Raw genomic sequence first — 258,004 nt, 5'->3', positions numbered from 1 at the left:
CTTCTACACTGCTGATTCTTCGAGTTAGTCCGGTAGCGATGAGACCTCCAGGCAAAGCAGGGCCGCAGGGCTGGCTCCCTTATACAAGAGGCGAGTCGTTTTCTCCCTTCTGCCCCATCCCGAGTCTCCCTCAGAATATGCTTCCAGAAGCCCTGGCCCTGCTCCCACACACTCTCGCGGCCAAGAGCCTGCAGTCTCAGGAAAGGCTACTTGAAGAGGGAGAAAGTGTTCCCTCCAGGGTTGTCTGTTCGAGGGGAGTGGCTGCCTTTATGCCTGCACGCACACACGGGGCCAGGCGAGTGGCCTCATGATACAAGAGGAGGGTAAGAGCTGCGTGCTGCACGCTCCTGTTTCTCACTCGGTGTGACGGGGCAGAACCGTGCCTGGGTCTCTCCTCTTCGAACCCTGTCAAATCCCTCCAGCTTCAAGACGAGCAATGCAAGCTAAGTTTCGGTAACTCTATCGCTTGGGTTCCTCGTGGTTAGTGGCTGGGTCCTTAAGGATTCCAGACACACAGGGTTCAGCTGTGCTCCGCTCCCCAAACAAGAGGATGTTCCAGAGCAGCCATCTTTACAGGCTTGCGCGCGAAATAAGAGTGGAGTCGAGACGTGCCTTGGGCCCAGTGCCTCTTTGTCCCTGGAAGTTCTGCCGGGGTCCATTCCCCAGATTGGCACCCCAGCACAGTTGAAAAGGAAGCCGCCCTGAGGAGAGGCTCCGTGAGGGGAATCTAGGCTTCCTTATGAGCTTGTTTCTTCCAAGGCAGGGATCAGCACTGAGAGTTCCAACCACACATCGAGCGGGGGTGTGAGCTTCAGGTAGCAAGAGACGAGCCGAGGGTGCCTGTCTTGGGCAACGGCCTGCTTCTCCCTCGCTTTTACGAACGGGAGCCGTGCGCGAGGCTCTCACACACGGTACACTGTACCCGCCTTCCTCCCTCAGAGAGGTCGGCGCTAGCTAAGCACGGTTTCTCCACACGGGTCCTGCTTCTAGTTTCTTCGCTAGCAATTAGACCTGCCGACAGAAGTGCAGGCGTGCTTTACTGAAACAAGCGGGGAGTCGAGTCCTGCGTTCTGCCACAGCCAGAGTCTCACTCAGGAAACGGTTTGGGACTCACTTGCAGGGCTCTCAAGCACGCACCCCGGGAAGATGGGATCATTGCCCTTCCTTTCACGCACACCCACTGAAGAGCTTCCACAGCCAGAAAGACTGACGCTACTCTACCTACCACACGGCCCTCTACACTGCTGCTTCTTCGAGTAAGTCAGCTAGCCATCAGACCTACAGGCAAAGCAGGGCCGCAGGGCTGGTCCCTGAGATAAGGGGCGAGTCGTGTTCTGCCTTCTGCCCCATCCCAAGTCTCCCTCAGAATATGCTTCCAGAAGCCCTGGCCGAGCTCCCACACACTCTCGCGGCCAAGGGCCTGCAGTCTCAGGAAAGGCTACTTGAAGAGGGAGAACGGGTTCCCTCCAGGGTTGTCTGTTCGAGGGGAGTGGCTGCCTTTATAGCTGCACGCACACACGGTGCCAGGCGAGTGGCTTCATGAAACAAGAGGAGGGTGAGAGCTGCCTGCTGCACGCTCCCGTTTCTCACTCGCTGTGACAGACGGGAACTGTTCCCGAGTCTCTCCTCGTCGTACCCTGTCAAATCCCTCCAGCTTCAAGACGAGCAATGCAAGATAAGTTTCGGTAACTCTATCGCTTGGATTCCTCGTGGTAAATGGCTGGGTCCCTAAGGATTCCAGACACACAGGGTTCAGCTGTTCTCTCCTCCCCAAACAAGAGGGTGTTCCAGAGCAGCCTTCCTTCGCAGGCCTCCTCGCGAAATAGGAGTAGAGCCGAGAGGTGCCTTGGGCCCAGTGCCTCTTTCTCCCTGGAAGTTCTGCCGGGATCCACTCCCCAGGTTGGCACACCAGCACAGGTGGAAAGGAGGCCGCACTAAGGAGAGGCTCCGTGAGGGGAAACTAGGCTTCCTTATGAGCTTGTTTCTTCCAAGGCAGGGTTGAGCACTGAGAGTGCCAACCACACCTCGAGTGGTGGTCTGAGCTCCAGGTAGCAAGAGCCGAGCCGAAGGGTCACTGTCTTCTGTACCGGCCTGCTTCTCCCTCGCTTTTACGAACGGGAGCCCTGCGTGAGGCTCTCACCCACGGTACACTGTACCCGCCTTCCTCCCCCAGAGAGCTCGGCGCTAGCTAAAGCACGGTTTCTCCACACGGGTCCTGCTTCGAGTTTCTCCTCTAGCAATTAGTCTTGCATGCAGAAGTGCAGGCCTGCTTTCCTAAGACAAGCGGGGAGTCGAGTGCTGCGTTCTGCCGCAGCCAGTCTCATTCAGGAAACGGTTTGGGACTCAGTTGCAGGGCTCTCACGCACGCACCCTGGGAAGATGGGATCATTGCCCTGCCTCTCACGCACACCCACTGGAAGAGCTTCCACCGCCAGCAAGAGTGACACGAGTCTAACTACCACCCATTCCCCCTACACTGCTGCTTCTTCGAGTAAGTCCGATAGCCATCAGACCTCCAGGCACAGCGGGGCCGCAGGCCTGGCTCCCTGAGACAAGGGGTGAGTCGTGTTTTGTTTCTGACCCATCCCAAGTCTCCCTCAGAATATGCTTTCAGAAGCCCTGGACGTGCTCCCAAACACCCTCGCGGCCAAGGGCCTGCAGTCTCAGGAAAGAGTACTTGAGAGGGAGAACGGGTTCCCTCCAGGGTTGTCTGTTCGAGGGGAGTGGCTGCCTTTATGCCTGCACGCACACACGGGGCCAGGCGAGTGGCTTCAGGAAAAAAGAGGAGGGTGAGAGCTGCCTGCTGCACGCTCCTGTTTCTCACTCGGTGTGATGGTCATGAACTGTTCCCGAGTCTCTCGTCCTCGAACCGTGTCAAATCCCTCCAGTTTCAAGACGAGCAATGCAAACTAAGTTTCTGAAACTCTATCGCTTGGATTGCTCGTGTTCGGTGGCTGGGTCCCTAAGGATTCCAGACACACATGGTTCAGCTGTGCTCTCCTCCCCAAACAAAAGTGTGTTCCAGAGCAGCCTTCCTTCACAGGCCTGCTCGTGAAATAGGAGTTGAGTCGGGAGGTGCCTTGGGCCCACTGCCTCTTTCTCCCTGGAAGTCCTGCCGGTATCAATTCCCCAGGTTGGCATACCAGCACAGTTGAAAAAGAGGCCGCCCTGAGGAGAGGCTCCCTGAGGGGAAACGAGGCTTCCTTATGGGCTTGTTTCTTCCAAGGCAGGGTTCAGCACTGAGAGTTCGGACCACAAATCGAGCGGTGGTGTAAGCTTCAGGTAGCAAGAGCCGAGCCGAGGGTGACTGTCTTCCGCAACGGCCTGCTTCTCCCTCTCTTTTACGAACGGGAGCCGTGCGCGAGGCTCTCACACAAGGTACACTGTATCCGCTTTCCACCCTAGAGAGGTCGGCGCTAGCTAAAGCACGGTTTCTCCACACGGGTCCTGCTTCCAGTTTCTTCGCTAGCAATTAGACCTGCCGGCAGAAGGGCAGGCCTGCTTTCCTGAAACAAGCAGGGAGTCGAGTCCTGTGTTCTGCCACAGCCAGAGTTTCAGGAAACGATTTGGGACTCACTTGCAGGGCTCTCACGCACGCACCCCGGGAAGATGAGATCATTGCCCTGCCTTTCACGCACACCCACTGGAAGAGCTTCCACCGCCAGAAAGAGTGACGCTAGTCTAGCTACCAGCCGGTCCCCCTACACTGCTGCTTCTTCCTGGAAGTCCTCTAGACATCAGACCTCCAGGCAAAGCGGGGCCGCAGGGCTGGCTCCCTGAGACAAGGGGCGAGTCGTGTTCTGCCTTCTGCCCCATCCCGAGTCTCCCTCAGAATATGCTTCCAGAGGCCCTGGCCGTGCTCCCACACACCCTCGCGGCCATGGGCCTGCAGTCTCAGGAAAGGCTCCTTGAAGAGGGAGAACGGGTTTCCTCCAGGATTGTCTGTTCGAGGGGAGTGGTTGCCTTTATGCCTGCACGCACACACGGGGCCAGGCGAGTGACTTCATGAAACAAGAGGAGGGTGAAAGCTGCCTGCTGCACGCTCCTGTTTCTCACAAGCTGTGACGGACGGAAACTGTTCCTGAGTCTCTCCTCGTCGAACACTGTCAAATCCCTCCAGCTTCAAGACGAGCAATGCAAGCTAAGTTTCGGTATCTCTATTGCTTAGATTCTTCGTGGTAAGTGGCTGGGTCCCTAAGGATTCCAGACACACAGGGTTCAGCTGTGCTCTCCTCCCCAAACAAGAGGGTGTTCCAGAGCAGCCTTCCTTCGCAGGCCTGCTCGCGAAATAGGAGTTGAGTCGAGAGGTGCCTTGGGCCCAGTGCCTCTTTCTCCCTGGAAGTTCTGCCGGGATCCACTCCCCAGGGTGGCACACCAGCATATTTGAAAGGAGGCCGCCCTGAGGAGAGGCTCCGTGAGGGGAATCTAGGCTTCCTTATGAGCTTGTTTCTTCCAAGGCAGGGTTCAGCACTGAGAGTTCCAACCAGACCCCGAGTGGCGGTGTGAGCTTCAGGTAGCAAGAGCCGAGACGAGGGTTGCCTGTCTTCCGCACCGGCCTGCTTCTCCCTTGCTTTTTCGAACGGGAGCCGTGGGCGAGGCTCTCACACACGGTACACTGTACCCGCCTTCCTCCCTCAGAGAGGTCGGCGCTAGCTAAAGCACGGTTTCTCCACACGGGTCCTGCTTCGAGGTTCTTCGCTAGCAATTAGACCTGCCGGCAGAAGTGCAGGCCTGCTTTCCTGAAACAAGCGGGGAGTCGGGTCCTAAGTTCTGCCGCAGCCAGAGCCTCACTCAGGAAACGTTTTGGGACTCACTTGCAGTGCTCTCACGCACGCACCCAGGAAGATGGGAACATTGCCCTGCCTTTCACGCACACCCACTGGAAGAGCTTCCACCGCCAGCAAGAGTGACGCTAGTCTAGCTACCACCCGTTCCCTCTGCACTCCTGCTTCTTCGAGTCAGTCCGCTAGCCATCAGACCTCCAGGCAAAGCAGGGCCGCAGGGCTGGCTCCCTGAGACAAGGGTCGAATCGTGTTCTGTCCCCCCCCCCTCCCGAGTCTCCCTCAGAATATGCTTCCAGAAACCCTGGCCATGCTCCCACACACCCTCGCGGCCAAAGGCCTGCAGTCTCAGGAAAGGCTACTTGAAGAGGGAGAACGGGTTCCCTGCAGGGTTTTGTATTCGAGGGGAGTGGTGTCCTTTATGCCTGCACGCACACACAGGGCCAGGCGAGTGGCTTCATGAAACAAGAGGAGGGTGAGAGCTGCCTGCTGCACGCTCCTGTTTCTCACTCGCTGTGACGGACGGGAACTGTTCCCGAGTCTCTCCTCGTCGAACCCTGTCAAATCCCTCCAGCTTCAAGACGAGCAATGCAATCTAAGTTTCGGTATCTCTATCGCTTAGATTCCTTGTGGTAAGTGGCTGGGTCCCTAAGGATTCCAGACACACAGGGTTCAGCTGTGCTCCACTCCCCAAACAAGAGGGTGTTCCACAGCAGCCTTCCTTCACAGGCCTGCTCGCCAAATAGGAGTAGAGTCGCGGCCAAGGGCCTAGGTGATGGGGATTAAAGGAGTGTACTTGCTGCAAAGAGCACCAGGTGATGTGTGGAAGTGTTGAATCACTAAATTGTATACCTGAAACTAATTTTACACTGTATGTTAACTGAATATAAATAAAAACTGAAAAAAAAAGGACTGTATTACTTCTTCCTTTCCAGTCTGATGCCTTCAACCTTTTTTCTCACTTCCAGTACTGTGTTGAAATGAAGTGTTGAAGATATCCTGGTCTTGTTCCAAATCATTCAGCCTTTTACCCTAAGCATGAAGTTTGCTGTAGTCTTTTGTACATGCACTTAATCAGCCTGAGGAATTTCCCTTCTACTTCTACTTTGTTGAGGGGGCTTTTCTTTTTCTTTAATGTAAGCTGCAAACCCCATATGGGGCTTGAGTGGGACCTGAGATGGAGACTGGGTCAGAGATGGAGACTGAGGCCAAGATGAAGATGGAAGCTGAGATTAAGAGCCTGACACTTAACAGATTTAGCCACCCAGGCACCCCCAGGGCTCTTCTTTCATAGGCGGAAGTAGACAGGACTAGATAGAACAGGAATGAGGTGGAGGATGGAGGGTGAGCACTAAGGAAGTGCTGGGTATGGAGGGTGGTGAGTTGACACAGTAGGACAGTTGGTCAGGGGATATTGGTTCTGGGGAAGAGCCATTTCAAAGTTTGCTCAAGGTTTGTCAAGGTCTGGGGGTGTGTGGGGAGGGGGAAAGTTGACTAAAGTTTAGTCAGCTCATGTTAACAGGCATTTTGTCCAGATTTGTCAGTTCAGCTAGTCTTTCTGAGTCTGAGTGGGCTTTGTTCACAGATACGTAAGAAGGTCATCTCAAGTCACATGGGGAAGGCTGGCTCCTTGTGATGAAGGATAATTGGAAGGCAGGCAAGCAGGGAAAAGCCCCCCGCACCAAGAGGAAACCACCCTTAAAAGGATTTTACACCATCCTGGAATGAGCCCTCCACCCTTTCCCAGCTGACAAAAACTTGATTGGATGACAGGCACAGGGAGGGTTAATCAGATTAAAACAGCCTGCCAACAAGCCCATAAAAACCCCTAGACTTAGAAATTCCCATGGCAAACTTCTCGGGTCCCCTCCCTCCTCGGGAAATTTGCTATTGTTCAATAAAACTTGCTTTGCTGCCCACCACTCTATTTCGTCATTCTTTGAAGCTGTGTGACCAAGAATAACAGGCACCGTCGGAGAAAAAAATCCTGTAACACTTGCAGCAAGCCACTTCCTAGAACACAGGAGGGTGGGAAACTGCTGTTTTCCAAGAACACTCCATCAGGTAAAGTTCAGGGTCAGAGATCCTGGAGATCCTCTCTTTTTAGGCTGCAGGCCTGCAGCACTAAGGAAGCCTCTCTGCAACCCAAAACATGATTCGAGGATGGTCTTTCCATCTCCCTGGGCCACCTGTCCTGCTTTCCTCTAATTTCTCTTCAGAAATGCTTACTACTGTGCGCCTGGGTGGCTCAGTCGTTAAGTGTCTGCCTTCAGCTCAGGTCATGGTCCCAGCGTTCTGCGATCGAGCCCCACATCGGGCTCCCTCCTTGGCAGGAAGCCTGCCTCCCCCTCTCCCACTCCCCCTGCTTGTGGTCCCTCTCTCGCTGTGTCTCTCTGTCAAATAAATAAAATCTTAAAAAAAGAAATGCTTCCTACTATCCAACCCTCTTTTGTCCGACCTTAGTTGATGGCTCAGTTCCTCTGGGAACTGAGATCACAAGCTTTTATCTCTTCCTTCCTTAGGACAAAGGATAAATACCAAGGGATTCAGAACCGTGCAGTGATGAGGTGCAAATCCAGCCTGCTCTGCAGGAAGGAGCCTCTTCACCTTCCCACCTCCTGCACTTGCTTCTCTCAGATGAAATGCACTTCCCCTAGTCCTGGCGGAACGCCGCTTCTTCCTGCCTGCTCCCAGAGGACAGTAACACAGAACAGCTCTCTCTCCCCCAGCAGTTCTGAGAGGCAAGGTCAAGGCCTGACTATCTGTGTGCTCAGCAGATACAATGGATTAGGTCCTTTGTCTTTTTTGTTTGTTGTTTGCAAACTTCTTTATTGAAGCCTAACACAAAGAAAAGCACACAAATCCGAAGTGTACCCCTCAATGAATTTTCACAAAGGGAACATATCATGTAACCCAAACCCCTATGGAGAAGTTACATATTCCCAACATCACAGAAGATCCTTCATGCCTGCCCAACCCCCTGGGGCTATACCCAAATGTAACCCCAGCCTGAGTTTTGCCTGTCTGAGCTCTAGGTGAACAGACTCATGTAGTATTGATGAGGGAGCAGAAGGCTTGCTAAGGACAGAGAAGAAGCAGGAACCCTAAACCCCGTTCCCCGCCCCCCATGTGGTTATGTGTGACAGTCCTCAGGCAGTCCTGGTTGCCCTAAAGGAAAAATAAATGGTTAACTGATATAGATCACAGTCTTGCAGGACAGGAGTTTCCCTCGGTTTACTTTAAAAAGCCTTAGCAATAGCTTCCGGAAGGAAATGTAAATAAAATTGAATATCTTCTAAACCTAAGGCCCATTGACAAGTTCGTGTGATAGGAGAAATGTAACATCCCTCCAGGAAACTCCCAACTGCCTTCATGTTAGTGCCTCATTAGAGGGGAAAACAGCCTTGGCTTGACAATAACCAGGCCTCTAAGTATCCTGAGAGTTTTTAGCATATGACAATCCTTCTGAACACCCCCTTTGTCCTCACCTCCCCAACTCCTGAGTGTATAATCAGCCACCCTTCACAACTCCGAGACAGCAGCTTTTTCTGCCCATGGGTCCGTCCCTGTGCTTTAATAAAATCACCTTTTTGCACCAGAGACCTCTTAAGAATTCTTTTTTTTTTTTAAGATTTTTATTTATTTATTTATTTGAGAGAAAGAGAATGAGAGATAGGAGCACAAGAGGGAAGAGGGTCAGGGGGAGAAGCAGACTCCCTGCTGAGCAGGGAGCCCGATGTGGGACTCGATCCTAGGACTCCAGGATTATGGAGGCAGTCGCTTAACCAACTGAGCCACCCAGGCGCCCCACCTCTTAAGAATTCTTTCTTCGTCGTGGGCTCCGGAACTCACTTATATTCTAAAACTTCTAAAACTTCATGCTGATGTAGCTTATACTTTTTAAGAATCAGTTTGCAATATAGAGGGGAGCCTGGGTGGCTCAGTGTCTGCCTTCAGCTCGGGTCATGATCCCGGGGTCCTCGGTTAGGGTAAGGGATCTCTGGGCTCCCCGCTTTCCCTCTGCCCCTCCCCCTCTGCTCATGCTCTGTCTCTCACTTTCTCACTCTCAAATAAATAAATAAAATCTTTTTTAAAAATTTGCAATAAAAATAAATGTGGTGGCTGGGTGGCTCAGTTGGTTGAGCCACTGCCTTTGGCTCAGGTCATGATCCCAGGATCCTGGGATTGAGTCCCACATTGGGCTCCTGGCTCAGCAGGGAGCCTGCTTCTCCCTCTGACCTCCCTTCACATGCTGTTTCTCTCTTGCTCGCTCTCTAATAAATAAATAAAATCTTTAAAAAAAAATAAAAAAAAATAAATGTGCTGCAGTGTGTGCCTAGGTGGCCCAGTCATTTGAGCATCCAACTCTTGGTTTGGCTTAGGTCCTGATCCCAGGGTCCTGGGATAGAGCCCCATGTCAGGCCCCATGCTCAGGACAGAGTCTGCTTCTCCGTCTCCCTTCTGCTCTGCTCCTCCTCTGGTGCATTCACGCGTGTGCGCTCTCTCTCTCTCAAATAAATAAACAAAATCTTTTTTTAAAAAAAGAAATGTGCTGCTTTATTGACAAAATAATAAGATATAGAAGCTTATCTAATAATTACTGTAATTTTCTAAATACTAAGGAAAATAAATGGTAAATCAAGGTATCTGCATCAACTACGGTGTAATATGAAAACTTCTGAGGTTTCTACTGGCAATGGAGTTACCAGTCCTGTCAATCTTACTGGGGTCTGTAGCCTGCATTCATAATAAAAGGAAAGACTCCATTTCAGTTAGTGATGAAGAAAAATATGAGTGCTGATGTGAGAAAAAAAGTCAGAGGAAAAATTATTAAATTTCCATACTACCTAGAGTCCACTGACAAGTCCTAGAAACAGGCAGAGTTACATTCCTCTAGGGACTCGATTGCCTAGATGCTACTACTTTGCTAAGAGCAAAATTCAATCCTAGCCTGAGCTGCACCAGGATCCTCTAAGTCTACTTTAACATATAAAAATTCCTTTGGAAACTTCCTTTATCTCTAAACGCTCCCCCCAATATACGTGTTGGCAATCATCCCCCCTGCATTCGACCCACAGATATACATCTGAAGGGTCTCATGTCTAAGGTTTAATTAGATGGTAATAAATGACCTTTTCCCAACAATAGCTAACCCCCTCAGGGTCCTGGAAATCTTGCTTCCAAATTTCCTTAGAGACTTATGCTATCCCTAACCCCCCGCCCCAACTTGAATGTATATAATGGGCCATCCCTCATGACCCCAGTGAAGCTCTTTCTGCCCACGGGTCCTGGCCCTTTTTAAAACCACCTGTCTGCACTGAAGCCTTCTCAAGAATTCTTTCTTGGCCCTCAGCTTCATCAACTGCTGCTAATTTTTCCCATCCAAGTTCACAGACACCTGCCTGTTATTTGACCACCCCCAGAGTAAGCGAACCTCTCTTCCTTATACTTGGTTGAGTTTCTCACTTCCAAAGTTGCAACTACAGCATGCCCACGGTAGAGGGCGCCAACAGCAAGGCACTTCCGCCCCATGTTGGAAATAGAATCTGGAAGAACTGCAAAATTAGAGCCTGCAAGCTGTGATTGAAGAGCTTGCATTATGAGTATAACAAAGAATGTTTTCTCTAGAAGAGTGGTCGTATTTTACGAAATATGTGCATTGAGATAGGAAATTATTCACAAGGTTGGGAGGAATTAGTTCTGTCCGCACACCTGCCCCCTGCTCTGTCCAGGCAAGAGGGTGAGCCAGGCCTGGTCTTTGCTTATTTATTACCTCTGGTTTCCCCTCGTTTCCTAGCACTCACCGCGAGTGTCTCTTCTGTTTTATTTCTCGCTGCAAATTCTGGACTTTGTTCACACATCCCTCTGAGCTTGGTTAATGCAGTGAGCACATAAGAAATGACCCCTTTCTGATGTTCCAGTGGTAAGGATCAATCCCAGAGGCACAGCTCCTGGGGCGTGAGAGTCCTGACTAGCCGGTGTGCCAATGATCCTGGAGAGAGATGTTGGCGGCAATGGAGTTGTCTAGAGCTGCCTGGAGGGCATGTGAGTTGAATAGCTGGCAGCATTTCCAGAGAGGGGGGTGTGCAGGAGGAGCTGATTGGACAATAGAGAGGGCATGCATTTGTTCTGGTGCGGATATGGAGCTTGTGGGTCTGGAGAGACTTGGAGTGGAAATGAAAGAGGAAGCCAGGGGACAGATCTGGGCTGGAGTTATAAATTAAGAGGCGTTGATCCTACTGGCCACCGTGGCATTGGGCATGAGAAGAGCAGAGGCCCAGGCCCATGTCCAGCAGAATCCCAACATTTAGGGCAGATGGAGGAGGAGAGTCAGACCCTCAAACTCAGGAGGTGGGATGAGACCAGATGTGGTATCCTATTACAAGTTCAGCGTGTTGATGTTTCAGATAACTGAAAATGATGGTGACTGTATAGTGCTCATGACTTTTACATGCTTGGAGGTCACTGGCCACCATTGTGAAAGCTGCGTTGGGTGATTTGCTCATCATCCAACAGGGATGCTGCTGCCTCCACCCTGCCTGAACTTGGGGTTAAAAGATGATCCAGAAATCCCACTTCTAGATATATATCCAAAGGAAATATAATCAGTATTTCGAGAGATATCTGCACGCCCAAGTTCATTGTAGCATTATTCACAATAGCTAATGTGTAAACAACCTAAATGTCCGTTGATGGATGAATGATTAAAGAAAATGTGATATATTGGGGCTCCTGGGTGGCTCAGTTGGTTAAGCATCTGCCTTCAGCTCAGGTCATGATCCCAGGGTCCTGGGATTGGGTCCCTCAGCAGGGAGTCTGCCTCTTCCTCTGCAGAACCCGCCCCCCCGTCCCCCGCTCATCCGCGCATTCTCTCTCTCCCAAAATAAATAAAATCTTTAAAAAGAAAGAAAATGTTATATATTTATAATGGAATATTATTCAGCCTTAAAATATAAGGAAATCCTGCCGTTTGTGACAACATGGATGAACCTGAAGGACATTGTGTTAAGGGAAATAAGACAGACACCAAAAAACAAGTATTGCATAAGCTCACATATATGTGGAATCTAAAAATGTCAAACTCAAAGAAACAGGCACAATTGTAATTACCAGGGACTGAGAGGTGGGGAAATGGGAAATGTTGTCAAAGGGTGCAAACTTTCAGTTACAAGATGAATAAGTTCTTGAGACCTAATATACAGCCTAATGACTGTAATTAATAATAATATTGTATACCTAAAATTTACTGAGAGTAGATCTTATGTGTTCTTACCATACACACACAAAATTAATTATGTGAGGTGTTATGATTTTGATGATTATTTCACAATGTATATATATATCAAACATCACATTGTACACCTTAAATATGTACAATTTTTAGTTGTCAATCCTACCTTGCTTGACAAAGCTGGGGAAAAAGCTAGATTATGGAATAGCATTCATTGCAGGGTCTAGGGATTCAGGAGTTCACACACGGGGGAGAGCCAGACAATAAAAAAGAAAACCAACAAGTGACCTAGATGATTTTAGCTATTGATCAAGGCCTGGGTCAACATTTGAAAAATCAATGAATGTAATTCACCATATTAACTAAGAAAAAACCCATCCAATTATTCCAGTAAATACAGAAGAAGCATTTGATAAAATCCAATCTCCTTTTTTTTAGGGGCATTTAATAACAGGCTTTACTTACTCTCCAGTAGAAACTTACAAAATGTTTATGGTGATACAGCAAGATATAAAGATTATGCAAAACATTTTTTTGGATTCATAACTTTTTTATTGAGGTATAATTGACATGTTATATTAGTTTTGGGTGCAAAACTTAATGATTTGGTATTTGTGTATTTGATATTGTAGTATATACTACATTAGTACAAGTTTTCACTAACCGAAAGAAATTCAAAGATTTTGCTTTTAAGGGAGAAGCCGTGACCATGCTATTGCAGGTCTTTTGTAAAAGCAAAGTCATGTGACTCAAACTTTCGGAAAATGGGTGATACCCTTCACTTTATGCCATTTTGGTTCACCGAAGTTTTCATAGGAACGTTCTACTTCTGGAAAGCAGGGAAACCTGTACTGCAAAACGATTACCACAAGTTTAGTTAATATCTGTCACCATACATGGTAACAAATTTTTTTTGCTTTTTTTCTTCTAATATCCATTTTGTATAAAACTCTCAGCAAGTTAGGAGTAGAGTTGACTCTCAACCCTAGAAAGGGCTAAGATCATATTCAATGTTGAAAGACTGAGAGCTTTCCCCCAAGATGAAGAACAAGGATTTCTGCATCTCACTACTTCTATTCAGTATTGTACTAGACATTCTAGCCAGTGCAACAAGGTGAGAAAAATAATTAAAGGTCTCTAGATTGGAAAGGAAGAAGTAAAATTTTCATTCGTCATAATGACATAATATCTGCGGGGAAAATCTAACAGATTCTCTTCACCCACCCCCCAAAATACTAGAACCAAATGTGTTTAGTGAGGTTACGAGACACAAGATCAACATGCTAAAATAAATTGTATTTCTATATACTAGCCAAGAACAATTGGAAATTGTTTTGTTTTTAAAAAATAAAAGAAACTGAATTCTGTTGTGTTGCTTTGATTTTAGACATGACTGAAAAACAAAAAGTTATGCCATAGTTTTTGAAGAATTAAAATGAGGAAAATGGTGCAGATAAAATCTGCATTTTGCAGGCATTTCAGAGTTACATTATGCCTCCCGGCTGAGTGCTCAAGGTTTTATTTGGTTTTGTTTTGTTTTTTGGAGAAACTGGAAATCAGTGAATCATTTCCCCAGGAGCTAAGCCAGCCCATTCAGGCCAGGTCCTCCACCTAGAACCCTACTTGGGATAGCCTCCAGCTAAGCACGTTACCTGTGAGAAAAAAACTCAAGACTAGTTGTGATATTTCTCTGCTTTCTCTTCTCTTCCTCTTATAAATGCTACATGAGCCTTTATTTGAGAAAATCAGCCAGTTGAATTGGTCTCTGCCATGCTCAAGTTGCAAGGGAATCTCAACAATCCCAAGTCAGCATTGGAGCTATTCTCTGACTCTTCACACAGCCACTTTTTCTGACAGGTTGTAGCAATTCCTTAAACTAGTCTCTGGGTAAAAGGGGAAATGTTCTTTGAAGGTGCTGTGGACAAGTACCAAAAACATGGTTTTTTTTTTTAAGTTTTTATTTAAATTCCAGTCAGTTGACATACAGTGTAACATTAGTTTCAGGTGTACAATATAGTGATGCAACACTTCCGTACGTCACTCAGTGCTCATCACAGTAAGTACACTCCCTCCTTCCCATCACCTATTTCCCCCAACCCCCCATCCCCTCATCCTCCTCCGGTAACCATCAGTGTGTTCTCTATAGTTAAGTGTCTGTTTTTTGGTTTGCCTATCTCTCTCTTTTTTCCCCCTTTGCTTATGTTTTGTTTCTTAAATTCCACATATGAGTGAAATCATATGGTATTTGTCTCTCTGACTGATTTACCAAAAAACATGTTTAAATGAAATGAACTTCTTTTGTTTACTTCTTTTTTTAAAGATTTTATTTATTTATTTGAGGGAGAGAGGGAAAGTGCATACAGTAGGGAAGGGGCAGAGGGAGAGGGAAAGAGAGTCTCAAGCAGACTCAGTGCTGAGTGTGGAGCCCAATGGTGGGGGGGTGCTCAATACCATCACCCCGAGATCAGGACCTGAGCTGAAACCAAGAGTCCAATGCTTAACCAACTGCACCACCCAGATGCCCCTGGTTTAGTTCTTTTTTTCCCCAAGATTTTATTTATTTATTTGACACAGAGAGAGAGAGAGAGCACAAGTAGGCAGAGTGGTAGACAGAGGGAGAGGGAGAAGCAGACTCCCCATGCTGAGCAGAGAGCCCGATGCGGGGATTGATCCCAAGACCCTGGGATCATGACCTGAGCTGAAGGCAGATGCTTAACCGACTGCACCACGCAGATGCCCATGGTTTAGTTCTTAAGGGCTAATCTTCCCCAACCCCTTGGCCTATTGCTCTTTGTTTAAAATCTCATAAAAGTAGGGGGAAAGACCTCAATGTGAGACAGGAATCCATCAAAATCCTAGAGGAGAACACGGGTAGCAATCTCTATGACCTTGGCCGCAGCAACTTCTTGCAAGACACGTCTCTAAAGGCAATGGAAACAAAAGCAAAAATGAACTATCGGTATTTCATCAAGATAAAAGCTTTTGCACACCAAAGGAAACAGTCAACAAAACTAAACAGCAACCCACGGAATGGGAGACAATATTTACAAATGACATTACAGATAAAGGGCTGGTATCTCAAATAAAGAACTTCTCAAACTCAACACCCCAAAAATAAGTAATCAAGAACTTCTCAAACTCAACACCCCAAAAATAAGTAATCAAGTCAAAAAATGGGCAGAAGACATGAACAGACACTTCTCCAAAGAAGACACCCAAACGGCCAATAGACACATGAAAAAATGTGCCACATTACTTGCCATCAGGGAAATACAAATCAAAACCACAATGAGATAACCACCTTACAGCAGTTAGAATGGATAAAGTTAACAAGACAGGAAACAACAAATGTTGGTGAGGATGCAGAGAAAGGGGAACCCTCTTACACTGTTGGTGGGAATGCAAGCTGGTACAGCCACTCCGGAGAACAGGATGGAGTTTCTTAAAGAAGTTAAATATAGAGCTATACTATGAACCAATGGGTATTTACCCCAAAGACACAGATGTAGTGAAAAGAAGGGGCACGTGCACCCCAATGTTCATAGCAGCAATGTCCACAACAGCAAAACTGTGGAAGGAGGTGAGATGTCCTTCAAAAGATGAATGGATAAAGAAGAGGTGGTTCATATATTCAATGGAATATTACTCAGCCATCAGAAAGGATGACTACCTACCATTACGTCAACAGGGATGGAACTGGAGGGGAGTATGCTAAGTGAAATAAGCAGTCAGAGAAAGACAATTATCATATGGTTTCACTCATATGTAGAACATAAGAAATAGTGCAGAAGACCACAGGGGAAGGGAGGGAAAATTGAATAGGAAGAAATTGGAGAGGGAGACGAACCATGAGAGACTCTGGGCTTGGGGAAACAAACTGAGGGTTGCAGAAAGGGAGGCAGGTGGGAGGATGGGGTAACTGGGTGATGGGCATTAAGGATGGAACTTGATGTGATGAGCACTAGGTGTTACAGGCAACTGATGAATCAGTGAACACTACATCTGAAATTAACGATGTACTACTATATGTCGGCTATTTGAATTTAAAGTTAAAAAACCCACTAAAATAAATTTGTGTTGTTTTAGCCACTAAATTTGTGGTGATACACACTTTGGCTTAAAAACACACAGCTGTATACAGTTATAAGAATCACGGGACAATCTTTACATTAAGAAATTAAGAGGGAGAGGGGCGCCTGGGTGGCTCAGTTGGTTAAGCGAGCCTTCAGCTCGGGTCCTGGAGTCCTAGGATCGTGGCAGAGGAGTCCTAGAATTGAGACCCCCATCAGGCTCCCCAGGGAGCGGAGAGTCTGCTTCTCCCTCTGACCTTCCCCTATCTTGTGCTCTCTCTCACTCACTCTCTCTCTCTCTCAAATAAATAAATAAAATATTAAAAAAGAAAAAAAGAAAGAAACTAAGCAGGAGAAAATAAATCTACTAGGATGGTGCAGTAATCCCAGTATCCTCTACTCTAGCACTGGCTACCCACCCGTCTTCAGATCTCCCATTAAAAGTCAAGGCCCCAGGGACGAATCCAAGCTACTTTCATGAATTTAGACCCAGCCATTTAAATGAGGTTTGGGACGATTTAATGACATACAATCTAAGTTTAAAAAGCATGTTTCAAATCTGTATCTACAGCAGGTAGACATACTGGTGCAGGGGGAAATTAACGGAAAAAAAACTGGAGGTTAATTCACCAAATATTGATAGTTATCTCTGAGTTGTGGGTTTTCCGTTGAATATTTTTCTATTTTTTCCCTGGATATGCTGTTTTTTTTTTTCTCTCTCTTTAATGGGTTTTTATAATAGGGAGGGAAGGGAAGATTCCCTGTATGGTATTCAATCAAGAGTGTTTTTTGTCGAGATCCGATATCTCCAGCTGGAACACTTGTTTAAAAGGATGGAAACCTCAGGCAGCAGAATTGCACGGGTGGAGGCCTCTGAGATCACGATTGCCAGAATAATTAATTAATTAATTAATTAATTTTTAAAATGAACGTTATAGATTTTTTTTGAAAAATTGAGAGGGGGTGCATGCAAGGTTTCCCTCTCCTTTATTTAATTTCTAGAAATAATACACACAGTTTAATTTAAAAAACAAAAAAACAAAAAACGCGTGAGATTATAGAAGACCTCCTCTACGTTCACGCCCATTCCCCAAAGTGAAAGGTGGGAATTGCTTGTTGAGAGTTTCCCAAAACCAAGGCATAGGGTGTGCGCTTCGCGAATCCTTCTCTGTCAGCGCGCTGGTGGAGCCCAGTGGCTCTGGTCAAACTAATCTTGCTGGTCGGGATATAGTTCTGCTATAACCTATAGATTCTTCCCAACGCTTTCTTTTCCTGAAGACCCTTGGAAAGTTATTAGCAGTGAAAGAAGACACCCCAAGCCTACTTGCAGTTGGGTAGTGTGCCTGAATGGTCTAAGGCGCTGGATTAAGGCTCTAGTTTCGCCGGGGACATGGGTTCAAATCCCACCGCTGCTAGCCTCTTAGCGCTTTTGTGCGTTATTTTGCTATGGATCACAAATAGCGGAACGAAGCGGGATTGGACACTCTGTTTCCAGCGTCTGGAACTCCGTTTTACCAGAGGGCGGCTGCTGAATGGTTGGGCTCTGTGCCTTCTGTGCGCTCGTGTCTAGAGAGCAAGTGGGTTGGGATTTAGAGGCGTCCGTGGCAGAGGTGGAAAACCGGCGGTGTACGTACCCTTTCCTAAATCCCTGGAAGAGCGCCCACGTTTGTAACCAGGCAGGGGATGGCGGATGTCCTGAACTGAGGCCCGGTTTGTCCCACAGTGTCTCCAAATGTACACCAGTGTTAATTAATTTCAAATAGTACTTGATGGTGGATGGCTCATAGTCTCCAAATGTTAAACCATAGGAAAGAAAAAACGTAGAGCTGTATCTTGTTTCCGCCCGGTTTCGAACCGGGGACCTTTCGCGTGTTAGGCGAACGTGATAACCACTACACTACGGAAACCCGCTAGCAGTAGCTTCCCTGTAATACTCTTAATTGTTAAGAAAGCCTTCCGTTGGTACAGCGGATCCGAAGTTCTAGGGCTGAGAAAAGATGACACCATGTCCTAGATTGGCAGAAAACCGCAAGCGGCTCTGCACCCAGTCTTTCATCGGTGACCCTCGGTTCCGGGGCGACTTCCTCCTCTACCTACTCTTCTTCCCCAGCCCCAGGCCACTCGGAACTCTTGGGTATGCCATCTGCCCGTTCAAGATCCAAACTGTCCCAGAAAAAACGTAGCTAAAAAGTATGTAAAAATGAAAAAAAGTGGGCTCGTCCGGGATTTGAACCCGGGACCTCTCGCACCCAAAGCGAGAATCATACCCCTAGACCAACGAGCCGCCTCACAATACAGCCTTTGGTTCGGTCCGTAATTTAAGGCGATTTGGAGTAGTTTTACCACCACAGGAACTTTTATTTTTGACATATTGGAATTATTCCCTGGACTTCAGTGTCCCGCGCCCAACCTTATCCCTGCTCCGCAGTCTCCGCATCCGCCGTTAACCTCATCCGTAGGCAGCTCGCCCAGCGAAAACGCTCCGTATCCCTTGGTCCCTCTGTGATCTGGGAGAGCCTCACTGCTAGCGCGCCTCGGACAGCAAGCAGGGCCACCCTTCCGCTTTGGGGACTGGGAGTCCCTGCCCAAGAGAGCTCAATTAAGGCCCAAGTCTGGAGGCCCGGGGTCTGGGCGCAGAGTCCAGGAGGAGCCGGAGGGCTCCTGGAAAGAAAAGAGAGCGGGGTTTGGAGGGGTCGCGGGACCGACTGTGTCTTGAGCCGCGACAGGCGAAATGAAACCGGAGTGGTGCCTTCGGGTGGGGCGCCTGGTAAAAGGACGAGGGTTTTTCTTTATTTTTTTAATGAAAATATGAAAAGCAACACATAACTGTTTGCAACGCTATTTGCAAAAGCTTCAGAAAATGTGGGGAAGTGTAAGGCAGAAACGAGATGACTGGCTGCGGTGGCTGGGGGCACAGCTCGGGAGGCTCGCACCAGAGCGCGCGCACACTCGCCGCGCAGGCTGGGTGCCCCCGCTCTCCGCCCTCGAAGCGTTCTCCTGGGATTGCCGGGAGCAACCACGACTCCCGCCGAACCAGGCGGGGCTGTGTGGGCGCTCTCCTCCCTCGTCTTGGGCCTGCTTTCCCCCAAAGGGCTTTAATTGCACTGGGATATTCTGTAGTAAAAACCAAAAACCAAACAAAAAACAGTGATTCTGATTCCCTGCTGTAAAATTCACGAAAATCCACTCAGAGCTGGCCCAAAAACTCCCAGAAAAATTCCCTACACAGTTGACTGTTACAAAACAGAGGGGGAGACGAATGGTGGCTAACCCACTTCAAGGAAAAAAAGTGCTATTTTTTCCACTGCCACTCCACAATCTTGCTCAGCCCTCTGCGTTGACCGCTCCACTCGCTGCTCCTCTCGACCTTTGGAAAACAAGATGCTAACCGGTCTCTTCCTCAACCGGCATTGTCCTCGCCTCCTTTCGCACGCACAAAGTGTTGGATGGACTCTGACCTAGGCCACCGTGTGTCCTCGCGCTCCTGATTACTACCGCCTCCGTGTTGTAAGCATTTGCTTCTCTTCTTTATGGAATTATATAAGAAAAGTGAGAACAGACGTCCACAGTTAGTAACACCTGCCCCTAAAGCTTATAACTGCCACATTTGCTTCCGATTTTTTTAACCATTTCGTTTTTCTGTTAAACAATAAAAGCACACAATTAATATATGCTAACCTTCTGACTTTGATTTATTATTTATGCTGTTCAAGGAAGTCAAGTATACAAAATGAAATTAAATCCCCAGAGAACAATGGGGGCCCTGCCTGATAGGCAGAGGCAGGCTCGCGGGGGGGGGGGGGGGTTGGGGGCACCCTCCAGCCACCGCCTTTGCCGGCACGGCCCGACCCGACCAGGAGGCCTTGACTCAGGCAGAGGCGCGACCCTGCCCCGCCGCGCCATCCCAGCCCCCTGGAGCCCTCTCTCCAGTCAAAGGGGACCTTCAGAAAGGTCCCCGCGCTGACTCCTGGCAGCGCTCTAGCGCCGTTTGGATTTCGAAAACAACCCGGGCTCGGTGCACCAAACTGGAGAAAACCACTCGCGAAACCCTGGGGAGACGCCGGAGAAGAGATGAATGGAGTAGTTGGGGAGAGTGTTGAATGGGGGCCACAGGCCTTCGCACCCGCCCGCTCCCATCCAAACAGCCAAGACCGCATTAAGACCCGAACGGACACGCCCCGGATAGGCCAGGAGCGCACCTGCACCTTCCGGCACCTGCGCGTCCCGGACTCCCAGGATTCATCGACCCCTATGTGCCTGCCCTACTGGAAGACCACCTCACTACAGAACCTAGATTGTGGGGACCAACGACGAGCTAAGCGGGGGCTTAAACCTAGTCCCCCTCCCGACTAAAACAGATTCCCAGGATGCGTTGTGGGGAGGTGGGCGTAGACAGGTGGTCCCCACTAAACGAAGAAGACAGAGGAGATGAGGACTCGGCCCTGGCCTGAGTGGGGTGAGAGGAGGGGAACGTTAAGATCTGCCACAGACTTGCTAAGAGCACGCTAAGAATGCGAGGGACCGCTCTGGAGAAGTTGCGCGGAGCCAGCGGAGCCTGTGATCGCAAGGCCACAGACGCAGAGGGTTTTGCAGTTGGCGGGCATCTAAGGAACCAAGAACAGTCAGTTGCACCTAGGACCTGGCCTTCCAGAAGGGCGGAAATTCGGGTTGGCTCACGCATCTTCCGCTTTTCCACCTTTCAGGAAGGTGTGAAAAAAACTGAGGAAGGCCCCAGCGAGATTTGAACTCGCGACCCCTGGTTTACAAGACCAGTGCTCTAACCCCTGAGCTATGGAGCCAACCATACCTACTCCTTCTGCGCAAGAACAGTTGACACCGCCACCGTCCGCCGCGCAGCCGCAAAGAATCACAGGGAGGAGCTAAGCAATGAGAGGCGGGCCGGAGCCTTTCGGCCGAAGAGGACATAATCTCGCCGCCGCTGTCTCACCAGCGACGTTAGTAAGTGTCAGTGCCGGCAGGCCAGGCCGCAAATCCTGAGAGAAAGCCCCGCAGAGAGACGGCAGACTGTGCGATCCGCCGGGCTGTGAGGGATAGGGCGAGGGCGTGACGCTACGCAGGCAGGGGCGGGGCCTTCGGTGGGCGGAGCTTAGGAGGGCCCGGGTCTTCCGGGGGCTTAGGGGTCAGGGGCAAAGACCCGTTCGTTGGCTAGAGATGTCGAAGGCTTTTTGTGTCTGAGAATGAGGATCCGAGGTCAGGGCTGCGAGGGAGGAGTTAGGGGAAGGGTGTCAATAGACCTGTCCTGAAGGAATCCAGGTACAGGCTGGTAAGGTGGGCTGTCAGTGGGCAGTAAGAGATCTGGGGGGAGGGGCGGAGAGAAGGTGTTGGAGAAATCAGAAGGTCGAGGCGTGAGGAGGTGCTGGGCAGAGAAGGACTGGGTCAGGGCTGGGGGTCCCTAGCCCCTGCTGCACCTTTAGGCAGGTTAGGAAAAGGCAAACCTTGGGGCTCACCTTAACTCTTGTGGAACTGGTTCCCTAAGAGCCCCTAAAAGCCCAGGGGATACGGGGCATGGAGAGGGTGGGAGCCCAGGTGAGGGACAGGAGCCCTACCCTGCAACGATGAGAAACTGGCGGGCTGTCCAAGATATGGAAGTTGCCCAGTGCCCATCATTGACGAATGGATAAAGAAGTGGTATATATACACAATGGAATGCTATTCAGCCATAAAAAAGAATGAACTCTTGCCATTTGCAAGGACCAGATGGAGCTAGAGAGTATAATGCTAAAGGACATAAGTGAGAAAGATAAATACCATATGATTTCACTCATGCGGAATTTAAGAAACAAAACAAATGAGCAAAGGGGAAAAAATGAAAGAGAGAGAGACAAATCAAGAAACAGACTCTGAACTATAGAGAACAAACTGATGGTTATCAGAGGCGAGGGGGTGGGAAGAGGAGTTAAATAGGGGATGGGGATTAAGGAGTATACCTGTCATGATGAGCACAGGGTGATGTACAGAAATGTTGAATTACTATATTGTACACCTGAAACTAATAAAACACTGTATGCTAACTAACTGGACTTAAAATAAAGCCTTAGATAAAACTTAAAAAAAGAAAGTGGTGGACCTTGACCTGGTGACCCAACCTGCCCCATGGTCCCTGCAAGACCAGGTGACTTGGGCTGGTGGGTACCCTCCAGTCTGCATGCTGAGGGGCCATGTGAGGGTCTGTTGTCAGGGAAATGGCTCATGCAACTCAAGGATCTGGGACTCATGGGTGGGATCAGAAGGAACCAAGTTAAGCCAGTCATTGCTTTCAGAGACCCAAACATCTCACAGATCTTAGGATGCCCAAAGTATGGGAGAGAAAAATGCACACAGTCACACATACTCTCACACCAGCATTGTGACATCCAAAGTCACTATACTGTCCTAGTGACCAAAAGAGAACATTTCTTACCCTCAGTGTGTGATTGTTACTATAACTGTTGTGATATTTCTTCAGATACACAGATGTCTATGTAGTTAATCTGCAAACACACATACTCTGGTAGTCACACAATCACATTCACAACATAAAAGCTGAAAATATACACACAGACAGCCACCCCTGCAGTCCCCAGACCTGGCCCTATGGGCACCTCCACCAGACACCCCCCTTCTGTGACCTGTAATATGTGTTGCAGTCCTTCAGCACAGTTGTTACGTGACTTTAACTGTGATACTCAGTCCAAAACCCATACAAGCCCAGATACCATTAGGGCTTGATGATAACATTAGCCAATTTAATTAGCAAGTGAATGTTAAAAATGGGTTTTCCTTGTGGAAATTAGTGGTATTCAAATACATGCATTGGCTACAATGTTCTAAAGCTACTCTCTGTGTGTGAACACCACATAGGATTCACCCTCTGGAATGATACAATGATACTGTATGCTGGACTCCTTTTTTTTAAAGATTTATTTATTTATTGGAGGGAGAGAGAGAACATGAGCTGGTGGCGGGGGGCGGGGGGAGTTGTGCAGATGGAGAGGGAGAGAAAGAATCTTAAACAGGCTCCCTGCCCACCACAGAGCCCCACAAGGGGCTCGATCTCACCACTGGAGATCATGACCTGAGCTGAAATCAAGAGCCAGAGGCTTAACTGACTAAGCCACCTCTGTGGCTGGACTCTTATATGATCCTAGCCCCAGCCCATAAGCCACTGGATTCTGATTACCTGGTGCTATGTCCACTGGGTCTGCCTCTAGAACAGTATCATGCCTGCCCTGTAAGACCCTTGTATGCAAAGTGTGCTTGAAGCATCTCAGGGATAGAGCACAGAAACTCCATGACACTTGCAGACCAGACTATTCAATTGTCACTGCCCCTACATGCCAACATACCTGTCTAAACCTATGCAGGACAGAAGACGTCTGAGACTGGCTTTCATCTAGCCAGGTAGCCAGGTAGTGGGGGAGGAAACCTATGGCCCTGACCTAAATATGGGGTAGCTAATATTTAGCAACAAATAAAAAATAAGGTATTACCAAATTGACCTAGGTCGATTTGCAATACCTAAGCCCTATGCACATGCTGATAAATGCCCTCTCCAAAACCCACACACACCCCTACCCCCCTCAATCTGAGATATAAACACATGTGCACACATTCCTCACACACTTAAACACAATTGCTCATCCAGTCTAGCAGAAACCTTTGCTCCTACTGTGCTCTTGCACTCAGTCTGGGGGAGTCAAGAATGAGCTAAGCCACCCTAGAAATGAGGTCAGTCTATTTCCTTCTCCTCATCTCCTTTCCCTGGGGAGCATTAAGCATGGAACAGCCCAACACCCCCTCCCAGAAACCCACCCAAACAGAAGCTGGGGAACAATTAGCCAAGGGATAACACCCCACCAGGGCAAAGGCTGAGCAGACCTTGGCACCAGGCTGCTGTTGGCGTACACTTGGCAAGTTCCAGAAAGGGTATGTCAGAGGCATCCCATGTGCTGTCCCATGCTGATATTAGTTACATCCATAAAATTGTAAGTGCTGTTTTGTGTTTGAAAATTCCATAACCTTTGGTCTCCTTACTCAAGGGAGACTATGCTTTGGCATTTGGAAGGGGTTTAGGCATCTGTGAGCACACATGGCTCTCACTGTGGCCGAGAAAGTACATATCACTCTGTATCATCAGGTTGAGGGGTACTGGAAAGTAGCCATGCCCTTGGGCTTTCTGCTCATGTACAGGTCAAGAATCTCCTTCCAGTTCTGGTCCAGGCTGTTCTCTGAGCTGGGAGTACAGCGCTCCTTCCTGAGTAGAGACCTCAGGCCAGCTGGATCCAGGTGTCTGAAGGCAGAGCTGACAGCTGACAAGAAGGGAAAGCAGAAGTGATCATGAACCTGGATGTTTGGGCCTGAACCTGCTCCACGCACCGAGGACAGCACTGGGTTTGGTGTTGCTCCACAGAACCAGAGGCCCTGCTAAGCCCAGGCAGTAAACCCCAGGGATGGGAAGTACCTCTGTGGGTAGCTTGGCTGGCGTCCTCACCTACCTGCACTTCCTTACAGCTCAGGCCAGATCCACCTGCCCACAACAGGCAGAGGACTGGCCCCAGGGGTCCAAGGCATCTCCCCCTGCTCAGTTGACCGCAGAACCCTTTTCCACAATCGCCCATTCCGCTGGCTCTAATGTTGTGGCCTGCAGGAGCCCCTCTAAGGCAACCCAGGCCGAGTCGCGGGGGGGGGGGGGGGGGGGAGCAAAGTAATCAGGAGGCTCCGACAGAGGGCACCACTGCTTCCCGCGGGCAGCTCCCGGACAAGGAGGAATGCCCCCTTGACTGACTCACCCTCTCTGAGAGGCCGCGGAGGGCTTTCAAGGCCAGATTCGTAAGTAGGTGCCGGTGGAGCAGACGGAGAAAAGCGGGAACACGCGCTCGTGGAAATTGACGCGGAAGGTGTAGAGGTGGCGCATGTCCTCCACGGCGTAGAAGGACACGGCGCCCACCTCCAGATCCAGGGCCACCCGCACGCGGGACAGGTGGCCACAGCTGAGGGGCGTCCGTTCGGGGCTAGTCACCGCCCAGTACTTGCCGCTGTTGAGCTGCAGCGCCCAGACGCCCTCCTCAGGGGTGAAGGGCGTGAGGCCCTTGCGGCGCACGCTCTCGCGCGCCACGCCAAAGGCCCAGCCGTCCTTGGAGCCCACTTCCACCTCCCAGTGGTGCCGCCCCGAGGAGAAGCCGCTGGACGCCAGGACCCGCGTGTTGGTATCAAAGCGGCGTGGGTTGCAGGGCAAGTCCTGGGCCCGCTGTCCAAGGCGCACGCTCTTCAGATCCAGGGAGAGGATGAGGCGGGGGTTGGCGGTGTCCGGGTCCAGGGTCAGCTCCACTGAAGGCAGACACAGGGACAGACGTCCCATGCAAGCCCCTTGCTCACCTTTCACCGGTTACTTCTCCATCACCATCCCCCCACAAAGTACGTGGGAAAGTCAGATGGAATGTAAGAACCTAATTTGGATCAGATCCACAAATCCAATTTAAAAGACATGGGGGAATTTTGAACACTAGATATGAGAAGGAACCGTTACTTTTTCTAATTGTGACTATGGTTTTGTGGTTATGTGGGGTTTTTTTTAAGTCTATCTTTAGAGATAACATACTAATATTTATGGAAAGGACTTGTGATTTGCTTCCAGTGGGAAAAAGGGGGTAAGGGTGTTCAAGAAAAGTATTAGCTGAAGGTGTGTGATGAGAACATAATATGCCTTATGATCGTCTTTTTACTTTTGTGTATGTTCACAATTTTCATAATAAAAACTTAAAATATGCACACTTGTCCTAAGTACTATCTTCCAGGACTGTTGTGGGCCCCGGGAATCCCACAGTTCAGTATCCCTGTCCTCCTGCAGCTTCCTTTCTCGGGGGAAGGGAGGGAGAAACGAGAAAAGATAAACACGGATGGTAAGAGGAATCAGGAGAGAAGGCTATAATCTCAACCAGACTGGCCAGGGAAGGTGAAAAGGCCTCACTGTGCAATTCAGCAAAGCCATAGAGGAAGTGAGGAAGCCAGATATGCAGCTGTCTGGAGGATGCATATACCAGGCTGAGGCCCAGCTAATGAAGTGCAGATGTCCTGAGGTACATGTGTGCTTGGTGCATCCCAAGAGCGGCAAGGAGGGCTTGTTGTGTCTGCACAGAGTAAGCCAGGGGGAGAGTGTGCAGTGAGGCCAGATCCCTAAGCCTGGAGGACCACAGTGAGGACTATGTGGAGTGAGAGAGGCTGTCCCAGGGTTCTGAGCAGAGGAAGAGCATGATCTGACTCAGCTGGTGTAGATTGTTCCAAGGTAAATTCTGACTTAGCTTTTTCAGTCACCAGCATCAGCAATATGTGCCCTCCCCTCCCCTGCCCTCCTGTGGGGTTGGATCCCATTCACCCCAGAGCTCTGCAGTAATAAGAACTACCTCCCTTTCTCTCTTTAATCTCCTCCTGCTTTCCCTGACCCCTGCACATAACCCCTGTCCCCAGCAGAGGTGTCTGTCTGGGAGTGGGGAGAGGGGAGAGAGACTCGTCCAGGTGAGTGACCCACAATTTATAGGCCTACAGGTCCCACTGAAGCCTGAGGGAGCCAGAACTGGGAGGCAAGGATGAGGAAGCAGACAGCAGAAGGCAGAGGTAGGCAGGATTCTTTACATGGCCAAATAATGGGAACTCACTATCACAACAACCATCATACCTTTCTCCTCTTTCTCGAGCTCTCCCCGAAGATCCTCTGAGGAGGAGAAACAAAGGAGTGTATGTGTAAATAACTCAGAAGATTGTCTATCTGACAATTACAGTGATACCAAAAGATACCACCTCCTCTGACATTTATAGCCCCACTGGCTCACTCACTCCCCAGATACCCCAGAGGCTGAGAGTTGATGTACAGACTCTGGGTCAAGTGTGGGGGGTGGGGAAGGGGCAGTACTCTAGTTCTACTTCTCCAGCTTCCCCCTCTTTTGCCTGAGCTGGTCTGAGCTGAGCTCTTTTTCCTCATCCCTCTTTTTGCTAATACCCCTCTACCCTGACTGTTCCTGGGGGAATCTTTGTGCTGGGGACGTGGTGGTGGAGGGGGGAACTGTTGCTGAATGGATTTGCTACTACCATCTCCCTGCACCAATCTGGCCTTGACACACCCTAGCTCCTACTTTCTCACATAGCTTTTAGAAAGGCACATCCTTGGGACCCCAAACTACCAGAAACACACCATGCCCACCAGCACTGCATGGCCCAACCCCAAGCACAGGCCCCCTACCTTTGAACTTCTTGAGCAGCCCCTTTAAGACAAAGGTCTTGAGAGAAACATTCCAGACTTTATTCTTCATCTCAGAAGAGACTGTGGTTGGCTTGGGGCCAGGCACATTGCTGCATCTGCAAGACAAAGACCCTGAGGAAGGCCCACAAACACTGTCCTATTCCCAGTGGGCTGAGGCATTTAGGATGGCAAGGTCCTCTTGGTGGGGAGAGGTGAAGAAAGGAGAGGCTGATCTTGCACCAGAATATCTACAGCCAGGCAGGTGGACATTTGCCTTAGAAGGTACAGAGGTAAGGCAGTGTGCGAATTGGGAGATGAGAGGTCAGGGGTAAGGGGATGAAGAGAGAGAGCTCAGTGGAAAAGGAGAAGAGCCAGCTTGGAGAGGCCTAAGGAACTCTTAGGTCCACTCACCTGCTTAGGGTGTTTTTGAATTCCTGGAAAGCAAGATGAAAGAAAACCAACTCAGCATCAGGTAACCTCCAGTCATCTTTGACAAAATAAAACTGGCAATAAGGTGTACCACGCCCTACCACCTGCGTGGGCCCAGATGGCAATGGCTTTCTGCTGTGCCTGATTACTGGGTGTCTCATCACCTCCCTTCCCACAGCTTTGCAAATGTTCCCTTTATTACAGAATCACCACTGGAGCCATGTGCGGGGATCCAGAGCTGTCTCTGCTCTCGACACCATCCCAGATAAGTCACAGCCCTGAGGCAATGACTGGTCACTCAGACCAGCCTCTTTTAAATGACTATGCTTGACCCATTTGTGACTTGTGAAGTTTATTTGTGGATTGTGACTATTTCCAAAGGAAACAGAGTAGAAAATGTCAAAATGCATCACATGTACTAAAGATAAGTATTATTTTCCAAGACTTTTGTCACAAGGCTTAGATACACCTTGTATATAGCTCTTTGGAACTCCTTTCTGTCTGCTAGATTGGATACTGCCCAATTCATGAATCCTTGAGTAAAGCCAATAAGATCTTTATTGTGGCTCGAGGTCAAGAAAGTTTTACATCTTTTTATGCCTTTAACCCCAGGAGAATCCGTGCAGTTTTCTCCATTCGCCTCCTGCTCAAGTATGCAATTCTAACTAAACTCACAGAATCTGACTCTGTTCTCACTTGCCATTTGTAATGCCTTAGGATAAATGATTCATACCTCTGGCCAATCCAGACTCACCTGGAGAAAGTCAAGGTCAGGCTTTCGAGTTGTCTCCTGGATCTGCCTGCTAAGCTTGGAGAGCTGGGTGATCTCACCCCCAAGCTGAGCTATGTTCTCATTCTGCTTCTGTGTCACCTCCCGGGACAGCTCCTCCAGACGGCCCAAGAGCCGGCCCTCCTGCTCCACCAGGAAGGCCCGCAGTGCCTGGAACTCTGCACCCACCTTCTCTCGCTCAGCTGCCATCTGCTTCTGTCTCAGGAGAGGAGAATTTGGAGAGGCAATGGGACATCAAGATGTAGCATTTGGGTAGTAGCCTCTGAGCCATCCCATGGGACAGAATTCCATCTACCTCACTGTTTAGGGGTCAGAGGCTCACCTACACATACCCACCACATACATCCTTTAGTTTAAATATCCCAACTCTGAGCACACAGCAGCTTCAACACATGCTGTCAAGTCCCCTGTCACAAATGTGCTCTCCCACCAACCTAGGGCAACTTCAAACTTGCCCCAGAACCACCCTGGGCTATAGCTGCCTCATTTGCAAAGTAGGAAGAATAAATTAGTGCCTCCCAGAGCCACTGTAAGGATTAAACTGAGGTCACATCCTCCCCACCCCAAACACATTTATTTCGAGTTAAAAACAAGACAACAGACCCAAAATGGAGTCACCCATGCTAAGTCTCACCTCAGGAAACAGAGACTTAATTACAGTTTCAGTTTTCCCAGAAATAGAATTTTAAACCAATCAGGAATCACCTGAGCAGTACTAGTTAAGTAACTGCCTGATAAACCCCTACACTCCCCAAGAGGGAAAGTAACTTTGTAATAACTAATCTGCTTTTTGGCCTAGTATAAATTCCTGGTTCCTGCTCCCTTCTGCTTATGAAATCTTTTGCCTTGTATAGCTTTTCAGAGGTTTTTCTTTTTGGTCAGAGAGAGAGAGAGGGCATGCACAAGCAGGGGGAGCGGCAGGCAAAGAAGCAGGCTGCCCAACATGGGCTCAATCCCAGGACCCTGGGATCATGACCTGAGCTGAAGGCAGGCACTTAGCCGACTGAGCCACCCAGGCATCCCTTCAGAGTTGTTTTCTACCTGCTAGATGGGATGCTGCCCAATTCATGAATCCCTGAATAAAGCCAGTAATATCTGCAAATTTTACTCAGCTAAATGTTCTCCTTCAACATTTGTCATCCCTCCAGTTTTCACTCTTCACTTTACTTCTTTTTAAAGAATGCACACACAGGGCCAGGATGGTGGGTGGTCCTCTGTTGTCACTCAAAGAGGGCCCACCTGGAGGGTGCCCCGCTCACCAGGAGCTCCTTGCTCTCCTTCTCTTCAGTGGAACGAAACACCTCATAGTCCTCCAGATCCTTCTTCAGGACCTTCAGCCTGGACTCCAGGAGCTCCTGCAGGAGGGTGAGAAGGAAGACATTATGGGAAGAGGACTCTGGAAACCCCAACTTGTGCCTTCCTGGAGCCATCCAGGACAAAGAGAAGACCCTCTTCATTGATGAGGAGGAGGCAGGGTTGAAGCCATATCTGGACATGGGGATGGCTACAACCTGCACAGACGCACATAGCAGAGTAGGGGAACTGACCCGTGACTCCTAAGGCCCCAAGGTCTCATTTCCCCAAGACCATCTGTACACAATCCAAGCTGAAATGCAGGCCATGTAGGAGCCCAACCTAACCTACCTTGTCTTCCCCTCTGCTTTTCTCCTCACCATCCGAAAGCCGCCTGGGTGGGAGGGCTGGAGTGGTATAAGGAGTAAAGAAAGACGGGGGACTGTGTGCCTGAAGCCTCTGAGGACACCCCAGAAAGGAGGCAGGGAAGAGACTGCCCCAGATCCATATCTTTGACACAGCCCAAGACAGCTTTTGGTGCTCTGCTCAACCCAGGAGTCACCCACTGCCTTACCCCAACCTCTTGGGAAGGTCGTCCCACTGGGCTCCAGGACGCAAGGACGTAGCAGAGCGCCACGCCCGGGGAAAGTGCTGAGAGTGCGGGCAGAGGAAGTGTGGGTGCGACGGAGACACTGCTAGAAGCCAGGGACAGACAGAAAATCGCCAAGTCCGTGGAGGTATCGCGAAGTCGGTCCAGTAGGGAGCCCAGAGGGCAACTCGAGGTGGGTGGGAGGGTGTTATTAGTGGTGTGGCAGTGACACAGCGAGAGCCGCACTCAGTCCCAGAGCCAGTGCTGGGTAGCATGGCAAAGGAAAAAAGAGGCAGGGTCTCACCTGGGCCTCCTGCCTGCCTGCCAGCCGCCTGCACTGCGTGCGCGGGAAGACAGAACCCGAGCTGGGTCCTGGGGTTCTGCACTGGGGTGGCGGGGGGAGCTCACCTTAGCTTCCTGCACAGCCTCGTCAAGCGGCAACACTGCGTGCGCGCGATGTTCGCGGGCGCGGTCGCACACCACGCAAATGGCGCGTCCGTCGTCTTGGCAGTAGAGCTTGAGCGGTTCGCCATGCTGGACGCACCCAGCCAGCGCCACCTCCATGGGCTGGCGCTCCCCTGGCGCGGCCGCAGGTAGACCGAAGCGCCGCAGCAGCGTGGCCACCGAGGCCAGCTGCCGGTTGGGCCGCAACTGGCCGGGACGCACGGGCTCTCGGCACTGTGGGCAGGGCAGCGGGCCGGGCAGCGCGCGGCACGGCGCTGGGCCTCCCACGCCGGGGCGCTCCCAGCAGCGCGCGATACAGGAGCGGCAGAAACTGTGACCGCACTCGACGGACACTGGCTCGCGGAAGAGCTCCAGGCATATAGAGCATGTGGTCTCGCCCTGCAGCTCTGCGGCCAGTGCCAGCGCCTCGGCCCCGGCGCGGGGGTCTGCCCGCGGCCCCACCGCCGCCATGCGCTCCCTCAGCGCACCTAAGTCGGGCGGTGCTGGGGAAGTCGAGGGGCTCGACAGTGCGGCTCGGAGCGGTGAGGCCGGATTCGGCCTCCGAGGACCCACGGGGAGAGGAAGGGCGGGGCTGAAGCCGGGCTGGCAGAGACTGGAGCTGAGAGCTTGCCGGGCCGGGAAACGAGAAGGGAGTGAGCGCGTTGTGGGCGGGCCAGACCTCACTACTCGATCGGATCCAAGTGGGGGCCAGCGCCATGCGCCCCCGGCTCTGGGCCGCTCAAACACTGGTTTGGTCTGCGGCCTCCTTGGTCCCCTGGCACCCCCTCTCCGTCACGCCCCCCCCCCCACCTCGCCCAGCCCCTCCGCAAGCTTCTCTAGGCCACCCCCAGCCTGACCCAGTCAGCCGTGGGAAACGGGCCTGGATAAGTGGGCGCACACACCCAGCTGGGTGCCACTCCACTCCTTGGCCGGGCCAAGGGCCTAGCGCCGAGGCCACAGTGTCAGGTTCCCGGAGTGCAGGTTGGTCCTGGCCCGGTGCTGAGCTAAATTTAGTGTCTGTAACATGGCTCTTGCCCCCACCCCCAAGCGTGGCTTGTATCCACTTCGGCGGCTACTTTTCCCACGGTTGTTCTGCCCCTTGTTTATTCTTTCTTTAATTTTTGGCTTTGAACAAATAATACATTTACAATACATTTTCCCACTTTAATCTCCACCAAAATAACCCAACCCTCTAATGTCCCCCCAGAACTTCCAGGAATATTTGCTTCCACCGCCATGCCTCATTCCCAAAGGGCACTCAGGACACCATCCTCCTCAGAAACCACTCTTATCAAGGTCACCAGTGACCTCAGCGATTCTAACCCAAAGGCAAAGTCTCCTTCTCAGGCTTCACCTCACTTGCCCTTTCCTCTGATGCTTCCTCCTTGCTGGTACTCTTGCCCAGCGCGTTCCAGGATGCTGTAGTCCCTGGCTCTCCTACTTTTTTCTTGGCCTCCCTTGTGCTTTCCTCCTCCTCTTCCTGCACTTGCTCAGTTCTTGGACCTCTGTCTATACTCACTCCTGATCTTTTCCACTTTCTTGGCTTGAAAGACCCTCTTGTTGCTGGTGCCACAGTACACATCCCCACCCAGTATCCCCAGCTATGCCTGGCTCCCACATCCAACTCCCAGTAGCATGTTCTACGGGATCTCACACACTCACCATATCCACAACTGTACTTCTAATCTGCCCCTCCACCTGTTCCTTCCAGAGCCTTCCCCACCCCACCCCATTTAACAGCAACCCCATCCCTCCAGGTGCTCCGGCCAAACTGGGGAGTCCTCTGTGACTCCCAAGAGGAAAGCATTTCACACACTCCACCATCAGTCCCCTGTGTGTCTTCACTCTCTCACGCCCTCCACTGCACCACCTCCAGTGATCTCAGGATCACAACAGTTCTCTCCCCTTCTGTCACACTGCCCTACCCTGGCTTCTCCACCCAGGTGTGAGAACAGTCCTGTTGACATGTTGAATCAGATCAATTTTAAGTTCTCCTCTGCTCAAACCCTCCATTGGCTCCCGCTGCTCAAAGTAAAAGTTGAAGTCTTTATAATCCTCCGAAGGCCCTACCTACCTATCCTTTGACCTCATCCCCTGCGCCCAGCCTCTCTACCCGCATCTCCTATCCCTCTTCCCTGTTGACTCCTGTCTTGCCACAGGGACCTCCATATTCCTGCAACATGCCAGCAAGAGCCTTTTTCAGGGCCTTTGAACCGGCTTTTACCTTTACTTGGACCTCTCTTTTCCCATACTTGCATGGCTTACTTCCCACCTCCTTCAAGTCTTGTTCCAAATGTCACCGTCTCAGTGAAACTTGCCAGGACAGCACAGTTTAAAATCACCTCTTACCACACTCTGTCCTTCAAGCTGTCTCTATTTTCTCTCTAACACTTTACCTCCTCTGGAATTTGAGCTGTTAGAGGAGATGACTGTGTCAGTTTTGTTCGTGGCGGGACCCCCAGATTTCTAGAGCAGTTCTTGTTGCACAGGAAGCGATGGGAAACTTTTCTTGGATTGAACTGATTTAAACGTGGTTCAAAATTCGGATATGCAGAGTGGTTCGCACCGAAAAATGTGCCTCTCGTCTACGCTCTAATCTCCTCCCCATCCCAAGCGATCAACTTAGCAATTCAGAATTATTTTATACAAATATTATACAGTTAGCTACACTCCCCTTTTTCTTGTTTAACAAACGTAGCAGCCTGCGCACAGTCTTCCTTACTTTCCTTTTTCGGCTCACAGTTCATTTGGGGGCATCGTGCCTGATGATTTCTCCTACGTTTTCCACTGCTGCCTTCAGGGGTTTATTCCGGCCCTGTTCTCCCCGCCAGTGTCCCTCAGTGGAGATCCGCTCGCCTGGGAGTCAGTAGAGGACTCAACCACTAGTGGCTCTGGCACTGCCGGACCGGCTTTACCAGCATCTGGCTGTTTGCACCTCACTCCACCCCCCCTTACTAATAAGTAGCCAAGAGAATGTTCAGAGAAGACCTTGGCTGGAGCGGGGATGTAGCTCAGTGGTAGAGCGCATGCTTTGCATGTATGAGGCCCCGGGTTCGATCCCCGGCATCTCCAAGGCGCGCTTGCTTCTTTCTTTTTTTCCTTACTAAGTTTTCCAAACGCGCAGAGCCCTGGGGGAAAATCCCGTATTTTGGAGTTGCCCAGATCGGAAAGGGCAGTGGCGGGACTCACCCACTCCAATGCCTAGACCGTACCTCTAAACTCCTGATTAAAATATCACAAGGTGAGCGTGCCAGTGGCATTAGGATGCTCATGTTTTCCCTCCTTTGAGCCCTGCACTTTTCGGGAATGGAAAAAGGTTAGGTAGCTGGCAAAGCAGAGCAAGCAGAAAACAGACCTAGGTGGGAGGGGCGGTCAGGCATGATCTGCGGAGTTTGAGTTTCTGGGTCTGCCAGGCGGCTGGATGTTGCAAAGAAACCCATTTCTGAATTTGGAGCGGCATATAGTCTGAATGCTACCTTGAAGTAAGAAATGTTGAAACTTCCTCAGCGGGCGCCCGGCTAGCTCAGTCGGTAGAGCATGAGACTCTTAATCTCAGGGTCGTGGGTTCGAGCCCCACGTTGGGCGTAGGGTTCGCTTTTTTTTTTTTTTTTTTTTGTTCTTCGTCCTCAATTAAGGACAATTGGTTCATTCTATGACTCCCTCTGGGACAAAAATTCTACTTTGGAAATTTCTTGTGTGTGGTATTCAGGTGGGCTTTTTTGTGGCTATGCCTTTGTTCGTTGATTAATTTATGATTTACTGCTAACGAAATGAATCATATAAATATATGTAAATTATTAGTTTTTAAAAAATTTTGTTAAAATATGCATAATAAAATTTACTGTTTCAATAATTTTTACATGTACAGTTCTGTAGCTTTTCACACATTCACACAGTTGTGCAACCATCACCACCATGCATTTCCACAACTTTTTCATCTTCCCCAACTGCAAATCCACCCAGGAAATACTAACTCCCCATTCTGTCCTTCCTCCAGCCCCTGGCAAACCACCATTCTACTATCTCTATGACTACTCTCCATTATATATATATAGACACGCTACATTTTTTTTAACCCTTCATCTGTCTATAAACACTTGGTTGGGTTCCTTCCACCTTTTTGGCTTTTGTGAATAATGCGGCTATTAGCATGGGTGTGCAAATATCTGTTCGAGTTCCTGTTTTCACCTCTGTTGAGGCTATACCTAGAAGTGGAATTGCAGAACATATGGTATTTCTTTTTTTTCTTATGTTTCTTTCTAATTTTAATTCCAGTGTAACATATGGTATTTCTATGTTTAATTTTTTGAAGAATCACCATAGCATTTTCCAGAGTTCCACAAAATGAGTTTTTAAAACATCTTTTGAGTAGGTTATATACCGTACTGTTCAAAAATTGAATCATACATAAAAATATCCAGTGAAAACCGTCATCTTCCCTCCTTAGGTAACAACTTTTGTACCTGTGTATATATTCTTGCAGTTATATATCTTTTGATGCAAATATATTTCTATTTTCCTCTATTTTATACAAAAAGATAATTACAATTCTTATATTTGAAGATCTTTCCATCTCAAGATGCAGGAAATTTTCTAAATCTTTTTCTTTTTTTGCAGCTGCATAATATTCACCTGTAGATGAATCATGGTTTATTTAACAGATCACCTACTGATGGACCTTTCTATTGTTTCCAGTCTCTTGTTATTATAATCAATTCTGCAGTTAATAAGTATGTAGTGTTGTTACTTTGCACTCATATCTGTGGGGCAAATTTCTAGAAGTGAGATTGCTGCGTCAAAGTTTATATGTGATTGAAACTTTATGGAAATAGACAAATCACTCCCTGGACTGTAGATCTTACAGGCTGATTGATATTCCTTCCTACCACCATGGATCAGATTGCCTTTTTCTCCACTGCTTTGGTGGCAATGGGCTGCTTTAACAAACCTGACATGATTCCACCCCCCCCCCCCTTAAAATTCCCTAACTGCCTGTCCTACAAGATAAGATGATATCCATTGCAGGGCCTACAACGCACTGCCTGACAGGAAGAGGGACCTTCCTTCTACCCTTCACAGGAACATGAGCAAAAGATTCTGAAGATCACAGTGTCACTCTTATTTATGGCTTCTAATCCAATTCTATAGGACAACATTATTTTTTCTTTTTCAGGCTTATTTCTGTGAAGGCTATCATGTTTTCTTCATTTGCAAAGCCATGACATCATTGGAAAGGCCTACTCAGTTATTTCTTATTCTGTGAATTTTTTCCCTTTGACAGAAAGAATCCAACCAAATACAAGAAATTAAATTTGTATGTGATTTTCTACTTGGTCTCGATGTCATATGGGGCATATTTAAATTATTAGATCATGCATGTGGCTTGTGGTTTATGATAATTATATATAATTTACATATAAATTATTAACCATCCACTTGAATATTTTCATTTAAAACCTCATTTGAAACAGAAAATTATCTCCAGGTTTAAGATATTTTTGGCTATTTTCTAACTAGTCTAAAAATACTCCTATATCAGCTCTTTCTTTAATGATCAGTGGTTTCCCTTTGTTAGAGTTGGCAAAGTCATTCTCCTAGGGTCTGTGTAGCATCAGGAGAAATGGTTCAACCATCATCATATGCTACCCTGTTATTTCATTGCTGTTCATATTATATCACATTTGTTTAAGGGCACAAAGTCCCCTAAATAAAAGGCCAGTCTCAGTCACATGCTGATGTCCTGGGGAATATAAATTTGGGGCAAATAGGAAGACAAAATGTTGACCAGAGCAACCTAATTTGGGAGGACTGCATGCTAAAGGAAGAGTGGCCAAATAGATGACCCAGAATGACCTGCTTTTCCATTCTGTGTCAGGACCAACTGGATTAAAATCACTGGATATTTTGGGAAACTCTCTCTGTTGTCATTTGAGATGTTTAATGTCTAAGGACTAGGGAAGGTTTTTTAACATGGAAAAGAATACAAACTTGTGTGATTAATATTCAATTTATCTAGTTGTAAATATTAAAGCCTAGTTTTTCTCAAGGTTTGAAATTCAACTTACAGATATTGTTGTTTTTCTTATCAAACTAGCAATTTCTGGAACAGGAACAATCACTAGTTCCTTTAACTAGTTCCTTCACTAGTTCCTCCATGAATTATGGTTATCAAAAGGCATCATTCTGAACATCTGAGCCACTGGTGATATTTTCTCTTAGACATTCCAGATGACAATTATGGACTTATCTCTCTGAACCCTCACTGAGTGTGGAGGAGAGGGGGGTACTGATTAGGTCACAGCTGGAGTACAGAGCCGGTACCTGAAACTCGGTTGCTGCTGTGGTCTCCCTGCTTTAACCACCAACTCATAGCAGTTAGAAACACCAGGTGTATTGTCTGTTTGCAATCTTCTGAATGAGCCTATGTGTTCATTCAGCTGTCCTTAAAAACTCCACCTTGAGGTCCTACTGTAGTTCTCATTAGCCCGGGAGTCCTCTAAGACTACAGATCTGGTGCCCTCCATACATTTTTCTATCCACTTTTAAACAAGAACAGCAACTGGTGTAGATGGAGTCATCAGAATGCAAAGCCAAGGAGATATGGCTGTGGCTCCTTATCCTCCAAGTTCCCAGTCTTCCTTTCCTCCTTGAACCCATCAAGCACACTCTTACTTCAAAGCCTTCAAACCCTCTGCTCCCTCTCCCAAAGTCCTCTTCCCTAGATCTTTGAAAGGCTGGCTTCTTTTTATTTTCCTATGCTCATTGTCACCTCTTCTGATACATCTTTCTAAGCCCTTCTCTGTTTGCTTGCCACTCTATCAGATCTCCCTCATTAATTTTCTCACAGTCCTTAACACCCTCTGAGATAGAGGCAGTGGGGTGGGAGGTGATGGGGTTAGAGATAAAATTGGGATTGTGGAAGAGAGAAAATTGAAGCTGGATGATGGGTACTTGGCAAATCTCTACTTCAAATTTCCTCATAAAAAGTTTTTTTTAATAAAGCAAAAGGGAATGAGTGAGAGATTAAAAAATTAGGTAGATAATTTTGTGCAGTAACAATGTTGAGGACTTCTTGAAAAAAATGTAAAGATCTAGCAAGAACTACAATTAAATAGAACCCTCAGTCTTAACTCATGTCCTTAAAACTATTTTCCTAGGGTTTTCGGAAGAGGGGGAGCCAGAGACCTTGGGCTCCATGTACTGTCCTGGCACTTAGATTTGGCTTTTTCTTTTACTCTTCACTGAAAAAAAAAAAAAAAATGAAGCTCCCCGTACATTCTCCTGCATCCTTAGGCAGGAAAAATTACAGATGGGTCCAAAGCGTGAATTGCTGCCAGGAAACAAGGATGCTTTCAAATTGTTGGGGCGATGCTGAAGATAAAGGAGCCAATGTGAAGGGGCTCCCACTCACAAGCAGCTACAATTTAAGCATCAGTAAGAGAATAATAGTTAGCATTAATTGAAACAAGATGAATCTAGGAAAGCTTTAAACCCAGAATGACAAGTTAGCATTAAGTGTAACCCAAAAGAAATATGACTCAAACCAGACAGCTTCATGTGGAGCTTTTTGCCCAACCCAGCTGGTTTTTTGGTGTTCATTGTGCTGCTTTGGATTTGTTTACTGTGTCCACAGGAGCAGGGATGAAAACTCTTCAGTTAGCTGAGACACAAACCAAAATCCTTCTGGCAAGAGTGACTGAGTGATGGTGTTGACCTCCCAGAGTTCTGGGGCCACCAAGGAAGTCAGTTTGGAGGGTGTACGGGAGACACTCTGGCAGTACAGAGCCTGGGGTGAGGGGCATGTACTGACTGACTCACCTCAACTCAGTAAAACATGAAAAACAAATCAAACCAAAATAACAAAACAAAACAAACAAACAAAAAACACAAAAGAAACTGGGGCAGCAGCAGCAGCAGCAGAATTCTCCAGGTGAGGTCCAGAATCCCACTCTTCAGTCCTCTGGGTCTCTAAGTTCCATGATTAGTCCCTAGCCTTCCTGGTTGGGTGTTACATCTGTAAATTCTGGGAAAGTATACAAATAAGTATGAAAGAGCAATGATAAAGAAATGGGCATGAAGCTGATTTTTTTTTTTTAGTACCTTATGCTGTTTTTGGTTATGCTTTGTCTGCATTTAAGATGTGTGAAACTATAAAGGCAATGTGATTTACAGCCTTCATGTTTTATTTGGCTTCCCAGTTTGATAGAAGTGCTGGGAAAGAAGTTGCTTGTCAAATGTGTAAGTGTGTCCCGTCAGGTGTGAAAGCATGAGCCCTATTTTCCAGGCATGAAAGCAAGCTGCACTACAGAAGTCCACAGGTATGCGTCTCTACCGACATCTCTCAAGCCAGGAGCACTGGGCTGGGGGCCCCCGAGCGCCGCTGGGCTGCTTCTCTGAAGGCTTCACTGCCTTTTCCCCTTGAACTCTGGAGCCTGCTTCCCAACACACGTGCAGCATCCCACAGGCTCGAGGCCAACGAGCCGCATGTGAGGATCGGTGGAGAGGCTGGCCGAGAAACCTCTGGAGAGACTGATGGTCCTTTTGACTGCTCTCCGCCACTGAGGACAGACTGGACAGTGGGAGGAAGGCGGGGTAGACACCAGGTGGGTGTCTTAGGGGGCACGCGGGGAGCGAACAGTAGGGCGCCACTTGGAGAAGCAGAGGTGGCCCGCCTGAGGACAGGTGGATGGGAGGCCCCGAGCTGGAAGTGACACCAGTCAGGGGAGAAGAATTTAAACTCGCTCGTAGTAGTGTCCGCGGTGTGGAGTTGCCGCCATCGCCGTTGGCTCCACCCAGCCAATCACTGACAGTCCCGGGCAGAACCAAAGCTGTTTCCTCGCTGTGCTTGCTTGAATTTCTCTCGGTGCCCCGCTTCTTTCCCTCTTCTCCATCCTTGAGCTCCCACTTCTGTACCGCAAGTTTCCTCACCTTCTGTGACGTGTCTGTGCGTCAGCGGCGTCACCTGTAAACAATATTGCGTACCTCCCAGGACTGTTAGGTTCCTTTGAGGCAGACACCTAAACCAGGACCGGACACCCTCAACACAGTGCGTTGTACATGGCGCGGTCATCACCACGGCTACGATCTTCCTTGTGAATACTTTTCCCTGGCCTGACTTCCACCATATATTTCCAGCTCATTCCTGCTTGCACTTTTTAATATTTCATGGGTGGTTGCGTGGCATTCCTGCCTTTTGTTGCCTTTTAACCGGCCAGGATTCTAAGTTCTTTGAAGGAATGCTCTAAAGAGACAGACCACCATCTTATACCACAGACCTAGAGACCTGGACTGTATTGGTTGAAGTGAACAGGTCACGAATTAGAAAAGACAAGAGTACGTGTAAAACTATAAAGAGTATTCATATATATATATATGCACATACATTCCAAAGACAGATGACTGAAGTAAACAAATTCAATTAAACTGTTTGAGGTAGAAGAAAAAGAAACAAACACCAACAGTACTTTAATCGTTTCCCCTCGGTTTCAAACTTACCTCTCGCGTATTAGATTAATGTGATAACCACTACACTACAGAAATGGGGAGTGGAAATAGCTTTCCAGGATCCTTGTAAGACTTGTAGTCATGGGCACTGCCTGGGTCTCTTCACCCTACCTGGGAGGCAGAGCCCTTGGAAATATTCTACGTGGGCCCTCGGAAATATTGTCGTCTAACTGCCAGGCGCAACCCATTAGTAGGTCGGGAAACCAGTCACATTCAGCAATTAAAAACAAAACAGTGAATGAAAGCATCAGGCCTCGCAGCAAGAAAGGTAAATGTGGCCTTGGAGGTTTGAGACTAGGTAATTCTCTCCATTTTGTCTTTTTTAGCGAGACAGCTGGAAGGTTTAAATTTTCACCCATTTTGTGCTGGATTGACATTAAAGATCTAAAGGATTAAGGAAATGATAAATACATTCAAAGAATACGAGATTTGAATATATTTCATCAAAATGTACATATAAATAAGCCAAAAATAAAATGAGTTTTACATATGCTTTCAAAATGATTGTTTCTTGTAAATTATGTGGAATTATCTATTAAAAATAAAAGGGAAATTGAAATATCAAATTCTAAGTCAATGTTATTTAAATAAAGCTGAAAATTTAAATTTTAAAATGTAATTAAATCTTTAAAATATTTTCTAAAAATAAAACCAATCAACACTAGCATTGAATGTCCAGAATTGGGATGAGGCTTAACACATGATATATGTAGATCTCTGTATATGCAAATATAAGATTAGTATTGATGATTTAATATTGCCAAATGTTCTTTCATTTGTCTACACTGCTTCTGGAAGACCTGCAGAGCCAGGAATTGGAATGGAGGCTGAGTCCTGCTGAGGTGGGATCTTTGAGAGTCTTCAACTTGTAAGCCCCTCTCCACCAGACCACTCGGTGGGAGGTCCTCTTGTACGAGTCTAGTTCTCTGATCAAGGTCACCAGGTACCTGTAAGTGGCCCAATCCATAGAGACCTTGCCGCCTTCCTTTACTAGACCGTGTATGGAATTTGACTCTACCGATCTGTTCCTTTTTTTTTTTTTTTGCACATCTTAACTCTCTTGACCTCAGTGGAAGCTTCACTGCTAGCTCTACTCCTATTCCAACTCCTTCTCCATCTGTCTACCCAAGGCTATCTCCCTGGAGAGTCACACTGCGATTGACAGCTTGACCCAACCTCTACCCTGCCCGTCTGTGGCTCCAGCAATGACAGTGCTCCCCAAGCTTCAGATCCACATATCTTGGACATGTCCTTTTAGACATCTCCCAACCTGTTCAAGAGTGAACTCATTACTTCTCTCTCAGCCCCCCACCCCACTCCTCAATGTTGGAAGGTGGAGGAGAGTCAGTGAAGTATCTTCTGGACTGAGAAGGCACGTTAAGAGGGAAAAAATGAAGCAAGCCATTCCATATCATACACAGAGTTTTATTCAGGGTAACTTACTGACAGGGGGTATGGGTGGGGACAAACCATCCAGGCGGTGCCGAGTCATTCTCCACAGCTATTCTCTGCCCAGTCCAGCTTTAATCCCTAGATTTTATGGAATGAGGAGTATGGTGGTGAGGTCATAGGGTAGTTACCTAAAGTGGGGCCTTCTGTGTGCCACTTTAGGGAAGATCAGAACAAGCCTTCCCCCATTCCATGTCACGGCACACATTAACCTCCAAGGGCCTGGAACATGTAGTGGGAGGGAGGTCACTGCTCCGGTTTGAAGAGGATGGAGGGCCAAAGGTGGGGTCAATGTTGCCCCTACTCCTACACTCAGTCTTTGATTTCTGTTACTAAACTATCTAAAGTAGAAACTGGGGAGCTCCCTCTCCTGCCCAGGTATAAACCGTGCACCTAGCTCCTTCACCCCCTTCTCCCATCTGGCTGCTGCCTCCCCAATGCTGTGCTAGTTGCTTCCAGTCTAGACCATGGCTGTGTACCTCCAGTTCCTCTCTCTGACTCAGTCTCACTCCCATCACACATTCTGCTCATCGTTCCTGAAGGAATCCTGAAATGTAAATCAGAAAGAGTCCTTCTGCCTCCATCGCCAAGGAGGAGAAAGGCCAAAAATCCTACTTTCCTTGTGTTTGCTGAATGTCTGAACTGATCAATGCTTGACTCTTTTGTGTTAAGAGCAGCAGATCACTTACCAAAGGGGATTCCAAATTGGGCCTGGCTAGAGAGGCAACTGTGGAAGTGGTGGAGAGGAAAGAGAAGCAGGAATTGTAGCAAAAAGCTCTGGTGGGATGCTCCTAGCTTGTTGGGAGATGGCAACGAGAAGCCTGTCCACTTTGGCTTCCCCTTAATGAAAACTAGGATCTTTTAGGATGTTTTCCATTTCCAGTGAAGGAGGTTTAAAAAAAAGCCCTGAAACTACAATTTGCAAACGAATCCACAAATATTTGTGCAAGAGAAAATGTCAAAGTTGAAACTCCTGGGACACAAGCCTATTTAGACCCATTAATTCCAAGATAAGACCATATTAAGACCATAGTAACCGTAAGTTTCACATGATCGAGGTAGGACTATACCAGCAAATCCTTCTATTTTACCAACTTTGACCAATTCCTGTCTAGACTGCCCTTATACGGTGTCATGCTAAACTTCCCCTAATTCCTGTCTTCGACACACTTCTCAGACTGAAGGCGATTCAATCCTTTGCTAAGCAAGTTCAATAAACGAGCTTTACATGACCAATAGACTTCTCTTGCGGTCCGTCGTGTATTAAGGGAGACTTCTACATACGGAAAACAGAAAAAGGGTTGAATTTGCAGGACTAAAAAAATCAGTTCAATTGAAGTTAAGGAAGCATTTCCTGACAAGACCAGTAAACTGAGGGTGCTCATGTTAGGGTGTTCCAAAATAAAGGATATTTTTACATTCCTCTTTGTGTGGGGCAACATTTCACAAAAGATGGACTCTTAAAAAGAGGAATATACTGAAGATGAGGGTCTCAGATTACGAAGAGCACTCTTTTCTCACCGGAAAAAAAACCCGGCCGCGGCGGCCAGAGCGCGAGAAGGCTTAGCCTCTAAGTCACCCAGTAAAGTGGTCGCGAATCCGGCGGCCGTTGGGTCCCCCCCACGCAGCTTCCGGAAGCCACGCCGCACTCTCCCCTCCCGCGCAGCGCGCCGCGGACACCGGACTGGCAGTCTGGTCGACAGAAGGCGCCCAATACGTGTTGACCGTGGGCAGTCGGATTTCAGCGAGCGGAACGGTGGCCCAAGGAGCAGGCCCTCCGGGGAACTTGTCCGCTGGCACCCACCCCTCCCTCACTGCCTTTCAGCCAAGCGAGGGCCTTACAGTCTTTAGCTGGGCTACTGGCAGCCACCAGCCCAGTTTCCGCGAACCCCGCCAGGAATGCCGAGTTCCACTAGCTGTGGGTTTGGAGAGAACCTTGTTGCCTGACTTTGCATCAAAAGTTCTTTTTTTACTTTTCCAAAAGGACTTGCGCCCAACGTGGGGCTCGAACCCACGACCCTGAGATTAAGAGTCTCATGCTCTACCGACTGAGCTAGCCGGGCACGTGGGCATAATTTCTATTCTATCCCAGAAGACTAAAATGCACATGCAGGGATGAGAGCACACTTTGAAAAAGCAACTGTGCAAATACGGAGTACCTACTGTGTGTCTGACTGTCCTAGTGACTAGGGTTGGAGGATCCGAAGCCTACGCTCCCTCAACCCGGGAGAGGTGGCTCTGCGGGCTCTTGCAGGGAAGAGCAAGAGATTAGCTGAGGAAAACTGAATTTACACCGGAGCATTTACGGAGGGCGTGCTCTGAGCTGTGTGCTCTTGCTGTCCCGTTTATACTGCCTGTCTCCAAGAAAAAGATATAGACACACACATGTCCTTCCCTCTTTGTGACCACAGGCCCCCTAATCTCCCTGGGGCGCAATAGAGGCGTGGATGAAGTGACCGTAGAAACGAAATGCAGACCAAAAGTTGTTTCCGCCCGGTTTCGAACCGGGGACCTTTCGCGTGTGAGGCGAATGTGATAACCACTACACTACGGAAACCGACGCCCACACCTCTTGACCAACACCACCTTGAAGCTACGCAGGGCAGGGAATGACGGAGTTGAGCGAAGCCAGAGTTCCAAGCGGCTAACGTTCCCTGCGCTGCGCCTGAGCTGTGTTCGGGTCTGGTGGCCACACTTCTCTTGGCATGGCCTCGTATGGTTGTTCACCCACGAGGATTACTGGTTTTGGCGTGTGCGGCCACCCTTCTGAGGACGCAGGCGTCCACTGGGAGTTTCCCCACTGGCGGGAAAGCGCCTCCTGAACAGGGTGAGTTCTGCGTACGTAGCCCTGGCATCCCGCAGCGGCGGCACTCACGGGCAATTCTGCACATGAATTACGTTCCTGTAACTGCCCCTGCAGGTTTTCCCTTCTTTTTTAATTAAAGGAGAAATTTTTCAAAAGCCTCAGGTATTATTTCTATCGCCAAAATAATCTATTTGACAGAGATGCTCTGCGTACCAAAGCGGCATCTTTAGTTCTACAGCCTGGATGGGATTCTCTCAAATAAAATGAATACCACAAACCCAGTTTGAGCCCCTGCCCTTAGACTGGGACTCGTGCATACAGACCTCGAGGTAGTATTTTGGGCACGGAGCGTGCGTGGTGCCCAGCTCAGAAAGTGTTCAATGAACCGACGGCACTGAACTCAGTTACTATGTGCTAAGCAACATACTAATCGCTTTGAAATTATATTAACTCTAATTTCACAAAACCCTCTGATAGGGACTACTACCCTTATTTTATATGAGTAAATACAGGACGATAAAGTTATCAAATACATCTAACACCCCTTTTTACAGATGGTAGTACAGTCTACATTTTTCAGCACCTTGCTTTTCTCACCTCACAATACATCTTGTAAAGGATTCCCTTTTTACAGCTAAAGAGCATTCCACTGTGTGAATGTTCATGTAATGATTTCACTATTCCTTTACTGATGGGCCGTTAGAAAAGTTCATCTAAACGATACGACAGTGACCAGACGGCAGTTTCTCAAATGCGTGTGCAACTGCCAACTATAGTGGGGAGGACTGGCAAGGTCTCCGAGAAACTCTTGAGTTCCCAAACAACAAAGTCCTCGGCCTAGAAGGGCCGGAAGTACTTGAGGACGCTCACCGGGACCCGCCTCCGCTTCCGGCATCGGCCTTGGGGAGTCCTGGTGCAGTCCTCAGTGCTCGGTTAGTAGGATGGCGCCGGGCCGACGCGGTCACAGCACCGAGAGCGGACGGCCGCTAAGCGCTTCCACCGTCCCCCGAAGTTTATCCCCAGTGGCGGGGGATGGGGGAGGCCGGTTCTTCCGGGTCGTCCGCGTTCCCTCTTTCGTATTACAGAGACGTGGGCCTCCTTCGTTCTAGCCCTCCCGCCCTGTTCCCATGTGCCTGCTAGAGCGTCTCCTCGCCGTTTCCTGTCGCCCAGGGGCCCGGGAGGAAAGAAGGGGGCGTAGCGCTACGGCGGAGGGACCTCGCGAGCTTAGCTGATTCGCAGACACCGGAAGTGTTGGGAGGAAGGCCGGAAGTGAGGGGGCGGAGCCAGGAAGTGAGGAGGGGCGGGGGTTTATGAGGAGGCCAAGGGAGCGTTGGGACAGATTTGCACTCAGGGCCACCTGAGGGACTTGGCTGTAGCGCCCAGCTTTGTCCCCTCCCCTCGAAGAGATACGGTTGTCGTCTAGGAGTAGGGAACTCTTTGGAGGGGTGGGTTGTCGGGAGGACCTTCCTCTGTGCGCTTGAGGCAAGGTGTGGAGAGGCGGGGTGGGGGTGGGGCCGGGTCGTCAGGGCGACTGAGAGGGAAGACCCCCGCCCCCCGCCCCCCCACCGCCCATCTACACTGGCTGACTGGACACTAAGATGGCTGCCGTTGCCATGGCACCCAACCCTGTGCAGACCCTTCAGGAGGAGGCGGTGTGCGCCATCTGCCTCGATTACTTCACGGATCCCGTGTCCATCGGCTGCGGACACAACTTCTGCCGAGTGTGTGTAACCCAGTTGTGGGGAGGGGAGGATGAGGAGGACAGAGACGAGTTGGACCGGGAGGAGGAAGAGGAGGACGGAGAGGAGGAGGAAGTGGAGGCTGTGGGAGCCGGTGGGGGGTGGGACACCCCCATGCGGGATGAAGACTATGAGGGCGACATGGAGGAGGAGGTCGAGGAGGAAGAGGAGGGTGTGTTCTGGACCAGTGGCATGGGAGGGTCCAACTGGGACAACATGGACTACGTGTGGGAGGAGGAGGACGAGGAGGAAGATTTGAACTACTACTTGGGGGACATGGAGGAGGACCTGAGAGGGGAGGATGAGGAGGACGAGGAGGAAGTGCTGGAGGAGGACGAGGAAGAGGAGCTAGACCCCGTCACCCCACTGCCCCCGCCTCCAGCCCCTCGGAGGTGCTTCACCTGCCCTCAGTGCCGAAAGAGCTTTCCCAGGCGGAGCTTTCGCCCCAACCTGCAGCTGGCCAACATGGTCCAGGTGATTCGGCAGATGCACCCAACTCCTGGTCGAGGGAGCCGTGGGAGCGAGCAGGGCATTTGTCCCAAACACCAGGAAGCCCTGAAGCTCTTCTGCGAGGTGGATGAAGAGGCCATCTGTGTGGTGTGCCGAGAATCCAGGAGCCACAAACAGCACAGCGTGGTGCCATTGGAGGAGGTGGTGCAGGAGTATAAGGTGAGAGAAGCAGAAGAGGGGAGTTTAGTGGGGGTGGAGAGGAAGTAAGAGGAGCTGGGAAAAGGAAACATGTCCCCTCCCAACCCCAGAACTTCATGCACTGGTGAACTGATTTTCCTTTACTTAGCACTTACTGGCATCAAGGTGGGTTAGACTGAGAAGGATCCTGTACAGACAAAGCAGACCAGTGAAGAAGACCAGGAAGATTGGCTTCCTCAAAAGAAATTGGGCAAAGCCCATATGATACTATATCATTGGGTTGCATCTCTTAGGGAAAGTACTGCTGTTTCACACTTCCACTGTCTCTGAGTGTAGGAGTGCAGGTGACAATCCCCTCAGGCTTTACCACCAGTCTCATTTTCCTCTGGGTGAGTCTTCAGTCTATCCTTGACTTACACCCCTAGAGTTGGGAAGGACTTGGGGCCTCAAAGAACAAGAAAGTGCCTTAAGGAGCAGGAATAATAGAAATGACTACTAGTGTCAGACCCAGATACTCTGCACTTGCCTTTTAATGGGTTTCTCACCTACCCCATGATATGGGTTGTTTCTCCTCACGGACTTTTGTTAGATCTGCATCGGTCTAATGTACTGACTAGAACTTACCTTTCCTGAGAATGCAGAAAAAAGGGAGAGGCTTCTAAATCAGAAGACCGGGCTCTGCACTTGTGAATATTCACTCAGGCATCTCTAAAAGTCTTGGAACTTTAATTTCTCCAGGATTAAAAGTTAATATTTACTGAACACTTTACTTACTATGTACACCAGGCACTGTACTAAGCACTTTTCATGGACTCATTTAAAACTCAAAACAATCTTGTAAGTTTGATATGGTTTCTATCCCTGTTTTACAGATTAGGAAACAGATTTAAGTAATATAAACAGGGCCACACAGCTACTAGTAAGTGATGGACTTGGTTATGACCCCCCTCCCCTGCCACCCCTGCACACTGTTAACAGTGTCACCACCATTTAGATATCTTGTTAATTTGACTTTCCTGACATGTGACTTCTTGGAGTCTGATACTAGTTTGGATAATACTTTTGCACCCTACTTCTGGCCTCACTCTTTTGGGATATAAGTAACATTTGTCTGTGAGACAGCCAGCACAAATAGCATTCCTGGGATGGGTTTGAAATAGTGGGACCAGGAGGAAGAGAGGGTAGCTCCTATGTGGTCTGTGCGGAACTTCTTTGTGTTATGACCTGTGTTTTCATACATTGTCACACAGTAACCTCATTTAGGTAATCTTATCATTACCCTAATTTTAGAGTAACGAGTCTAGAGCTTCTCAGCTATGAGCAGTACAGCTAGGACAAACTTACACCCTCTCATGACAAGTAACTGTTTCTTCCACACAGTGATTGTCCCAATTACTAGGGGAGTTTTCAAAAGTACAGTGGGCCCTACCACTTGAGATTTCTGAGTCAGAGACAGGGAGAATATAAAAATATCTTTAGGAAAGCCCAGCGTAGCGTGGGGATCACTGCATTGGTAACATCACCTGTTTTTTAGGCCCTGCGTTGTTAGGGGAGGCTGTGATCTCATTTTATCCTTTTTTTACCTCCTTTTGGCTCCTAGTTAACTGTACCCACCAATGGGCAGTCAGTTTGTTAACTGAATCTTGGGGTGGACTGTTCATGGGCATTCCATCCCTTCTCCACCCTCCTCCTACAGGACTCTTCTGAAGAGCTTCTGAAACTGGATTTTAATTTGTGTTAGCCACATCTGTTGTAATGCAGCCCAGTAGGGCTCTGAAGTTTGAGGAGGTCACATAGATGCAAATAATCTGGCATTAATTGATCAGCAAATGTAAATACATAAGTTTTATTATATAAAACTAATTTGAGTGATTCCTTTTCTAACTTACAGGCTATTTTATGGGCAGGTAGTTTATCCCTTTCAAATGTGTACACTAAGTAGCACTAGCTTGGAACAGTGTTTTTTAGAAATATTTCTTTATTGAATAGGTAATAATACAAATGATGTAGAAATAAAACTCCTAAAAAGTTGGAAGTCCTTGATAATTTCTCTTAAATAGTACTCTGTTTGGATTTGCGCTCATGAATTTTATGTCGGTTATTTAGGAAAAATATTAAATGGGAAATTTAAGCATCATAAATTCTGAGTGGAGTTGGAGAAAAGAAGAAGGTAATATCAAAAGACAAAATTTTTTTGTAGTTTATGCTACTTTCATGTAAGGGATTGCCTGTAATATTTTTAATGTAATTTTTTCAACAACCACTTATCCTGTGCAACAACTGCCTTTTGTACTCTGGGTCAGTAACCTCTTTAGTTCAAGGGTCATTATCAGGTTGTCATTGGCAGCTTAGACATAGGTAGAGAATACTAGATAACATTTATTGATCTTTGGTACATGCCAGACACTGTGTGAAGCATACTGTCCATAAGGTAGATTCTGTTATTCCCAATTCCTGTGTAAGGTGAGGAAACTGGAAATGTGGCTCGCATCAGGTCATCTGGTTCCATTCAGGTTTAGATTGGAGTCTAGGCTTGAGCTCTTCTGCCCTGTACTATCTCTCAAGGAAAAGGAAGGAGAAAGGCAGAAGTAGTAGGAGACATTAAAAAGGAAAAAAAACAAGTTGGGACCATCTTTGGTCTCTAACAGCCTTTTAAAGAAAAAGACTCTGTTACAAGTGATTGGAACATAGAGCTCAAATGCATATTGGCTGTGAAGGTTAAAACCTTAGGAGGAGAGGGTTTTTGTTTTCCATTTAGTAAGTGAGTGGGAGAGAAATGGACAGAGAGGCATAGAAATTAAGGGGGGGCCCCTGCCCCCAGGAGCCCCTGTGTCATGGGGGAGGCATACTTAAAAATCAGTGCCTCAGAAGTATTGTAAAGGTTGTATTCATGTTTCTTGGGGTGACAGAGGAAGTTGGAGGCAGGGAGGATCTGGACCATGGTCAGATAGCTGGGTTTTAAAGGAAGCATGCCTTGGGCCAAATGGAGAAAGGCAATCCCAGGCAGAGGGAACAGCATGGATAAAGATGTGGAATTACATTCAGGAAAAGACAGGTAGTTTTATGTCGCTAAAACTAAGTCTATATTAGAAGGGTAAGTGTAGGAGAGGAGGCTAGAAATGTAGAAGCAATGAGAGCCTCATATTTTGCAGGTGGTGGAGAACCACTGAAGGATCTTTAGCTTAGGCACAAAGTTGTCAGAGAAGTGTTTAGAGATGAAAGTTACAAGGAAGATTGCTTATGAGGGGGAAGGGACCATAGGCAGGAACATTCATATGGAAGGACTTTGTGTGGTGAGGGCTTCGGGCCAGGTCCACTCCAACTCCGAGTATGGGGCTCTGTAGTCCTCAGGATCCTACTTTTAGAGAACACACCCAGGGCTTCTGTACATGAGTGCAGGCAGAATGTTGGAGGCCTTTGTCATCATCTGAAGAGAAGAAAGGGGAGGAAGGGAGTATGATGCTTATTTGGTACCTGTGGTGGGGATCAGGCTTTGGGCCCCAGTGCACTGCAGGGAAGTTGGGGGAGGTGGGCACTGAAAGCGGGTGCCTCTCCCATCCCAGGCCTCTAACCTTCCTTTCCCATTCCCTCAGGCCAAGCTGCAGGGTCATGTGGAACCACTGAGGAAGCACCTAGAGGCTGTGCAGAAGATGAAGGCCAAGGAGGAAAGGCGGGTGACGGAGCTGAAGGTGGGTGAATGTCTTTAATGGGGTTGACTGGCTCTGTGATCAGGCAGGGAAGATGGGCTGCCCACTCTCAAAAGTGGTGGCTAGATTCCCTGAAGAGGGGCAGCTGAGACCTGGGAGAGTAGACACATTCTCAGGATCCTGAAGAGAGTGGCTTTAGACGGTAGAGGGCGTGTTCATTCCTAGGTTCCAAAATGGAGTGGAAGCAGGCCTGGGGCAGAGAGTCCCTGGCCCAGGGCTGCAAAGCAGGCTTACCACCCAGACACCTCACTCCAGGCCCAGTGCCCACCATACCAGATAGCACAGAGGGCAGAAGTGGGCAAGGAAAATCCACATAACAGCCATCAGAGGAGCCCCAGTTCCCAGGACAGATGGCAGGGCAGCCCTGAGCAGGAGAGGGGGGCCAGAGTGTTTAACGGAGGCTAGGAATTTGTGAATGTTAGCATGGCAGAGACTTCATCTTTTCTAGTCCAGTGTTTCTCAGCTGTTTTTCATGATTGATCACCCCTCCCCAAGGAGTATTTTTAGATACTTTTTCCCATAATATCAACCCCCCACCCCCAACTCTGTACCTGTTTTTGTAAGGTCAGCAGGCACTGAGAATGGCCTGGCACTGAGCTTTGGAGAACAAGCCAGGACATCCTTCTTGTCTGACCTCTTCCCTCATCTCTCCCACTGGCCATTTGAGGGGTCTTGCCACTTCCCAGGGCTTGTGCTTATTCTTCGCCACCTACACATTAGGAACTCTGCTGCTGGCTACTGCCAGGCACTAAGTGGTGGAATCTGAGTCTGGGAGCCATGGAGTCCTCTTGCCTCTAGCCAGATGCTCTGGGGTCCTCGGTTACAGAGAGAGGATGTCAGATCTGAGTGTCTGTGGGACAGAGAATGAAACTGACTTCCTTCACTCACTTGGTCAGTCAGAACTTCCTTTCCCTCTCTGCTCTGTTATTCTTTGTCCCAAGAATGTCTCTAGTTGATGGGTGGAAAGCATGCCCACTATCTGGGATTCCCTAGCCCAGGCAAATGGGGTGAGAGTGGGCAGAAGTTTTCTGTCATTATATGTAGAAGTACCTACACAATGATGCCCATGATTTTGCCTCTTGGCTCTTAAAGTGTAAAATATTATTTGGCTGTTTACAGGAAAAGTTTGCTAGATTCCTGATCTAGAAGGATTGGGTGACTTTCTAAGGTCTTTAGTGGTATAGTCAAGACCCTAACTTCATATCCTGGTTCCTGAATTTTTAATTTATTCATTTCAAAAAATTCTAAGTACCTACTCTGTGGTTGGTGCTCTTCCAGGGTCTGAGGACCCTGTGGCAAACAGAGATTATGCAGTGGTGGAAAGGGATGTTAAAAGATACTTCAGTGTAAACATAACCTACGATTAATGCCATGATATACAGTGATATTTGTGGTCCTGATTTAGATCTGGAGGGAATATTTTTAAGCTTAGACCTGAAGAATGAATCAAGTTAGTTAGCCAGGGTGGAGATAAAGGTACAGGCAGAAGGTGTTGAGTTTGAGACCACTGTGCTGGGGGTGTGGGAGTGGGGCCTGGTAAGGCTGGGAGGTGGGGAAGGGGACAGGGGCCTCTTTCCATTTGGGATGTAGGGCTCCATTACCTTGGATTGAGGGGCAGCAGTTGCAAAATTGGAAGTTTATGTTTCTGTGTGTTGAGGTGGTATCCACCATCCCCTTTGCATCATCCCAGAGCCAGATGAAGTCAGAGCTGGCAGCTGTGGCCTCGGAGTTCGGGCGGCTGACACGGTTTCTGGCTGAAGAGCAGGCAGGGTTGGAGCGGCGCCTCCGAGAGATGCACGAAGCCCAGCTAGGGCGTGCAGCAGCAGCGGCTAGCCGCCTGGCGGAGCAGGCTGCCCAGCTGAGCCGCCTGCTGGCCGAGGCCCAGGAGCGGAGCCAGCAGGGGGGCCTGCGGCTGCTCCAGGTGAGCAGTGCCCCCTTCCTTATCTCCCTGTCTCCCAAAACCCTGTACTTGCTCTGTCAGGCAATGCTTACCAAACATCTGTTCAGAGCTGCCTCTCTTCTCATTGAGAGGAACCCACAAAGATTGAACCTAAGACCAAAAGGGTTTTTGAGGCTGGGGACAGAGTTAATGCCAAATGTGGTGTAACGTGTGATTATACCCATGAAAAGAAAGAAGATTCAGTTGTAGAATGAGGGTTTCAAAGGAGAGTTGAGGAAAGAATTTTTGACAGAGATATCCTGAAAAAGATGACCAAGTCGTGTGAAAATTCTTTTACTGGGGTTGAAAATTCTGTTACTGGTCTTGCAGCAGGATGAGATTAATTAGGTGTGCTGAGGCATAGGGATGATTGAGATAGATACACGCTTATTGAGGGCCTTGAGAGTGCTCTTTCTTACTCCCTGTTCAAGTTCAGTCCTTTCTCTGGCTGGAATCAGATTGGGAGAAAGGAGCTGTCTCTGTGCAGCTGACTCTCTCTTTGTCTCTTTTTCCCTCTCCCTCTTTTTGTTTCTGTTATTCCCAGGACATCAAGGAGACTTTCAATAGGTGTGTTGCCACCCTTTTCCTCTGTGACCCAGTGGCATCTGGTTCCCCATCCCTACCTCTCTTGGATATCCCGCTCCTTTCCTTCCTTCCCCAGGACCCGAGTTTCTGCCTCCTGGACCCTCCTCTCCTTCCCCTCAGCTTTTGCTCTTCCCTCTGGGAATATCATGGTCCCACCCCCTGCCCGGTCCCCTTCCTCCAGGTGTGAAGAGGTACAGCTGCAGCCCCCAGAGGTCTGGTCCCCTGACCCGTGTCAACCCCATAGCCATGACTTCTTGACAGATGCCATCGTGAGGAAAATGAGCCGGATGTTCTGTCAGGCTGCCCGAGGTAGGGAGGTCACCTGTACGACCTTCCTTTGCCTTTCCCTTTACAGACCTGAGATTGGGTTCTGAGGGGGAAGGTGGGTCCCAGGGGGGACGATTGGGGCTGAGGTGGAGCAGGATACAGGGTAGGCTGCTTGGGGCTTCAAGCCAAGAGTAGCCTTTGTCCTAGTCCAGGTAGGTGTTGGTGGTCGGGGAGGGAGGCGGGTAGCAAGAAGAGCCAGGGCCGGTGTTAGACCTGTCCAGTGTCCTGGAAACAAGAATGGGGAAAGAAGTGGAGCCCATAGGAACTCAAGTCTGGCCTCTAGGATGGGGTGGGGTGAGGACACCTGGAAGGCTGGGAGGGAGGGAGACAAAGGGGAGGGCAGCAGGAAAGGCCAAATCTTAGAGTTGGCTACTGATGGGGAACAAGTTGTTCCAGCCCTGGCATATTTGTCCTCCCCCCTCCCAAGTGGACCTGACGCTGGACCCTGACACGGCTCACCCGGCTCTGATGCTGTCCCCTGACCGCCGTGGGGTCCGCCTGGCAGAGCGGCGGCAGGAGGTTGCTGACCATTCCAAACGCTTCTCAGCCGACTGCTGCGTCTTGGGGGCCCAGGGCTTCCGCTCTGGCCGGCACTACTGGGAGGTAGAGGTGGGCGGGCGGCGGGGTTGGGCAGTGGGCGCTGCCCGTGAGTCGACCCATCATAAGGAGAAGGTGGGCTCTGGGGGGTCCTCTGTGGGCAGTGGGGATGCCAGCTCCTCGCGCCATCACCATCGCCGCCGCCGGCTCCACCTACCCCAACAGCCCCTGCTCCAGCGGGAAGTGTGGTGTGTGGGCACCAACGGCAAACGCTACCAGGCACAGAGCTCAACGGAGCAGACACTGCTGAGCCCAAGTGAGAAACCACGGCGCTTTGGCGTGTACCTGGACTATGAGGCTGGGCGCCTGGGCTTCTACAATGCGGAGACTCTAGCCCATGTGCATACCTTCTCAGCTGCTTTCCTGGGCGAGCGTGTCTTCCCTTTCTTCCGGGTGCTCTCCAAGGGCACCCGTATCAAGCTCTGCCCTTGATTAGCCTGCCACCCGCAGGGGCCCCTCTGTTTAGCACTTGGGGGGCGGGTGGTGGTGGAGGGTGGCCCGTAAGTTTGGGGGCTCAAAGGCTCCTCCCACTGTTTGTTGCTTCCTGCTCCCCTTTGACCCAGGCCCCCCTTCTCCCTCTAGGAGCCTAAAGAACCCTCCTGGCCTGCAGCTCGGCCTTCGCTCACCTGCAATGTCTGTCCAATAGGTCTGCATGGGTCCCTGATGAGAACAGCTGCCTGGTTTTCCTTCCCTCTGTCCACCCAGGGGTCTGAGTTTGAGTAGGGGATGAGGGGAGATTTAACTCCATTACTTAACTTCCCTTTCCCTGCCCCTGCTCTTCAACCCTGTCAGTTCTCAGGCTGGGGTACTTGGGCAAGACTCATGCCCCCATTCCAATTCCATTTTCTGATGCAAATTTTAGCTAAGGGATTTGGAAGCTTTTTTTGGGGAGGCAGGTTGGGCAAAAGCTGGGTAATAAGTGTCTACTCTCCAGGGGAAGTAGGAGGGATTCTAAACTCCTTCCATCCCCAATTTCTACCTCCATAGACTGGCCAGAATTTAGCTTGAGAGCTCTGGAATGGTTGCCATGATTTAAACTACATACCATTATATATCACCCAATAAATTATTTTCTCCCCCTTCCTTTTTTCCAGCACTCAAACTAGGAGTAAAGCTCACCCCACCCAACCCCTCCAGGTCTTTTCACTGCCAGGCTCCTTTCCCCTTTGTTCAATGGAGTTCCTTGTGTCAGTTTCCAGCCTCCTCATGTCTTTAGTTCTCCATTTGGTGAGCCCTGACCAGGAGCCTGGGGACAGGGGGTTTGGATCCCCAGAAGAGCCTTGGGTATAATCTATTTTTCTAGTAATCCCCTTGCCTTGTCACTTGTCAGCTTTTGTCCTCTACTTTGATGGCAGAGGTCAATTTATGTTCCTGGGGAAAAGGGAAGATGGGTTGTGTTGTGGAAATAAAAAGTTTATTTGCTTCTTTTGTGGAGTCCTTTCCTTTAGATGAACAAAAACAGGATAAGACAAAATTTTTTTCCATAGTAAGCCAGTTCTTCTAATGTGATACCAAAGAACAGAGGACTAATTGTACCTTCTTGTAATAACCTGCCTTTTGCACTGGTCACATTTGGTGAGCCCTCTTTCCCAAGTGTGACCTTATTCCTATATACTGTGATAGTCATTCCCTAGCCCCATCTGAATGACCTACAGTTTGTTTTTTTTTTTTTTACTGGCACTCTCTTCAGGATGCACTTGAAGATGTACGTTTGCTGCTTTGTGTAGATCACTGCTTTGAGACTTTAGGACTATGGTTTCCCCAAGAATCTTCACATTTCCAAAGTCTTTCTGTGTGATTTTATCTAGCTGAAATACCATAAAAGTTGAAGCTGAAGCCAGAGATCTCATTACCATTATGAGTTGATAGAAAAGGAAATGGAAGATCTGTACAGGCTACATCAACACGCTACATGTTACTTACCCACCACTTGAAGAAAAAAGCCAGCTGTGATTGTATTTACGAATACCTGCAGACCACTCTGTACAATTTTTAAATGTCCAACAATGGAAGGAATAAAAAGTAATTACTAAGCAACAATTCTTCTAGTGAAGAGGTGCTTCATCATAGATGGGATTCAAAAATCAACAAAAAGACCCAATTTGACAGACTACTCTAACCTGAGGAGTTTCAAAACATTTGTTTTGTAATAGGGCTTTGAGGAATGACAAAATGCCTATTTGTTCAGTTATTTCTTTATAAGCTAGGACGGAGGTTTTACTACTCCTGAAGAACATTTTCTTCAGGCTTAAGGGAGGCCTAGAGGATCTATACCTGAGACACAGAATATTGTGATGTAGCGTAACATTACAAAGTAGCTTTGTTTATCAGAAAAAGACACTTTCTAAAAGTCAGAAAACCAATGTTTTATTCCTAGAGCTCTGCCATATTTCTAGCGGGTGCCAATGGTCACCTGCCACACACGCACCAGGTTGTCTGTGTAGCCGGCAAACAGAGTCTGCAAGGGAGAAAGGACAATGATAGGTCATGTCAGAGCCACAGAACTCTGCATTTCTAGTAATAAAGATGGCCTTTCTTTTAAGATCCCCAATCTCCTAACCACCAGGTTGTAGGTGGTATATATTCCTAGAGAAGGCAACAGCTGGTATTAAGGATTCATACTTTTATAAAATGGTTATCTAAGGTGTTAACTGAAGGCAGGTAATCACTGCCTGCTAGATCAATTTTCCTTCCAATTCGGGAACATGTACTCTATTCACTGGCACAGCTAATCTGGTCCTCCCAAATCACCCTGGCTAATTTTGTCATTTTACTTTATGTCAAAGACACACCAAGAGCATAAAGGGAGAGAGAAAAGGTAGAAGCCAAATCACTTAAGGAGAGACCTACTTACCTGGCCATCAGCAGACCAGGCCAGAGAGGTACACTGGGGTGGCTCTGCCTTGCTGCTGGTACTGATAACTTCTTGCTTTAGTTCATCTACAATGATCTTGCCTTCCAAGTCCTGGGGAAGGAGCAAAATCAGGATAAGGAGGGACTCTACTACAGGCATGGGGGGGGGCAGGTAGAGGTTGAGGATATTGCTGAACAGCCTATAAAATGCACAGAATTGCCTCCTTTCCTCCCCCATGAGAACAATCTAGACCAACGTCAACTGTGCTGAATTTGAGTAAACTGTAATTGGCCATCCCCTTTAGTAGATAAGTATCTGCCACCACTGTAAATCCCAATCTTGGGAAGCTGTTAACTTGCTCTTCCTTGATCTCCACTGACAGCCCCATGGTTAGCTGTTCAGGAAGCTTGAATCCCATCAGTGACATATGAGGAAATCACAACATTGCCAGGGCTCAGAGTACAGCCAGGTGCTCGGCCTTACCTATAGCCCACACTCACCCAGATCTTGATGCTGGGGCCCGTGGCAGCACAGAGCCAGTATCGGTTAGGACTGAAGCAGAGGGCATTGATGATGTCCCCACCATCAAGTGTATAAAGGTGCTTGCCTTCGTTGAGATCCCACAGCATGGCTTGGCCATCCTGGGAAGATAAAGGAGTTAGGGCAATATGAAACCTATTCCAGATGTTAATCTCAACAGTCTCAAAATTCTGTCCCTCCCCCCACAAATGTCCCAAAAGCTAAGGGTTCAAATACCAATATTTATCTCTGAAAGCCTTTCCTTTCATGCAGGAAACCTCACCAACCCTACATCTCTGACAACTTCTAAATAACTACAATCAGTTCTAAGGACTGAAACCTACTCATCAATAGCTTCAAGAAACCAGCTTTACTGAAAACAATTTTTGTTTCAAACAGTATGCCTTATCTATGTTATTTCTAGAAAGCAATCTTAGATTGCTCTCTCGTTATCATAAGTATTCTTTTTAAAACACTGTCCCTCAGTAGTAAGGTAAACTCCCAGTTCCTCAATACCTTCCCTCCAGAAGCGCAGAGGGATCCATCTGGAGAGACAGTTACAGTGTTCAGGTAGCCCGTGTGGCCGATGTGATTGGTCTTCAGCTTGCAGTTTGCCAAATTCCATACCTAGGTTTGGGAGGTTGGGGGGTAACAGATGGAGAACCTGGCTCTGAATCCACTGGGGTCAGGAGGGCTCAGGACAAATGAAAAAGGCATGGCACCTTATTTAAAAGCATTCCAGGACAGGGTGGCCATTTTTCATTCTATCAGTAACAAAAAAGTTAAAAAGAATTTGTCTTGGTCACCCAAGGACAATTCAGATTGAAAAAGATAACAAATGTTCTGTGTGTTGCTTTATGGGGGACACTGGGCTTAATTAGCTACTTCAGAGCAAGTATTAAGAACTAATGGCCTGTACTTAGAAGACAGCCATAGTAAAAGCCAACTGAGGGACAGAGCCTTCAAAGTTAGAGCCTATGACCACCTGGGAGGCAGTGGGAGAATATTCTGGCTGGTAAAGGCCCTACACCCTGGTTCCAAGCTCACCTTGACCAGCTTGTCCCAGCCACAGGACACAATAATGGGATTGCTGCTATTGGGTGAAAATCGGACACAAGATACCCACTCCGAATGGCTCTCATCCTGCAGAAGACAGAAATCAGGAGACACGATCCTGGTTCCCATGAAACCCACCACCCCTTCCCTCAGTTACATGGGAAGTATTCATACCCCCAGAACCCAAATCTTAGTATTAACAAAACCCTTTAGAGTCCAGGCCAGGCTTGAAATCACCACGTACTGCCAAGGATAAGAAGAGTAGGAGAGAATCTTCAACATGTGCTTTCTACATGTGCCTTCACAGTTACCTGGACAGTATATTTGCATACACCCAGAGTATTCCACAACTTGATAGTTTTATCTCGGGAGCCAGAAACAATTTGCCGGTTGTCGGAGGAGAAGGCCACACTCAGCACATCCTTGGTATGTCCTACAAATCTGCGTGTGGTGGTACCCCTGAGGAGGAGGACTTGGTCAGTCTCTAAATGCCGCAAACATCTTTCACATCAGACTATTTCCCTGTCCTTTTCGTCTCACTGGAGCTGCCATTAATCATGAGTCTGGACATGGGTCTGATCACAACAGGCCCACGGCTGAGCATATGCCAGAGAATCCCTTCAGAATTGCAGGACATGTCCTCACTCCCACATGGGGATTGGCTGACAATGTCATCTGTCATCACTGGGATCCTCCATTATGCCTGACCATCCAAAGACTGAGCTCCCAAGCTTACCAGCTTCAAACACTTGCCTACTCCCCCTCCACAGTATATGGCAAAACTGCTCAACCAGCCCACTCCTAACAATTCTGCCTAACTAATTAAAAGCAGCAAGGATGGAAACCAAAGAAACCCAACTATCTTTTCTAGGTACTCTCTTGCCCTACAGTTCCCACAATGAACCTCACTGTCCCTTGGAAACCACCTCCCAACACATGTACATCATTTCTGCCCAGCTTTTTCCCAGTGCCCCAGAGTTAATTGACCAGCTACTTACGTTGTGAGATCCCAAAGACGAAGAGTTCCATCCCAGGAGCCCGAGAGGGCAAACTGGCCATCTGAGGAGATGACCACGTCACTAACAAAGTGGGAATGACCCCGAAGAGCACGCTGCGGGATGCCATAGTTAGTCTCATCCCTCGTCAGCTTCCACATGATGATGGTCTTATCTAGGGGAGGTAAGGGAAAAAACCCAGTGAGGAACCCCATAGCCACTTGCTGATCTACTGGATAATCCAGGATCCCTCAAGTTCATTGGTGGACATAAATCAAATTAAAGACACTCAAAGGCGGAGGAGAACCACAGGCTGGGAGCTGTTATTAGTCAAGGCCAAGTGACTGGCTATTCAAAAAAGAGTCAAGTAGAACTAAGTAATGCCATGAAAATTAAATTCAGGGGTACAGAACTTTAGCAGATTTTGGATGCTCTTTTCTAACATTTAGATCAATTCAACATCTTTTTTGAGTCTGATCTGACATCTAAAGCATAAACACTACTGCTTGGGTGTGGGAAGACTAGCTGTGAGATTCTTACAATTGCTGCTGAGGGCTGCCACAAGTGCTTAATTTGGAAAAGTTGCTTTACAAACTACCGGACTGGATGCTTTCAATGAAACATGTTAGACTCAACAAGCTTTCCAATTAAGCGCCAAATATTACCCCAGCCTCAGACTACTTTTAATAGTGTGGGGGCCAACAAAAGGAACAAGAAGCCTCCAAACGCTGCCAAGTTCAGAGAATGAAAAAACCGAGGGCAGGGAAAAAAAAAAGGCACAGGCCAGCAAGGTGATTGGAGTCACGACTTTCCCTTGGAGTCCATCCACCACCCACTAAGCACAGGGCCGGGCAGAAGCTCAGAAACAGCCTCTGGATCTCAGCACAGGCACTCAGATGGCATGTTGGGATCATCACCGCCCCGCCCGACCCCGCAGGCTTCTGTGCACACTCAGCCACACCTGCGAGAAGGTGGGTAAGAAATAAAAACTCCAACCCTGCAATCCTCCTGCCAGCCACGAGCTAATCTAGGTCTCCTTCTCTGCGGTGGGGATGCCTCAGGGGCTTATCCGGCCTGAGGCCTAGGCCCGGGTCCGCATGCCCCAACTCACACCGGGACGGAGTTTTCCAAGCCGCCAACTCGCGCGCCACTGGCAACGCCAGCGACGCGCGCAACCCACTCATCCTTCAATCCTTTGCCCCGCACCTTAGCCCGTACCTCGAGAGGCGGACAGTATCATGTCCGGGAACTGGGGAGTGGTTGCGATCTGAGTCACCCAGCCATTGTGGCCCTTGAGGGTGCCCCGAAGTGTCATCTGCTCAGTCATGGCAGCGGCGAGTGCGGGTGTCGCCGCGGCGACAAGGATGGAATTGGATAGTTCAGAGAGACCAGCAACGCAACTGCTACCGCCGCAGCCCTGCAGAGGAAAAGAGAGAAAAGGAACCCGCCGGAACCGGAAATACCCGCCTGTTCGAGCAAAAATGGCGGCCCCCATAATTCACTCTGTTTAAGATGGCGGCGCCACGTAGGGCAAAGGGCGAGGTGAAAAAACAAAACTTCATGGTTCCCTCGTTACGCAACATAGTTTGGCAGTGCTACACAAAAACATGCTGAAACCAACTCCAACAAGCGTTTAAAAAGGCCCCTCAAACGTCCACTGGGGCATGATGTGTAAGAAGCGGAAGACGGAAGGTACACGGCATATTCCCAGAAGGCTCGCCCTGAGCCTTCACCACTGCCCCCACGTGGCACAGCGCGAGCCCCGCCCTTTCCGCTCGGTGCCTCGGAGGGCGACACTGAGGGAGCTTAATTTCGAGGTGAGAACTGTGAGTAACGATAAGCAATATGAAAAATATGGTACTCAGCTTTTAAAGTACACTGCTCAGGTGAACTATTAACCCCTGAGAGATTTCCATCGCAGTGGGCAGCTGCTCCCTCAAGAGGTTTTTGCTCTGAGGGAATTGACTGAGGCACTCCCTGTCCGGAAGGACTTAGCCCAGGCAGAAGTTCAGACAGGAATGGGTTACGGAAAGAAAAACCCTGGAGGAACGAAAAATCGGCCTGTGGGCTGCTTGTCGGCCCCCCAGCTCTCGCCGTGGCAGGAGTGCGGAGAGGCGTCGCAGAAACTAGAAAGAGAGGAAAGGCCTCCGGGTTCTGACTTCTGCGGACTCGGGTCGAAAGCCGGCTCTGAGCCTCACCACCTCACAGAAAGGTCGGCGGGTCTGCGGGTCCGCGGGTCCAGGCGTGCCCCCAAGGAGGTGCCCTCAGACTGGGAAGCAGTGGAACATGGTTCCCGGGCTGCCTACCGGCCTCCCATTTAACCTTATGGTACGTGAATATGTGGTTCTTCCCACTACCGCACATCTTTGATATTAAGAGATGATGCTGGCAGATAGCGCCCTTGTCACATATTTTTTTAAAGGGGGAGAGGCACAGACCAGCGTGATAGCAGTCACTGTCATCTATGCAAAATAAGGGGGGATTATACATACGTATTTATTTTGTTTGTAACACGTATTAAGTTTCACATCTGTGAAACGAGGTTGGAAATAATAGTACCTACGAAAAATGGTGTTGAGAGTAAATGAGTTAAGATAGGTTAAAGCGCCCAGAGCAATTCCTGGCAGAGTAAATGCAGGCAAACTTAAGACGGTGAGGACTTGGTTTTCTTGGAATTTACATTTGATGGGGTGAGTGGAAAGGAGATTGAGAGGGAAACTGGAGCAACGAGAGGAAGGAAAAGTAGGAGACAGCCCTGCGGATATATGGGAGGATAAGGTTCCAGTAAGAGGGACCGAATATGACGGGGGCGGGGCGAGGTGGGGGGCGGGGAAGGAGTCAGTGCCAAAAGTTATGAGCTGGAGTTTTGGAGCTGCTGAAAACCAAACAGTGGGATGGAGGTGAGGGGCAGTTGACAGGGCCAGCAGGCGTGGGGAAGGACCATGGCTTCTCAGGGGGCGGTCCTATGTTTCAGGGGTCCCAGTTGTGTACATCACCTGTCTTTTCTCTTTAGCAACACTAAACTCGAACTGGACCCCGACTCACATGTTTTGTTTGTCCTGTGGTCATGAGAGACTCCTACCTTCACCCGCACCAATATCCAGCTCGCTGTTCATAGCTCGGGTCATTTCAAGTACTCTGGGCGGTTGGGACAAACGGAGAGGTGAGAGATTCCACACATCTTCAAGTGGAGATGCCAGCGCACTCCCCTGACTGTTGGCCTGTACATGCAGAGGATTTGCTCTCAATTCAAGAACACACTTCCTTTATCTCCTACCTATACTCTCTAAAGAGATCATTCCTTAGTCATATTTACCCCCTCGAGAAACCTCATTTGGCCCTCTGTTTTCTTGAATGTTGCCAGGGAGCCCCTGTGGAATCAACATCCCTGAGGTAGGGCCAGGGGTACAGGTTTATTTTGTTTGTTTGTTTATTTATCAGAGAGAGGGTACAAGCAGGGGGAGTGGCAGGCAGAGGGAGAAACAGGCTCCGTACTTAGCAAGGAGCCCCATGCGGGATCATGACCTGAGCCAAAGGCCGTCGCTTAACCGACTGAGCCACCCACGCATTCCCAGGAGTACAGGTTTAAAACGAGCCTCCCAGGTGTCTCAGGCCTGCTCTAGAACGCGATTTTTCGGCACCGCCCGGCCTTTCTCCAGAAAGGGGCGGTTCCCAAACTAGCCCCGCCCTCCCCAGGCCCCCTCTGTGCGGACCCCTTCCTCTAGTCCTCCGCTCCGGCTACCGAGACCAGACTGAGATTTCTGTAGCTGTCTTTGGCCTCCCGCAACCCGAGGGCCTCGCCCTACACGGGCCCCTTACTCTTTGAGACGGTTCTGGCAGCGCCCCGTCCTGTTGGGCCAAGGCAGGAACTCGCGTTTTGCATTGGAGCCCACCAGCACCGATCTGGCAATGCCAGTGGAGAGGGAGAAATGTGATGTAACGGACTTCCGGACGACCGGACCACAGGATTGGGCTTTCCACCTCGGGAGTTTTCCTCCAGCCTCCCTTCTCTTGGAGAGGATGCTGGCAAGCCACAAAACCACTGAGGGGCCTTCCTGAATCGAGGGAGGCCTGGTCCTGACCCTCCGGACACTTTGGGTGTAGTTGGGTGCAGGGACGGGGTGCAGCGGCAGCCTTACCCTCTTCAGCCCAAGCTGGAGTTGAGCCCCATACATGCCTGCTTCCCTCTGGGACCTCGCAGCTCCCTGCTAGGCATATGGGCCCACCTGGACTACTCACTCCTCAAGCCTGGCCCCTTCCAGTGGGATGACTTCTCTCCGCTGCGGGATTCATCTTAAGTAAACCACGTGCTTCCCATAACAGTCTGCTGCCATTGTAGGCATGGTAGGGCCTCTGGGCCTTTTCATTCCAGGTGTCTTTGATCTGGCCTCTGGGAGGTGGAAACCTGCTGGAGGGCCGCACCCGACCTTGGGAGAAATTGGGGAAAGTTACTCTGCAGAGTCTTCTTTCTGCTCCTAAGGCCACCCCTCTGGTAAGTTCCCCATCCACTTCTGGTCCCATCCCTTGGGCTGCCCGTCCTCTCCCATGTCCCCACTGGTACCACCTTCAGGCCCAGACAAGGTAAACAAAGGAGAGAAATTGGAAATGCTCTTCTAAGGAAGTCTGTCTCTGGGGTGCCTGGGTGGCTCAGTCGTTAAGCATCTGCCTTCAGCTCAGGTCATGATCCCAGCATCCTGGGATCGAGCCCCACATGGGCTTCTCTGCTCATCAGGGAGCTGCTTCTCCTGCTCTAGCTCCCCCTGCTTGTGTTCCCTCTCTTGCCAACTCTGTCAAATAAATTTATAAAATAAAAAAAAAGGGAAATCTTTCTCACCATTCCTTTTCTGCTGGGAATCCCGAAGATCGACATAGCTGGAAGAAGCCCCTCTGGTTTCCCTGCTAGAGGCCTGTGACCTCTTCTAAGAACAGAGGCCTCTATTCCCTCCTGCCAGCATTCAGGAGATGAGACAGGTCTTCCCTTCCATGAGGTGGTGAGGATTATTGTGGGTGATAGGTGAGGGGCTGAGGGAAAGGGGTGTGGCCAAGACCAGAGGGCCTCTGTCAGCTAAAGCAAGTGGCTTCCCTTCATTTTGCTGTTCCTCTGCAGATTCAGTTTGGTTGGCATTGGCATGCCCCATACTCCTTTTGTGGCTACACTGGCTCTCCCATGCTCTTCCAACTGTCAGTTCTCTCCTACACAGAACACACACATTATTCTGCCTGGAAGGCCCACCATATACCACCCTCACTTTTCTTAGTAAATCTAAGCTTCCTTCAGGTCTCAACTCAGGTTGCCACATCAGGGAAACCCTCTTGTGACCCTCAAGTTTAGGTTAGGTTCCTTGTTTCATGCCCTCATGGTGATGGTGTTCGGGGCCTTCACAGCACTTAGTTCAATTTGCCCTTATTTGAATCCCTCAGGGCTTTTCCTCAGTGCCCTGAAGTCAGGGACTGGTCTGTTTGGGCTGCATTTGCTGGTAGAGGGTTTGGTTGTGGAAGATTCTAATCTTGGTGACTAGCCTCATAGGCTAAGTACTTAAGGGCAAGTAGTTAAAGGGTGTTTCAGGCAGAGGGATCACCATGGGGAAGAGGTATTAAGAGTGGTTTGCATGCAGAGGTTTGGGAGATGGTTTCAAATGGGAAGTTAGGATAGAGTGAAACCCAAGGTGATCAGGGAGCCCCTATCGAGGAGTTGACTAGTAAGGAATTTTGTTCTAAAGCCTAGGACTGTCTCTTTAGGATTATCTAATCCCTCTCCTGCCTACACTTGATTTTGCTGACAGTCATTTGTTGTCAGAGTTGAGGGGAGCTTGGAAGAGTAAGACTAGAAAGAAGAGTTTAGAAGCTGGACCAGGAGGATCTGTAGGAGGGTCATGAGAGTCCTACAAAAGGAGGCACTGAGGACTTCCTACTGGCCTTATGAGTGAGTCAACATTTCATCTAATCCATATCTCTCCTCCTTACCCCACCTTCTTCACTCCAGTGTCTAGAATTGGGTTCTGATTATAGAAACTTTCAAGATGAGGCCTAAAGAATTAAGCTCAAAAAGGTTGGAAGGAAACATGGGAAGTTCTATTCTTATTGTAGGTTCTGTTCCATTATTCCTGGTGAGAGGTAGGGATGTGATATTAAATCAATGCCAGGAACAGATGTTAGCAAAAAATCACATATAATTTCTTTATGTCTCTTGATAAATATTTAGTGTCCATCTTAGGCAGAAATCTGAGGTCTAACAGTCCCTTAGAAAGCTGCTAAGGGATTCTGTTGTGTTTTCCCTGGGAGATGGACTGTGGGATTCCCCAGACCCTAGGTGCTTCAGCAGATATGCAGTCAGAGGTTGTGGAAGTGGGCATGACCCAGGCAGGTCTGGGCTGTAGTCCAGGCAGAATTATAAACATGCTAGGAAAAGGCAAGCCTCTAGCTTGTTAAAGGATTTAAAACACCATTAGGTGGTAGGGAGAAACAAAAGGTAACCCAAGGTGCCTTTTTTTTCCCAGCTTTTTACCTGGAAGAGAATTTGATAAGAACTAGGGTTGGGAGAATATGTTGAAATGGAACTTTGAGGCTGGCTACTTACCACGAGATAAGAAAGCTGAAGAGGAAACCGTCCTTCCGGCTCATACTGGGGTTAAATAACCAGAGTTTGCTGAGAAATTCCATCCTCTGCTGGAGGGGGAGAGAGAGGATTCTATGTGCTTAGGAAATGCAGACAAAAAGGGGGTGTGACCTCCCAGGATCCTCTTCCAGGTGACCTTTGTCCTTCATTTTTGTGGTGCCCTGCTTGGTACCAAGTAGAATTGTCAATCAGAAGTCTTTGACCAACCGCATCTGAGTCCTTTAGGATGGGGTAAAAGATTAGGAAGGCCTAAGCTATGGAAGAATAAGAATAAGCCCCTCCCTGTTTTTTAAGGCAATTTCTAGCTCATTTTCCTCCTTTGGGAGGGATAGAGGTGGGAAGAAGAGTAGTAACTTAGAGGGCCATTTCCTTCTTTGCTGGTCTACTGTCACATCTTCAACTTCTCACATGCCAAGATGAGCTATTTCCCCCTGCCCAGGGTTCTCACACTGTACCTCTGAGGACTGTGGTTTGTGGGCAAAGACTGTATCATTAAAAGTTAAATTTGTCACCACTTTTAGCTCTCAGTCTCCTCCTTTTCAGCCCTGTTATTCCTAAAACCTCTCACTTCCTCTTTTCTCATTATCACTGCCAGTACAGACTGCTTTCCCTTCTAGGACTCCATGATTTCTTTATCACCCTCTGTCAGGATTTAGGTGTGAGAGGAGAAAGGGAAGAACCCACTTACCTACTTTAATGCTAGGTTTTGCCCCACATCCCATTGTCAAAAAGTCAGGCACCAAATAAAACCTTATTTATTCTCACAATCCTCCTATTTTGAGGCCCCAGCCCTGGCTCTTTTTTGGGAAGAGGGTAAAACTGTTTTTTAGCTACTTCCTATTAGAGTTTTCCTCTATCAGATTTCTCACATGTGATCCACATGAATCACAAGTGGAACTGGTTCAAGACTGTTTTAGTCACATTTTTAAAAAATACAAGAAGGCCTTCTTTTAAATATTTTCTTCTATGCTCCAAAATACCACCTTTAAGCCTACCTCTCTTGATTGGGAAAAGAGAGTTCCCACTTCTTTTTCATCTTCCCTTTGGACTTGCTTCTACTCCTGAGAGTCCTAGAAAGGACCAGAATTCAACCTGCCTTATTTCTATGGCACTGTACAATTCATTGTGATTTGACAGCCACTAGCCATGTATGGCTATTTCAAATTAATTAAAATTAAATACAATTAAAAATTCAGTTCCTGAGTTGGACTAGACACATTTCAAGAGCTCAAGCTCAAGGTAGCTTGAGTGGTACTTACTATATCAAACAGCACAGATTGAGAACACTTCCACTGTTGTAAAGTTCTTTTAGACCTGGTATAGCAGGCTGTCTTATGTCCCCCTATTTGTTATCCTATTTTATCAGTCAGTAAATGTTTGTAATAACTTCACTATTACAGGGTAACTTTCAAGGGGGGGGGTCAGGGATTGGGGGTGGAGAATAGCATAGAACTACAGGTCCTATAAAGATTTCTGGAGGCATGGCATAGGGGCCAGAGGTTGATGGCCAGTGGCAGAAGAGACCTAGGTTTTAAGGAAGTGCTTTAGGAGCTGATATTATATGTGTGATTCCAGGGCCACGCACACCAACAGGAGCAGACAGGTTCTGGTTTTATAAGTTCTGCATAATACTTAAAAACCAAAGCAAAAAAAATGACTGTCAAAGTGATTGGCTCTGCTGAAACTGATGTTTGCTGAAGTGACTGCCTTACTCATCATTTCTAGATCTTCATTTCATACACTGCTTTATCTGTCATAGTCCTTGTTCTCCCAAATGGCAGTGACAGAGGCAGCTCTGGTTTAAAAAAAGGTCTGCTGACTCTGCCACCTGCCTGCCAAGAGCTGGGAGAAGTAGGAGTCATATCTATGAATCCACTAAGACTGCGTTTAATAAGGTTCTAGCTAGGTGGAGCTATTCTTCCATTGAACACTTTTTAAAACACGTAGGTCAGTCACTGGCTATAGGGCATAAGTAAAGCTGGTAATGGCACATCTGTGGATTTGACCACTTTCCTTGAGTAGAGACCAATGGTTCTCAACCACGGATGATTTTGTTCCTCTCACCCCTCTCCACAAGACATTTGGAAATGTTGGGAGACACTTGTGGTTTTCACAGCTGGTAGGGGGGTTGCTACTTAACATCTGGTGGGTAGAGTCCTGGGATGCGGCTAGGCATCCTACAGTGCACAGGGCAGCCTCCTTCCCCCGAAAATAATTATCTTACTCAAAATGTCAATGTGCTGAGGTTGAGAAACAGGTCTAGACTACAGTGTAGATCAGTTCTTAAAGTCCCGACTACTCATGAGGTCCAGGCTCAGTGGGATAATAATTAAGGCTAGCAAGTGTCTATTAAATTGGGAAGGAAAAAAATTAGGAGTCTGGAACTGTGGCCTCCATAAAACGGAAGGGCAGGTATAACGAGTGTATTTGACTGCACTAGAAGGCTAAGAGCTAATGCAACTGGAGATGAGGATTTCAGATGTTTAGCAAGTCTGTTTAAAGATGAGGTCCCACGTACAGCCACAGGAGTAGCGAGGAGCAAGTTTAAACAGTCTGACTTGTGATACAACAGTCAACAGCTGAACCTAGTAGGGAAAACATTCATTAAACAGATGAGTATCTGGTGAATATGGATATACCAGTTTTTCTCAATGTTTTTGTAACCCATAGCTCTACTTCTCATATTACCTAAAAATCTCACATTTTCCCACCTTCAGTGCTATTTAAAATTTCACAATTAAGTATCATGACTAAAAATCAAAGCAACGGTAATTTTGGAAGGCAAAATTTATTCAGATGATGTGATAACCCAGTCACCGTTAAGCCTTAACTTTTCTTTCCTGGGTGGTGTAGAAGATGTAACAAAACACAAGCTGCTTTAATAATACTCTGGTACTGCTTTCTCCCCAAAGCTGGATATACCCCCTCCCCCCAAAAAAGCTTTTGAGATGTAAAGAGAAAACAGAATAAATTCTTCTCATCTTTTTAAACATTTTATATCCCAATTTCTCTAGAGTCTTTATCTGGAAGTTTCTAGTCAAAACAATCAGACTTTTGAGTTTTACATACTCCTCTTGAAGTTCTTTCAGTGAGGACCAAATATCAGTGAAAACATTCTTTCCAAAAGCTACCACGGGTAGGTTTTAAGAACAATGTCAAGAAGAATCACCCAAAATAGTTCTGGATATTTCATGTTTTTTTTCTTGAAATAACTTTTATGAATCTAGTCCTTCAAAGATGGCCAAGCAAATTGGACATTTTTAGTATGAGCTTGCTCTGTGTAGCTGGATTTTTGGTAAGTTTTGCTTTTTTTTTTTTTTTGCTTAAAGTATTTCAAAACAAGCAGGGATGTTGGTGCTTGCCTTTTGACATTTCACGGTCTATGTGTTTTAAGCTTCAATGCATTAAATTCTGCTGAAAGTTTTAATTTATGAAATTTTAAAGTACAGATTCTCTTTAGGTGGTTTCCAAAATCAGAGGGTTGTTTTGTCATTGGTGTTCCAAAATCAGTTCTGTCCATAAATTCAGCTGAATACAGTTGACAACCAAGGAACCTCAGTATGTAACAGAAAATACTCTCCAACAGCATTCTGAACAGATCTTCAAAAATCAAGGCAAACTGGGATCGAATCTACCGTTTTTCACAAAGGCTAACTGACAGGTGAAGATTTCCAGTAGATTATGGGCCAGATGATGGAAGCTGATGCCTGGTGGTGATTGCTACAGTACATCTTAAACACAGTTTTCTTCAGTTTTTGCCAAAAACCCAGATCTAAAACACTACTGTAATGGATACCCTTATAATATTATAATTTTCCTCCAACTCAGTTCATTTGCTACAGCTTCAAAAATATTGTCTTTAGTGGTCAAGTATTAGGCTTATGAAACCAGTACACTCACAGTTTTTAAAGCCTCTTTTAAACATAAGCAAAGCACATTTTTATCAGTAGATTCTTCTCAACTAAGCAAAGAAGGATGAGCTGATATTTTTTAAAACCTGAAGTTTGATATACTCAGTCATCAATCCAGAGTTAAGACTGCAGAAGTAGATGAAGAAAGTCTGGAATTCCTCAATTTCCTCTCAAAGTTGTGGCAGCACTTGGAATGCAAGGCTTCACAAGTTTGTCCGTTTTTTTCTCCTTTGCAATTAAAAGGGCTATTTAATATTATGCTTTCATAGCCTTTGAAGATTGCTGTTAATATTCCAATACTGTCCAATCTTAAAGCTGCATAGAATTGTGCTTTGCAGAATACTCCACTGTTTTTATAGCATAAATTTAACAGTGTTTGGCATGGTGTCACTGCCCAACATTTTAAGGTAACTCAACTGAAGAAGTTCACCCTATCTTCTGCGTCATAACGTGAATATATACTTGATAAAAGCCTCAAAAAATTTTTCGGCTGCCATCTTTAGCTACCTTAAAGGAGAAAAGAGAAAAAGCAGTACTGATGGTGGAAGCATCTGGTCCCTCTTGGAGAACGATGAGTGATTTTATTGGCGGCAGCTGGGTGGCAGAGCAAATATAGGCATCCAGTTATGCCTGAGCCCCAAGAAGTGAAATCTTTGTTCATTTCCTTTTTATACACCCATCTGCCGCCTAAAACCTGACAGCATTTAATGGTGCCCTTGGTCAAATCTATAAATGACCTTACTTTCAGAATCCTCTCATTCTAGCTTGAAGACTCAAGATGAACTCTAACTCATGGGATGGACAAAATGGAAGATGCAAATAAGTAAGCTTTTCAGAGCTAAAAAGCCTCTTTTTATACAAAATTAAACTTTAAAGAACATTGACCTCCAAATAATGTAACTGTCTTGGATATGCTATAAAAATAGCAGTATAAATAGCACCATACCCACAGTGAACATCTGCAGTTACCCAACCTGTCATACCTCATTAATTATAGGCCTTACTCTGAATGCTGCTTGTTCTATCTTTGTACTCCCACCAGCCAAGGAGTTCTTTCCAACTTTATTTCTTAGGAAATGTTTTTTCTTTTTAACATTACAACACTAAATATAATTTTGTAAACTATAACTCTTCTCCATATCTGCAATGCTAATATAATGTATTTATAATATAATATAAAGGGAGAGAATGCCTTTCCCTCCTATTCCTAAAAATCACTGACTATTCCTTGAATCTGTGAGTGACAACACTCTACTCAGTCCCTAAAACTAAAAAGCTTGCTTACCTCCAAAGTAGATAAAAAATGTGTTGAATTGGTAGCTGACAAAAATTCACTGTAACCAGAACTGTGTGATGGATAATGCATAATATTAAATAAACCATTATACAAAAAGTTTATTATAATGATAACTATTACTATGAGAGTTTATTCAGTAAAATTCTAAATTATGCTACTGTAATGTTATATGTTGAGCAATGAAAGGCAGTAACAAAACTATGTCATCAATTACTAAAAGTTTATACATACATAAAAAATTTTTACCTCTTTAACGTAATTCCTATGTTTGGCAATACCATCTACCTAAATTCTGGTATATGTTTGAACATAAAAGTTGTATTTTCTTTTAAATATTCTATATTTTGAAAGGGTTTATCCCCAATTTGTTTTACTTGGTTTTGCTATTTATATTTACTGGTATGCTTTATAAGTAAGAGTGTTCTATGGCTTCCCTGGTTGAATAGACCATCTCTTTTCTCCTGTCTAAATTGGCTTTCAATTAAAATTTCAGTTTTGAAATCCTTTCAGAAAATTCTAACAGAGGATTGAAAGGTTACCTTCTTACATCACCTTCAGTATACTAAAACCCAGAAGTAAAGGACATAGTTTCTCGGGGCAGCAACCTTTGTTACCCTGGGGAAAGCATGGTGCTAGGGTTTGTGCTTAAAGTCAAGTTCGTTTGATAAAATTAGCAGTGATTTGTAGTGAAGATTTGTGTCCTATGTGTCCACTTACCAGTAACTATAAGTTGGAAGGGTATGATAATAGCTAATGTATGATGTCTTAGGACAGTGTTCTGTTTATGTTTTGACTGCAATCCAGAGTAAGCAATGTTTTACTCTCAGACCAAGTATACACACGTGTACATAAGACAGTGTTTACCTTAGTATGTTCCATGCACTCTGATGTATTGTCTAATATTAAAATAATGCTGAGCATGACCCATTTATTTTAAGACCCACTAATTGGTCAACCCCCACAATTTGAAAACCACTACTATAGGAGAACATGAGGAAATATTTTATAAACTGTAAAGTACACTGAAATGTGAGCAGCTGCTAATGAATATCCAGGATAAGACTTTTATGGGCCTGAGACATTCTCTCCTTCCTTGGGTACTGCTAGGAGTCACATTCACCTAGGCTTTTGGTAAGGAAGCTGTCATTGAGACAACTCTGTAATAACTCGGCAGTGTATTAACAAAATCAGAACCCAAAGAAAAGAAGACAACTTAGAGGAATATAAAAAAAAAGCAGACATTTGCTTAGTGCTTTATGGTTTATAAAATACTTTCACATACATGATCTCTTAATCTTAATTTAGGGGAAAATAAGCTAAGAGGTAGAGACCTGCCCAAGATTAGACAGTAAGTGGCAGAGCCAGGTCATCTGTTCCTAAATCCCTCACTCCTTTCACTGTGATAAAATACCAGGAAAGGAGAGTAATTAGGGCATGAGGCTTCTGATCCATCAAAAAGATGTTTATGTCCTCTGCCTCCCTCTGTAGGGAAAACGGACCCTACTGACGGTGAGGAAGCAACCTCAGACTTTGGGAAGGGCGTGTGTCCAGTTGCACTTAATTTGTCCAGGACTCAAACCTGGCATTTCAGCCTATCAATACCAGTCATGTTTTTTTGTATGTGTTTTTTCTCCAGTCATCTGTTTTGACACTGCTCTGAGTTCCCAAATGTCTATTATCTACAAGTATTATGGCTTTCCATTTCTAATGTGTTAAGGGTCCTGGGATCTTGGTCAGGTACAGACTCAGGACACAACAGAGGGAAATCAAATACTAGGGATATGTCACCTATACTCAGATTGAAAGGGAGTAACAGTAGTAAGCTTCTGGTGACTGTTGTGTCTTTGCTTAGCTTCCCCTGGGGAAGCCAGTCAGCCTCAACCAGTTTGTCTCCTTTCTCTACATATGCCCATCTCCATTATTGTGCCCTCATCTCTCACAAAAAGAGGTTCAACTAGCAAGTACCCATCTCTCCCAGCTCCCCTTGTTTTCTCTCCACTCCCTTCAACCCCCCACCCTCTTTACCCCTTGTGCCTCTCACCTTGTACTCCTGCACCACTTCCTCCAATGGCACTACGCTGTGCTGTTTGTGGCTCCTGGATTCTCGGTATACCACACAGATGGCGTCTTTGTCCACCTCACAGAAGAGCTTCAGGGCTTCCTGGTGTTTCGAGCAGATGCCCTGGTCATTCCCCCAGCTTCCTTGATAAGGAGTGGGGCACATTTGGCGAATTATCTGGACCATGTTGGCCAGCTGCAAGTTGGGACGAAAGCTGCGACGTGTAAAGCTCTTTCGGCACTGGGGACAGGTGAACTGAGGTGGAGGGGCTGGAGGAGGCAGGTGGGTGTCAGGATACAGCTCTTGGTCGTTCTCATCGTATTCTTCCAGTATCTCCTGGGTAGACGTCAATTCTCAGGTCATGTCTCAAGTCTCCCAGGTAATAGTCCTGGTCTTCCTCCTCCTCTTCCTCCTGGTCCCACACATAGTCCATGTTGTCCCAATTCCTGACGCCACCATCACCAACCCAGAGTTCATCATCTTCTTGGTCCTGGAACACCTCATCAGCATTGCCCGGGTACAAAACCTCTCGAATAGAGTTGTTCCATCCACCGATGGTCCCCTCCACATCGTCGTTCTCGTCCTCCTCCCATTCATCTTCCTCCTCTTCCCTGTCTTCCTCATCTTTGCCCCACAGCTGGGTCACACACCCTCGGCAGAAGTGCCCGCAGCCTATGGACACAGGATCCTTGAAGTAATCCAGGCAGATGGCACAAACAGCCTCCTCCTGAAGGGTCTGCATGGGGTTAGGAGTAGTGGCATAGCCAGCCATTTTAATGCGCAGCCTGTGGGGGCCTGCCTCCAACCTACGCTTGTGACCCAAGGCTATTTTCAACCCTGCTCTTCCTCCTCAGGCCCGCAGAGATGCCTTGCTTCCTTCCCTCAGGCTTTTTCCAGCTCAAAGGCGCGAAAGCCCTCGGTCCAGACTCAGTCGTCCTCTAAGGGCAGCGGGGGCTGAACCAGGCTGCAGCCTCCACTTTCCTTTGAGGCTCAGCTTGCAAACCCAGATCCTGACGTTTCTTGCTTCCCTCCGGGTTTGCCCGACCCAGGTGTCCTCAGGTGTCGACACTACTCACCCAGCCCGAGGCGACAGAAAATGACGTAGGCGCTCTAACCCACACTCGGGAAGGGGTAGACTGAGCCGACGGACGACCACATTCTCTATGATGCCCCAGGGGACGCCACAGCTGGGAGCCCGGCCGGCCATGCAGCCAGCCCGAAGAAAAGACTAAGAATAGGTAGAGGTGGAAAGAGAATCAATTTAAGCCATTGAGTGGCTTACCGCCGCTCCAGTTAGCCAGATACATAAGATCCGGCAGTCAGCTGAGCCAGTACCCAGGAACCGACCCAAAAGAGGGGTAGTGCGGCGGCCAAGCTCGAGCTCTGGTGCACTTCCGGTCCTTCTAGCCGGAGACCTTTGTGGTAAGTAAGAACGTCTTCTCAGAGGCCGCGCTCGGGGGAGGGGCGTGGGCTGCAAAAACGTAGCGGGGCGGGGCTTGCGGTGGTGTGTAGTTGCTGCGAGGGCAGAGGATCTCGCGTGGGGGCTCGCGTGCCTCCCAAATTTTTCTCCTCAAACCAGTTAACCCTTTTATTTTTATATTTTATTTATTTGAGAGACAGAGTGCAAGCCACAGAGTATAAGCAGAGGGAGAGGCAGAAGCAGGCTCCCTGCTCAGCAGGACCCTGGGATCACAACCCGAGCTGAAGGCAGCCACTTAACCGACTGAGCCACCCAGGCGCCCCCATTTAACTTCTTTAGTGCTGCCTGCAGAGCCTCTGCCTCCTAGCCCTGATCTCTCCCGCGACTTTTACTTCTGTGTCCATCAGCACTGTCCTGCGAACACTTAAGATACCTCAGACTCAGCATGCCCTACACTGACTTCTGTAGATCTTTTTGCCTTCATTGATAATGCTTCCAGTCACCGTCCACTCACCTATCCATGCACGCATGCGTGCATCCATTCATCCACCCAGCTACCCGTTCATTTTAATTCCATCCATCATATACATGCATAACTCATCCATTTATCCTTCCACTTTATAGGAACAAAAATGTAAGGCATGATCAATCCCTTCAAGGAGTTCAGAGTTCTAAGTGTGTGGTTTTCCATAACCCAAGGTTTTACAAGGTTTACTCCACCCTCACTAAGAAATGCACTGCACATGTTAATCCAATATAGACTTGCACATATATAACAAACAAAATTTCCCTTATGGCATTCAGGGCACCCTGATATGTTCTGTTCTATTTTGCTTAAGTAAAATGCTGTTCAAGATCCACTGGTATGATTGTAGCCCTCATTAATTGGTCACTGGTTTGAGGAACACCACCTGCCCTAATGGAATCTTCAAGCCACCCTGGAATCCCTCCTCTCCTTCTCTGGGCCCAAACTTGAATCGTAGGTTCTACAGAGCAAGGATGGTAAATGCTGTTAACATTGTACATGCAGCTCCTCTATCATAGTGCTGATGAACATACAGCAAGGACTTCTTACATATCTGCTGAGTAAATAATGAACAAACCCAACAAATTGCAACCACCAAGTCCTGCTGATTTTTATTTCCTCAAAATTAGGCCGCTTTCTCAATCTCTGTTCTTGTCATCCTAGATCTGACCTCATCAGCTTCCGGCTGGACAAAAAGTTTCCTAAAGGGTCATTTGCACTCATTTCAGTCCATCCTGCAGCCAGCAGAACCATCTGCCTGAAATGGAAGTCTGACACACACATGCCAGGCTGTTGCCTCTATGTGTTTGGGCATATTCTCCCACCTAAAAGGCTTTTGTCTCACTGCTTCACCCAGATATAACTCCCTAATTATCCAGGTCTCTGCCCAGGCATAATCTGAAGGAGATTCTTCCATGAGGCTGGTCCCAAGCTGTTTTAGCACCCCAAATCTGTCACTTTCTGTGTGACCTTGGATTAGTTTAACTGTGCTGCCATATCCCCATCTGCAAAATAAAGATGATAGTAGCACACACATTAGGCTTGTTGTGAAGTTGGTATTCCAATTCCAATTATTGACATCCATAATTAGAACGGTGCCCACTGGGGTTATCCCATTACCTACCATTATATTCCTTTCCTGTAGTAGATGAGCCATAGAAGAAACTCACCCCATCTCCTGTTCTCTTCCTCTTTGAATAGGATCAAGAGATTGGGACTCTGGTGAAAAGTAGCCCACCATCTGTCGTTTAGTGGTTCTGAGAGCTTTATGTTTGGAGCGGGAGTGAGCTGAAACCCAGCCTTGACCTGCCTACAGTGGGGCACCTATTGGGAGTGTTTGTTAGGAAACTAACAAATTCCCAGTATGCAATCTGGGAGACTTCCCAGAGGTCCTGACTGAGCCTGAGGAGCCATGAGGGAAAATCTGAGCAACAAGAAGTGGAACTGTGTTTCAGGGCCAGAATACTTATCCATCTCTGAATGCAGGTTTTACCTTACACAGAAGCAGCTGGGGAGCAGAACAAGGGAAGAGGAGGCTGCTCAAAAGCAAATTCTTGCCTGCCCTGGGGGAGGGGGGTGCACTGAACCCAGGCAGGAAGGAGGAGAGCTGAAGGAAAAGAGCAAGAGGGAACATGTACAGGGAGAAGATGATGAGAGAAGGCTAGAGGGAGCATCTTGAAGGAACTGGTAAGACTTTTTAAAAGGAGCATATAATGGATACCCATTCTGAAGAATACCTAGGTGTATAAGAATCTTTAATACATATTTCTTTTATCTTCTCTAAATTACCATTCTTCATATCCAAGTGCCAGCTGGAAGGGGCCTCCTTCATATTCCCTCAGGTTGTTGTAAAGCCTCTCTTTACAGATTAGAAGAGAGACTTGATTTTAAGCCCCCTTGCAACCCTGGCATCCCTGCAACAAGGCATGCTCCTATTTGCAGGAGGACTGCTAGCTGTCTCTTGAACCCAACTTGGAGCTGTGGGTTGTCAGAACAGGTGACCTGGCATACCCAGGGCATCAGGCCACTTTCTCAGGGCATTGGGAAAATGGCAGCAGTGGGGGATACTCACGGGCTGGAGCTTAGCAATGGTGGTAGCTGCTGGTGTATTTTTCACAGGACTTTCAGAAAATGTATCCATGAAAACTCACATCAGCTTTTTGTTTTTTTTCCCTAAGATTTTAAGTAATCTCTACACCCAAGGTGGGGCTTGAACTCACAACCCCAAGATCAAGAGTTGCATGCTCTTCCCACCAAGCCAGCCAGGCACCACTCACTATCAGCTTTTTTTAGGCTGGAGAAGCCCGCACAAGAGTTCAGGTGCAGATAATTTTTTTTTCTTCATTTTTTTTTATTATGTTCAGTTAGCCACCGTATATTACATCATTAGTTTTTGATGTAGTGTTCAATGATTCATTAGTTGTGTATAACACAACTAATGTTCATCACAACACGTGCCCTCAATACCCATCATCCGGCGACCCAATCCCCCTACCTGCCTCCCCTCTGAAACCCTGTTTGTTTCCCAGAGTCCATAGTCTCTTATGTTTCATCTCCCTCTCTGATTTCTCCCCCTGTAATTTTCAATCCTTTCCCCTATGGTCCTCCGTGCTATTCCTTATGTTCCACACAGGAGTGAAACCATATGATAACTGTCTTTGTCTGACTGACTTATTTCACTGAGCAATAACCCCCTCCAGTTCCATCCATGTTGATGCAAATGGTAGGTATTCATTCTTCTGATGGCTGAGTAATATTCTACTGAATATCTGAACCACATCTTCCTTATCCATTCGTCTGTTGAAGGGCATCTTGGCTCCTTCCAGTTTGGCTCTTGTGGACATTGCTGCTATGAACGTTGGAGTGGATGTGCCCCTTCTTTTCACTACATCTGTGTCTTTGGGGTAAATACCTAGTAGTACAATTGCTGGGTCTAGGGTAGCTCTATTTTTAACTTCTTGAGGAACTTCCATCCTGTTTTCCTGAGTGGTTGTACCAGCTTGCATTCCCACCAAGTGTAAGAGGGTTCCCCTTTCTCCACATCCTCTCCAACATTTGTTGTTTCCCGTCTTGTTAATTTTTGCCATTCTAACTGGTGTAAGGTGGTATCTCATAGTGGTTTTGATTTTGTATTCTGCCACATTGCTGAAAGAACTGCCTTTGCAGTATCCCATAGGTTTTGGACCAATGTGTTTTCATTCTCATTAGTTTCCATGAATTGTTTAAGTTCTTCCTTAATTTCCTGGTTGACCCAATCATTCTTTGGTAGGATGCTTTTTAATTTCCACATGTTTGAATTCCTTCCAAATTTTTTTGTGGTTGAGTTCCAGTTTCAAGGCATTGTGGTCTGATAACACACAGGGAATAATCTCAATCTTTTGTTATCAGTTGAGGCCTGATTTGTGACCCAATATGTGGTCTATTCCAGAGAAAGTTCCATGTGTGCTCGAGAAGAATAAGCATTCTGTTGTTTTAGGGGGGAATGTTCTGCAGCACATATCTACGAAGTCCATCTGGTCCAACGTGTCCTTCAAAGCTCTTGTTTCTTTGTTGATCTTCTGCTTAGATGATCTGTCCATTGCTGAGAGTGGAATGTTAGGATCTCCTACTATTAAATGTATTATTATCAATATGTTTCTTTATTTTGGTCAACATCTGGCTTATGTAGTTGGCTGCTCCATGTTGAGGGTACAGATATTTACAATTTGTAGATTTTCTTGTTGAATAGACCCTTTAAGTATGATATGGTGTCCCTCTACATCTCTTACTACAATCTTTGGTTTAAAATCTAATTTGTCTGATATAAGAACTGCTACCCCAGCTTTCTTTTGAGGTCTGTTGGCATGATAAATGGTTCTCCGTCCCCTCACTTTCAATCTGGAGGTATCTTTAGGTTCCAAATAAGTCTCTTGTAGACCACATGTGGATGGCTCCTGTCTTTGTATCCAATCTGCAACCCTGTGCTGTTTCATGGGAACATTTAGGCCGTTCACATTGAGAGTAACTACTGAAAGATATGAATTTAGTGCCATCATATTGCCTGTAAAGCCCATTTCTATAGATTGTCTCTGTAAATTTCTGGTCTATGTTACTCTTGGGGTCTTTCTACTTTTATAGAATCCCCCTTTATTATTTCTTGCAGGGCAGGCTTGGTGGTTACATATTCTTTGTTTCTGCCTGTCCTGGAAGCTCTTTGTCTCCCCATCCATTCTGAATAACAGCCTTATGGGATAAAGTATCTTGGTTGCATGTTCTTCTCATTTAGTACCCTGATTATGTCTCGCCAGCCCTTTCTGGCTTGCCAGGTCTCTGTGGACAGGTTTGACATTATTCTGATATTCCTCCCACCATAGGTAAGAAATCTCTTGCCCCTAGCTGCTCTCAGGATAGCTGCCTTGGCTCTAAGATTAGCAAGTTTCACTATTATATACCGGGGCATTGGTCTATTTTTACTGGTCTTGGGAAGGGTCCTCTCTGCCTCTCGGACTTGAACACTTGTTTCCTTCCCCAGATTAGGGACGTTCTCAACTATGATTTGCTCAAGTATACCTTCTAGTCCTCTCTCTCTCTCTCCACCCCCTCAGGGATCCCAGTAATTCTGACTTTGGAATGTTTCATGGTGTCACTGATCTCATGGGCTTCTAATGTTTATCCCTATCCTCCTTGACTTCCTTCCTATCAGCTTATCTTCTAGATAATTAATTTGTTCTTCTTTCTCATTTGCCCTAGCTGTTAAGAGTATCCAGTTTAGACTGCTTCCCTTTCATAGCATTTTTAAGTTCAGTGCAGTTAGACCTCATTTCTGGCCTTAGAGATTCTATATTGTCACAAATACTTTTTTCAAGCCTAGCTAATGACTTCCTAAGTGCTACCCTGAATGCTATGACATCTTTCTTATATCCATATCTGTTAGTTCAGTGGCAGAGGCCATTGTCTCTGGTTCTTTTCTTCGTTGGGATTTCCTCCTCCTAGTCATTCTGTTGAGGGATGGTTGAGGGAATGTAGAGTCCAAAATATCAACCACGACCCAGGCGAGATGCACCCTAGGAAAATCCGGAGTGGTCGGAAGCCACCACTGAAAAAACAAAGCCAAAATGAAACCCAAGAATAAAATTTATAAAATTAAAAACATTTTTAAAATTATAAATTTAAAAAAGGGGGGTGAAGGGAAGGGGGGCTATAATTTCTCAGTGTGGGCAAAGTACGGTGTTTCAGTTCTTCTTGGGTGTATTTTGTTCTGTTTGTTAGAGGACACTACTTCCCAGAAATACAGGGAAAGTAAAACTGGTATATATATAAAGGTAATATTGAATGGGGAAAGGACTACACTAAAGCATGTATCTGTAAAAAAAATGTAGGTGTGAAAGAGTACAAGTTAAAAAGCTACCATGAAATATAAGTTGATATATTGAACATCTAGTTGAAATGAGGAAAAGGTAAAAAAAAAAAAAACAGAAGCATAAGAGAAAGAATAAAAAGAAAAAGAGTTGTATCTGAAAAACACACAAGCCATGAGGCAATGCCTGGAGCTCAATATACTATTTTCCCCTGGTGTTGTTGGGGTTTTACAGTTTTATGGGGCCCCTCGGGTTGTTACCCTCTTGCTCTTCCAGCCTATCTTCTGGGGGAGGGGCCTGCTGTGCTGTTTCTCAGGCAACCCGGCTTGGGCTGAGTTGCCCTGGGGGGGTGGGGTGGGGGGAATGGGCTCCTTGGAAACCGGTTTTCTGAGTTTTTGAGCTTTTGTTCTCTGGTGGCTTTCAGTGCCTCTTCCATCTCTTCTGGGGGTCAGAGCAAAAATGGCTGCACCCAAACCTCTGTCCCGGAGCAGAGAAATCAGTCTGCTCTTCTCTGAACCCTCCAGAACACACAGTCTCCGTTTCTGTAAGCCCTGGTGACAACCGCAGCCTCCCCACGGTGCACGCTCACAGCAACCTTCACAGAGGTCGACCCAGGGGCCCCGGCTTGTCTCTGCTCTTTGTGCCTCTAAAAGAGCGAGTGGTCCCGGTTGGCGCGCTTGCCGCCAGGGCCTCCCCTCCTTCCCCCCCACCCCAGCTCCTAGATCCTGTTTGAGCCCTGCTCTAAAGCCCTTTCCGGGTTGGAGTGTTTGCCCCTTTTGGAGCAGGATGCTTTCTGCGCTCGGTTGTTATATCACTTTCCCGGCACCAGCTTATGGCGGCTCCCTCCCGCTTCTGTTTATCTTCCCAAATCTGCCCGCAGATTCACGATTCAGCCCTTCCTACCTCGTGCCTGGTGGCGTTTTTCTGCTTGTAGAGATCCAGATGTATCTTTTTACATCTCAGACTGGTTTCGGGGGTGTTCAGGATGGTTTGGTAGATATCCAGCTCAATTCAGGGGGCCAGTCGAAACGAGGTCACCTTACTCCTCCGCCATCTTGCTTCCCTCCTCCCAGCTGCAGATCCTTAAGTGCCACTTTATGGTGATGAGGCAAGCTCTTGTTACACGGACACTGGGAGCATCTGTCAGAGGTACTAGAGAGGGAGTCTGGCATTGGCTGGGTTGCACAGGGGTTGCCACATCTGGCCCTCGGTTTCTTTTTGCAAGTCCCAAGAAGTAAGAATGGTTTTTAAATTTTAAAGGAGTTATAAAAAAAAAAAAATTAAAGATGAATATGTGGTTGGAGACCGTATGTGGCCAGAAAAATCTAAAATATTTACAATCTAATACTTTACAGAAAAAGCTGATGCCTGGGCTAGGATGCATGGAATAGAGGACCTCCAGAGTGCCTTTTGATGTTGGGATTCTGGCTTGTGTCTCTCCTCTGGGTTCAAGAGTTAGGCTCTTCCCCTACCCCTAGCACTCCCTTCCTCAGTCGGAGTCCAGAAGTCCTGGCTGGACAGGCTGAGTGTAACCGGTGGGTCTGCCTTGAGTCTGGTTGTGGGTTTGTGGGTGGTTTCAGTGTTACAGATTCCAGAAATACTGGTGGTTCTTTCTCTCTGCTCCACTTGAAATGTAGCATCCACACAGAAATGCACAAATCATAAATTTATAGCTCTGAAAAAAATTTCGAAGTGTACATCCAGAACAAGGAATGGAGCACCCCCGGAAATCCCATGTCCACTCCCGCTCATTTTCCACAGCAGGCAAGCACTGTCCTCACTTCTTCAGCCATGAATTCATTTGTCTTTTTGTGAACTTCACAGAAATGGAACATACAGTGTGTGCTTTTCTGCTTGGCTGCTTTCATTTTACTTAATGTCCAGGAGAGATTCATTCATGCCATTGTATAGAGTCATAAATCCTTCACTCCAATTTGGTACAAATATTCCATTGTGTAAGTAGAGCAGATTTGTTTCTCTGTTCTTCTGTTGATGGGCATTTGGGTTGTTTCCAGTGTGGGGCTATTATGAACAGTGCTCTGAATACCAGAATCTGTCATTTGGTGAACATTAAGTATGCGATTTTCTTCTCCCAGGCATAAGATTTAGGAGTGGAGTTACTGAGCCAGAGGGATACATATGTTTAGTTTTTTTGTACATCTTTTTTTTTTTAAGATTTTATTTATTTTTTTGAGTGAGAGCTAGAGAGAGAGAGAAAGCAAGAGCAAGGGGGAGAGGTGGATGGAGAGGGATGGAGAGCAGACTCCTTCCTGAGCGGGGAGCCCGATGTGGGACTTGATCCGAGGACCCTGGGATCATGACCTGAGCTGAAGGCAGATGCTTAACCAACAGAGCCACCCAGGTGTCCCAGTTTTTTGTACATCTTACTTAACTATTATTTAAACCTTGGAATTAAGAGCCCCCTGCACTTTGGCCACCTCACCAGGGTGTGTTGGGCTGGACCAGAGTGGGACCCTGAGAGTGAGTGAGAGGCTGTAACCAGACCACTGGAGTGCTACCCCAGGCCTCTCCTTGCTGGGCATCTCCCCAGAGTAGGCCAGGCCAGCCGGCATGAGATACCAGTCTTCAGGCAGCACACAAACTTAGGGATCTCAGGAGCAGTGTGTTCTTATCCTCAGAGATTTTAGGGGAGACCTCAAGCTCAGCCTGTCCCCCAAATCATTTTTCTCAAGGGGCCTTCTCTTCTTACCTTCTGCCCAGCTAGCCTTGAGAATTGTAGATGATGAGTGCCAGGCCCCTCATCTCCTGATGGGGATAGAGGCTGGATGGAGGACAGGTGATCCAGGACAAGTTCCCCCTGTGTCTTCTCCCCTGGTGCTCAGGCAGAGAAGAGCAGGGAGGCTGTGTGATTAAGAATCCACCTGAGAGCTCCTGAGAAGAACCTCCCCTCCCCCCCACCCAGCCCCATCTGATTTGTGGTCAGGCAGGGGCCTAACCTGGATGAGAGACACCCCCCCCTCCCTTGGAGCCTGCAGGATTCTTCCCCTCCCAGCCTTCCCAGGCACCCCCCAGCTCTCTCCCACTGGCTGGCTTCTCTGTTTCTTCCCAGGCAAATGCCTCAGGAGGCGGTTGCAAAGACCTACTCTGCCTTCTCTCTGAGTTGGTGCTGTGAGTGGGAAGTGGATTTCGGTAACAGCCTTCCTTTCCCTTAACTCAGGCCCAGCTTCTCTCCATCCCTGCTGTGATGCATTGACTCTTTGGCTCTCTCCCTGTCCTGGACTTGCTCTAGCAGATGGCTCCGTCAACGTGGCCCGCAAGCAGGCCTGGAGAAGCCTGGCTGAGGGTCAGCCGTTTGGCATAGGGAGCTGGCAGGCTGACTCCCTTCTCTCCTGCTGTTTGCCTTGAGGTGATGCTGTGTGACTCCATTCTGAAACTTACTATTCAGTTATGTGGCAGCATAGGGATGAGGCTAAAAAGACACCAATGAAACAGCCTGGGTCTTCAGTCCTCTCCTGTGTACATTGGTCTGTGAGCTTCTTCAGGAAGTTAGAGGAGGGGGAAGAAAAAAACGGCCAACCCCAGGTCTGGGCCTTCCTGCTGGGCTTTGTTGCTGGCCGGACCCTGACCGCCTGGACATGTCCTAGAGATAGCCCAGAGCCATGTGCTGTGGGCATCATGGGACCTCAGAGCAGGGATGGCTAGGAGGGCTTCCAGGAGGTGGCTTGAGCACAAGTCTCAGAGAGTTCCTGGAGACCGTGGAGAACACAGGCATGGCATTCTAGCACTGGAGCAATGCAGTTACGTGGGGGGACTGAGGCTGCATTGGAGACGGCTTGTAAGAAAGCCTTGTATTTGGGGACATCTGGGTGGCACAGTTGGTTAAGCATCTGACTCTTGGTTTCAGCTGAGGTTGTGATCTCGGGGTTGTGGGATGGAGCCCTGTGTTGGACTCTGTGCTCAGTGTGGAGTCTGCCTCGAATACTCTCTCCCTCTGCCCCTCCTGCTCATTCTCTCTCTCTAAAATAATCTTAAAAAAAAGAAAAAAGCCTTTGTATTTGGTGGGCATAGAATCTAATATCCTTCACTGAATATTAATTAATCAATGCATTTATTCATTTCAAACATCATCACAGTTGGGTTCCAGCCAGGCCACACTGAATTCTGCCCTAAATATGGTTGGCCTAAAAAAAGTTGTGGTCTGGGACCAGACTCCAGAGGGTTAGCAGGTAAGGTTTGTGTCAGTGTAGGGGTATGTCAGGACGACCTGAGGACTAGAAGGCTAGCAGCATTCCTCCCGCAGGGGAGATGTCCTGGCCTCTGTGAGTGAGAGGATGGTCTGCACGTGGAGATCCCATGATCATGAGCCAAGGCCAGCCCAGTGTGGGCTGAGAAAGGGAAGCAGTTCCCAGGAGCAGCTAGTGGAAGTAATGTCCTGCTGGGTGAAAAGGCTGCTTTTCCTGCAGGTCTGCATTTTTTTTTTTTTTTTTCAAAGCTGCTGTCCTGCCCCTGCCAGATTTGTAGGCCCCTTTACTGCTTCCGGGGGTGCTCAGAGCCCTCCTCATTTGCCCTCCTGCCCCTATCCACTGCTGAGACTGTGGTTGTTATTGGGGGGCACCCAGGGCAACACTCAAGGCTAAGATGAAGTCCCTCTGCATTTGCCTTCTGTCTTCTCACAAGCTTCTCTCCTGGAAAGAGTGCTGAGGAAAGAACCAGGGAGGCAGGCAGGCAGGCGTCTGGGCTGGTCCAGCTGGGTCCAGGGCCCCTGTCTTTGGTTGAGATCACTGACCAGCCATTGATTGCTAAGCACAGAAGCAAAAATGGGGGTGGGAGCAAAGCCTGGGTTAGGGCCGACTGCCATAATTTCTGGGCCTGTTCATCCCTCTGTGAAATTAGACTCAGGACACCCAGGTTCACCTCCCACCTGGCCGTGGGGTGCTGGTTGAATCGTGTTCCCTTGCCTCAATTTTTGCAGGTGCACCAGACTTAAACCAATATGTGCTTGGGGTATGGGTGGAAGGTAAGAGAGACAGGGGGAGAGAGATGTGCACCGGAGAGAGCAGACATCCTGAACAGGAGGGACTCTAATGTGAGAGGCCGAGGGAGGCAGCATGATGGTGAGGGTGGGGGGCGTGTGTGTGTGGGAGTGAGAGTGTCAAAATATCAGGAGCTTGTAGAGATGTGTTACGGTCCCTTTAGGTCTAAAAAGTATTTTATGGTTCCATGGGCAAAACACCGAACTAGCTTGTAAGGGAAATAGGAAGTAAAGCTGAAGCAATGCTCAGTTTCCAAGATCTCATAATGCAGTTACAGAGCAGATACTCCCTGAAGGTCAGGATGGCGGTGCCTTTGGCAGCAGGAAGACCAGATTCTGTCAGGGGTGTGAACTGTTCTAGCAGAGAAAGAGTTAGTAGCACTCAGGAAAGGGGAGAACAGCCTCCCCACCATCTGCTTCTCCACCAATACCCTGGGCCCTCACCCTGCCTCAGGGAAGTTTTGACCACGTGTGCCCTTCCATTGGTGGGGGCCGGACCTACTTTGTGCCCCAACTTTTTTTACCATACCATTAGACAACTGTAAAAATAAAACCTTTATTGTCACAAAACCTTATTAATACAGGTCCACAAGTCCTTATGTGAAACACTTCGGGCCAGATATATTTAAGAATTTAGAATTCTTTGGGTTTTAGAAAGTGCCAAGGTGCAGATGCTGAACATTACATAACATCTCCAGAGGTTGTCTGGGGTGACACAATGTAACCAAACACATCAATACTTCTGTGGAAAATTGTGAAAAGGCGCAATGGCCCACAGATAGCCTCATTTCACTTCAGGTTGGGTTTTGATGCCGAAATCAGGAAGGAACTTCTGGTTTGGGGTTTTGGATTTCAGAACCGCAGATAAGGGATTGCAGACCTGGACTTCCATGCCCATTTCCAGAATGGCACAGTGGCGGTGCAATGGTGAGGTGCCCTGACTGTAGCCAGACTTCCTGGCCTCCCTCCTGGCTGCAGCATGGACCAGCTGTAGGACCTTGGGCTTCCACTTCCTTTCCTGTAGCACAGGATTATTAATTCTCCCGCCCAGGTGTGCCATGAGGATTGAACAGCTTAGTACCTGTAAAGTGCTCAGAACCCTGTTCTATACCCATGGATCATGATGGCATTACGAGGAGAGGCAGACAGACATCTAAGACACATTTTCAGTACAATCAGATAGTTTGGAGCTCCCTGCTGTGGCCCTTCAGGCCACCAGGGCAGATGAATCTTTTCTTAGTATCACAAATCTTTCACATCCTTGGTCTTGGGGCCTCCCAGGGCTGCAGACATGAAGGTTTCAGAAGTCCCAGAAGAGGCTCTGTCATACCTTGGGGTCCTCCAGAGAGGTGGAGGGGGCCTTGCCCTACGAGGGGCCCAGCCTTGTGTCCTTTATGATGGTGGAGTGGTCCCGTTGCTGTGGCTCTGGAGTTCCCTCCCCTTGCACATCAGATGGCCACGAGACTGGAACTGCTTTCTGAATAAACAAAAATGTGTGCTCCCCAGGAGATTCTTGTTCACAAGGGAGATGTGGGGTTTCTACTCCACTGAGAATTCAGAGGTGAGGCTGGACCTTCCCCAGACATACCCTTAACAAGAATCTTTTTTTTTTTTTTTAGATTCTTATTTATTTGACAGAGAGACACAGCGAGAGAGGGAACACAAGCAGGGGGAGTGGGAGAGGGAGAAGCAGGCTTCCCGCGGAGCAGGGAGCCCGATGTGGGGCTCGATCCCAGGACCCTGGGATCATGACCTGAGCCGAAGGCAGACGCTTAACGACTGAGCCACCCAGGCGCCCCCCTTAACAAGAATCTTAACAAGCATTTCCACAGGACAAGGTGAAACTCCTCTTTCCCTTATTGTAAAACTTCAAACCATCCAAAAGGACAGGATGGAAAATTCTGACCATATCATTTCCCATCCTAACGGGCCCCTGGGCAGCTGTCCCTCTGAATTTGTCCTCATCCACAGAAAGATACCACCCACACACAGACCCTCACCCCCTCACCCCACACACCTCCTCATACACCCTCACCCCCTACACACCTGCATGTACATCATGGACCCCCTCCCCCTCATGCTCCCAGAACCACACACCCTCACCACCCCCAACACTTTAATCACCTTTACAAAAGAAAATATAAATACACACAAGAGCACACTTATACAAAGAGGCAGGCATTTGGCCACTTCTTCCAGATGCCAGCAGATGGGGTCAGGATGCTGCCCCCATAACTCCTTGACTGTTAGGCAGAGGTGGGGTCCTGGGTCCCCACCTTCCATTCCCTCTCCCCCTCCAGGGCCTTTCCAAGGTCAGGCCTAGTGGTCTTCCCTGGCTGTGGGATCCGCGGTGTCCTCAGGACAATATATGGCTATGGGGTGGGGATACTTGGGCTTTTCCATAGATGGGGGACAGGGGCTCGAGAGTAGTTGCTCCTCCCCAGGATGGGAGCAGAGCATTTCTCCCTACAGGGGTTGTCCAGCTGTGAGGGCCTTCCACCCCTGTTTTTCTTCCCCGCCTATCTTGAGAGTACTGCTTGATGAAGAGCAACACTCTAGCCATTGGCAAGAAAGTGATGGTGAAGATGGTGGAGATAAGCACAGCACTGGTTATCCACGGATGAAAGGGTGCTTCTGCGGAAGGCAGAGAAAAGGGGGCACCAGCCTCAGGCCATGGGACTATCTCTGGGTACCCTGGCACCCTCCCCTGCTCCTCCTCATGCTCTCTGCCAAACCCAGCTCCTCACCCCAGGCCACAGTGAGAATACGGTTCAGGCTAGAGTGCTGCACATGGCAAGTGTACCGGTCCTCCATCCTGGCGGCCGCCCGCACCACCACCCACGCCTGGTAGGTGCCATCTCCACTGGGGCGTGTCTCCACATACTCAGTCTCTAGAACCAGCTCCTCCTCGCCCAGCCACCAGCTCAGTGAGATGTCCCGTGGGTAGAAGCCCCGGGCCCAGCATTTCAGTGTGATGCCCCCATCCTGGGCTGTGTGTCTTGTCACCTGCACTGTGGGCGGCTCTGCAGAGAGAGGTCGAGGGAGGAAGGCTGGTGAGAGGCTGCTCTCTGCCCATTTCCTTGTGCTTGATCCTGGGCTCCCCTAGCATCTTCCAGGGTGGAGGATAGGGAGGAGATGGAGACAAGGTCTCTCTCCAGGTAAGGCATTCAACCAATGTTTAAGGAAGGGATGACCCATTGCCAACCATCCCAAAGGGGCACAATCCTGTGACTTCCTGCCCCCAAGCTCCAGGGAGGTTCTGGGTGGGACTGTTGGGTCCTATGTTGACAACTCCCTCCTTCCCACAGAAACCCTATGGGCTTTTTTTTTTTTTAAGATTTTATTTGACAGAGAGAGACATAGAGAGAGGCGGAACACAAGCAGGGGGAGTAGGAGAGGGAGAAGCAGGCTTCCCGCTGAGCAGGGAGCCCAGTGCGGGGCTTGATCCCAGGACCCTGAGATCATGACCTGAGCCGAAGGTGGATGCTTAATGACTGAGCCACCCAGTTGCCCTGAAACCCTATGGTTTTCTCAGAGACTTCTTTACATACGTCCATGACTTCTTGCACATAGTAGGTGCCTAACAAAAGGTTGAGTGAAGGCAAGGATGATGGTCCTTCCCTCACTTTGGAAGGAGGTGGTCACGAGGGTAGCTCTGGAGTCAGACACCCTGAAATTACAGCCTAGCCTGACCCCTGTCCACAATCTCCCAGTCCCTCAGGGCCTGATGGGGATTCTTTGTTCTTTTCTCTCAGGGTTGTCCCAAATGACATCATCCAGGTGTGACAGTTCATTTTATGTGTCAACTTTACTGGGCCACATGGTGCCTAGCCCTTTGGTCAGTCACTCTTCTGGGTGAGATTCTCATTTGAATCAGTAGATGCAGTAAAGCAGATTGCTCTCCCCAGTGTGAGTGGGCCCCATGCAATCACTTGAGGATCAGAACAGGACAAAAAGTCCCAGTCTTAAGAGGGAACTCCTCTGCCTGATCTCTTGCAGCTGGGGCATCAGTCTTTTCCTGTCTATGGACTCAAACCGAAATTTTGGCTCTCCTGGGTCTCCATCTTGCCAACTGCAGATCTCGGAACTCCCGATCCTCCACAGTCACGTGAGCTAATTCCTTAAATATGTCTCCTTCTCTCTCTCTCCACATCCTGTTGGTTCTGTTTCTGTGGAGATTCCTGACTAATCCACCAGGTGATAGGTATATAATATCCCCTGGTGCTGGATGAGAGCTCAACACAATCATTTAAGACACCAGTATGGTGCTTCTGGGAGGCAGGGGCTATTGTGACCATCCCTGTAATACTGACAAGGACACTGAGGCACAGAAAGGGCAAGTGACTTGCCCAAGGTCCACAGCCAGCAAGTCTTGGAGCCAGGATGTGGATCTGGAGGCTAGGCTCCAGTGCCTGAGCTCTGACCCACCACACTCTGCTCTCATAAACACATCTCTTGATGTTATTTGCCCTGCTTTCCCTTCAAGGAACGTCCTCCCCATTGCCTCAGCTGATTCACATCCTGCCACTCAGTCACCAGATGTCCATGGTGTATTGGGTACTCTGACCAGCCCGACCCGCTAGCAGCCAGTGAGGCCTCTGCTGCAGCACCCCCAAGCACCCACCTTCCCTGGTGGCCACCCCAGACCTTGTATTTCCAGCCCGCTGGCTGGAGTCAGGACAAGTATAGGATGCACCTAGAATTTGAGGAGCATGTTTAGCATGAGGGGTGTGTGGGGGCAGAGGGGCAAAGGGCCTCAGCTTCCCTGGCAGTCCCCAGTAGTCCAGGGACTGGCCTAGTGAGGGATGCTATCCCCTAGGGCCTGAGGTCCATTTCTGAAGGAGAACCACAGGATGTTAAACCCCCAGAGGGCCTTATGAGCCACCTAGTTTAACCTACTCTGGATGAATAAAATGAGGCCAAGAATCAGGGCCTCATTTACCAAGACCACAGTGTGGTCCACCTCACCTGGAATGAGGGCCCGAGGTCGAGGCTTCTGTCCTGCTCTACATGAGAAAGCCCTTGGCTAGTCGGCCTTCTTTCTGGGGCTCAGTGGGCTTATCTGAGCCAGGGGAACACAGTCGGCCTCCTCACCGCCCCTCCCCCCCAGACTCTCGAGCACAGGAGTGTGGGCCCCTCTGTGTGGCCACAGGCTGCACCTTACCTTTCCGGGTGAGGCTCTGGCCTCCCAGCTCCAGGTACCTGCACAGGGAAAAGAGGCAGAGGCCTTCCAGGTAGGCCTTGTCATACTCAGCATAGCAGTGCTCTGTCTCCCACCAGCTTGGTCCACACAGCTGCAGGTTTGGCTGACACCCAGCTCAGAGTCTCCAGGTCCAGGGACAGGTGGTCCTGACCATCAAAGCCAAACTGCCAGAAGCTGCTGGTATGGCCGTCTTCCCTGATCTCACAGCCGAACATCCGCTGAGTGCTGTGCATGCCTGTGCACGTGGGCGAGAAGGCTGCAGTTTGCATGGGCTATGGGGTGGATCCCTGAGAGCCGGAGAGAAGCCCAGCACCCACGGGTGTTTCCGAAGGGTGGGGAGCAGGGTGGCGGCATTTAAAAAAACAAATGCTCCCCGGGTAATTGTCATGAGCAGCCAGGGCTGAGAAGCCTGTTGGGCCTCTCACAGGAGGACACTTGAGTTCATAACTAGAGTCTGCATGCAGAGTGTGAAGGAAGGAGGAGGTGGGGCAGTAGGAGCCTCTCACGTACCACTGCTCTGGTTGTGGTAGCCCATCACAGTCCACATCTCCACCTGCTGCACCTTTCCCCAGGCTCTCTGCTTCTGGGTCTCTGTCTCCCAGTACTGGGCGTCCATGGTTGCCATCCACGGGGCCTGGGGCTTGGCGCTGTCCACACGACTGTTGTAATGGATGAAGGGCTGGTCGTCCACGTAGCCTATAGCCAGAAACTGGGGAAGGCCCGGGCCTGGCTCTGACAGGGCCAGGTAGTGGTAGTGGAGAGAGTGTGTCCCTGTGAAGACACGAAATAGTCAGGCTCACATGCACTGCCAGGATTGGCACCATGGGCTGGTGTGACTGATGGGGACAGCAGTGGAAACCTATCCAGAGTATTTGCCATCAGTAAGAGCAAGAACTGGGGATTTCAGTTAAAAATATAAGGGTATCCAAATAGTTTAAATAAACAGTTAATCAATCAAACATCGAGGCCAAAGTTCATATGCTAAGGCCTGTGGACTTTATTTCTATTTCTAGGAAGTTTTCCACCCCCACTTCCCCCCCCCCCCAACCCCACTCAGGGTTTACTTACTTATACTTTACACTCTTCTCTGTAAGTGTGATTATCTGGTTTCCCATCTCACAATTAAAAAGGTATGATAAAAAAAAAATTGGTTGTTTGGCAGCTTAATTTCTGTGGAATTATTCATTCTCCAGAGATACCTGATAAAGCAGGGCCATCATTCCTAGCTTGAACCATTGCTGCCAAGTTGGTTGCATCTTGACTCCATTCCCTGCTCCCTCCTGTTCCTACACCAGACATTGCTAGTCATCTCTTCTGTTTAAGTCCAAATGCTGCCTCAAGGTTTGTTCTCCACCATCTCTAGAAGCACCAGCTTATCCATTCAACTTGGTGCTGGAGATGAAATCTATTTAGCAGCTCGCCCTGACTCCAGCTATGAAAACAAGTGCTGTACCTTTAAAAAACCTACCCCACCTTTCTCAGAGGTTCACCCACAGCTCACTCCTTCACTTTCTTTCTTTTTCTCTTTCTTTCTTCCTTTTTTCCAAGTAGGCTCCAAACTGGAGCCCAATGCTGGACTTGAACTCATGACTCTGAGATCAAGACCTGAGCTGAGTTCAGGGGTCTGATGCTTAACCGACTGAGCACCCAGGGGCCCCTCCCTTACTTCATTTTTTTAAAAAAAGGTTTTGCTCCGGGCCCCTGGGTGGCCTGCTCAGCTCCCTGCTGCCTTTCAAGGCCTACATGCCTACTCACAACTCCCAGCCCAGGAGCACCCCCACTAATCTTAACTCAGTGGTTTGCAAGGAAACAGAATCCTGAGAGTCCGTCATTTCCCCGGAGGCCCACACCAGCCCAGGCCTGATGTCAGCCCTTCACTCACTTCCTACATTGATCCCTCTCACCTCACATAAGATTTCACCAGTGCAAGAAGAGTCTCCTCGTCCTTTTCCTAAGGACACAGAGTTGGTGTGATTGGCCCCATTCCACAGAGGGAATCTGATTCTCCCTCTGCCCCTCACCCCGCTTGTGCTCTCATTCTCTCTCAAATAAATAAACAAAATAGGTTTTACTCAAATGCTACTTTCTCAGTGAATCCTTCCTTGCCTACTCTATTAAATATTTACATTCCCAGCACTCCCCCTCGTGTTTTCTCTAGAGCATTACCACCACATAGAGAATATGCACTTTTACCTCGTTCTCTTTTTTTTTTTTAATTTTCTTGTTAGAGAGAGAGAGAGCACAAGCAGGGGGAGCTGCAGGCTCCCAGCTGAGTAAGGAGGCCGATGCGGGACTCGATCCCAGGACGCTGGCGCTGGGATCGTGTGACCTGAGCCAAAGGCAGACGCTTAACCCACTGAGCCATCCAGGTGTCCCTACCTGTTTCTCTTGTTAATAGTCTGTCTCTCCCCTGTAATGTCAGTTCCCCAAGGGCAGAGATTCCTTCTTTCCCAGCCTAGAACAGCTTCTGACACACAGTGGATACTCAACATTTGAATATTCAAATGTGAAAGGAGTCAAGCCCATCACCCTCACAGCTCCGTTTAAGCTCCACTGCAGCCACAGCAAACTGCCCCGGCCCTTTGTACCTGCAGTTCCTTCTGCCCCAGGCTGCTCCCTCTCTTCTCTCAGCCAATGCCCCTCATCCCTCAGGTTGCAGCTCAGGTGTCCCTTCCTCCAAGAAACCCTGCTGCTTCCACCCTGACATCCCTCAGAGCAGTCTCTGCTCCCTGTGAAACTGTTCCATGGGGTGGGCAATACATTGGACTGTGTCACCACTGTTTCCACAGGTCTTGGGGAGAAAGAACATCATGCTTGGCACACAGTGGATACTGCCGGCATTTATCGAGTTGGACAAAAAACAAGAGCATGAAAGGCAAGGATGATGATCACAGCTGTCATTTTTGGAGAGTGACTGCTCTGTGCTCTGCACCAGTCTAACTGCTTTTCATTCATTATCCCAGTTGATCCTTAGTATAAACCTAAGATGTTGGTGTGACTGGCCCCATTCCACAGATGAAGGAACTGAGAGGCCCAGGGGAGGGTGAGTACAGTACCCAAAGCCATGCACTAGAAAGAGACGAGCCTGGATTCTCTCCCCAGAGCCTGCTTTTTCTAAGCTTAGGAGAAGGATGAGGAGCTTTCTTCTTGCACTGGTGAAATCTTATGTGAGGTGAGAGGGATCAATGCAGGAAGTGAGTGAAGGGCTAACATCAGGCCTGGACTGGTGTGGGCCTCCGGGGAAATGACGGACTCTCAGGATTCTGTTTCCTTGCAAACCACTGAGTTAAGATTAATGGGGGTGCTCCTGGGCTGGGAGTTGTGAGTAGGCATATAGGCCTTGAAAGGAACAGAGGCTATGGCTTCTCTATGCTAAGGTGACCGACCACCTGCTCCTTGGCTCCGATCTGCAGCAGCTGTCTGTCCTGGATGTGAGGGAGGGCAAAGAGCCTGTGTCCTTGGGTAGTTGCCTCCTGGGTGGTGGGGAAGCCATGCATGTATGTTGTATGTTCTGTCCTGTCTCCTCCTCAGCTAAGGGCACATGGTGTGGTAGGCTGAATTCTGGGCCCCTAACATATCCCAAACCTATGAATGTTACCTTATACGGTGACAGGGATTTTGTAGATGTGATTAAATTAGGAATCTTGAGATGGGGAGATTATCCTGGATTGTCTAGGTAGGCCCTGAATGTGTCATTATGAAAGGGGACAGAGGGACACTCCATGACTACCAGAGAAGGGGATGGGAAAATGGAACAGAGAAAGAGGCAGGAAGGTGCCACGAGCCAAGGAATGCAGCTCTAGAAGCTGGAAAAGGCAAAGAAACGGGTTCTCCCTGAGAGCCTCTGTAGGGAACTGTCCCACGGCACCTTCGTTTCAGCCCAGAGAAGCCCATTTTGGACTTCTGACCTCCAGAACTCTAGGAGAATATGTTGTCCTTAAGCTACTAAGTTGTGGTCCCCTTGTTATAGCAGCTATAGAAAACAAATGCACATACTATGAGACCAAAGTCTGTTGTGTCTTGTGAGTTCAGTGGACAATTCAAACCCAGGAGCCCTGGATGTCCTGCTATCCTGAAACAGAGAGAAGGATGCACAGTCTGGGAAGAAGGATGTCCTCTGAAAGCTGTGCTTCAATGGCCAATTACTTCTGGTTAAAAATGAAGGGAAGTCTATCCATGTCTTATTTTGTAAAGTTACAAAATAGTTCTAAAGCACTTAGGTGCTGGGCCCTGTCCCAAGCACTTTATGAAATTTTGGTTCTGTTAACCCTCATAACAATTTTACTGGGCAGGTACTATTGTGCCAATCTATGACCAATGCGGAAACTGAGGCCCAAAGAGGCAAAATCACCTGCCAAGTAGCGGAAAGCAGGGCCAGACTGCACACCCGGATTCTCAAGATGTCCCCTGGCCTGCACCTGCCCTTTAGTGAACCCACGAAGGGTTGACACTATATGGCTGGCTGGGGACACACAAGCAGCCCTCTCCCCATGGCATCTCCCCACTCTCTGCCCTCCACAGACACCACCTTGGACATGGTTTCAATGGGCTCAGCTCTGCCCAGCCTTGCCCATATGGCCAGGCGGGGCCCTCCCTGTGGCCCCATTCAGCAAGTACTTTCTGAGCACCTGCTGTTTATCTGGCCCTCTCGGAGACCCTGAGGATGCTGGGAAAGCAGAAGAACTACAACTGCCTGCTTTTAGGCAGCTTCCATGAATGTAGGATAAGCAAGATAAATGAATAAAATGTATGACAGGCTGGCCAGCAATAAATTCTGAGGGGGGGAAAAAAATAAAGGAGAGACATACAAAGTATTAGGGGTGGGGTTTAAAATTTTAGATAGAATGGACGGGGAAGCCCCCCTCCCCAAGGAAACTCCTGAATAAAGACCTAAAGGAGCCAGCCGTGTAAAGGTCTAGGAGAGAGCATTCCGGGTCTGCAGAAGGGAAAGCCATTGGAAAGGTCCTGGGGCAGTAGTATTCTTCTGGTGTTCTGAGGCTTTTGCAGTAACATGGGAGAAAAATAAAATGGTGGTGTGACTCAGTAGCTGTAGGTGATAGCAGTAGGGGTGAAAGAAGGGGTTGAATCCCAAATCCTTCCTAGGCTTGTCCAGATGGTGCCTGGAATGGCCTGGATACAGCCTCTGGCCTACCCCTTCCTGCCATGGGGGCTCTGGTTTCTGGCATCGGCTCTGCCTTGGACTTTTTCACCCATGGTCTACACCTTGGCATCTGGTGCCCATCCTGGGAATTGGAACTATTCAAAGACAAGTTCATGATTGTGGCCCCCTCATTCAGCTGGCTTCCAGGTACTGCTTCCCACATACCCAGTGAGGGGGCCACCATCCCTGAAAATCCCACTGCTGTCTACTCTGCCCACTAGATGGTCCTGGGAAACCAGCTTGCTCTCTGTGGGGGCTCACAGGCTGCCCACACCTGTCTTTTTGCTCCAGCAGAACAGTTTGAGCTGGGACTAGATTCCTCCTTGCTAACTGGATCCAGGAGGGATCCTCATGCCTGGGGCTCCAGCCCAGAGTGAGGAATCATCAGGCTACCTCTGTAGTTTTGGAGGAAACACCCCTGCCAGCCTGGGGTCAGTGCCAGGCACGGTGCGACCACAGCAGGAGGAAGTGGGGGCCACATGGCAGATGTCCCAGAGGAATCTGCTCATGCTGTGACATGGCCTAAGTGGCCACATGCCCTTTGCTGCCTCAGGCCCCGTGTCATCAGCCACCCTTTCTTCCCTCACTGCTGCGTCCTGGTCACTGGGCCACATCGCCAGCCCCACAAAAAGGGGCAGTCCTGCCCAGCCTCCCTCTTTCTCTGACTGGTGGGAGAGGGAGGTGCCCCACCCCTTTCCTACAATCCATGTGGCATTGCCATTGTCTAGCTGTGTGGCCTTGTTCCACAGCTCCAGGCTTTGATTTCTTCATCTGTAGGTGAGGACAATTGTTTGACCTGGTCCACAGTGCTGGAGCATTCAGCGAGGTAATAAACATAAAGAAGTGTAGGCACGAAGGAAGGGTTCTGCAGACATCATTTACTTAGCCTGTCTGGAAGGGAGAGGTGGGCATGGGGAAAAGAGAGCTGGAGTGTGTGTGTTGGGGGGGTGAGGGTGGGGAAAGATACCTGAGTGAAGAAGCCCCCTGGGGCACCCTCCAGAGGGTCTGGTCTCTGTGCACCCCACCTGAGCAAAGGCAGTCTACCAGATTCCCAGACTGTGGAGATGCCCTCCTGCATGCTGGGGGCTCCTGGCCTCTGCCATCTTGCCCCCCTTTTCAGCAGGTAGGCAGTGCCTTACCTCCAGGCCATGGCTTGTTTTCTAACTTCAGGTTGGCTAGTTCTGCCATCACCACCTTCGCTAAGGAAGCCGGGCTATCGGCCACCACAGGCAGCCCCCAAGGAGACTCTGCAAAGGGGAAATGGAAAAGGAAAATATGAATCTCAAGGCATAAATACCCTACACATCCTTGTCTCTGCTTAGAGGGATGGTATGAAATGACAAAGAGAGGCATATTGGAAGGGAGGAGGGACGTGGGAGCCCTGTCTCAGGATTGCCTGGAAACTTCTCTAGCACGGGGTATAAAACCAACAGGGCTGAGTTCTGGGTCTTGGTGCCAGAGCTTTAGAATTATTGATTCATGGCATTTTTACTGCATTCCTGTGAGGTAGGCCCTGACTCTTCCCACTTAAGAGGGAAGCCGGGACTGGGTTGCCTCTTCCTCTGCCAGAGGTTCTCCAGCTCCAGCCCCTCCTGGCAGCTTTGACACTTCTGCTATTGATAAATTTAGTTGGTTTGGAGGGAAGAGGAGAGGATACTAGCAGGCATTGAAACCTCCCAGGTGATGCTCATATGCTACCAGGTGGAGAACCCATGCCCTCTTGGTTCTGCCTGGTCCTGCCCAGCTCTGTCCACTTGCTCAGCTGTGTCCTTGCAATATTACCCACTTGGCAAACAGCTGTTGAGCACCTACTACAAGCCAGGCACTGAGCTAGGTGGGGGTGTATATGGGGACAGAAATAAACCAAGACAGTCATGGGCCTGAAAAACCTCAGGTCTGACAGGGAGGATGTAATTGAACAAATAAATAAGTAGGTCCAATAAGGTGAGTGGGGCTGATGAGTGCCGTGGTGCAGGAAGTCCCAGGCATCAGGAACACACCGGGGTGGGAAGGTGTTGGAGTCAGGGGCCTTATAGGCTGAAACCTGAAGGGGACCTCACCAGCTGTGAGTTACGAGGCAGTGGGGTGGGTAAGGAGGGAAGAACATTCTAGGCTAGTGAATCTAGTGTGGTTCCAGGACCAGCTGCACCAGCATCACCTGGGAACTTGCTAGAAATGCGAATTCGCAGGACCCAACCTAGCCCTACTGAATCCGGAGCTCTGAGGGTGGGGTCCAGCTTTCTGTAGTTCAACAAGCCCTCTGGGTGATTCTAAAGTTTGAGCCACTTCAAACTTCCCTGCTGCAGCACTCATGATATCTGCCCCATGAAAGCCACTTCCTAACTCCCTAGCTTCTGAAGGGAAAGCCTGGCATCCAGGAGTGTTGTGAGGGGCCTGCCCCAAACCCCTGGCTACCTCCCCTCCATGTGCCATCTCTCTCCTGCAGTTGGGTACATCCCAGGGTTATCTCTCCACTCCTTCCCTCCTCCTTGGCTTGGGGTCCCCACTCCCTAGGTCAGCCCCAGCCATTCCCTCCATAAGGAGACGGGGCCTATGTGCAAACACCCATGACCATCCCTGCCACACAGAATTGGAATCACCTGTATGCCCCTATATTATGCCCAGGGAGGGTTGGGGGGACTGTATGAACCTGAAAACCAATAGAGTCTTGGCCCAGAGACACAGTGGCCCATGCCCCATGGGGTCCTGTCCCAAGGACCAAACTCTCCCCCAATCTTTCCAGACATCCAAGGTGATTCTCCTTCAAATGTTTTCCATGGGCGCTGAGGGCTGAATCCTCCCCTAGGTCCATCCTGTTGACTTCAGGAGCCTCAATTTGGAGGGAAAAAAGAACATCTTTACTTTCACTAAGGCTGAAATTTAGCCTTTCTCCTATGGTGAAGGCAGCAAAGCTCAGCAGGATTAGCAGAACCCCTGCTTTGGATTTGGACAGAAGCCACAGGTGCTTTTGAATCACATGACAGTTGGTGCACACACCTGGACATATGCTTTACTCTAATTCCCAATTCTGGGAATGGTTGCTATTTGGTGCATTATTTAACGTGTTAACTTAGAAGCACACATACTACATCTCACACATTTATATTTCTAGTTAAAAAGTTTTAGTAGCTTTATAGAAACGTAACTAGATTCCTTCGTAATCCTATGTATTTCTATTTATTTATGTTTGTTTATTTAGAGAGCACGCTAGCGCGGGAGGGGCAGAGAGCGAGAGTGAGAATTTTAAACAGGCTCCACCTCACACTCAGCGGGGAGCCTTACGGGGGGCTCCATCTCCTGACCTGAACCGAAATCAAGAGTCCGAAGCTTAACCCACTGAACAACCCAGACGCCCCCCCGGTCAAATGTATTTCATTTGATGCATTAAAAACATTCTGAGACCGGGTCCAAAGCATAAAAAAGGTCAAGAACTCCGACTTCAGATCCTGCCAGGAAGCGTCCTCTCTGCGCCCTAGTTTAAATCTGTAAATAGTAGTAAATCGAGGATTGTTCTGTGAGTTGAAATGGCTTCTTGTATGTGAAGCACTTAGAACAGCTTGGAGCGAGGGTGACCAGCTACTGTTACTGCTGTGACGGTGTACACTTCCGCATGTGTGCTAAGTGTTCCGGTATCTGTGTGGCCGGGAGGAGCGGTGCCCCATGGCAGCCGGCGGGGAGGGGGGGAAGGGGGAATCCAGGATGAGGTCAGCCTCAGGTACCAATGCCAGAAGAATTAAAACTAGGAAAGAATGGAAATTCCGGGCCAGGTCAGAGAAATCCTCATGGCACCTACTCCCCCAACACCCACGGCAACTCGGAAGTGCCTCGCCACGCCTCCAGGGACGCCCACCATGAAGGGCGGGCACTGACCGAGCTAGCTGGCAGCGGACGCGCCAGCCCTCTCAGATTTCTGCCCCCCAGAGCTTTCCTAAGGACCTTCCTGGAGGACCCAGCCCCAGGAACCGAGCGGCGTTCTATGGAGGGGGTGCCACGGGGACCCCCGAGGAGCTGCGGCATCGGCTGCGTCCAGGCCGGGATCACGGCCAGCCCTCCGCTTCCCGCCGGCTTCCGGCAGGACTCTAAGCCAGATCCGGGTGCCACAGTGGAGGCCGCAAACGGGGGCTCTAACCCAGGGCTCAACGCCACCTGCGATCCTGGGTCTGCTCCCCAGCTCACCATCCCCGGTCCCCAAACCCGGAAGTGGCCTCCGATCGCTCCCTGCCTCCCTTCGCCCCAACCGCGCGCTGGCTGGCGGCCCCTGGGGTTCTGCCCCAGGGCCCCCGCCTCTCCGCCCAGTCACCTGCCGCGCGTTCCGGCACTAGACGAAAAAGCTGCAGGTACAGCAGCATTGTCCGCAGCGGCGTCCAGGCGCGCGCGCTCCCGAGGACCCGCGAGCCCGGGCCAGCCAGCCTGGCGCGCTGCCCCCGGGCGTCGATTATTTCGCAGGAGTCGGTCCTCAGCTGTGGGGCGGGTGGCTTGGAGCTAATCCCGGAGAGCTAGCGCTCAGGTTCGGGAAGGCGGAACACCTGCGACCTCAGGCGGCTCCGCTCGGCTCTGGCTCCGCCCTGCCCCGCCCCTCCCCACGCGGCTGGGCTCGGGCTCCAGCTCCGGCTCCCAAACACCATCGTCAGCCCCCACCCCACAGCTCCCAGATGTCCCCTTTGCTGGGCCTCTGAAGTAGAACCGCCCCCCCCCCCCCCCGCAAATTACATATATGTGTATGAGAAGCAATCTTGTTGGTAATTGTCAAATATAGCTTACAGGATACTTCACTCCCTCATGAAATAAGACCCAGAGGTGGAGCTAACATTACTGTCGTTTGGAAACTTAGGCAGGTGTCTGCAACAAGTATCATGTGATTCGAAAACACCTGTGGTTTCCACTAAGGACGAAAGCACAAGTCTTGCTAGTACTGCTGAGCTTTGCTACCTCCATTCATTAGGGGAAGAACGGCTAAATTTAATAAAGGTTATTTTTCCCGTCCAGGTTCACAGATCCCCTGAATTCTCACCAGGGACCCTCATGTTTTGGATAATAGTTTTCACTTGGGTGGTTTCTGATATTTGAAAATTCATGGGGAGGACTTTGGCAGCCCTTATTGGGGTGCGTTGGGGGAGCGCCTCACCTGTCAGGGGCGGGGCCGAGAATGCCAGAAGTCTAGCCCTACCGGCTCTTGAAGCCAAGATGCCCATGGTGTCTTGCCAGGCCTTCACCAAAGAAGAAGTCCGATTGTAATGATCTGCGTCGAGAGCTCATTTGTCCCGTTTTAATATTGTCAAAGGAACACTCGCAGAGGATAGAGCAGAGTTGCAAGGAAGGTGGGCATCAAAAAGTCTGGTAACCAAATAAAAATGTTTAAAGAAAAAAACCTGTAAAATTAATGTTTGCATTGTGATATGATTGTTATAGTCACAATGGTTGTGACATATCTGCAGATTAGCACTGCAAAAATCAAGGAGAAAGTTATTTTTCTAGGCAATCCAGGTTTATTTTGGGGGCCAAACCAAATAGAGCAACCTGGTTAGTCTTGGTGTGTTTCAAGGTATAAAGCAGGATGACCAACTTGTCCTGGCTTTAGCACTGAAAGTTCTGCATCCTGGGGCCCCCTCAGTCCTGGACAAACCAGGACAGTTGGCTGTGGGGAACGATGGGCCTCGTCATAACGACGCAGGCAAATAGCATTTTTGCTTCCACAGTAGACGCTGAATCTTCCACGAAGGTGGCTATGCTACAGATGGAAGGGAGGTGGTAGTTTGTATTGTCAGCTACTTTGCTGAGAGTGGCTTACTTCTTGCAGCACTGTGTCCTTACCACAGCTGAGTTCTGGATTGCCCACACAGCACACTTGATCAGTGGCATTGGTAGCTGTTGTATTTATAGACGTTTTGCATATCCATTCAAGGGCCTGACTAATCATTGTTTTCTATATAGTCAAGCCAAACATCTACATATTGAGACATATGTTATCACTGTATTATGATTTAATTGTGAATACTTTTTGTTACAATTAGGGCATTATATTCATTTTAATTTTTAATTCTGTGGGTGTGTAGGTTAAATTATCTTTGGAGTTCCCTTAAGGACAGGAAAAGATGTTACAAAACCTTTGTGATAAGGAGAGCTTTTCTGGTGGGGCTCAGACACACACCCACACCCACCACAGGTGAAACTTGGACCCTGAGCAGGAAGAAGGACCAGGTAGTGGAAAGTCTCTCAGAGGTGGTGACAGTTGACCCCGGTCCTGACAGAAAGGGTAAGGAAGATGAAGGTAGGATGAAAAGCAGTTTTGGGGGGGGCGCCTGGGTGGCTCAGTTAGTTAAGCGGCCGACTCTTGATTTCAGCTCAGTTCATGATATTAGGGTCCTGGGACTGAGCCCTGCATTGGGCTCTGCACTCAGCGCTGAGTCTGCTTGAGGATTTTTCTTTCCCTCTCCCTCTGCCCCTCCCTCCTACCCCCCACCCACCCACTCATGTACTCTCTCTCTGGAATAAATAAATCTTAGAAAAGACAAGCAGTTTGGGGGAGGTAAATACAGCTATACCTCAAGGCCAGCAGAAAGGTGTGTGGTGAACTAAGCTGCTGGGGAAAGAGAAAGCCATGCATCTGAGCAGGTTGTCAAAGCCCTACCCCAGGAGGCCAGCCTCACGAAGCATCTTCATGGATAGGTCTTTCTGAGAGGTCTGGGAACCCAGCCAGGCATCCTGCTGTGCACTCACTGCTTCCTCTAGGGTAGGCAGTGTCTCTGGAGCTGCTCCTGGGCCCCTCCTGCTTGCCCGTTATTATAGTCTTAGCCCAGAGACACAGTGACCCACTCCCTTGGGGTCTATTTTCCAGGGACATTGTCCAAACTCTCCCCTATCCCTGGCTCCACTCTCTCCACTGACCTCTTGCTCAGGCATTCAGGGTGATTCTCCTTCAAGATTTTCCCTCAAGGAACTGAGGGCTGAATCTTCCTGTAGGTGCACCTGAGACTTTTAGATCCCAGATCCCTCCCTGTGGTGTAGCTCACCTTTCAGGACTGAGGGCCCAGGCACTGGAGCAGAATCCTAGGCTTACTCCTAGCAGGGTGGGGAGGCTCATCATCAAAGTCAAGTTGTTAAAATCAATTACCTTATAGCTCAAACAGTAAGCTAAAAACAAGTCCATTAATAAGATAACCAACAATTCTAAAGTTAGCAATAAAGGCAGGGACAACAATTAGTTTTACAGAGTGTACTGGGTCAGGATTTCTGTGGGTGAGGCCTTTCATAGGCTTCTGCAGCACCTGCCAGTCTCTGAGAGACACGGATTCTCTGAGTCCTCTTTTGACTGTCCAAACCCCTTGTTGAAGGAAGAAAGCACCATTCAGAAGCTGAGATGGAAAGCTGAGTCTATTTGGTGCTTAAGCACTTGAGAACTTGTAAGACACAGTCCCTTTGAGCAAAGCAGAAGTGACCTGATGTAGGTTTTTGGGAAGCATGGTGTCAGGGATTGGGGGATTTTCAGAGTCGAGAGTGTTTATATTCAGTGGTGGCTGATGTGTGTCTGTTGCTGAATGGCCAACTTTCAGAAGTGTGGTCACTGGGGCAAATTGTCGCTGATGGATGATCACACAGCTTGAAAACAGGTTCTGGGGGTTCCATGTGGGAGTTACAAATTCTCATCCTTCACAACCTTTTTGGCTAAGGTGTCATCTACCAATAATAGACTCCTTGGCTAATGTCTTCGCTCCTCTGGCTTGACAGCTGTGAGAGGAGGAAGAAGCATGGAAGACGGCAAGCAGGACACATTTCTCTTAGGTAGTGTCTGCTGGCTCCAGGGAGTGTGGTGCTGTCTACATTTGCCCAAGAGCAGGAGGAAAACACAAAATGCTTGGGGCTAGAGCCCTTGCCCACTCTCATGCCTCTCTCACCTCAGGGTCTACTTAGCCCACCTTTAGAGAAGGATGAGGCAAGAGAAGAAATACTAAAGGTTGTCCAGGTCCACAAGTCAGGAGGGATGCTGGAGGATGGGTGGGGTGGACGGAGAGAAAGGAGTGGAAGTGGATGAGGGCTGCTGGCTGGTGAGGATGTAAAGCTAAAGTGACCTCGTGCTTGATGGCTAACAAGCCATCCCAGGATAGCAAGGGAACATGGTTGGGACCCTCCAACCCTGATGGGACATACAGCCTTGTAAAGCTCACAGACCTCTTGGAAGGGCCAACTCCACATCGGAGGGCAAGCCTGAGTTAGCACTCCTGCCCCCACGATGGCCTGGCCACCTCTACTACGGGGCTGTCCCTCAACACCTATGTTTGGAGGATGGCACGTCTCTCTGACCCTCCGGAGAGGATGGGGGCTAGGGGAAGGGAGGGGCAGGAGGACTCCAAAACTGTGGGCAGCCTTGCCTGAGGGTCTGCAGCCCAGGAAAGCATCCTGTGCTCCTGTGACCCCCAGCAGTGACTCTTCCTGGCTGCTCCATGGTGCAGGAGGACAGGAGGACAGGCAGACGAGGAGGGTGAGGACGAAGGAAGAATGAGTGACCCACTGCTGGCCAGCAGCTAAAAGGAAGGGGTCCTCACAAGGAAAATCTGTGTCCTAAGATGGCCGATGGAGCCAGTGAGAGAGTCCCAGTCCTTGCCCCGGGGCACTTCTGGGTTCTTCTCCCTGCCCCACTTCGCGCACTCGCCAAAAGTGCCAAGTATGTGGAAGTAGAAGTGTATAAATTGCCCCCTTTGTTTGTGCTCGGGGCTCAGACCTTTGGACACCACTCTCCTCTGAGCTCGCTGGCGCTAAATACACTCCTTACCCTCCCAGATCTCCGAGTGCTGCTTGGTTCTTCCGCCGGGCGGTCTAGCCCAGGTTCCGTAACAGTCCCACAGAGACTCCTATACGGGCAGGAGGACAGGGTAGTGATTTCTCCCTCAGAACCTAGTCCTTACCACAGAAGGTATTATCAGGCGGATGGCTGACCATGTGGTCAGGCTCTGGGACAACGCAGAGTCCTTCTGAAGGGAAGGAGACCCGGCCTTATGGAGATCTGTCCAACCAGTGCAGGAAGGGTGCCTTCTGACCACCCCTGGGACCCCCCCAAGGAGCCCCTACATGTGCGAGAGCAGACAGGACCAGTGGTCCTGCAGATATGCTATTTTCAAGATCTGGCTGTTTGCTTTTCTGAGGAATCATTAAACTTGCTTTTTCCACCTCTGGTATTTCCTACATGTGAAAATTAGCTCTGGAGTTCACTTTTGCTTTCTGTTTTCTAATAATTATTGTCATTGAAGGAGACTGCTTTTGTTGTTGTTATTTACTCAGATGCTATTTATAACATTCTTGTCCCTGGAAGAGCTGAGGCCAGAAACTGGGATGTTTCCCAAGAGAAAGAAAATTGATTCTAACCAGGTCTCCTGGAATCTGTGTCTCCGGGGGATTTAGGAATCCTCTGAAATTGTCAAATGTTGTGCGTATGCTTTTTTGGAAGGGGGTGGGGGGATGTCATTGGTTAAAAATTTAACAATATTCTCAAAATGTATTTGACCAAGAAAAGGTGACGACTGGCTCAGAAAGATGCTGCCCCAAATCCTCTCAAATGAAACAATTCTGGGATCCCATGGATAAAGGTGAGAAAAGAGAGGATGGAAGTGAGAGGAGGCGGGTAGAAACAAAGACTGGGAGGAGAGAGAGAGTTAGGGGGAAGGTAGGCACTGTGACTCAGCATCCCTCAGGACAGGCAGAGGTAAAACCCTGCTGTTAATCTCAGGCTTCTGGGACCAACTGGTGTCTTAGGTCCAAACCCCACCTCCCCGTGGGGACAGCAGTGAGTAAAAATCAGCCCTGGGACCAAGGATTGGTTGTCCAATGAAAGGCAAAAGCCAAACTGATCATGCATCATCAGTTACCAGGCAGATTAGTCCTAATAACTACATTCCTGAAATGTGAACACATCCTCAGTTCTTGGGTTGGATGGGTCCTAACAATTTAGAAAAAAAGAGAGTCTGTTAAGTTTGTTAATTTACTCATTTGTGGGACTATTTATTTGGTTAGCCGCAGTTAGTCTACCAAGTATGTGAACAATAAATGAACTTTTGCTTTTTCTCATATACAGCCATCTGACAACTCCAGCGTCCTAGAACTCCACCTCTCTCCCCCAACATTAGCTTGGTGCTGGAGTATTTGTTTTCATCCCTTCTGTGAGAAAACGATATCTGTGGTTGCTGGAAAGGGGATAGGAATGCAGAAATGGGGTTTTAGGGGCACCATCAAAGCATCAATGGGGACCATTGGTTTCTGGGAGGAGGCCAAGAAAGGGCTAGATTGTCCCAAGGGGGAGCTTTCAGAGTGGCAGAGGTGTGTGGGTGTGTGTGTGTGTGTGTGTGTGTGTGTGTGTGTGTGTGTGTGTGTGTGTGTGTGTGCACGCACGCACATGTAGGATATCTGAAGATGGATCAACTGCCTTCAGGTGGAGGAGTGGGCCCACGTGGGGGCTAAATGTATTGTGATGGGGAAAATCAGGCTCAGGTCGATGAGGATCATGTGGTTCCAAGGGTGTTTAAAGGTCTGGGTGGAACTGGGGGTACAGCACCCCAGCATCAGGGGGATGTGTCTCCATGCACGTGCGGAAGCTGGGCTTCCAGCTGAAGGACAGCGGTACGGCACCAGGAACCACCTGGACGTGAGGGTGCACTGGCGGTTCAGGAGAGGGGAGGGACGGGGAGCCTAGCAGCTCCCCCAGGTTCTTGCCTACCTTGTGCTGCAATCCCAGATCCCTCCTCCTTCTTCTTTCTTTTCTTTCACTTCTTCCCACTCTCCACCCTGGGCTACGGAGAGGTTCCTACAAGGCCTGGGTGTGTCACTAGGCAGATCTATCTCAGCTCCTCCTTGGGTACAGCCTCCACTGTCGCTCACTTCTAGTAGGCGCATCTGGTGTCTGGAGGCTCCTCCTAGGCCATGTGTCCATGTACTGTGGATCTTGGGTCAGCTCTTTCCTGTCTAGTAGTCATCCAAGCCTGACATTTTGAGGGAAGGAGCCAAGAGCTCAGGCTTTAAAATGGTTTCTTCTGCGTCTTGGTGAGTGTGTGCACGTGTGTGTGGTCATCTGTGCTGATGGGGTTAAGGTGAGCACAGACTGGAAGGGCTGGACCATGGAGCTTTATCCACCTCCAACTCTCATAAGCTGGAAAATAGGGGGCTTGATGAGGAGAAACCTCTTCTAGAGCCAGACTGTTTTCTAGTCCTTGGCCCCTATTAAAGCTGTGGCCCACACCCCAGATTAAAGGAGGAGTGGGGAGTCAGAGCTGGCCGCTCGAATAACCAAACATCATTCATTATAGTTTCGGTGTGGATGGAAACAAACGCAAAGTACATCTGCGGGGGCTGGCTGCATCTGTGATGATACATTATGATTATAGGTAAAATATTATTTGTCATGAAAAAATGAGAATTCTCTGTATGTATGAACATGGAAAAATCTCCATCTATTGTGAGAATGGGTGTCTATTCTACTTCTGGGGAAAAGTAAGAATGCATATTTATTTTCTTGTATTTGCATAAGGACACTATAGAAAACACGTGGACAACAAATTAAAGCCATCATATATAGAAGACTTACACCATATTCACAGATCAGAAGCTTCACTGTTGGAGGTTGTCAGTTCTCCCCAATTATTCTTTAAAAAAAATCCTTAAATTTTATTTTTTCACTCTTTTTGAGTATAGTTGACAGATAACGCTTTTTGATTTCAGGTGTACAACTTAGTGATTTGACAAGTTTATAAATTATACTAGGTTTCTCACAAGCTACCATCTGTTCCCACACATTGCTATTATGATATCACTGAGTATATTTCTTATGCTGTGTCTTTTATTCCTGTGACTTACTCATTTCATAACTAGAAACCAGTATCTTTCACTCCCCTTCACGCATTTTGTTCAGCCTCCTACTCCCTTTCCCTCTAGTAACCATCAGTTTGTTCTGTGTATTTATAGGTTCAATTCTTTTCATTTGTTTATTCATTTTTTTAAGATTCCAATTATGAGTGAAATCCTATGATATGTGTCTTTCTCAGTCTGACTTACTTCACTTAGCATAATACCATCTAGGTCCATCCATGTTGTCTCAAATAGTTAATTCTCCTCAGTTATTCTATGGATTCAATTCAATACCAATGGAAACCCCAGCAGGATTCATTTATTACTTATTAATTATTATTTACTTATTTATATTTTTTAATTTCAAGTTTTTATTTAAATTCCAGTTAGTTAACATACAGTGTAATATCAGTTAACATATAGTGTAATATCAGTTTCAGTATCAGTAGAATTTAGTGATTCATCACTTACATACAATACTTGGTGCTCATCATAACAAGTGCCCCCCTTAATGCCCATTCCCCCATTTAGCCCATCCCCCTGCCCACCTCCCCTCCAGCAACCCTTGGTTTGTTCTCTTTAAGAATCCATTTTATGGTTTGCCTCTCTCTCTTTTTTTCTCCTCATGTTCATCAGTTTTGTTTCTTAAATTCCACACATGAGTGAAATCATATGGTATTTATTATTTTAAAATTGAGGTGAAATTCACATAGCATAAAATTTACCTTTTTAAAATGACCAATTTGGTGGCATTTAGTACATTCACAACGTTATGCAACCTCTATCTAGTTCCAAACATTTTCATTGGAAATGAACATTTGGAAAATATTCCAGGATTATTTTCATCACCTGAAAAGGAAACCCTGTAGCCATTAAGCAGTTGCTCCTTGGTTTGTGGCAGCCTCACCCCAATCCCTGCCTACTTCTGTCTTCAAGTAGGCTGCCTTCCTCTGTCTCTTCTCTTTCTATAAGGACACCAGTTATGAAATTCAGTATATCAGCAAAGACCCAATCTCCAAATAAGGTTACATTCACAGGCACTGAGGGTTTGTTAAGGCTTCAGCATGTTTTTTGGGGACACTGTTCAACCCATTCTGCCACCAATATGCATTCTGTCTCTGGATTTACCTATTCTGGGTATGAGATTTTGCATCATAAATACTAATTATAAAGTTACCACTCATTCTAGAATGAAAAGCCACTGTACTTTGAACTCCTAATTTGCTCCAATGGACTTTTCTTTTTTTGTTTTTTTTTTTAAGATTTTATTTATTCATTTGACAGAGACAGAGAGAGACAGAGAGACAGAGCACAAGCAGGGGGAGAGGCAGAGGCAGAGGGAGAAACAGGCTCCCCGCTGAGCAGGGAGCCCAATGTGGAGCTTGATCCCAGTACCTGGAGATCATGACCTGCCCCGAAGGCAGATGCCCAACCATCTGAGCCACTCAGGTGCCCCATGGACTTTTCTTTTATAACAGGTCCTCCCACCTTCCCCCTTTTCTCTATAAAACAGTATTCCTCTCCTTTGTTTTCCAGACTTACCTATGGTTTTGCCATAGCTTGCTTGTCCTGAATTGTAATTCTTTGTTATTCCCCAATAACCCATTTTTTTTGCTGATAAAATAACTGATGGTTTTATTTTTAACGTTAACAGCTCTTTAGTAAGTCAAGTCCTATTCCTGTTCCATCTCTTCATTCTACTCCTCTGTCAAACAATGCCATTTGTCTGCTTTGACATGTACCATTAAATTCATTTGCATCTTTGGTAAGTCTGTGTTGTAGTTTGTGTTATGTGTTATGTTAAATTTACACAACTAGTACAATTCTCTGGAACAGGTTCTTTTTTTACCTTTTCCACAGCATTATGATCTATGTCCATTTTGCCGTGAGTGCAGTAGGAACAGAGAGTTACAAAATAGAGTTACAATTGCCAAGGGGTCCCAAAATGCAGCCAGGAGGTCATTAGAAAAACAGAGCTTATGCACTTCCACACCCAGATGGAAATTGAATTCTCACACCTGAGCCTTAACCACATAACCACATCCAGCAACATTTCTATATATGAGATAGTCAGCTCAAACTTTCTCAGCATCAATCACAATTCTTTCAACAACAGTTTATATAATCTTGCTGTTTGGCCTTTGTAACCCCTAATTTCTCCCTCAAGTTGGAACACTCGTTCAATTCCTTGTGAATTTGTGTCTCCTGAATTGCAACTCCTAAGACCCCAAATAAATGCTTTGCTGGTTTTTACAGCCTCAGTCTGAAATTTGTTAGCAATACCTACATGGTATTTCACGGTGGCTCTTTCTGCATCATCTCTCCTCACACATGACCTCACCTTCCTCATCTTTTATACTCATGGAGGAGTGCCCCACGTTTGTTTTAATTTCCATTTTTCCTCATGACACTTGATTTTGAGCAACCTTTCATATATCTATTGGCCTTTTAGGTTTCTCCTTGTGTGGACTGTCTCTTCATAGTCTTTATTTTTCCATAGTGCTTCCTGTTCATTTCTTCTCAATTTGTAGAATATATTCTGTGCATTGACAGTTGTTTTAAATATCTTTTTCTTGGAAGTGATAAAAGAAGAAAATTTGGAACATGAAGAATGAAGAAAGACAGCAGAAAAAGTGAACTATGAGGAGATATAAAAACTATCCTCCTCTTGAGCTTTCTAAATTGTGTTAGATGCTTAAAGCAAAATTTTTGTCTGATATGATTCTCAGTGTATGTAGAGAAAATATTTAAGACAATTTAGTCTAAAGTGGGGGGGGCGGTAAAGGGGCCCAAATGAAAGTAAATCTTAGACACTTAAGAAAAAAAAATCTTTTTCTTACCTGGCCTCTTCCGTTGTGTATGTGATGACTGTCATTGAAGAGAAACCTTCAGCTTTGATGTTATCAAAGCCAACCATTTTCTTCTTAGGTTTTTGCTTTAGGGATTAAAAAAACATCTGTTTTATTTTTTCATAAAACTTCACTTTTGTAGATAATTTTAGATTCACATATAGTTTTAAAAAATATTTAATTCAAGGGCACCTGGGTGGCTCAGTTGGTTAAGCGACTGCCTTCGGCTCAGGTCATGATCCTGGAATCCTGGGATCGAGTCCCGCATTGGGCTCTCTGCTCAGCGGGGAGTCTGCTTCTCCCTCTGACCCTCTTCCCTCTTGTGCTCTCCATCTCTCATTCTCTCTCTCTCAAATAAATACATAAAATCTTAAAAAAATATTTAATTCAAGTATAATTAGCATGCTGTGTTATATTAGTTTCAAGTGTACAATATAATGATTCAGCAATTCTATACATTTCTTGATGATCATTAAGATAAGTGTACTTTTAATCCCTTTATCTATTTCACCCATTCCCCCATCCAGCTCCACTCTGGCAACCACCAATGTTTTCTCTATCTTTAAGAGTCTGTTTTCTCATTTGTCTCTTTCATTCTATGTTCTTTTGTTTCTTAAGTTCTGCATATGAGTGAAATCATATGGTATTTGTCTTTCTCTGACTGACTTATTTTGCTTAGCATAATACTTTCCAGCTCCATCCACATCATTGCAAATAGCAAGATTCCATTCTTTCTGATGGCTGAGTAATACTCCATTGTGTGTGTGTGTGTGTGTGTGTGTGTGTGTGTGTTTATACCACCTCTTTATCCATTTATCAGTTGGTGGACATTTGGGCTCTTTCCATTGTTTGACTCTTATTGATAATGCTGCTATAAACATCAGCTACACATATCCCTTCAAATCTGTATTTTAGTAAACTTTGGGTAAATACCTAGTAGTCCCTATGCAGTAATTTTCATCTCCATAACTTATTTATTTTATAAGTAGAAGTTTGTGCCTCTTAATCCATTTCACCTATTTCACCTATCACCACTTCCCCTCTGGCAATCACCAGTTTGTTCTCTGTATTTGAGAATCTTTATGTTTGTTTTGTTTTTAGATTCCTCTCTGAGTGAAGTCATATGGTATTTGTCTTTCTCTGACTTATTCTACTTAGAATAATACCCTCTAGGTCCATCCACATTGTTGCAAATGGCAAAAATCTAATTCTTTTTTATGGCTGAATAATATTCCACTGTATATAGACCACATCTTCTTTATCCATCTATTGATGGACACTTGGGTCGCTTTTGTATCTCGGCTATTGTAAAGCTATTGGAAATAATGCTTCAATAAACATAGTGGTGCATATCTTTTCAAATTAGTGTTTTCATTTTCTTTAGGTGACTACCCAGTAGTGGAATACTGGATTATATGGTATTTCTCTTTTTGATTTTTTGACCTACTGTTTTCCAGAGTGGTTGCACCAGTTTACATTCCCACCAACAGTGCATGAGGGTTCCCTTTTCTCCACATCCTGGCTAATACTTGTTATTTCTTGTCTTTTTGATACTAGTCCTTTTGAGAGGTGTGAGGTGATATCTCATTGTGGTTTTGATGTGAATTTCCATGATAATTAGTGGTGTTGAGCATCTTTTCATGTGTCTGTTGACCATTTAATTGTCTTCTTTGGAAAAATATTTATTCAGGTCCTCTGCACATTTTTAAATTGAATCATTTGTTTGTTTTTTTGGTGTTGAGTTGCATAAATTATATATTTTGGATATTAACCCCTTATTGGGTATATCATTGGTAAGTATCTTCTTCTGTTCAGTAGGTTGTCTAGTCATTTTGTTGATGGTTTCCTTTGCTGTGCAAAAGATTTTTATTTTGGGGGCACCTGGGTGGCTCAGACAGTTAAGTGTCTGACCTTGATTTCAGCTCATGTCATGATCTCTGTATCGTGGGATCGAGCCCTGTGTTGGGCTCTGCACTTAGCATGGAGTCTGCTTGAGATTCTCTCTGTCCTTCTCCCTCTGCCCTTCCCCCCACTTTCATTTTCTCTATAAATGAATAAATGAATAAATACATAAATAAATAAAATCTTTTTTTTGCATACTTTTTTAAATTTTTATTGTTATGTTAATCACCATACATTACATAATTAGTTCTTGATGTAGTGTTCCATGATTCATTGTTTGTGAATAACACCCACTGTTCCACACAGAAAGTGCCCTCTTTAATACCCATCACCAGACTAACCCATCCCCCCACCCCCCTCCCCTCTAGAACCCTCAGTTTGTTTTTCAGAGTCCATCGTCTCTCATGGTTCGTCTCCCCCTCCGACTTACTCCCCTTCATTCTTCCCCTCCTGCTTTTTTTTTCTTCTTAACATATATTGCATTATTTGTTCCAGAGGTACAGATCTGTGATTCAACAGTCTTGCACAATTCACAGCACTCGCCATAGCACATACCCTCCCCAATGTCTATCACCCAGCCACCCCATCTCTCCCACCCCCCACCACTCCAGCAACACTCAGTTTGTTTCCTGAGATTAAGAATTCCTCATATCAGTGAGGTCATATGATACTTGTCTTTCTCTGATTGACTTATTTCACTCAGCATAACACCCTCCAGTTCCATTCACGTCGTTGCAAATGGCAAGATCTCATTCCTTTTGATGGCTGCATAATATTCCATTGTGTATATATACCACATCTTCTTTATCCATTCATCAACAGCAGGTTACTTTTAACACCCCACTTACATCAATGGACAGTCATCCAAACAGAAAATCAACAAGGAAACAGTGGCTTTGAATGACACACTGGACCAGATGGATTTAACAGATATATTTAGAACATTCCATCCTAAAACTGCGGAATACACATTCTTCTCAAGGACACATGGAACATTCTGCAGAATGGATCACATATTGGGCCACAAAACAGGTCTCAACAAATTCAGAAAGATCAAAGTTATACCATGCATCTTTTCTACCACAACATTATGAAACTATAAATCAACCACAAGAAAAAATCTAGAAAGAGTACAAATACATGGAGGTTAAATAACATGCTAGGAACAATGAATGGGTCAACCAAGAAATCAAAGAAGAAATCAAAAATTACACAGAAACAAATGAAAATGAAAACACAATAGTCCAATAATAATGAAAATAATAACAGTCTAATAAAAATGAAAACAATAATCTTTGGGATGCAGGAAAAGCGATTCTAAAAGGGAGGTTTCAGCAAAACAGGCCTACCTCAAGAAGCAAGAAAAATCTCAAACAACCTAACCTTATACCTAAAGCAGCTACAAAAAGAAGAAAATACAAAACCTAAAATAATAAGTTATTAAGATGTAATTTCAAGGAAGTAAAATGATATCAATATATCACAGCACACTAATTAAGCTTATTCCTACTTGGGTATATTAATTCCAATATTACATTGTTGATCTTGATTTGTATAACAGCCTTCATAAGCTACCATATACATTGCCAATAAACAATCAACTAAATAACATTATTAATTCTCAAACAGAACAGAGATTGAGAAGAAAATATAAACACTGGGGCACCTGGATGGCTCAGTCGGTTAAGTATCTGCCTTCGGCTCAGGTCATGACCTCTGGGTCCCGGGATCGAGCCCCGCATCGGGCTCCCTGCTCAGCGGGAAGCCTGCTTCTCCCTCTCCCTCTGCCGCTCCCCTTGCTTGTGCTCGCACGCTCTCTCTCTCTCCACTTTGAGATCAAAGATTCCCAGTTACATGGGAAGAAATTTCATTTCTCAGATCATTTCAGAACCTCGAGAGTGTACTTTCGCTTTAATAAACTTTCCCACTTGTGACCCTCAGCTGCTGTGTTGTATCTGTCTCTTTCTCTGGAGAGCTCTAATACACCAGGTACATCATATCCATACTTCAATAAAAATGAAAGGTATACTTAAGGATTATAAATGAAGAAAAACAGATTAGAGGGGCACCTGGCTGGCTGAGTCGGAAAAGCACGTGATTCTTGATCTTGGGGTTGTGAGTTTGAGCCCCATGCTGGGTGTACAATTACTTAAATAAAAATAAAACTGATGCTCCATCTTCAATGTTGGAAATTCTGCACAGCTCAGCAGACAGCGCCAGGGTAAGTTTGGCTTCCACTGCCTTCAGGACCAAGCATCAGAGAAGGGACACTGGTCAGGAGAGCATCAAACCAGTTTGTGTGCAATCTTTTGTGGCTCGGGCTCCGAGTCTCCACACTCCCGCTCTTCACATCCGGCACTTCGATCGTCCCTCTCATAAATAAATAAAATCTTAAAAAATAAAAAAAGATCTTTATTTTGTTGTAGTCTCAACAGTTTATTTTTTCTTTTGTTTCTCTCACCTGGAGACGTATCTGTAAATACATTGCTAAGGCTGGTATCCAAGAGAAGACTATATTTTCTTTTAGGAATTTTATGGTTTTAGATCTCACATTTATGTAATACATTTTGAGTTTATTTTTGTGTATGATGCTAGAAAGTGATCCAAGTTTATTCTTTTGCATGTAGCTGTCTAGTTTTCTCAACACTATTTATTGAAAAGACTGCCTTTTCCATTTGTATATTCTTGCTTCCTTTGTTGTAGATTAATTGACCATGTAAGTGTGGGTTTATTTTTGAGCTCTCTATCCTGTTCTATTGATCTGTGTGTCCATTTTTGTGCCAGTATCATACTCTTTTGATTACTGTAACTTTGTGTTATATCTTGAAATTGTCAGGGCACTTCCAGCTTTGTTATTCTTTCTCAAGATTCCTTGGCTATTCAAAATCTTTTGTGGTTCCATACAAAATTTATTATTATTTATTCTAGTTCTGTGAAAAATATTATTTGTATTTTGATAGGGATTGTATTTAATCTGTAGATTGCTTTGGGTATTATGGACATTTTAATGATCTTAATTCTTTTAATCCTTGAGCATGATATAACTTTACATTTGTTTGTATCATCTTCAATTTCTTTTCTGTTTTATACTTTTCAGAATATAGGTCTTTCACCTCCTTGGTTAAATCTGTTTTTGGTATTTTATTTTTTTTGGTGCAATTATACATGGGATTATTTTCTTAATTTTCTTTCTGTTTTTTTTAATTTAAATTCAATTAATTAACATAATTATTAATTTCAGAGGTAGGGTTTTTTTTTAGATTTTATTTATTTATTTGTCAGAGAGAGAGAGAGCACAAGCAGGGGGAGCAGCAGGCAGAGGGACAAGCAGGCTCCCTGCTGAGCAAGGAGCCTGATGCGGGACTTGAGCCCAGGACCCTGGCATCATGACCTGAGCTGAAGACAGGCACTTAACTGACTGAGCCACCCAGGTGTCCCACAGAAGTAAAGTTTTGTGAATCAGCAGTTGCGTATAACAACCAGTACTCATTACCTCATGTGCCCTCCTTAATGCCCATCAACCAGTTATCCCATCCTCCCACCTACCTCCCCTCCAGCAACCCTCAGTTTGTTTCTTAGAGTTAAGAGTCTCTCTTATGGTTTGTCTCCCTTTCTGATTTTATCTGCTGCTTTGTTAATAGTGTACAGAAACATAACAGATTTCTGTATATTAATTTTGTATCCTGAAACTTTACTGAAACCATTTATCAGTTCTAATACATTTTTGTATTAATTGAATTTAAATAAAAAATAATCAAAAAATAAAGTAATTATTAATAGGGGCACCTGGGTGGCTCAGTTGTTTGAGCATCTGACAGTTGATCTCAGCTTCAGTCTTAATCTCAGGGTTGTGGGTTCAAGCCCTGCATTGGGCTCCACGCTGGGCATGGAGGCTACTTAATAAAAAAAAAAAAGTAATTATTAATAGGTATGTACTTATTGTCATTTTGTTCATTGTTTTCTGGTTGTTTTGTAGTTCTTTTCTGTTCCTTTCTTCTTTTGCTCTCTTCCCTTGTGGTTTGATGGCTTTCTGTAGTGTTATGCTTGTATTCCTTTCTCTTTGTTTGTTTTTTATTGCATATCTATCACAGGTTTTTGAGTTGTAGTTACCATTGGGTTCATATATAACATCCTGTATGTATGCCAGTCTATATTAAGTTGATGATTTCTTAAGTTCAAACACATTCTAAAACCACTAAATTTTTATTCACCACTCCACATCTTGTGTATATGATGTCATATTTTACATCTTTTTATTTTGTGTATCCCTTGAGTAATTTTTGTAGATATAAATGATTTTACTACTTTTGTGTTTTAACCTCCATACTGGCTTTATAAGTGATTAATTTACTACCTTTACTAATGTTTGCTTTTACCTGTGCAATTTTTTCTTTCTTTCTTTTTTCTTTTTTTTTTTTACTTCTAGTTAAGGCCTTTTTTTTCCACTTAAAGAATTTCCTTTAACATTTCTTATAAGGCTGTTTTAGCAGTGATGGACATTAACTTTTGTTTGTCTGGAATATTCTTTATCTCTCTTTCAATTTTACATGATAATCTTCCAATTTTTACCTTTCAGCACTTTGAATATGTCATACTACTTCTTTCTGGCCAGAAAGTTTTGCTGAGAAATCAACTTATAGCTTTATAGAGTTTCCTTTGTATGTAACCGTTTCCTTTTCTCTTGCTGCTTTGAAGGGTCTTATTTATTTATTCATTTAGTTAGTTCAATTAGCCCACATATAATACATATTTAATTTTTGATGTAGTGTTCAACAATTCATTAGTTGCTTATAATACCCAGTGTCCATCACCACATGTACCCTCCTTAATACCCATCACCCTGTTACCCCTTCCTCCCACCCCCTCCCTTCTGTAACCCTCAGTTTGTTTCCTGGAGTCCAGAGTCTCTCATGGTTTGTCTCCCTCTCTGATTTTCCCTCCCTTCCCTTGTGGTCCTCTGCACTATTTCTTATATTCCACATATGAGTGAAACCTTATGATAATTGTCTTTCTCTGCTTGACTTATTTCACTTACCATAATCTCCTCCAGTTCCATCTATGTTGATGCAAATGGTAGGTATTCATCCTTTCTGATGGCTGAGTAATATTCCATTGTATATATGAACCACATCTTCTTTATCCATTCATCTGTTGAAGCGTATCTTGGTTCCTTCCACAGTTTGGCTATTGTGGACATTGCTACTGTGAACATTGGGGTGTGTGTGCCCCTTCTATTCACTACCCTGTATTGTTGGGGTAAATACCTAGTAGTGTAATTGCTGGGTCATAGCGTAGCTCTATTTTTAATGTCTTGAGGAATCTCCAACCTGTTTTCCAGAGTGGCTGTACCAGCTTGCATTCCCACCAACAGTGTAAGAGGTTCCCCTTTCTCCATGTCTTCACCAACACGTGTTTCATGTCTTGTTAATTTTAGCCTCTTTAACTGGTATAAAGTGGTATCTCACTGTGGTTTTGATTTGTATTTCCCTGAGGGCTAGTGATGTTGAACATTTTTTCATATGTCTGTTAGCCATTTTTATGTCTTCTTTGGAGAAGTGTCTGTTCATGTCTTCTGCCCGTTTATTGACTGGATTATTATTATTATTATTTGGGTGTTGAGTTTGAGAAGTTCTTTATAGATCTTGCATACTAGTCCTTTATCTGTAATGTCATTTGTAAATATCTTCTCCCATTCCATGGGTTGCATCTTAGTTTTGCTGACTGTTTCCTTTGCTGTGCAGAAGCTTTTTATCTTGATGAAGTCCCAAAAGTTCATTTTTGCTTTTGTTTCTCTTGCTTTTAGAGACATGTCTTGAAAGAATTCACTGTGGCCAATGTTGAAGAGGTTACTGCCTATGTTCTCCTCTAGGATTATGATGGATTCCTGTCTCACATTGAGATATTTCATCCATTTTGAGTTTTCTTTGTGTATGGTGTAAGAGAATGGTCCAGCTTCATTCTTCTGCATGTAGCTGTCCAATTATCCCAGCACCATTTATTGAAGAGATTGTCTTTTTTCCATTGCATAGGTTTTCCTGATTTGTTGAAGATTAGCTGACCATAGAGTTGAGGGTTCATTCCTGGGCTCTCTATTCTGTTTCATTGATCTATATGTCTGTTTTTGTGCCAATACCATGCTGTCTTGATGATCACAGCTTTGTAATATAGCTTGAAGTCAGGCATCGTGATGACCCCAGCTTTGGGTTTCCTTTTTCAACATACCCCTGGTGATTCAGGGTCTTTTCTGGTTCCATACAAATTTTAGGATTGTTTGTTCCAGCTCTGTGAAAAATGTCAGTGGTATTTTGGTAGGGATGGCATTGAAAATGTAGTTTGCTCTAGGCAGCATAGACATTTTCACAATGTTTATTCTTCCAATCCATGAGCATGGAATGTTTTTCCATCTCTTTGTGTTTTCCTCAATTTCTTTCATAAGTGTTCTGTAGTTTCTAGAGTATAGAACCTTTACCTCTTTGGTTAGGTTTATTCCTAGGTATCTTATGGTTTTTGGTGCTATTATAAATGGGAATAATACAATAATAATATTAATGTATTATTAATTAATAATACACATACTATTAGTGTATAGAGATGCACTTGATTTCTGTGCATTGATTTTGTATCCTGCCACGTTGCTCAATTGCTGTATAAGTCCTAGCAATTTGGGGGTAGAATCTTTTTGGTTTTCCACATAAAGTATCATGTCATCTATGAAGAAAGTTTGACTTCTTGTTTGCCCATTTGAATGCCTTTTATTTCTTTTTGTTGTCTGATTGCTGAGGCTAGCACTTCCAGTACTATGTTGAACAAAAGTGGTGAGAGTGGGGATCCCTGTCATGTTCCTGACCTTAAGGGAAATGATCTTAGTTTTTCCCCATTGAGAATGATATTCGCTGTGGGCTTTTCATAGATGGTTTATGAAATTGAGGAATGTTCCCTCTAGCCCTCTCTTTTGAAGAGTTTTAATCAGAAGAGGATGCTGTATTTTGTCAAATGCTTTTTCTGCATTAATTGAGAGGATCATATAGTTCTTGTCTCTTCTTTTGTTAATGTGATCTGTCACATTGATTGATTTGCAAATGTTGAACCACCCTTGCATCCCAGGAATAAACCCCACCTGGTCATGGTAACTAATTCTTTTAATGTACTTTTGGATCCTATTGGCTAGGATCTTGGTGAGTATTTTAGCATCCATGTTTATCAGGGATATTGGTCTGTAATGCTCCTTTTTGATTGGATCTTTGGCTAGTTTTGGGATCAGGGTAATGTTGGCCTCATAGAATGAGTTTGGAAGTTTTCCTTCCATTTCTATTTTTTGAAACGGCTTCAGTAGAATAGGTATGATTTCTTCTTCAAATGTTTGGTAGAATTCCCCTGGGAAGCCATCTGGCCCTGGACTCTTGTTTTTTGGGAGGTTTTTTTTTTTTTTTTTTATTTATTTGAGAGAGAGAGAATGAGAGATAGAGAGCACGAGAGGGAAGAGGGTCAGAGGGAGAAGCAGACTCCCTGATCAGCAGGGAGCCCGATGTGGGACTCGATCCTGGGACTCCAGGATCATGACCCGAGCAGAAGGCAGTCGCTTAACCAACTGAGCCACCCAGGCGCCCTTTTTTGGGAGGTTTTTAATCACTGTTTCAATTTTGTTACTGGTTATTGGTCTATTTAGATTGTGTATTTCTGCCTGTTTCAGTGTTGGTAGTTTATAAGTTTCCAGGAAGGCATCCATTTCTTCCAGATTGCTTAATTTGCTGGCATATAGTTGCTGGTAATAATTTCTAATGATTGTTTCTATTTCCTTGGTATTACCCGTGATCTCTCCCCTTTCATTCATAATTTTATTAATTTGAGTCCTTTCTCTTTTCTTTTGGAAGCCTCATACACTGTTGATGGGAATGCAAACTGGTGATGCCACTCTGGAAGACAGTATGGGGGTCCCCCAAAATGTTAAAAGTAGAGCTACCCTATGATCCAGCAATTGCACTACTAGGTATTTATCCAAAGAATACAAATGTAGTTATTCAATGGAGCACATGCACCCCAATGTTTATAGCAGCAATGTCCACAATAGCCCAAATAAGACATCTGGGAAAGAATCCAGAGGTCCATTGACAGATGAATTGATAAAGAAGAGGTGGCACATGTATTTATAATGGAATATTACTCAGCCATAAAAAAGAATCAAATCTTGCCATTTAATGACATGGAAGGACCTAAAGTATGTTATGCTAAGCAAAATAAGTCAGTCAGAGAAAGACAAATACTATATGACTTCATTCATATGTGGAAGTTAAGAAACAAAACAGATGAATGCAGGGGAAGGGAAGGACAAATAAAATAAGATGAACACAGAGTAGGAGGAAATCATAAGAGACTTTTAACTCTAGGAAACAAACAGGGTTTTTGGAAGGTTGTTAGAAGGGTGGGGGTTTGTGTGATGGGCATTAAGGAGGACATTTGATGTAATGAGCACTGGATGTTATAAGCAAAAGATCAATCACTGAATTCTACTCCTGAGACTAATAATACAGTATATGTTAACTAAATTGTATTTAAATAAAAAATTAAAAAAAACTTTTGCTTTCACTTTATGAGTGGGAACACTGTTTGGGTATTTACCTGGATCTGTGCTCCCTCAATTGCAATTCTTTAATACCAAATAAATGCTCATTTGCCTCTCGTTGTGGCTCTTTATTTTCAGGTTGACAATTCCTTCTTTTATTTCTTTATTCTCTAAACAAATTCTTCCTTTATTCTCTAAGCAAATTCTTACTGAGTTTCTACTGTGTGCTAGATAATGTTGTAACACTGGAGCTCCAGAAATGGAAATCCCTGATTTCATAGGGCTGGCTTTCCATTGGAGATATAGAGGAGGTGTGAGATAACTGAGTGAAATATTAGCCAAACTTGATTTGATAAGCAGAGCAGGGCCAGCCTCTTGGTTGCTCCACTGAGAGAAATACTCAGATGGGGGAAGGACATGGAGATGTTGGAGTGTGAAGATAGGTGGGGCCTGAGTTCTGTTTGACTGGAGAGGTGCTCAGCACCCAGCTATATGGTGTGCGCACCTCTGCACTGTCCTAAGAGGGAAAGAGAGGTTGCCCTGGTGCTCATTCTTTGTGTTTGGGTCCTTCTTTTACAGTAGTTTTGCTTGTACCCTGGGTGATACCATGTCTTTTATAATTAATATATTTGTATTATAATTTTAGTAAAATTATAATTTTATAGTTAATAAATAGTAGGATATATGTTTGACTGACCACTGTGTCAGAAGGAATAAAGTAGATCTAGGCACATCAACATAGAGAGATGCCCCCAAACAACACTGAGTTAGTAAGTCAGGAACTGACCCTGTTAGGGGTTTTTATGGCAGTTTTATTACATAGACAACGATTGATGAAATCATTGGCCATTGGTGATTGAGCTCAGTCTCTAGTTCCCCTCACCTCCCTGGAGGTTGGGGGAAGGAAGGAAGGAGGAGGCTGAAAGTTCTAACCCTCTAAACTTGGCTTGGTATTTCTGGCCACGAGCCCCCAATCCTGAAGGCTCTTTACCCCAGTCATCTCATTAGCATACAAAAACCAGTCCTATTGCTCAGGAAATTCCAAGGGGTTTAAGAGTTCCTTCTAGGAATCCCCTCACACCTACCATCTTGTACCTTCTATATAAGTGAGAGCTGTGACAATAATCTAACCAGTTCATGACCATCTCATTTGAAATCTCTATGTGGCAGTTTGCCTTGAAATTGAGCAGCAATTGTTGCCATGCCTCAGCCAAAAGTGAGAAAGGATGAGTAACATTCTGATGTCTATTACACTTAGCTTTATTTTTTTCTTTTCATATCTTTATTTAAATTCTAGTTGGCTAACATATAGTGTAATATTCGTTTCAGGAGCAGAATTTAGTGGATCATCACTTACATATAACACCCATTGCCCATCTAGCCCATTCCCCACCCACCTCCCTTCATCAACCTCAGTTTTTTCTCTATTGTTGAGTCTCTTATGATTTGCTTCCCTCTCCCACCCCTCTATTTCCCCCCTTCCCATATGTTCATCTGTTTTATTTATTAAATTCTGCATATGAGTGAAATCATATGGTATTTTTCTTTCTGTGACTGACTTATTTTGCTTAACAGTACATTCTAGCTCCATCCATGTTATTGCAAATGGCAAGATTTCATTCTTTTTGATGACTGAGTAATATGTCATTGTGTGTATATATATATATACACACATACATATACACATATACACATCTTCTTTATCATTCATCAGCCCATGGATATTTAGGTTTTTTCCATATTCTGGCCATTGTTGATAATGCTGCTATAAACATTGGGGTGCATGTAGCCCTTCAAATCTGTATTTTTGTATCCTTTGGGTAAATACCTAGTAGCACAATTGCTAGGTTGTAGGGTTTTTTTTTTTTTTTTAACTTTTTGAGGAACATCCACACTATTTTCCAGAGTGGCTGCACCAGTTTGTATTCCCACCCATAGTATTGCACTTAGCTTTAAACCATAAAAGGAAAGATACTTGAACAATGAGAAGCCATTTCATTTCAAAGGGAAGAAAAATAAAAAAAATAACCAGTTTGTTAAACTAAAGCAGGAAGTAGATAAGGCTGAACATGCCTTGCTTTGTGTATACTTTCTCCCCACAGTGAGATCTAAAATTTGAGGTGTTCATAGGCTCAGTCCTGCTTCACAAACATCTGTTAAAAAGAAAAGCCACAGGCCCATAATGGAGTCACTTAAGGTAAGGTTCCATGTCAGTAAACCAAAATTTAATACCTAACCTAACTGCAGTTTCAACCCCCTCAGGAATGTAAACTTTAGCCCAACTGGAATTTCCTGGCCAGTAGTCCCCTTAGAGACCTTTCTCCCTTAGGAGGGCAATCTTGACTAAAAATGCATTCCTTGCTAATAGGTTCCTTTCTTTTTTAAGCCCTCTCTCTGCCTTTAAAAATATTTTCTTTTCTGCAACTCAGCAGAGATCCTTTGTATGTGCTAGATGGGATGTTACTCAATTCATGAATCATTTAATAAAGCCAATTAGATCTTCAAATTTACTTGGCTGAATTATTTTTAAAACATATCTACTTCCTTCATTATCTTATCTTGTTTTATGTTGTCCAGTACCAATTACTCAAATTTTTCTCCCAGGCTTCTCCCCTGAGTCCCAACCGAAATATTCCAGTGTTTATGCAACATCTTCCCCTTATATGTCTAGGATATCTGGAATAACTGAACATGCCCAAACCTAACCTGAATCCCTACCCCTTTCTCCTTTCCAGTTAATCTCAGTATCACTGCCCCCCGCCTCCCGTTACACTTGAGGCCATCCACACAATCTTTGTTCTTTCAGGCTCCACATCTGCAATCCTGCAGCTTGACCTTCCAAGTCTACTTAGAATCCGTTGATTTCTTTTATTCTCACCACTATCACCCTGGTCCAAACACCATCATCTCTACTTGGAATAATTGTAGGTAGCCTCCCAGGGGTTATCAATGAAAGAGATCAGGACACACTGCCCCTAAATAGACTGCTTTGGTATATTGATTATTTTGAGTTGAAGGTACTTGAAAAGCAGCAAATGTGGGAAGAAGCTTTCTCTGAACTCCCTTTATGTGTGTAAAGACAGATCTTTCAGAAGGAACTCAGTTGTCATAAATACCCTGCCTGGGATTTCATCAGCCATGGAAGAATGACTTATTACAGGAGAGGAGAATAGAAGTCTATATCACATGCAGACAAACTTTGTCATAAGCTATCATATCTCCCATGTATTCTTCAAAGGCCCCATTCATCTTTCCTAAAAACCATTTGTTCCCTACTAAGAGGACTACATTTCCCCTCCCTTTCCCTATTAAGATAATAGATAAGCTCTCAAATCTCTCAGCTGTTTGGATACTCAATTTTTTTTTTCCTGTGATGCCCCTATGGTATAATATAGTAAAAATCAATAGATTTGTATACCTTTTATCCTGTTAACTTGGGTTTACTTCATTGACCCAGCTATGGAACCTAGGAGGGTAGAGGGAAAGTTTTCCTCCCCTAACCCACCTCTGCTCAGGCCTTTCCTCAGACAGTCTCACCAGAAGTAGCAACCAGTGACTTTTTTACAGGACTCCTTTCTGTCCACAGCTTGCCACTAGCTTTGGCCTCACTGGAGGAAAAACATACTCCTTGAAGGCCCTCCCTGTGTCCTGTCTGCACTCTCTTTAGGCTCTGCCTCCTGCTCTCACTTTGTTTTGTCTCCATCATCTCCCTGTTGTTCTCCAATAGACCAGACCTGTTCCCACCTGTTTCCTTGCATTTATGGCTCCAGATAGCCCCAAAGCTCACTGTCTGCCCTCTTTCAGGTTTTACCTTCTCAGGGGTCCTTCTCTGACCACTCTAATTAATCTGCAACCCTCTCCTGCTGGTCCTCCACACCACCAGCACACTTAATTGTATATTTTCCTGAAATATACCTGAAAGATTGTATATTTTCCATCCTAATCTACTCATTTGTCTGTATCCTTCTGGTCCCACTGTCTCCCCAACCCATGAGGGCAGTCATTTTTGTTTTGTTTCCTACTTTTTCTCTTGTGACTAGAAAAGTGTATAATGATATGCTCAATAAAAACTTGTGAAATGGATACACAAAGAGGAGGTGTTTGAATGGAAGTGAACAGGGAATGCATACAAATTTCCACCTTTTAAGACTCCCCATATACAGAAAGGATGAACCAAGGTTCTGATGAGCATTAGATGAGCCTTCTCCTTTTTTTGTGGGGGGGCTTCTTTTATAGTTGTCACAGCAGAGAAATTCACTTACTTCTACCTATGTACTTAAAGGGAACTCCCTTATCCTCCAGAGACTGACTCTTTGCAGACACTTTTGATGTTCTCTCTCCACATCCCCTGGGATCCCTTTTGTCATGTTCCCCAAGCTGTTCAGGTGCTTCAAAGGGCTGCTCTCTCTGCAAAATTCCCTGAAGGATGACCAATTGCATGTTGAGCTAGTGAGTCACTAACCAGGAGGAGGGGAGCATCACGGAAGTCCAAGAAACAAGTGAGCAAAGGAAAACCCTCAGAAGGGCAGAGCCTGGATGATGAGAGATGTGGACATCTAAACCCCATGCCCTGAATGAGTTTCTACCACATGAATTCCTGCCTTACTATTCAGACCTATACTGAACTTGAGGTTGTGTGTGTGCTTCTGTTAAACATTATTCTCTTCAGTAAGAATCAGGCTAGGTAACAGGGCTACCTACCAAGGGCAGGGCTCTTGGTAGGATCCTCAGGACTTGTCATCCAGCCTGGGAAAGTGTGTTCACTGATGCGAACAGAGGAAGAAGTAGGAGGAAATGTGGGAAATTTATATTAATAAAACTTCATATGTGTATGTGGACATACATTTCTCATTTCCTCTTCTTAATAGCTGTTCAAAGGCATTATACAACCATTTCTGTCTTCAGATGAAGGATCTGAATCTGGGACATTGAGAAATATGTACTTGGAAGTCTTTCTAGGGGACCTCCTAGGCATCACTAAGGGCCTGTTCCCTTGGCCTTGAGCAGGTTCTCTGCCCTCTCACACTCTCTGAGCCACCCAGGAGGTGGTATGGTTCAATGCACAAAAACCACGGCTTTTCCACCAGCCAGCACTGCCTCTCAGCCCTCCAAGCACAAGCCAGCCTCCCATCACTGCAGGTGCAGTTTGCGCACTCACGAACTCCAGAGAGAAAAGAGGTTTCTGATGTCAGAAATCACAGATGTTTCCACTAAAACAACAGAAAATGCTGAGTCTAATGTAGTGTTCCCTGGAGCCCCTGACCCAGGAACACTCCACAGACCTGTCCTCCCTGGGAAATGCAGGCACTAGATGCTCCTGAGGTCACTGCATGGAGCAAGGGGCTGCAGAGCCTCTATCTTGCCTGGGTAACGTGTGAAAGACAGTAGAAAGGACAACAGCCTCTGACTTGAGCCCCCTGCTCAGGAAGACTTGGCTGATAGTTGCAGACCCAGATTTACATGACACGAAAGTGAAACTGTCATTTCTCCGCAGAACAAGGAGCTCCAGGAAAAGAAACAAAAAAGTGTTTTGACTTCAGGAGGCTCAGAAGGTGAGGGGAGGGCTCTGATAATGCCTGTGCGGTCATCTAGCCAAACTCCCATGTGAGCCTTGTGGACAGGGAGGAAGGCTGCGAGCAAGTTTCCAAGGCTGCCAGTGAATGAGAGAAGCATTTTCCATCAGAAAGCAGAGGGACTATAACTTTTTTGTGTCTTTCTGTTTCTTTCACTTTTAGGAGCCCTGTTGCTGGCTGCCATGTTGTCACACTTGGGCATGGATGACCCTGGCAGGTCATGGGGTCACATCTCATGAACAACTTAAACTACCAGGAGGGGCTTTGGGGAAATTTGACAAAACAGTAAAGTGGGGAGACACAGGTAAAGAGGAAGAGTCTAGATTCTAAAATTTATATGGACCAAAATACTAAAATTTCTTTAGAAGAAGAAAATAAGTCTGCTGTATCAGATAACAGTTATTTTAATGCTATAGTATTTAAGACAGTTGATGTGGGCACAGGGATAGACCAACTGGCCCACAGAAAGGGACACAAGGCCCTGTGTAGGATTCAGAAGTGTGGAGTTCTGTGGCATGGGAGAAGTGCATGGGATGTCAGTGGGTATAGAAGGCACCATCTAGTAAATGGAGCTGACAAACCGGTTCTCCATATGGACAGAGGTCACTGAATCTCTACTTACATTACTTATGATAATCAACTCCAGATAGATTTAAGACCTAAATTTCAAGTGGAAACTATAGAAAGAAATATAGCTACTCTTAGAGAAAGATTCCTTATATGAGATGATACCCATATAAAGATACCAAGATGACAGCTGTATAAAACAGACTGACCAGTGTGATACCTTTGACTACATTAAAGAGCTTCTCTTCATGAAAACAAATGCCAAAAGTTAAAAATCTCCACAAATCTGGAGAATCTATTTGCACAAATGTAGTAACTAAGGATTGATAGAAAGAAGGCATTAAAAAATTCCAGAATTCACTAAGAAAAAGTAAAACAATCCAGCATGGAAGTGGACAAAAGACATGAACAGAACTTTCTCAGAAAAAGAAACACATGTGGACCAAAAACCAATAAAGTACCACAGATTTAACTAATAATGAGGTAAAGGCAATCCGTGCACTATGAGATGACATCACACATTAGTTCAATTGCAAAATTTTAAAAGTCGGAAAAAGTCAGGTACTGGTGAGAATGTACATTGATAGAATCTCTGAACCATGGCTGCTGGGAATGTAAATCAATACAATCACTTTGAAGAAACAGTATGGCTGAGTCTTATAAAATTGCCCATTCATGCACCTCAGGACTCAGCATTTCCACTCCTAACACTATACCTAAGAGTCACTCTGTAAAAACATACAGAAGACATGCAGATGTGTGCTCTTAGCAGCAGTCTTCATAACTGTGAAAAAGGAGAGGATAGGCATTAACAGAGAACAGATAAATAAGTTCAGATACACAACATTGACAGGAATGAACCTGTCTCTATAGGTATATAGAGAGGAATTAATCTTTTTTTCCCCAATTTTAAGTTTTAATTTTTATTTTTAAGTAGGCTCCATGTTCAGTGTGAAGCCCAGTGCCAGACGTGAGCTCACGACCTTGAGATCAAGACCTGGGCTGAGATTCAGAGTCGGATGCTTAACCAACTGAACCACCCAGGCAGCCCACATATTACTGTTTATTTTATTTAATTAATTAATTAATTAATTAATTAATTAATTTATGTTCAGTTAGCTAGCATATAGTACATCATAAGTGTTTGTTGTAATGTTCAACAATTCATTAGTTGCTATAACACCCAGTGCTCATCCCAACACGTGCCCTCCTTAATAACCATCACCCGGTCACCCCATCTCCCTAACCCCCTCCCTTCTGGACTCCGGAAATCTTGTGTTTTCAATTTTTTAAAAAATTATTTATTTATTTGAGAGAGAGTGGGGAAGGGGCAGAGGGAGAGGGAGACTCAAACAGACTCTGTGCTGAGCGTGGAACCTGCTGCAGGGCTCCATATCACGACCTTGAGATCATGACCCCAGGAAAAACCAAGAGTCCATCGCTCAACCGACCACGTCCGTCATCCATGTGCTCCGAGCAATTAATCTTTTTGTATAGTGTTGAGATTCAGTATTAAGAAGCAGTAAAATACCTGTTAAATAAAGCTTCAAGAAAACGAAACAATATATTGTATAGGCATGCATATGTAAGTGATAAGGCCACCAAAAAAAAAAAAAAAAGAAAAGAAAGGAATCATAAACACATACTTCATAAAATTGTTACTCAGGGCCATTGTTAGAGATGTTCTATTTCTTGGGATGATTGTTCGGTGTGTAGGTGATTGTTGTATTACACAAGTAAGTAAAAGATTTAAAATAGAGAAATATCTCAGTTCTTTTCAGGTTGTTGCTGCTATTCTTCTTTGTGTAGTTGGTCCTGAATCTCTCCCTACTGCCATATTTTGGGGACATCAGAGAAATATTCTCTGTCTGACATACAGAGACAATCACTGCTCTGATGGGAGAAAGACTGAGAAATCATTCAGAGAGGAAATAGGGGACAAGAGAGACTGAAATTCTGGGTAGAAACAACTATAAGGCAAAGAAGCAAGCTCACATGTGAACTTGACAACTGGCTGTGGATGCAGATGAGCACATGAAGACCGCCAATTATAGCTGTCAGTAGTAATAAGGTAGGAAATACCTCTGAGTCTCAGGTACACTGGCAGTGATGGGGCCTTTTATAGTGGGTGACAGAAAGCTCCCACTCAGGGATGCCCCAGGGCTGGGCTGCCCCCCAGCTGTGTGAGAATCACTCTGGAGCTGGTGCTGTTTGGTTGGCTCTGGTCTGTAGTGTCCTCTGCACCCAGTGGGCTGGGACCTTATACCCCAGTATGTACACCTCAGGGTCCAGAGTTAGACTTGCTGCTCCTAAGTCACTATTAGGAAATTAGGAAGTATGATTTATAAGGATGTTATTATAGTCTCTCTGGTCAGAGGAAAGGGAAATCAGTTGTTTTTATGCCCAGAGCAGCGCATAAATGCTTGATCCTGAGATTAACACGTATTTGGGTACACATGGATACACACTAAAACTGGCACACATTAAATAGCGCTTCATGTCTGAATCCCTTGTTTGTTTGTTTGTTTATTTGTTTGTTTAAATCTTTTTCGGTTTAGGTTGGAATTTAACAGTGATATCATGAAGGATTAACATCATAGCTGGCAGTTTGCAAGATACTGGGGAGAGGGAGGTGAGAGTAATGAGCTAGAGTAGAGTATGGGAGGGGCGGGGGAGGGTGGGATTTAGAAAGATTATGAAAAACAAGTTGAACTTTGAATTTACCTGCTGCCCAGCCCCAAACTGGCCACATATGAAGAGAGTGACACAGACTTGCACCCATGAGCACAAACATTGTGAACCTGCTGTTAATGACCAAGGATATGGACAGCGTATAGGCGCTTGGCAGATTGCTCTGCTGGCCATTTACAGAGAACTTTGCTGCAGAGACGGAGCTCACAGCTCCTTCTCCTCTGGTCTGGAATGGCCACAATGTTCAGTGGGCTGAGGCCTGATATCCTGAGTACACACCTCACAGGTCACAGTCAGACTCTCTGGTCCTGAGTCCCCTGTGATCACATGACCCTTCCTCAAGACAAGTGGGTGAGAAGAGATGTGGGATGGTCACTCTAGGGCCCATGTCAAGTGGAGTTGTCCCCTGGACACCAGCACTGCTGTGCCTCTGCAGGTGAAATCCCTACTGGGCCACATCGGAGGCCTGCAGGTCTCTGCTAGGCTCTTCCCACATGAAGCAGGAATCCATGGAAGAACATGGAGCCCATGAGAGACATACAAAATTGCAGACTGTACTTTGGGGCCAAACTGAACACTGCTAGGACTCAGGCCCTCATCTGGTGGGGGACAGGTGCATGGACACTAGGTGAGGTCACAGCTGGGGTGAGGAAGAGAACTCCGTGGTGGTTGGAGCATCTTCACTGTGATCTCAGTGGGTGGAAGTGAGTGATCCTTAAGCTGTGCAGGTTGGGTAATGTCAGGGAACAATTTTTATTTATGTATTTATAGATTTATAGATTTATTTATTTATTTTAGAAAGAGAGTGCAAAGTCTAAGATCAAGTCTAAGATCAAGGTGCCAGTAGGTCTTGCTTCTCCTGAAGCCTCTCTCCTTAGCTTGGAGATGGTCACCTTCTTGCTGTGGCCTTTCTCTGTGTGTGTACATCTCTGGTGCTCTTCCTCTTCTAAGGATGCCAGTCCTATTGAATAGGCTCCCACCCATTTAGGTCAGCTAACCTTCATTATCTCGTTAAACAACCTCCTACAAATACAGTCACAATAGGGGTTTGGGCTTCAACATAGGAAGTTGGGGGGTATATACTTCAGTCAGAACAAATCCTACTCTAAAATAATTTTTAGTAGCAGTACTCTTAGTGTAATGTTAGAGTTGGACTAGAGAATGGTGTGGGGTGTCTGAGAACCCCAGCACCCCTGGGGAGGTCCATTCAGAAGAAGACCCTGGAGGATGAGCCAGCAGCTCCTGCAGAGCTTAAAGGACATGATTCAGGAAGCTGCTTCAGATATAGATGTGATCTGACACCATGTAACCTCCTTAAGAGAGAAATGGGTGGTCACAGACACCAAGTTACAAATGTACTCTAAGATATTAGGGTAGGAGATCCTTCTCAACTGTCCAATAGTAATAAAAATATAGAAAATATCTGAGTGATGGGAGATTTGAGGCTGTTTGGTAAGAAATGCATTCTCTTTCTTTGGTGCAATGTGTAAGAATCCATATGTTATGACCCAGCCATTACACTCCTATTTCTGGAGAAGTTTCTACACAGGTGTGCCAGAAACATGTGTAAGGTGTTTCTAGGAGAACTGCTTTGAAGAGAAAGAAACAACTGTAAAGAAGCCCAACCCAAAATGTCCACTGACAGGAAATAGATATGTTCTATCTTTGCAAAATGGAAAACACATGTGATAGAAACAGTTGTAAATGAAAAGCAGCTTACAGAAGATGGCACACAAAATTATTCTATTTTTCTAAAGCACCCAAACATGCAAAACTATATAATGTATTGTCTGAAGAAACACATAGATGGTAAAAACCAATGAAAGCAAAAAAATGTTAAACTGTAAAATGTAAAATTTGGAGGATTTGTACTTCTGAGAAGAGATGTGGAGAGACAGGATATAGGGTGAAGCTTGTGGGAATATTCAGTGATATAAGAAACATCTAGTTCCTAATTTGGGAGTTGAGTTCACAGGTATTTATATCTTGCTTTATTCTGTGTGTATGTATGCATGAAATATCATATATATCCTACTGTAGCTAGTGGCTAAACACATATTACACTTAGAAAATGTAACAAATGGGGTGCCTGGGTGGCTCAGTCGTTAAGCGTCTGCCTTCGGCTCAGGTCTCGATCCCAGGGTTCTGGGATCGAGCCCCTCATCGGGCTCCCTGCTTGGCCGGAAGCTGGCTTCTCCCTCTCCCGCTCCCCCTGCTTGTGTTCCCTCTCTCGCTGTGTCTCTCTCTGTCAAATAAATAAATAAAATCTTTAAAAAAAAAAAGAAAAAAAAAGAAAATGTAACAAAGGACAATGCCAAAGCCGAAGAACATTATAAGCAGACATTATCTTTTTCAATAGACTATATTTTAGAGCAGTTTTGGGTAAATAGCAAAATCGAGCGGAAGGTAGAGAGGATTCCCATGTACTTCCTACCCTCACATAAGTACAGCCTCCCCACTGTCAACAACTCACACCATCCTACAATTCATGAACCCAAACTGACCCATCTTTATCCCTCTGTGTTCATAGTTTACATTGGGTTCCCTCTTGGTGTTGTATATTCTATGGGATTTGACAAAAGTATAATTTGTCCACCATTGATTCACCATTATCATATTACACAGAGTGGTTTCACTGCTCTAAATGGCCTCTGTGCTCCACTGACTTATCCCTCCTTCCCCTGAGCCCTTGGGAACCACTGATCTTTTTATTGAATCTGAAGTTTTGCCTTTTTCGGAATGTTACACAGTTGGAATCGTGCAGTATATAGCCTTCCCAGATTGATTTCTCTCACTTGGTAATATGCATTTCTGTTTCCTCCATGTCTTTTCATGTCAGCTGTCATTTGAGGAGCCTTCTGAATGCTGAGTGTTGATGGAAGTGCTCTGGGTCACTAGCCCCTGGTGACACTTCTGAACCCCAAGGATGAAGAGTTCCTACAATTTTCCATGGAGACAACCAGGTGACCACCCAAGGAATGAGAATGAATTTGGCACTGGACTTTTTACTGGCGACATGGCATGCTGGAAAGAGGTAGATCTTCAGAGTTCTAAGAGAACATGATGTTGTGTCCAGAATTCTATAATCAGTTAAACTATTTATTGAAAGTGATCACAAAATAAAGGTATTAATTGGAAATGCAAAAACTAGAAAGCTTACCTCCCAGAGAACTCCCCCTGCCAACTTTGTTTGAGAATGGATGCAATCTAAATGAACAGAGAACAGGGAATCCAAGAGGCACCAGCACCACAAGGCAATGGACGGATGTGAATGAGGCCTCTGCTTCAGGCTGGGAGAGCAACTAGTCTAAATGAGAATAAGGATTTGAGGTGTTGCATAGGACACCTTCAGGGAGAACCCTAGCCTGCTCTTCCTCAGGGGAGTGCTCACATTCTACAGTCATTTATTCTCCTTCTCACTATGGAGCATCACTCTGTCTAGCTCCTTCTTTTCCCCCCCTTTTTCTTAAGCATAGAGCCTCAAACTGCATAACTCTGTGTGACCTGAGGCTGGATGAAATGACCTGTGAATGTTGGCAGAGACTGGTCCTTCAGTAGACAGCAGGGAAAGACATGTCCTGGGGCCTAGGAGGGAAGAGTTGTTATTAAAGAGGGTGCAGTTCCTTCATGCTGGGTTCATGCAGGAGTGACTGTCACAGATGGAGGGAGTCACTCACAACTGCCGCCTGTAAGGAGCTTCTTGATGGTATTATCTGTTATCTGTTGTTGTGGAACAAAAACCCTGAAACATAGTGGCTTAAAAAACAAGTGCTTATTTGCTTATAGTTATTGAGGGTCAGAAATCCAGGAACAGTCTCAGTTGTGTGGTTCTGGATAAGGGTCTCTCCTGAGGTGGTAGTCAAGCTACCAGCTGGACTGCATCTTCTGAAGTCTTGCTGGAGCTGGAGAATTTACTCCCAAGATGACACACTTACATAACTGGCAGTTAATGCAGGCTGCCTCTGTTCTCCCCCACATGGCTTCTGATTCTTCAGGGGGGATTAGTTTAAACTTTCTATGATTACTAGGCAGAGAGAGCAAGAGGGAGAGGGAAAAAGAGAGGGAGAGACTGAGGGAGAAAGAGTAGGAGCCAGAGTGAAAGAGATTGAGCAAGTGAATAGAGAGTGTTTATAAGACAGAAGCTATAGACTTTTCATAACAAAATTCTGGAATTCTTGGACATTCCATTTTTTGCTGCCATATTCCATTAGTCACTCCAGGGAAGGATTAAACAAAGCCATGAAAATAGGAGATAATGTTGGAGGCCATCTTAAAGGTGCCTACCACCGATCTAGGGGCAGGTCAAGATTGTGTTTTCTATTCCTATTTGACCCCACCCCTGCTGGGATTCCCTGTGGCACTGAGGAGAAAACTCTTCATTGGAGCTTCTGATCACTTTGTCTCCTTGATGATCTCTCCTCTTTGTCTTTGACTGCTTTTCTACGTTAGCTTCCTATGTGGTAAAATACATGGTCTCAAACTCCCCAAAAGACCTCAGGCTTCCTGGTGTGACTTGGTTTTCTTCTTGGCTGAGCTATGGGAGGCTCCAGTGGGTGTGGGCTCTTCTTTACCCTCCCTCATCATGATCACCCAGGAGAGGCAGGTTAGGGTTGGGTTTACTCTAAGAACTCTGCACCTACAGCCATTCTGATCTCTAAAACCCTTTGACTACTCATCACAATTCTCTCTCTCATCCCTCATGGGGGGATGAGAGATCTCAGGATGCAGTATAGTGCTGTGTATGGGACTGTCTTCTGCTTCCTGAACTTTCCAAAGGGGACACTTAACAAGCTCAGTTGGAAAAAGAATGAGATGCAACTATGCCTTCAAGGCTTCCATGTGAATGCAGGTCTCTCCCAGCAGACTCTTCTCTTTCCAATGGATGGACAATCTGAGGACACTCACCTTTTGGTGGAACTGTCTTTCAGTGTTATCCCTTCTTAGCCATGAAGAGAAGGAATGATAATGATAATACCAAACATTTACAGAATTACATGCTTGACCCTATTCTAAGTGCTTTATGTGCTTTAACTCATTAAATCCTCACATTACCTGGATGTAGATGGACATCTTAGGATGTAATATTATTATCACTATATTAACTATTGGGAAACTAAGACAGTGGAATATCAGTTGACTTGCCCAAGATCACATGGCAAGGGCACGCTGGAACCAGGATTCTTAAACACTCTACTATGCCTCTTTCAGTTCACTTCCATTCAATGTGAACTTCACTCTCTATCCCAGTGAATATTTATGATAACCTCTGATAAGCCCTCTTTTTTGAGCAGAAGCCTAAAGATGGGCCACAATTTTATACATTAAGCCAGTTCAGATGTCCACCAAATTCAGATTGGACTCCACACTAGGTGAAATCTTCCCAGGTAAATAGAGTAAAGTGATGGTGGTGACAGGGAAGGAAGGTTGCTCTTGTGAGGACTGAATGATTCCCACAGTGGTGAGAACCAGGTTATGACGTCTGGTGGTGGAGAGTGAGGTTTCAAATTTTATCTGAAAATTTTTTTGTACAAAAAAAACAGTTTTTTAAAATTCTTTTTTTAAAATATTCCATTTATTTATTCATGAGAGACAGAGGGAGAGAGAGAGGGAGAGAGAGAGAGAGAAGCAGGCTCCCAAGGAGCAGGGAGCCCGATGCGGGACTTGATCCCAGGACCCCGGGACCACGACCCAAGCTGAAGGCAGATGCTTAACCATCTGAGCCACCCAGGCGCCCTAAAAAAAACTAGTTTTATTACACATATGCCCAGCAAGGAGAAAAATCTAGAGGTAGGGTCTGGAATGGAATGAAATTTTCATAGAGTCTCTAATAGTTTGGGTTAACTATATAAACAGTGAGATCATAGATGGCAGGTTAATTTCCTTAATGGTGATGCTCAAATTTAGTTTCTTTTGACCAATATGGGAGATAACTTTGGCAAATAACAGAACATAGCAGGTACTTTAAGTGAGCAAACATTTCTGTATAGCAAACATAATCTAACAGGCACTACTTCCTATGACAGGTGCACCATGATCATGTTCATGTGAAGAGCATGGGACCTCTTGGTGTGGGGGATCAGTGTTTGGTACTTATAATAGCCAGGTTTGCTTTTCCATTCAACAATTTCCCAAACCCAGTAAAATGGTCCTTGAGTCCACCCCTGTGTCCTTTTTTGTATATAAATGATTTGGGCAATTGCTGAGAACAGATATAAGGACAGAGCTTTACAGGATGCCAGACTGGCCTTGGATCCTGGCACCACTACACAATACTTTTCAGAGAACAGTTAACACACACTCTCCATCATATTTCCCCAAAGGGAACATCCCAAAGGATGTTCTCTCCTCTGCCTCCAGGTGTGCTTCTGTGAATCCATGGACTGAGAGGTGAGAAGTGAAGGAACAGGAGAAAACCAAGAGGTCTTGGAAAAATGATGCTAACATTAAGTGATGTGGGGATGTCAGAATGAGACTATGTCACACTATGCAATCTTTTCTTCCATCTTTGGATCCCAGCTCACTTAATAAATGAGAAGTAGGACATATTTGGAAATTTGCTGAGATGTGGGTTCAAAATGATCTAGTCAGCTTATTTACCTCAAGAAACTTAGAACCGACAAAAGTGGAAATATTGAGCTGACTGAGAATTCTGAAGGGTACAGTGTGAGGAGAGGACCCCAGATATCCTGACTTTCCCCAAGAAGGAGCCTGCTGAGACCTCACTCTTCAGATGATGGCATCTTTCAGAATTTTCTTCAGTATGGTCTTGGTGTCCTCAACAACTATGTCAAGGAGGCGCCTCTGATTCCACCCTCTAAGGTACTGGATACTAGTGTTACCTAAGATTGGGATGTAGCTCAGAACTGAATATAAGTAAGAGGCTGTATTACAATTCATCCACGATAATGCCCAGTCCCCTGTGAGGACAGTGTGCAGATCCTGAGACTTCATAATGGTTTTGTACTCCTCCATGGGTTTTCCCATACTCTGGGCCACCTCCTGGAGAGATTCATCATCCACACCAAAGAGCGAGTGGTAGACGTTCAAACACTTCCCAAGATGATCTGCATTCTGGATGCCAAAGGTGTCCTGGAAAGACTCTGAGCCCATTTGCCTCTGCAAAGTGATTGCTTTGTCATTAATGACCTTCTCACAGGTGTCAGACAGATTCTCTAGGAGAGCATGGTACCGGATCTCACACACGTCTCTGTGCAAGGTTTTCCTAAGCTCTGGGAAGTCATGCAATGAGGGATCAAAGCTGGAGACCAGGAATATGATGGGTTCACACATTCCCTCATTCTGGAGAATTACCTGAATATTCTCCTGGATATTCTGTAGGAGTTGTTCCTTTGAGACCACATGTGTACTCAGGTCTCTGTCCAGCTTGGTCCAGACGATGTAGAACTTCTTTCCCTGTCCCTGGATGACTTTGGCAAGCTTCACAAGATTCATGCTGAACTGTTCAGATGCAATGATGATGAAGAGATCATACTTGCTAAACTGCATCTCCTCCAGATAGGTCTCTAGGCTTTGGGTGGTAGCCCCTGTGCCAGGCAGGTCCCATAACTCTACATTGGGAAAGTGGGAGAAAGAGTAGTGAATGGGAATCTGGGTGGTTCTCACTACACCCGTGGGAGCTGCGTCCTTTTCCCCATGCCCAATTCCCCGCAGTGCATTGATGAAAGAAGACATGCCATTGCCAGAGTTCCCAGTCACTGCAATGCTCACTGGGGCACTGGAAGCTGTCTTCAGGGTCTCTCTGACTGCAGAGACCACCTTCACCAACTTCCTTTCTTCCAAGGCTTTTTCTATGTTCATGGCACCTGGTTTAGATAAGATGTTCCAACTCTTATGGTATGGCACAGCAGAGGTGAAAGGTGTAGGTAATACGGTGTGAAGGGACAGGGCAGGCTGTGTCATGTTGCTGATCAGTGGAATAACCTACAGAAATAGGAAAAGCAGGGGAGTTAGGAAGACCAGGCACACGGCGTAGCAGAGGAATCATCAGATTTGGTATCCCAAACTGAGGATGTTGGATCCACACCTAACTCACTGTAAAGGCCTTTAGATGAGAAACAGCAAACCTCTGCAAAAAATGTTTGATAGTGTCTCAAAATTCTAAACATATTATTCAGCCATAGAAATCATCCCATTTGTGACAATATGGATGGACTTGGAAAGCATCATTCTAAATAAAATAAATCAGATTCAAATACTGCATGATCTAACTGATGTGTGGACTTTAAAAATAAAATAAAATAAAATAAATTCATAGAAAAAGAGATCAGACTTGGGGAGAGGTGGAGGAAGTGGGTGAGAGGAGGGGGATTGGAGGAAGTGTTCAAAAGGTACAAGATTTCAGTTATAAGAAAAGTAAGTACTAGGGATGTGATGTACCATCTGGTGACTATACATATCATCATGGTATGATTTATAGGAAAGTTGTGAAGGGAATACATCTTAGGAGTTTTCATTAAATGGAGAATTTTTTCTCTTTTTTCTTCTCTCTTTTCTTTTTATTGTATTTTTAAGAGATGATGGATGTTAGCTGAACCTATTGTGGTAATCATTTCACAATATATGTAAATCAAATCATCATGATGTATGCCTTAAACTTACATAGTGATGTATGTCAATAATATTTCCATAAAACTGATAAAATAATTTAAACAGAGTCACCAAATGACCCAGCAATTACATTGCTAGGTATATACCCACAGATGTGGATGGACTTGAGCAGAAGAGCATCATGAGGGTCTCTGTGTCAGGAGTCAGGCAGGTGCAAGTACTCCTCCACCCCAGAATGTCCCTCTGGGAATGTCCATAGGGCACAAGTAAGCTTATGACAACACTCAATATCCTTCAATCCTGAGGACCCACACATCTTCACTGCATATGTCTTCAGAGTCAAGAATAATTTAATTATTTTTGATAACAGTGAAAAGTGTTTGTTCTTTCCTCTCAAGACATTTTCCATATCTTTCACCACTAACTGCATACCTAGGGAATCCCCATCCCTCATCCACTTCAACATCTAAGTTACACAAACTTTCCAAATAATAATCTACTGATTTTTCATGTCAGCACTTATGTTTATACATGACTGTTTATCTGGTCACTGTTGTGATTAGTATTTTAAGTATCTAAGTTCTCCTGTGAACTTTCTCCTATAAGCTGAGCCCTGACGTAAGATTTGCAAGCATTTTATAAGGCAGGACTGGGAAAGAGAATTGGTTCGGATTACCTGTTGGACTCTCCTCCTGGGGGCTACACACACAGTGCTGGCTGGTGGGCTTTCATAGTCCCACAAGTTGAATGGTTGCTGTAGCAATTTCCCTTAAAAAATCTATAATTTCATACCAACAGCATTTTTCACATAACTAGAACAAATAATCCTAAAATTTGTATGAAGCCACAAAAGACCCCAAATAGCCAAAGCAAACTTGAAAAAGAAAACAAAGCTGGAGGCATCATGATTCCAGACTTCAAGTTATATTACAAAGCTGTAGTGATCAAAACAGTATGGTACTTATCTCATATATGTATGTGTTTTTATGAGTATGTGTATAAAACCATTTTTTTAAGTAACATCTTTCATTAAGACATGTGTTTGTAATAAAAACAAACAAAGAAACAAAACAAAACAAAAAACACCTGTATGGTACTGGTACAAAAATAGACACATACACCATAACCAAGTGGGATTTATCCCTGGGCTGCAAGGTTGGTTCAACATCCACAAATCAATCAGTGTGATGCAGTACATTAATAAAAGAAAGAACAGGTACCATATGATCCTCTCAATAGATGCAGAAAAAGCATTTGGCAAAATACAGCATCCTTTCTTGATCAAAACTCTTCAGAGTATAGGGATAGAGGGTACATACCTCAATATCATAAACGCTATCTATGAAAAACCCACAGCAAATATCATTCTCAATGGGGAAAAACTGAGAGCTTTCCATTTAAGGTCAGGAAAACGGCAGGGATGTCCACTATCACCACTGCTATTCAACATAGTATTACAAGTCCTAGCTTACAGCAATCAGACAGCAAAAAGAAACAAAAGGCATTCAAATCGGCAAAGAAGAAGTCAAACTCTCACTCTTTGCAGATGATAGGATACTTTATGTGGAAAACGCAAAAGGCTCCACCCCAAAACTGCTAGAACTCATACAGGAATTCAGTCAAGTGTCAGGATATAAAATCAATGCACAGAAACCAGTGGCATTCTTATACACCAACAACAAGACAGAAGAAAGGGAAATTAAGGATTCGATCCCATTTACCATTGCACCCAAAACCATAAGATACCTAGGAATAAATCTAACCAAAGAGGCAAAGAATCTGTACCCAAAAAACTATAAAATACTCATGAAAGAAATTGAGGAAGACACAAAGAAATGGAAAAACGTTCCACGCTCATGGATTGGAAGAACAAATATTGTGAAGATGTCAGTGCTACCTAGAGCAAGCTACACATTCACTGCAATCCCTATCAAAATACCATCCATTTTTTTCAAAGAAATGGAAGAAATAATCCTAAAATTTGTATGGAACCAGAAAAGACCCTGAATAGCCAGAGGAATGTTGAAAAAGAAAAGCAAAGCTGGTGGCATCACAATTCTGGACTTCAAGCTCTACTACAAAGCTGTCATCATCAAGACAGTATGGTACTGGCACAAAAACAGTCACATAGATCAATGGAACAGAATAGAGAGCCCAGAAATGGACCCTCAACTCTATGGTCAACTAATCTTTGACAAAGCAGGAAAGAATGTCCAGTGGAAAAAAGACAGTCTCTTCAACAAATGGTGTTGGGAAAATTGGACAGCCACATGCAGAAGAATGAAACTGGACCATTTCCTTACACCACACACAAAAATAGACTCAGAATGGTTGAAAGACCTCAATGTGAGACAGGAATCCATCAACATCTTAAAGGAGAACACAGGCAGCAATCTCTTCGACCTCAGCCACAGCAACTTCTTCCTAGAAACATCGCCAAAGGCAAGGGAAGCAAGGGCAAAAATGAACTATTGGGACTTCATCAAGATAAAAAGCTTTTGCACAGCAAAAGAAACAGTCAACAAAACCAAAAGACAACTGACAGAATGGGAGAAAATATTTGCAAATGACATATCAGGTAAAGAGCTAGTATCCAAAATCTATAAAGAACTTCTTAAACTCAACACCTCAAGAACAAATGATCCAATCACGAAATGGGCAGAAGACATGAACAGACATTTTTCCAAAGAAGACATCCAAATGGCCAACAGACACATGAAAAAGTGCTCACCATCGCTCGGCATCAGGGAAATCCAAATCAAAACCTCAGTGAGATACCACCTCACACCAGTCAGAATGGCTAAAGTTAATAAGTCAGGAAAGGACAGATGCTGGCAGGGATGCAGAGAAAGGGGAACCCTCTTACACTGTTGATGGGAATGCAAGCTGGTGTAGCCACTCTGGAAAACAGTATGGAGTTTCCTCAAAAAGTTGAAAATAGAGCTACCCTACGACCCAGCAATTGCAGTACTGGGTATTTACCCCAAAGATGCAAATGTAGGGATCCGAAGGGGTACGTGCACCCTGATGTTTATAGCAGCAATGTTCACAATAGTCAAACTATGAAAAGAGCCAAGATGGCCATCGACAGATGAATGGATAAAGAAGAAGTGTATATATATATATATATATATACAATAGAATATTATGCAGCCATCAAAAGGAATGAAACCTTGCCATTTGCAAGGACGTGGATGGAACTGGAGGGTATTATGCTGAGCGAAGTAAATCAATCAGAGAAAGACATGTATCACATGATCTCACTAATGGGAATTCTTAATCTCAGGAAACAATCTGAGGGTTGCTGGAGTGGTGGGGGGTGGGAGGGATGGGGTGGCTGGGTGATAGACATTGGGGAGGGTATGTGCTATGGTGAGTGCTATGAATTGTTGAATCACAGACCTGTACCTCTGAAACAAATAATATATGTTAAAAAAAAAAGAAGATAGTAGGAAGGGAAAAATGAAGTGGGGGAAATTGGAGGGGGAGACGAACCATGAGAGACTATGGACTCTGAGAAACCAACTCAGGGTTCTAGAGGGGAGAGTGATGGGGGGATGGGTTAGCCTGGTGATGGGTATTAAAGAGGGCACGTACTGAATGGAGCACTGGGTGTTATATGTAAACAATGAATCATGGAACACTACATCAAAAGCTAATGATGTAATGTATGGTGATTAACATAACATAATAAAAAAAAGAAAAAAAAATAGACACATAGATCAATGGAACTGAATAAAGCACCCAGAATTAAACCCAGAATTTTATGGTCAATGAAACTTCAACAAACAGGAAAGAATATCCAATGGAAAAAAGACAGTCTCTTCAACAAATGGCGTTGGGAAAATTGGACAGCAACATGCAGAAATAAATTTCTTACACCATAAACAGAAATAAATTCAAAGTGAATTAAATATCTAAATGTGAGACCTAAAACCATAAACATCCTAGAAGAGAACATAGGCAGTAACTTCTTGACATCACTGTAGCAACTTCTTTCTAGATATGAATCTAGAAAGCAAGGGAAACAGAAGCAAAAATAAACTATGGGGACAACATAAAAATAAAACACTTTTGCAGAGTGAAGGAAACAACAAAACTAAAGGTAACATACAGAATGGGAGAAAATATTTGTAAAGACATATTTGATAAAGGGCTATTATCTAAAATATATATAAAAAAACTTATAAAACTCAACCCTCAAAAGCCAAATAATCCAACTGAAAAATGGTCAGAAGACATGAATAGGCCTTTTTCCAAAGAAGACACAGAGATGGCCAAGAGACACATGAAAAGATGCTCATCATCACTTATCATCAGGGAAATGCAAATCAAAACTATAATGAGATATTATCTTACAGCTGTCAGAATGGCTAAAGTCAACAACACAAGAAACAACAGATGTTGGTGAGGATGTGGAGAAAGGGGAACCCTCTTGCACTGATGGTGGGAATTCAAACTGATGCAGCCACTCTGGAAAACTGTATGGAGGTTCCTCAAAAGTTAAAAATACAACACTCTATGACCCAGCAACTGTACTACTAGGTATTTACTTAGAATACAAAAAACGAATTCAAAGGGATACATGCACCCTGATGTTTATAGCAGCATTATCTATAATAGCCAAACTATAGAAAGAACCCAAATGTCCATGAACTGATGAATGGATAAAGAAGGTGTGGTATACTATGATCGAGCAATTGCACTACTGGGTATTTACCCCAAAGACACAGATGTAGTGAAAAGAAGGGCCATATGCACCCCAATGCTCATAGCAGCAATGTCCGCAATAGCCAAACTGTGGAAAGAGCCAAGATGCCCTTCAACAGATGAATGGATAAAGAAGATGTGGTCCATATATACAATGGAATATTACTCAGCCATCAGAAAGGATGAATACCCAACTTTTACATCCACATGGATGGGACTGGAGGACATTATGCTAAGTGAAATAAGTCAAGCAGAGAAAGTCAGTTATCATATGGTTTCACTTATTTGTGGAACATAAGGAATAGCATGGAGGACATTAGGAGGAAGGGAAAAAGGAAGGGGGGACTCAAAGGGGGAGATGAACCACGAGAGACTATGGACTCTGAGAAACAAACTGAGGGTTTTAGAGGGGAAGGGGGTAGAGGGATGGGTTAGTCCAGTGATGGGTATTAAGGAGAGCACGTACTGCATGGAGCACTGGGTGTTATACGAAAACAATGAATGGTGGATCAGTACATCAAAAACTAATGAGGTATTGCATGGTGCCTAACATAACATAATAAAATAAAATTAAAAAAAAAGAAGGTGTTGTATATATATACAATGGAATATTACTCAGCCACAAAAAATGAAATATTACCATTTGCAATGATATGGTTTGAGCTAGAGAATATTATACTAAGCAAAATAAGTCAGACAGAGAAAGACAAATACCATATGATTTCACTCATGTGTGGAATTTAAGAAACAAAACAAACAAGGCGGAGCAAGATGGCGGAGGAGTAGGAGACCTAGATTTCGTCTGGTCTCAGGAATTCAGCTGAATAGGGATCAAACCATTCTGAACACCTACGAACTCAACAGGAGATCAAAGAGGAGAGTAGCAACAACTATCTGAACAGAGAAGCGACCACTTACTGGAAGGTAGAACGTGCGGAGAAGTGAATCCGAGGTGATATTCGGGAGGATAGACAGCGGGGGAGGGGCCTCCGCCGGCCGCTTCTGGCAAGTGATAGAGTCGCGGAGCACAAAATCGGAACTGTTGGAAGTCGGCTCCGCTGAGGGACGTCGCTGCAGTGGCTAAGCAGGGGGTGGAATCCTCCCGGGACAGTGTGGTCTCAGGACCCGTGGGGTCACAGAAAGACCGGGGGAGCCTGAGTGCGCCAGAGCTCCCAGGTATCGGAGCGGGGAAGCCGGCTGCAGAGACGGAGCTGAGGCGCGGGCTCTCAGCTTGGGGTGGCCATAAACTGTGATCCGCAGCCCAGTCGGGCCACTGCTCCTGCAGCAGGGACCCAACAAGCAACAGAGCTGGTGAGACTCCCCTTCCTCCCCTGGGAGGAGTGGCGCGGGAGCGCACCACAGGGATCTGCTGGGTTTGGAGACTCCACACACGGGGTCGGGTGCCAGAGATAGCAACGCTCGGTCACAGGCCGGGTGAGCACGGAGTGCGGCTGGAGACCGGGGACAAGGAAGTGACTGCTTTTCGCTGGGGGCACACTGAGGAGCGGGGCCCCGAGTTCTCAGCTCCTCCGGGTGGAGATTGGGAGGCCACCATTTTTGCCCTGGTCCTCCAAGGCTGTACGGAGAGCTTGCAGGGAACAAAAGCTCCTGAGATCAAACCCGAGCAGCTTGCTTAGCCCGGACCGACAAGGGCGGGGCAATTCAGCCTCCGGCAAAGACATTTGGAAACCACAGCAACAGGCCCCTCCCCCAGAAGATCAGCACGAACAGCCAGCAAGCCAAGACCAAGTTTAGCGATCAAGGAGAACGGGAGAACTCCAGCGCTAGGGGAATACTGCACATAGAATTCATAGCTTTTTTTTACCATGATTCATTAGTTCATCAAAGTTAATTTTTGTTAACTGTTTTTTTTTTCTTTTTCCCTTTTTCAACCAACATCTTATCAATCTCTTTTTAAAAAAAAACACTTTTTATTTTTCATTTTTAGAGTCATATTTTATCCATTCATAGTAGTTACCCTTATTTTTGGCATATATATATAAGTTGTTCTCTCTTTAAAATTTTGAGATACAGTTTCTTCTAACAGATAAAAATATACCCTGAATCACTAGTGTATGGCTGAGTTCTAGTCTCCTGCCTGATCACATTCTCTCCCTTTTTTCTTTCTTTTTTTTTTAAATCTTCTTTCTTTTTTCAAACAACTTCTTATCTTATCAAGTCCTTTTATAAAATCTTTTATAATTTTCATCTTTACAGTCATCTTCCATCCCTTCATTGTATCAACCCTTATTTTGTACATATATGTCTTTCTTCCTTTAAAATTTTAGGAGGCACTTTTTCCTAACAGACCAAAATACGCCCCAAATCTAGTGTGTGGCACTGATCTATGCACTAGCCTGATCATATTTGATCACATTCTGCTTTTTTTGTATTGTTCTGTTTTTGTTTTTATCTTTTTTCTTTTTTTTTCTCTTTCTTTTTTCTTTCTTTCCCTTTCTTTTCCCCTGGTTTCAGGTCTTTTCTGATTTGTATACAGTATATTTGCTGGGGACGTTGTAAACTTGTTAGCATTTTGTTCTCTCATTCATCTATTCTCCTCTGGACAAAATGACAGGATGAAAAAAAATCACCTCAGCAAAAAGAACAAGAGGTAGTACCGTCAGCCAGGGACCTACTCAATACGGACATTAGTACGATGTCGGACCTAGAGTTCAGAATCATGACTTTAAAGATACTAGCTGGGCTTGAAAAAAGTGTGGAAGTTATTAGAGAAACCCTTTCTGGAGAAATAAAAGAACTAAAATCTAACCAAGTCGAAATCAAAAAGGCTATTGATGAGGTGCAATCAAAAATGGGGGCACTAACTGCTAGGATAAATGAGGCAGAAGAGAGAATCAGTGATATAGAAGACCAAATGATGGAAAATAAAGAGGCTGAGAAAAAGAGGGAGAAACAACTACAGGATCACGAGGGCAGAATTCGAGAGATAAGTGATATGATAAGACAAAACAACATTAGAATAATTGGGATCCCAGAAGAAGAAGAAAGAGAGAGAGGGGCAGAAGGTATATTGGAGCAAATAATAGCAGAGAACTTCCCTAATGTGAGGAAGGAAACAGGCATTAAAATCCAGGAGGCACAGAGAACCCCTCTCAAAATCAATAATAATAGGTCAACACCCCGACATCTAATAGTAAAACTTACGAGTCTCAGAGACAAAGAGAAAATCCTGAAAGCAGCTCGGGAGAAGAGATATGTAACCTACAATGGTAGAAACATTAGATTGGCAACAGACCTATCCACAGAGACCTGGCAGGCCAGAAAGGACTGGCAAGATATCTTCAGAGCACTAAACGAGAAAAATATGCAGCCAAGAATACTATATCCAGCTAGGCTATCATTGAAAATAGAAGGAGAGATAAAAAGCTTCCAGAACAAACAAAAACTAAAGGCATTTGCAAACACGAAACCAGCCATCCAAGAAATATTGAAAGGGGTCCTCTAAGAAAAGAGAGAGCCTAAAAGCAGCAAAGATCAGAAAGGAACACAGACAACATACAGTCACAGTCACCTTATAGGCAATACAATGGCACTAAATTCATACCTTTCAATAGTTACCCTGAATGTAAATGGGCTAAATGCCCCAATCAAAAGACACAGGCTATCAGATTGGATTGAAAAACAAGACCCATCCATATGCTGTCTGCAAGAGACTCATTTTAGACCCAAAGACACCCCCAGATTGAAAGTGAGGGGGTGGAAAACCATTTACCATGCTAATGGACACCAAAGGAAAGCTGGGGTGGCAATCCTTATATCAGACAAACTAGATTTTAAAACAAAGACTGTAATAAGAGATGAGGAAGGACACTATATCCTACTTAAAGGGTCTATCCAACAAGAAGATCTAACAATTGTAAATATCTATGCCCCGAACATGGGAGCAGCCAATTATATAAGGCAATTGATAACAAAAGCAAAGAAACACATTGACAAAAATACAATAATAGTGGGGGACTTTAACACCCCCCTGACTGAAATGGACAGATCATCTAAGCACAAGATCAACAAGGAAATAAAGACTTTAAATGACACACTGGACCAAATGGACTTCACAGACATATTCAGAACATTCCATCCCAAAGCAACGGAATACACATTCTTCTCTAGTGCCCATGGAACATTCTCCAGAATTGATCACATCCTAGGTCACAAATCAGGTCTCAACCAGTACCAAAAGATTGGGATCATTCCCTGCATATTTTCAGACCACAATGCTTTGAAACTAGAACTCAATCACAAGAGGAAAGTCGGAAAGAACTCAAATACATGGAGGCTAAAAAGCATCCTACTAAAGAATGAATGGGTCAACCAGGAAATTAAAGAAGAATTAAAAACATTCATGGAAACCAATGAAAATGAAAACACAACTGTCCAAAATCTTTGGGATACAGCAAAGGCAGTCCTGAGAGGAAAGTATATAGCAATACAAGCCTTTCTCAAGAAACAAGAAAGGTCTCAAATACACAACCTAACCCTACACCTAAAGGAGCTGGAGAAAGAACAGCAAATAAAGCCTAAACCCAGCAGGAGAAGAGAAATCATAAAGATCAGAGCAGAAATCCATGAACTAGAAACCAAAAGAACAGTAGAACAGATCAACGAAACTAGGAGCTGGTTCTTTGAAAGAATTAACAAGATTGATAAACCCCTGGCCAGACTGATCAAAAAGAAAAGAGAAATGACCCAAATCAACAAAATCATGAATGAAAGAGGAGAGATCACAACCAACACCAAAGAAATACAAACAATTCTAAGAACATATTATGAGCAACTCTATGCCAGCAAATTAGATAACCTGGAAGAAATGGGTGCATTCCTAGAGATGTATCCACTACCAAAACTGAACCAGGAAGAAATAGAAAACCTGAACAGACCTATAACCACTAAAGAAATTGAAGCAGTCATCAAAAATCTCCCAAGAAACAAAAGCCCAGGGCCAGATGGCTTCCCAGGGGAATTCTATCAGACATTTCAAGAAGAATTAATACCTATTCTCCTGAAACTGTTCCAAAAAATAGAAATGGAAGGAAAACTTCCAAATTCCTTTTATGAGGCCACCATTACCTTGATCCCAAAACCAGACAAAGACCCCATCAAAAAGGAGAATTACAGACCAATATCCTTGATGAACATGGATGCAAAAATTCTCACCAAAATACTAGCCAATAGGATCCAACAGTACATTAAGAGGATTATTCACCACGACCAAGTGGGATTTATCCCTGGGCTGCAAGGCTGGTTCAACATCCGCAAATCAATCAACGTGATACAATACATTAACAAAAGAAAGAACAAGAATCATATGATCCTCTCAATAGATGCAGAAAAAGCATTTGACAAAGTACAGCATTCTTTCTTGATCAAAACTCTTCAGAGTATAGGGATAGAGGGTACATACCTCAATATCATAAAAGCCATCTATGAAAAACCTACAGCGAATATCATTCTCAATGGGGAAAAGCTGAGAGCTTTTCCCCTAAGGTCAGGAACGCGGCAGGGATGTCCACTCTCACCACTGCTATTCAACATAGTATTAGAAGTCCTAGCCACAGCAATCAGAAAACAAAAAGAAATCAAAAGCATCCAAATCGGCAAAGAGGAAGTCAAACTCTCACTCTTTGCAGATGATATGATACTGTATGTGGAAAACCCAAAAGACTCCACCCCAAAACTGCTAGAACTCATACAGGAATTCAGTCAAGTAGCAGGCTATAAAATCAATGCACAGAAATCAGTGGCATTCCTATACACCAACAACAAGACAGAAGAGAGACAAATCAAGGAGTCGATCCCATTTACAATTGCACCCAAAACCATAAGATACCTAGGAATAAATTTAACCAAAGAGGCAAAGGATCTGTACTCAGAAGACTATAAAATACTCAGGAAAGAAATTGAAGAAGACACAAAGAAATGGAAAAACGTTCCATGCTCATGGATTGGGAGAACCAACATTGTGAAGATGTTAATGCTACCTAGAGCAATCTACACATTCAATGCAATCTCCATCAAAATACCATCCACTGTTTTCAAAGAAATGGAACAAATAATCCTAAAATTTGTATGGAAACAGAAGAGACCCTGAATAGCCAGAGGAATATTGAAAAAGAAAAGCAAAGCTGGCGGCATCAGAATTCCGGACTTCCAGCTCTATTACAAAGCTGTCATCATCAAGACAGTATGGTACTGGCACAAAAACAGACACATAGATCAATGGAACAGAATCGAGAGCCCAGAAATGGACCCTCAACTCTATGGTCAACTCATCTTTGACAAAGCAGGAAAGAATGTCCAATGGCAAAAAGACAGTCTCTTCAACAAATGGTGTTGGGAAAATTGGACAGCCACATGCAGAAGAATGAAACTGGACCATTTCCTTACACCACACACAAAAATAGACTCCAAATGGTTGAAAGACCTAAACGTGAGACAGGAGTCCATCAAAATCCTAAAGGAGAACACAGGCAGCAACCTCTTCGACCTCAGCCGCAGCAACTTCTTCCTAGAAACATCACCAAAGGCACGGGAAGCCAGGGCAAAAATGAACTATTGGGATTTCATCAAGATAAAAAGCTTTTGCACAGCAAAAGAAACAGTCCACAAAACCAAAAGACAACCGACAGAATGGGAGAAAATATTTGCAAATGACATATCAGATAAAGGGCTAGTATCCAAAATCTATAAAGAACTTATCAAACTCAACACCCAAAGAACAAATAATCCAATCTAGAAATGGGCAGAACACATGAACAGACATTTTTCCAAAGAAGACATCCAAATGGCCAACAGACACATGAAAAAGTGCTCACCATCGCTCGGCATCAGGGAAATCCAAATCAAAACCTCCATGAGATACCACCTCACACCCGTCAGAATGGCTAAAATTAACAAGTCAGGGAACGACAGATGTTGGCGGGGATGTGGAAAAAGGGGAACCCTCCTACACTGTTGGTGGGAATGCAAGCTGGTGCAACCCCTCTGGAAAACAGTATGGAGGTTCCTCAAACAGTTGAAATTAGAGCTACCCTATTATCCAGCAATTGCACTACTGGGTATTTACCACAAAGATACAAATGTAGGGACCCGAAGGGGTACGTGCACCCCAATGTTTATAGCAGCAATGTCCACAATAGCCAAACTGTGGAAAGAGCCAAGATGTCCATCGACAGATGAATGGATAAAGAAGATGTGGTATATATACACAATGGAATATTATGCAGCCATCAAAAGGAATGAGATCTTGCCATTTGCAACGACATGGATGGAACTGGAGGGTGTTATGCTGAGCGAAATAAGTCAATCAGAGAAAGGCATGTATCATATGACCTCCCTGATATGAGGAATTCTTAATCTCAGGAACAAACTGAGGGTTGCTGGAGTGGTCGGGGGTGGGAGGGATGGGGTGGCTGGGTGATAGACATTGGGGAGGGTATGTGCTACGGTGAGCGCTGTGAATTGTGTAAGACTGTTGAATCACAGATCTGTACTTCTGAAACAAATAACGCAACATATTTTAAGAAAAAAGAAAAAGAAGAAGATACAGGAGAGGAAGAATGAAGGGGAGTAAGTCAGAGAGGGAGACGAACCAGGAGAGATGATGGACTCTGAAAAACAAACTGAGGTTTCTAGAGGGGAGGAGGGTAGGGGGATGGGTTAGCCTGGTGATGGGTATTAAAGAGGGCACATTCTGCATGGAGCACTGGGTGTTATGAACAAACAATGAATCATGGAACACTACACCAAAACAAATGATGTAATATATGGTGATTAACATAACAATAAAAAATTTAAAAAAAGAAACAAAACAAACAAGCAAAGGGAAGCAAAAAGAGAGAGACAAAGCAAGAAGCAGATTCTTAAATATAAAGAACAAACTGATCGTTAGCACGGGGGAGGTGGGTAGGGGGATGGGTTAAATAGAGAATGGGTATTGAGAAGTGTAGTTGTGATGAACACTGAGTGATACGTGGAAGTATTGAATCATTACATTGTAACCTGAAACTATATTACACTGTATGCTAACTAACTTGAATTTAAATAAAAACTTAAAAAAAACCTACCGTCTTTATGTGTATAAATGCAAATTTTTAAAACAATTTAAGACTGCCTCTTTGTTCTAGAGTTTCCCTGTGAGCCCCATGAGGGCTTCTACTCCATGAAGGCTTCCCTTCCAGACCCATCAATGGGGTCTCCTGATGCTGCTGGAGGCCAGTCCTCATACCCAACTGTTCAGGTTTCTGAATCAGAAGGCCCACAGCCCATCTGTAGGAGAAATTTCTCACTGGCTTGCAGGTCCTGTGGTGCAGCTTCTTGCTCTCCTCCGCCACCAAACCCACTCCACTTGCCTCTCCACTGATGGGTCCTGATTACATCGCTGCCCCTCAGACTTCTCCAGGTGTTTTCATCCAGCATAAGTCCTGGACTCACCCTCCCCATGCAAAAACTGGTGAGAGCCCCACCCTGGGTTTGCAGACAAGCTCGGGCAATGTGAACATTTTCACAATGACAACTGAACCCCAGTGTTCTGTCTTATGCAGCCTGGAAGCCATGCTACCGACCCAATAGGACTCTAGTGAGGTTTTCATGGTATGACCCAGGCGAAGCTCTGGGCAGGCCTCCTGGTAACCTCTGGTGAATCCTCTTTGGTCTTATTAGGATCTCTGAGGAAGACTTTCCTCTGACTCTTCTTACTCCCTCCAATTCTTATCACAGTGTAGGAAGGCCCCGTTTCTGTGAGTCTGTCTGAGCTGGGTCTTTGCTTGGCATTTCTTGATTAATCTTCCCCAAGCTCTATTAGATAAGAGATATTATTATTCCTGTTACAGATGAAGATATTTCACAGATGTGATCTGTGAGCATGTCACAGATAAGAAATAAGCTTGACAGTCTGGAAAACAGTATGGAGGTTCCTCAAAAAATTAAAAATAGAACTATACTATGACCCAGCAATTGCACTACTAGGTGTTTACCCAAAGGATACAAACAGTGATTTGAAGGGGCACATGAACCCCAGTGTTTATAGTAGCAATGTCCATGATAGCCAAAATATGGAAAGAACACAGATGTCCATTGACAGATGAATGGATAAAGAAGATGTGATATATATATATATATATATATATATATATATATATATATATATATATATAATGAATACTACTCAGTCATCAAAAAAATGAAATCTTAGCCATGACATGGATGGAACTAGAGGGTATTATGCTAAGCAAAGTAAGTCAATCAGAGAAAGACAATTATAGGATTTCACTCAAATGTGGAATTTAAGAAACGGAACAGAGGAGCATAAAGGGAGGGAGAGAAAAATAAAACAAGACAAAATTAGAGAGGGAGACAAACCATGAGACTCTTAACCATAGGAAACAAACTGAGGGTTCACTGAACTCTACCTTTAAAACTAATAATACACTATATGTTAATTAATTGAATTTAAATAAAATAAAATAAAAAAGACGGGAGGCAAATCATAAGATACTCTTAACTATAAGGAACAAACTGAGGGTTGCTGGAGGGAGGTGATTGGGGGGATGGGCTAAATGTGTGATGGGTAATAAGGAGGGCACTTGTTTGGATGAGCACTGGGTGTTATATGGAACTGATGAATCACTAAATTCTACCCCTGTAACTAATAATACACTATACATTAACTAAATTGAATTTAAATAAATAATAAGAAGAAACAAGCTTGAAATTACAAAGCAATGTTGGAGGATCCAAGATTTACTCCAATAATGTGATTTTCTGTTTCTACCTGGGTAGGAGGGGAGGATGATCCTAGTTAATGTTGAATCTCCAGCTCCAGGGGCTGAGGGATGGCTGGATGCTGAGATGCTGCTCTTGGGGATGTGGGTCCACTTATTGCTATCAATTGCCACTTACCTCTCCCTGGATGTACCCTTCTTAATTTGGGGAGAGAATGGAAATCACAGTCCACTCTCAGCTCCCATCCTCAAAACACATTAAGGAAAACTCACTGCTTTGCAAGTATGAGGAAAAATCCTACAATGTTTCCCTACCTCTTAGAAACCGTTGCAGGGAACTTGACCCCCCTTGGGAGATAGACGCATTATGAAATGATCAGGAGATGCAGGGAGTTCAGAGGGAGGGAAGCTCATGGAATATGATGTAATCACCATCCCATCTGCTTGGGGACCAGAATCCCTTGAGGCCTGTGCCCACAAAGTCTTCAGGGTCTTCCACCAGGAGCCCCTGTGACAAATTCGAGGTACAATATGTCAGTAAGGATGGTGCCTCCTCCTGTAGGGAGTGGAGGTGCCCTGAGCTTGGTAAGGGGGTGAATGACATGGTGGGGCAGAACATGATTGGATAAAGCTGGCTAAAAGCAAAAAAGATGGAGCCCTGGCCTGGATCAGGCTGGAGGGACACTTTGGAATGAGAATATCTAAGAGTAGCCCTCCCTGGCCCTTATACTCAAAGCCTTCTTTAAGACCTCTCTTGACCTTGCCCAACAATAGCCCAAGTTCTTGTTTGTGGGGGACATAGAGGTTCCTGGAGGCCTTACCTGCCATCATGACCCTAGGGAGACAATCTTCTGGATGAGTTCCAGGCTCACTGACTTGGTTGTGTGAAGGGGTTTCTTCTGCCCCTGAACATGCTATGTATTCTGCTTGCCTGTAAGTTTGCCCCTAGTGTGGGTTGGGGAAGGCCGGATGTCCTTATCAGTGGTCCTGTGGGACCCACGCTAGTCAGACCATAAGAACCAGGCTAGAGCCCATGAATCTTTTTCCTGGTTTGTCTAAATCCCATCACAACCTCCACATGAACCCATCTCACCTTGACTTCCCATGTGCTAGATTAATTGAAAACAACACTGTCTCTTCAAAAGGTGAAAGTCCCAGAAAGTATTGTGTCATCCCATGTTAGATACTTGGTATCATAAAAACACACATACAGATCTTGGCACTCTCAGTAAATAATTTCTTAGGCTCTGCCTAGTGCTCTTAGTGCCCAACAGGTATGGGACACATTTCTGTTAAATGAATGAAACACAATATATCATCGCATATCTTACACTTACTGGTTGACAGATAAATTAACTTTGCTTCCTAAATCTGTCATCTGAAATGCTGAAGTCAGCTCTCCCATAGCCTTTTGGAAAGCAAGTAGGGGCCGGGGCAGAGTATGAGCCTCCCACTTCAGGGTGGCTATGGGAGGTAAGCACAAACCTACAATCTTCCAGAACATTTCTGTGACTATGTCTGACCCAACCATGTACTTTGCACATGTCTCCTCACCAGAGCACCTGTGCTGGACCCTATTGGAGGGAATGACTGAGGCCCTACAGCACAAGCCACAGCTCCCTGTTTCCCACTACCTGCTCATCTGGTTCCTGCCTTGTACCTGGTGCTAGACAACCCTGCATGTGGGATCCTCTCAGGGTCCTTTAAGATAGCACTATGCCCATGTGTCACTGCCAGGCCAGGCTGGGACAAGGGTAACTCCATGAGAGGTTGCAGGTCTTCCAGGAGTGGTCAGTGTGCAAGTGTTGGTGTGTGTGTGTGTGTGTGTGTGTGTGTGTGTGTGTGTGTGTGTGTGTGAGCCTCCAAGACATTGAAGCTCAGAGCACTAACCCAGAAGTTGAGGAGAGGCCATCAGAAATGAGCCTGGGATGGAAGTGGCCCTAGGCTCACTTTTTTGCAGGTCATACTCAAGTTATACCTCTGATCTTCCCTATCTGAACAGGGTTTGAGGGTCCCTGAATAAAGAAACATAGGCTTTTATGGAGGGAGCCCAGGGAGCAGATTCAACTAGAGAGGGCAGTTGTGCTTGCAGGGAGAAACAGACCCTGTGAGCAGATCTTTCAAAGTCTTCTAAAGGAGACCAGCAGTGAGAGATGCATGTCATATAGGAACTAAGTACCCACTCAGCACACATGCATTCACATACATGTATATACCTGAAGAAAGATTTTACCAACAATTTCCCTACCCTCCATTTTGATCTACTGCATCTATTCCAATGGGTAAATTTTTTGAACTCTTGTTATAATGCACCAAATAGATTTCATGATCTAAGAAGCAGAATGAAAAACACTCATTAGTGGATTTCCCATGCAAGGTCCTATATAGTTCATGTCATGCCCAATTATCTTGAACCATGAAGCAGGGATCAGCCTTGGCCCAGAATAGAAATCTGAGGCATCAAGGACTTTTGTGAGTTTGAACCCAATGTGGATCAAGCCCCACATTCCCCCCCCAATTTTATCATCACAGGGAAAGGGTGAGGAAAAAATATACATATTGTTTTATTCTAGGGAAGTATAATAAACATCTGCATCATCAATGGGCATAAAGCACAAAAGGATCTGGTCTGGGAAGAGAGTATTTCAAGAGTCCACCTCACTGACATCATCTGTAAAGGATGGAGTTGGTGTCCAGCAATAGGGGCAGTTTCTTCTATGTAGATACACATGTGCATTGTTATACATTGTCTAAGGTCTGTTAGACACCTTGTCCCTAAAACCCCACCCCTAGCCTGTAATCCACAGGAGGTCCAGCTAGTGCTCCAGATAGACTTTCCCAATTCCAGGTTACCCCAGAGATTGCCATTGTCCTATGTCCTACTTAAACTCTAAGAGAATAAGAATGGCAAATCCTGCTGTCCTTTTCCAAACATGGTCCCATCAGAAGACCCCCACTGCCATGAATATTGAGATGAAAGGTCCATTGCCTCCACACTGGAAGGTAGAATTGGTTCGATGCAAACAAAATATAGGGTTCTGAGTTTTGCCCCTGAAGAATGTCAGAGAGGGGCCCTGTTGTGAATACTCACTGAAATGGATAAGCCAATCCCAAAGCTCTCCTGCCCTGGTGTCAGGCACCTTTCATGTCTTCACTCCTACAGGGTTATTAGCCACATTGTGTTGTAGGAGCTCTCTCACTTACCTGCTCCAGGAAGCAAAGGGTGACTGTGGTCAGGCAGATGTCAGTGGTCCTCCTGGCAAGTTAACCCTCCCACGGAATGGGTCCAGCCCTCAGGCAGAGACAATTACCTCTGAGGTTCTCCAAAACTGGTTCCATGCCCGGATTGCTCCAGAAGGAAAGAAGGGAGTTGTGCTGGGTTGGGGTTGTCCTAGGAAGAATCTAGACGGAAGGAGGGAAGAGGAGCTAGGAAGGAGAAGGCAATCTTGCAGGGTTTTCTGCTCCAGTCCTTTCCTGCTCAGAGCTGTGTGATTTCTGAATAAAGCTGGTGGCAGGGCCCCAGCCCCAGCAGGAAGGAATTTAGGGAGAGCTGCTATCACTTTCTATTCCTGGAAATGACTCCAGTTCTCAAAATAGGCCTAAATCAGTTTCACTTTCATCATTCTGGAGGGTGGGGGCACTGCAGCATTGCCTGTGGCTTATGTGGGGTTATTTGAGCACCTTCAGCCCAAGGCCCAGGGGAGTGTGGGAGTGCTCTGAGAACAGCTGCTGCATACCTGAGAATCTTACTCAGATGCCAGCATCCAGACCAGTGAGAAGTCCATATTCAGCCCCCTTGAGGCTGGCCCCTCAGATGGGTGCAGACACTGCCTACAAAGTTACTCCTTGGGGTTGTCTAGCATGCCCAGATCAGGGGCTAACTCGCTTCTGCCCACAGAGATCAGTCTGCAGAAGTTACATCCATGGTGGAGTTCTCTTCCTGGCCCCAGCTGTGCCCTTCCCTGGTGTCAATATACCTGCCCCAACCAAGTGAGGGTCTGAGCTCAACACAGCTCTCTACTGACTTGGTGACTGCTTAAACTCTCAGGGAGTGTCATGTCCTCATCCTCATATGGGAACAGCAGTGAAAGTTCCCCAGGGTGTTTGTGTTCAGAAGAGAGGCCCCAGGGAGGGGGCTATGTGGCTTCAACAGGGTGAGAAAGAAGGTCTGTTGTACAAAATTTTTGCCAAGATTGCAAATGTCTATAACAAGTTATGAAATCCTTCTCTGGCTAAGAGATTGTGAATTTGTCATTGCCATCCTTGATTCTTCCCCTGGGTCATGAAAGGACAACTGACAGGTTGTGGAGAGGGAAGGCAAGGATCATTTTAGTGAGCCTGTTACAAGGGACATGGCCAATAATGAGGGCTGCGCATGGCCTAGGATAATCTGAGAAGAAAAGGAGGTGGAGCTGCCCTTCTGTTCCTGACAACACGGACAAGGTAGAAGCCTGGCAGGTCTGAACTATACTTGCCCCAAGATCCCAATGGGGACATCAGCATGGGTCTTCATTGGACATCATTGGACCCTTCTTCCTGAGGGACATTCACCACACCAGGCCATCAGCTGGTTTGCAAATGTCCTACCTGAGTGAGTCCTTTCCTACACTTGTGTTCCCCTATGCCATGCTCCTCCATGTAATGGGGGCAGTGGGAGGAAGAAAGAAGAGAGGCTGACTCTTTTCCTGTCCCGGCTGCAGGTCTCTCACTGAGGTGGAGGAGGGTCTGAACTAGGCTGGGGAGATTTCTATTCTACAAGTCTGGAGATTGCATATTACACTGACTGGACAGCTACTTTTATCTGAGTGGGACCAGGAGAAGAGGGATTTCTAAGCCACTCATTCTTCTCCCTTTTTTAAAGATTTTATTTATTTATTTGACACACAGGGAGAGATAGTGGGAAAGAGAGAGAAAGCACAAGCAGGGGGAGCGGCAGGCAGGCAGAGGGAGAGGGAGAAGCAGGCTCTCTGCTGAGCAAGGAGCCTGACGCGGAGCTCAAACCCAGGACCCTGGGATCATGACCTGAGCTGAAGGCAGCCGCTTAACTGACTGAGCCAGCCAGGTGCTCCTAAGCCATTCATTCCTAAGAAGAATTGATATCCCTTTCCTCTGAACAGAGAGAATGCAACAACATCCTTATAAATCATACTTCCTCATTTCCTAATGGTGACTTAGGAGCAGCAAGTCTGCCTCTGGACCTTGAGGTGTGCATACCCGGGCTTCAGTGCCAGACCCATGCCTGCATAGGACACTGCAGGCCTCAGCCAACCAAACAGAGCACCAGCTCCAGAGTGATTCTCACACACTCCTGGGGAACAGATTAGTCCTGGTGAGCCCCTGATGGGAGCTTTCTCTCACCCACTACAAAAGGCCCCATCACTACCAGGGTACCTGAGTCTCAGAGGTATTTCTTACCTTACTACTGACAGCTGTAATTGGCTGTCTTCATGTGCTCATCTGCATCCACAGCCAGTTGTCAAGTTCACATGTGAGCTTGTATCTTTGCCTTACATTTGGTTCTACCAGAATTTCAGTCTCTCTTGTCCCCTATTTCCTCTCTGAATGATTTCTCAGTCTTTCTCCCATTATAGCAGTGATTGTCTCTGTATGTCAGGCAGAGAATATTTCTCTGATGTCCTCAAAATATGGCAGGAGGGAGAGACTCAGGACCAACTACACACAGAAGAATAGACACAGCAACAATCTGAAAAGAACTGAGATATTTCTCTATTTTAAATCTTTTACTTACTCATGTAATACAGTGATCACCTACACACCGAAAAATCATCCCCAAGAAATAGAACATCTCTAACAACTTATACCTCCCTCTGTGTTCCTATTCACTCTAGCACTGTCTACAGCCCCTGGGTGACAATGTCATGCAGTATGTGTTTATGATTTTTTTATTTGTGGTGTTATCACTTACATATGTATGCCTAAACAGTACATTGCTTAGTTTTCTTGAAGCTTTATTTAAGGAGTATTCTATGTGTTCTTAATATTTAATCTCAACACTATACTAAAAGATTAAGTCCTCTCTATATAACTATGGTTCATGCCTTTCAATGCTGTGTGTTATTTATCATTTCTCTGTCAGTGCCTATCCTCTCCGTTTTCACAGTTATGAAGACTGCTGCTCAGAGGACACGTCCACATGGCCTCTGCACATTTTTGCAGAGTAACTCTTTGGTATAGGGTGAGGAGTGGAAATGTTGAGTCCTCAGGTGCATGAATGTGCCATTTTATGATTCAGCCATATTGTTTCTTCAAAGTGATTGTATTGATTTACATTCCCAGCAGCCACAGTTCAGAGATTCTATCAATCTGCAATCTCACCAGTACCTGATTTTTTCCGACTTTTAAAATTTTGCAATTGAACTAATTAACAGTGTCATCTTGTAGTGCACAGAGGTGCATTTTTCTCATTACTACTTAATCTGCAGTATTTTCTCTATTTTTTTGCCCAAATATATTTCTTTTTTTAAGAAAGTTCTATTCATGTCTTTTGCCCATTTCCATGCTGAATTTTTTTCCCTTTTCCCTAGTGATTTCTGGAATCTTTAAAATCCTTCCTTCCATCAATCCTTGGTTGGCTACATTTGCGCAAATATTTTCTCCAGCTTCGTGGATATATTTTTTTAAGATTTTATTTATTTATTTGAGAGAGAGAGAATGAGAGAGAGAGAGAGCACATGAGAGGGGGAAGGGTCAGAGGGAGAAGCAGACTCCCCGCCGAGCAGGGAGCCCAATGCGGGGCTCGATCCATGGACTCCAGGATCATGACCTGAGCCGAAGGCAGTCGCTTAACCAACTGAGCTACCCAGGTGCCCGCTTTGTGGACATTTTTAGACTTTCTTTTTGCATTTGATTCCATAAAGAAAAACTTCTCATTTTTATAGAGTCAAAGGTATCACATTGGTCAGTCTGTTTTATACAGCTGTCATCTTGGTATCTTTACACAGGTATCATCTCCTTTAATAAATCTTTCCCTAAGAACAGCTATGTTCTCTTCTTCAGTTCCCACTTGAAATTTATGTCTTAAGTCCATTGGAAGTTGATTATCATAAGTGATGGAAGTAGAGATTCAGTAACTTCTGTCCCTATGGAGAACCGTTTAGTCAGCTCCATTTACCACACAGTGCCTTCTATACCCACTGACATCCCATGTACTTTTCACAAGCAACAGAATTCCACACATGTCTGAATCCTATACAGGGCTGTACTTTTCTGTGGGCCAGTTGGTCTACACCTGTGCCAGCATTCAACTGTCTTAGATACTATAGCAGTGAAACAAATCTTAAAGATCCTCTTGCAGATCCTTATAGATATAGATCCTCCTATGTTCTTCTTCTAAAGAAATTTTGGTATTTTCCTCTTGATCCTCCATATAAATCTTAGAATCTAGGCACCTTCCTCCCTCTTTGTGTCCCCTTCCCTGGTATTTTACCAAATTTCCCACAGAGCCCCTCCTGGTAGTTTAAGTTGTTCATGAGTTGTTCCCATAAACTGCCAGGGAAATCTATGCCCAACAGTGATGATGTGGCAGCCAGCAGCAGGGCCCCTAAAAATGAAAGAAACAGAAAGACAGAGAAAAGTCCTTCTTCCTGATGGGAAATACTTCCCATTCACTGAAAGCTTTGGAAACTTGCCCACAGCCTTCCTCCTTGTCCCCAGGGCTTGCATGGGTGTCTTGGCTAGATGACTACACAGGGGTCATCTGAGACCTGTCTTTCATGGTCCCTGGTATTCTTCTGCCCTCCCCCCACTCCCTGAGCCACTGAATTCATAAGATCTTCATATTTCTTTTCCTGGAACTGCTTGTTTTGTGGAGAAACAACAGTTTCACTTTCATGTCCTGTAAATCTGGACCTGCAACTGTCAGCCACGGTTTCCTGAGGAGGGGCGGTGCTCATGTCAGAGGCTGTCATCCTTCCTGTTGTTTTCACACTTTCCTAGGCAGGACAGAAGCTCTCCAGCCCCTTCCTCCATTCAGTGACCTCAGGAGCACCCAGTGCCTGCATTTCTCAGGGAGGACATGTCTGTGGAGTATTCCTATGTCAGGGGCTCCAGGTATACTTCACTAGACTCAGCATTTTCTGTTGTGTTAGTGGAAATATTTGTGATCTCTGACATCAGAAGCCTCTTTTCTTCTTGGAGCTGGTGAGTGAACAAATTATGTATGTGCAGTGATGGGATACTGGCTTTGAACTTGGAGAACTGAGCAGTAAGGTCGGCAAGTAGAGAGCAAAGATTTCATCGAGCTGCTTATGCCATCCTCTTTGGAGAAGAGAGAACCATTGTCTGAAGATACCTTTTTTAAAATGTGAATGTTGTTGATGCAAAAGTTGGGTATTCATCCTTTTTGATGGCTGAGTAGTATTCCATTGTATATATGGACCACATCTTCTTTATCCATTCATCTGCTGAAGGGCATCTCGCCTCTTTCCACAATTTGGCTATTGTGGACATTGCTGCTATGAACATTGGGGTGCATATGGCCCTTCTTTTCACTACATCTGTGTCTTTGGGGTAAATACCCAGGAGTGCAATTGCTGGGTCACAGGGTAGCTCTATTTTTAATTTTTTGAGGCACCTCCACACTGTTTTCCAAAGTGGCTGTACCAACTTGCATTCCCACCAACAGTGTAAGAGAGTTCCCCTTTCTCCACAACCTCTCCAACATTTGTTGTTTCTTGCCCTGTCCATTTTTGCCATTCTAACTGGTATAAGGTGATATCTCAATGTGGTTTTCATTTGAATTTCCCTGATGGTTAATGATGATGAACATTTTTTCATGTGTCCGTTAGCCATTTGTATTTCTTCTTTTGAAAAGTGTGTGTTCATGTCTTATGCCCATTTTTTGACTTGGTTATTTGTTTTTTGGGTGTTGAGTTTGAGAAGTTCTTTATAGACCTTGGTTATCAGCCCTCTGTCTGTAGTGTCATTTGCAAATATCTCCTCCCATTCTGTGGGTTGCCTCTTTGTTTTGTTGACTGTTTCCTTTGCTGTGCAGCTGTGCAGCTTCTGCACAGAAGCTTTTTATCTTGGTGAAGTCCCAAAAGTTCATTTTTGCTTTTGTTTCACTAGCTTTTCGAGACGTATCTTGAAAAAAGTTGCTGTGGCCGATGTCAAAGAGGTCACTGCCTATGTTGTCATTTTGGATTTTGGATTCCTGTCTCACACTGAGGTCTTTCATCCATTTTGAGTTTATCTTTGTGTATAGTGTGGTCGAGTTTCATTCTTCTGCAGGTGGCTGTCCAATATTCCCAGCACCATTTATTGAAGAGACTGTCTTTTTTCCATTACATATTTTTTCCTGCTTTGTTGAAGTTTACTTGACCATAGAGTTTAGGGTCCATATCTGGGCTCTCTATTCTGTTCCATTGGTCTATATGTCTGTTTTTGTGCCAGTGTCATGCTGTCTTGATGATCACGGCTTTGTAATATAACTTCAAATCAGGCAACGTGATGCTCCCAGCTTTTTTTTTCTTTTTCAACATTTCCTTGGTGATTCTGGGTCTTTTCTGATTTCATATGAATTTTAGGATTGTTTGTTCCAGCACTTTGAAAAATGTCATTGGAATTTTGATCGGGATGGCATTGAAGGTATAGATTCCTCTGGGAAGCATAGACATTTTAACAATGTTTATTCTTCCGATCCATGAGCATGGAATGTTTTTCCATCCTTTTGTGTCTTCCTCAATTTCTTTCATAAGTGGTTCTGTAGTTCCTAGAGTATAGATCCTTTCCCTATTTTGTTAAGGTTATTCTGAAGCATCTTATGGTTTTTGGTGTTATTGTAAATGGAATCGATTCTCTAATTTCTCTTTCTACAGTTGCATTTTTACTATATAAGAAAGCAATTGATTTCTGTGCATTGATTTTGTATCCTGCTATGTTACCGAATTGCTGTACGAGTTCTAGTAATTTGGGGGTGGAGTTTTTGGGTTTTTCACATAAAGTATCATGTCATCTGCGAAAAGAGACAGTTTGACTTCTTTGCCAATTTGAATACATTTTATTTCTTTTTGTTGTCTGATTGCTGTTGCTAGGACTGCGAGTACTATGTTGAACAATAGTGGCGAGAGTGGGCATCCTTGTCGTGTTCCTGATCTTAAGGGAAAGGCTCTCAGCTTTTCCCCATTGAGGATGATATTCACTGTGAGTTTTTCACAGATGGATTTTATGAACTTGAGAAATGTTCCCTCTATCCCTATACTCTGAAGAGTTTTAATCAGGAAAGGATGCTGTATTTTGTCAAATGCTTTTTCTGCATCAATTGAGAGGACCATATGGTTCTTCTCCCTCCTCTTATTAATGTGTTCTATCACATTGATTGTTTTGCAAATGTTGAACCACCCTTGCATCCGGGGGAAAATCCCACTAGGTCGTGGTGGATGATCCTGTTAATGTATTGTTGGATCCTATTAGCTAGGATTTTGTTGAGGATTTTGGAATCCATATTCATCATGGATATCGGTCTGAAATTCTCCTTTTTGATGGGGTCTTTGCCTGGTTTGGGGATTAAGGTAATGCTGGCCTCATAGAATGAGTCTGGAAGCTTCCTTCTGTTTCTATTTTTTGAAACAACTTCAGGAGAATATATTATTATTTCTTCTTTGAATGTTTGGTAGAATTCCCCAGGGAATCCATCAGGCCTTGGACTTTTGTTTTTGTTTTTTCTCTCTTTTTTTTATTATTATGTTAAGTTAATCACCATACATTACATCATTAGTTTTTGATGTAGTGTTCCATGATTCATTATTTGCATATAACACCGAGTGCTCCATGCAGAACGTGCCCTCTTTAATATCCATCACCAGGCTAACCCATCCTCCCACCCCCTCCCCTCTAGAACCCTGGTGGGAATGCAAGGTGATGCAGCCACTCTGGAAAATGCAGGTGGGAATGCAAGGTGATGCAGCCACTCTGGAAAACAGTATGGAGGTTCTTCAAAAAGTTGAAAATAGAGCTACCATATGATCCAGCAATTGCACTACTGGGTATTTACCCCAAAGATACAAATGGACTTTTGTTTTTTTGGGAGGTTTTTGATCACTGCCTCAATCTCGTTACTGGTTATTGGCCTATTCAGGTTGTAAATTTCTTCCTGTTTTAGTCTTCGTAGTTTATAGGTTTCCAGGAAGGCATCCATTTCTTCCCAGGTTGCTTAATTTCTTGGCATGTAGCTGTTGATAATAATTTCTAATAATTGTTTTTATTTCCTTGGTGTAGTCATTATCTCTCCCCTTTCATTCATAATTTTATTGATTGGGTCCTTTCTCTTTTCTTCTGGCCAGAGGTTTATTGATCTTATTAATTCTTTCAAAGAACTAGCTCCTAGTTTCATTGATCTGTTCTACTGTTTGCATGGTTCCTATTTCATTGATTTCTGCTCTAATCTTTATTATTTCTCTTCTCCCACTTGATTTATGCTTTATTTGCTGTTCTTTCTCCAGGTCCTTTAGGTGTGAGATTAGGTTGTATATTTACGACTTTTCTTGTTTCTTGGGAAAGGCTTATATTGCTATATACTTTCCTCTTAGGATTGCCTTTGCTGCATCCCAAAGATTTTGAACAGTTGTGTTTTCATTTTCATTTGTTTCCATGAATTTTAAAAATTCTTTAATTTCCTGGTTGACCCATTCATTCTTTTCTTTTCTTTTATTATTTATTCTCTTTTTTCAATTTTTATTTTACTTCCAGTTAGTTAACATACAGTGTCATATTAGTATGTACAATATAGGGATTCAACAGTTCTGTACAGACCCATTCATTCTTTAGTAGGATGTTCTTTAACCTTTGTGTATTTGAGCTCTTTCCAAATTTCCTCTTGTGATTGAGTTCAAGTTTCAAAGCATTGTGGTCTGAAAATATGCAGGGAATGACCCCAATCTTTTGGTACTATGTCCATACTGATTAAGTCCCTGGCAGTCAGTACTGCCTCTTACTCTCTTTTTTGAGGTGTGTTTTTTCGTGTTGTCATTCTGTCCAGAGAATAGATGAATGAGAGAAAAAATACTAAAATGGAAACAAAAGACCCCAGAAAAATATTCACTAAACAAATCAAATGAGACCTGAAACCAGGGAGGAAAAAGAGAGAGAGAGAATATAATCAAATAGGTGAGCAGAATAGAGCAATACACTGGGTTCTGTGTATAAAGCAGACTGCACTGGGAAAAGATTTCCTCAGGATGGTGTTCATTTTCTTGGCATCTAAATCAAGGCTGCATCATTACTTCAGCCAGCTGAAGCAGATAATGACATGGTCACCCAAGAATTGGATGTAGCGAGGAAGGCTGATGAATGCTTCATGACTGAACAAGTCATGAAGTCAGTCTCCAGTTCACTTTATGGAGAGGGTACAGATCCAGGGACTTCATGGTGGTCCTCTACTCCTTCATGAGCATCCCCATACTCTGGGCCACCTGCTAAAGAGATTCATCATCCATTCCAAAGAGCTAACAGCAGGTGTTCAGACACTACTCTAAATCATTTTCATCCTGGACACCAAGGGTGTCTTGCAAACACTGTCTGGCTATTCTCTTCTGCAGAGAGATTGCCTTGACATTGATGATCTTCTCACTGATGTGGACAGGTTTTTCAGGGGAACATGTCTTCTGATGTCAGAGAGGTCCTTGTTCAAGGAAACTAAATTCAGGGAAATCATGCAATCAAGCATCAAAGCTAATAGAATATGAGGGGTTCACATACCTACTTCTTCTGAAGAGTTTCCTGGATAATCTCCCAGATCTTCTGCAGGAGCCATTCCTCCCAGAGTGCACTTGTGCTAAGATTTCTGTTCAGCTTGGTCTGATGATATAGAACCTCTTTCCCAGTCTAAGTATGGCTTTGGCAAGCTTCATGAGATTCATGTTGAACTGCTTGGATGCAGTGATGATGATGAGGTCTTATCGGCTTAACTGCACCTCTTTCAGACAGTTCTACAGGTTTTGTGTGACTACCACTGTGTGGGCACATCCCACAGCACCAAATTGGTCAAATGAGAAGAGTGGCAAGAGTGTCTCAGTGATCCTTACCACCCCAGTGGGAGCTGAGTCCTCCTCTTCATGCCAATTCCTTGCAATGCGTTGATGAAGGAGGACATACCATTGCCAAAGTCCCCACTCACTGTAATGCTTACTGGGGCACTGGCTGCTGTCTCCAGGGTTCTCCTGACCACAAAGACCACCTCCAGCAACATACCTTCTCCCAAGGCCTTTGCAATGGTCATGGCAACTGCCACCTATAAAATCCTCTAGCTTATATGGTATGCACAGCAGAGGTGAAGGATGTAGATAATGGGGTGTGAGGGGATAGAGCCCCTGCATCACACTGTTGACCAGTGCAGTATCCTGAGGAAGAAGGAAGAACAGAGGAGTTAGGAGGATTGGGTGTACAAGGCACCAGAGGAATATCAGCCTTAGCATTAAGCTCAGGCCATCAGATTCATACCCAAGCTGCTAACAGAGATATCTTGAGTACAGAGTGAGCAAAACCCTCATTCAGGAATATGCACACTCTCAAAGGAATGCTCTGCAGCTGTGGTGCCAGTGGTCAGTGCCAAAGCAGTTTATGGACATAAGGGAATTTAAGCAGCAGAGCATCAGGAGGGTCACTCAGTCAGGACTCAAGAAGATGCAGGTTCCTCCTTCACTCATCTGGTTGAGCAGGACAACCCATGGGGGATACCTTCAGGGCAGTAGGGAGTTTGTGCCAGCTGTCCACATCCTTCAATTCTTAGGACTGACATATCTTCACTGCATTGGTCTTTAGAGTTAAGAATAAGCTGTTTTGACTAATATTGAAAAATGCATTTTCTTTCTGTTCAAGACATTTCTTCATAAAAAGTCTGACATGTCTTAACATTAAGTGCATACATAAGGAATGCCTGTGTCTTTTCAGCTTGAACATTTAAGTCACAACAAACTTTCCAAATAATTGATTTTAAGCCAACACTCATGTTTATACATGATTGTTTGTCATTGTGTTATTATAAGGATATAAGATCTTCTGCGAATATAGGTTACTCTTGTAGGCTGAACCCTGCAGTGAGATTGCAAGCATTTTTAGCACAGGATTAGGAAAGAGAATTGGCTGGAATTACCTTGTGGATTCTCCTCCTATTTGCCACACACAGTGTTTTGCCTGGTGTGCTTTCACAATCCCACAAGTTATGAGTGCCTCTACATGCATGAACGCAAATTTTTAAAGTTCAAGACTGCCTCCTTGGTGAGAAGTTGTCCTGTGAGCCCCATGTGGCCCTTCTGCTCCATGAAGGGCTGTCTACCCAACCAACCTGTTTGGCCCTGTGAAGCTGCTGGAGACCCATCCTCACACCGATCTGCCATTTTTCTGACCCAGAAAGCCTGTGATACATTTAACTTCCTCTGTGATAACATTTAACACCCATCTGTAGGTCTCATCATGCAACTTCATGCTCTCCTCCTCAGGGCAGCCAGGCTCACTTCTTTTGGGGTGGGTCCAGCTTGCCTCATTTTTTTCCTAGACTCCTCAGCCTGCAACCAGCCCCAAGGCCTGGACTCAACCTTTCCATTGAGGGAATGGGCCACGAGACAAGCTCTGCCCAAGGCAATGTGAACCTTTTCACATTGAACACTGAGCCTCAGTATTCTTCCCTGTGCAGAGGGGGAGCCATGCTAACCACTTCACAGGACTCCAGTGAGGGTTTCATGGTATGATCCAGGTGAAGTTCTCTTGTCAAGGCTCCTAGCAACTTCTCCCTGAATCTTGTCTGGTCTTAATAACATCTCTGAGAAAGACTTTCGTCTGGTTCTTCTTACTCCCTCCAACACTTACCACAGGTTCTATGAAGGGTGACCTTGATGAAGCAGATGTTAGTGTTCCTTCTGGCAAGGTACCTCTCCCTGGAGTGTGTCCAGCCCTTAGACAGTTCTCTCTGGGAAGGTCCAAAGCTGGTTCCAACCCCAGGTTGCTCCAGTTGGGTGGGGATTGCTTGAGGAAGAGCCTAGAGAGAGGGAGGGAAGAGGGAAGAGGATCTGGGGAGGACAGTGCAATTTGAAGGTTTTACTGCACTGGTACCTCTCCTGGACAGAGCTCCATCATTTCTGGATAAAGGAGGTCACAGGCCCCCAGCCCCAGCAGGAGGGAAATCAGGGAAGGCTGGATTCAGTTTCTATCCCTGGAAATGACCCAGTTTTCAAAAAAGAGGTGCACTGGGCACACTTCTATTTCAGAAGGCGAGGACAATCCAGGGTCTGCATGAACCCCACACAGAGAGTCACTCTGGGGTCTGCACAGACCCCAGCAGACTGGGGGAATGGGCTTGCCCTGATTTCTCCCAATTGAGCCATATCATCTGAAGTTAGCACCCAGATACTGAGAAGTCCACACTAAGCCCTGGTGAGGGTAGCCTCTCAGAGGGGTGCACACACTGCCCATAAATTGTTGCCTGTGACTTCCCAACATGCCCACCTCAGACCCTTACTGGCTTCCACCTGCTTAAATCAGAGTGCAGATACTACATCCACTGTGGAGTATCCTTTCTGACCCCAGTGTGACCCACCTGGTGTCAATGCACCAACTTCAACCAGTTTTGGGCCTGAGTCCCAGCACTGCTCACTACTGACTGGGTGACTCTGGGCAGCTGCTCAACCTCTCAGTGATTGTCATGCCCTCATTCTCACATGGAGCAGAAGGAAAAGCTCCCTCAGGTGTTTGTGGACAGGAGCGGGGCCCCAGGGAGGGGTCTTGTGACAGTAACAGGGTGATAGAAAAGGTCTGCTTTCCAAAGCGTCTGCCAAGATTGCAAACGTCCATAACGAGGTATACTACCATTATGCAGTCAAGAGATTGTGAACATGGCATCACAACCCTTGATGCCTCCCTTGTGTCAGAACAGCACAGGTAAAGACTTGAGGAGAAGAGAAGGGAAGCCTATTGTAAGGAATGTTTTCCTTTTAGGACAACCATAAGGGTTGGACATGGTCTTCCTAGCTCAGAGGATCTTTGCAGAAAGAGGCTGGACTGCCCTTCTTTGTTTGTCACCAAGCAGGTATGAGGCCAACAGTCCCGACTGTGCCTGTCCCCAGGATCCTAAGGGGGAAGTCAGTGTGAGTGAGCCCCAGATGGCCCCTCCTACCTGAGGAACACTCACCACCCACTGCCATGAGCTAGATTGCAACTGTCCTACATATGTGTAACTTTCTTAAACCTTGGTTCTCCTCAGCTGTGCCCCTCTGTGTAATGCAGGAAAGAGGAGAGAAGCTGACTTTTTTCTTATCCCTGCCACAGGTGTCTCAGTTGGAGGAGAGCCTGAGCCAGGGCAGAGTTCAATCCATAAGAGTTTGGAGATTGTTTATTAGACTAACCGGAGCTCTACTCACCTGAGTAGATTCAGGAGACAGGATATTTCCTGAGCTATTCCAACCATCACTGACCAGGAAATGTCTGTTTTGTGTGTGTACTTTTCAGAGACCATACTGATCTCCATGACTGCCCCTTCCAGCGTGTGTCATGCCCTAAGGAGGTCAAGTCTAGAGGCCTCATCTTATCATCACAGATCAATGTCCAATGGCAACCTAGAAGCTAGTAAAATGTGTGAGATAAAGAAAGGACCGCACCCATTTATTCCACCTCAGCAAATGCTTATAGATCAATCTTGCAGTGGGGTTTCTAGACAAATACTGCCTGAAAACTGCTGGTCTGACAGCTCTAGACAAATCATTTTAAGACCATCTGCCTTCCCCTGACTCTTGTGTCTGCTTTGCTTAGTTGGATCGCCAGCCCTAGGATAGTGTCAGATGGAGGCCTTGCAGTCCTCTCCCTGTGTTGAAAGGATGATCATGCAATCAGAAGGTATGAGATGAGAGGAGATGGCACACTCCAAAAACACTGAATTTGGCTGCTTGCTTGGACCTAATGAATTCATCTGGCCCAGAGATTAGCCTGGAAAGAAGAACCCAAACCTAGAAAAGATTAACAAATTGTGCCCCCAAATGAAGTCTGCAGTTTTTGTATGAGCCTCATGGGCTCCATATTCTACCATGTATTCCTGGTCCCTGTGGGAACAGGAACAAGGCAAGGTCTGCAGACCACTGATGAGGCTGGGTAAAAGATTGAGATGGAGAGGGAAAAGCTGTGCTGGTGTCCAGGGAAAAATTCTACTTGGTAAGTGATCTATGGTGACCATCCCATGTCTGATCTCACCCACTTGTCTTGAGGAAGGGTCTTGAGATCAGAGGGGCTCAGACCAGAGGGTCTGACTGTGACCTGTGAGGTGTGCCCTTGAGATATCAGGCCTCAGCCCACTGAGCACTGTGACCACTCCTGACCAGAGGAGATGGAGCTGTGAGTTCAGTCTCAGCTGGAAAGCTCCCTGCAAATGGTCAGCAGAGCAATCTGCAAAGCACACAAGTGCTGTTCATGTCCTCAGTCATTCACAGTAGTTGCACAGTATTTGTGCTCATGAGTGCAAGTCTGTGCATGTCAGTCTCCTAATATGTGATCAGTTTGGGGCTGGGCAACAGGTAGATGCAAAGTTCAACTTGTTCTTTATAATCTTCCAAAATTCCACCCTCCCTGGCCCCTCTCAGGCTCTTCTCTAGTTTACTATTCTCATCCCCTGTCCACAGGTTTGCAAACTGTGACTGTGATAGTCCCTCTTGATATCACCGTAACTTAAATTGCCACCTAAACCTACAAAGGTTTAAAAGACAAACAAACAAACAAACAAAAACAAACAGAGTTAGGCCTGAGGGACTTTTAATGAGTGCTTGTTTTATTGTGTGTACATGCCCCCAAATAGGTGTTATTCTCAGGATCTAGCCATCTATCTATCTTCAAAAGGTAGAATTCTGCTCTGCATATAAGAAGCAATTGATTTCACTTTCATGTGCATAGAGAGAAAGTTACAATATGGTTATAAATCATACTTCTTGATTTCCGAATGGTGACTTAGAGCAGGATGTCTGACTCTGGACCTTAAGGTGTGCACACTGGGGCATCAGGCCCCAGTCCACTGGGTCCTGAGGAGACTACAGACCAGAGCCAACTAAACAGGGCACCAGCCCCAGAATGATTCTCACAGAGTGGTGGGAGCAGCCCAGCCATGAGGAGCCCCTGAGTGGAGGCTTTCTGTAACCTGATAAAAAAAGCCCAATCACTGCCAGTGTACCTGAGTCTCATAGGATTTTCCTACCATACTACTTAGAGCTGTAATTTGCTGTCTGTGTGTGTTCATCTGCATCCACAGCTAGTTGTCAAGTTCATGTGTGAGCCTGCATCTTTGTTTTGCAGTTGTGTCTACCTGGAATTTCAGGCTCTCTTGTCTCCTGCCTCCTCCCTGAATGATTTCTCAGTCTTTCTCCCATCACAGCAGTGATTGTCTCTATATGTCAGACAGAGAATATTTCTCTGACGTCCCTAAAATATGGCAGGAGGGAGAGACTCAGGACCAACTACACACAGAAGAATAGACACAGCAACAATCTGAAAAGAACTGAGATATTTCTCTATTTTAAATCTTTTACTTACTCGTGTAATACAGCGATCACCTACATACTGAACAATCATCCCCAAGAAATAGAACATCTCTAACAACTTATATCTCCCTCTGTGCTCCTATTCGCTCCAGTTCTGTACACAGTCCCTGGGTGTATTTCATGCAGTACATGTTTATGATTCCTTTACTTTACTTATGGTGTAATCATTTACATATGCATCCCTAAACAATATATTGCTTAGTTTTCTTGAAGCTTTATTTAAGGGGCGTTCTATGTGTTCTTTTTTTTATTAATAATTTTTTACTTCTATGGGTTCTTAATATTTAATCTCAACACTATATAAAAGATTAATTGCTCTCTATATAACTATGGTTCATGTCTTTCAGTGCTGTGTAAGTCAACTCATTTATTCCTTCTCTGTCAATGCCCAGCCTCTCCTTTCTCACAGTTGTGAAGACTGCTGCTAGGAGCACACATCCACATGGCCTCTGCGTATTTTTGCAGAGGGAATCTTAGGTATAGGGTTAGGAGTGGAAATGCTGAGTCCTGAGGTGCATGAATGTACAATTTTATTAGAGTGAGCCATATTGTTTCTTCAAAGTGATTGTATTGATTTACATTCCCAGCAGCCATATTTCAGAGATTCAATCTATCTACATTCTCACCAATACCCAATTTTGTCCAAATTTTTAAATTTTCCAATTAATGTCATCAGATACTGCACAATTTTGCATTTGTCTCATTCATGCTTGATCTGTGGCACTTTCCCTCTTTTTTTCCCCAAACACCTTTATTTTTTGAGAAAGTTCTGTGCATGTCTTTTGCTCACTTCCATAGTGGATTGTCAGACCTCTTTTTTAGTGATTTCTGGAATTTTTAAAATACATCCTTTCAAGTGATCCTTAGTTGACTACGTTTTTGCAAATATGATCTCCAGATTCATGGAGATTTTGAAACTTTGTTTTGCATTTGCTTTCATGGAGAGAAGCTTTTCATTTTAATAGAGTCAAAGGTATCACATTGGTCAGTCTGTTCATACAGCTGTCATCTTGGTATCTTTATATGGGTATCCTCTCCTTTAAGAAAATTTTCCCTAAGAACAGCTATGTTCTCTCCTACAGTTTCCATTTGAAATTAATGTCTTAAATTCATTTGGAGTTGATTATCATAAGTGATGTAAGCAGAGACTCGGTAACTCTGTCCATATGGAGAACCAGTTAGTCAGCTCCATTTACCACACAGTGCCTTCTATACCCACTGACATCCCATGTACTTCTCCCAAGCAACAGAATTCCACACATGACTGAATCCTATACAGAGCTGTGTGTCTCTTTCTGTGAGCCAGTTGGTCTACCCCTGTGCCAGCATCCAACTGTCTTAGATAATATAGCAAGGAAATAAATCTTATGTGATACAGCAAATCCTCCTTTGTTCTTCTTCTAAAGAAACTTAGGTATTTTCCTCTTGATCTTCCATATGAGTCTTAGAAACCTGGCTCTTCCTCCCTCTCTGTGTCTCACCATCTGACTGTCTTGTCAATTTCCTCAGAGTTCCTCCTGGTAGTTTAAATTGTTCATGAGGTGTGACTCCATGACTTGCCAGGATATCCATGGCCAAGTGTTGATAACATGGCAGCCAGCAATAGGGCTCCTAAAAGTGAAAGAAACAGAAAAACACAGAAAAGTTATAGTCCCTCTGCTTTCTGATGGGAAATGCTTCTCCCATTCAGTTGAAGCTTTGGAAAATTGCTCACAGCCATCTCTCTGTCCCCAGGGCTCTCACAGGAGTCTTGGCTAGATGACCTCACAGGCATTATCAGAGACATGACTTGCGGGGCTCCCAGTGTCTCTCTGCCCTCCCCTCATTCTCTGAGCCTCCTGAGGTCAAAACATGTGTTTGTTGTTGTTGTTGTTTTTTTTCCTGGAACTGCTCATTCTGTGGAGAAATGATGGTTTCACTTTCATGTCCTATAAATGTGGGCTTTCAACTAAGCCAAGTCTTTGAGGTTGTTGTCCTTCGTGCTGTCTTTCACACTTTACCCAGAATGGACAGATGCTATATACCTTTTGCTCTGTACAATGATCTCAGGAGCACCCACTGCCTGCATTTCCCAGGGAGGACAGGTCTGTGGTGTGTTCCTAAGCCAGGAGTTCCAGGGGTACTTCACTTGGCTCAGCATTTTCTGTTGTGTTAGTGGAAGCATTCATGATCTCTGACATCAGAAACCCTTTTCTTTCCGGAGCTGGTAAGTGAACAAAATGTGCACCTGCTAAAATGGGATACTGGCTTTGTGTTTGAAAGGTTGAGGTGTAGATCTGACTGGTAGAGAACTAAGATTTCATCCAGCTTCTCATGCCTGCTGGCATGAGATGATCTTCAGATAATCTGAAGATGCTTATCTTTCTTCTTCTTTTCTTTTCTTTTTTTTTTAAAGATTTTACTTATTTATTCGAGAGAGAGACAATGAGAGATAGAGACCACGAGAGGGAAGAGGGTCAGAGGGAGAAGCAGACTCCCCGCCGAGCAGGGAGTCCGATGTGGGACTCGATCCCAGGACTCCAGGATCATGACCTGAGCCGAAGGCAGTCGCTTAACCAACTAAGCCACCCAGGCGCCCTCTTCTTCTTTTCTTAATGAGAGAGTTTTAAGAAAATTTGGAATAAGCAGAATGTTTACTGAGTGTCTCCAGTTGGAAACCATGCTGTGTTGTCATGCTATCCATCCTTCCAGACTATAGAGCCATTTCAAAACAGCTCACATCTGAGGTGGACATTTCTTCTTGTCACCTCACATGGCAGAAGGCTCTCTGGGTTTTTTAATGGGCACTAATACATTCATGATGGCTCTGCCCTCTTGGCTAAGGTACCATCAAAATGCCCAAGTACTAATACCACAACTTCAAGCTGGCACTTGATCTATGAATTTTGTGGAGGACACAAGTATTCAGTCCATAGCAGTTGTATATATAAAATCTGTCTGTGGAGGTTCAATTGACTTACCACCCTCATCTTAGAATACAGTACTCTTGCCCCTTTTTTAATATTCATTTCATTATTCTTGTAGTATAAATGTCTCTTTTTTTGGATTCTTCATTCAACTAGTAATATCTGCTTGGTTCCTTTGTTAGTAATTAGTTAAATAAAATCCTTAACACATATTCCTTTTATATTTATTTGAAAGTCATGATTCTCCCTCTTTTGAAAATTGTCCTTGCAGGACATGCAGGAGCATGCTCCTACTGGTAAAAGCACACTGGTAGTTCCTGAGACAAACTTATGGGTATAAATATGTTTTTCTAAATTTTATTTTATTTTATTATGTTATGTTAGTCACTATACAGTACATCATTATTTTCTGATGTAGTGTTCCATGATTCACTGTTTTTGCATAACACCCAGGGCTCCATGCAATATGTGCCCTCCTTAATACCCATCACTGGACTAACCCATCCCTCTACCCCTCCCCTCTAAAACCCTCAGTTTGTTTCTCAGAGTCCATAGTCTCTCATGGTTCATCTCCCCCTTCGATTCCCCCCCTTCCTTTTTCCCTTCCTTCTCCTAATGTCCTCCATGCTATTCCTTATGTTCCACAAATAAGTGAAACCATATGATAATTGACTTTCTCTGCTTGACTTATTTCACTTAGGATAATCTCCTCCAGTCCCATCCATGTTGATGTAAAAGTTGGGTATTCTTCCTTTCTGATGGTTGAGTATAGTCCATTGTACATATGGACCACATCTTTATCCATTCATCTGTTGAAGGGCATCTCGGCTCTTTCCACAGTTTGGCTATTGAGGACATTGCTGCTATGAACATTGGGGTGCATATGGTTCTTCTTTTCACATCTGTGCCTTTGGGGTAAATGCCCAGTAGTGCAATTGCTGGGTCATAGGATAGCTCTATTTTTAATTTTTTGAAGCACTTCTGCACTGTTTTCCAAAGTGAGAATTTGGGTGGGATCTAAAACATGTGACAGGAAGAAACAGAGGAAGTAAATAAGAGCTCTAATTTTACTGAGTCAATTCTCCACAGTTTGAAACATTGGTGCCTGATTATATCATGGCACTTCAAGGAAGTTATTACTTCCTTGAGGTGAGGTAAATGGACATTAAGCAGCCATGGGGCAATTATTACAAGGACTATGTGCTGGCTATCCCCCTTATGGAACACACATCCTGGTGGGCTTTTCTCTGCCTCTAGGTTGTCCCACAAGACAAGTCATTCCCCTGTTTGCTGCAGGGGATGGGAAGTGAGCTATGACTACAGTTCTTCTGTGCTCCCCAGTGTGCTGGCCTGACTGATTTTTCCTACAGACTGGAAAGGCTTCGGACTCTGTATTGAAGTTTCAAGAAAGTGAAGGCTGTCTGCATTAGTTTCTCATTGCTGCGTAAGAAATTAACACAAACTTAGTGAGCTAACACAACATATATTTATTTGCTTTGAGGTCTAGAGGGGAGGTGTGCAAAATGAATCTTAAGGGATCTAAAATCAGGGTGTCAGTAGGGTTAGCTCCTTTAGGAAGCTCCAGGAGACAATCCATTTCTTTGTCTTCTCCTCCTTTTAAAAGGTGCCCAAATTCCCTTGTTTGTGGCCCTCTTACATCTTAAATCTTTCTGGATTTCCACTCCAAACTGTTTCCAACATCTCATCTTTTCTGCATTCAGCCTTGACTTCTTCATAGAAATTCCCCTGTGACTATCTCATCACATTAATGAGTAAGGCAGGGAGAACCTCTCTTCAGAAAACGTTTCTAAAATTCAAGCAACCCATCAAGAGGTCAATCTACAAGAGGTGGCTGACATAACTCAGGAATCACTTCTGAAAGCAGAGAACACTCCTCAGCATATGGCTATGTTTGGGGAATCTAGACTGGAAGTACAGTTTCATCAATGCCCTGTGAGGTTGTAGTCATGAAGAGGACAGTTCTGCTACTGTTGGACTTTTGGAGACCACCATGAAGAAACTCCCCATCAACATCCAAAAGTTCCCAATTTGACCTTCTGAGATCTGCCTGGCACTGGAACCCCAATTTCCTTCCACATACCTGTCTGGAAATGGTGGGATTTGCTGACTATTACACCCTTATTATCATTTATTCCAAAACTTTAAGGATGGTTTGCTGGCCCCCAACATTAGGGGGCTAGGTGAGAAATTCCACTTTGTTAGAACCAAGGTGGACAATGATTTATATAATGAAGAGAAAAACAATACCATGTCCTTCAATAAGGAGAGTTCTTCAGTAGAACTGAGACAACTGCCTGGCTACTCAGCAACATAGGAGTGCCTGAGACATGCCTTTACTTGGCCTTCAAATTTGACCCATTTTCCAAGCCTGGGGGAGACCTTGCTGAAGGTCCCCCTGTTCATAAGCATTACACCTTGTGCCCCTTTTACCCAATTTGTCTGACACTTCCATTGAGATGAAGAGGGCTTTCCTCAAGGAAATTATCTGGCTGGATGCCCTGAAATCACTGGCTTTCACTCTTTCCCCCTTCAGGTCCTGCTTCCCTGACTTTGATTTGTCCCAGCAGAGGAAGTGCTTGAATGTTTATGAGAGCCATTTTGGCTTGGATGAGATGCCAGTCAAAGGGATTGCCAGGAAGAGGGCATGTCTCTGGAGGAGATCAAGAGTTTCACCAAGTCCTTGAAACTATGGTTACTATTCAAGAATGACTGCATTCTTTTTTTTTAATGTTTCTATCTTTCTTTTTTTTATTATGTTATGTTAATCACAATACATTTCATCATTAGTTTTTGATGTAGCGTTCCATGATTCATTGTTTGCATATAACACCCAGTGCTCCATTCAGTATGTGCCCTCTTTAATACCCATCACCAGACTAACACATCACCCCACTCCCCTCCCCTCTAGAACCCTCAGTTTATTTCTCAGAATTCATAGTCTCTCATGGTTATTCTACCCCTCTGATTTCCCCCCCTTTATTTTTCCCTTCCTGCTATTTTCTTTTTTTTTTTTTTTTAACATATAACATATTATTTGTTTCAGAGGTACAGGTCAGTGATTCGGCAGTCTTACACAATTCACAGCGCTCACCATAGCACATACCCTCCCCAATGTCTATCACTCAGCAACCCCATCCCTCTCACCCCCACCACTCCAGCAACCCTCACTTTGTTTCCTGAGATTAAGAATTCCTCATATCAATAAGGATATATGATACATGTCTTTCTGTGATTGATTTATTTCGCTCAGCATAATACCCTCCATTTCCAGCCACATCCTTGCAAATGGCAAGATTTCATTCCTTTTAATGGCTGCATAATATTCCATTATATAGATAGATAGATAGATAGATAGATAGATAGATAGATAGATAGATACCACTTCTTTATCCACTCATCTGTCGATGGACATCTTGGCTCTTTCCACAGTTTGGCTATTGTGGACATTGCTGCTATAAACATCAGGGTGCATGTACAACTTCGGATCCCTACATTTGTATCTTTGGGGTAAATACCCACTAGTGCAATTGCTGGATAATAGGGTAGCTCTATTTTCAACTTTTTGAGGAACCTCCATACTGTTTTACAGAGTGGCTACACCAGCTTGCATTCCCACCAACAGTGTGGGAAAGTTCCCCTTTCTCCGCATCCCCGCCAACATCTGTCCTTTCCTGACTTGTTAATTTTAGCCATTCTGACTGGTGTGAGGTGGTATCTCACTGAGGTTTTGATTTGGATTTCCCTGATGCCAAGCGATGTTGAGCACTTTTTCATGTGTCTGTTGGCCATTTGGATGTCTTCTTTGGAAAAATGTCTGTTCATGTCTTCTGCCCATTTCGTGATTGCATCATTTGTTCTTGGGGTATTGAGTTTGATAAGTTCTTTATAGATTTTGGATGCTAGCCTTTGATCTGATATGTCATTTGTAAATATTTTCTCCCATTCTGTCAGTTGTCTTTTGGTTTTGTTGACTGTTTCTTTTGCTGTGCAAAAGCTTTTTATCTTGATGAAGTCCCAATAGTTCATTTTTGCCCTTGCTTCCCTTGCCTTTGGCGATGTTTCTAGGAAGAAGTTGCTGTGGCTGAGGTCGAAGAGATTGCTGCCTGTGTTCTCCTTTAGGATTTTGATGGATTCCTGTCTCACATTGAGGTCTTTCAACCATTCTGAGTCTATTTTTGTGTGTGGTGTAAGGAAATGGTCCAGTTTCATTCTTCTGCATGTGGCTGTCCAATTTTCCCAACACCATTTGTTGAAGAGACTGTCCTTTTCCACTGGACATTCTTTCCTGCTTTGTCAAAGATTAGTTGACCATACAGTTGAGGGTCCATTTCTGGGCTCTCTATTCTGTTCCACTGATGTATGTGTCTGTTTTTGTGCCAGGACCATACTGTCTTGATGATCACAGCTTGGTAATAAGGCTTGAAGTCCGGAATTGTGATGCCACAAGCTTTGCTTTTCTTTTTCAACATTCCTCTGGCTATTCGGGGTCTTTTCTGGTTCCATACAAATTTTAGGATTATTTGCTCCATTTCATTGAAAAAAGTGGATGGTATTTTGATAGGGATTGCATTAAATGTGTAGATTGCTCTAGGTAGCACTGACATCTTCACAATATTGATTCTTCCAATCCATGAGCGTGGAACCTTTTTCCATTTCTTTGTGTCTTCCTCAATTTCTTTCATGAGTATTCTATAGTTTTCTGAGTACAGATTCTTTGCCTCTTTGGTTAGATTTATTCCTAGGTATCTTATGGTTTGGGGTGCAATGGTAAATGGGATTGACTCCTTAATTTCTCTTTCTTTTTTCTTGTTGTTGGTGTATAGGAATGCCACTGGTTTCTGTGCATTGATTTTATATCCTGCCACTTGACTGAATTCCTGTATGAGTTCTAGGAGTTTTGGTGTGGAGTCTTTTGGGTTTTACACATAAAGTATCATATCATCTGCAAAGAGTGAGAGTTTGACTTCCTCTTTGCCGATTTGGATGTCTTTGATTTCTTCTTGTTGTCTGATTGATATGGCTAGGACTTCTAATACTATGTTGAATAGCAGTGGTGAGAGTGGACATCCCTGCCGTGTTCCTGACCTTAGGGGGAAAGCTCTCAGTTTTTCCCCATTGAGAATGATATTTGCTGTGGGTTGTTCATAGATGGCTTTTATGATATTGAGGTATGTAGAGTCTATCCTTTTTTTTTTTTTAAAGATTTTTTTTTAATTTATCCGACAGTGAGAGAGGGAGCACAAGCGGGGGGAGTGGGAGAGGGAGAGGCAGGCTCCCCGCGGAGCGGGAAGCCCGATGCGGGGGGCTCGATCCCAGGACCCTGGGATCATGACCTGAGCCGAAGGCAGACGCTTAACGACTGAGCCACCCAGGCGTCCCTACTCTGAAGAGTTTTGATCAAGAAAGTATTTTATACTTTGTCAAATGCTTTTTCTGCATCTATGGAGAGGACCATATGGTTCTTTTTCTTTCTTTTATTGATGTATTGCATCACATTGATTGATTTGCAGATGTTGAACGAACCTTGCAGCCCAGGGATAAAACCCACTTGGTCGTGATGAATAATCCCTTTAATGTACTGTTGGATCCTATTGGCTAGTATTTTGGTGAGAATTTTTGCGTCCATGTTCATCAAGGATATTGGTCTGTAATTCTCCTTTTTGATGGGGTCTTTGTCTGGTTTTGGGATCAAGGTAATGGTGGCCTCATAAAACGAGTTTGGAAGTTTTTTTTCCATTTCTATTTTTTGGAAAAGTTTCAGAAGAACAGGTATTAATTCTTCTTGAAATGTTTGGTAGAATTCCCCTGGGAAGCCATCTGGCCCTGGGCTTTTTTTTTGCTGGGAGATTTTGGGTGACTGCTTCAATTTCCTTAGTGGTTATAGGTCTGTTCAGGTTTTCTATTTCTTCCTGGTTCAGTTTTGGTAGCTTCTACATATAGGAATGCATCAATTTCTTCCAGATTATCTTATTTGCTGACATATAGTTGTTCATAATATGTTCTTATAATTGTTTGTATTTCTTTGGTGTTGGTTGCGATCTCTCCTCTTTCATTCATGATTTTGTTGATTTGGGTCATTTCTCTTTTCTTTTGGATAAGTCTGGCCAGGGGTTTCTCAATCTTGTTAGTTCTTTGAAAGAACCAGCTCCTAGTTTCGTTGATCTGTTCTACTGTTCTTTTGGTTTCTATTTCATTGATTTCTGTTCTGATCTTTATTATTTCTCTTCTGCTGCTGGGTTTAGGCTTTATTTGCTGTTTTTTCTCTAACTCCTTTAGGTGTAGGGTTAGGTTGTGTATTTGAGACCTTTTTTGTTTCATGAGAAAGGCTTGTATTGCTATATACTTTCCTTTTAAGACTGCCTTTGCTGCATCCCAAAGATTTTGAACAGTTGTGTTTTCATTTTCATTTGTTTCCATGAATTTTTTTAATTCTTCTTTAATTTCCTGGTTGACCCATTCTTTCTTTAGTAGGATGCTCTTTAGCCTCCATGTATTTGAGTTCTTTCCGACTTTCCTCTTGTGATTGAGTTCTAGTTTCAAAGCATTGTGGTCTGAAAATATGCAGGGAATGATCCCAATCTTTTGGTACCCGTTGAGACCTGATTTGTGACCTAGGATGTGATCTATTCTGAAGAATGATCCATGGGCACTAGAGAGGAATGTGTATTCTGTTGCTTTGGGATGGAATGTTCTGAATATATCTGTAAAGTGCATTAGGTCCAGTGTGTCATTTAAATCTTTATTTCCTTGCTGATCTTTGCTTAGATGATCTATCCATTTCAGTGAGGGGAGTGTTAAATTCCCCACCATTATTGTATTGTTGTCAATGTGTTTCTTTGCTTTTGTTATTAAGTGCCTTATACGATTGGCTGTTCCCATGTTAGGGGCATAGATATTTACAATTATTAGATCCTCTTGTTGGATAGACCCTTTAAGTAGGATATAGCGTCCTTCCTCATCTCTTACTATAGTCTTTGGTTTAAAATCTAATTTGCCTGATATAAGGATTGCCACCCCAGCTTTCTTTTGGTGTCCATTAGCATGGTAAATGGTTTTCCATCCCCTCACTTTCAATCTGGGTTGTCTTTGGGTCAAAATGAGTCTCTTGCAGACAGCATATCGATGGGTCTTGTTTTTTAATCCAATCTGATAGCCTGTCTGTTTTGATTGGGGCATTTAGCCCATTTATATTTCGGGTAACTATTGAAAGATATGAATTTAGTGCCATTGTATTGCCTGTAGGGTGACTGTTACTATATATTGTCTGTGTTCCTTTCTGGTCTATGCTGCTTTTAGGCTCTCTCTTTGCTTAGAGGTCCCTTCAATATTTCTTGTAAGGCTGGTTTTGTGTTTGCAAATTCCTTTAGTTTTTGTTTGTCCTGGAAGCTTTTTATCTCTCCTTCTATTTTCAATGACAGCCTAGCTGGATAGAGTATTCTTGGCTGCATATTTTTCTCATTTAGTGCTCTGAATATATCATGCCAGTCCTTTCTGGCCTGCCAGGTCTCTGTGGATAGGTCTGTTGCCAATCTAATGTTTCTACCATTGTAGGTTACATATCTCTTCTCCTGAGCTGTTTTCAGGATTTTCTCTTTGTCTCTGAGACTTGTAAGGTTTACTCTAAGATGTTGGGGTGTTGACCTATTTTTATTGATTTTTAGGGGGGTTCTCTGTGCCACCTGGATTTTGATGCCTGTTTCCTTCCCCAAATTAGGGAAGTTCTCTGGTATAATTTGCTCCAATATACCTTATGCCCTTCTCTCTTTTTCTTCTTCTGGGATCCCAATTTTTGTAATATAATTTCGTCTTATGGTATTGCTTATCTCTCGAACTCTGCACCCGTGCTCCAGTAGTTGTTTATCCCTCTTTTTCTCACCTTCTTTTTTTCCCATCATTTGTCTTCTATATCACTAATTCTCTCTTCTGCCTCACTTATCCTAGCAGTTAGAGCCTCCATTTTTTATTGCACTTGATAATAGCCTTTTTGATTCCGACTTGTTTAGATTTTAGTTCTTTTATTTCTCCAGAAAGGGTTTCTGTGATATCTTCCCTGCTTTTTTCAAGCCCAGGTAGTATATTTATAATCATCATTCTGAACTCTAGTTCCGACACCTTAGTAAGTCCATATTGATTATGTCCCTGGTGGTCAGTGCTGCCTCTTGTTCCTTTTTCCAAGGTGATTTTTTCCGTCTTGTCATTTTGTCTAGAGGAGAATAGATGTATGAGAGAACAAAATGCTAACAGGGTTACAACGCCCCCAGAAATATATACAGTAAACAAATCAGAAGAGAACTGAAACCAGGTGAAAAGGAAGGGAAAGAATGAACAAAGGAAAAAAATGAAAACGAAAAAGATAAAAACAAACAAACAAACAAAAAACCCAGAATATGATCAAATATAATCAGGCTGGTGCATAGATCAGTGCCATACACTAGATTTGGGGCATTTTTGGTCTGTTAGAAGCAAATACCTCCCAAAATTTTAAAGAAAGAAAAACATATATGTGCAAAAATAAGGGTATATATGATGAAGGGATGGAATAGGACTTTAAAGATGAAAATTATAAAATATTTTATAAAAGGAATTGATAAGATAAGAAGTTGGTTGAAAAAAAAGAAGAGGATTTATATATTTATTTATTTTAATTTTATTACGTTATGTTAGTCACCATACAATACATCATTAGTTTTTGATGTGGTGATCCACGATCATTTTCGTATAACACCCAGTGTTCCATGCAGTATGTGTCCTCCTTAATACCCATCACCTGGCTAACCAATCCCTCCTCCCCTCTAAAACTCTGTTTGTTTCTCAGAGTCCATAGTCTCTCATTGTTCGTCTCTCCCTCCAATTCCGCCCCCCATTTTCCCCTTCCTTCTCCTAATTTCCTCCCTGCTATTCTTTATGTTCCACAAATAAGTGAAACCATATGATAATTGACTTTCTCTGCTTGACTTATTTCACTTAGCATAATCTCCAGTCCCATCGATGTTGATGTAAAAGTTGGGTATTCATCCTTTCTGATGGCTGAGTAATATTCCATTGTATATACGGACCACATCTTCTTTATCCATTCATCTGTTGAAGGGCATCTCCCCTCTTTCCACAATTTGGCTATTGCGGACATTGCTGCTATGAACATTGGGGTGCATATGGCCCTTCTTTTCACTACATATCTGTCTTTGCAGTAAACACCCAGGAGTGCAATTGCTGGGTCACAGGGTAGCTCTATTTTTAATTTTTTGAGGCACCTCCACACTGTTTTCCAAAGTGGCTGAACCAACTTGCATTCCCACGAACAGTGTAAGAGAGTTCCCCTTTCTCCACAACCTCTCCAACATTTGTTGTTTCTTGCCCTGTCTATTTTTGCCATTCTAACTGGTATAAGGTGGGATCTCAATATGGTTTTCATTTGAATTTCCCTGATGGCTAATGATGATGAACATTTTTTCATGTGTCTGTTAGACATTTGTATATCTTCTTCGGAGAAGTGTCTTTTCATATCTTCTGCCCACTTTTTGACTTGATTATTTGTTTTTTGGGTGTTGAGTTTGAGACGTTCTTTATAGACCTTGGATACCAGCCCTTTATCTGTAGTGTCATTTGCAAATATCCTCTCCCATTCTGTGGGTTGCCTCTTTGTTTTTGTTGACAGTTTCCTTTGCTGTGCAGAAGCTTTTTATCTTGATGAAATCCCAAAATTTCACTTTTGCTTTTGTTTCACTAGCTTTTGGAGATGTATCTTGAAAGAAATTGCTGTGGGTGATGTCAAAGAGGTTACTGCCTATTTTCTCCCCTAGGATTTTAATGGATTCCTGTCTCACATTGAGGTCTTTCATCCACTTTGAATTTATCTTTGTGAATGGTGTTAGAGAATGGTCGAGTTTCATTCTTGTGCATGTGGCTGTCCAATTTTCCCAGCATCATTTATTGATGAGACTGTCTTTTTTCCATTGCATATTTTTCCTGCTTTGTCAAAGATTATTTGACCATAGAGTTGAGGGTCCATATCTGGGTTCTCTATTCTGTTTCTTTGGTCTATATGTCTGTTTTTGTGCCAGTACCATGCTGTCTTGGTATTCAAGCTTTGTAATATAGTTTGAAATCGGGCAATGTGATGCCCCCAGCTTTGTTTTTCTTTTTCAACATTTCCTTGGCGATTCAGATTCTTTTCTGATTCCATACAAATTTTAGAATTGTTTGTTCCAGCACTTTGAAAAATGTCATTGGAATTTTGATCGGGATGGCATTGAAGGTATAGATTCCTCTGGGTAACATAGACATTTTAACAACATTTATTCTTCCGGTCCATGAGCATGGAATACTTTTCCCCCTTTTTGTGTCTTCTTCAATTTCTTTCGTGAGTGTTCTGTAGTTCCTAGAGTATAGATCCTTTACCTCTTTGGTTAGGTTTATTCCGAGGTATCTTATCATTTTTGGTGCTATTGTAAATGGAATCGTTTCTCTAATTTCACTTTCTACAGTTGCGTTGTTAGTGTATAAGAAAGCAACTGATTTTTGTGCATTGATTTCGTATCCTGTCACATTACTGAATTGCTGTATGAGTTCTAGTAATTTGGGGGTGGAGCCTTTTGGATTTTCCACATAAAGGATCATGTCGTCTGCGAAAAGAGAGAGTTTGACTTCTTCTTTGTCAATTTGAATACATTTTATTTCTTTTTGTTGTCTGGTTGCTGTTGCTAGGACTGCGGGTACTATGTTGAACAATAGTGGCGAGAGTGGGCATCCTTGATGTGTTCCTGATGTTAAGGGAAAGGCTCCTAGCTTTTCCCCATTGAGGATGATATTCACTGTGAGTTTTTCATAGATAGATTTTATGAACTTGAGGAATGTTCCTTCTATCCCTATACTCTGAAGAGTTTTAATCAGGAAAGGATGCTGTATTTTGTCAAATGCTTTTTCTGCATCAATTGAGAGGACCATATGGTTCTTCTCCCTCCTCTTTTTGATGTGTTCTATGACATTGATTGATTTGCGAATGTTGAACCACCCTTGCATCCGGGGGATAAATCCCACTTGGTCGTGGTGGATGATCCTTTTAATGTATTGTTGGATCCTATTAGCTAGGATTTTGTTGAGGATTTTGGAATCCATATTCATCAGGAATATTGTTCTGAAATTCTCCTTTTTGATGGGGTCTTTGCCTGGTTTGGGGATTAAGGTAATGCTGGTCTCATAGAATGAGTTTGGAAGTTTTCCTTCTGTTTATTTTTTGAAAGAGCTTAAGTAGAATAGGTATTATTTCTTCCCTGAATGTTTGGTAGAATTCCCCAGGGAATCCATCAGGCCCTGGAGTCTTGTTTTTTGGGAGGTTTTCTATCACTGCTTCAATCTCATTACTGGTTATTGGCCTACTCAGGTTGTCAATTTCTTCCTGTTTCAGTCCTGGCAGCTTATAGGTTTCCAGGAAGGCCTCCATTTCATCCAGATTGCTCAGTTTTTTGGCATATAGTTGTTGATAATAATCTCTAATTATTGTTTCTATTGCCTTGGTGTTCGTTGTGATCTCTCCCCTTTCATTCATAATTTTATTAATTTGGGTCATTTCTCTTTTCTTTTGGATAAGTCTGGCCAGTGGTTTATCAATCTTATTAATTCTTTCAAAGAACCAGCTTCTAGTTTCGTTGATCTGATCTACTGTGTTTCTGGTTTCTAATTCATTGATCTTTGCTCTAATTTTAATTATTTATCTTTTAATGCATGGCTTAGGCATCGTTTTTTGCTTTTTCTCTAGTTCTTTAAGGTGTAGAGTTAGTTGGTGAATTCGGGATTTTTCTATTTTTTTGAGTGAGGCTTGGATGGCTATGTATTTTCCACTTAGAACTCCTTTGCAGTATCCCATAGGTTTTGGACCAATGTGTTTTCGTTCTCATTGATTTGCATGAATTCTTTAAGTTCTTCTTTGATTTCCTGGTTGACTTAAAGATTCTTGAGCAGAGTGATCTTTAGCTTCCAACTGTTTGAATTTCTGCCAAAATTTTCTTGTGACTGAGTTCCAGTTTTAAAGCATTGTGGTCTGAGAATATGGAGGGAATAATCTCAATCTTTTGGTATCGATTGAGACCTGATTTGTGACCCTTTATGTGGTCTATTTTGGAGAAAGTTCCATGTACGCTCGAGAAGAATGAGTATTCTGTTGTTTTAGGGTGGAATGTTCTGTAAATACCTATGAGGTCCATCTGGTTCAGTATGTCATTCAAAGCTCTTGTTTCCTTGTTGATTTTCTGCTGAGATGATCTGTCCATTGCTGAGAGTGGAGTATTCAGGTCTCCTACAATTAACGTATTGTTATCAAGATGACTCTTTATTTTTGTTAACAGTTGGCTTACATAGATGGCTGCTCCCATGCTGGGGGTATAGAAATTTACAATTGTTATATCTTCTTGCTGGATAGACCTTTTAAGAATGATATAGTGTCCTTCTGTGTCACTAACAACAATCTTTAGCATAAATCTAATTTGTCTGCTATAAGAATTGCTACCCCAGCTATCTTTTGAGGTCCGCTGGCATGAAAGACGGATCTCCATCCCTTCACTTTCAGTCTGGATGTATCTTTAGGTTCAAAATGTGTCTCTTGCAGGCAGCATAAGGATGGGGCCTGTCTTTTTATCCAATCTGCAACCCTGTGCCGTTTTATGGGAGCATTTAGGCCGTTCACATTGAGAGTGATTATTGAAAGATGTGAATTTATTTTCATCATGTTACCTGTGAAGATGTTTTTATAGATTGTTCCTGTAAATTTCTGTTGCATATCACTCTTGCAGTCTTTCTCCTTTTATATTTCTTGCAAGGCCGGCTTGGTGGTCACATATTCTTTCAGTTTCTTCTGGTCGTGGAAGCTGTGCATCTCTCCATCCATTCTAAATGACAGCCTTGCCGGATAAAGTATTCGTGGCTGCCTGTTCTTCTCGTTTAGTACCCTGAATATGTCTTGCCAAGGCTTTCTGGCTTGCCAGGTCTCTGTGGATAGGTCTGACGTTATTCTGATGTTCCTCCTTCTGTACGTAAGGACTCTCTTCCCCCTAACTGCCCTTAAGATGGTTTCCTTGGTTCTAAGATTTGCAAGTTTTACTATTACATACTGGAGTGTTGGCCTGTTTTCCTTCATCTTGGGAGGGTTCCTCTCTGCCTCTAGAACATGAATGTGTGTTTCATTCCTCAGATTAAGGAAGTTCTCAGCCTACGATTTGCTCAAATACATCTTCTAGTCCTCTCTCTCTCTCCACTCCCTCCGGGATTCCAATTATTCTGACATTGGAATGCTTCATGGTGTCACTTATTTCTCTGATTCTATTTTCATGGATCTGAGTTGTTTTTCCCTGGCCTCCTCTTTTCCCTTTTTCTCTGTTATATTGTCTTCCAGGTCGCTTATTTGTTCTTCTGCCTCACTTGCCCTAGCTGTTGTATTATCTATATAGATTGCACCTCATTGATAGCATTTTTAAGTTCTGCCAATTCAACTTTCATTTCTGTCCTTAGAGGGTCTACGTTGCCATTAATCGATTTCTCCATTTGAGCTAATGGCTTCACAATTGCTAGCCTGAATTCCATCTCTGATATCTTGGTTATATCTGCATCCATTTGTAAATCTGTGGCATAAGTCATTGTCTCTGGGTCTTTCCTATTTTGTGGGTTCTTCCTCCTAGTCATTCTGTTGATGGGTGGTTGAGGGAATGTATAGAGTCCAAATTATTGCCCAGAACCCAAGCAAGATTCACTTGTTTTCTAGGGCCCTTAGGGTTGCTGGCCTCTTGTTTTCCTAGTCTGTCTTCTGGGGAGGGGCCTGCTGGGCTATTACTCAGGCAACCCTGTTTGAGCAGAGTGGCCCTGCCCCCTGTGGCAGGGGATGGGCTCAGTGGAAACCGGTTTTTTGGGGCTTTTGTTCCCTGGTGGCTCTCCCTGGTGATTTTCCACATCTCTTCCCAGAGTCAGAGCAGAAAAGACTATTTCTAACCCTCTGCCTCAGAGCAGAGAGATTACAGTCTGTTCTTTAGTGAGCTCTCCAGGCCATACTATCTCCATTTTTTTCTGTGCTGATATAAATTGCGGCTCCTGGGTTTTGCACCCCTCCGCAGAACTCCCAGTCCTGGCCTCCATGTCAGGGCATGTCTCTGCCCTTTGTGCTTCTAAAACCACCAGCCACCACCAGTATGCGTGTATGGCCCCAGTGTTCTGGGTTTCCATCCAGGGTGCTGCCCTAAAGTCCTTTCCCTGTCGCTAGCGGTCTGCAAGTCTGTGCCTTATCCCCAGCGTGGGAGGCTATCAGCTCACCAGCGGTGTAGGATCCTGAGGCCTGGGCTCCCTCTCCATGCCTTTTACCCTCTGATATCTGCCTGCAGCATCACAGCTCCCCGCTGCGTACCTTAAAACCAACCGCCTGCGATATTCTGTTTATAGAGATCTAGATCTATCTTCTTACATCTCAGGCTGATTAAAAAAAAAAAAACACAATGAAAAAAACAAACCCTCAAGATGCTACCAAAAACTGTTAGAACTAATAAGCAAATTTAGTGAAGACATGAAGTGAGTATACAAAAATCTTATGCAATTCTATACACTAAAAATGAACTAGCTGAAACACAAATTAAGGAAAGAATCCCAATTACAACTCTATCAAAAATAAATAAATAAAATGTCATTCATTGGGGAATGAATACAGATATAGATTAGATGTAGATATATAGATATTGATAGATATAAAGGAACATTACTCAGCCATAAAAAAGAATGAGGTATTGCCATTCACAGCAACATGAATAGACCTAGAGTGTAAAATGTTAAGTGAAGTAAGTCAGGCTTCAAAAGACAAATAGCATATGATTTCACTCATATATGGAATTTAAGAAACAAAGAAAGAAAGAGATTTAAAAAAGAGACCTTTATACTTAGAACTAACAAACTGGTAGTTTCCAAAGTGGAGGTAGGGGGTGATTGGTAAAATTGATAAAGAGGGTTAAGAGTGATAAGGTGATCAGGTGATAAGCACTGATTAATGTATGGAATTGTTGACAGATCATATTGTATACTTAAAATTAATATAACACTATGTTAATTATACTTTAATAAAAAATCATGCACTTATTATAGTAGCAAAAGGTATTTGGTTACTTTTGAAAAAAAAAAAAGAATAAGATACCCAGGAATATATTTAACCAAGAAAGTGCATATGCACTGAAAACTCTAAGATATTGATGTAAGAAAGTGAAGAAGACACAAATGAATATAAGGTATTCTGTACTCATGGAGTGGAAGAATTGGTATTGGTAAATTATCCATTCAACCCAAAGTAATCTACAAGTTCAATTCAATCCTTGCATTTTTCACAGAAATAAAACAAACGATCCTAAAATTTGTTAATTTGTTAAAAACTATGAAAGAACCTGAGCAGTCAAAGCAGTCTTGACAAAGAACAAACAGGAGGTGTCATACTTCTTGATTTCAAACTATGTTATAAAGCTATGGTAATCAAAACAGTACGGCATTGGCATAACAACAGACACACAGACCTACAGAACATAATAGAGTACCCAGAAATAAACCCAAGTGCATATAGTCAATAAATTTATGAAAAAAGATGCAAGAATATGCAAAGGTGTAAGGACAATCTCTTTAACAAATAGTGTTGTGTATACAGGACAGCTACATGCAAAAGTATGAAACTAGATTATTATATTATACACAAAAACTAAATCAAAATGCATCAAAGACCTGGGTTTAAGACCTGCAACCAGAAAACTCTTAGAAGAAAACATATGTGGCAAGGTAATTGACATCAGTCATGCTTGACTAGGATTTTTTGGATCTGAGTCCCAAAACAAAGCAACAAAAGCAAAAACAAGTGAGATTACATCAAATTAGAAAGCTTCTGCACAGCAAAAGAAATCATCAACAAAATGAAAAGTGAACTTACTGAATGGGAGAAAATATTTGCAAATCATATCTGATAAGGGGTTAATATCCAAAATATTTTTATAAAACTGATACAACTCAATCTGACTAAAAGATGCACAGAGGATCTGAATAAATATTTTTTCCAAAGAAAACTTATACAGATGACCTACAAATACATGAAAAAAATCCTCAACATCCTACTCTTCATGGAAATTCTAATCAAAACCACAATGAACTATTAACTCACACTTGTTATAATGGCTATCATCAAAAAGACTAGAAGTAATAAGAGATAGGATGGATGTGGAGGAAAGGGAACTCTTGTGCACTGTTAGTGGGAATGTGAATTGATGCAACCACTATGGAAAACACTATGGAGTTTCCTCTAAAAATTAAAAATAGACCTACCATATGATCCAGCTTCTCCCCTCTGGGTATTAAACCGAAGATAATGAAAAACATTTGAAAAAGAATAAATTCTTGCTATTTACAATATCAAGGGTGGACCTTGAGTGCTTTAGCTGAGTGAAAAAAGGCAGACAGAGAAAAACAAATACCATATGATCTCACTATTTATGGAATCCAAAAAACAAAATAAAACAAAACAGAAGAAAAAAACAACAATCTCCTAGATACAGAGAACAGATTGGTGGTTGCTGTTGAGTGAGGGGTAAAATTGGTTAAGGAAGTTAATGGTACAGGACACAATTGTAAAATAAATAAGTTGTAATGTGCAGTACAGTGACTATAATTTATACTGTATTACATATTTAAAAGTTGCTAACAGAATAGGTCTTAAAAGTCTGTGTATTAAGGAGGACACATATTGCTGGAGCACTGAGTGTTATACACAAACAATGAATCATGGAACACTACATCAAAAACTAATGATGTACTGTATGGTGACTAACATAACATAATAAAAAATAAATAAAAAAGTAATATACATAAACAAAAAAGTCTTTATTAAAAGAAAAATATTTTGTAACTATGTAAGAGAAGACAACTACACTTGTCATCATTTGCAATGTATACAAATATTGAATCATTTTTGGTACACCTGGAACTAAAATAAAGTTATATGTCAATTATACCTCAATTAAAAAAATAAAACAAAGATATCCCCAAATATTTGGAAATCAAAAGAGTTCTGAATATGCAAGGATCAAAAGGGCAGGTCTCAAAGGAAATCAATGACTAATTGAAAATAAATATGTTTCATATTAAAATTTATTATGAAGTTAGCACAGTGCTTCGAGAGAAGTTTACAGCAATAAATGTCAAAATTAGAAAAGAAGAAAGATATAAAATCAGAAATCTATGTTTCCACCTCAAGTCTAGAGAGAAAAGAGTAAATTAAACTGAAAAAAGAAGAAAGAAGGGAATAATAGAGATAGCAGACATTAATGAAGTAAAAAACAAAAACAATGGACGAAGGGAAACAATAAGCCAAGTGCTTGAAATGATCAATAAATTAGATAAACTTTTAGTCAGACTGAACAAAACAAAGATAAAAATTATCAATGTGAAAAATGAAACATGGGACATCAATACTGTTCTTATGGACATTAAAAAGTATAACAAGGCATATTAAGAACTCTATACTCACAAATTCAACAAATGAGAAAAGTGGACTAATTCCTTAAAAGACACAAACTACCAAGACTCAAAAGCTAAAGAGACAATATAATAAGTCCTATGTCTATTAATTAATATTTTCTCAAGGAGAGAAGGAAGAAAGAAAGAAAGAAAAAGAAAGGAAGGAAGGAAGAAATAGAGAGAGAGGAAAGGAGAGAGGGAGAGAGAGGGAGGGAGGGAAGAAGGAAGAAAGGAAGGAAGGAAAGAAAGAAGGGAGGAAGAGAGGAAGGAAGGGAGGGAGGAAGGGAGAGAAAGAGGGAAACAAATTCCAGGTCCATTTTTTCCTTAGTGAATTCTACCAAACATTTAAGGAAGAAATAATACTAATTCTACACAGACTTTTCAACTCATTTCATGAGGCTATTACACTTTAGTACCAAACAAAAGAAAATAAAACACAATTACAACAGAAGATTAAAGGAGCAAACCCCGCGGATATAAGCACAACAATACTCAATAAATGTTGGCAAAGCAATTACAGCAATATATGAAAAGGATGATACATCACAACCAAGTGAGATTCTCTTCAGGAATGCAAAGTTCTTTGAACATTGGGAAAAATCAATAATTGTAACACATGGGATTAGCAGATGCACTAAGAAATGTAAATATGTATTCAATACATATTTCAATAATATGTATTCAGTATAAAAACACTTTCAGGAAAATAAAAATAGAACTCCCTTAACCTAATGAACATCATTCATATTAACAAACAAATAAAAACCCTACAGCTAATATCATTCTTAATCATGAAAGAGTAAATGATTTCACCTAACATCAAGAACAAGACAAAAATATCCTCTTTCACCACTCTATAATACATGCTACTTGAAGTCCTAGTTTATGCAATAAGACAAGAATTATATATATATATATATATATATATATATATATATATATATATATATATATATATGTATGTATGTATACTTACTGTGCACACATGGCATTTCCACTCTGAGTTCAAACAGACACCTTAAATCTCACAATTCTGTTTCTGAGCTCTTTTTTTTTTTTTTTAAAGATTTTTTAAACTTATTTTATTTGACAGCGAGAACATAAGCAGGGGGAGCAACAGGCAGAGGAAGAGGGAGAAGCAGACTCCATGCTGAGCAGGGAGCCTGACTGCGGGCCCAATCCCAGGACCCTGGGGTAATGACCTGAGCTGAAGGCAGATGCTTAACCAACTGAGCCACCCAGTCGTCCCTGTTTCTGAGCTTTTGATTCTTCACTCTGTTTCACCCTTACCCCCAGGGTCACTCTCCTATAGGCTTCCCCATCTCCTTGAATGGCACTTCCTTTCACTCAGTTGCTCAGGACAAACCCACCGTGTGATTCTTATATCCTCCCTCTGATATCTTCCTCCAGCTAGTCAACAAATCCAGAAGATCTCTCTTCAAAATCCATACTGAGTCTGGTCTCTTCTCACACCCTCTGTTGCTCTTGCTTTTGCCCAATCTACTGCCATCTCTCACATGTACAACATGTACACCTTTAGGTGCATTAAGCCTGCCTCATTGGCCCCATGGTCATCTGTCTGCCAAACTCCTTCCAAAGCCTAAATTAGATCATGTCCTCCTTTCAGTGATTTCCATCATAGTTAGAATAAATTCTGAAGCAAATACTACATCCTCTAGTGTCCTACATCACTTGTTCTCTGATTACTTCCATAATTTTCTCTCTTACCACTCTCCCATTGTGCACACTACTGCATACTGCACCCCCAGGTAATCAGTGGACATGACAACCTCCTTGCATTTTCATGGACTTAGCATTTGCTAAGCGTGTCCAACTGTGGCACTCTTTCTACATATATGCACATTTTGTGTCTCTGCTTAACTCTCAGGTCTTCAGAGAAAACTTCCCTAAATACCAATTTGAAATGTCCTCCCTTTCCACTTACACTTTTTTATTCTTCTTCATAGCACCAGCACAACATTACATTATGTTACCTATTAATTTCTCCACTATTTCTTGTATTTCTCTCCTATGAAGTAAAGCTCAATGTGGGCAGGGACTTGCTTCTTTTTATTCCAGGCAATATCCCTAATGTTCTTTGGAAAGTACTCAGGCAATGGGCAAGGGCTGTTGAAGGAGCCCTAGATTTTCACATGTTGTGTCTATTCAATTAATGCTGAATGAACAAGTAAAAAAATGAATGAATGAAGAGATTGGGACCAGATCATGAGCCAAAGCCCATGACCATAACAATCTCACCATACCTCTCCTTGGTAAAATTTCTATTCTTCATTGTGTAGAATAGCAACATTTCTTCTTAACTTTTCTCAGATTAGCACACAGCTGGTATTGTTGTTGTTGTTGTTTTTGTTGCTTTGATTTATAAAGTCTTATTATTCTCAGGGAATCATCTAAGTTGTGCAGCATCTGAGCTGAGATCAAGGTATTAGATACATTGTGATCCAGACAAGAATGTTCAAATGTGGATAGGGATGCAACTGGGGCTTTGGTTAGAACACTCTAAGTAAAGGCCACAAAAAGCAATTGATGAAAAGAGAGTCTGGTGTCCAATCCCACTTTCCCCATTACCCAGCTTTGTGTCATTGGGCAAATGACTCAACAATCTGCGCTGCATTTGAAAAAAGTGGGTGATAAAAGTGCTATACCTCATCTTGTTATGAGAGTCAAATATGATAACATTAGCCTGCCCACAATTAGATTTCAATAAATATTCTGTGTTTACAATTACAGAAGAAAAGTCATCCCAACAAAGATCACTAAAGTTTACCTCCCTGCTGAGGTGCCTGGATGGCTCAGTTGGTTAAACATCTGCCTTTAGCTCAGGTCATGATCTCAGGGTCCTGGTATTGAGAGCCATGTGAGGCTCCCTGATCAGCCTCCCTGCTCAGTGAGGAATCTGCTTCTCCCTCTCCTTCTGATCCTCCTCCCCCTTATTCTCTCTCTCTCTCTTTCTCTGTCTCAAATAAATAAAATCTTAAAAATAGTTTACCTCCCCCTTTCTTGATGATGACTCCCAGGAAGTGATTTCATTTTTCCCTTGCTATGTTGACTTAGGACTGCTACAATAAGAGAAAGAGGCCCTGCTGACCTGGGAGCTGGACTTTTCACATCACCTGCTCCAAAAATGTCCTATTTCAGAGAACCAACATGTCATCTCAAAGCCCCTGAACTGGACAGAATTAGGACATGGGCTGTACTACCACTGACCCACCTGGTAAGAAGACTGCAGTATGCATTCACACAGGAGCAAAAAGATCAAGTGTGAGGGGTTTACCTTTTCCATCAACACAAAATCTCTGGTGATCCAAGTCACTACCTCCAAATTTAGGTCAGGAAAAGGAGTTGTTTTGTTTTCAAGGGAGGTCACAATGAGAACAAAAAGTTAAGGCATAGAGAAATGGTATTGACAGCTGACGAATGATAGGGCTCACCCAGATGCATAAAGTGACAACCAATCATCACAGCACCTCCTGGAGGAACTTCAGAAGTCCCCAGACAGAAATTGACTGAGTCTTGCACAGTGACATTAGAAGCACTCAAAATTGTTCACAGTCATTGATTGGCTGGGCTCACAGGTCTTGGATTGCAGACCCCTCACAGATCTATCTCCTATTAAAATGGGAGTGCTTGAACCTTTCTCTCTACCCTAACACCTCTCTACCCTCTTAATATCTCCTTCTTTCACACTTTGCACTTCCAGGAGAATCTTTTATTTCTTTCATGAATGCCAGCCAGGCACATGAACACTCTTGTTAACCTTGGGATGAGTCTGATAAAACCAAAGAACTAAAACTTATTCCCCTACTTCCACCTTCTTCTGAGTTCTTCCTTCCCACAGCAAAAGATTTATTTTCCTGTCTCATCTGGGGAAAAAAGGAACTTTAAAATAAACCCCACAGCTGTAAGTATTTGATAACTCTGCTCTAATCACAAGAGTGATTAGAGGCCCTAAGAAGACCCTTTGGAATTGTCTTCTGTCTTAATTTAAGGCCACTGAATTGGAAAGAAAAGGCCCAGGGAATCTTGAGAAATTTCTGACTTCTAGAGGAGGGCAAGGTTGTATAAGACCAGTGCTAGCCACATTAGGTTGATTAAATGAAAAAAAGGAGTATTTCCTCAGTGCCCATGCTCTTTGGGATCTGGTGGCAAGACAGTAAGCAACCTGGGCCTGCTAGTGTAAATTTTGCTCTGGGAATGCATATCAAAATCTAAGGCAAAAACATTTTTAAATGCAATGTGGCCATACAAAAAGGTCAAGAGCTCCTTCTCTTTGAATATTTCACATATCTTTTGCATGAGGCAGCACAAGCAATCATTTATCCCTTACTGACTCTCTTCTGCCCCCCTGCAGACCTCTACTGAGCAGTAGGGGAGCAAGGAGTAGTCAGGAAATTATGGACTCCCATTTACATCTGTGCCCTTCTATCTCTGGGGTAAACCTTCAGAGTAATAAGGGTCTGAGGGACAGCCTCCTCCATGTACATCTGTTACACCATAAAGCATCTACCCTATACCAGTGATGGGAAAGAAGTGGGAAAATCTTAATTACAATAATAGCAGGAATAACAATCCTTGAGCCTTGAGGCATATATTTTTAATTTTTTTGGTCCCATTTCACAAGTTTGATGTGGAAATTTGAGTGAAACCAAAACACATTATTCCTCCAAATTGCCTAATTGAGTTCATCTTTGCTTTCCAGTCTCTTTACTATTTCACCGTCACTTTCTCATATCTCCTGTCCCTCATTGTCCTATTCACAGGTCTCTCATCCCATCTAATGTTTGTAAAGTCTTAGAAATACAAACCTTGACTTTGTTCCTTTCCCTGTGTTCTCCTGTAGTACCTGAAAATATGACATCCCAGAACATTTCCCTAATCCTCTTTCAACTTCCTCCTCCCTGCTGGGGTGCCCTACTACACACTACAGTATTCACTTAGATATTTCCCTGACTTGTGCATTTCCCTTGGTTTTGTGAGGAGGGTATTGATATGAGGCTTGGGGAAAATCATTCATAAAAAAAAATGACAGTTATATTGATTGTACCAAATGTTTATTAACTGAGTAAAAGAAGCAAGTGTAAGCTACCTTATAACACATGGAGATTAATGAAAACTATGGGGTGCATTTCTGTCATAATTTCAGCAAAATAGCCTAAGAAAGAAGTCATGGTCCCTTTTGCATAGCAGTGGAGTATCAATATGGAGCAATGCTTTTGTCCAATGGGGAGACACTCTCGTTACCTTAGGAAAGATCTGGTCTTGGTGGTGTGTGGAAGAGGACTCCACTCCCACCTACAGAACCCAAGACCTGAGGCCCATTTGTTATTCAGTTAGGCAGTCTGACCCATCTCTCTGGCATCTTCTAAGACTTATGCTCTCTAAAGTCTTATGCAAGAGAATTTTAGCATCATCAGCGACTGTATTGATGAATTTCAAATGTAGAAAGTAGGTTTTCAAAAACTGGAAGGCAGTGGATGGCAGGCTTCCATTTACTGAGCAATAGCATTCAACACACTTCATGGCCCTGGCTGCTATGCTTTCATCCTTCACAAGTAACCAGAAATTCAAGGACTTGGTGAAACTCTTGATCTTCTCCACAGACATGCCCAGTTTCTTTGCAGTCTCTTTGACTGAATTCTCATCCAAACCAAAATGGCTCTGGTAAAGGTTCAAGCACTTTTCCTGCTGGGGCAAATCAAAGCCATTAAAGCAGGCCATGAAGGGGATGAAGCTCAAAGCAGATGATTTCAGGGCATCCAGCCAGATCTTCTCCTTGAGGAAAGCTCTCTTCACCTCAATGGAAGCATCAGACAAATTGGGCAACAGGAGTACAAAGGTGTAGCGCTTATGAAAAGGGAGCTCCTTCAGCAGAGTCTCTTCCAGTATTGGGAAATCAAAGTCATCCAGGTCAAAGTTGGAGACCAAGAAGATGCATGGCTCAGGCACTCCAATGTGGCTGAGATTAGCCAGGCAGTTGTCACGTATCCGCTGAAGCACTCTCTCCCTTTTGAAAGATGTGGGTTTGCTTTTCTCTTCATTATATAAATCATTGTCCACCTTGGTTCTAACAAAGTAGAACTTCTTGCCTATCTCCTTGATATTTTGGGCCAGCAAAGCATCATTGAGGCTAAACCGACAGGAAGAAATAATGATGAAAAAGTCATAGGTAGCAAATTCCACCATTTCTAGATATTCATGTGGATGGAAATTGGGGGTTCCAGTTCCAGGCAGGTCCCAGAAGGTCACATTAGGATATTTGGGATGTTGATAGGGCGTTTTCTTCATGGTAGTCTCCACAACGCCAACACTCGCAGAACCCTCCTCTTCATAACTAAGTCCTCGCAGGGCATTGATGAAACTGGACTTCCCAGTGCCAGATTCCCCAATCACAGCCACATCCAGGGGAGCATTCTCTGCTGCCATAAGTAATTCCTCAATTATGTCAGCCACATCTTTTAGCTTGGCCTCTTTAAGGGCTCCTTGAATTCTATCAAGATTTTCTGGAGAGATGATCCCCCCTACCTTACTGACTAATGTGGTGTAGTAAGGGACAAAGTTGGTGGCCAATTGTTGAAAATTCTTTCCTACCAGGAAGTCAGATATGAACTGATCCATGCTGGTTAACTGTGGACCATCTGTGGAAAAAGGAAAGTGAATTAGGAAGACAAATGGAGCAGCAGAATGGACACAGTGTCAAGCTGAGGAAACACACAGGTCTCAACAGCCCATTCCCATTCTCTCACACTTACTAATGTTACTCTCATGTATTTTTCCTGATGAATTTTGTTTTCATGCTACAGTAGAAAATACTTGTTGTCTACTCTGATGTTTCCTATGTTACAAGAGTCAGGACCTGTGGAATGGAGAGTAACAGTACTCAAAGATGTTTATATCCTGAACCTCGGAGCCTGTGAATGTGTTACCTTGCATAGCAAAAGGCACTTTGCTGGTATGATGAAGTTCAGGATCTTCAGATGAGAATATTTTCTTGGATTATCCAAATGGGCTCAATATAATCACAGGAGACCTTATAAGAAGGAGACAAGGCCAAATGAAGAAAAGGAGTTGGGATGATGGAGGCAGAGATTGAAGTGAAGATCCAGAAAGATGCAAGAAGGGCCACAAGATAAGGAATTCAGGCAGGTTCCAAAAGCTGAAGAAACAAAGAAGTGGATCGTCTCCTGGAGCCTTCAGAAGGAACCAATCTTGCTGACACCTCTATTTCATTTTATTATTTTATTTTATTTTTAAGTTTTTATTTGCATTCCAGTTAGTTAACATATAGTGTAATATTAATTTCAGGAGTAGAATTTAGTGATTCATCACTTGCATATAACAACCAGTGCTCATCACAAGTGCCCTCCTTAATACCCATTACCCATTGACATCTTGATTTTAGCTCCTCTCAGTTTCATTTTTTAAAAAAGATTTTATTATTTGACAGAGAGATAGAGCCAGAGAGCACAAGCAGAGGGAATGACGGAGGGAGAGGGAGAAGCAGGCTCTGCACTGAGCAGGGAGCCCAATGTGGGACTTGATCCCAGGACTCTGGGATCATGACTTGAGCTGAAGGCAGAAGCTTAGCCATCTGAACCATCCAGGCGCCGCTTAAGATTAATTTTTATGGGGCCCAGCTCCTGGGTCAACTGGCCATCACGTCTTCTTGATGACCTCCTCCAACAGTATGTCACAGTCCCAGCCCCTCCCCCCCACATGACTATACTTGAAGGTGGGACCTCTGAGGAAGGGATTAAGGATAAATGAGGCCATAGGTTGGGGTTCTGATCCTTCAGGATTAGTGTCCTAGTAAAAAGAGACCCCAGAGCCAAGCTTGCTGTCCGCCCTGTGAGGACACAGCCAAAGGATTGCCAGCCACAAGCCAGGAGAGCTCTTCCAGAAACCTGCCCTGCCCTCCCAGGATCAGCGCTTTCTAGCCTCCAGACTAGGGACTTTTCCAAAGATGGTAGAGGAGTAGGGGGACCCTATTTCAACCTGAATTTAGCTGGATATCTACTAAACCATTCTGAACACCCACGATATCAGCCTGAGATGTAAGAATATATATCTTGATCTCTACAAAGAGATTATCTCCGGTGGTCTCAAGGTATGAAGCTCAGAGCTGAGATTCTGTGGGCAGATATCGGATGATAAACAGAAGGGGGAGGGAGCCTCCATAAGCTGGCACCGGGAAGGTGATATAACACCAGAGTGCAAAAGCGTCCTGTGCTGGGTACTGGGCACAACTCCCAGACTGGTAGCGGTGGGGAAAAAACTTTAATCCAGCCCCCAGACAGGATCCAGGAGCTGTGGGTGCATACGCGAACCAGGGTCAGCTTGCAGTTTTAAAAACACAAAGGGCAGAGACATGCCCAGCCCTGGGATCGCCCTCTGGGAGTGTTGCTGTGGGGTGCACAACCAGGGAGGCTGTGGTTTTTAACAGCACAGACAGAAATGGAGACTGTGTGTCCTGGAGAGCTCAGTGAAGAGCAGACTGTGATTTCTCTGTTCTGAGACAGAGGTTTGGATGAGTTCAGTTTTGTCTGACTCTCGGAAGAGACAAGAAGAAAGCCACCAGGGAAAGCCACCAGAGAACAAAAGTCCCCAAAAAACGGTTTTCACTGAGCCCATCCCCTACTCCACAGGGGGCAGGACAACTGCCCAAACAGGGTTGCCTGAGTAACAGCACCGCAGGCCCCTCCCCCAGAAGACAGGCTGGAGGAACAAGAGACCTACAACCCTAAGGTCCCTATAAAACAGGTACATCTTGCTTGGGTCGTGGTTAATACTTTGGACTCTGTACATTCCCTCAACGATCCCTGCAACAGAATGAGTAAGAGGAGGAATGCCCAAGAAAGAAAAGAACCAGAAACTGTTGCCTCTGCCACAGACCTAATGGGTACAGGTATAAGCAAGATGTCAGAGATAAACTTAAGAGTAACAATTATGAAGTTGATATCTAGGCTTCAGAAAAATATTAGGACAATATAGAATCTCTAAGGGCAGAAATGAGATCAAATCAGGCTGAACTTAAAAATGTTATGAATACAATGCTGTCTAAACTGCATACTCAGAATGCCAGGGTAAACAAGGCAGAAGAATGAATTAGTGAGGTAGAAGATAAGATGATAGAAAAGAAGGAAACCAAGGAGCCATGGGAAAAACAGATTAAAGCCCAAGGGATCAAACTGAGGGAGATTAATGACTCAATGAAATGTTCCAATATCAGAAATATTGGGATCCCTGGGGGGTTGGAGAGAGAAAGAGGTCTAGAAGATATATTTGAGCAAATTGTAGCTGAGAACTTCCCTAATCTGGGGAATGAAACAAACATTTATGTCTTAGAGGCAGAGAGGAACCCTCCCAAGATCAAGGAAAACAGGCCAACACCCCTGCATGTAATAGTAAAACTTGCAAATCTTAGAACCAAGGAAACCATTTTAAGGGCAGGTAGGGGGAAGAGATTCCTTACATACAGAGGGAGGAACATCAGAATAACGTCAGACTTATCCACAGAGACCTGGCAAGCCAGAAAGGCCTGGCAAGACATAATCAGGGTACTAAATGAGAAGAATATGCAGCCAAGGATACTTTAGCCAGCAAGGCTGTCACTCAGATGGATGGAGAGACAAGGAGCTTCCAGACTGACAGAAACTAAAAGAATATGTGACCACCAAGCCGGCCCTGCAAGAAATATTAAGGGGGGTTTTGTAAAAGGAGAAAGACCCCAAGAGTGATATAGAACAGAAATTTACAGAGACAATATATAGAAACAAGGACTTCACAGGCAATATGATGACAATAAAATCATCTTTCAATAATCATTCTCAATGTGAACAGCCTAAATGCTCCCATGAAATAGCACAGGGCTGCAGATTGGATAAAAACACAGGACCTATCCATATGCCATCTACCAGAGACTAATTTTGAAACTAAAGATACATCCAGACTGAAAATGAAGGGATGGAGAATAATTTTTCATGCCAACAGACCTCAAAAGAAAGCTGGAGTAGCAATTCTCATATCGGACAAATTAGATTTTAACTGTAGTAAGAGACACAGAAGAACACTATATCTTTCTTAAAGGGTCTATCCAACAAGAGGACTTAACAATTGTATATATCTATGCCCCCAACATGGGAGCAGCCAACTACATAAGCCAACTGTTAACCAAAATAAAGAAACATATTAATAATAATACTTTAATAGTAGGAGACCTCAACACTCCACTCTCAGCAATAGACAGATCATCTAATCTGAAGATCAACAAAGAAACAAGAGCTTTAAATGACACACTGGACCAGATGGACTTCATAGATATATACAGAACATTCCACTCTAAAACAACAGAATACTCATTCTTCTTGAATGCACATGGAACTTTTTCCAGAATAGCCCACATACTGGGTCACAAATCAGGTCTTAGCTGATACCAAAAGACTGAGATTATCCCCTGCATATGCTCAGACCACAATGTTTTGAAACTGGACCTTAATCACAAGAAAAATTTTGGAAGAAATTTTAACACTTGGAAGCTAAAGACCACTCTGCTCAAGAATGTTTGGGTCAACCAGGAAATTAAAGAAGAACTTAAACAGTTCATGGAAACCAATGAAAACGAAAACACATCAGTCCAAAAGCTATGGGATACAGCAAAGGCAGTCCTGAGGGGGAAATACATGGCTATCCAGGCCTCACTCAAAAAAATAGAAAAATCCCGAATACACAAACTAACTTTACACTTTATTTATTTTTAAACATTAAAAAAAAAGATTTTGTTTATTTGACAGAGAGAGAGACAACAAGAGAGGGAACACAAGCAGGAGGCAGTGAGAGAGGGAGAAGCAGGCCTCCCGCTGAGCAGAGAGCCCAATGCAGGGCTTGATCCCAGGACTCTGGGATCCATGCCCTGAGCCGAAGGCAGACGCTCAATGACTGAGCCACCCAGACGTCCCTGTTAGATTTATTTTCAACTACCTTATATTTTTCATTGCTATTGTAAATTTTTAACTGCATTTTCTAACTTTATTGATGATGTTTATAAATTCATTAGACTTCTATTTATTAGACATTGAATTTATATCTTCTCTCAGGTTCTGGATTGCCTTTTCATTTTGTAGAGTGTCTTGAAGATCACTGGTTTTAAGCATTTTGATTATGATGTCCCTTGGTATAATTTTCTTCATGTTTTTTCTATTTGGGGTTCACTGAGGTTTTTTGCAATTATTGGTAATTTTCATAAATTTGGGAATTTTATGCTGTCATTATTTCTCCAAACCATATGCTGTGTCTCCCTCTCTCTTCTCTTCTTCTGGAAACTCAATTACATGTATATTGGGTCTTCTATCTTTTTTCTGTCTTAATTTTGAATAGTTTCTACTACTATGTTTTCAAATTCACTAATCATTCTTCATTGTCTAGTCTGCTGCTAATTCTATCAAGTATATTTTTAATCTCACATATTCTATTTTTCTTATCCAGTAATTAAATTTGGGTTTTTGGAAATAGATTTCATGTCTCTTACTATGCTCAGGCTTTGTCTACTTTCTGGAAGATATGGAATATATTTATAATTGTTGTTTTAATGTTCTTGTCTAATTAAAGGCAGAAGCTTAACAACTGAGCCACCCAGGCACCCCTAACTTTACACTTTAAAGAACTGGAGAAAGAACAACAAATAAAGCCTAAGCCAAGCAGGAGAAGAGAAATAATTAAGATTAGAGCAGAGATCAATGAATTAAAAACCAGAAATACAGTAGAGCAAATCAATGAAACTAGAAGCTGGTTCTTTGAAAAAATTAGTAAGATTGATAAACCACTGGCCAGACTTATCCAAAAGAAAAGAGAAAGGACCCAGATTAATAAAATTATGAATGAAGGGGAGAGATCACAACTAACACCAAGGAAATAGAAACAATTATTAGAAATTATTATCAAAATCCATGCCAATAAATTAAGCAACCTGGAAGAAAAGGACGCCTTCATGGAAACCTATAAGATACCAAGACTGAAGCAGGCAGAAATTCACAATCTGAATAGACCAATAACCAGTAACGAAATTGAAGCAGTGATCAAAAATCTTCCAAAAAACAAGAGTCCAGGGCTTGATGGATTCCAGGGGAATTCTACCAAACATTTAAAGAAGAAAAAATAACTGTTCTCCTGAAGTTGTTTCAAAAAATAGAAATTGAAGGAAAACTTCCAAATTCATTCTATGAGGTCAGCATTACCTTGATCCCAAAGCCAGGCAAGGACCTCATCAAAAAGGAGAATTTCAGACCAATATCCCTGATGAATATGTATGCCAAAATTCTCACCTAGTCAAAAGGATCCAACAGTACATTAAATGTATTATCCAGGGCGCCTGGGTGGCTCAGTTGGTTAAGCGACTGCCTTCGGCTCGGGTCATGATCCCAGAGTCCCGGGATCGAGTCCCGCGTCGGGCTCCCTGCCTGCTCAGCGGGGAGTCTGCTTCTCCCTCTGACCCTCTTCCCTCTCGTGCTCTCTCTTAAATAAATAAATAAAATCTTTAAAAAAAATGTATTATCCATCCATGGGGCGTCTGGGTGTCTCTGTCGGTTGAGCCTCTGCCTTCAACTCAGGCCATGATCCCAGGGTCCTGGGATCAAGCCCCGCATCAGGCTCCTTGCTCGGTGGAGAGCCTGCTTCTCCCTCTCCCTCTGCCTGCCTCTCTGCCTACCTGTGCTCTCTCTCTGTCAAATAAATAAATAAAATCTTAAAAAAAAATAAATGTATTATCCATCATGACCCTGTGGGATTTATTCCTGGGCTGCAAGGGTGAGTCAACATTTGCAAATCAATCAATGTAATAGAACACATTAATAATAGAAGAGACAAGAGCCATATGATACCCTCAATTGATGAAGAAAAAGCGTTTGACAAAATATATCATCCTTTCCTGATTAAAACTCTTCAGAGTGTAGGGATAGAGGGAACATTTCTCATTTTCATAAAAACCATCTATGAAAAGCCCACAGTGAATATTATTCTCAATGGGGAAAAGCTGAGAGCCTTTCCCTTAATATCAGGAACATATCAAGGATGCCCACTCTTGCCATTCTTGTTCAACATAGTACTAGAAGTCTTAGCATCAGTAATCAGACAACAAAAAGTAATAAAAGGTATTCAATTGGCAAAGAAGAAGTCAAACTCTCTCTCTTCACAGATGACATGATACTTTATGTGGAAAACCCAAAAGACTCCACCCCTAAATTACTAGAACTCATACAGCAATTCAGCAACATGGCAAGATACAAAATCAATGTACAGAAATCAGTTGCTTTTCTATGTACTAACAATGTAACTGTAGAAAGATAAATTTAGGAATCAATTCCATTTACAATAGCACCAAAAACCATAAAATACCTAGGAATAAACCTAACCAAAGAGGTAAAGATCTATACTCTAGAAACTACAGAACACTCATGAAAGAAATTGAAGAAGACACAAAAAGATGGAAAAACATTCCATGCTCATGGATTGGAAGAATAAACATTGTGAAAATGTCTATCTTGCCCAGAGCAATCTACACTTTCAATGCCATCCCTACCAAAATACCATTGGCATTTTTCAAGGAGCTGGAACAAACAATCCTAAAATTTTTTGGAACCAGAAAAGACCCAGAATAACCAAGGGAATGTTGAAAAAGAAAAACAAAGCTGGCGGCATCACAATACCTGACTTCAAGCTACATTAGAAAGCTGTGATCACCAAGACAGCACGGTTTTGGCACAAAAACAGACATATAGACAAATGGAACAGAATAGAGAGGCCAGACATGGACCTTTAACTCTATCATCAACTAATCTGACAGATCAGAAAAAAAATATCCATTGGAAAAAAGACAGTCTCTTCAATTAATGGTGCTGGAAAATTGGACAGCTATATATAGAAGAACGAAATTCAAACATTCTCTTACATCATACACAAAGATAAACTCAGAATGGATGAAAAACCTCAATGTGAGACAGAAATCCATCAAAATCCTAGAGGAGAACATAGGCAGTAACCTCTTCAACATTGGCCACAGTGACTTCTTTCAAGACATGTCTCTAAAGGCAAGGGAAACAAAAGCAAAAATGAACTTTTGGGACTTCACAAAGATAAAAAAACTTTTGCACAGCAAAGGAAACAGTCAACAAAACTAAGAAGCAACCTACAGAATGGGAAAAGATATTTGCAAATGATGTTATATTAAAGGGCTGATATCCAAGATCTATAAAGAACTTCTCAAACTCAACACCCAAGAAACAAATAATCCAGTCAAGAAATGGGCAGAAGATATGAACAGACATTTCTCCAAAGAAGACATACAAATGGCTAACAGACATGCGAAAAAAAAATGCTCCATATCACTAGCCATCAGGGAAATACAAATCAAAACCACAATGAGATACCACCTTACACTAGTTAGAATGGCAAAAATTAACAAAACTGGAAAAAACAAGTGTTGGTGAGGATGTGGAGAAAGGGGACCCCTCTTACACTGTTGGTGGGAAAGCAAGCTGGTACAGCCACTTTGGAAAACAGCATGGAGGTTCCTCAAAAGTTAAAAATAGAGCTACCCTATGACCCAACAATTGCACTCCTGGGTATTTACCCCAAAGACACAGATGTAGAGAAAAGAAGAGGCACATGCACTCCAATGTTTATAGCAGCAATGTCCGCAATAGCCAAACTGTGGAAAAAGCCGAGATGCCCTTCAACAGATGAATGGATAAAGATGTAGTTCATATATACAGTGGAATTACTCAGCCATCAGAAAAAATGAATACTCACCATTTGCTTCGACATGGATGGAACTGGAGGGGAATATGCTAAGTGGAATAAGTCAAGGAGAGAAAGACAATTATCATATGGTTTCACTTATTTGTGGAATATAAGGAATAGCATGGAGGACATTAGGAGAAGGAACAAAAAATGAAGAGGGGGAAAGCAGAGGAAGAGAGGAACCACGAGAGGCTATGGACCCTGGAAAACAAACTGAGGGTTTCAGAGGGGAGGGGGATGGGGGGATGGATTAGCCTGGCGATGGTATTAAGGAGGGCACATATTGCAATGAGCACTGGGTGTTATATGCAAATAATGAATTATAGAACACTACATCAAAAACTAATGCTGTTTTTATGGTGACTATGGTGACTATGGTTCTATGGTGACTAACATAACATAAATAAAATAAAAAAAAATACTGCAAAAAAAGAGATTCATTTTTGATAACTTCCCTCTGGAACTATAAGACAATAAATCTGTTATTGCCTTAAGCCGCAAGATTTGTGTTAATATTTTACACAACATTGAGAAACTAATGCAGACAGTCTGCATTTTCCTGAAACCATAATACTGAGCCATACACCTTTCTACTGTGTAGGAGGAATCAATCAGGCCAGCACATTAGAGAGCACAGAATAACAAACATACCTCAGTTCACATAACCTACAGCAAATAGGGGCAGGAGTTGCCTTTTGGGAGAGGGAGGGGCCAGAGAAAAGCCTGCCAGTATTGTATGTTCCATAAGGGAGATGGCCAAGCACATAGTCCTGTGGTAATAGTTGCCCCATGGCAGCTTAATGTCTATTTATCTCGCCTCATGGAAGAGTTTGGGTGGGATTTAGAACATGTGACAGGAAGTGGCTGGGGAAGTAAATAAGAGCTTTAATTTTCTCAATTCAATTCTGCACAGTCTTGAAATAGAGATATCTGATTAAATCAATGCAATTCAAGGAAATCATCACTACATTACTGATGGGGCCTCTTTTCATCCACTATCAGTGAGGAAACTTTGATTTTAAAAATATTTATACACATAAGCCTGTCTCAGGGACTACCAGTGAGCTTTTCAGAGTAGGAGTGTGCTCAGTGCTCATCCCCTTCCTATATGTCCTGCAAAGACAATTTTCAAAAGAGGAAGAATCATGAGTCTCAAAGAAATATAAAATAAACATGTGTTAAAGATTTATTTTTCTGATTACTAATGAAGGAACGAGGCAGATGACTGGTTAAATGGATATTCCCAAAGAAACATTTATAGTTCAAGAATACTGAAATGAATATTACAATGATGCAACAGTGCTGTATTCTAAGGTGAGGGTGGGAAGTCAGTTGAACCTGTACAGACAGATATTAGCTATATGACTACTATGGACTGAATGTGTCCTCCACAAAATTCATAAATGATGCATGAGCTCAAAGTTTTGGTATTAGTAGGTGGATTTTGGGGCAGTGCCTTAGTCAAGAGGGCAGAGGGATCATGAATGGATTAATCCCACAGATACTCCAGATTAAGAGACTGAAGAGACTAACTTGCCCATTCTGCCAAGTGAGGTGACACATAAATGTCCACCTTGGAAGCAAGCTCTCACCAAACACTGAAACAAAGATGCCTTGATCTGGGTCTGCCTACCCTCCAGAAGTATGAGAGAAGTATATTTCTGTTTATAAGCCACCCAGTCTGTGGTATTTTACTATAGCCTGAATGGATGGGAAGATATTCCGAACAAAATAATTGTTTTGCATTGCTACCACTTATTAAAATTCACTGAGTTTTGGGGCACCTAGGTGGCTCAGTTGGTTAAGGTCCTGATCTCAGGGTCCTGGGATCGAGCCCCACATTGGGCTCCCTGCTCAGCAGGGAGTCTGCTTCTCCCTCTGCCTGCCTCTTTGCCTACTTGTGCTCTCTCTTTATCTGTCAAATAAATAAATAAATCTTTAATAAAACCACCTTATTGAGTTTTGAAATAGCTCTATGGTATGAAGGGCTAGATTGCATTTAAAGATGGCATAGTTTCCAAAGGAGATACCCGGTAAACATTCTGCTCATTCCAATTTTTCTTACAATTTTCTCATTAAAAAAAAAAAGAAAAACAGGCATCTTTAGACTATGGTTCTCTCTTCAAAGAGGATGGCAGGAGCAGCTGGATGAAATCTTACATTTCAACCCATCTTACCTACACCGCAACCCTCCAATCACAAAGCCAATATCCCATCATTGCAAGTACACATTTTTCTCACTCACCAGCTCTGGAAAGAAGAGAGGTTTCTGATGATAGAGTTCAGGAATGTTTCCACTAACACAGCAGAAAATGCTGTGTGTATTCAAGTACTCCCTGGAGCCCCTGGCACAGGAACAATCCAGAGGCTTATACTCCCTGGGAAATGCAGGCACTGAGTGCTCCTGAAGTCACTGCCCTAAGCAAGGGGCTGGAGAACCTCTGTTCTAACTGGGTGAAGTGTGAAAACAACAGGAAGGATGACAGACTCTGACTTGGGCCCCTCCCTCAGAAAGACTTGGCTGATACTTGTAAGGCCCACACGCACAGGACATGAAAGTGAAACCATTGTTTCTCCACAAAACAAGCAGTTCCAGGAAAAGAAACATGAAGGTTTGTGACCACAGGTGGCTCAGGGAGCGGGGGGGAGGGCAGAGAAACACCAGGGGCCATGGGAGGCAGGTCTCCGATGACCCCTGTGTGATCATCTAGCCATGAATCTGATGGGAACACTGGGACAGGGAAGAAGGCTGTGAGCAAGGTTCCAAAGCTTCCAATGAAAGAGAAGCTTTTCCCGTCAGAAAGGAGAGGAACTATATAATTTCTCTGTCTTTCTGCTTCTTTCATTTTTAGGAGCCCTATTGCTGGCTGCCACATTCTAACACTTAGGCATGGATGACTCTAGCAGGTCATGGGGTAACATCGCATGAACACCTTAATCTTCCAGGAGGCACTCTGAGGAAATTTGACAAGCAGCTTGGAGGGAGAGCCAGAAAGGGAGAAAGGAGTCTGAAATTTTAGATATATATGGAAGATCAAGAGGAAAATATCAAAGTTCTTTAGAAGAAGAAGAACATAGGAGGATCTGCGGTTATCAGATAAGATTTATTTCGGTGCTATAGTATCTAAGACAGTTGGATGCTGGCACAGGGATAGACCAATTGACCCACAGAAAGGAACACAGAGCCCTGTATAGGATTCAGGCATGTGTGGAGTTCTGTGGCATAGGACAAGTGCATGGGATGTTAGTGGGTATAGAAGGCACCAACTAGAAAATGGAGTTGACAAACTGGTTCTCCATATAGGCAGAGGTTACTGAATCTCTGCTTACATCACTTATGATAATCAACTCCAGATGGGTATAAGACCTAAATCTCAAATGGAAACTATAGAAGAAAATATAGCTGTTCATAGAGAAAGATGCCTTAAAAAGATGATACTGTATATAGATACCAAGATGACAGCTGTATAAAACAGATTGACCAATGTGATACCTTTGACTACATTAAAGTGAAAAGCTTCTCTTCATGAAAACAGTTGCAAAAAGAAAGTTAAAAATCTCCACATATCTGGAGAAGATATTTGCACAAAGATAGTCAACTGAGGATCTGTGGAAAGAACATATTTAAAAAGTTCCAGAAATCATTAAGAAAAAGTGAAACAATCCCACATGTAAGTGGGTAAAAGACATGAACAGAACTTTCTCAGAAATAGAAACATGTTAGGACAAAAAAAATTAGAGAAAGTACCAGAGATTAACTAGGAATAGACAAATATACATCTGTGCACTACAATTGACAATGTACATTAATTCTGTCAGAAAAGTTAAAAGTTGGACAAAATCAGGTATTGGTGAGAATGTGGATTGTTACAATCTCTGAAACATGGCTGCTGGGATTGTAACTTAATATAATCACTTTGAAGAAAGAATATGACTGAGTCTTACAAAATGGCACATTCATGCACCTTAAACCTCTACAGGTCTTACTTTGGACTGGATGACACATCCCTCGAAACCATGGCCAAGCACTTTAACGTGTCATTGGAGAAACTCAAGGCAAACCTTAAGTCTCCCCATTTGCTATCAGTTGAGAAGGATGATGAGTCATTAGGGGTTAAACTGTTGAGATATGTGGAAAAATTCTGCTCTGTTAGTGGAGGACTCATTGCCACTGGTCTTTACTTTAGGAAGATTTTTCACTTGCAAAATTATTTCCTTGAGACCGTGGTGAGTGATGTGAAAGTTCTTCTTAAAAAAGAAGAGATTTTTAAGGACCCTGTTGAGTCTGAGCAATCCTATCTACTTCAGGATGTCAGGAATGAAAATGGGAAAAATGAGGCAGCCAGCTCCTGAATTATTCTGTGTTGGCATGCACTGTGCCTGGAAAGATGACTTAGGACATCCCTGAAGCAATCCTGACCCACTGCCCTCAAGGTGTTTCACAGACATTTCCATAATTCACTCTTGAACAAACCAAGAACTTAATGACTGTTACTTGACAGTGAGAACAATCAGCTCTAAAGAATCTTTTCATATGATCCTTCCTGGGAAAATGAAGGACAGGAATCTGGAATTTTCTGCTTAGCAGAGAGAATATCTCTTTGTGTGATGGTTACTACATACCAGCACTGGTCTTTCTACTGACACAGTAGTAAAAAATGGTTGTTCACACAGATCTTCCAAAATGATTTTTTAAATGATTGCATGCATAGTCCATTTTTTGGCATTCCTGTTATTCTGTTGTGAATGCATAAATTCTGATCATTAATAGAGTATCAGTTAATGTTGACTGATATCCTACTTGTCCTTTCTAGGGTTATCATTATATTTAATAAACATTAAGTATAGTGAAGTGAACATGTGTCACAGGAAATGAAAGAGAAACATTAGCTAAGGAAAAAATTTATCTGGGGTACATTGTGAGAGGGAGAAATGTGTAAGATGGAAAAATAGTCCAAGGGTTTGCAAATTGTAGGTCTAGACACCCCTTGGTTGCTAGCAGTATATTTTGTGCCTGAAAATGGAGGTTAGGGAATAAGAGACAAGAGGATTGTCATGAATATAAGTGGAAATTTTTTTAAAAAATGCAAAAGGTCCTTAAACATATCCAATCCTTTGTCTAAGGAGGGAACTACAAATTAGAAATGGCATCTACACTAAGATATCATTTATCCCCTATTAGATTGGGGGAGATTGCAAGTTTGACATTCTGTGGGTGAAACTGTAGAAATATAGAGTTTGTCAGATAACGTTGGTGAGTACACAGTGCATACAGATTAGGCCATCCCTATGAAAACACACCTTTAGACTTTGCCCCAGTGATCCCACTTTGAAGAATCTGGGCCATAAAAACTGAGGGTAGACTGGTGGTTAGCAGGGGATGGAAAGTGGAGGAAATGTGCTTTTGATCTTCCAGTTAGAAGATGAATGTATAGCATGGTGACTATAGTTTATAACACTCTTTTATACTCCACAATAAAAATACTTGAAATTGCTAAGAAAGTAGATCCTAAGCATTTTTACACACACACACACACACACACACACACACACACACACACACACAGAGTAAATATGTGAAGTGAGGTGATGGACGTATTAATTAACTTGATTGTGGTAATCATTCCACTGCATGTACATATATATCAAATCATCACATTGTACACTTTAAATATATATGATTTGTTTGCCAATTTTACCTAAATAAAGCTGGGGGGGGAGGAATAATAAAGCTGGAAAAATTACAAAAAGATATATGTTAAAAGTTATTAATTATAGCACTATTTGAAATGGTAAAACACAAAATTCAAATGTTCTTCAGTAGAAAATGTTACAGCCACAAAATAGATGACTTGACAACTCTACAAAGGAGTGAGTAATATCCTATATATTGCTATGCTTTCATCTCCAGGATATATTGTTCAATGCAAAAAGTAAGATGGAGAAGTCTATGTATATTATGTTAGTGATGATCTAAGACAATGTAAAGTAAGAATTATATATTTGCACATATTCTTAAATTAAATATGAGACAACTTCAGTGATAAAATTCAATTATGTATTGGGGAAGTGATGGTATTGGGTGGAGAGGCAGTGTAAAGGCTAGATTTTACTTAATGCAATTTATTTTACACTGGAACATGCAAATGTTTTACAAAGCTGTATAACTGTATAATTAAACAAGAAGACCCAACATTTATAAAAATACAAAGCAAATCAAAACAAATTAATCTAAGCTTTGTTCATATAAGAAAACAATTTATTTCAAGATTTTATTTATTATTTTTAAAATTCCACTGTAATTAACATACAATGTTATATTAGTTTTGGTATACAGTGGTGATTCAACACTTCTGATCATTTCTTGATGCTCACCACAATAAGTGTACTCTTTAATCTCCATCAACTTTTTCACCCCCTGCCCTCCCCTCCTCCCCTCCAGTAACCATCTGTTTGTTCTTCCTAGTTAAGAGTCTTTTTCTCCTTTTGCATCTCTTTTTACCCCCATGATCATTTGTTTTGTTTCTTAAGTTCCATATATGAGTGAAATCATATGGTACTTGTTTTCCTTTGACTTATTTTGCTTAGCATAATACTCTCTAACTCCATCCACATTATTGTAAATGGCAGGATTTCATTCTTTTCATGGTTGAGTAATATTCCATTGTATATACATACCATCTCTTCTTTATCCATTCATGCGGACATGTGGGTTCTTGCCATAATGTGGCTATTGTTGATAATGCTGCTATAAACATTGGGGTGCATGCGCTCCTTTGAATCAGTATGTTTGTATCCTTTGGGTAAATACCTAGTAGGGCAATTGCTGGGTTGTAGGGTAGTTCTATTTTTAACTTTTTGAGGAACCTCCATAGTGTTTTCCAGAGTGGCTGCACCAGTTTGCATTCTCACCAATGGTGTAAGAGGGTTCTCCTTTCTCCACATCCTCACCAACACCTGTCGTTTCTTCTGTTCTTGATTTTAGCCATTCTGACAGGAGTGAGGTGATAACTCATTGTAGTTTTGATTTGCATTTCCCTTGCCCATCCCTTCCATTTGCAATATGCAGTTGTCTTTAGGTCTAAAATGAGTCTCTTGTTGGCATCATATAGATTTTTTTTTAATCCATTCTGACACCCTATTTCTTTTGATTGGAGCATGTAGTCCACTTACATTCAAAATAATTATTTTTGATACATATTTCATGCCACATTATTACTTGTTTTGTCATTGTTGTTGGAGATTTTCTCTGATCTTTTATGGTCTTTGTCACTTTTGGTCCTTCTTTCCCAAAGAATACCCTTTAATATTTCTTGCAAGGCTGGTTCACTGGTCACAGACTCCTTTAGTTTTTGTTTGTCTGGGAAATGCTTTCTCTCTCCTTCTATCCTGAGCGATAGCCTTGCTGCATAGAATATCCTTGGCTGCAGATTTTTCCCATTCGGCACATTCAATATAGTCTGCCACTCACATCTGGCTTGATGAGTTTCTCTTGAGAGATCTGCAGCTAACATTATCCATCTTCCATTGTAAATAAGGATTTCTTTAGTCTTGTTGCTTCTAGGATTTTTTTCTTTATCTCTATATTTTACAAATTTAATTATAATATATCTTGGTGTTGGCCTGCTTCTGTTAATTTTGATGGGAGTTCTCTGTGCCTCCTGGATTTGGATGTCTGTTTCCTTCCCCAGATTAGGAACATTTTCAGCCATTATTTCTTCATGATAATTTTCTGCCCCGTTTTCTCTCTTCTACTTCTGGGACTCCTATAATATGAATGTTATTATAATTGAAGGAGTCACTGAGTTCCCGAAGTCTATTCTTGTGTTTCATAATTCTTCTTACTCCCTTGTTCAGCTTCATTATTTTCTACTATTTTGTCCTCTATATCACTTATTCATTCCTCTGTTTCCTCCAGCCTTCTGTTCATTGCATCAAAGCCTGTTTACAATCTCATTTATAGCATTCTTCATTTCTGATTGGATCTTTCTTAAATATTTTATCTCTATGGTAAGGGTGATGTCTTCAATTATTTTCTCAAGCCCAGTGAGTATGCTGATGATTATTAGTTTAAATTCTCTATCAGGCATGTTATTTATATCTGTTTTGCTTAGATCTCTGCTATGGCCTTATCTTGTTCTTTCATTTGAGATAAATTCCCCCATCTTGACATCTTCTTTAACTCTCTGCCTTCTTTTTTTGTGTGTTAGAAAAGCCAGTTTTGTTTCCTGTTCCTGAAAGTAAAGGCTTTATGAAGAACAGGTCATGTAATGTTTGGGTCATTGTGCTCCAAAGAATGAGTCTCGTGTGTGCTGAGTGCACTCCGCTGTTGTGCTTTGGCTGCACAATCCTTCAGGCCAATTGTCTACAGACCCTCCTTCCTTGAATATTTGAAGTAGCCTTCTTTCTATGTTAGTTGTGAAGTTTGCTCTGTCAGTCTTCAGACTGATTTCTGGAGTATTAAGGAAGACTTGATAGTTATCTACTTGTGTTCCTGGGAAGAGACAAGCCTAGGGTCTTCCGACACTTCTTTCATCTTCTGAGGCTCAAATGGTCCATCTTTTTAAAACTATTTTTTCCTTCTGGAAGATTCTGATTTTCCAAGCCTTATACAGTCCCCCCCCCCCAAGTTCTCAAATTTCATATTTCCAAGAGATTTTTGTTGTTGTTCTCTGAATGTTCCTTATGTATGGCCTCTGATTTTTGTGCATTTAATTTTCAACCACCTAGTATTTACTGAGAGGCTACTATGTGCCAGACAATGATCTAGGTGTGGGCATAGTGTAGTAGTTTCTTATCTCTCTGACACTAATGAAAGGTTTGTTTTCCTCCTGCTCCCTCGTTTGCCTGATACCTCTGAGTTGCAACAGCCTTCCAGTCTGAGTTGCTGCCATCACTGTTAGGGGGTTTAATCAGAGGCTGTGATCCTTGACTGTCCTTTCCTATATATACACAAAAACCTATCCCATGTAAATAGTCACACATGCACACACACACACACACACACACACACACACACACACACACACACCAGGGGAGAAGACAACAGAAAGAAAATGAGGGAAACCAGGAAGCAGTTGAGTGAGTGGTAAGGGTTTTAGTTGACCCAAGAAATCAAAACCCTAAGGTGACGACGAGGCAGACCCATTTGTTCTTCAGTTCCACAAGCTGTTCTTGAAGCCTGTTCTGGGCTGAATTGTGTCCCCTACTACCACCCCAAATCCTATGATGAAGTCCTAACCCCCAATACCTATGAAGTAAATATATGTGGAGACAAGGTCTTCAAAGAGGCAATGATGTTAAATGAGACATTTAGGGTGGTCCCTAATCCAATACGACTCCTTATAAGCAGAGGAAAATTGGATACAGACAAGCAGGCACACAGGGAAAGACCATGTGGACACAGGAAGAAGGTGAAGGGGCTCTCTGCAAACCAAGGAGAGAGGCCTCAGAAGAAACCAACCCTGAAAACACCTTGATCTAGGACTTCTAGCCCCAGAGCTGTGAGAAAATCAACTTCTGTTGTTTAAGCCACCCAGACTGGGATTTTGCTATTGGCAGCCTGAGCAGACAAAGCTCTTGCAACAGAAATAATACTGACTAAAGCACTAACGCTGGCGACTGGTGATCAGGCCGAGGTGAACCCATTTGCAAGTGTGAAACTAGCTAGTTGCATGTCTAGACAGGCATACAAGCATTTCTGAAGCCAGTTGAAGAAGGAGGTAAGGAACTGCCAGTGTTAGTGCTGCTTATAACAGAAGGAGGGCCGTTGTCATCACTCCCTGCCCCTTTGGAGCTGACCTCAGGAAGGAGGCTGCTCTGCTTGAAGCAGGCCTCTGGCCCCAGAGACTTGAGAGGACATCTCACATCAGTTCTTAGGGATCTGTATGGAACAACTGTAAAGTCTCAGACCCCTAAGTGTACCTGAAACCCTTGACTGAGTCCAACCTGCAGTCAGCAGGTGTGAAAGTCTATACCTAGGTGGGCAGGAAAACTGCCCTCTTGTGCTTCCAGGAGTCACAGAACCAAAAAACACTGATGCATGAGGAGTCTTTGAATACCATCATCCTCCAGTTCCTTATTTTATGCATGAGGAATGAGGTCAGGGGTGATGTTATGACTGGCCTGGTCAGTGGAGGAGCTGAGCTGGAGTCTGGTCCTAGAGGAAAGAGAGTAAGAGACAGCTGCTGTGGGGTATCCAGGTGGTCTCTAGGTCCTGCATTAATTGGTAGATTGATCATTGGGAGAACACGGAAGGAGATAAGCTCCATCTGAACTCCCATTTCTCCTCCACAGCCAGGCTAGCCCTCATTTTAATTAAGGAGTTTCTTTAATTAGAACTCCTGGGATACTCTCTTTCTTTCCTTGAAGTATTGTTGAAACACAATGTTGCATTAGTTTCAGGTGTACAACAAGATGAATCCACAACTCTGTATGCTCTGCTGTGCTCACCACAAGTGTAGCTACCAACTGTCACCATAAACCACTACTACAATCTCATTGACCATATTCCCTACACTGCACCTGCTATTATTCCTGGGACAGTCTTTACCTGAGAGACAAGTTCCTCCCCTACACAGCAGAGTTTGCTTTGGGTAATCTCATTCTAAATGTTTTGCCTACAATTCCATTGTCTCCTTCTTCCCACTGGCCTCTGAGAATACCGAGGGCAGGAGACATTTCCACAGCCACCACCTTCCCTACTGTGAAGGTGCTGAGGGCCACAGTCACAAGCTGGTTTATGAAATGAAGGCAAATGTGGTGGTCTGAAAGGAAGTTCTACCCAGACCTTAGTGAGGTTAGGAAACATTTCTACTTCACCAGCCAGGACACCCATCTTGCAACCAGACAGCCTGAGTTTCTTGGTCTCTGATTTTTGGTACTAGAAGCACAGTACCAACTTTTGTGGGCTTCTTGAGCCATTTAAATTCCTTCTCCAGCACATTCATTTTCCTATCACTGACCTCATGGGACTATTCACCGTATGTTTAAATTTGAAAATGCACTCAATATGAAGTGATGTCATGTTTTTTGGGTAGTCACCTTTTTGATCTTCTCAAGTTGGCAGAAAGCAAAAGGCAGAAAGTGTCTTTTATAGTCCCTGAGCCACAAAATATCTCTCTGGTCAAATCTGGTGAGAGGAGCCATTGTCAGGGAAGTCTGCATTCACCATGCTCCCAGGGGAAGGTCTGGGACCTGAACCCAGCCCTGTGGCCTCAGTGCTCAGAGCACACTCAAGGTCTCAGTGGGCCACTCTGGCTCTGTCACACACTGGAACCCAACCAGTGTTGTGCAGTGATGGTGAAAGAATGAGGGTAGAGCCTCCGTGGGAGGTTGGGTGGAGGCCAGCCGGGTGCCTCTTGGGCTCATGCACCCAGGTAAGCAGCTCACCTGGGCTGACCGTAATGCTAGCTGGAAGAGAAGGAGAATTTTCAAGGCTTCAGTGACAAAGGAATGGGGAGTTAACTCTTTGGAGTCCTCTTCAAACTTGAGGAGGATACTTATAATTAAACAAGCTGAGGCATTGGATTGGAATAAAAATCTACTGAGAATCAGACTCTATTCTGGAAATTACTCCTAGTTTCAGGAGGTTGGTTTGCTAGGGTTGCCATAACAAAATACCATGGACTGGGAAACTTAAACAACAGAAATTTATTTTCTCACTCTTCTGGAAGCTGGACATCTTAGATAAATCTGCCTGTAGGTTTTGCTTCTCCTGAAGCCACCCTCCTGTGCTTGCAGATGGCCCCTTTCTCTTGTGTCCTCACATGGACTTTCTCTGTGTGTACACCCCTGGTGTCTCTTCTGTTTCTTCTAAGGAGATCAGTTCCATGAGTCTAGGCTCCACCCATCTGAGCTCAGTTAACTTTCAATGCCTCCTTAAAGAACCTCTTACAATACGGTCACAATGGGGTTTACAGCTTCAACACAGGAACTTGTGGGTATAGACTTCAGTCCAGAATGAACCCTAAGTCTAAAAAAAATGTTTAGTAACAGTAGTCTTTGTGTAGTGTTAGAGTTGCCCAAAGAATGTTGTGTGCATGTCTGAGAACCCCAGTACCCCTGGTGAAGTCCATCAGAGGAAGACCAGGAGGATGAGCCAGGAGATCCTGAGGAGCTTAAAGGACATGGCTCAGGAAGTTGCTTCAGATGCAGATGTGGTTTGACACCATTAACCTTCTCAAGAGAGAAATGGGTGGTCACAGGCACCAAGTTACAAGAATGGTCTACATTTGAGATAGAAGGGTATGAGGTCCTTCTCAACTGGCCAATAGTGATAGAAATACAGAAAATATCTGAGATATGGGAGATTTCAGGCTTTTTTAGGAGACAATGATTTGTCTTCCTTTTGTGCAATGTATAAGAATCTGTATGTTATGACCCAGCAATTCCACACCTAGTTCTAGAGAAAGTTTGCCACAGGTATACCAGTGACATGTGTTAAGTTTTTAGTAGAACTGTGTTGAAGAGAAAAAAACAACTGTAAAGAGCCCCAAACTCAATTTTCCATTGACAGGGAATAGATTATATGTGGTATCTTGGCAAAATGGAAAACACATGCAAGAGAAACAATGTAAATGAAAAGCAGCTTACAGAGGATGGTACACAAAATAATTTTATTTTTCTAAAGCACCCAAACAAGCAAAACTAAAAGATATAATGTCCAAGGAAACACACATCTATGGCAATAACTAAAGAAATTAAAAAGAAAAAAACATTAAACTCCAAATTCAAAAGATCTGCACAGATGCAGAGAGGCAGGATTTGGGGTGAAGCTTGTGGGAATAGCCAATGATTTAAGTAATATTCCAGTTCCTAATTTGGGAGTTGAGTTCACAGGTATTTACATTTATATCTTACTTTATTCATTGTATGTATGTGTGTAATATCATATATATCCTACTGTAGCTATATCATATATATCATATATATAATATATATATCCTACATTATTACACTCAGAACACATAACAAAGGACAATGCCAAAGGTGAAGAATGATGTCAGCAGCCATTATCTTTTCCTTTTTCTTTTTTTTTAAGATTTTATTTATTTATTTGAGAGAGAGAGAGTGAGAGATAGAGAGCACAAGAGGGAAGAGGGTCACAGAGAGAGAAGCAGACTCCCTGCTGAGCAGGGAGCCCGATGTGGGACTCGATCCCGGGACTCCAGGATCATGACCTGAGCCAAAGGCAGTCGCTTAACCAACTGAGCCACCCAGGTGCCCGCCATTATCTTTTTCAATAGACTCTATTTTAGAGCAGCTTCAGTGTTACAGGAAATTGAGCAGGAGGTACAAAGGGTTCCCATGTACCACCTGCCCTCACATAAGTACAGCCTCCCCACAGTCACCATCCTGCAATTCATGAACCCAAACTGATCTTTCTCCCTCCTTGTTCATAGTTTACATTGGGCTCCCTCTTGGTGTTGTATATTATATGGGTTTTGACAAAAGTATAATTTGTCCACTACTGATCCACCATTATCATATCACACAGAGTGGTTTGACTGCTCTAAACAACCTCTATGCTCCACTGACTTATCCCTCCCTCCCTGAACCCTTGGGAACCACTGATCTTTTTCCCATCTCTACAGTTTTGCCTTTTTTGGAATGTTACACAGTTGGAATCGTGCAGTATATAGCCTTTCCAAATTGGTTTCTCTCACTTGGTAATATACATTTCAGTTTCCTCCATGTCTTTTCATGTCAGCTGTCATTTAAGGACTCTTCTGAATGCTGAGTGGTGAGTGGAAGTGCTCCAGGTCACTAGTCCCTGGTGACACTTCTGAACCCCAGGGATGAAGAGTTCCTACAATTTTCCATGGAGACAATCAGGTGACCATCCAAAGAATGGAATGGAATTGGCACTGGGCTTTTTACTGGCAACATAGCATGCTAGGAGGAGATAGATCTTCAGAGTTCTAAGAGAAAATGATGTTGTATCCAGAATCTTATACTCTATTTATTAAAAGTGAAAAAAACCACAAAATGAAGGCATTAATTGGAAATGCAAAGACTCAGAAAGTTTACCTCCCAGGGAACTTTTTTTCCCCTCACTTTGATAATGGACCTAATGTAAGTGAACAGGGAATCCAAGAAACACCAGCACCACAAGGTAATGGATGGATATGAGTGAGGCCTGTGCTCCAGGCTGGGAGAGCAACTAGTCCAAGTGAGAATAGGAATTAGAGGAGTTGCATAGGACACTTCAGGGAGAAAGGATTTTCTGGAGTATTGTCGCCGTTACTGAGCAGAGTCATCTGAGGGATAAGGGAATAGCATAGTATATTATTATGATAAAATCACACTGTGCCACTTCCTCATCCCCTTCTTACTTTTCTCCCAGATTTGTTTAATTATCTTATGCCTTCAGTTACAAAGATTTGGTGGCCAAAATTTTACACATCGGTCCCATTCAGATATGTCCAACAAATTCAGATTGGATTCCAAACTGGGTGTGATCTTCCTTGGTAAATAGAGTAAGGTCATGTGATTGATGGAGAATGTTGCAGGGAAGGATGGTTGCTCTTGTGAGGAATGAATGACTCCCACAGTGGTGAGAGCCAGGTTATGTTACTCTTGGTGTGGAGAGTGAGCTTTCAAACACCATTGGAAAAAAATCTGTCATAAAAAACAATTTTTATTATGTATATACCCAGTAAGGGGAAAAATCTAGAACTAGGGTCTGAAATGGTTTCCAATTAGGAGAATTTCCATGGAGTCTATATAGGTTGGGTTAACAGTGAAGTCATAGGCAGTGGGTTAGTTTCCTCAATGTTGATGATCAAATTAAGTTTCCTTCAACCAACGCAGGAGATAACTTTGGCAAAGAACACAACATAGAAGGTAACTTTAAGTGAACAAACATATCTTTATAGGAAACATAATCTAACAGGTACTACTTCCTATGAGAAGCCCACCACGAGCATGTGCATGTGAAGAGCATGAGCTCTTGGAGGGGGCAGAGGGTCAGTTTTACTACTTACAATAGTCAGATTTGCTTATACATTCAACAGTTTTCTATTCCCAGTAACAATGGCACTTGTGTCCATATCCTGTATCCTTTTTTCTATATAAATGTTTTTGTGCAATTGCTGAGGGGAGGTATAAGGGCAGAGCTTTGCAGGATACCATATCTTGGATCTTGGATACTGGCCTTGGATACTTTTCAAATAATAGCTAAATACACATTCTCCATCTTATTTCCCCAAAGGGAACATCCCAAAGGATGTTCTCCCCTCTGTATCCAGACATGCCTCTATGAGTCCAGAGGTGAGAAGTGAAGGAACATAAGAAACCAAGAGGGCTTGGAGAAAGGATGTTAATGTTAAGTGATAAGGGGACATCAGAATGAGACTGTATGTCACAGAGCAAATCTTTTCATCTACATTTGGATCTAGGCTCATTTAGTAAATTATAAGAATTAAAACATATTTTAGAGTTTCCTGACATGGGTTCAAAATGAGCAAATCAGCTCATTTGCCTTGAGGAACTTAGAACTGATGAAAGTGGAAATATTAAGCTTCATTGAAAATTCAGAAAGGGGACAGTGTGAAGATAGGACCCCAGATGTCCTGACTTCCCTCCAGAATAAGCCTGATGGCATCAACTGTTTAGATGATGGACTCTGTCAGGATTTTATTCACAATGGTCCTGGTGTCATTGGCAACTATTTCAAGGAAGTGTGTTTGTTTCCACACTCTCAGGCAGTTGATAACAGTATCACCTAAGAGTGGGATGTAGCTCAGAATTGAATATAAGTAAGAGGCTGTATTACAATTCATGCAAGATAATGCTCAGTCCCCAATGAGGACAGTGTGCAGATCTTGAGACTTCATAATGGCCTTGTACTTCTCCATGGGGTTCCCAATACTCTGGGCCACCTGCTGGACTTATCATCCACACCAAAGAACAAGTGATAGGCAATCAGACACTCCCCCAGATCATCTGCATTCTGGATGCCAAGGATGTCCTGGAAAGACTTTGAAGCTATTTGCCCCTGCAAAGAAGTCACTTTGTCATCAATGACCTTCTCACAGGTGTCAGACAGGTTCTTTAGGGTACGATGGTACCTGATATCAGAGACATCCCTGTGCAAGGTGTCCCTAAGCTCTGGGAAGTCATGCAATAAGGGGTCAAAGCTGGAGACCAGGAATATAATGGGTTCACACATTCCCTCCTTCTGGAGTTTCCCAAATATTCTTCCAGATAGTCTGCAGGAGTCGTTCCTCTGAGAGGACACGTGTACTGAGGTCTCTGTCCAGCTTGGTCCAGACAATGTAGAACCTCTTTCGCTGTCCCTGGATGGCTTTGGCAAGCTTCACAAGATTCATGCTGAACTGTTCCGATGCAATGATGATGAAGAGGTCATACTGGATAAACTGTATCTTCTCCAGATAGTTCTCTAGGTTTTCAGTGACAGCCCCTGTTCTGGGTAGGTCCCATAGCTCCATGTTGGGAAAATGAGAGGATGAGTAGCAAGAAGGAATCCGGGTGGTCCTTACCACCCCAGTGGGAGCCAAGTCCTCCTCTTCATGTCCAATTCCTCTCAGTGCATTGATGAAGGAAGACATGCCATTGCCAGAGTCCCCAGTGACAGTAATTCTCACTGGGGCACTGGATGCGGTCTCCAGGGTCTCCCTGACCACAGAGACTACCCCCAGCAACTTCCCTTCTCCCAGTGCCTTTTCAATGCTTGTGGCAGTTGCCTTAGGTAAGACTGTCCATCCTGTATTGTGTTGCACAGTAGGGGTGAAGAATGTGGGCAATGGGGTGTGAAGGGACTGGTTGGGCTGTGTCATGTCTCTGATCAGTGGAGAGACCTGCAGAAATAGTAAGAGCAGGAGAGTTAGGAGGGTCAAGTGCACAGGGCAGCAGAGGATCATCAGATTTGTTATACCAAACTGAGGGTATCAGATCAACTCCGAACTCACTGCAAAGGTATATAGATTAAAAACAGCAAACCTAATTATATAAGGCAATTAATAAAAAAAGCAAAGAAACACATTGACAACAATACAATAGTGGGGGACTTTAACACCCCCCCTGACTGAAATGGACAGATCATCTAAGCAAAAGATCAACAAGGAAATAAAGACTTTAAATGACACACTGGACCAAATGGACTTCACAGACATATTCAGAACATTCCATCCCAAAGCAACAGAATACACATTCTTCTCTAGTGCCCATGGAACATTCTCCAGAATAGATCCTAGGTCACAAATCAGGTCTCAACCGGTACTAAAAGATTGGGATAATTCCCTGCATATTTTCAGACCACAATGTTTTGAAACTGAACTCAATCACAAGAGGAGTGTCAGAAAGAACTCAAATACATGGAGGCTAAAGAGCAACCTACTAAAAGAAAGAGTTGGTCAACCAGGAAATTAAAGAAGAATTAAAAAAATTCATGGAAACCAATGAAAATGAAAACACAACTGTTCAAAATCTTTCAGATACAGCAAAGGCAGTCCTAAAAGGAAAGTATATAACAATACAAGCCCTTCTCAAGAAACAAGAAAGGTCTCAAATACACAATCTAACCCTACACCTAAAGGAGCTAGAGAACAAACAGCAAATAAAACTTACACCCAGCAGGAGAAGAGAAATAATCAAGATCAGAGCAGAAATCAATGAAATAGAAACCAAAAGAACAGTAGAACAGATCAACGAAACTAGGAGCTGGTTCTTTGAAAGAATTAACAAGATTGAGAAACCCCTGGCCAGACTTATCAAAAAGAAAAGAGAAATGACCCAAATCAACAAAATCATGAATGAAAGAGGAGAGATCCCAAGCAACACCAAAGAAATACAAACAATTATAAGAACATATTATGAGCAACTCTATGCCAGCAAATTAGATAACCTGGAAGAAATGGATGCATTCCTAGAGATGGATCAACTACCAAAACTGAACCAGGAAGAAATAGAAAACCAGAACAGACCTATAACCACTAAGGAAATTGAAGCAGTCATCAAAAATCTCCCAAGAAACAAAAGCCCAGGGCCAGATGGCTTCCCAGGGGAATTCTACCAAACATTTCAAGAAGAATTAATACCTATTCTCCTGAAACTGTTCCAAAAAATAGAAATGGAAGGGAAACTTCCAAACTCATTTTATGAGGCCAGCATTACCTTGATCCCAAAACCAGACAAAGACCCCATCAAAAAGGAGAATTACAGACCAATATCCTTGATGAACATGGATGCAAAAATTCTCACCAAAATACTAGCCAATAGGATCCAACAGTACATTAAAAGGATTATTCACCACGACCAAGTGGGATTTATCCCTGGGCTGCAAGTTTGGTTCAACATCCGCAAATCAATCAACGTGATACAATACACTAACAAAAGAAAGAACAAGAATCATATGATCCTCTCCATAGATGCAGAAAAAGCATTTGACAAAGTACAGCATCCTTTCTTGGTCAAAACTCTTCAGAGTATAGGGATAGAGGGTACATACCTCAATATCATAAAAGCCATCTATGAAAAACCTACAGCGAATATCATTCTCAATGGGGAAAAGCTGAGAGCTTTTCCCCTAAGGTCAGGAACGTGGCAGGGATGTCCACTATCACCACTGCTATTCAACATAGTATTAGAAGTCCTAGCCATTTCAATCAGACAACAAAAAGAAATCAAAGGCATCCAAATCGGCAAAGAGGAAGTCAAACTCTCACTCTTTGCAGATGATATGATATTTTATGTGGAAAACCCAAAAGACTCCACACCAAAACTCCTAGAACTCATACAGGAATTCAGTCAAGTGGCAGGATATAAAATCAATGCACAGAAATCACTGGCATTCCTATACACCAACAACAAGCCAGAAGAGAGACAAATTAAGGAGTCGATCCCATTTACAATTGCACCCAAAACCATAAGATACCTAGGAATAAATTTAACCAAAGAGGCAAAGGATCTGTACTCAGAAAACTATAAAATACTCATGAAAGAAATTGAGGAAGACACAAAGAAATGGAAAAACGTTCCATGCTCATGGATTGGAAGAACAAACACTGTGAAGATGTCAATGCTACCTAGAGCAATCTATACATTCAATGCAATCTCCATCAAAATACCATCCACTTTTTTCAAAGAAATGGAACAAATAATCCTAAAATTTGTATGGAACCAGAAAAGACCCCGAATAGCCAGAGGAATGTTGAAAAAGAAAAGGAGAGCTGGCGGCATCACAATTCCAGACTTCCAGCTCTATTACAAAGCTGTCATCATCAAGACAGTATGGTACTGGCACAAAAACAGCCACATAGATCAATGGAACAGAATAGGGAGCCCAGAAATGGACCCTCAACTAATCTTTGACAAAGCAGGAAAGAATGTCCAATGGAAAAAAGACAGTCTCTTCAACAAATGATGTTGGGAAAATTGGACAGCCGCATGCAGAAGAATGAAACTGGACCATTTCCTTACACCACACACAAAAATAGACTCCAAATGGTCAAAAGACCTAAACGTGAGACAAGAATCCATCAAAATCCTAAAGGAGAACACAGGCAGCAATCTCTTCGACCTCAGCCACAGCAACTTCTTCCTAGAAACATAGCCAAAGGCAAGGGAAGCAAGGGCAAAAATGAACTATTGGGACTTCATCAAGATAAAAAGCTTTTGCACAGCAAAAGAAACAGTCAACAAAACCAAAAGACAACTGACAGAATGGGAGAAAATATTTACAAATGACATATCAGATCAAAGGCTAGCATCCAAAATCTATAAAGAACTTATCAAACTCAACACCCCAAGAACAAATGATGCAATCACGAAATGGGCAGAAGACATGAACAGACATTTTTCCAAAGAAGACATCCAAATGGCCAACAGACACATGAAAAAGTGCTCAACATCGCTTGGCATCAGGGAAATCCAAATCAAAACCTCAGTGAGATACCACCTCACACCAGTCAGAATGGCTAAAATTAACAAGTCAGGAAAGGACAGTTGTTGGTGGGGATGTGGAGAAAGGAGAACCCTCCTACACTGTTGGTGGAAATGCAAGTTGGTGCAACCACTCTGGACAACAGTGTGGAAGTTCCGCAAACAGTTGAAAATAGAGCTACCATATGATCCATCAATTGCACTACTGGGTATTTACCACAAAGATACAAATGTAGGGATCCGAAGGGGTACGTGCACCCCAATGTTTATAGCAACAATGTCCACAATAGCCAAAAGGTGGAAAGAGACAAGATGTCCATCGACAGATGAATGGATAAAGAAGAAGTGGTATATATACACAATGGAATATTATGCAGCCATCAAAAGGAATGAGATCTTGCCATTTGCAACGACATGGATGGAACTGGAGGGTGTTATGCTCAGTGAAATAAGTCAATCAGAGAAAGACATGTATCATATGACCTCACTGATACAAGGTATTCTTAATCTCAGGAAACAAACTGAGGTTTGCTGGAGTGCTGCGGGGGTGGGAGGGATGGGGTGGCTGGGTGATAGACATTGGGTATGTGCTATGTGCTATGGCGAGTGCTGTGAATTGTGCAAGACTGTTGAATCACAGATCTGTACCTCTGAAACAAATAATGCAATATATGTTAGGAAAAAAAAAGAAGAAGATAGCAGGAGGAGAAGAATGAAGGGGGGAAATCGGAGGGGGATACGAATCATGAGAGATGATGGACTCTGCAAAACAAACTGAGGGTTCTAGAGGGGAGGGGGTGGGGGGATGGGTTAACCTGGTGATGGGTATTAAAGAGGGCACGTTCTGCAGGGAGCACTGGGTGTTATGCACAAACAATGAATCATGGAACATTACATCCAAAACTACTGATGTAATATATGGTGATTAACATAACAATAAAAAATTAAAAAAAAAGGATATGGTTAGTAGAGCACCAGGCATTCTTTGGAAGTGTTGAATCACTAAGTTGTATGTGTGAAACTAATATTGTACTGTATGTTAACTAACTGGAATTTAAGTAAAAACTTAAAAAAAAAAAGAATGTAGTCAGTAGAACATCAGATAACTCCCTTTTATGGAAATCTATTCATGCTTTTAATGCCCATCACTGTTTAGGTCATCTCTGTCCTTTTATTTGTGGACATTGGCTCTCATCAGTCACCATAGTGGATTGGCAGGATTTTATACCCTGTGTTTTATTTCCAAATCTAAATCTTGGTAATTGGTGCCTTGCAGGCATCTTGTTATCTGAAGATGTTCAGTTAGGCTTCTGAGTCCAGTCTTACAGTCTCATCTGCATTCTGCATGTAACTGTGCCCTAGGCAGGATGTGTTAGCTCTGCTAGTAATAGAAGCTATCTTAACTGACCTTCACTTAACTACTTGCACGATTAATTAATGTTCTCCATTCCCTTTTTGACATTCCCTGACTGTTGTTAGGATAAGATGGTTATTACAGGCCGGTTGGCCACCTTCTGATTTACCCAGGTACTTCTGTTATCCATGGTGGCCTGGTGCTTTCTGAGAGACAGTTAAATTACTGCCCATTTTACTTCTTATTATGGTCATATAACTAAAATTTATATTAATTAACTAATGAAATATAAATGCAACAAGGAGGGCATTTATAAAGGTACTGTTTCTAGGAAAACTCTTTTAAAAGTTTTGGAAAAAAATCAAAATGTCAGCAAAGGTAATTTGCTAAAAAAAAATGCTGTAATGAATTAGGGTGAACACTGAGGGGGATAAGGTTGATGGTGTTTAAGGGTACAAACTTGTAACAAGTAGTAAATAAGCCATAGAGATCTAATGTACAATATTGAATATCAACAATATTGTTGAATGAATATCAACAATAATATTTATCAACATGAATATCAACAATACATAATTATGTATGTGACAAATATTGCTACATCAGCAGTCATATTACAATATCTAAATGTATCAGTAGCATGCTATACACTTTATACAATGTTATATGTCAAATTTATTCAATTAAAAAACACTTAAAAATCCATCTGTACTTAGGGTGTCTAAATTTGTTTTATTTTAAAGAAAAATGAATACACTATACATTTTAGCATAGTTTATGTCAGAAAGAAAAACTGGAATTCATGGTCAAACAGAAAGGCCTTGGCTTCACATCAGAAGTTTGGTGAATAAATGTACATTTATATTTTAAGTTAAAGAGTTTCATATATGTATCATTTTTGTCTTTCCCCATTTCTATCAAATTTTTAAAAAGCGATCAACTATTAGTTCCTATCAGTGTAGGATATGAGGACTTACAGTATATATTACCATCATATTTTTCGATAGCCCTGACCATGTTTGGGAGAATCATGAGAAGAGCCATAGATTAGTGTGGAATAGATCTGTGAATTCCGGTCTTATCTGTATAGGACTGAGGCCCGGGTTTAATTGTAAGTGGAGATTTGTGTTTAGTAACATGTCACTCCTATCATTGAGCCTAAATGCCATCTGTCAAACTAGAGAGCCATGTAAAAAGAGTATTCTCTTCCTTTGGGTAGAAGTGCATACTTCAAGGTAGTTTACAGAAGTAAAGTTCCTGGCCTTTTTGTCAGACATACAAAGTTCAGTTTCCAGCATTACCACTCATCAGCTATGGGACTTTTTATAAGTTATTCATACTCTTCCAGTTTCAATTTCATTGTTTATAAAATGTGCATAATAAGAGTAACTGCCTCATAAAAACGTTAATAGGATAAACAAACAATGTACATCAAGTGCCTAGTATTGTATATAGCAAGCAACGTATATTACCTATGCTTATCCCGTTAGAATATGCTCACAGTTAGACATTCAAACTTTTAGGTGATCTTTATTATTAATAGTATAAATAATGTTGAAAGCTCATATAAAAATATGTGCTAGAGCTACTAAATCTGAAGTAGACCTATGTACAGAAACACATAGCAACAACTAAGAACAGGAGAGTTAGCATTCTATCTACCTGTTGTTATAAGTCCAATTAAATTGAAAAACTAAATTTTAGTCATCACCTTCTATTTCCCTTATGGTAATCCTGTTACATGTCTACATAATTACAAAATAGGAAACAAAATCTGGAAAGCTATTTATATTTCTCTTTCAGTATTTAATTATTTCTTTCCTCTTAGCCAAATGTTTTTCTCATTAGGTAGCACCATAAAAGATTTATTACCTTTTGTTAGCTGTTTGTTAATTCCTTTCTTAAAAGGAGTCAGTACTGACAATTACTTTATAAATCTGTTAATTTACTGTTTACATTTCAGGGGACATGGTCTAACCTAACTTATAATTGAATCTGTACAATAATAAAATGTTTTATTATGGGTGTTATTACCAAAAAAAAAAAAAAGAATTAAAAAAAATTACCCAGTGGAATAGAATACAGTAGACCAAAGTGGAAGGTAGATAAATTGTTGGTAAAATATTTTTCAGATGTATGCATGTGTTTCTGTGCATGTGAATTGAGTGTGTACTTGGTTATTATGTGAAATGCATCTCTTACTGCTGGTCTTATTGAGAAGACATTGAAAGATTTGCTCACAGGGTCTGGTTCTCCTTGCAAGCACAACTACCCTCTCTAGTTAAATTTTCTCCCTGGGTTCCCTCCATAAAGGGACCCTCAAACCCTGTTCAGAGAGGGGAGACCAGAGGTATAACATGAATAAAATCAGCAAGTTGGGAGCTTGGGTGGGCCACTTTTATCTGGGTTGATCTCTGATGGCCTCTCCTCAACCTCTGGGTCAATGTCCTGCAGGCTCACATACAGCAACACCTGCACATGGACCACTCCTGGAAGATCATGCAATCTCTCATGGAGTTACCCATGACCCACCCTGGCCTGGCAGTGACACATGGGCATAGTACTGTCTTAAAAAGTCTCATGTGCAGGTTTGTCTAGCCCTAGGAGCAGGGGAAGTAGTGGGAGACAGTTGTGGCTGGAGCTGTGTGACCTCGGTTACCCCCACCAATAAGTCCCAGCACAGGTACTCAGGTAAGCAGACATGTGCAAAGTCCATGGTTGGGTCAGACATGATCACAGAAATGGTTTGAAAAAGTGTAGGTTTGTGCTAACCTGTCACACCCACCCTAGACAAGAGAGCCTCAACTTGCTTTCCAAAGGGCTGTGGAGGGGCTGGCTTCAACATTTCATATGACAGATTTAGGAAGCAAAGTTAATTTATCCATCAACCAGTAAGTGGAGGATATGCAATGGTATATTGTCCTTCATTCATCTAACAGAAATATGTCCCATATCTGCTGGCACTAAGGGTACCAGGAAGAGCCTAGGGAATTATTTACTGTAAGTGCCAAGATCTGAATGTGAACTTTTATGATACCAAGCATCTAACATGGGATGACACAATACTTTCTGGGACTTTAACTATTTGAAGAGACAGGAGGATTTTTTCAAATGATCTTACGGACTAGAAGCCAAGGTGGTATGGGTACATGTCAAGGTTGTGATGGGATTTAGACAAACCAGGAAAAAGATTTAAGAGCTCTAGCCCAGTTCCTGTGTTCTGGCTGGTCTGGGCCCCACAGGACCACTGATAAGGATATCCAGCCTTCCCCATCCCATACTGGGGCAAACTTACAGGCAAGCAGAATATGTAGCATGCTCAGGGACAGAGGGAAGCCCTCACTCAACCAAGTCAGTGAACCTGGAACTTACCCAGTAGATTATCTCCCTGGAATCATAATGGCAATTGAGGCCTCTGGGACCCTCCATGTCCTCCATAAAGAGGAATCCAGTCTATTATTGGGAATGGTCAAAAGAAGTCTTAAAGGAAGTTGTGAGTACAAGGGAAAAGGAGGACTACTCTTAGGTATTTAATTCCAGAATGTTCCCCCATCCTGACTTAGGCCAGGGCTCCAACTTTCTGGCTTCTAGCCAGTTTTACCCATGCGTGCTCTGCACGACCACCATATTGTTCACCCCTCACCAAGCTCAGGGCACCTCCACTCCCTGCAGGAGCACGATCCTCGTTGACCTAGTGCACCTCAAGTTTGTCACAGGGCCCCCTGGTGGAGGACCCTGAAGACTTTGTGGGCACATTCCTCAGGGTATTCTAGTCCTCACAAAAGATGGGATGGTGATCACATCATATTCCATGAGCTTCCCTCCCTCCGAACTCCCACCATCTCCTGATCATTTCATTAGGCATCTCTATCTCCCAATAGGGGTCAAGTTCATTGTGATATCTGCATGTCCCACATTGTGGGATTTCCCCTCAGACTTGGAAATCAGTGAGTTTTCTGTGATGTGGCTTGAGAACGGGAGATGAGAGAGGACTGTGATATACATTCTCTTCCCAAATTAGAAAGGCTGCATCCAGGGAGAGGTAAATGGTAACTGATAGCAATAAGTGGACCCATGATCCCAACATCTGAGCATCCAGCAATCCATCAGCCCCTGGGGCTGAAGATTCAACATTAACTAAGATTGTCCTCCCCTCCGGTCTAGACAGAAAGAGATAATCACACGTGGGTTTAAATCTTGGGTCCCCTATCATTGCTTTGTAGTTCAAGGCTTGTTTCTTATCTGTGAGACACTGTTTCTTCATTTGTAACCAGTAATGATAACACTTATCTAATAGAGCTTGGGGAAGATTAATCAGGAAAAGGCATGAGGAAGATCCAGCCCAGACACTCACAGATGAGAATCTTCATACACTGTGGTAAGATTTGGAGGGAGTAAGAAGAAACAGAGGAAGGTCTTCCTCAGAGATCCTAATAAGACCAAAAAGGATTCACCAGAGATTACCAAGAGGCCTTCCCAGAGCTTCACCTGGGTCATACCATGAAACCCTCACTGGAGTCCTATGGGGTCAGTAGCATGGCTTCCAGACTACACAGGATAGAACACTGGGGCTCAGTTTTCAATTTGAAAATGTTCACATTGCCCTGGGGCTGAGTTGTCTGCAAACTCAGTTGGGAAATTTGGCAGTTTTCTCATGATGAGGGTGAGTCCAGGCCTTATGCTGGATGAAAGAAGTCTGGGGGGCAGTGATGCAAGTAGGACCAAGCTGTGGAGAGGCAAGAGGGCAGGGGTTGGTGGAGGAGGATAGCAAGAAGCTGCACCACTGGACTGTGGTCCTTCTGAGGTAGAAATCTGAGTGGCTGGGTGTGAAGCCTCATCTCCAGCAGCATCAGGAGTCCCCAAAGGTGACTCTGGAAGAGAAAAACCCTCATGGACCAGAAGGCCTCATGAGGGTGACAGGGTGACTCTTCAGCAAGGAGGCAGTCTTGAATTATAAAATGTTTAAAATTTGCATTTGTGCACATAGAGATAGTAGATTTCCTAAGGGAAATTGTCACAGCAAACACTCATAAATTGTGGGGCTGTGAAAGCCCACCAGCCATCACTGTGTGTGTAGCTCCCAGGAGGAGAGTCCACTAGGTAATCTCAACCAATTCTCTCCCTCAATCCTGACCTATAAAATGCTTGCAATAGTACCTCAGGGCTCAGCTTACAAGAGAAAGTTCATGGGAGAACTTAAATAGTTATAATAATAATCACAACATTGACAAAGATAAACAATCATGTACAAACATAAGTGTTGACTTAAAAATCAGTAGGATGTTATTTGGAAAGCTTTTGTAACTTAAATGTTGAAGTGGATGAGGGACAGGGATTTCTTAGGTATGCAGTTAGTGTTGAAAGATATGGAAAATGGGGGGAAATGCACTTTTCACTGTTGTTAAAAATAAATTGTTCTTGACTCTGAAGACATATGCATTGAGGATGTGTGGGTACTCAGCATTAAAGGACATGGAAAGCTATTACAGGCTTCCTTCTGCCCTGCAGTGGGACATCCTGCTCACCCAGTCTGAGTGGAGGAGTCCCTGCCTGGCTCCTGACACAGAGACCCTCATGATACTCTTCTGCTCAAGTCTGCTCTGTCTATAACCTGCTTAGGAACTGACTACCAGCAGCACAGCTGTAGAGCATTCCTCAGTGGTCTCCTCTGAGCCCCTAAAATGTGCACAGCCCCTGAATGAGCACCTCTACTGCTCCTCTTTTCAACAACTTTATTGTGATATAATTTACACATTCTACAATTCATCACTTTAAAGTTTTCAGTAGCTTTTAATGTATTCACAAAATTGTACACCTATTGCAATCAAATTTAGAACATTTTCATTATCCAAAAGATATCTTGCACTTCTTGATTGCTACTTCTCTTTTTCTTCATACCATTTGCCCTAAGTATCTAGGAAATCCCAATATATTTTCGATGTCTATGGATTTGCCTTTTCTGAACATTCTTACATGGATAGAATCATACAATACATGATCTGATGGGCTGCCTGCTTTCACTGAGCATAATGTTTTGGGGTTCATCCATGTTGTGGCAGGTATCAATACTTCATTACTTTTTCTTGTCCAATACTGATGTCTTGTATGGATAGACCACTTTTGTTTATCCATTGAACAGTGGGTGGACAACTGTGTTAATCCCACCTGATGGCTATTATACATAATACCACTATGACCATTTGCATGCAGGTTTTATGTAGACCTCTGTTGTCTCCACTCATGGGTATATGCCTACCAATGGAATTGTAGGGTCATTTGGTGACTTTGTTTAAATCATTTTATAGCTTTATTGAAAAATAATTGACAGTATGGAACCAGAAAAGACTCTGAATGGCCAAAGGAAAGTTGAAAAAGAAAACCATACTGGTGACATCACAATTCCAGACTTCCACCTCTATTACAAAGCTGTAATCATCAAGATAGGATGGTACTGGCTCAAAAACAACACATAGATCAATGGAACAAAATAGAGAACCCAGAAATGAACCCTAAACTTGATGGTCAACTAATCTTTGAAAAAGCAAGAAAGAGTATCCAGGGGGAAGACAGTCTCTTCAACAAATGGTGTTGGGAAAATTGGACAGGCACATGCAGAAGAATGAAACTGGACCATTTCCTTACACACACAAAAAGATAAACTCAAAAGGGATACAAGACCTAAATGTGAGACAGGAATCCATTAAAATGCTAGAAGAGAAAACAGACAGCAACCTCTTTGACCTAGGCTGCAGCAACTCTTGTTTTTTTTTTTTGTAACAACTTTAATAAGGCATGATTAACATGAACAACTGTACATATTTAGAGAATACAATCTAAACTTATTTAGATATGTGTAGACAGTCATGAACTCATTGCCACAATTATACGAATGGATGTATTCATCACTCCACTTTTCTCCTGTCTGTTATAGATCCTTTCTCCCCATCCCTGCACCACCCATTCCCTTCTTCAGGTATCCACTGATCTGCTTTTTTTAAAAATTTTATCACGTTATGTTCGAATAGATTTTCTTTTATTATTATGTTATGTTAATCACCATACATTACATCATTAGTTTTTGATGTAGTGTTCCATGATTTATTGTTTACATATAACACCCAGGGCTCCATGTAGTATGTGTCCTCTTTAATACCCATCACCAGGCTAACCCATCCCCCCACTCCCTCCCGTCTGGAACCCTCAGTTTGTTTCTCAGAGTCCTTAGACTCTCATGGCTCGTCTCCACCTCCGATTTCCCTCCCTTCATTTCTACCTTCCTACTATCTTCTTCTTCTTCTTCTTCTTCTTCTTCTTCTTCTTCTTCTTCTTCTTCTTCTTCTTCTTTTCTTCTTCTTTTTAACATATAATGTATTATTTGCTTCAGAGGTACAGGTCTGTAATTCAACAGTCTTACACAATTCACAGCGCTCACCATAGCTCATACCCTCCCCAAAGTCTATCACCCAGCCACCCCATCCCTCCCACCCCCCACCACTCCAGCAACCCTCAGTTTGTTTCCTGAGATTAAGAATTCCTCATATCAGTGAGATCATAGGATATATGTCTTTCTCTGATTGACTTACTTTGCTCAGCATAAAACCCTCCAGTTCCAACCACGTCATTGCAAATGGCAAGCTTTCATTCCTTTTGATGGCTGCATAATATTCCATTGTGTGTGTATATATACCACTTCTTTATCCATTCATCTGTCGATGGACATCTTGGCTCTTTCCACATTTTGGCTATTGTGGACATTGCTGCTATAAACATTGGGGTGCACGTACCCCTTCAGATCCCTACATTTGTATCTTTGTGGTAAATACCCAGTAGTGCAATTGCTGGGTCACAGGGTAGCTCTATTATCAACTTTTTGAGAAACCTCCATACTGTTTTCCAGAGTGGCTGCACCAGCTTGCATTCCCACCAACAGTGTGGGAGGGTTCCCCTTTCTCCACATCCTTGCCAGCATCTGTCCTTTCCTGACTTGTTAATTTTAGCCATTCTGACTGGTGTGAGGTGGTATCTAATTGAGGTTTTCATTTGTATTTCCCTGATGCCGGCGATGGTGAGCACTTTTTCATGTGTCTGTTTGGCCATTTGGATGTCTTCTTTGGAAAAATGTCTGTTCATGTCTTCTGCCCATTTCTTGATTGGATCATTTGTTCTTGGGGTATTGAGTTTGATAAGTTCTTTATAGATTTTGGATACTAGCCCTTTATCTGACATGTCATTTGTAAATATCCTCTCCCATTCTGTCAGCTGTCTTTTGGTTTTGTTGACTGTTTCTTTTGCTGTGCAAAAGCTTTTCATCTTGATGAAGTCCCAATAGTTCATTTTTGCCCTTGCTTCCCTTGCCTTTGGCGATGTTTCTAGGAAGAAGTTGCTGTGGCTGAGGTCGAAGAGATTGCTGCCTGTGTTCTCCTTTAGGATGTTGATGGACTCCTGTCTCACGTTGAGGTCTTTCAACCATCTTGAGTCTATTTTTGTGTGTGGTGTAAGGAAATGGTCCAGTTTCATTCTTCTGCATGTGGCTGTCCAATTTTCCCAACACCATTTGTTGAAGAGACTGTCTTTTTTCCATTGGACATTCTTTCCTGCTTTGTCAAAGATTAGCTGACCATAGAGTTGAGGGTCCATTTCTGGGCTCTCGATTCTGTTCCATTGATCTATGTGGCTGTTTTTGTGCCAGTACCATACTGTCTTGATGATGACAGCTTTGTAATAGAGCTGGAAGTCCGGAATTGTCATGCCGCCAGCTCTCCTTTTCTTTTTCAACATTCCTCTGGCTATTCGGGGTCTTTTCTGATTCCATACAAATTTTAGGATTATTTGTTCCATTTCTTTGAAAAAAGTGGATGGTATTTTGATGGGGATTGCATTAAATGTGTAGATTGCTCTAGGTAGCATTGACATCTTCACAATATTTGTTCTTCCAACCCATGAGCGTGGAACGGTTTTCCATTTATTTGTGTCTTCCTCAATTTCTTTCATGAGTATTTTATAGTTTTCTGAGTACAGATCCTTTGCCACTTTGGTTAGATTTATTCCTAGATATCTTATGGTTTTGGGTGCAATTGTAAATGGGATCGACTCCTTAATTTCTCTTTCTTCTGGCTTGGTGGTGTATAGGAATGCCACTGATTTCTGTGCATTGATTTTATATCCTGCCACTTGACTGAATTCCTGTATGAATTCTAGCAGTTTTGGTGTGGAGTCTTTTGGGTTTTCCACATAAAGGATCATATCATCTGCAAAGAGTGAGAGTTTGACTTCCTCTTTGCCGATTTGGATGCCTTTGATTTCTTTTTGTTGTCTGATTGCTGTTGCTAGGACTTCTAATACTATGTTGAATAGCAGGTGTGAGAGTGGACACCTCTGCCGTGTCCCTGACCTTAGTGGGAAAGCTCTCAGTTTTTCCCCATTGAGAATGATATTCGCTGTAGGTTTTTCATAGATGGCTTTTATGATATTGAGGTATGTACCCTCTATCCCTACACTCGGAAGAGTTTTGATCAAGAGTACACCAAGAATGGTGTACTTTGTCACATGCTTTTTCTGCATCTATTGAGAGGATCATATGGTTCTTGTTCTTTCTTTTGTTAATGTATTGTATCACATTGATTGATTTGCGGTTGTTGAACCAAACTTGCAGCCCAGGGATAAATCCCACTTGGTCATGGTGAATAATCCTTTTAATGTACTGTTTTATCCTATTGTCTAGTATTTTGGTAAGAATTTTTGCATCCAAGTTCATCAAGGATAATGGTCTGTAATTCTCCTTTTTGATGGGGTCTTTGTCTGGTTTGGGGGTCAAGGTAATGGTGGCCTCATAAAATGAGTTTGGAAGTTTTCCTTTCATTTCTATTTTTTGGAACAGTTTCAGGAGAATAGGTATTAATTCTTCTTGAAATGTTTGGTAGAATTCCCCTGGGAAGCCATCTGGCCCTGGGCATTTTTTTGTTGGGAGATTTTTGATGCCTGCTTCAATTTCCTTAGTGGTTATAAGTCTGTTCAGGTTTTCTATTTCTTCCTGGTTCAGTTTTGGTAGTTGATCCATTTGGGTATGCATCCATTTCTTCCAGATTATCTAATTTGCTGGCATAGAGTTGCTCATAATATGTTCTTATAATTGTATTTCTTTCGTGTTGATTGTGATCTCTCCTCTTTCATTCATGATTTTGTTGATTTGGGTGATTTCTCTTTTCTTTTTGATCAGTCTGGCCAGGGGTTTCTCAATCTTGTTAATTCTTTCAAAGAACCAGCTCCTAGTTTCGTTGATCTGTTCTACTGTTCTTTTGGTTTCTATTTCATTGATTTCTGCTCTGATCTTTTTTATTTCTCTTCTCCTGCTGGGTTTAAGCTTTATTTGCTGTTCTTTCTCTAGCTCCTTTAGGTGTAGGATTAGGTTGTGTATTTCTTGTTTCTTGAGAAAGGCTTGTATTGCTATATACTTTCCTCTCAAGACTGCCTTTGCTGCATCCCAAAGATTTTGAACAGTTGTGCTTTCATTTTCATTAGTTTCATTAGTTTCCATGAATTTTTTAAGTTCTTCTCTAATTTCCTGGTTGACCCATTCATTCTTTAGTAGGATGCTCTTTAGCCTCCATGTATTTGAGTTCTTTCTGACTTTCCTCTTGTGATTGAGTTCTAGTTTCAAAGCATTGTGGTCTGAAAATATGCAGGCAATGATCCCAATGTTTTGGTTCCAGTTGAAACCTGAGTTGTTACCTAGGATGTGATCTATTCTGGAGAATGTTCCATGGGCACTAGAGAGGAATGTGTATTCTGTTGCTTTGGGATGGAATGTTCTGAATATATCTGTGAAGTCCATTTGGTCCAGTGTGTCATTTAAAGTATTTATTCCTTGTTGATCTTTTGCTTAGATGATCTGTCCATTTCAGTCAGGGGGGTCTTAAAGTCCCCCATTATTATTGTATTGTTGTCAGTGTGTTTCTTTGCTTTTGTTTTAATTGCCTTATATAATTGGCTGCTCCCATGTTAGGGGCATATTTACAATTGTTAGATCTTCTTGTTGGATACACCCTTTAAGTAGGATATAGTGTCCTTTCTCATCTCTTATTATAGTCTTTGGTTTAAAATCTAATTTGTCTGATATAAGGATTGCCACCCCAGCTTTCTTTTGGTGTTCATTAGCATGGTAAATTTTTTTTTCACACCCTTACTTTTAATCTGGGAGTGTCTTCAGGTCTAAAATGAGTTTTTGCAGACAACATACCAATGGGTCTTATTTTTTTATGCAATCTGATAGCCTGTGTGTTTTGACTGAGGCTTTTAACACATTTACATTCAGGGTAACTATTGAAAGATATGAATTTAGTGCCATTGCATTGCCTGTAAGGTGACTGTTACTGTATATTGTCTGTGTTCCTTTCTGGTCTGTGTTACTTTTAGGCTCTCTCTTGGCTTAGAGGACCCTTTCAATATTTCTTGAAGGGCTGGTTTTGTGTTTGCAAATGCCTTTAGTTTTTGTTTGTCCTGGAAGTTTTTTATCTCTCCTCCTATTTTCAATGACAACGTAGCTGGATAGAGTATTCTTGGCTGCATATTTCTCTCAATTAGTGCTCTGAATATATCATGCCAGTCCTTTCTGGCCTTCCAGGTCTCTGTGGATAGGTCTGTTGCCAATAATGTTTCTACCATTGTAGGTTACAGATCTCTTGTCCCAAGGTGCTTTCAGGATTTTCTCTTTGTCTCTGAGATTCATAAGTTTTACTATTAGATGTTGGGGTGTTGACCTATTTTTATTGATTTTGAGGGGGTTCTCTGTGCCTCCTGGATTTTGATGCCTGTTTCCTTCCCCAAATTGGGAAAGTTCTCTGCTATAATTTCCTCCAATATACCTTCTGCCCCTCTCTCTCTTTCTTCTTCTGGCATCCCAATTATTCTAATATTGTTTCTTTGATGGTATCACTTATCTCTCGAAGTCTGCCCTCATGATCTAGTAGTTGTTTATCTCTCTTTTTCTTAGTTTCTTTATTTTCCATCATTTGGTTTTCTATATCACTAAATCTCTCTTCTACCTCATTTATCATAGCAATTAGAACCTCCATTTTTATTTGCACCTCATCAATAGCCTTTTTGATTTCGACTTGGTTATATTTTAGTTCTTTTATTTCTCCAGAAAGGGTTTCTCTAATAACTTCCTTGTCTTTTTCAAACCAAGCTAGTATCTTTCAAATCGTCATTCTGAACTCTAGTTCCAACATCTTACTAATGTGTATTGATTAGGTCCCTGGTGGTCGGTACTCCCTCTTGTTCTTTTTTTTGAGGTGATTTCTTCTGTCTTGTCATTTTGTCCGGAGGAGAATAGATGAATGAGAGAACAAAATGCTAACATATTAACAACAACCCTAGAAAAATATACACTAAACAAATCAGAAAAGACCTGAAACCAGGGAAAAAGAAAGGGAAAGAAAGAAAAAAAAAGAAAAAGAAAAAGATAAAAACAAACAAATAAACAAACAAAGGAAAACCAGAATATGATCAAATATGATCAGGCTGGTGCATAGATCAGTGCCACACACTAGATTCTGGGTGTATTTTGGTCTGTTAGAAGGAAGTGCCTCCCAAAATTTTAAAGAAAGTAAAACATATATGTAGAAAAATAAGGGCAAATACGATGAAGGGATGGATTATGACTGTAAAGATGAAAATTATAAAAGATTTTATAAAAGGAATGGATAAGATAAGAAGTTGGTTGAGAAAAGAAAGAAGGGGAATTAAAAAAAGAGGGAGAGAATGTGATCAAGTAGGAGACTAGAAGAAAGGCATACACTAGAGATTTCGGGTATATTTTGGTCTGTTAGAAGAAACTGTATCCCCAAGTTTTAAAGAGAGAACAACTTATATATATATACCAAAAATAAGGTTAACTACTATGAAGGGATAGAATATGACTCTAAAAATGAAAAATAAAAAAAAGATTTTTTAAAAAGGGATTGATAAGATGTTCTTTGAAAAAGAGAAAAAGAATTAAAAAAAAGAAAATTAAAAAAATTAACTTTGAAAGACTAAAGAATCATGGTAAAAAAACAGGAATTCTATGTGCTGTATTCCCCTAGTGCTGGCCTTCCACCGTTCTCATTGATCGGTGAACTTGGGGTTGGCTGGTTGTTGTTGTTGATCTTCTGGGTGAGGGGTCTGTTGCCATGGTTCTCAAAAGTCTTTGCCAGAGGCAGAATTGCCCCGCCCTTGCCGGGCTGGGCTAAATAATTTGCTCGGGTTTGCTCTCTGTAGCTTTTGTTCCCTGCAAGCTTTCTGTACAGCTTTGGAGAACAAGAGTGAAAATGGCAGCCTCCTAATCTCTGCACCATAGGAGCCGAGAACTCGGGGCCCCATTCCTCAGTAAGCCCCCAGAGAAAAGCAGTCAATCACTCCCATTTCCCCGGTCTCTGGCCTCACTCCATGCTCACCCGGTCTGTGACCGAGCGTTTCTATCTCTGGCACATGACACCGTTTGGAGTCTCCAAACCCAGCTGGTACCTCCAGTGTGCTCCCACGCCACTCTTACCAGGGCAGGAAGGGGAGTCTCCCCATATCTGCTGCTTGTTGGGTCCCTGCTGGAAGAGCAGTGGCCCGACTGTGCCGCGGATCACAGTTTATGTCAACCCCAAGCTGAGAGCCCACTCCTCAGCTCCGTCTCTGCAGCCGGCTTCCCAGCTCTGATACTTGGGAGCTCTGCCACACTCAGGCACTCCTGGTCTTTCTGTGACCCCAAGGGTCCTGAGACCACACTGTGCCAACGAGGGTTCCACTCCCCACTTAGCCACTGGAGCGACATCCCTCAACAGAGCACACTTCTGAAAGTTCCGATTTTGTTCTCTGCTGCTCTATCACTTGCTGGTAGCGGCTGATGGAGACCCCCTCCTCTGCCATCTATCTTCCCAAATACCAACTCGGATTCACTTCTCCGCACATCCTACCTTCCAGAAAGTGGTTGCTTTTCTGTTCAGAGAGTTGCTGCTCTTCTTTTCTTCGATGTCCTGTTGAGTTGGTAGGTGTTCAGAATGTTTGATCCCTATCTAGCTGAATTCCTGAGACCAGACGAAATCCAGGTCTCCTACTCCTCTGCCATCTTGCTCCTCTGCAGCAACTTCTTGCTAGACAGGTCTTCAAAGGTAAGGGAACAAAAGCAAAAATGAATTTATGGGGCTTCATCAAGATAAAAAGTTCTGCACAGCAAAGGAAATAGTCAACAAAACCAAAAGACAACCTACAGAATGGGAAAAGACTTTTGCAAATGTTTTATCAGTTAAAAGGTTAGTATCCAAAATCTATAAAGTATGTATCAAACTCAACACCCAGGGAACAAATAATCCAGTCAAGATATGGGCACAAGTCATGCACAGACATTTCTCCAAAGAAGACCTACAAATGGCCAACAGACACATGAAAAAATGCTCAACATCACTTGACATCAGGGAAATTCAAATCAAAACCACAATGAGGTATCACCTCACACCGATTAGAATGGCTAACATTAAAAAGTCAGGAAACAACAAATATTGGCGAGGATGTGTGGAAAGGGGAATGAACCCTCTTACACTGCTGGCAGGAATGCAAGCTGGTAGAGCCATGGTGGAAAACACTATGGAGTTTCCTCAAGAAGTTAAAAATAGAGCTACCCTACAACCCAGCAATTGCACTGCTAGGTATATGCCCCAAGGATACAAATGTAGTGATCTGAGGGGCACCTGCACCTGATATTTATAGCAGGGCTATAAACAATGGAAAGAGCCCAGATGTCCATCAACAGATGAATGGGTAAAGAAAATGTGGTATATAAATACAATGGAATATTACACAACCATCAAAAAGAATGAAATTTTGCCATTTGCAACAATGTGGATGGAACTGGAGGGTATTATGCTAAGCAAAAGAAGTCAATCACAGAAAGATAATTATGATATGATTCCATTCATACGTGGAATTTAAGAAACAAAACAGAGAACCATAGAGGAAGGGAGGGAAAGAAAACCAAGATGAAACCAGAGAGGGAGACAAAAGATAAGAGACTCTTAACCATAGGAAAGAAAGTGAGGGTTGCTGGAGAGAAAGGGAGTGGAGGAATAGGGTAATAGGGTGATGGGCATTGAGGAGGGCATGTGATGTAATGAGTACTAGATGTTATATACAACTGATGAATCACTGAACTCTACCTCTGAAACTAATAATATACTATATGTTAATTAATTGAATTTAAATTAAAAAAAGAAGGGGTAGGCAAGATGGTGGAAGAGTAGGGGACCTCATTTCATCTGGTCCCTTGAAGTTAGCTGGATATCTATCAAACCATTCTGAACACCTACGAATTCAGCCTGAGATGTAAGAAAATATATCGGCAACTCTAAAGTGTGGTTTTGATTTGAATTTCCCTGATGGCTAATGATGTTGATCACTTGTCTGTTAGCCATTTTTATATCTTCTTTGGAGAAGTGTTTGTTCATGTCTTCTGCCCATTTCTTGACTGGATTATTTGTTTCTTGGGTGTTGAGTTTGAGAGGTTCTTTATAGATCTTGGATACCAGACCTTTATCTGTAACATCATTTGCAAATATAGTTTCCCATTCCATGGTTTGCCTCTTAGTTTTGCTGACTGTTTACTTTGCTGTGCAAAAGTTTTTTATCTTGGTGAAGTCCCAAAAGTTCATTTTTGCTTTTGTTTCCCTTGCCTTTAGAGACATGTCTTGAAAGAAGTCGCTGTGGCCAATGTTGAAGAGGTTACTGCCTATGTTCTCTCAGATTTTGATGGATACCTGTCTCACATTGTGATCTTTCATATACTTTGAGTTTATCTTTGTGTATGATGTAAGAGAGTGGTTGAGTTTCATTCTTCTGTATATAGCTGTCCAATTTTCCAGCACCACTTATTGAAGAGACTGTCTTTTTTCCATTGGATATTTTTTCTTGATTTGTCAGATTAGTTGATGATAGAGTTGAAGGTCCATTTCTGGAGTCTCTATTCTGTTCCATAGGTCTATATGTTTGTTTTTGTTCCAAAACCGTGCTGTCTTGGTGATCACAGCTTTCTAATTTGGCTTGAAGTCAGGCATTGTGATGCCACCAGCTTTGTTTTTCTTTTTAAACATTCCTTGGGCCATTTGGGGTCTTTTCTGGTTCCAAAAAATTTTAGGATTGTTTGTTCCAGCTCCTCAAAAAATGTCAATGGTATTTTGATAGGGATGACATTGAAAGTGTAGATTGCTCTGGGCAAGATAGACATTTTCACAATGTTTATTCTTCCAATCCATGAGCACGGAATGTTTTTCCATCTTTTTGTGTCTTCTTCAATTTCTTTCATGAGTGTTCTGTAGTTTCTAGAGTATAGATCTTTACCTCTTTGGTTAGGTTTATTCCTAGGTATTTTATGGTTTTTGGTGCTATTGTAAATGGAATTGATTCCTAAATTTATCTTTCTACAGTTACATTGTTAGTGTATAGAAAAGCAACTGATTTCTGTACATTGATTTTGTATCCTGCCATGTTGCTGAATTGCTGTGTGAGTTCTAGTAATTTGGCGGGTGGCATCTTTTGGGTTTCCCACATAATGTATCATGTCATCTATGAAGAGGGTGAGTTTGACTTCTTTGCCAAATTGGATGCCTTTTATTTCTTTTTGTTGTCTGATTGCTGATGCTAGGACTTCTAGTATTATGTTGAACAAAAGTCGGGAGAATGGGTATCCCTCTTGTGTTCTTGACCTTAAGGGAAAAACTCCCAGCTTTCCCTTAAAAGCTGAGAGCTTTTCCCCATTGAGAATGGTATTCACTGTGGGCTTTTCTTAGATGGTTTTTATGATATTGAGGAATGTGCCCTCTATCCCTACACTCTGAAGAGTTTTAATCAGGAATGGATGTTGTATTTTGTCAAATGCTTTTTCTGCATCAATTGAGAAGACCATATGATTCTTGTCTTTTCTGTTATTAATATGCTCTAGCACATTGATTTGCAAATGTTGAACCACCCTTGCAGCCCAGGAGTAAATCCCACTTGGTCTGGTGAATATTCCTTTTAACATACTGTTGGATCCTATTGGCTAAGATCTTGGTGAGTATTTTGGCATTCATGTTCATCAGGGATATTAGTCTGTAATTCTCCTTTTTGATGGGGCCTTTGCCTGGTTTTGGGGTCAAGGTAATGCTGGCCTCATAGAACGAGTTTTGAAGTTTTCCTTCTGTTTCTATTTTTTGAAACAGCTTCAGGAGAATAGATATTATTTCTTCTTTAAATGTTTGCTAAAACTCCCTTGGGAATCCATCTGGCCCTGGACTCTGTTTTATCGGCAGGTTTTTTTATTACTGTTTCAATTTCCTGCCTGGTTATTGGTCTGTTCAGATTGTCTATTTCTTCCTGTTTCAGTTTTGGTAGTTTCTAAGTTTCCAGGAATGCATCCATGTCTTCCAGATTGCTTAATTTGCTGGTATATAGTTGCTAGTAAAAATTTCTAGTAATTGTTTCTGTTCCTTGATGTTAGTCATGATCTCTCCCCTTTCTTTCATGATTTTATTAATTTGGGTCCTTTCTCTTTTCTTTTGGATAAGTCTGGCCAGCGGTTTATCAATCTTATTAATTCTTTCAACAAACCAGCTTCTAGTTTTGTTCATCTGTTCTACTGTTTGTTTGTTTGTTTGTATTTGTTTCTATTTCATTGATTTCTGATCTAATCTTCACTATTTCTCTTCTTCTGCTTTGGTTAGGCTTTATTTGCTGTTCTTTATCCAGCCCCTTTAGGTGTACGGTTCGCTTGTGCATTTGGGATTTTTATAATTTTTTGAGAGAAGCTTGGATGGCTACGTATTTCCCTCTTAGGACTGCTTTTGCAATATCCCATAGGTTTTGAACTGATATGTTTTCATTCTCATCAGTTTCTGTGAATTGATTAAGTTCTTCTTTAATTTCCTGGTTGACCCAATCATTCTTTAGCAGGATGCTCTTTAACTTCCAAGTGTTTGAGTTCCTTCCAAATTTCTCCTTCTGGTTGAGTTCCAGTTTCAAAGCCTTGTAGTCTGAAAATATGCAGGGAATAATCTCAGTCTTTTGGTATTGGTTGAGACCTGATTTGTGACCCAATATGTGGTCTATTCTAGAGAAAATTCTGTGTGCACTCGAGAAGAATGAGTATTCTGAGTTTTAGGAGGGAATAGTCTGTATATATCTACAAAGTTCATCTGGTCCAATGTGTCCTTCAAAGCTCTTGATTCTTTGTTCATTTTCTGTTTAGATGATCTGTCCATTTTGTGAGTAAATGTTGAGGTCTCCTACTATTAAAGTATTTTTATCAATATGTTTCTTTAATTTTTTTATTAGTTGGTTTATATAATTGGCTGCTCCCATGTTGGAGGCATAGATATTTACAACTGTTAGTTCTTCTTGTTGGATAGACTCTTTAAGGATGACATAGTATCCCTTTACATCTCTTACTATGGTCTTTGGTTTGAAGTCTAATTTGTCTGATATGAGGAATGCTACCCCAGCTTTCTTTTGAGGTTCGTTTGCATGGAAGATGGATCTCCATCCCTTCACTTTCAGTCTGGATATATCTTTAGGTTCAAAAATGAATCTCTTGTAGACAGCATATGGATAGGTCCTATCTTTTTATCCACTCTACAACCTTGTGCCATTTTATGGGAGCATTTAGGCCGTTCATGTTGAGAGTGATTATTGAAAGATATGAATTTATTGTTATCATGTTGCCTGTGAAGTCAACTTTCTATAGACTGTCTCTGTAAATTTCTCTTCAATATCACTCTTGGGGTCTTTCTCCTTTTACAGAATCCCCCTTAATATTTCTTGCCGTGCTGGCTTGGTGGTCACATATTCTTTCAGTTTCTGCTTGTCCTGAATGTTCCTTATCTTTCCACCAATTGTGAATGACAGCCTTGCTGTATAAAGTATTCTTGGCGGCATGTTCTTTTCATTTAGTACCCTGAATATGGTTTGCCAGCCCTTTCTTGCTTGCCAGGTTTCTGTGGACAGGTCTGATGTTATTCTGATGTGCCTCCCTCCATATGTAAAGAACCTCGTCTTCCTAGCTACTCTCAGGATAGTTTCTTTGGCTGTAAAGTTTGCAAGCTTCACTGTTATATGTTGGAGTGTTGATCTATTCATTGATTTTGGGAGGGGTCCTCTCTGCCTCTTGCACTCAAATACTTGTTTCCTTCCCCATATTATGGAAGTTCTCAGCTATGATTTGCTCAAATATACCTTCTCCTACCACCCCCCTCGCCCCCTGCCACCCGGGATCCCAATAATTCTGGCACTGGAAGGTTTCATGTCATCATTAATCTCTCCAATTCTTTTTCATGTGCTACTAGCAGCCTATCTCTGTTTTCCTCAGCTTCCTTCCTTTCTATTAGCTTATCTTCTGGATCACTGATTCTCCATTCTGACTCATTTACCCTGGCTGTTAGAGTATCCAGTTTAGACTGCATCTCATTCATAGCAGTTTTTAGTTTGGCCTGATTAGATCTCATTTCTAGTCTTAGAGATTCTATATTGTCACTAATGCTTTTTTCAAGCCTAGCTATTGACTTCATGATTGTTTTCCTGATTCTATCTCTGACATCTTGCTTATATCCATATCTGTTAGTTCAGTGGCAGAGGCCATTGTCTGTGTTTCTTTTCTTTGTTGAAAGTTCCTCCTCCTAGTCGTTCTGTTAAGGGATGATTGAGTGAATGAGCAGAGTCCAAAATATCAACCAAGACACAAGCAAGATGCATCGTAGCAAAATCCAGAGTGGTCAGAAGCCACCAACAAAAAAACAAAGCCAAAATGAAACACAAAAATAAAATTAAAAAATTTTAAAATGTGGGGGGATGGAAGGGGTCCTATAATTTCTCAGTGTGGACAAAGCAGGGTATTTCAGTTGTTCCTGGGTGTATTTTGGTCTCCGTGTTAGAGAACACTGTGTCTCAAAATTGCAAAGAAAGTAATATATATATATATATAATATGGTAAGTTAAATATAATAAGTAAAACATATATATATGAAGGCAAAATTGTATAGAGTGAAAAAAGGACTAAACTAAAGCATGTATCTGTAAAAAATATCGGTGCGAAAAACTCCTGCCCTTGCAGAGTTGCCCCTCACCCTGTCAGGGGGATGGGCTCAGGGGAATCCAGTCCACTGTGTGGCTTTTGTTCCGCAGGGGCTTTCCACGTCTCTTCAGAGGATCAGAGCAAAAAAGGCCACAGCCAAACCTCTGGCCCAGAGCAGAAAATTCACAGTTTGCCCTCTTTAATAAACCTTCCAGGACAGTCTCCACCTCTGTATGTGCTGCTGCCAAAAACTGCATCCTCCCACAGGGCACGCTCACAGCAACTCTCTCAGAGGTGGTCCCAGGGGACTGGGAGTGCCACTGCCCTATGTGATTCTAAAACCTCAAGTGGCCACTGGCTCACACTCACACACCTGAAGCTCCTGGATCCTGTCAGGGTTCCACTGTAAATCCCTTTCCGGGCCACTACCACTCTACAAGTTTTTGCCGGTCTCAGGCACAGGTTCCAGATTTTTTCAAGCTGCTCAAGAGAAGAGCAATTATTGAGTGGGGGGCTTGTGGTTTATTGTGACCTGAGCTGAGAGTCCCTTCCTGGGCTCGATGACAATAACCTGATTCCTGGCTCCACTGCTCAGGTATTCTACCGGTTCAGGGACCTCCTTATGCACTGCGGTTCCTCGTACCCTGAGACCATAATGCCCTACCTAGAATTCTGCCTTTTCATTTCCAGAAGCCCCTTTCAGAGAGGGACTTCTCTCACTAGAGCAGATTTCTAAGGTTCTAATTTTGTGCTCCAGTGTTGTATCACTTTCCAGGAGCCAGCTTATAGAGGCTCCCTCCCCATTCTGTTCATCTTCCAATATTTCCCTGCAGATTCATGGCTCCACATGTCCTACCTTGCTTTTGCTTTTCTACTTGTAGAGATCCAGATATATATTCTTACATCTCAGGGTGATATTGTGGGTGTTCAAAATGGTTTGATAGATATCCAGCTAAATTCAGGACACCAGTTGAGACAGGGTCCCCTACTCCTCCACCATTTTGCCTCCTCGCCCCGATTGAGCTTTTCTATCTCAGGCACACAACCCCATTTCAAGTCTTCAAACCCCATGGATTCCTGCTGTGCGTTCCGGGGCCACTTCTTCTAGGGGAAGAAGGGGCGTCTCATTGGTTCTGCTGCTTGTTTGGCCCCTGATCAGGCCTTGAAGAGCAGGGGCCCAACTGTGCCATGGTTGGTGGTTTATGGCAACCCTGAGCTGAGAGCCAACTCCTGGGCTCCCTCTCTGCAGCTGGCTTTTCCGTTCTGATGCCTGGGAGTTCTGCCACACTCAGGCACCCTCTGTCTTCCTGTGACCCAGAGGATCCTGTGACCACACTGCCCCAGCTAGGGTTCTGCCCCCACTTAGCAGGCTTAGCAATGTCCCTCAGCAGAGCAGATTTCTAAAAGTTCTGATTTTGTGTTCCATTGTTATATCACTTGCTGGTAGCCGGCTGACAGAGGCTCCCTGACCCTGTGATCTATATTCCCATATATTGCCTCAGATTCACTTCTCTGAACCAACTACCTTGCAGGAAGTGGTCACTTTTCTATTTGTAGAGTTGCAGCTATTCCTTTGCTGGATCTCCATTTGAGTTCACAGATGTTAAGAATGATTTGATAGCTATCTAGGTGAATTCCTGGGGACAGATGAAATTAAGGTCTCCTACTCCTCTACTATCTTGGACTCTCCTCCTATGTTCTTCTTTTAAAGAATCTTTGGTATTTTCCTCTTGACTGTCCATATAAATTTTAGAATACAGGCTCTTCAGCCCTCTCTGTGTCTCCCTACCCCACTGTCTTGCCAAATTTACCCAGAGCCTATCCTCGTCGTTGAAGTTGTTCATGAAATGTGACCCCATAACCTGCCAGGGAAATCTGTGCCCAAGTGGGACAATGGGGCAGCCAGCATCAGGGTTCCTAATAATTAAAGAATTAGAAAGACAGAGAAAAGTTAAAGTCCCTCAACTTACTGATGGGAAATGCTTCTCTAGAAGCTTTGGAAACTTGCTCACAGGCTTCCTCACTGTTCCCAGTTCTCCCATGAGAGTCTTAACCAAGTGACCTAAGAGGGTTCATCAGAGACCTGCCACCCTTAGCCCCTGATGTCTCTCTGCCTTCTGCCCACTCCCTGAAGTCAAAACACCCTTATGTTTCTTTTCCAGGAACTGTTTGTTCGGTTTCACTTTCATGTCCTGTAAATGTGGTCCTACAACTATCAACCAAGTCTTCCTGAGGGAGGGGCTCAAGTTAGATGCTGTTGTCCTTCCTGCTTTTGTTCAGTTTACCCAGGCAGGACAGAGACTCTCCAGCCCCTTCACTGCAATGACCTCAGGAGCACCCAGTACTTGCACTTCTCAGGGAGGACAGGTCTCTTCCTGTGCCGAGGCCCTAGGGAGTACCTGAATATACTCAGCATTTTCTGTTGTGTTAGTGAAAACATTCCTGAACTCTATCATCAGAAACCTCTTTTCTTGGGGCACCTGGGTGGCTCAGTTGTTAAGTGTTTGCCATTGGCTTAGGTCATGATCCCAGGGTCCTGGGATTGAGCCCCGAATCAGCCTCCCTGCTCAGCAGGAAGCCTGCTTCTCCCTCTCCCACTCCCCCTGCTTGTGTTCCCTCTCCCACTCTCTCTCTGTCAAATAAATAAATAAAATCTTTTAAAAAAAGGAACCTCTTTTCTCTCCAGAGCTATTGAGTGAGCAAACTGTGCATTTATGACGATGGGATGTTAGCTTTGTGCTTGGAGGGTGGAGTGGTAGGGCTGGGTGGTGGGGACCTAACATTCTATCCAGCTACCCATGCCATACTTTTTGGAGAAGAAGGAACCATAGTCTGAAGATGACTCTATCTTTTCTCTTTTTTATGAGAAAGTTGTAAGAAAATTTGCAATAAGCAGAATGTTTATGGGGTGTCTCTAGATGGAAATTCTGCCATGTTTTAATGCAATCTAGACCTCATTAGTATAGAGCTATTTCAAAACTCTGAGTTTTGATAATTGGTTGCAATGCAAAACAATTTTTTTGGTTGTAAATTTTTGACCAAGTTAGGTAATAACAAAATAACACAGACTAGGTGGCTTCTGAACAGAGATTTGTTTCTCATACTTCTCAAGGACAGAAAGACCCAGATCAAAGTAGCTGTGGATTCAGTGTTTGGTGAGAGCTCACATTCAAGATAGACATCTCCCTGCCACCACACATGGCAGAAGGGGCAGGCTAGCTCCCTGTGTTCTCTTAAAGGGCAATAATCCACTTGTTATCGCTCTGTCCTGTGACTAAGGCACCATCCAAAAATTCACCTACTAATATAGAACGTTGAGTTTGTGCTTCATCTGTGACTTTTGTGGTGGACACAACACTCAGTCCATAGCATTTTATCATTTAGATAAAATCTATCTGGGGAAGTTCAACTGCCTTTGCATCTTCATCTTAGAATATAGCACACTTGCCTCATTTTAATATTCATGTCAATATTCTTGAACTATAAATGTAGTTCTTTGGGACTCTCTGTTTAAGTAGTGATATCATCTGCCTGGGTTCTTCATTAATAATCAGTTAAATAAAATCTTTAACACGTAACCTTTTATATATGTTTGAGAGTCATGATTTTCCCTCTGTTGACAATTGTCCTTACAGGACAGGTAAGATAGGGATGAGCGCTGAGCACACTTTTATTGGTAAATGACACTGGTAGTCCCTGAGACAACATTATGTGTATAAATATTTTTGAAATCAAAGTTGCTTCACACATAATGAATGATAAAAGGTCCCATCAATAACGTAGTGATGATTTCCTTAAATTGTCATGATTTAGTCATGTATCTATGTTTCAAAACTTTGCAGAATTGAATATGGAAATTTAGAGCTCTTACATACTGCTCTGTCTCTTCCTGTGACATGTTCTATATCTCATCCAAATATTTCCATGAGATGCAGTAAATGAACATTAAGCTGCCATGGGGCACTTATTACCACAAGGACTATGTGTTGGGCTCTCCCACTTATAGAACACACACCCTGGTGGCTTTTTTTTTGCCCCTTGCCTCTCTCACAAGACAAGTCCTGCCCTATTTGTTGCAGGGGATGGAACATGAGTTAGATCTGCAATTCTACTGTCCTCTCTAATGTGTGGGTTTGTGTGATTCTTCATGCAGAATGGAAAGGTGTTCATCTCTGTGAGATTTCAGGAAAATGCAGACTGTCTACATTATTACTCATTGCTGGGTAACAAATTAACACAAACTTAGTGGCTTAAGACAATAACACAGACTTATTCACTCATAAATGTTGGGGAGTTATCCAAAATGAATTTTAAAGAAGCTAAAATGAAGGTGTCAGCAGGGCTGGTTTCTTCCAAAAGCTCCAGAAGACAAGCCATTTATTTTTCTTCTCCAGCTTATACAAAGTGCCTGAATTCCTTAGCTTGTGGTCCTTCCACAACTTACTGGAAAGCAAAGATGAATTCAGTTAGACGAGTTGGAAAAATATGTTTTTTGCTTCCACCCAAATTTCTGCATCAAAGTTGTGAAATGGGACCTGGCAAACATCAATTATATCTCCCTAAGGCTCAAGGATTGTTTTCCTGCTGTTACTGTAATTGAGACTTTTCCCACTTCATCCCCCATCACTGGTATAAGGTGGGTGCTTTACGGTGTCAGAGGTGTAAAAGGGGAAGGCTGTCCTTCAGGTCCCTCATTACTCTGAAGATTTGTCCCAGAGAGTGGAGAGTACTTAGATATAGAGGAGAGCACTACTCATCCACAATCCCCGACCACTGCTTGCTCACCCACTGCTCTGGAGAGGTCTACAGGAAGGCAGAAGGGAGTCAGGAAAGGATACAGTGAATGACTGTGCTGCTTCATGCATAACAGATGTGTGAAATAGCCAAAGGTAAGGAGCTCTTGACACTCTTGTGTGGCATATTGCATTTAAATTTTTTGTTCCTTAGATTTTGACATGCATTCCCAGTGCAGGATTTATACACTTAGGATCTAGGTTTTTTGCCATCTGGCCACCAGATCCCATCTATCCTTATAAAGAGCACAGACACTGAAGAGATCCTCCTTTTTTTTCATTTCATCTACCAGGTGTGGCCAGCACTGGGACTTACAGGTGTTCCCCAACCCCCACAAGCCATGACATTTTCAAGATCCCTGGGTCTTTTCCTTCGAATGCAGTGGATTTCCATTAAGGCAGCAAAAGGCAAGTCCAGTGGGTCTAGTATGGGTCCCCTTGGGAAGACGCTACTGAAAAGATGAGAGTCATCAAATACTTACATTTTGGGGTTTTGTTTTAAAGTTTCCTTGTTTCCAGATGAGACAGGAAAATGAATCTTTCACCTATGGGAAGGAAGAACTCAGAAGAAGGTACAAGTAGGGGAATAAGTTTTAGTGCTTTGGTTTTATCAGCCTCGTTCCAGGGTGAAAAAGAGTGTTCATGTGCATGGCTGGCATTTGTGAAACCCCAAAGGATTCCCCTGGCAGTACAAAGTTTGAAAGGAAGGGGCTGTTAAGAGGGTAGACAGATGTTAGCATCTGGGGGGAGGAGATAGACTTGTAGGGGTCTGTAAATCGAGACTTGTGTACAATTCTGGGTCCTTATTATGTCAACCTTCAAAACACATTTATTTTCTGCCTGAGGAGGCTTCTGAAACTCCTCCAGGAGGTGCTGTAATGAGGGGTAATCACTATATGCATCTGGAAGGAGCACTGTCATTCAGCAGCCCTCAATACCATCTCACTGTGCCTTAATTTTTGTTCCCCATGAGAACTCTCCTTGAACACAAAACTCCTTTTCATGACCTGGGTTTGGGGATAGTGACTTGGACCATCAGAGAGTTGATGTTGGTGAGAAAGGGAAAAACTCACCCCTGATACTCGCTGCTCCTGTCAGAATGTATCTTTCAGTCTTCCCTCTAGGTGAGTCCATGGTACAACAGCCTATTTGGCGCAACTTTTCTCCAGCTCAGGGGCTGTGAAATGACATATAGGCTCTCTGAAAAATGACATCGTTGGAACATGTGATATGAAAAGCCCATCTCCCAGGTAGCTGGGCTTCTCTCTCCTCCTGCAGCAGCCCTAAGTCAACATAGCAAGGGACAAATGAAATCATTTCCTGGGAGTTATCATCAAGAAAGGGGAAGGTAAACTCTAGTGATCTCTGTTGGGATATCATTCCTCCTGCATAATTGTAATGACAGAGAACTTTTATTGAAATCTAATTAAGACCAGGCAACAGCTATCATGTTTGACCCTCATAACAAGCTGAGATGTGATACTTTTATCACCCACTTTTTTCAAATGCAGCCCAGATTTTTGAGTCATTTTCCCAAAGTCACAGAGTTGGGAAATGGGAAAAGTGGAATTGGACTCCAGACCATTTTTATCACTTGCTCTTCCTTGGTTTTCCTTTGGGTGTCTTAGCCAAAGCCCCAGTAGAACCACTATCCATATTTGAAGGTGCCTGTCTGGATCACAGTGTAGTTATACCTTGACCTCATCTTAGATGAAGCACAGCTTAGATGCTTTCCCTCAGAACAATAAAAATTTATCAGTCAGAAAAAAAAGGAAGAAGAAAGAAAGAAAGAAAGAAAGAAAGAAAGAAAGAAAGAAAGAAAGAAAGAAAGAAAGAAAGAAAGAAAGAAAGAAAGAAAGAAAGAAAGAAAGAAAGAAAGAAAGAAAGAAAGAAAGAAAGAAAGAAAGAAAGAAAGAAAGAAAGAAAGAAAGAAAGAAAGAAAGAAAGAAAGAAAGAAAGAAAGAAAGAAAGAAAGAAAGAAAGAAAATGCAAGGGTGTGCCAATCTGACCAAAGGTAAGAAGAACATCTACAGAATAAAGAATAAACAGCTTACCTATGGGAAGTATGGTGAGATTGTTATGGACAAGGGCTTTGCCTCACATCCATTTGTCCTCATTTACTTTCTCACTTGTTCATTCAGCATTAATTAAATAGTCACAATATGTGAAGATCTAGAGCTCCTTCAGCAGCTCTCAGCCATTGCCTGAGTACTTTCCAAATGAGCACTAGGTATATTGCAGCAAATAAAAGGAACCAAGTCCCTGTCGCATGAGCCTTCCTATTAGGGGAGAAATAAAAGAAATAGTGGAGGAATGAAAAAATGACATGGAGTCGGGGGGGGGGGCTGCTATGAAGAAGAATAAAGAAGTGTAAGCAGAAAGGAAGGATATTTCAAATTAGTGGTCAGGGAAGGCCTCTCTGAAGACCTGACAGTTGAGCAGAGACAATAAATGTGCATATATGTGGGATTAGTGTCCATGGTGGAGGGAACAGCAAATGCTAAGGCCATGAAAAATGCAAGGAGCTTGCCATGTCCATGATGTAGCACACTAGAGGACATAGTATTTTCTTCAGAACTTGTTCTATGATGGAGAAGGCAGTGGATTGGTCAATAGTGAGAGAGACAGAGGGTGTGAAAAGAGACTCGACTCAGGGTACATTCTGAATATAATCCTGCCGGGTTTGTTGACCTGCTTGAGGAAGGTAACAGAGGGAGGTTATAAGAAGCACATGCTGGGCTTGTCTGAGCAACTGAGAAGGCAAGAGCCATTCAAGGAGATGGGGAAGGCTCTAGGAGAGTGGCCCTGGGGGTAGGGGTGAAGTAGAGGAGTCAGGAATCAGGAGCTCAGAAACAGAACTGTGAGACGTGAGATGCCTGTTTCAACTCAGAGTGGAGAAGCTGTGTGGGACAGGTGGATATTTGTCTGAGGGTGAGCAGAAAGAATGATTGTACTGCTTTCTAGGTGTCTGACCTTTGTCAAATCACTCAAAAGCATTTCCTTTTACTCTCAAAATGGGGATTGACTCACTCAGGGATCTTCTAGGGGATACAACATTGTAAATAAAGGCAATTTAACATTTACATAAAAGAAGTATGTACAGTGAAAGTGCTCCATGGAGACACTGAAATTATTAGGAGGCAAAATACAGGTAAATCAATTTAGTAAAGAGAAATTTGTCATCACAACCTTCTCTCCCTGGAACATATGGGGAAAAGAATGCAGGCAAACAAGTGAGGTGAGATTTACCATCAGGGTCCTCTACTTCCCCCTTTGATTGGTCACCTGTCCTGTCTGAAGGCTAATTTGTTCATTCTCCTTCTCTTCTGGCCCATTTTGGTGTCCACTTGTTACAGAAAAATTCTTGAAAATAAATTTTTCTCCATTGAATTGCTTTATCAAGTTGTCAGAATTCGTTTGATCATATGTAGGTCAATTTCTGTCATCTTTATTCTGTTCCTGCATTGCGTATATCTATCATTTCTTCAACCACAAAGTCCTAATTATGTAATTTTCTAGTATTAGAATAGGGTAATAATAGGGTGTGAGTCTTCAAGCTATGTTCTTATTTTGTATTGTTTTATCTATTGTGTTTTCCTTGCCTTTCAAAATAATTTTATTATTTATTTATTTATTTATTTATTTATTTATTTATTTTAGAGAGAGTGGGTGTGTGAGGGGGAAGGGCAGAGAGAGAGGAGAGAGAGAATTTTTTTTATTATGTTATGTTAATTGCCATACACACATCACCAGTTTTTGATGTAGTGTTCCATGATTTATTGTTTGCGTATAACACCCAGTGCTCCATGCAGAACGTGCCCTCTTTTTTTTTTTAATTTTTTTATTGTTATGTTAATCACCATATATTACATCATTAGTTTTTGGTGCAGTGTTCCATGATTCATTGTTTGTTCATAACACCAGTGCTCCATGCAGAACGTGCCCTCCTCAATACCCATCACCAGGCTAACCCATCCCCCCACCCCCCTCCCCTCCAGAACCCTCAGTTTGTTTTTCAGAGTCCATCATCCCCCATGGTTCGTCTCCCCCTCTGACATACTCCCCTTTTCTTCCTCTCCTGTTATCTTCTTCTTTTTTTTTTTCTTAAAATATGTTGCGTTATTTGTTTCAGAAGTACAGATCTGTGATTCAACAGTCTTGCACAATTCACAGCGCTCACCGTAGCACATACCCTCCCCAATGTCTATCACCCAGCCACCCCATCCCTCCCCCCCAACCACTCCAGTAACACTCAGTTTCTTTCCTGAGATTAAGAATTCCTCATATCAGTGAGATCATGTGATACATGTCTTTCTCTGATTGACTTATTTCACTCAGCATAACACCCTCCAGTTCCATCCACGTCGTTGCAAATGGCAAGATCTCATTCCTTTTGATGGCTGCATAATATTCCATTGTGTATATATACCACTTCTTCTTTATCCATTCATCTGTCGATGGGCATCTTGGCTCTTTCCATAGTTTGGCTATGGTGGACATTGCTGCTATAAACATTGGGGTGCACGTACCCCTTCGGGTCCCTACATTTGTATCTTTGTGGTAAATACCCAGTAGTGCAATTGCTGGATCGAACGGTAGCTCTAATTTCAACTGTTTGAGGAAACTCCATACTGTTTTCCAGAGTGGTTGCACCAGCTTGCATTCCCACCAACAGTGTAGGAGGGTTCCCCATTCTCCACATCCTCGCCAACATCTGTCGTTCCCTGACTTGTTAATTTTAGCCATTCTGACGGGTGTGAGGTGGTATCTCATTGAGGTTTTGATTTGGATTTCCCTGATGCCAAGCGATGTTGAGCACTTTTTCATGTGCCTGTTGGCCATTTGGATGTCTTCTTTGGAGAAATGTCTGTTCATGTCTTCTGCCCATTTCTTGATTGGATTATTTGTTCTTTGGGTGTTGAGTTTGATAAGTTCTTTATAGATTTTGGATACTAGCCCTTTATCTGATATGTCATTTGCAAATATTTTCTCCCATTCTGTCGGTTGTCTTTTGGTTTTGTGGTCTGTTT

General features: G+C 43.9%; 6 protein-coding genes, 1 long non-coding RNA gene, 9 other non-coding genes and 3 pseudogenes across 25 annotated transcripts; 4 read left to right on the top strand and 15 right to left on the bottom strand.

Annotated features, from left to right (window-relative positions):
• Positions 1-17,916: 17,916 nt before the first annotated feature.
• Positions 17,917-17,989, bottom strand: TRNAV-AAC. The gene has a single exon. It is a non-coding gene; the product is annotated as a tRNA-Val (tRNA).
• Positions 17,990-18,294: 305 nt separating this feature from the next.
• Positions 18,295-18,366, bottom strand: TRNAP-UGG. The gene has a single exon. It is a non-coding gene; the product is annotated as a tRNA-Pro (tRNA).
• Positions 18,367-20,808: 2,442 nt separating this feature from the next.
• TRNAT-UGU lies at positions 20,809-20,881 on the bottom strand. Its single transcript has one exon. It is a non-coding gene; the product is annotated as a tRNA-Thr (tRNA).
• Positions 20,882-23,107: 2,226 nt separating this feature from the next.
• Positions 23,108-31,346, bottom strand: TRIM7 (tripartite motif containing 7). Its single transcript, XM_035727702.1, has 8 exons — positions 30,825-31,346; positions 29,794-29,889; positions 28,499-28,729; positions 27,727-27,749; positions 27,316-27,431; positions 26,755-26,790; positions 24,872-25,409; positions 23,108-24,391 (listed from the first exon to the last, which is right to left on the bottom strand). Exons 1-7 carry the CDS (start codon positions 31,329-31,331, stop codon positions 24,898-24,900), a joined length of 1,521 nt encoding a protein of 506 aa, XP_035583595.1. The 5' UTR covers positions 31,332-31,346; the 3' UTR covers positions 23,108-24,391; positions 24,872-24,897.
• A 2,514-nt stretch (positions 31,347-33,860) lies between these two features.
• Positions 33,861-33,932, top strand: TRNAA-UGC. Its single transcript has one exon. It is a non-coding gene; the product is annotated as a tRNA-Ala (tRNA).
• A 440-nt stretch (positions 33,933-34,372) lies between these two features.
• TRNAK-CUU lies at positions 34,373-34,445 on the top strand. Its single transcript has one exon. It is a non-coding gene; the product is annotated as a tRNA-Lys (tRNA).
• Positions 34,446-43,803: 9,358 nt separating this feature from the next.
• TRNAK-CUU lies at positions 43,804-43,876 on the bottom strand. Its single transcript has one exon. It is a non-coding gene; the product is annotated as a tRNA-Lys (tRNA).
• Positions 43,877-44,297: 421 nt separating this feature from the next.
• TRNAV-CAC lies at positions 44,298-44,370 on the bottom strand. The gene has a single exon. It is a non-coding gene; the product is annotated as a tRNA-Val (tRNA).
• Positions 44,371-45,171: 801 nt separating this feature from the next.
• Positions 45,172-56,367, top strand: TRIM41 (tripartite motif containing 41). Of its 5 annotated transcripts, XM_027606221.1 has the most exons (7): positions 45,172-47,027; positions 50,600-50,695; positions 52,371-52,634; positions 53,197-53,219; positions 53,419-53,546; positions 53,992-54,417; positions 54,744-54,901. In XM_027606221.1, the coding sequence occupies exons 1-7, from the start codon at positions 46,218-46,220 to the stop codon at positions 54,749-54,751; spliced, it is 1,755 nt and encodes a 584-aa protein (XP_027462022.1). In that variant the 5' UTR covers positions 45,172-46,217; the 3' UTR covers positions 54,752-54,901. The 5 variants fall into 5 exon arrangements, 4 of the variants coding, with proteins under 4 accessions (XP_027462022.1, XP_027462020.1, XP_027462023.1 ...); XM_027606219.2 differs by having other exon boundaries at positions 45,175-47,027; positions 53,992-56,367; XM_027606222.2 differs by lacking the exon at positions 54,744-54,901 and having other exon boundaries at positions 45,176-47,027; positions 53,499-53,546; positions 53,992-54,155.
• A 139-nt stretch (positions 56,368-56,506) lies between these two features.
• On the bottom strand, positions 56,507-61,045 carry RACK1 (receptor for activated C kinase 1). The gene is made up of 8 exons (XM_027606233.1): positions 60,804-61,045; positions 59,589-59,760; positions 58,902-59,049; positions 58,582-58,677; positions 58,051-58,161; positions 57,516-57,656; positions 57,016-57,126; positions 56,507-56,619 (listed from the first exon to the last, which is right to left on the bottom strand). Exons 1-8 carry the CDS (start codon positions 60,910-60,912, stop codon positions 56,554-56,556), a joined length of 954 nt encoding a protein of 317 aa, XP_027462034.1. The 5' UTR covers positions 60,913-61,045; the 3' UTR covers positions 56,507-56,553.
• Positions 59,204-59,282, bottom strand: LOC113930059. Its single transcript, XR_003522430.1, has one exon. It is a non-coding gene; the product is annotated as a small nucleolar RNA SNORD96 family (small nucleolar RNA).
• On the bottom strand, positions 60,441-60,508 carry LOC113930068. The gene has a single exon (XR_003522439.1). It is a non-coding gene; the product is annotated as a small nucleolar RNA SNORD95 (small nucleolar RNA).
• A 2,829-nt stretch (positions 61,046-63,874) lies between the features above and the next one.
• On the bottom strand, positions 63,875-74,524 carry TRIM52 (tripartite motif containing 52). The gene is given in 4 exon segments (XM_027606234.1): positions 63,875-64,012; positions 66,163-66,251; positions 73,451-73,808; positions 73,810-74,524. Coding segments are annotated over 4 exon segments (942 nt in total). The 5' UTR covers positions 74,241-74,524; the 3' UTR covers positions 63,875-63,948.
• On the top strand, positions 64,007-135,695 carry LOC113929375. Of its 2 annotated transcripts, XR_003522174.1 has the most exons (4): positions 64,007-64,077; positions 74,518-74,890; positions 89,743-89,851; positions 132,915-135,695. It is a non-coding gene; the product is annotated as an uncharacterized LOC113929375 (long non-coding RNA). The 2 variants fall into 2 exon arrangements; XR_003522175.1 differs by lacking the exons at positions 89,743-89,851; positions 132,915-135,695 and adding an exon at positions 76,078-76,436.
• LOC113929370 lies at positions 86,279-100,713 on the bottom strand (annotated as a pseudogene). Its single transcript, XR_004820091.1, has 6 exons — positions 100,408-100,713; positions 97,247-97,354; positions 91,457-91,717; positions 90,908-91,181; positions 88,491-88,766; positions 86,279-88,377 (listed from the first exon to the last, which is right to left on the bottom strand). The product of XR_004820091.1 is annotated as an H-2 class I histocompatibility antigen, Q10 alpha chain-like (transcript).
• Positions 135,692-156,620, bottom strand: LOC113929371 (immunity-related GTPase family M protein 1-like). Of its 3 annotated transcripts, none has more exons than XM_027606230.1 (2): positions 156,405-156,620; positions 135,692-138,016 (listed from the first exon to the last, which is right to left on the bottom strand). In XM_027606230.1, exon 2 carries the CDS (start codon positions 137,993-137,995, stop codon positions 136,802-136,804), a length of 1,194 nt encoding a protein of 397 aa, XP_027462031.1. In that variant the 5' UTR covers positions 137,996-138,016; positions 156,405-156,620; the 3' UTR covers positions 135,692-136,801. The 3 variants fall into 3 exon arrangements, with proteins under 3 accessions (XP_027462031.1, XP_027462030.1, XP_027462032.1); XM_027606229.2 differs by having other exon boundaries at positions 156,298-156,543; XM_027606231.1 differs by lacking the exon at positions 156,405-156,620 and adding an exon at positions 151,936-151,977.
• Positions 156,621-165,419: 8,799 nt separating this feature from the next.
• On the bottom strand, positions 165,420-167,425 carry LOC113928654 (annotated as a pseudogene).
• Positions 167,426-197,110: 29,685 nt separating this feature from the next.
• Positions 197,111-209,341, bottom strand: LOC113929368 (T-cell-specific guanine nucleotide triphosphate-binding protein 2-like). Of its 2 annotated transcripts, XM_027606226.2 has the most exons (3): positions 209,109-209,341; positions 206,873-206,910; positions 197,111-198,711 (listed from the first exon to the last, which is right to left on the bottom strand). In XM_027606226.2, exon 3 carries the CDS (start codon positions 198,689-198,691, stop codon positions 197,399-197,401), a length of 1,293 nt encoding a protein of 430 aa, XP_027462027.1. In that variant the 5' UTR covers positions 198,692-198,711; positions 206,873-206,910; positions 209,109-209,341; the 3' UTR covers positions 197,111-197,398. The 2 variants fall into 2 exon arrangements, with proteins under 2 accessions (XP_027462027.1, XP_027462025.1); XM_027606224.2 differs by lacking the exon at positions 206,873-206,910 and having other exon boundaries at positions 209,109-209,340.
• Positions 209,342-222,477: 13,136 nt separating this feature from the next.
• LOC113929372 lies at positions 222,478-223,665 on the bottom strand (annotated as a pseudogene).
• Between the last annotated feature and the right edge of the window lie 34,339 nt (positions 223,666-258,004).

Source organism: Zalophus californianus, chromosome 5, assembly GCF_009762305.2.
Source record: "Zalophus californianus isolate mZalCal1 chromosome 5, mZalCal1.pri.v2, whole genome shotgun sequence".
NCBI lineage: Eukaryota > Metazoa > Chordata > Mammalia > Carnivora > Otariidae > Zalophus > Zalophus californianus.
Note: the sequence above shows the minus strand (reverse complement) of the source record. Positions and strands in the feature narration are given on the sequence as shown.

Excerpts from the sequence above, each read along its gene's own strand:
- RACK1 (XM_027606233.1), bottom strand. The coding sequence starts at position 60,912 with ATGACTGAGCAGATGACACTTCGGGGCACCCTCAAGGGCCACAATGGC. Across the intron at positions 58,678-58,901 it reads TATGCAAATATACTGTCCAG|GATGAGAGCCATTCGGAGTG; the intron begins GTAACTGTGAAG and ends TGTCTTCTGCAG. Across the intron at positions 57,127-57,515 it reads GCCCCAGCATCAAGATCTGG|GACTTGGAAGGCAAGATCAT; the intron begins GTGAGTGTGGGC and ends CTCCTTCCCCAG.
- TRIM7 (XM_035727702.1), bottom strand. The coding sequence starts at position 31,331 with ATGGCGGCGGTGGGGCCGCGGGCAGACCCCCGCGCCGGGGCCGAGGCG. Across the intron at positions 27,750-28,498 it reads CTGACCTTGACTTTCTCCAG|GAATTCAAAAACACCCTAAG; the intron begins GTGAGTCTGGAT and ends CTTGCTTTCCAG. Across the intron at positions 27,432-27,726 it reads TTCAAAAACACCCTAAGCAG|ATGCAGCAATGTGCCTGGCC; the intron begins GTGAGTGGACCT and ends TTTGTCTTGCAG.
- LOC113929368 (XM_027606226.2), bottom strand. The coding sequence starts at position 198,691 with ATGGATCAGTTCATATCTGACTTCCTGGTAGGAAAGAATTTTCAACAA.
- LOC113929371 (XM_027606231.1), bottom strand. The coding sequence starts at position 151,962 with ATGAAAACCTCACTAGAGTCCTATTGG. Across the intron at positions 138,017-151,935 it reads CCTCACTAGAGTCCTATTGG|GTTATTCCACTGATCAGCAA; the intron begins GTCGGTAGCATG and ends CTATTTCTGTAG.
- TRIM41 (XM_027606219.2), top strand. The coding sequence starts at position 46,218 with ATGGCTGCCGTTGCCATGGCACCCAACCCTGTGCAGACCCTTCAGGAG. Across the intron at positions 47,028-50,599 it reads AGGTGGTGCAGGAGTATAAG|GCCAAGCTGCAGGGTCATGT; the intron begins GTGAGAGAAGCA and ends CCATTCCCTCAG. Across the intron at positions 50,696-52,370 it reads GGCGGGTGACGGAGCTGAAG|GTGGTATCCACCATCCCCTT; the intron begins GTGGGTGAATGT and ends CTGTGTGTTGAG.